This window comes from Camelina sativa, chromosome 20, assembly GCF_030686135.1.
Source record: "Camelina sativa cultivar CO46 ecotype springtype chromosome 20, ASM3068613v1".
In the NCBI taxonomy this organism is placed as follows: domain Eukaryota; kingdom Viridiplantae; phylum Streptophyta; class Magnoliopsida; order Brassicales; family Brassicaceae; genus Camelina; species Camelina sativa.
In genome coordinates, this window is record NC_141899.1 from 13,276,839 (window position 1) to 13,519,674 (window position 242,836).

The window sequence follows — 242,836 nt, forward strand, 5'->3', positions numbered from 1 at the left end:
TAACTATTGTTTTTTCTTATATTTTTAGTAACTTCAATATATATAGAGTAAAACCTTTAAAACATTAATAACCATGGGACTACAAATTTTTATTAATTTATTCAATTATTAATTAATAGAAAATGTTGATCCATCCAAAAAAATCAGTTCGAGATTGACAAAATATATTGATTTTATCAAAGTTATATTGTATCTGTGATTCTGGGGAAAATATCATCTTAGCCGATCGACGACTAGCGTTCGAGAGAGTAGTGCGTGAATTTAGGGTTACGATTTGGGGATTTTTTCTTTTGAACTGAGAGAGAGAAGAATCTTAAAGAAGATGTTTTTTTTTTTTGACAACAGAAGATGTTTTTTTTTTAAAGAAAAACAACTGAAAATTAGCTGTTTGCAATAACAAGCAAAAATTAATGCTAATTTTTATTTTAAAAATTATTTGCTAATATTTATTTTCTTTCATAGTAGCCGTTGATGAAAATAAGTTTATCTAATATTGTTTTCCATCTATATCTTCATGTATAAAAACAGTTTTTAATTTATCAACAAGATATTTTGAATGTAACTATTGTTTTTTCTTATTTTATCAAAAGTGAATAGTATCCAAATGTGGAGATTTATAATTAATAATTGGGAAAAGGAAGACTAGAGGTTTTATTGACATAGCTTATAATAGAGCAGTAGCAATATGCAGCATGGATAGTAAGCTGCAGAAACAGTATGCTTTTATATATTAATATGATGATATGTGATTGGTATAACAGTAAGTTTTTTGATATAAAATTACAAAATTAAACATTTTTATACAATTAGTAAGGGTAAAATTGTAATTTAAAACTTTAAAAAGCTTTATGCTTATGAAATGCTCTATTAAAAAGCATTGAGCTGTAGAGCATATAGCAGCATTTAAAAGTTTATATGATCTCTTATATGCTCAATTAAAACATGATGTTAAAAGACATTATGTTCATAAATATCCTCTACCAATCAAGCCCTACTTATAAAGGCAGTAGTATCTCTGTCTTAGTATCTCTGTCTTTGTTTTTAGAGCTCTATCAAGAGGAGAACTGATGTTGACATCCACTTATATATTTTTATAAATATTATGATTATCCATGCACACTTTTTTTTTTGTACACCAATTTCTTCATTCAAATCAGACGGTTACATTGGGGGTAGACGCACTCTGACAAGCCCAAAGTGCAAGCAAAATAGCTAACGACAATAATGCTAAAAACTCCAAACAAAAAAACCAAAAGCGATAGATAATGGGATAGTCAAGAGTAATCCTAACACTGAGGTAAAGAACATCAACAAGGAGTCCTTGGCAACAATAGAAACAATAAGTGAAAAGACTTCTTGTGGAACAATGACACTACAAGAAAACAGGGTATTTACAACTACGATTGGCGACTAAATGCGTAGTCAGGAAATTAAGCGAGTACTTGCCAACTATCTTACGACCATTTTACAACTGCGTAACATTAGTCGTAACTCAGACGTTATTTGCCGACCAAATACAATAGTCGGTATTGTAGTCATTGATTGACGACCTTTATACGACTAAATGGAAAGAACTTAATTTTGTTGCATCAAAGCAGCTAATTTGGCGACTACGTAGCAACTCTTTCTATTAGTCGGTAATTTGGCTACTAAGTAGTGACTAATGTTTTGGCATTCTTCACATATAAACTATAAATACATGCATCATGTTGTGGCATTCTCATATTAATCTCATTTTCAAAGGCACAAACAAAATATATGTAAGTAATATCAATTTTTTTATGCTTGCTTTACCATATCTATACTTATTATTAATTATTAATTATTAATTGTTAATTGTTTTAGACTTGAGCTTTTTGTTTTCTATTAGTACAGTTGTGAAGTGGTTGCAAAGTGAAAAATTACCTATGAAAGGTGAAGCTCAAAAAAATGTATATGAATCAGTAGGTCTGATCTTTTAAAATTAGTATCTTCATTTATGCTAAGTCATAAAATGTAATTTTAAATTAAAAATAGAAAATATAATTTTATTATAGTAAGTATATATGTAAATAATGTTTGTAAATTTAAAGTGATCAATATATTATGTAGCGTATATATAAGTAGTATGCTTTAAATAATATGTAAAGTAAATTAAATTATATATTTTTATAAAATTAATGTTGGCTACTGATTGGCGACAAACAAGTGATTAAATTCAAAAAAATTGTTATTACGTCTTGGACTAGATTTTGGACCAGATTTTGGACTCCAAAACAAGCCACTTGAAAGAAGTACTCCAAAGTTAGAGCTTGAAACTGCCACTTGGGCAGAGATATCAATCTTGGAATCGGTTGTAAACGCATGGAGACAAGACCCCAAATTACTGAACCGTTGACGATACCAACTAAGATTGATCAATTTTTTTCACATAAAACGAAAGAACAAACTCAGAGTATAATATTTCTTATTTGTAAATTAAATATTCAACCTAAAAAAAAAATTCGACTAAGATTTTTCAATCAATAAAACCTGATACCAAAAAACCTATAAAGGTTTGTCTTTTTCTTTGATGTTTGAAATTAATCCCTCAAGGTCAAGGGTTGAGAGGGCACTTGGGTTTTGGCCTTTGGCTGTATATTCTCCTGTCGAGATGTGTATGTGTATATCGCAGAAGAAGATCGAGCTTGGACACGACCATGGCTTCTTCTTTGGACGAAACATATATGATATATGAAAGTTTAATAATTTCTTATTTGATTTTTTAGTTTTTTTTTATATGTTTGATGAAAAGTATTACTAAGTTTTATTAATTTTTTGGTTGGTTGAATATAGTTAGTTCGATTGATGAATTTTGATTCGGTTCGGTTCAGTTTGGTTTGGGTCAATATCTGCTATAAACTATACAACTCGTTTTCACGCTTTTAGGTTCTGACACAAGCCGTGACGGCGTCGCCAAAGACTAAAACCCAAACCCATACGATATCACCAAAATACCCTCGACCAACAACCATAATTACACAAAACCCTCAACCCGAGTTCACACTACACTGCTCCGCCAACGAAACCACCACCGGGAGTACATGTCCGAGAAACAAATACCCAACGACAACAGCAACCTTCAATGAAGATGATACAAACAATCCTCCAACCGCCACGTGCCCAGATTACTTCCGTTGGATCCACGAGGATCTCCGTCCATGGGCGAAGACAGGGATCACGAGGGAAGCACTGGAGAGGAAGCTTTACGTGGAGAGGTTTCAAGATGCGTTTCAGACAAGGGACGTGTTCACTATCTGGGGATTCTTACAGCTTCTAAGGAAGTACCCTGGGAAGATTCCAGATCTCGAGCTTATGTTTGACTGCGTTGACTGGCCGGTCGTTAGAGCTGCGGAGTTCGCCGGAGTTAACGCGCCCTCGCCTCCGCCGTTGTTTCGGTACTGTGGTACTGTGGGAATGAGGAGACGCTTGATATTGTTTTTCCTGACTGGTCCTTCTGGGGATGGTAATAAAACAAAGCGCCCTTGAATTTTTTTATGTTTTCTCGGTTGCACCCCAATAGTTTCGAATTGATCAGTAGAAACCCATGAAATTTTGTAGGGCGGAGGTGAATATAAAGCCATGGGAGAGTTTGTTGAAGGAACTAAGAGAAGGGAACGAGAGGAAGACTTGGATAAACAGAGAGCCTTATGCTTACTGGAAAGGGAATCCAGTGGTCGCAGAGACACGACAAGATCTCATGAAATGTAATGTCTCTAAGGAACACGAGTGGAACGCTCGTTTGTATGCTCAGGTAATAATTTTCAAGATTCTGCTGCTTACAACTGCAAATTTCACAACAGTTTTATAAATTTTATGTGTGCGTTTCGACTTTGTCATGTAGGACTGGATCAAAGAATCAAAGGAAGGTTACAAGAAATCAGACTTGGCGAGCCAATGCCATCACAGGTAGTGTAGTTTTTGTAGACTTCAATTATATATACTCAAACGTTTAGTTAGGTTATGCAAAGTTGAAATAAGAAAGTATAGTAACGTTTATGGCTTTATGTAACAGGTACAAGATATATATAGAAGGTTCTGCATGGTCGGTGAGCGAGAAGTACATTTTGGCATGCGACTCTGTGACTCTGCTGGTGAAACCTCATTACTATGATTTCTTCACACGAGGCCTGCTTCCGGCTCACCATTATTGGCCCGTTAGGGAGCAGGACAAGTGCCGCTCCATCAAGTTCGCCGTTGATTGGGGCAACACTCACGTTCAAAAGGTACATTGTTTAATCCATCATGGGAGCTTCCCTTGTGAAGGTCTTGATCTTCATCAATTGGTACATTGTTAGTATATGATGAAAACCCCAATATCAACGCAGGCACAAGATATTGGAAAGGCGGCTAGCGATTTCATTCAACAAGAACTCAAGATGGACTATGTGTATGATTACATGTACCATCTTTTAACAGAATACTCGAAACTCCTCCTGTTTAAACCTGAGATTCCCCGGGATGCTGTGGAGATTTGCTCGGAAACAATGGCGTGCCCGAGGAGTGGGAACGAGCGGAAGTTCATGAAGGAATCACTTGTGAAACGCCCTGCGGACTCTGGTCCGTGTACCATGCCGCCTCCGTATGACCCGGCATTGCTTTACTCGGTTGTGAAGAGGAAACAGAGTACGACTACGAGAATCCTACAGTGGGAGATGAAGTACTGGAGTAAGCAGAATCAAACCGGTTCTTGATAATTTTTAGCTTTGTGTAGAGAAAACCAAATATATACAGTACACGTATTTTTTTTTTTTTTTTTGGACAAATACAGTACACGTATAACCTACCGGTTTCAACTTGTTTAAAATCCGGTTCGATGTTGTTGTAGATGACTAGAGACATATGTTCCAACTTTAGAATATTAACACGAAAACTCAAAACGGAAAAAAAAAAACTTCACATAATTTTCTAGCTTCGAATTTGTGACTTGAAAACTCATTCTCTAGATTTCATGATTACTATTTTTTTGTTTTTTTGTTCTTCTTGTAACAAGAATCTATGCATTGCATCAATTGTCAAAAAGAATAATGAGCTAAGTGCCAACCCACCAGCCAAAAATGTGAGTTTGAAATTAGTTTAAATTTGGTAAACAACAACCATCATCTTTGAATCCCAAAATGTCAAGCGTAGAGGTTATAAGATAGGGTTGGTTATGAAGTTGATGGTGGAACTTGAATACTTGATGGCTACTAGCCTACTACTACTCACTGATCCCAAGGCCGGTCCTTGAACTTTGGTGGCCTAAAGCATATTTTTAAGTAAAATTTAGTAAAAAAAAATTTTCATTAAAATACTAAAATATAACAAAAAAATATTTTAAATAGTTATTAAATACTTTAAAAAACATAAAACAATCTAAAAACAACTTTTCTAACTTTCATAGCAGCAAATTCATTTACTAGCTTATCATATTCAATAATATAGTTAATAATCCAAAAAAGTTGATAATATAGTATTATTATAATAAAATAAGGATTAAAGTTAAGAAAGGAAAAAAAACAAAAGCTTACTCCAGTTTAGTTTGAAGTAGTATAATATTTTAATATCTAGTAGAATCTAATATTTGAAGATTTTATTGTTAAAAACAGAAATTAAAAAGATTAACTAAAAAAATTTCGACAAATCTATGCCAAAATAAAAGGAAAACAAAATCGTAAGCAAACGGAAAAAAAAAAAAAAAAAAAAACTGTAAAAGAAAGAAAACAAAAAAAAATAATAAAGAAAGTGTAGAGCAAAGGACTCGAACCAGAAACAAACCATTTTGTGGCAGGACACATAGCCAACTGACCTAACTAATCTCTTGAAGATATGGCTCTAACAAATTTCTTATATTGTGTGGCCTAAAGCAAATGCTTTGGCTGCTTTATGGGTGGGCCGGGCCTGACTGATCCCACCACAAGTTGCTGTAACTTTGAGACTAATAAATACGTTTCTTCGAGATTTGATACATTGCTTCTGATATAGGCCACAATAATTTTGATTTTGCTGTTTTTCTCTCTAAATTTTCATGTCACGTAGGTCCCAGATTTACCTGTTTTTCTAATATTTTTAGTTGATCATAGAGTGTTTTGCAAGTTACTGTTCAGATTTAGACCCACCCATCGCACTACAATACTGTATGATTACAATAATTATATATATAAAGCTGAAGCTATTAAATACATCCACACAAACTAGTCTGCCGTCAAACAAAGTAACACCTTAATTATGATTTTATTTATGTTATAATAATGGTAACTCTTAAAGTCGAAAACTCTCTACTTGCACATGTGCATCTTTTATAAGACTATTAACTCCAATTTCCTAGTCTAACACCTCTCTTAATTAAGATTTTTGGCGATTTCAGTGTCACTAATCAGATTCACAGCCCAGTAATTAATCCGAATCACGTGCTTTTTCGTTGGGTATCACGTGTCTGTCACGGTTCCCTTCATGTGCAAGAATTTAAAACAAAGTAGAATTGTTCAGATCTCGCAGCCTTTTGTTGTCTTCACATGCATCACGTATAGAGCGTAACACTTTAACTTAGGGGGAGATATTGGTTTAGAATTTAGAAAGAATTTTAATGACTTTATGTTTTTGCTGATTGTTAGAATCATAGAAAATTGAAAGTTAAAAATGAAGGATTCTAAGAGATTGTTTAAGAAGTTTTTTAAAATCTTGATGATTTGTTTTTTCTAATTTTGTAAAATCTTTCTATTTGATGAAAGAGTTTTCATGACTTTTATTATGAAAGAAATGATATAAAATCCTAAACCAATAATATAAAATTTGAATTCTTTAACAATTCAAGATTCTTTTGTTTTACTTGAATAACATAAAACTTTTAATGACTTTATAAAACTCTTAATCCAATAGCACTAGATTTATCAAGATTTTAGATAACTTTTTACAAATTCACAACCAATAACACCAAATTTTTAAAGAGTTTCTAAAAGTTTTGATTGAATAACAACATATTTTACCTAACTTTTAAAGTCATTAAAATTCTTTCTAAATTCTAAACCAATACCTCCCCCTTAATAATACCTGATCATCCACTTCCACTCTGTGTCCATCTGTACTACTGCATACTATTTTTTCTTTTTTCCTTTTATTCTTTCAAATCAGATAATTCAGATGTCTGTTTCTATAGCTGTTTAATGCACTCCAAACAAAAAAAAATAAAGAAACATTTAAATGTTTGAGGAAGTAATAAAAACTAAAAAGATCAAAACTTAGTTCTGCAATATTTATATTTGAAAAAGCCATCAAAAAAGGTAAAGAAAAAATACACTGTTTAATTTGTTCTTCTTTTTTTTTTTAGAATTTAACTTTATTTTGTCCACACACTGACAAAAAATATACCGAATGTTATCTTGCTTTGATAAAAAAAAAAAAAAAAATCCACAATTATTTGCAGAGTGGAGTATTTTATGTAGTGGGCCAACGGACTTAACAGCCGTTACTCACCTCCGTCATTCGTGGCGGCAATAAAGAAGACATACCAACGTTACCGGTTTTCAATCTACCGGGGATTAACTTTGGTTTTAGATTCGGTTTCGCGGTTAAACTCAGTTAGTTAAGAATTAATATTACAATTTTCACTAACCCTCAAACAATTAAATCATATGGTATGAAAAATTTAAAGAAAAGAAAAGTATTGTGAAAATTCAAATCTTTGGTTTTCTGGTTGAGTCTGGTACGGTTTACAAATACCAATACAGTTAGAACCGGCACGTCTCCGTTAATCAACGCACTATAAAAGCAACCACTTCGTCTTCTTCATTTCTTCGCTAAGTCGTAACCGTTCAAATTCTCTCTCTCTCTCTCTCTCTCTCTCTCAATTTTGTAGTTTCCTCTACTTAGCTTAAGCAATCGAAGATGCGTGAGATTCTCCATATTCAAGGTGGTCAATGTGGAAACCAGATCGGAGCTAAGTTCTGGGAAGTAGTTTGCGCCGAGCACGGTATCGATTCCACCGGAAGGTACCAAGGAGAGAACGATTTACAACTCGAACGAGTCACATGTCTACTACAACGAAGCGAGTTGCGGGAGGTTCGTCCCACGTGCCGTGTTGATGGATCTGGAGCCAGGGACTATGGACAGTGTCAGATCCGGTCCCTACGGTCAGATCTTCCGTCCTGATAACTTCGTCTTCGGTCAATCCGGCGCCGGTAACAATTGGGCTAAAGGACATTACACGGAAGGTGCTGAGCTTATCGATTCTGTTCTCGATGTCGTTCGTAAAGAAGCTGAGAACTGTGACTGCTTGCAAGGTTTGAATTCGGCCCATTAAAGGCCCATTTCATATAGTTATGAATAGTGTGTGGTTGATGATGTTGTGAATGATATGTGTAGGATTCCAAGTGTGTCACTCATTGGGAGGAGGAACAGGATCTGGAATGGGAACGTTGTTGATTTCAAAGATCAGGGAAAAGTATCCTGACCGGATGATGCTGACGTTTTCAGTCTTCCCGTCACCGAAAGTGTCCGACACTGTTGTTGAGCCTTACAATGCAACTCTCTCTGTTCATCAGCTTGTTGAGAATGCAGATGAGTGTATGGTTCTTGACAATGAAGCTCTCTATGATATTTGTTTCAGAACTCTTAAGCTCACCACTCCTAGCTGTAAGCCTCTTCTTCTTCTTTGTTTAGTTATATATATATCTAATTGATTAGGAGTTGAAATTGTTGTTGATGGATATGACATATCTTCTTTGTTCAGTTGGAGACTTGAATCACCTCATCTCTGCAACGATGAGTGGTGTCACTTGCTGCCTACGTTTCCCTGGTCAGTTAAACTCTGACCTGCGAAAGCTTGCAGTGAACTTAATCCCATTCCCTCGTCTCCACTTCTTCATGGTCGGGTTTGCACCGTTGACATCTCGTGGATCACAGCAGTACAGAGCGTTGACCGTCCCTGAGCTCACACAACAGATGTGGGATTCGAAGAACATGATGTGTGCAGCTGACCCACGACACGGCAGGTACTTAACCGCATCAGCTATGTTCAGAGGCAAAATGAGCACCAAAGAAGTGGACGAGCAGATGATCAACGTTCAGAACAAGAACTCGTCCTACTTCGTTGAGTGGATCCCAAACAACGTGAAATCAACCGTCTGTGACATCCCACCAACGGGTCTGAAAATGGCATCTACTTTTATCGGGAACTCGACATCGATCCAGGAGATGTTTAGGCGTGTGAGTGAACAGTTCACAGCCATGTTCAGAAGAAAAGCTTTCTTGCATTGGTACACTGGTGAAGGAATGGATGAGATGGAGTTCACAGAGGCCGAGAGCAACATGAACGATTTGGTGTCGGAGTATCAGCAGTACCAAGACGCAACGGCTGATGAGGAAGAAGGTTATGAGTATGAAGAAGATGAAGAAGAAGTGCAGGAGGAGCAATAACAACAGCTTCTCCCTTTTTTTTTCTTAATTTGTTTGTGTGAGTTTAGTATCTTTGGCTTGGTTTTCTCTTTTCTTTTCCAGTCTTGCTTTTTTCTTGTATACACATTTGGCTATGTGTGATTGTGATTTTAGATCTAAGGATTAGGAAAATATATGTTTATATAAGTCTTTTCGGGTGCTTGGATTTGAGACATTGTTTGTTAGTGATTTCCTTCAAACGTTTGTGATTCCCTCTGTTTGCATTACCGTATTATCTACGCCATTATCGCTATGAAGTATTGTAGTTATTGAGTTATGTCACATTTGGACATATTTCACCACTGCAATCTTGGATGAACCTCAACTTCTTAAATTAATTAACATATAAGATCATCTCTAGATCAACTTGGCTTTGACTTAAGGTTCCGTGATTCTACAAACATAACCAAAAAAAATAATGAGAGTTGGTCTCCTTGTTCTGGTTTTGATGCTACATAACAAAATCATTTTCAAAAGAAGATTCTAAGTTTATACTAACTACAAACAAAAAAAAGTTGATAAGAAGAAGAAGAAGAAGAGTAAACTGTGTACCGCGATAGTTATGGCCTGGAGCATTAGAAGCCTTGAATAACAAAAAGAAAAAGATATATAACTACACAACTCAATTGAAATTTTAATCGAACCTTTACAAGTAAGTAATGCGTACAAAAAATACGTATAACTTTTGGAGAAAATGTAATTGACTATATAGTAAACTGTAATTGAAAAGTGATTAAACATCTAGATTTACCAAAAAATCTGTTGTAGAAGCTGCTGGAATGAGATTATGACATGTTTTATCACATGGATATGGGCAATCTATTTCTTTTGCTTCTTCATCTCTCCCAAAATACCAATCTCCTACCGTCTCAGCAATTGTCTGAAACTCAAACCGAGTCCGGTTTAAAACCATTTTATAAACAGGATAATTGAAAACGATTGAGAATGAAATTCCGGTTTAACTATACCTTATTGTGGATTCTAGGTGACGTAGGAGAGAGCCAAGTCTCCTCTAAAGCACTTTGACAATGATCGAAGCATGAGTTTATAAACATTCCTCCTCTACTAGAATTTCTGAAGAAATTCATCAAAGCTCCCAACATATCTTTCCTAAACCCTGCGAAAAGAAAACCGGAAAGTCAGTTCAAGTTATGTTTTCTTTTTGTTGTTTCCGGTTTTGTCACTTGAACCGAATCAGTTGAGTTTTTGAACCTTGAAGTGCATCGAGCTGGTGTGGATTACATGCTGTCACATTAAGCTTACAACGGTTCCAACGCCCGGTTCGATCAGCAGAAGGCGGAACCAATCCATGATGAAACTGATTTTGTAATTAAAACAAAGGTTAAACGTACCAAACCGCCGGTTTACAAAAAATTGAACCCGGTATAATTAACAAAAACATACCTGGAATACATCGTAGGCTGAATTTAAGATGAAAAATGGTGTCTCGATAAATCGTAATATGTATTGCGGAAAAAAACACTGCAAAAAGAATTTACAAATTAATAATTTAGAGATTTATATTTAATTTGTAAAAGAAAGAGTAAAAATGTATTTAAAGATTTGAGATTTTTACCAGAGATGGCTCAGGATAAAATGCGTGTGTACAATTTGGATCGAGGTTTTTTTGTATACCCTGCAAAGTTTTGTTCTACAAATGTAAGAAAATAAGAAACTTAAGGACAAATAATTGAGAATTTAGTACCTGTAGAGACACAAGCTGTTTGTAAAAAGATCTCATTGTCCGGTTTGCTGCTACATCAATTCTGTTAAACCAATATCAACCGTAAATGTTGCTAAACCGAAACCAAAGATCATCAAAACATTCGATTCATGAAAAAACTTACGCGTCAAGGAAGAGTCCAGCGTCGCTCATGCACTTAACGCTTGCGTTTTTGGGCAAATAGCTCGTGAAATTGTCACAATGCAAAAACGTAGACAAACCACCAGCTGAACAACCGGTCAGAAGAGCCTGCGTGCCGGTTAATTTCATGGAATTTACCGGTTTAGAATTCACATCAGTAAGGCAAATTTAAACTAGCTAAAAAATTTCACAATGTATTTTATACTTGACTGATGGTTATTATCAAAATAATTAATTTGGTTAATGAAACTTAACCGGATACCGAACCGAACCGGGGTATAAAAGAAGAAATATTTTACCTTGCGGGCTTTTGCTAAACCTTTGGGAAGAAGGTCAAGAATTATGGCATTCCATATTCTTTGTCCTCTGAAATAAAGCAGTGACGTCTGTCATTCATTCAATCGGATAAAAAAAATCAGTAAAACAATCATTAACCAGATCGTTCGGCTATGTTTTTCCGGTTATTAAAAACGGTTAAAGAAAACATATTGGTTTAAAGCGGTTTTACCCCGTTGCCATGTTGTGAATCTCCCGCAAATGAAGCTCCGTCACAATACCTCAGCCTCACTTTGTTCCAATTGTAAAAATCTGAATTACATAAAGAAAAAAATTTAAGTCCAAGTCCACCAACCAATGTGGTGTATGACATATTGTGTGTGAATGATGTTCTAATAAAGCCAAATCAAGCTTTTGACTCGAGACAGACCAAAACTGGACTTCACATGTCAAGATGTGCAATGACAGTTTAACCTTTCCTTGAATTAGATACCTAACTCGAGGAAGGTAGGATCGATGTGTAATTTGACATGGGACTTTGAGGTAGATCGATAGCGTGTGCTCTCTCGTTAGGAAAGGGGACAAAGACAAAATAAAATAAAGCAAGTATGGAGAAGAAGAAAGCCATAATCAATTAATAGAAAGAGATAAAGCCAAAATTATTATTTCTAACTATTTATATATTAGAAAAAAAAATCTGAATTGTTAACAGAAACATTTGAACCATCACGTGGAAGAGAGACCACAACCACAAGCAAACATGTTCCAATTAATAAATTTTAATGCATGGAGATTTGTATTAAGAAGAATGACCTGGATTTTGAGAGGCGTTGTTGCTTAAGATTCCGGAGAAGACGACGGTCTTGCTCATATAACGTGTGGAGCCTCGACGGGTCTTTGCTCTATCCACGCATGATGCTATATCATTGCACCATCCTCCTCCCTATACACGATTAGTAACTTGCAAAATTCAATTAATTTTTTCAAGATAATGTACTTTATAAGACAAAATGAGTGGTGGATTGAATAAAAATAAATGTGTTTCTTTGTCGTAGAAAAGACCTATAGATAGAGAGAATGTTCACTAGTTATTATAAATGCGCGTCATAAAGTGAAAGGCGTGAGACACGATCCAACTAGCTCGAGACACGATGAATGCTCTATAGTTCCTAAAACGGCGCCGTAATTAGTAGTTTTTTATTTTAAAAAAGTCTCGAATTAATCTTAATTATTGTGAATTCGGGTATTTGAAGTGTGTACATTACTTGAAATCAAGTACTACTAATATCTACCAGCTTGTCACATTTAAAATTTTAATCACTTGATAGGAACTTCGTAATGCATCGAAGTAGTTAATTCATAATTGATTACACAAATCATTATCAAGATTTATTTCAAGAACTTGATTGTTTCGTAGACAATTAACGCATAGAAAAATATGTTTATTCTTACATAGGCTAGCTGGTTTCAATTATTTTTGCATACTCATGGAGTTGGTTACAACAGCAATGCTTTGACTATGCAGGACCAATTAAAAACAAAGAGACTACTACCAAATTTACTAACCGATGATTTATTCGCAGCACATGATTATAAAACATACAATCATTTTTAAGAATATAATAACAACCCTTTTGTGTTTAATTTTTTTTTGAACATTTTGTTAATTATTACTTAGAGTAAATGTAAATAATATAATTTAATTACCTCAAACTGCAAAAGCCAATTGTTTGATCCAGCACCAAAGCCTCTGTCTAAATGATACGCCGGTAAGCTCCCGTCCAAGCAAACTACAAAACCAAAAGTTAAAATATAAATCCAAATACACTTTTTTTCTTTCTTAAACTTGTTACAAATGAAAACTCAAAATTAAATTTTCAACGTAAGTAAAGATAGCTAACAGAGACTCGTTTATGTTAGATGATGTTGCGTGACATGCGGTTAAAAACCATTACTGAACTCAGCTACAAAACTGACATAACCAGTCCAATAAAATCAAGAAGTAATGTATATCTTAACCAAGAAAACAAAAATAGATTAGGACAAAAGAAGGAAGGAGGGAAGACATACAAGCACCAAGAGCGGCGGCGTCTCGGACCAGAGTCATGCTAACGCGCCGGCCAGGGTCGCCGGCGGAAACTAGCGGTAGAGAAAAAGCCACGTAGAAGAGGAGAAGAACCATAGCCGCCGTTAGATCGAGAAGCCGCGTCGTCGTCTTCATTCTTCTACCTTTTTTTTTTTGAGGCTTCTTCAATGGTGAATGAAGGAGAGACTTGGGGATGAAAGAAACAATGTCGTCGAGTTCTTTTTTTTTTTTTTTTTCTTTTTTTGTTATCTTAGGATCATCAACGAAAGGAAAGGAATAATTGACTTGGAGATTTTAGAGGGAAATGGAAACGTTTTATATATTTTATAAATATATAATAAAGATTTTTATGGAAAGTAATTTGGAGAACCAAGTGGGTAAGAGGTAAGAGAGAGATTTATGATTTTGATAGGCACAACAAAGAGGCTTTTGTTATCTTAGAGTTTGTTTTCCTATGTATGAAAAAGATTGATTGTTAATTGTTAGAAGAAATCTCTTTGTTATTATCATCTCATATCTTATATACATAAATGCATTTGTATATATATACTTCCCCACATGGAGAGAGCTAGACTCACTTATTTTTCATGTGTGTGTGTGTGTAAAGAGAAACATATCTGACCAAAAAAATAATGTTATTCTGCTTTTTTTTTATGTTCTTACTAAAGGTAAAGTCTAAATGATATCTTCTTGAATCAAAGGACATTTAATAAAGATTAAACTTAAGCCTTAAACAATAGATGGGATAAAATTTTTTTCTTACCCTATTCAACTGAAATGAATATATTTCCTAAGTTCCACAATCAGAATTTAAGTTTACTCTGGTCAAACCATTCAAACTTATCATTTCTGGTTTTGTAAGATTTCTCTTTCTGTAAATTGTATTAAAATTTTATTTCAGTGACATGTTGCAACTTATAAGTTCCACAATCACATGTTGCAACTTATAAGTTCCACAAGAGAGTTAAGTTTAGTTATCTGAAGAATAGACAGCATAGGGCGTAGATAGAATAGAACCAAGAAATTATAAGATAACAATACTTTTTTTTTTAATAAGAAAATGTATTGTATTTTAGAAATAATTCAAGTATGGAGATGGGTCTTGATGGGTGGGTCACCAGCTGATGGATTAGAGTCGGAAATCAACCTTCTTAGGTGTCTTTTTTGGTTTAGGTTCACCGGACCTTCTTATTAATCTCTCTCTTTAAAGAACAAATCCACAAAATATGTTAGGAATATAAATGATATATAGTTACATTTATTTACGTACACTCGTTACCTAATCAAATAGTTACATTTATTTACGTACATTCATCAACCTAACTACAACTTTCGTATTCATAATCATGTGAAGAAAGAAAAGTTTGATAGTTAGTTATGGCTGTTAGCCTTGGTCCTTATGATGATTGGGTTTGATCCTAACGGTCCTCGTTCACCAAATGCATATGTTTTTTTGTTTGCCTTTGAAGTGAAGCTATCAAAAATTTATCTACGTATATACAATTTTGATTAATGAAGAAACTTTGATGAGGAGAATATTCTCAAGTTTTGGTTTCGGCTTTCAAATGTAAATCAATAAAATCTAGAATACCTTATTTCTTACCCGTTTATTTTGTAATGGTCTATATGCTCATAGATCAGGTGTATATATGGTACAATTAATTAAAATTTTGATTTATTTACTTGTTATGATATTGTTTTTCACTTGAGATTAGTATGTTGCTTCCAAGCATAATACAGTATCCATGCATTCTTCTCATCCTTATCCTGTTGATTTTCTTCTTAATTTCTTTGTAAGAATATCAAATTTATTTAGAGTCAATCAAAATTTAGATTTACATAGAATGATATAATGAATACTTTTGACCAATAAACTTTATGACATCTCTACTTGTTTTTTGAAAGACCTCTAAAGTAGCACAAACGATTAACTTATATATAGGTTATTATTATACATTTGATAATGATATGTAAGACATCATCCCATTCAAATCGAACTAGTATATGCAACAATTTCAACGAGCATACTTTACCAATAAATAAGTCTATTTTACAATTGTCGGTTGTCGAATAAATACTTATGTTCCTAGAGCACAACTGATAACAACAATTCACATTCTCATACATTAACAACAAATTTGAAGATTGTTATGAAAATTGATAATAACATACCACATGTATAATAATGAAAGAATTTGCCACGCCTATAAATTCTAAAAGTTAACAATATCACAAGATTCAGTCGAAATTAAATTAAGCTAACATATGTACAAAACCTCACATACATTTACCATATGATCAAAATGAAATTGTTCTTATGAGGTTGCTACAATAACAACGACTATATTACTTTCAAAATGAGTCATATCATATTAATTAAAAGATAAACATAAATAAATAAAGAAATGATACAAAACTCATGTCGTAGTTAAATAATTTTTGGATATTGCAAAATTACTCTAGGGACGTCACAATTCATGGTTTATTTGTTAAAGTTTATGCTCATAGATCTAGTGAATATAGTACAATTGATTAAAATTTTGATTTATACTACTCTCGAATCAATTTATTCTAGATGGGTTATTTTTTTTTATGGATTGTGTTCATTCATCTCATTTTTTCTATCTTTTTATCTGGCATTGTTTAAATTATTATTTTTAATGTTAAAACAATAAATGTTCTGATTTTTCCGATTTTAGAAAGTTATTTTCATGTAAACCTTTAGATAGTCATACTTTATTAGATAGAATGAATGAGCAATCACAACCAAACCGATCCACATTGAACACAAGAAAATTGACTTATATGTTTTATAAAATGAACTCACTATTTCACTGCTACCGGTCTACCACTACCAGTCATAACTGACCTTAACATAATTCACGAACATGACTGAAGTGGTGACTTCATGATAAGCATATAATCAAGTATACTTAGTGGATTTTTTTTTTTTAAATTTTATATTTCTTTCATGTAAAAGTTATGATTGTTGTTGAGTCATAAGAATACATTGTATTTTTCTTAGTTGAAAATTTTGAATTGTGTGGGTTCTTCTTATCTTATTATTACTGTATTAGTTTTTTTTTTTTTGGTAAAGTAAAAGATTCAATAGACCTCTTTTCTCTATCCATAGGCAGGTTTGGGTTTTGTCCCAGTTCCCAACAGCCGTGGGGGTGTTCCCATCGGAGTCAGTCTTCACAAACATGGATTTCCTTTTTTGGCGGTTTACAAATGTACCATTTCAAGAATTTTTTCAATGGATTTTGTGGTACATCTCGAAAGCGCGTAATGATAAACTTTTCAGTAATCTGGATTCCAATCTTCTTGCGATTCTACGATTGGTGGAGGATGAGGCCAAGGCATGGGCCCTGGCTCAGGCAGAGGATCTGGCTTTAACATCGGATATTACAGTGGAGGGGGTTCCTCGAGGAGGTCGGGGCTTACGCGCCCCTAGTTCTTCGTCGAGCTTTCTTTGTTTTGTAGATAGCTCTCGGAAAGCAAAGGATAGTTATGCGGGTAGATGGTGGTTTTGCATATCGCCATGGGGGGATCCCCTACCATGGGAGCAGCCAACCTTCGCCGGAGCCTCACCCCTCTTCATGCCGAGATCGAAGCCCTTATATGGGCTATACGATGTATGATCGGGGCAGATAACCAATCTGTCATTTTCCTTACCGACTGGTCTCACTTAGTGAAGATGGTGTCTTCGCCTTCTGAGTGGCCAGCCTTTACACCTTATTTAGAGGACATCCAGGCAGACAAAGCGGAGTTTACCTCCTTTTCCCTAGCCTACGTCATAATTTGGCGCGTCATATTCGCACTGTTCCGAATCTAGCCACTTTTGTTAACAATATCCCATCGTATTAGTTCCATTGAGCCAATCTTGTTTTCTTGTTGTAAAAAAAAAAAAAAAAAAGATGTAAAAAGTAGGAGAAGGTAATTTATAAATTTAAAGGAATTATATGGACCGAGAGGTTTATTTCAGATTAAAAATAAAAATCAAAAACCCCTCTCACTCTCTCTTTCACGGTGGCTTCTTCTTCTTTGGTTTACCGGAGAAATTTAGGGTTTTTTCTCGGCGAACTGAAACAATGGGTACTTCAGTGCAGGTGACGCCCTTGTGCGGCGTTTACAACGAGAATCCTCTCTCCTACTTAGTCTCCGTTGATGGTTTCAACTTCCTCATCGACTGTGGTTGGAACGATCTCTTTGACACATCGCTCCTCGAACCTCTCTCCAGGTCTCTCTCTCTTTATTACCTCCAAATTCGTAATCACTAATTCAATTTGTGTTCGTTTTGGTTTTCTCATTACAAAGTCTGGTTTCGATTCTTCTTGATTTACAGGGTTGCTTCTACTATAGATGCAGTTTTGCTTTCTCATCCAGATACGCTTCACCTTGGTGCTCTTCCTTATGCTATGAAGCAGCTTGGACTCTCTGCTCCCGTTTATGCTACTGAGCCTGTTCATAGATTAGGTCTTCTCACAATGTATGATCAGTTTCTATCCAGGAAGGTGAGGTTTTTTGCATTTGTTGTTTACTTGGGTTATTTTGCACAGTTTTATGCGTTTGTAACACGATGATCTTACTGTTGCAGCAAGTATCCGACTTAGATCTGTTTACACTTGATGACATTGATAATGCTTTCCAGAATGTGATCAGATTGACCTACTCACAGAACTACCATCTTCCTGGTATGTGGTTTACGTAATTCTCGGGTCTTCTAGAAAAATTGACACTTATCTCAAGCAAGTTTCATCTGCATTGTCTATATATCCCATGTCGAGAATGAGTTCACTGACACACATTGAGTATTTTGGTTGTTGAACACATAAGTTATGACTTCGCCTCAAAAGTTTTATCTTTGTCTTATTAGGAAAGGGAGAGGGTATTGTTATTGCTCCTCATGTTGCTGGACACATGTTGGGAGGTAGCATCTGGAGGATAACAAAGGACGGGGAGGATGTTATATATGCTGTCGACTACAATCATCGGAAAGAAAGGTACACATGTTTAGCTGTCACCTGATTTGAAGTTCGAGTATTGTTCTTAACAGTGAATAAAGAGATAGAAACGTGATACTGAATTGTACTTCTTAATTCAGGCATTTAAATGGAACTGTTTTACAGTCTTTTGCTCGGCCTGCTGTTCTGATAACCGATGCTTATCATGCTCTTTATACCAACCAAACCGCAAGACAGCAAAGGGACAAAGAATTTCTAGGTTGGCTTGTAGCTCAATATGTATTATGTCTCTTCTATGGTATTCAAAAATGCCTGCTTTTAACTGGGAGAAACACTTGTGCTTGTTCCCATATGTTAATCAGATACCATTTCAAAACATCTTGAAGTTGGGGGCAATGTTCTATTGCCAGTAGACACTGCGGGTCGAGTCCTGGAACTTCTCTTGATTCTTGAACAGGTAAGAACCACTGTGAATGTATTTTGTTCTCAGTTAATGTTTAGCTATTTATGTAGAGACTGAATATTGATCCAACCTGCAGCATTGGTCACAAAGAGGTTTCAGTTTTCCCATTTACTTTCTCACGTACGTGTCATCTAGCACTATTGACTATGTTAAGAGTTTCCTCGAGTGGATGAGTGACTCCATTTCAAAGTCCTTTGAGACTTCACGTGATAATGCCTTTTTATTGAGGTAGGTTTCTTTATAATAATATCTTATTTTGTGCCGTCGTATGTATACAACACGAAGACATCAAAATGAAATTTAAACACATGCAGGCATGTCACTCTCTTGATAAACAAGACTGATCTGGATAATGCTCCACTTGGTCCAAAGGTTAGTTTACAAACTTATAAGTAATTCAGTAATGTTTGGTAGTAATAGAACTTGGTGGATTTTAAATCTTGTTCATTTCTCAGCTGATAATAGAACGATATGTTTCCTATTGTATGTTTTAGTGACTGAACCTCATTATATAGGTTGTTCTTGCTTCCATGGGTAGTCTCGAAGCCGGTTTTGCTCGTGATATATTTGTGGAGTGGGCAAATGATCCCAGAAATTTAGTCCTCTTTACTGAAACAGGCCAGGTACGTTTTTATAACCCTTACACGGTAAGAAACTAAAATGTATTAGTATTGCTGTAAAGACCTGATGATAGTTTCTTCCTAGTAGTGGTCAATTAGTTAAGTGGGTGTGGGATCGTGATATATGATAATCTTTTTTTTTGTCTTTTGACCTGAATGAGTGTTCACCCAGATTTCTTCATACTTAGTGTAAATATTTCATCTCCAATTTGTACACAATAGGCAGAGATGAGCAACTTAAAGCTGCATTTTCAATCAGAGGTTAAAGCATATAATTGCCAATAAAGCCTGGCTTGCACCTTTCTCCAGGGCTTTCAGTCATAAGTTTAACAATGAGTTACATTCTGTACTTAAAGAGTATACAATATAAAGGTTTTGGTAGACTATCATATTTTTGGCATTGACATCACTGTGCGCAAACTGTCTAGTTGACCATATCCTTCCTTTCAACTGAACAGAAAGAATTTTGTAATCCAGTACTTCCTTTGTTTAACTTCTAGTGAGACATCATCCTGTGCTCGGATGATCGTACTTTTACATGAAATTCAAGCTAGACAAAATTTTATTTATTCAAATAATCAGTTAGGAAAGAAATGGTAGCTATAATTAGTTATTTTACGCTCTTCTCATTTCCGTATGGCAATGCTTTCTTGTCATTGTCAATCCATCCAGAAAACAGAGCATTGCTGAATTATTAAGTTCAATAACACCGTAAAATCCAAGTGAAATCATTGAAATCCTTCATCCACTCTGTTACCTTAGCCAGTGGTCGTGTGTTCCTTAGTTGCGATGGCGATTATTATTTCCATGTGGTCATTCCAAGTTCATGTGATTTAAGATTTGCAAGATGTTTCAGTTTTAATCAATCACATAAAAATAAACTGCTGTTTGTTTGATTTTCTCTTGTCATGTGTTTCTATTTGCAGTTTGGCACTTTAGCTCGCATGCTTCAGTCAGCCCCACCTCCCAAATTTGTTAAAGTCACCATGTCTAAAAGGGTTCCTTTAGCTGGGGAAGAGTTGATTGCATATGAAGAAGAGCAAAACAGACTTAAAAGGGAAGAAGCTTTGCGAGCTAGCCTCGTCAAAGAGGAGGAAATAAAAGCGTCCCATGGATCAGATGATAATTCAAGTGAACCTATGGTCATAGATACCAAGACTACTCACGATGGTAATTTTTGTCTTAAATTATAGAACTTTTTAGTAGCTTTGAATATTCTATTACCTGCGTTACTTCTTAATTTTCATGTAAACTTCAACAGAAATTGAAGTGTATAGTACTGAAACTGGCAGTGCATATGATACTCTCTGTAATGTACTAGTTAGTTGGCCTTAGGAGATGTTTATGGAGTTATCTTGGAGTGAGGTAGAAGCTACATTTAGAAGTCTCATGATACATTTCTGTGTAAATTTGTTAGAACTTTTTCACAGTCCCACAATATCTGTCTTTTTCAATTAGACTTCCTGTTAACTTTGTTGATAGCTGTTCTTTCCATTACGTATTGGTCTGCAACTGACTGACCTTTCACATTTCTGACCACACTTGCAGTTGTTGGTTCTCACGGGCCTGCATATAAAGATATATTGATTGATGGATTTGTTCCCCCATCCAGCAGCGTAGCTCCAATGTTCCCATTCTTTGATAACGGATGTGAATGGGACGAATTTGGGGAGGTTATTAATCCAGATGACTACGTGATCAAGGATGAAGACATGGACCGAGGAGCAATGCATGTACGTTCCTTGTAAATTTGGTCTTTATTTAGCTCTCGTTATATTTGCAACCTAGACTTCTTATATTCCATGATGTGTGCATAGCCGTCCTTATGATGATATTGTTTTTTTTTTAATTAAAAAGAAAAGAGATATAAAAATTCTGTACATTATGCACTGAGGATTTGGGATACAGATAGGTTATCTTTTACCGTAAGTTGCTTAGGCTCCTGATTTGGTATGAGTGCAATTCTTCAGTTGAGTGCACTAGTTCTACCGTTTCATCTTTGTTTCATCTTTATTTTCTCTTTTACAACTGATTGCTTACTAGTACGGTTTGCTATGCTATGGGTGGTGTGGATTGTGTGAACGTATGGCATTGTCCCCATAAATCTCTTAAGCCCCTACTTAAAATCAGCTTTAGGAGCATTTTATGTAGAATCTTGTGTTGCTTATCAAACTTTTGATATAAAATTCCATTTCAGACCGGAGGTGATGTGGATGGAAGGCTTGATGAGGCAACTGCTAGTCTCATGCTTGATACAAGACCTTCGAAAGTCATATCCACCGAGCTCATTGTAAGTAGACTCTATTACAAACTTTATAAGTGCTCCCTACCCATCTAAAGAGCAAGACATCGATAGAGATATTGGTCTCAGCTCAGCTCAGCCTCTCATTTGTTCTCCCTTTCTAGAAACTCTGATTGTTGTTATAGATTGCTTATCAATGATAGCTACAGGGAATAATTGTCTTCTCACTTAGAAGTAGAGAGATAGAATTTCTTGATCTGATGATAGCAGAGAGCTTACAAGCGAAATTTATTAATTGAGTTCTTATCAGATCTTCAGCACAATAATACAACTTATAGATAGTTTGTTGGTTGGATTAGTCGGTCTAATTTTTCTTCTTATTATTATAGAGCAACTTGTGTGTGTCCTTACTTTTATACACTTTTCTTATGTCATCTAGAAGTTGCTGAAGATTATTCTCATAATGTAGGGCTTGCCTGAAATACAAAACAGATATGGTTCTTTTAGTCTTCTGTCTATACCGAGCTGCTGTCTAATTTTCCCTGATAAATGATTTAGTTTGTTGTTATACTCTTGCACAGGTGACTGTTAGTTGTTCACTTGTTAAAATGGACTATGAAGGTCGGTCTGATGGCCGCTCGATCAAGTCAATGATTGCACATGTTTCTCCTCTTAAACTTGTACGTTGCATTTCCTTTTCTCTGGTCTTCTATGTATATATAGTGTTAAGCATTGATATAAATTATGGTGATGTAATGGTATATCATGTGAAGGTTCTGGTGCATGCGATAGCTGAGGCTACAGAGCATTTGAAGCAACACTGCTTGAACAACATCTGTCCACATGTGTACGCTCCTCAAATAGAGGAAACAGTGGATGTAACTTCTGATTTATGTGCTTACAAGGTAGAAATCTGAAACTTATTAGGAAGATCCTTCTATCGCGTGGGTTTTGAGTTGTGATTGAACTAACCTGTATGGTAATACATCATCAGGTCCAACTTTCTGAAAAGCTGATGAGCAATGTGATCTTCAAGAAGGTACCTTTAAAATCCATGGTTATAACATGTATATATTTTCCGGATTTGCATCCAATGATAAATGATGGAATAAAATCAGCTGGGAGATTCGGAAGTAGCTTGGGTGGATTCTGAAGTAGGGAAGACAGAGAGCGACATGAGGTCTCTACAACCGATGACAGGCGCTGCATCTCCACACAAACCTGTTCTAGTAGGTGATCTGAAAATTGCAGACTTCAAGCAGTTTCTATCAAGCAAGGGTGTTCAGGTAGAATTTGCAGGTGGAGGAGCTTTACGTTGTGGTGAATATGTCACTCTACGAAAGGTCGGTCCAACTGGTCAAAAGGTAAATACAAAACATATCTTACAAATATTTACTACAAGTATTACACAATGGCTTAACATGTTTAAAATTTGTGGGGGGCTTGTTCAGGGAGGAGCATCGGGTCCACAGCAAATTCTGATAGAAGGACCCTTGTGTGAAGACTATTACAAAATCAGGGATTATCTTTATTCTCAGTTTTACCTTCTCTGATGAAGATTCTTCTCCTTTCCGCAACACTTTTTAGGTGGTAATATCTCGTAAAGTAGTTATTACCTTGCTTTTTAACCCTCAAATCTTATAAGATTAATGTGTTAGAAATGGCAAAATAGATTTTTCCTAGTCTTTTTGTACTGCCATCTTGGTAGAAAACTTGAAAATTGTATAACTATGGTCATTACCAAAGCTTAAAGGTGTCATTTTGTAACATTGTAGTTGTACCAACGTCGTAAGGGATATATATTACCACTTCTATAGAACCAAAGCTTACCGTTTCATCTTTATAGTCCAAAGATTATGTCAAGAATCGGATTCCAAACAATCGAAAGACCATTTTCATATAAGAGATTTTTAAGACCATCATATAAGTATCAACACCTGGTATTGGCTTTGTGATGATGTGGCATTTAGCTTCTTTACTTGTTAATAGGGATGTCAAAATGGGTAGAAATCCATGGGTTTACCCTGTTTGTCTATTATTTTAACGGGTATGGGTTAAGTTTTTATACCCATTTAAATAAATGGGTTTTGATGGGTTCGTCCAATAGGTTCATGGGTTTATCGGGGTAAACCCATTAGGGTTATGGGTTACTAATGGATTGATTGAAAAAACCAAAATAATATATATATGCATATAATATAATATAGATATATATTAATATGTAAAATATTTTTTTATAACTAATTTATGTAAAATATCTAAAATAAATGTTAAGTTTTTCTACTTTGCTAAAAACAAAAAAGTAAATGATAATATATATATATCAATGATCTAAAATGAACGTGAAAATTTTCTTTAATATCTAGATATTAACTTTTTAAGCTTGAAAACTTTGGTTGGTTTTATAATTCTATTTTGTAATAAGATATTATGGATTTAATATCAATTATTTCATTTTATTTTATTTATATATAGGTAACCCATATAACCCATTTAGCCATTGGGTTTTAAATAATTGGGTTTGGATATATAAATTCAACCCATTATAATAAATGGGTCGGGTTGAACCCGCCCACAAAAGTCTCTAACCCATGTGGGTATGGGTCTGTTCGGGTCGGGTTACCCATTTTGACAACCCTGCCTAAACACGTATGTAATTCATCTTCCGTCTTGGGTAATGGAGCCCCAAATAAAATAACCAATAGTATTTTATTGTAAACATATTCATTATAAAATTTGCCGACTCTTCATTTCTCATCTCACTCCTTGACTCTTCCCCTTCCCAACACTCTTCTTCTTCTTCTTCTTCTTCTTCTTCTTCTTCGTCTTCTCATCTGTCTCTCTCTAGCGTTTGGAGGGTTACTCAAAGCTAATTCAGTCTGCAAAATCTAAGGTATCTGAAGTTGATTTCACTGCCAAAACTTAAGAGTTGTTCATCTCAAGGTTGTAATAAAGTCTATAAACAGTTGTCTCTCCGGTTTTGGCTTGTTATATGCAAATCGATCTACATAGATTTTTTTACTAAGTGTGGTGTTTACATGCACTTGTATTAGTAGATGTATATGTTGTAGCTTTAGGTACTTGCTTTCTAAAGTTACCAAACCACACAACTTTTTTAAAAAATTTACAATAAAATGTAAAAAAAACCTCGTATCCATGTTTTTTTTTAATGGGTATCTTCTCTTCTGAATCATGTGCTTTGAATTTCAGATGAGTAAGAAGAGACCGACCGAGAGAAGATTGTTTCCAGATGATGATAATGGTGGAGGAGATAAGTTTTACAGGCTCAAGGTTCTTTTGGCAAACAGCACTAGTGTGACACTCACACTTACTAACCCTGAGCCTAAAATGTCAATGAAGAATTTTGTTAACCTGGTGAAAGATGAATATGACAAAACCCGGAAAAACTGTGTCTTGTCCGGTAAGAAGAGGAAGAGGGTTGATTGGAATATAGCTGCTAAATCTTATCTCGAGTTTAACGGTGAAAAGATTAAAGAGACCGTTCGATTTGCGAAGTTTAAGCCCGATTTGTGCAATATCATTCGTCTAGATGTGAGTTACTTTTTGATCTTTTCATTATGCTACTTTCTCTGTTTTTTTAGTGTGTTGATTTTGCTAATTATGATATAACTATGTGCCTTGATTGATCTCTGGATCAGGATGGGTCTGGAGAGGGGTCTAATATGTATGAGGTTAGTTTTTACTACATAGTTTTTGCTATGTATAATTGTCTCCTTAAGCTTTGTTTAGTGATGTTCCTGTTCTTTGTTTTTTTTGCAGAACATGTGGGATTTAACACCTGATACTGATTTGCTTAAAGAACTACCACAAACTTATAGCCACTGTTCGAAAAAGCGTTCTAGGCGTCCGCCTCCGCCCCGTCTAGGCGCTAGGCGCTATAGCACCGCCTAGACGACCGCTTTGACCGCCTAAAATTGTAGTATCATCATTTTAGTGTATTTTTAAAATTTTAATTGCACAAATTTAAAATATTTAAAGTTTACTTCTATAAACATAATTAAAAATGTTTAATATGTTATTTAAAATGAATTAAAATAATGTTTTTATTTATTTTTCTGTTTTTGAATTAATATTTTTATTATTTTTATATATATTTTGTATATAATATCAGATATATAATAGTTTATAATGTAAACGCCTAAACCGCCTAAAACCGTCTAAATTCCGATTAGGCGTTCTAGGCGCTAGGCGTTGCATCACCGCCTAGTTAACGCCTAGCGCTAGGCGTTGCATCACCGCCTAGTTAACGCCTAGCGCTTTCTTGAACATTGCTTATAGCTTTGAGACAGCTCTTGCGGATCTAATTGTAAGTTTCTCAGTAAAAAATTGCATGTAATATATTATTGTTACAATTTATGTGTTTTGTGAAAAAATTTGCTCTTATTGACTTATTACAAAGTTGTTTAAAGATTTTTTAAGTGAGTCTTTTATTATAGGATCACTGTAGTTAGGGTAAGGGGTTTTGTAATAGATTGTAGCTAGTTTGACAGCTCAGCAACAATCTGGTAAGTTCGTTAGATGAGAGCTTACGGTTTAATAGGAAATTAGCGTAATTTGGTATAATGGACTTGGTTTAGCGTAAATCTCTCGTTAACCGGCTTGGGCTCTATATTAAACCGGTCTTAGAGTTCATCTTTCTCCATCAATGGTGATTTTCGCAAGGATCTCGGAGGAGTTGGTGCGTACTGATTCGGAGTTTCAAAAGAAGATTTCGAATCCCAGCACGAGAAATGGAGCAGTCTTTGAAACTCGTGTGGGAAGACAGTGCCTGAGAAGGTGGAAAAGTTGAAGACATGTGTCAAGATGAAAGACACCCTCCAGGTGCTCGATGAAATGTCTCTGAAAGACAATACTGCTTGCAGAAAAATAGCTTTTTTGAGATACTATTTGTTTGAGAATGGATGAGAAAAAGCCAAGAGGGGAAGACTTATTCCGTTGGCATTAGCGGCTGTTATCAATGCACTTAGGAGGTACTGATTATTAATTGGCAGGGGAGGGTTAGTTACAAGTATAGATTTGTATACTGTGGCTGCTCCAAAGACGAATCTCAAGAAGCCACCTCATTCTCAGCATGAGGACAATCTCATATTCAGGCTGGCAGTATTGTATGAGTCTTTCTTGTGTTAGTCTGGTGCAGGATCACTCCTATGGAGTTTGTAGTAGTCTGAAGTTATGTTAACAGCTTAGGTTTAGATACGAGATTCTCTTGTTAATCAAATTCTCTTAATGGTGTAGTTGTTTGGTGAACTGAATGAAAGTAGTTTGCTGGTTTAGTTATTTCATTGTTGTGATCTCTGCTTGGTTTCTTTGTGAAATGTAACTCCACGTCGTCTGGATCATCCTTTGATTAACATGTTTAGGATCATATGATTGGGTTTGACTGTGTTAGTTTTCTTGTTTATAAACTCCAGTTTTCATGTTGCTTAGCTTATATCACAGGATAATTCTCTGCAAGCTGTGTGGTCTTGTTCGTCCGGAGATCGAAGACTGATTAGGTTTGTTCTTGTCCTAAAAGGTCATATACTTCAATGAACTTTATCTTTTGTTTTCATGTGATTTCTTTTGCAGTGTCGATGTTCTCGGGGATCGGATTTCAATCTTCGATTCTGGTCCTGGAATGGACAGTAGCGAAACAAATTCTATCGATAAATGGTGAGAATATATTGGTAGAAAATTTCAATTTTACAGTAACTTCACAGTTCAATCAAATTTTCATACCGCGAGTTTGATCTTTAAGCAGTTCTTCATTTTCTTTAACACTGCGCAGGGGGAAAATAGGGGCATCATTACATAGGTCGCAAAAATCCAAAGCTATTGGAGGCAAACCACCATACCTTATGGTACTTACCGCTGCCTCAAGAATCTTAGGAACATTTTTTGCTTGCAGTTTATAAATTATCATGAGTCTTTCTACATAACAAGACTTGCATCTTTGAAGTGAACAGTAATAAACTCGAGTCTTTTACTAATCTGAGGAAGATTCACTATTTTGCTATGTAGCCATTCTTTGGGATGTTTGGATATGGAGGTCCTTATGCTTGTATGCATTTAGGAAGGTGAGAACTCATAATCTATTTACCCGTTGATGTTGACGTCAACCAATGGTTGTCTGCCTTCATTGAGCGCATTTAATTCTCTTCTATGATTAGGCGTACTTTGGTGTCTTCAAAGACGAAACAGTCTAAGAAAGTATTCACCTTGCAACTCAATCGAGAAGCTTTGATTGACAACCGTTCTATCTTAGGAAAAAACTGGAAGGTGATATAATATTTTCATGATTCATCACCCTTTACTGCTCGTCATAGTCTATGTCATTAAATTGTGGATTTAAAAAATTTGAAAGGTTGATGGTGGAATGAGGGATCCTCTGAAGGAGGAAATGAAGTTATCACCTCATGGAAGCTTCACAAAGATACACAGCTTATTTTATGTTGCTACTTGAATTTCTTGAGTTTATCTCTGTTAACAAATATAGTCTCCATGTTTGTTTATTCATATCATGCAGTGATACCTTTTTATTGGAGAATTATGTTCTAATGATAAGATTATGCAAAAGTTTTTTGATGCTGTTCTAGAATCCTATAACAATCTTTCCACTTTCTCCTGCGTGACCTTAATCTATGCTCCTCTGGTTGCATGAATCAGCAAGTTGTAATACACATCTGCTTATCTGAAACTGCTATTCTGTTTTATTTCCAGGTTGAGATATTTGAATCGGAATGTAAAATGCCAGAAATAGATCAACTTCAGTGCAGACTTAAGGATATATATTTTCCTTACATTCAGGTTTTCGTTGGCTAATATTAATACAATATGTGGTGATCCCTTTATGGTGTTTCTTTGTCGGAGGTTTCATTTTTTTTTTTGTCAACATGTAGTGTGATGAAATCTCTAATACTGGGAGGACTGAAAGGCCTGTAGAGTTTCAGGTGTGTTATTATTTCTACAGATGTTTTGGATTTGACATTCTTAGTTTCAACCTTTTCTAATTTCCTTGGTCTTTGTCCAGGTCAATGGATATGATTTAGCTGAGATAGTAGGTGGAGAGGTTGCCACTACCAACCTAAACTCCAAGGGTCGAGAATTTTGGTTTCAGATTCGATTCTTTCATGGTGAAAAAACAAAAGGTATCAACCCTTTGACAGTTCAAGATGCTTCCTCTCAGTTAAGTGTCTGGCAGCTTTTGCTCCAGCATTTGGTAGCAAACAGCCAGAGCTATCATTCTGAAAATATGATTAGACATTTTCAAAAGAACACATATGATTGGATTTTAAAAAGTTTATGTCCTTGTAAACAAAATTGCAGTTGTGAGTGTAACTTACATAGAGATATAGAAACAGATAACAGTTTTTATACCGGAATTCTCAAAAAACCTTTCAAATTGTATTTTTTTTTTGTAGCAACAATGAAAGCTAATGTAACTTAAATGGAGATATTGAAACTAGGGTTCAATATACTTTTTTTCTGTAGAGCGCTGAATTGGAATCCAGAATATTTTATCATATCGTTTGGAGTCTTGACAATATCTTTTTTCATGCAGGGTCATTCCAGGAGGCAAATGCTCGCCTCAAGTTTGCTTATCTTCCAATCATACGGGTATGACAATCCTTTCCAAAGAAACGAACTTGACCATTGCTTTACCTTTCTTGAACTGAACACCTCAAGTTCTGAACTATGTATGTGACAGGAAAAAGAGAGTATTTACAAAGAGAGCAGTAATATTATTCTGGAAAGCTTAGAAAAGGAAGGATACAAAGTTTCTGAAAGCTTCAAAACTTTTAGTCGTCTTTATGTACGAAGACTTGGTCGTCTACTCCCAGAAGTATCTTGGGTTGGTCTTCTTTGTTCACCATTAGTTTTTCTTCCTGGAGTATTCACAGTTCTCTTACCAGAGAATGTTTTGAATGATATTTGACTATTTTTAGTGCGTCAAGGATTTAAAAAGGTAATGACTGTGGGTGAATCCTTGCTTTTGTTTCCAATAACTATGTAGGCATCAATTCCGTTTATGGAAAAGGGGGACAGAGCCACTACTTTGCAGAAATCGTGTCAAAGAGTGATATGCTTCGTCGGTATGATGCCTCGCACTAGTCAATTGTATATGTATCTGTTTGAAATTGTTTTATCCGAGCATGTTTCATGTGCACTCTTTGGTGGTTACAGATTTGGATGCTGGTTTTAGCCCAACGCCTTCAAAAGTGAGCTAACATTATCCTTGATTAGTTAATCTTATTAGTACAATTTTACATGATTATTAAACATGTTTTATGCAGACCGATCTTGCAAGTCAAAGCCCCTTCACTTTGGCTCTGAAAAACTTTGGTAGTAAATCAAAGGAGAAGGATAACGGTTAGTTTAAACCCATTTGAAATCTTAGTTTGCTCTTTTTCCAGTATCTCAAATACATTTAATTCTATGTTTTTTACAGATGTCAGTTTTGTGCTACATAGAGAAGGAAAATCTTTAGTACTTGGGCAAGTGGACCAGGATTATAAGACTTGGGTTCTTGAGATGCATAAGACTTATGATGAAGAAGAGGCGTCAGGGGAAGACGACGCAGTCATTATTTTCGATTCCTTGAATAACAAAGCTCTTTGCATTTCGCCTGATTGTAAAGGTATGCAGCTGCAAACGACTATGCATGCCTTATGCCTTGTTTGGTATAAAAAATAACCAGAAATAATTGTTTCCAATGAAATAATTTTTCAAGATAAAAAATAATTGTTTGGTATTAAACATTTTCAAATTTTTCCAATGAATAACCAGAAATGTGCTGTAAAAGCTTCATGATATCTTGAGTGATAATATTGTCATATTTTTAATTATTCCTTGTATAAAATTATTTGTAACTGCAATGCTTTTGAACTCTAGCTGTGAGGGTGCACAGTGTTATGAAGAGAAAAGGGATTTCATGGAAGCGTGGGCAGAAGATCAGGATTCTGAAAGGTGCATGTGGAGGGGTTCACAAGAATGATGTCTATGCGACAATTGATTATTTTCTAGTTGAAGGTTTCGACGACGAAGCAGGCGGTAAGTACCGCTCAACTATCATTTAAACTACAAACTAAAACCATGCTGAATTGATCTGTCTCTATGTGGTTTCTGAGCAGGTGATGCCCGGATTATATGCAGGTAATTTGTTTTTCCATTTAACTAGTTCTGAATACTCCACGAAGACCATCTAATGGTGAAAAAAGAAGACTAACCCAAGATACTCCAGGATGACTTCACTATCTCTAATTCTTGTATTCTGAATCTAAATTTTTGATCTAGGCAAATCAATTGCTCTGAAGATGAGGGATGCATTCTTTCAATGACTAAAGGAGTTTCAAGATTGGAACTACGAAGTTCTTCATCTTTTCGAATCAGTATTATTGACTCTGGAATGGTCAAACTGCTGAACCCTTAAATCATATTCTTTTTCTTTTGCATACTCTCTTAACTTCACTCTAGATGAAATGGAATGGAATAGGAAAATTGAGAAGCAACGGGAAAAGGATCCATCGAGAATTGATTTGCTGGATGAGAAAGATTGCAGAGCATTGAACATTGATGGGGTAGGAACGTTTCTTTTCTTACTAAAAATGAGTCAGATATAGTAATAGGGTTTGCTGTTACAGTATCATTAACTTCCAGATAACGTTTTATTTATGAACATGCCATAGGAATCATCATTTGGTGATTCAGTGCGTGCTGGAGAAACTCCCCCGAAACAGATTGTTGCAGTTGTTCGACCTGCTAGCTTCACATCTTCAAAAGTGTCGAAAAAGTTGGATCAGAAACATATTGTGAAGATGGATGGAGACATGCTCATGGAAGTCGAATTTCAAGATACGAATATAAAATCAAGGGATATGAATACCAAAATTTTGTATTCAGATCACTGTTTTCCTACATCCTGTAAGGGGTTTCATGGTCTCTACATCTTTCCACTTCTGTCAAAGCACCCCGACATGTTCAATAAAGCTGGCATTTACAACTTTTGTTTCTCTATAATCTTTATCTGCCATTTAAGTTTCTCGAGTAATCATATAACCAAATTTTCGAACACTTTCCTTTCAGGGAAAATCGATTACTGCTAAGAAAAAGGTGGTTGTTGAACCGTCTTCAAATGTGGGATGTTGGAAACTTGCTACTAATCTTGAGTCTGCACGGCAGTATAATGTTCAGTAAGGCTCTTACATTCTTCAGAATGGGACATACATGTGACCTTTCTCTTGTTCCTGCACTTAGGATTTCAAATTTTATCAATGTAATGATGTATACAGGGTGGGTTCTTCACTTCCTCCTTGCTCTATCGCTTGCTTTGATGAATATGAAAATCAGATACCATTCACTTCTGTTCCAACTCTGGAAGTTGAACTGAAAGCCAGCCCCGGATTCCAAAGAAAGATTGATATGATTGAGGCCAACCTGGTAGATGATGGAATTCTCAAAGTAGAGGTATTTAACATCTTCAAACACTAATGTTATGACTATATTTTTGTTATCGAGAGAGTGTCAGATACCAAATTAAGCTCCTAGTGGTAGCTGAAGAAGACCTTTGATGGCTGTTGAATTTCTGGCAAAGTCTATAACTTTCCAATTTTCTGAAACTAATGCAGAATATGCTCGTTGAGACTGATGGGTTAGATCAGATCAGGCCAGATTATAATGCAACCTTAAAGATATGCTCCAAGGACGAACCATTTTCCGTCTCAGTTGCTTGTAAAAGTAAGCCTAATGCTTTATTTTTGTATAGTAGCAGTCTTTATATGTCTGTGCTACAATATCTTGTAGTAAGATACGGGAAGGAGTTATCAAAATATCTTGTATCGATCAGTAATGTTACTCCAACTAAATGAACTTTTTGTAAATTTAACTTTGTTTATGGAACTGAGAAAATTGACAACAGTAGGAAGTGTTTTGAGATGCAAACTAACCTGATTTAATATGAGTACTTTTGTGTAGAATAGTTATTTATTTCACAATCTTTTCATATTCCAGTTAATCCTGGGCCTATGAAGCGTGTTGTTGAGATGTATCCAGAGGCTTTGGAAAATTTGCTTCCTGATTCTACTGCTCAAAATTATATCTTGGAGGTATATGTAATAAAAGTTCTTTACATTTTAAGTGTTATGTAATGAATAATTCCACTGAGTACAATTTTTTTCTTGCAGGTGTTTGATGGATATAATAACCATGTTGCAGAAGGGACTAATGTTATGATTTGTACTGAGGGCTATTGTATGAAAGACTCGATGGGCTTGAACCGAAAGGTGCGAGGAGCTTATTTTCTTAAAATAATCAACTTCTGGGATACCCTATTATAAGCTTTGTTTCTAGTTCATTGGTCTGTTTGATGACTGTGTATTGACAAATGTTCTATTCACTCGTTAAGCTCATTGATCATGTCACAGGTTGATAGTTGTGGCTGCGTTGATCTGTCTGGAATTCTCCAAGTAACGGCCGGCTATGGAAAATCTAGTAACATTTGCCACCATTCTTTTGTAAGATGTAACAAGAGATATCTGCTAATTGTCTAATGTATTTTTTTGCTTTTTCTGTGTAGTATCACTCTCGGTTATGTCTGGTATCGATGAGATCTTCAAGAAAGAGTCTTTGATTGAGAAACGAGAGCTCAGGCTCTTAACAAAGGTTTATCTTGTTCTAAAGTTTTGTCTTTCATTTTCTCTCCCTACACATTTTTTTCATGTTTTTTTAATCCTTTCTCATTCTGAAATTGATTGTTTTGATCAGCTGCCCGACTGCTGTACTGCTGGTACAAATCTTACAAACCTCAAGTTCAAAGTGACGGATTCAGATGGTGTTATTGATACTAGTATCCATCATGATGAAAATTCTGGATATTTCCATACCATTAGCATTGAATCTGATTCAAGCTGCGTTGAGAATGCCATCAGATATGCATTTCTTCACGGGTTCTGCAAAGTTCCTACACTTTCCCTACCTGATAGCGAGGGTGACGTTTCTTTCAGGGTTTTCCATTCTCGGTTTCCCGAGATTCATATGAGCTTCAAGGTAGAAATTTGTGGACTGGGTTATCTTACAATATGTTTTTACCATGAGTAGAAAATGCAGGTTGTTGAGAACATGTCCTCTTAATTTACAGATTCAGCTAACGCCTGCTCAGACATTTGAAAGAGATGAGATTGGGTGTTCTACACCTTATCCAAGGATGAGTTTCACACCTCAATCAAAGATGGCTTCAACCACAAATTCATCGGTGGCTCCAACTGGACAATCTCCATGTTCACAGTTTAGAGTTTTGAACATTAAGGCATCGTCATCGACTCTCGGTAGCCAAACTGGCCTGATGGATATGGCACAGTTCACTGAGGTATGGCCATCACCATTTGAGCTACAGATACTGATCTTTACGTTTCATTTATGCCTCAATTTGAAAATGGTCCCCTTTTCCTGCAGAGCTTAAAAGAAAAACTCATTAGATACAGTGAACACAGAGAGGAAGTAGATGAGCGCCTAAAATGCTTGGAAGCTGAACTAAACCAGGCTAAGGAAGAGTTGAATTCCTTGCAAGGTAACTATTATCTTGTTTTAGATCAGACTGAAGTTTCAAAAGTTTGATAACTATGATGGGGATTGAAGTTGCATTGATGCTAATTTTCGCATTTTTTGTTGCTTACTGAACTGCCCTCATCTTTTTATTCTGAAAACACTTAAAGCTTAGTTTCACAAAATCGTGATTAGAACATAATCTTACTTCAATAATTTTCTGAGACAAAAGAATGGCGAATGGTAAGCACAAACCCAATTCATACCTGTTCATGTTGCCTTTATCACAGATTCTCTGGAAACTCTCGGTGCTACGTTCCCAGAATGCCTATCCACCAAAGAATCAATGATGAAACAGATTGAAGAGAAGCATCATAACACTGCATCATCGGTTTTCTGTTATTTGTACAGAGAGGCTCCCCCTCCGCAGTCACTGCTTCTGTCAAAGAAAGGATTGTTTGGCCTTGTAGCACTTCTTGGTTCAGTTGCCTCCACCTCCCTTAGCAGGTGAAATCAATTTATCGCCATAGTTTACTGATAATAGTGTCTATACTTGGGCAAAAACTTTTGTATCTGAAGTAATATGGTATGACAGGGTGTTGTCTGAATGTTTGGGAGAAGACATGATGCTCGCTTTGGTATGCAAATCGGCACAATGTGGCTCGAGTAGTGCTGAGTATCTCAGGCTTCAATCTGAAGCAGTTAGACTTGGAAGATCTATAACCAATCATCGGTTTCATGTTCTATGTCTTGATGCAATTAGGTATGCTTTTAACTTTTGGATAGATGCTTAAAATCGTTTCTGACAGAACTATAAAAGTTTTCTGGTGACCGTTTCCAACCATGCAGACCTTGGAAGGATGGACTTTTGGAGAACGATCCTCAGAAGAAATTAGCCATGGATGACCCGAAGCTGTCCGATGGAGATCCTATACCGGGTTTCAAAGGCTATGCCGTGAACATGATTGATTTGGATACAGAGGCGCTCTGTATACAAACATACTCAGGATACGGGCTTAGAGAGACATTGTTCTACCATCTCTTTGGGAATTTACAGGTATATGAGACTCAAAAGCAAGTTGAAGCAGCTCTTCCACACATCAATGGTGGTGATGCAGTCTCTTTAGATGGTTTTATAGCCAAAGGAAACGGATTCATATATTCTGGGTGCAGGTACTTGACTTTTTCTTGATCCTTATATCCATTTCAGTTCTTGCATTCAAACTGTAATGCTCAAATATTGAAAGGGAGCTTATTAATTTTCCAAATTTATCTTCGTTTCTTCTTCTTGTCCAAGTTAGCTTTTGAGGTTTATTTCCTAGAATTGATATGTAACTGATGTTGATATGATGTTTGGTTTTTGGATCAGCAAACCGGAAATTCATTTCCCGATCACAGTAACGGAGAATGAAGAAGAGAAGCTGAGAAATTTGGAAGCAGCAAGAGACAGAGTGAGAATGGCAGCGAAGATAATAGAGGAGGAGAAGTGCTTATTGCGTAAGTTAGAGAAAAAAATGAAGAAAGAAAATGAAGCGTATCACAATGCAACAAACTCTTTAGAGCTAATCCAGACTCTGTCCCCTGAATGAGATTGAGTTATGAGTTAAACTGAACCTAAAACGATTCAAACAGTGATGTTACCTGTTGGTTAATCGGTTTTGTTTTGGTGATTATAATAAGTAGTCACTTTTGTTCTGAAGATTTCTTTTTGTTCATCTATCCTTTTTCAAAATTATTTCTGATTTTGTTTTTTAATATTTTGCTGCTATGATCTTTTTAATAAATAGATATTGAGAAGTGAGAACTGAACAAACTTATGTATAAGAAAATAGCCACATAGTTATACCCAAATAAGAATATTTCTTTTATAACCATGATGATAGCAAAACCATGTTATAGCAAGGGAATTTTATGAGAAATGCCAATTTCAAAATTAAAGTTGTGAAAAATGCCACTTTTTGTTTCCTTCTTAGAAATGCCATTTTTTTGTTTGTGCCATATAAGAAAAATACAATTTTACCCTTAAATTACAGGAAATGAATTTTTTTTTAAATGAGAAAATTGTGCAATTAAGTTTTTGTCCACCACATTTATGTCCTTCGGTCTGATGAGTGACCAGATCCGCTTTGTTGACAAACACTTGTCCACCCCAATTATGTCTACCGCTCTTTTAGTAGACTAGATCTGCTTGGTTTGATAACACTTGTCCACCCCAATTATGTCTTCCGTTTTTTTAGTAGACCAGATCTGCTTGGTTTGATAACACTTGTCCATCAATAACATAAAACCATATTTTCCACTCTTCATGTATGCAGATGCATATACAGACCTTATTGTGTCTCCGGTGGACCAAATTCAATGCTTGGACAGGTTTTTGTCCACCATAGTCGTCCATCGGTTTTTTTAGTGAACCAAATCCGCTTGGTTAACTTAAAACTGGTCCACCCTTGTAGTGCCCATGTCCACGCTAATTGTTAATCGACAAGTGGATAGACAAATGTCGGTAGACCAGATCCGAATCATGTCTTCTAAATCTAGTCCATCAAGTAATATCTAGCTTTACTTCCAATGATGGCTTCTTGGATTCCAACACTTGTGTCCACCAGCTGAACCGCAGATCTGAGTAACAGAGAAAAAAAATTAATCAGATCTGAAAATTGATATCTTCAAATAGATAAAATTGATAGACTTAATAGACACAAAAATTAGGTAATGTCTCTTACCTTGTGTAGTCCAATTCTGTGAAAAACAATGTTGTAGAAACAATAAATGGAGAGATTCGAATGTGAAAAGATGATGGATTGCAGAGAAATTAAAGGTTTTGTGAAAAGATGAGAGGTTGTAGAAAGAAAGAGAAACAGATGAAAAAAGTGATAATAGATTTTGGAAAGAAAAATATGGTAATTAAAAACAATAAATTTAGCAGGGTAAATTTGTCTTTCTAATTTGCTCTTGTGGCAGGCGGGAGAAGAAATAAACGAAAATGGCATTTTCCAAAAGAGTTGTCACTGTACATGACATAAATAATAAATTTCTCTTATAGCAAACCCACCTTTGTATTGCTCGGCGTTACATCATAGCAAACCCATCAATCCAACCGACAAGAAAAGAAAGATTGATGGTAAATAAAAAATGGGAAGAGATGTATATATGAAGTAGGGGACGATTTACCAATTTTACAACGTGATTTTTTTGTTAGATTAGTGAAAAGATGGGTCGACTTCGAATGACATACAGCAGCCAGGACTGACAAATCTATATGTAGATTAGACCTCTTTTAATCATTTATCAAGTGGTACGGTTCAAAGAAAATAGAAAAAACCGGCGAATCAATTACAGACCATTTTTATTTACAAATAAAGTTGGTTTTGTGGCGGTTTATCGTTTGCCCGATTTTTAGGATGGACTAAACTACTGATGAATTTGTTCGTTCTGACCGTCATCACCGTTCAAACCCATATTCTCTAATTAAACTGAGACAAAAAAAAAAACTATATGGTTAAGAAAAACAAAGAAAATTGATCATGACAAAAGTTATAAAGGTTAGGCATATGTAGTTTAATCAGAAATGTTAGGCAAGAGTATGGATGTGAATTTGAGCCAAAGCTCTCATTGTAGGACGGGTACGTGTTGACAAGTTTCTACCCATATAAAAGCTGTGTATATTGTGGAATGTGGTTACTATAATAGTAGACTCATAGCAAATTGAAAATCCTCTAAATTATTTTATTGATGTTTTGATTGTAATGAAACGATTTAAGTCGATGAATGTAAGACATCTGAATTTATATATTTTAGTACACGAAGTTATTAAAATTTTCCTACTATTCGTTACATAAACATATTAGTTATTTTCTATAGTTCAAAAACATAATAATTATTACAAAAAGACTTCTGTATTAAGTAATTATCAATCATTTGTAAAGCTCTTTGATAAATAAATATATTATAATGACAATATATAATACCAATATGGTGCTTCAGAAAATTATTAAAACTTCAGATGACATATTTTAAAATAACAACATTTCTATTTATGTTAAAAAAAAAAATGTTTCTGTAAAATCTGCCTATTATATAAAAACATGCCTGATTTTTTATATTTAATTTTGTACAAATTTTATTATATGATATCTGTCAACAAAGTGTGGATTAAGAAAATAATAAGTGCGGTAAGGACTCGTGGGGCTTCAAAAATAGTTAATATTTTGTCATAAACAGAAGGGTTGAGGAAACAATAATTTATAATTCACAACAACAATAAGTTAGTTTTCTCATTTATAATTCGTACTACAACAATAACAACATTATGCTATACTAGATGAGGACTCGCCCGATGTGCGGGTTTTAAGTTTTATAAATTAAATTAAATTTAAAAATATATATAATAAAACTTGTTGTTAGTTATTTATAAATTTTATTTTTGTTATAATACATTGATTTATATCCATTTACAAATCTTTTATGTATGTTACTATTAAAAATGTATTTTTTTACACCGAAATATACTCTGTGTTACAAATATATTCTTTATCACCACCTAGAAAATGTCAACTATCTTACTTTCATTTCTGCATAGTTTTTTAATTACTAAAATTGTTGGATCAAAAAACATTTTGAATAAAAAGTATATTACATAATAAACTAAGCAATGATATATCATCAAAATAATGTATGACCACCATAGCGAAAAACCTCAGCTCTGCCATCATCCCTTCTGGAGAGAACTTTGCGTGCAACCTCCTCCACCATGGAGAGATAACCTTGCGTACAACCTCCTCCACCTTCCTCTCTTGGTGAGATAACCTTGTGTCCAACCTTCACCACCATAGAGAGAACCTGGCTGTGTCGTCCTTCTATGTGGAAAGAACATGTTCACGTCTTTTTGCTATCTCTCAAAATGGCTTGCTCCGACAACCAATGAAAGTAAAAACATTTTTCTAACGTTACAAAATCTTTTGATAGTAACTAATGTTAAATTTTCTAATGTATTTGTGATAGTGACTATGCAGAAGTGAAAGTAAAATAGTTGGATTAATGTGTTTATATATTACATAATATACTAATCAATGATGTATCATCACAATAATGTATGACCGCCATGGAGAAAATTTCGGCTCCGCCCTCATCCCTTATGGAGAGAACATTGCGTCCAACCTGCTCCACCATGGAGAGAACCTTGGCTCCGCCTTCCTCCCTTGGGAGATAACCTTGCGTCCAACCTCCTCCACCTCTCTCTCTTAGGGAGATAACCTTGTGTCCAATCTTCTCCACCATAGAGAGAACCTCGGCTCTGCCCTTCTCCTGTGTGGAGAGAAAATGTTCAAGTCTTTTTGCTATCTCAAAATAGCTTGCTCCAACAACCATTGAAAGTAAAAACCTTTTTCTAACGTCACACTATATTGTGATATAACTACTGTTAAATTTCCCAATGTACTCGTGGAAATGCCTTTGACACACCATGATGTAGTCTCTGTCTCTGTAACACCTAAACCGCCACCTTGCTTAGTGAGCCCATGTCCACTCTCAGTCCATGGCCCACTTTCCTAAGTGGGCCCTACATCTATTCTCGGCATGTGGATCCACCCATATTTGATGGCAGGTTTGTTACGTCTTGGAGGCTTTAAAAACTTGTTTACCGACCCTACAAATCAACAAATGATCTTTTCCTGCGTTTTGTCCTCACTCGCACAGTTTCGACAATCACTTCCAGGAAGGTCACCCATCATGAAGTTCTTTCAGGACTCTTGACCAAAAAAATAAGTGCATTTTGGTGACATATGTGGTCATATCAATTCTTTTAAACCTTTCCGCAAACCAGGGTATCAGAGTCTTTGAGATCCTATAGATCTATCAACAAAGATTTATGTTTTTCCAATCTATCTATCTATGTTTGTTGTAAGCTTGTGTTTGATTAACTTATTTTATCTATCCATTAGGTTGATGAGCTTCTACTCGTTATCTCCATTTGGGATTGAGTGAAAATAATGGTAAAAATTATGTTTGCAAAAAAAAAGGGTTTATGACCAACCTATCAAGGTTGAGAAATTAGAAGAAAATTAATTTGGCATAATTAAAAAAACAATAAAAAATTATAAGCATGTAATATATCCTAAATAATTCAAAGATGAAAATATAAATTAAATAAAACAATCTAAAAATACTACAATAAATTTTAAAATACAGTATTAGGAAAAGAAGATGCATATATTAATCTTTTTTTAGGTCATCATATTATTCTTACCTATTCCCAACTGGAAAAGGAGAAAGTAGGAGAAAATTTGGTTTAAAAAATAAGGAAAAATTTACCTTTCCATTTAAAAAAATTTCCCAATTAAACAAAGTTGAAAGCAATGTTTTTAAACAAATTATTTAAATATGAGATGATCTATGTTTATATAGAAGTGGGTATTTACAAAATTTAGAATTAATAACTAACTGTATATTTTCTTTAATCCCTTTTTCTATATTTTTTTGTAGACTTAATAACTTAAAAATTAAAAATAAGTAAATAATACTATATTATAATTATTTTTAAAAAGTTGTATTTTTTTATAAATTCTGTAAGTTTTGATAATTATCTTTTTATATTATTAATATTTTTTTAAACAAATTTATTTTTTATAAATTCTGTAAGTTTTGATAATTATCTTTTTATATTATTAATATTTTTTAAAACAAAATATTTTATTTTTGTTGTAATCAAATTCCTTTTATAAAATATTAATTTTTACACATGTCAAAATCTGATATTGATAACTTAACACATGTCAAAATCTTGTTAATGACTAACTTTCAAAACCCAACTTTATATAATAAGACTAGTAATAGAAAAATAAAAAAATAGAGAGAAACCTGTAACACCCCAATTTCTTAACTCTAATTGGGCCGGGTTGTTTTGTTATTAAATCTAGCCCTTAAGACCTAATTAAGTTGATCAAAACGACAAGATTATATGTGTATTGTGTGTGTGCTCGTGGATACATAGGTACTAGATTAAAATCCGTGCTAGAGCACGGGTTGAAATTTAATTTATTTATATTGTATTTTTTATATAATATATAATTTATGTTATTGTTTTTAAAATTTTTTTTTTGGATAAAACATTATGCAATAAAATTATATGCTAAATATGTTGGCTTGAAAAAAACACTTATTTTGTTAGTTTTATATTGTTGATGATTCTAGATAAGTATCCGTGCTATAACACTGGTTAAATTTTATTTTGTAATCTATCTTGTAGCCCACTATATAACTTGTAACCAATCAATCTATCAATTTTGTAATCTATCTTTAGTTAACGTTGTGGTCTATCAATAAAATCTGTGGAAAATAAATCTGTAATATTGTGTTTAAATATCTTTGGAAACAACGTGATATAGGACTAAAATCTTCCAAAAATACAGTTTGGAATATCTATGATTTTATTTGTTACTATTAATATATCAATTATCAATTTGGAATATCTCAAATATTTAGGTGTAACCATTAATATTAATATATTAATTAATCTATAACTTATCTATAACCTATTTGTAACCATTTATTAAAAATATAAAGTCTACAAAAACTATGTTGTGTACTTCTCTTTTTTAAAAAAGAGGATGTCTACGCATCTATCGCCGTCGCTGTTTTTACAAAGGGAAGAGATCTTGAGCAAAACCCTAAGTCAATAAGAGTGAGATTGTTGTAGCCGTCGTGGTCCTCTACTGTTTCCGTGAGTCTCGTGGAGGAGAAGCGTGGGTAAAGGTCTGTTGTTCTCGTTGGTCTTCGTCGGTCACCACCGATCACCACCGATCGCCACCGTTGGTCAGTCAACCATCATCTTTCACCGGAGATGTTGTAACAGTTAAATTCACGATCAACAACAAATCAATTCACCAACGAACCGTAACCGTAACCAATCGATCCGATGTTCATAGAAAACACAGAATCGACATAGCTAGCTCTCAAGATGAGAGAAACCTAGCAAATACAAAACTATTTTTAGAGTTTTACAAGTTTTTCACAATTTCAGATTTTGCATAAATGAAGAAGACGATGAACAACTTCGTCTTAAAGTCTTTAGCAAGTTCAGCTTGTTCCAATCGCAGCCATCCACGTATTTTCCCTCACTTCCACCAATCACCATATCCCACGTGTCATCATATTTGATACATCCCATTTCCTGTATCAGATGTCACCCGCTGACACCGGAGCAGCCGTAGCCCATCGTCGAGGCCATTATAAGTATAAGGAAACCTAGATTTGTTTTATAACTTGGGCTGTAAGTTACTGACTGTTGTAGACCAAATCCTTGATTTGTTGCTTGCTTGTGATGTATGTTGCTGAGCCATGGGAATGAGGAAGTAGCCACCGTGTGACTAAACCGTCACGTGAAGCCTTCGAGGAGATCCGCCGAGAAAAGTTGGAGAGAGAGGTAAACGGCGAAGCTTAGTCTCGTGCATGTTTGTGTTGTGTTGTTTTGTTGATTATTGAACTGAAAACTAAACCAGCCTAAACCAAGAGATCCTTAGAGTAGTTTAATTCCCTGAACCGAGACTTAATTATCGTGAACGAAGGAAATGGTTTGTGGTGTGTGTGATTAGTGTTATATGGGATTGTCGAACCTGAAAGCATGTAATACGTGGTCACGTGAATTGGTTTATGGAGTTGGTGTAGCATTACGTCTTGTGGTGGTTAATATTAAATTGTTAGTTTTGGTTTAGTTTAATTATTAAATCATTCTAATTAATTTAATCGGAGGAATACCAGTTTATCAAGACTTAGAAGTTGGTTTGGATATTAGATTAAAGTCATGGATTATTGTTTGGAAATAATCATTGATCGGTTAATCTCAACCATTGCAGATTGAAGATTGTTGCTATTTCTAAACCGTGGATTCAATCAAATAGCTAAGGTGAGGGTGGTATTTGCGGATAACAGTAACCTCTTTCCTTATGTACTCTTCGATAGTTGCTGAGTATAGACTCAAGAATTGTTTGTTAATTGAATGTGTTTGCGTGGATTTGTGTGCAAGGTAAAGTAGGTTGTTAGTAACATGATATATGTGAAGCATATTAGCTACGTGATATGATGTTATGAATTAACTTATATATTATATTATAAATATAATTATGAACATACATGAGAATGAGAATGAGAAAAGAAAAGATACTTGAGGATGTTGGACTGTAATGGACCGACGGGTTCATTGCAGGTCATAAACCGCTGACGAGCAGTACGAGAAGAATCGAGCTATGGGCCGTGGTCTTCCAGGAATGGGGTTTGTGAGCCAGAAAAAGTTATAATGGCCAAACCTATAAGGAAAGTAAAACTTATTAAGTAATGTAAAGAAACGGAAATGTTTGAATGTGGTAGTTGCCACAGAAATGAATAAACTAAGATGAAAGTTATTGAGGAGAAATAAGATGTTTGCTTGTTTGTTTGATTTATAAACATTCTGAATCTATGCTAAGTAATAGTTGTTGATTATATTTGGAACGTGATTACTGTATGTCCAGTGGGCAGAGTTTGATCTCCTCACTGAGTAAACTTGTTTACTCACCCCTTCTTTCCTTTTTCCCAGGTTAGTAAGTTCAAGAGTTACAATTTGAAGTTTGTTCATTGGTGAATTTTAAAGAAAGTAACGTTTTTGGCCAGACTGGATGGATTACATGTTGTTCCGTCTTTTGCGATGGTACGGGTGTTACACTTGGTATCAGAGCCGGTTAAGGCCACTCCGGTGCTGACCCGGAGGGTCAAGATTTCAGAAAAATGATTTTTTTGTTTTAAAAAAAATGTTTTCAAAGAAAGTTTCCGGAAACGAGTTTTGTTTTGTATAAAGATTTTGAATTCACCAACAACAAACTTGTTCTTGACTTTCATTCTGTGAAAGTTAGTAGGATTCTAATCTTAATCTTGATTTTGTGGCGAGTGGAAATCAATCCTCAAAAGCAGTGTAAGAACCTGAAACCCAATTGCTCGTGAACCCAAAAAAAAGAGTGTGTGATGAATGTGTTTTAGAGGAAGGGTGAGGATTCAATACTGTGCGAGAGTACTACGGATAATTCTTCCAGTGGAAAAGGTTGGTGATGGAGAACACGAAGAATTGAACCATGTTTTAAGTTTGTGGGCTTGTTTGCTTTGATTAATATTGAGTTCTGCATTATTTCCTTGAGTGAATTGCGTGTTTGGTTCATTATTTTAGGGAGTTTTGATTGTATCTTTGAGTTTTTTTATAAATGAAATCTGAGGCCCCTTGTCTGTAAGCTTAAAGGAGTTGGTAAGAAGTTCCAAGTGAAGATCAGTTTGTCAGGATAGTCAAGAAAGTAAAGTAAAGATTTTAAGAGGGACGGAACACCCTAAGATATTTGTGGCGATATTAAAGTGACAAATAACGTGGGAAGGAGCCCTATATACTGTAGAGGAAAAAAAAAGAAAAAAAAAAAAGAAGTGTCGCGACAATGGAGATAGGCTGTTTATAACTTGAAGTTGTCTTAACCCAAATGGATAAGGGTATGGTGAAAATGGAGATTATTGGTGGATTGTTGCGGACGACTAGCACTAAGGAGGCAACTTTTGTAATTGTAGAGCAGAATGAGTCAAGACGAAAAATGTTGAAAAAAGTGGTTGATTCAATATTGGGGCTTTGGAGAGAGCTTTAGAAAATGATTGTTATTCTAAATGGAAAAAAAAAAAGGATTTGTAGAAGAGAAAAACACTAAGTGTACAACGTATGAAGTTTGATAGGTGGTATAGGATTCCACTAAGGATAGCTAAATGGAGATCACTAAGAACAATGAGGAGGCAACGAACATTAATTTGATTTGGTGTTTGAGTAATGCAGAATTGTCATTTTGTGGCGAATGAGGATTATATGGAAAGTACTACTTTGATAGGGATAAAAAAAAGATGGAAGTGTGAAATCCAAAAGGAACCAAAACCCTAAGAGAGTGTTAGGGTAAATTTAGCATTGGAAAACTTTCAAAGGGATGTCAACTTTACAAGGTTAGCGCAACGGAAGCTTGGTGGATCATTTAGCTCCGTATTGCACAAAACCGTAATGGTCATGGTGGATGGGTACACTTCAACATATTGTTTGACAATGTCGTATGTTGATGAAATGGTTATTTTCACAAGTCAAGGTAATGGAAAGACCTTTTGTTGGAAATTGGAGTATTCTATTTAAATTTTAGATCTTATTTGAAGGATGTGTATTATGTCTAAGCGATGGAAAGTTAAAGGAATTATGACACTTGACGTCCCATGTTGTAATACTGCTAAACATCGGAACTAATCGTAGTAATGGAAGAATTAGTTTTGTCTTGGTTAAAAAAAGCTGAAAATGAGAAGCATGAAGGGATTATTTCTAGTAAATGGAAACAAGAGTGGTTACAAGATAACCAAGTGAAAACTTGCGGTTCATTGGTGATCGGAAAAGTTTAGAAAGAAGTCAAAACAAACATATAGGAGAAGGACACTCCAAATTGGATTGGATAATCTAAAACGCTAAAGATCAAAGAGTAAGATACTCCTGAGTTGGGATGAAAATTAAGTGGGGGAGACATTAATACACAAATTCGAGGACGAATTTATTTTAAGTGGGGGAGAATTGTAACACCCCAATTTCTTAACTCTAATTGGGCCGGGTTGTTTTGTTATTAAATCTAGCCCTTAAGACCTAATTAAGTTGATCAAAACGACAAGATTATATGTGTATTGTGTGTGTGCTACGCATCTATCGCCGTCGCTGTTTTTACAAAGGGAAGAGATCTTGAGCAAAACCCTAAGTCAATAAGAGTGAGATTGTTGTAGCCGTCGTGGTCCTCTACTGTTTCCGTGAGTCTCGTGGAGGAGAAGCGTGGGTAAAGGTCTGTTGTTCTCGTTGGTCTTCGTCGGTCACCACCGATCACCACCGATCGCCACCATTGGTCAGTCAACCATCATCTTTCACCGGAGATGTCACCCGCTGACACCGGAGCAGCCGTAGCCCATCGTCGAGGCCATTATAAGTAAGGAAACCTAGATTTGTTTTATAACTTGGGCTGTAAGTTACTGACTGTTGTAGACCAAATCCTTGATTTGTTGCTTGCTTGTGATGTATGTTGCTGAGCCATGGGAATGAGGAAGTAGCCACCGTGTGACTAAACCGTCACATGAATCCTTCGAGGAGATCCGCCGAGAAAAGTTGGAGAGAGAGGTAAACGGCGAAGCTTAGTCTCGTGCATGTTTGTGTTGTGTTGTTTTGTTGATTATTGAACTGAAAACTAAACCAGCCTAAACCAAGAGATTCTTAGAGTAGTTTAATTCCCTGAACCGAGACTTAATTATCGTGAACGAAGGAAATGGTTTGTGGTGTGTGTGATTAGTGTTATATGGGATTGTCGAACCTGAAAGCATGTAATACGTGGTCACGTGAATTGGTTTATGGAGTTGGTGTAGCATTACGTCTTGTGGTGGTTAATATTAAATTGTTAGTTTTGGTTTAGTTTAATTATTAAATCATTTTAATTAATTTAATCGGAGGAATACCAGTTTATCAAGACTTAGAAGTTGGTTTGGATATTAGATTAAAGTTATGGATTATTGTTTGGAAATAATCATTGATCGGTTAATCTCAACCGTTGCAGATTGAAGATTGTTGCTATTTCTAAACCGTGGATTCAATCCAATAGCTAAGGTGAGGATGGTATTTGCGGATAACAGTAACCTCTTTCCTTATGTACTCTTCGATAGTTGCTGAGTATAAACTCAAGAATTGTTTGTTAATTGAATGTGTTTGCGTGGATTTGTGTGCAAGGTAAAGTAGGTTGTTAGTAACATGATATATGTGAAGCATATTAGCTACATGATATGATGTTATGAATTAACTTATATATTATATTATAAATATAATTATGAACATACATGAGAATGAGAATGAGAAAAGAAAAGATACTTGAGGATGTTGGACTGTAATGGACCGACGGGTTCATTGCAGGTCATAAACCGCTGACGAGCAGTACGGGAAGAATCGAGCTATGGGCCGTGGTCTTCCAGGAGTGGGGTTTGTGAGCCAGAAAAAGTGATAATGGCCAAACTTATAAGGAAAGTAAAACTTATTAAGTAATGTAAAGAAACGGAAATGTTTGAATGTGGTAGTTGCCACAGAAATGAATAAACTAAGATGAAAGTTATTGAGGAGAAATAAGATGTTTGCTTGTTTGTTTGATTGATAAACATTCTGAATCTAAGCTAAGTAATAGTTGTTGATTATATTTGGAACATGATTACTGTATGTCCAATGGGCAGAGTTTGATCTCCTCACTGAGTAAACTTGTTTATTCACCCCTTCTTTCCTTTTTCCCAGGTTAGTAAGTTTAAGAGTTACAGTTTGAAGTTTGTTCATTGGTGAATTTTAAAGAAAGTAACGTTTTTGGCCAGACCGGATGGATTACATGTTGTTCCGTCTTTTGCGATGGTACGGGTGTTACAAAACCGACATAACATCGCGATCCATCTGCGCATGGATGGACACAAAACCAAACCGATGTTGGGAAGCTCGTCTTCTCTATTTAATTAGCTCTCATTTTGCCCCTTTTCAATTTTATCATCCTTCCTAATTTTCAAAAACATTTTTTATCATCCTTCCTCCCCCCACACACATAGCTATTAATTATTATTATTCAAGATTTGAGAGAAGTGAAGAGGCGTATACAATCAAGAACACATAGAGAGAGATCGATATTCACACATTTCTCAGGTTAGTCCTACTGTTTTACTCGATTTTATCGTTGTTTCTTCGATCCATCCTCTGCCAAAATGCAGCTCTCTTGCTCTCTTGCCAAATTGCTGAGAAAAACTTTCTTATCTTTCCAATGGCTTTTTGTTTGGTGACATGATAAAAGATTATCCCATCTTGAGTTTTTTCTTCAATAACGAGTTCAAAATATGTCCTGTTCTTAAGGAATCTAGTTACAACTTACAAGATTTACCGTAATTCGGTTAAATGTTAAAAAAATCAAACCAAACCATGACTCAAACCGGCTATATTGAGTAGATCTATGACTCAAACCGGCTATATTGAGTAGAACTATGACTCAAACCACCAAATGATCATGACCATTTATTTTGGAAGTGGTTTTATTTTGGTTTCGGTTCGATTTTTATTTCAGATTAACAAATTGGGACCATATTCGGTTTAGTTCAATCATTTTAAAGAGGGTAAACTATGCGGTCAAGCTTTCGTACCAGGATATCTTCTTATTAGGGTTGGTGGGTGGGGTGTATAAAACTCGTCGGAAGATTTTTGCCATTAACATGTTTTGAGTTTTGCGTTTGGGCTTTGATAGACATTTTTTTTTTTTGTGTGTTTACGGTCAAAGGAGTTAAGTTGATGACAAAAATTGATTTCTTACTGAAAACACGTAAATATATTTAAGTCAATACTTGCAAAGTTGCAAGTTGTTTTTCATTGACTATTTAAAATACTTGAGTTTATAATTAACTAGAATTTATACCCGCGCATGCGCGGGATTTTGTTTTAAATTTTTTTTCTATTAATATCAATTCTTCAGCTCAAATATAATCATTCAAAGTTTTGAGGGTAAATCGTTATAAATATATGTCATGTAGTAATATTAGGATAAATAAACGATATTGATGACTACTTCAAGATCTTTTATCATTAAAAGAGTATATTTCTTATTTATATTTTATTAAAACATTTTTTAAAGGTTTTGATACTGATCCATTTGTTGATCTAATTGTATATATTATTTATGATTAGATGTTGATACTAACATAACAATGATAACATTACTATGTATAAATTTAAATATACAGAATCTCATGAATATTGTTTAGCGTAAAGGTAAAATATAATATCATATCGTTATAACATCTTTACCGAGCTTGCTTTACCCATCGAAATAATTGCAACGTCTCATAAACAACCAATTCATGAATGTGCCTATCTTATCCCACTTTTCATGATTATATGGTTAAACTGTTAAACTCGACTTGGAATGATAATCTATTTATTAATGTATGTCATTTTTTTTTATAAACTCATTTGTTTCACACAATTAATGAGTTATCAGAGATTTTAATTTAGTCATGTGAAGTTGTGTATTATTATCTTTCCAAGTTTTATTAATTTATTTTCAAACACTTTTAACTATAATTCTTTCATCATTATTAATGATGCAGTTCTTTTGAAATCTACTTTTTTCTACCTTCTATTGGCTCATATATAACACATATTAGACTGTAAAATGATTTTCAAGAAAAATTATAACTATTTTTTTTTTCAATACTTAAATTTGGATTAAAAGCATTTGATTCAATTTATGAAATATCAAATTTGTTTTTCTTTTTGATCATGTTATAAAATAATATTTCACTTTTAATTTTATTTTTCCTGTTTAAAATCTTATAAATAAAATTACATAATTTTTTTTATCCTACCATAATTTTAAATATTACTTCCATTCTAAAACTCAATAATATATAATTACATTTAAAAAAATATTCTCCCATAAATTTAAAATTTACTTTTATTCTAAAACTCAATAATACGCAATTACATTTTTTTTATTCTACCATAAACTTAAAATTTACTTCCATTCTAAAACTCAATAATACATTTGAAATTTTAAATTATGATGAGTTTAATAGAAAATTTTAATTATATTATTACCGCTAATAAAAAATTATAGTGTTATTTTCTTATTTTAACATTTTATTTATTTTACATAATTTTATTTATTATTTAATCTTTTTATTAATTATAATTAACATAAATATGCACTAAATAAATATTTTAAATTTATTTTAAAGTAAAACAAAATATTGCTTAGGTGGATGTTTTTTTAGCTAGAAATAATGATATATAAGTACAATATCAATGGAGATTCTAGTCATAATTCTTGTCTTCTTGACCTAGGAAAACATTTTATTTGTCTCTTATAATTATGTGTCTTAACCATATGATGCACATATATGTAAAAGAACTAAGCATAAACGATACTTGAAAGAAAGTTAGGTACGAATAGATAATAATATTATTCCAAATTGAGTGTTTTACTTCATATATATATATATATCAGGTAGATGCTCTATTCTTTTCTTTCTTTTTTACTTTTTTTTTTATGGTTGAATAATAAAATTAGAGTCTCGTTAATCCCTATTTTGTTTGCTCCTTGCTTAATGCTTTTTTGAATTATGATCGAGGGGTAGATGTTCTCTATAGATAGAATATTTGATTTTGGAACAACATAATTAGCTATTACAAACGAAGCTGTTGCACTGGTGACAGAAGACATGAAAGGATGTGTGAAAGTTTAGAGGAGTGGAGAAATTAAAATTGAATGGTATGCATTATAACATCGGATGGTGAAACGACATGGATCGAGAGTTATGGAGGAGAGAAACGTGTGAAGGTGGACCGTCCTTCACACTATCGTCGCTAAACTTTATCATGTTGAATCAATATGATTTAGATATAGTGCTGGGTCTAGACACTTTGGATGAAATAGTGTTGGGCCTACAGAATTTGGATGAAATCTAATGGATCAATTTATCATTTTTGTAATTGTTTATTAATCTGTAAGGCCCACAAAATTAAAGAAGAATAAGCAGACGTGGCAGCACCAGGAATAAGTAAAATTAACTTTATATATATAGATTAATACCCAAACGTCAATTTTTTTTTGCTGCATGGCCGGTTTGGTTTAAGCAACAAAACCTTGAACCTTTTCAAGTATTGACTTAAATATATTTACGTGTTTTCAGTAAGAAATCAATTTTTGTCGAGATGAAAACCGGTCATGATCATTTGGTGGCTCCACACAAAGGAAAACAAAATTTGGCCCACAAAATTGTCTGAATTTTTTCTTTTTAATTATTTACATAAAAGAATTGTGATAGAAAATCTCTACACAGTCTACACCACCACCTCTCCCTTTAGGCATATATACTACTGTATGTTACTAATGCATGGTTCTTTTGGTATTTTAATTAACCTTGAAAAGAATTACTAAATTTGAGGTTCCTAGTCGTCCAAGCTTTGCTTGCATATGGATCGCGGACCGGCTTTTGTGTATATGGTTTAAAAAAAAAACTGATTTCACTTAGCTATGTTTGGGTAAATCATAAATCTACTCTAAAAAGACAGAACAAATCATAAATCTACTCTAAACCATTTTCGTTTAAACATTTTGATGAAACGCATACAATTTCCTACAATTATTGAATAAAGTAGCAAAAAGTTGTCTTATACTCGTGATTTTCAATAAAGTATCACTTTGTGTTATTGCAATAAATGGGGTCCCGCTCAGATTGGAACTCTTCTCTATTCATATTCGTCAAAAATCCATTACTATAAACGCTTTTGGTCGCTTGAATGTGTTCTTGTGATTGTGTTGGACAAATATAGGTGCAAATTTATTTAAAGAAATAGCTATTTACTATAACAACATTGACTGATTCATGCACACGTATACGTGGAGCAACATCGATTAAGATTTGATCCGGTATTTGGATTTATGCGTTATCTATACATATACATATATCATAGTAGACTTTGATAAGTTATCTCTGTTATTAGGAATATAATAAGTAGGACTATACAAATCTCTCTCTTATCTGTACACCTAGACATACGTCATTGATTACCTTGGCTATTACGGCGAGTTGCCTAGCATCTTCTACGACTTATATAGTTATATGACTTTTGGTTATCATTTGTTTATTTGAATCATTACTAAATTATAGATTAAACAAGGCAAAGGCTGTTTTGATTCTAGTTTTTGGCTATTTCGGTTAATGAATAATGTATGGGGAGAGCTTAATGTAGCTGTTGTGAAAGCTACAGTACAACTATCTTTATTATAATGGGTAACTTGGCCAACTACATCTTAGGGCATGTTTATCGGGGGTTCATAAAGGGGTTCATAGAGGAGTTGTTAGTATTTTGAAGGAAAAAAAATAATTCAGAAGAAAATAAAAAATCTAAGGGAGCCTCTTATATAGTATACCCAAATCTAATCTAAGAGATCATACGTGTCAGATTTCTATTGGTCAAACAGAATATTACAATTAATCTTTTTTCCATTTATGATTTGTGTTTCTATTTTTAATATGCTTTTATGTTTTGTAGGTTTAAAATTAATTAAATGCAATATTTTCAAATGAGTATTAAAATTAATCATTCTCTCCATTTATAAATTGCACTGTAATATGTATTAATGTTTTTATTATGTTTTGTATGTTTGAAAATTAATTAAAATACAATATTTTCTAATTTTATAAAATCTTAAATGTTTACACATTTATACCACTTCTATTCTATTTAAAACTTTTAAATTTTAAAAAACAGTTTTTTTCAAAAATAAGAGACCCAAAATAAAAATCTACCAATAAAAGACAAAATTTTATCTAAGAGATTATACATTCTTATATTCCAAACAGTACATAATTAATTCATAATAAATTTAAGAACTCTCTTACTTACTTAAAGACTACCGATAAACTTGGTCTTATGCATTTATTATTACTTTTTTTTTTTTTTGGGCAACCTGCATTTATTATTACTTTAAAACTATAAACCAATGACATAATCGTCCGTATATAGCCGTCGACTTCTTTTGTGTCTTTGTATATTACTAAAATAAATTTGCACAAACGTCTTTTTCAAACTTTTAATATCAGTTTTTTTGTCAAACTCTAATAAGTTTTCAGATTTGATAAATTCGGTTAGAGATTACCACGATAGTTTTAATGATATTCAAATAATACATATACAGACATTGAGGCATACATAAACTTGGGCATACGTTAGTGTTTATGTAGGTTTTTATTATGTCGTGTACATGTAAACCCCGTGATATATTCTTTATTTCGTTTTCGACGTAAATTCTGAATTTCGTTACGAACGGTAACCTAGTGTTGAGTTTGTCAAAGAAAAAAAAAAACCAATTCGTGTAGAGTTTGCCAAGAAAAGTCAACAACGTGGCAAAATAAGCAATTTACACTATAGTTAATTGCACTCGGATTTAATTGGTTTGTTCTTGGACTTTTTGTTTTTGTTTTTTTGGGTAGAAGAACCAGCGAAAATGAAAGTATAATTAGACCGATTATCTACGTGTGGCTGTAGAGTGAGAAAAGCAAAGACCACTAACAGTTGAGAGAAGGAACGTGTGGTTGTATGGGCTGCTCTGTCTCGAAGAAGAAGAAGAAGAATGCAATGCGCCCGCCGGGATATGAGGATCCCGACCTTCTTGCCTCCGTTACACCATGTCAGTTTTTTAATCTTTAAAGCTTCTTAGTATCATAATTTCAAAAATGTTAAAAAAAGGGTTCTAGAATTTGGAAAAACAAAACTCTAATTGTATTTTACTTTTAATATTGGGAGGGACAATAGTTATGGTAGCAGAAGTGGAAGCTTTGTATGAACTGTTCAAGAAGCTAAGCAGCTCAATTATCGATGACGGTCTTATTCATAAGGTTTCTTCTTTCGTTCTAAAAGTGATCATACATAAACTGCAATTAGGCAATCTATATGGCTTAATTAAAGTTTAAAAGTGTGATGTCGCAGGAAGAGTTTCAGCTGGCTTTGTTCAGAAATAGGAACCGGAGGAATCTCTTCGCTGATCGGGTATGTTGTACATTACGTTATTTATCTACCTACACTATAGAAAACATATGTGTATATTTTATATAAAGTTCTGTTTTACAATATGTTATATATGTTAGGAGCGTAAAAATCGAATTGAGAAAATATGCGAATTATATTTAAATTAACGAAATCAGAAATGAATTACAACAGCATAATATAAAGCAGTAAACAAATCACGGAGGCAAGATATGATATGTCTTTCCTTAATTCAATAAATCGGCCGTAAATGCTTTCGGACAATCACGATTTATGAATCCCAGGATACAACCGATCACGAACTATTATCGTAGCACACCAGTAATAGAACTCAAGAAAACAGATATAAGTTATACTCTTGAGACTACTAAACTAAGAACTTACTTGGACTAAGCAAGGGAAAGGGAGAGAGATCTTCAGAGGAAGGAGTGTTTATGTTTTTTGTGTGTGAAAAATTATGAGAGGTTATGCCTCTATATATAGTGGAAGGAGGGAGCTCTCAAGAAAATATTCAGTGAATATTCTCGGAGTGCTGTCCAAGTTTGCTTGGAGTTCACACTAAGTCTTTCCAAAAAATTAAATGAGCCTACAGCAGTCTCAAGAGCCAAAAAGCCCAAAAGCCCAAAAGCCCAAGAGACCACAGCCCGCATCCACGACCAGCCCGGCCCAGCCCGCCCCGCGTCCGGCCCATCCCGCATCCGTGCTCGGCCCGGTTCGGTTCGGTTCGCGTGTGGGAACCTTCCCTCTTCTTTCTACACACTTTTGAAACTAGAAGAGTGTGAAACTATATATATATATGAGTGAAAAATCAATCATATTTCCGATGTGGGATATTTCCCAAACCATCCCAAGTAGCTCACTTCACACTCTTATTTCTCATTCAAATCAACTCCGTTTTGGACGTATGAGTATACCATCTTGTAGTACTCGTTACCAGCTTTCCATTGCACTATCGACCAGACAATTCCGATCAGCCATTTGGCCGGAATTTGGCCGGAAAGTCGCCGGAAAGTCATTGTCCCAAAACCTGCAATTTTCTGAAACTTGTTTCTAAAAATTCAGTTCCAACAATATATACGCAGATATATGATGTATTTGATGTGAAGCGAAATGGAGTGATCAAGTTCGGGGAATTTGTCCGGTCTTTCGGTGTTTTTCATCCAAGCGCACCGGTCCATGACAAAATCAAATGTAATTCTTCTAACCCCAAGAATAGTTCTTCACATTCATTCTGTGTTTTAGTACTCTATTATTTTATTATTAAGTTATCTGAAACTGAATTTTTTCATGAATTTGCAGTTGCTTTTAAATTATACGATTTACGACAAACTGGATTCATCGAGCGAGAAGAAGTGAGTCCATTTATTTTTCGGTACCCGCCAGCTTAAATAGTTTTGACCCTAATAACTTTGTGTGTGGTCTTGATCTAACATGTAAACCATAATGGCCAAAATTGTGTTTTGATTAGTTGAAAGAGATGGTTATTGCGCTACTTCATGAATCTGAACTAGTTGTTTCCGAAGATATGATCGAAGTAATGGTAGATAAGGTAACCCATCACTTCCACACCGTTGCAAATATGTTTATAATCATCTTAGATTCTAAATATAATATTGAAGAATATAATCTTGATGATAAACAATCTATAAGGAAATGGTGGTATATGTTTTGCAGGCTTTTGTTCAAGCAGACAGTAAAAACGACGGAAGAATTGATATAGATGAATGGACAGATTTTGTATCCTTGAATCCGTCGCTCATCAAGAACATGACTTTGCCATATCTAAAGTGACTTTATATTAACTCTTACTAATTTATAATGGTTAAGAGTCTAATCTCATATGTTTCAACGATCATGACCAACGTTGAACCAAACCGACCTATTTGATGAAAGTCAAAATGATTGATCATATACAATTCTTGGTAAAACTGTAGGGACATAAAGGGAACTTTTCCAAGTTTTGTTTCATCTTGTGAAGACGAAGACTTGGAGTTGCAAAAGCTATATTTCTAAGATAATCCATGCAAGGAAGATAAAAGGCCATCCTTGTCTCCTTCGTCACTGTTTTTTCATTTTACATTTCACATTTTTGTACAAAATCTTAGATAAGATGATAGATATATATAAGTTAGAATTTGAAAATGGCTGTTTAGGCAGGTCTTGGTAAGGATCTTGGACTTGCCTTGTGTATATGCATACTATGCTAGATTTAGTACTACCGACTACGTTTTATGTTGAACAAGTGATTCTTCCAATTCACATATAGAATTGCTCCTAAGTAATTCTTCCAATTCACATATAGAATTGCTCCACGTGATTCTTCCAATTCACATTTAAAGTAAAATCTTATTATATAAACCTTAGTTTTCAAAGTTAGTAATTCATATAATCGCGACAAGTATATAGATAATATATTGACATAAGAAAATTTTATTTAATAATTATAGGAAAATTAAAAAAAAATCTTAAAAATAAAAGATAACAATTAATATTTTTGAAAGTATATAAAACCAAAAATAATCTATTACTAGGATATATCTCGTGCTTAGAGCACGGATCAACATTTAAAAAAAAAAATTATAATATAATAATAAAAATTATTGTTTTTTTTTCTTAAATATTTTGTTTGAGATAATATTTATTTTAAATTGTTATGTAAATCTATTAGTCTATCTATTAGTCTATTTGAATAATAATTATTTTAGAATATTATATTATTTTATTTTTGACGTATTATTACAGTTTTATATTGTTTGTTTGTTGTATTTGCATCATTATTTTGTGAAATATAAAATAGTAATTTTAATATTATAATTGTGAGCAAATAAAAATTATAAATTTATCATTTATATAAATTTAATTTTACCAACCTGCCAATGTGGAAACTAAAACACACATTTTCATGCAATGAGTAATATATCTTCGTTTTAAAAAATTCAAATCACAACATATGCAGAGAAATATGCATTTTAAATTATAAGTATTATATGAAAATTCCAAACAATTTGTAAATAAAATAAAATAAAGATGATAGGAGAATCATAATTTGAAAACTTAACAAAATCATTGAATTTAGTTATTAAAAATAATTGTATTATATACTTGGATATAAAATCTTAGTTTTTAAAATTCTGATTGGTTTATATATATTTTTTTTAAAAAAATAATTAGTAATTTCGTCCATAATTTATTAGAGAGAGAAAATATATTTTTTAGATTTTTTAATATTTGATCTGTGAGTGTTTTTTTTTTAATTAATTATATTTATTTAAATTAGTTGTTTAATTATTTTTTCTAATGGCAATTGAATGTAATTTTTATACATTTTAAGGTTAGTTTCATATTTGTACTTCTCAATTAATATAGTAGGATATCACTAATTCTAATAGGAAAGTTATCTATTAAATTACTAATTTCAATAGGAAAATATAGCAATTAATAAGGAAAATATAAGCAATTAATAAGGAAAATATTTGCAATTGAATTGCAATTATAATTTATTATAATCATATAGTAAAAATAAATTTATACAGAAAAGTGATTAAAGTATGAAAAAGTTTAATGTTGTTTAAATTAGTGATTAACATAATGTAAGAAAAATAAGATAGTCAAAATAAGAAATTAATGTAATTTTCTTAAGTTTTTCAATCGGTGAATGATTTGATAGCATATTCAATACTATGTTATTATATAAATCTTGGTTTTCAAAGTTAGTAACTCATGTGATTGCGATACGTGTCAATTTAACAATTAAAGATTTAGTCATGTGTTATACAAAAACTTTTTTTTAACATATTTGTAAATTATAAGAAATTAAAAATTTAAGCAATTTAATTTGAACTGGACAATTATAGAAAAGCTTTTTGTTGCGTTTGTTTAGTTGGGTGTATGAAAGTTAATGATATCATAGTATTTTATGCGTATTTGCTCTATAATAATTTAGGTATTTCTTTATTCATTTTACTCAGGTTCAGTTTGCTACATTCTTTTTGACCCTTACTTCATCGATCTTCAGCTATAAATACATGTATGTTTTAGGGAAAAAACCATCAATCATAAATTTCTCTATAGTAGTAGTGTCTTATTCCCAAATCAACACGAAAAGATGTTCAGATTCATCAAGACGAAGTTGCAAATAAAACACAACTCTGGCGGCTCAAGATCCACCGGGGGATCTTCTCTACCACCTCTATCGAAGTTCGTACTTTTTTGCTGATTCTATGGTTTATGTTGTTTGGATCATTAGTTATGATTGGAATTAATACTGGATATTATTGATGTTATTGGCTATATTATTTTATTGGATTATTATTGGATATTAACTGATATTGGTTATTGGTTTATTGGTTTTATTATTTCTGCTGTTTGGTGTAATTGTGGTTAGATGGCTAGTGGGTATGGGACCACTAGCTTAGTTGTTTATTATCATATTATATTAATATATTTATTATTTCTTATTTTTGAAAAAATGGGTTGGATCGTTTCATTTTGGTATCAGAGCCCTTACGGTTCTAGGTTTGGGTTCGCTAGGTTTCTGTTGTGATGTTTTGGATTGCATGCTTTGATTGATTATGTGAGTTAGTCAATTGTGTGTGGCATGGAGTCCTAGAACATCCTCTTCGAGCCTTCAATGAGATTCCACGATGTGTTATTGTTATGTTTCGTTGAGTGGTATTGATTTGTTTTATGCTTGTTAGCCTCTGTTCTTGGAAGATCAGTGGTTAAGGTGTTTGAGTTGTTGGTCGTGGACGGGGACGTGGTCTTGGTCATTGTCGGGTGGGTCCCGAGGCCAGCGAGTGTGTGGTCCAGAGTTCCACGAGGAGGTACGTCAGAGGATCGCAAGCGTATCAGGAGGGACTAGAGGGGGTTAGCTGGTGAGCGTGCCGGGGGTGCTGGGAACCCAGGTGTGGGGTTGCAGCAGGTGGAGCCCAGGGTCGAGATGATCGCTTGGCGGATCTGTTGGCGTTATGTTGGAGCGGTTAACGAGAGGGGTACCATAGTAGGCTCTAGTTGTGCCGCATGTGGCGGAGTGCAGCCGAGGGCTGCGGATGTTGAGGACTTTCCACCTTATGTTAAGAGGATGGAGCGGTTGTAGATGACCGGTATGAGATTATTCTCAATGGGTATCAGACCTAGAGAGGCGGATAGGTGGATATATGCAGTTGGAGCAGATATTTCTCTGTTTGGGGGTTAATCCAGTTGGATATTAGAAGTTTAGTGGGCAGGTGTAACATTGCAATGTTATACTCGGACCACAGGAGGTACTTTGTGTCGAGAGATGTTTATAGTCGTTAAGGATTGTTGCTCCTAAGGGGATGGTGATTCCCCTGAATACCGATAGCTCGAGGGGCTGAGGGCTCCGAGAGTGGCAGAGGGGATGATGTTCCCCTGAGGGGATGCATAGTTCCCCTGATACCGAGATCTTGAGGATTGTGGTCCAAGAGTGAGATGGTATAACTCAAAGATGCTGGTATGAGAGTGAGATCGGTATGGCTCAAAGGTTGCAACCTAAGAGAGGAAGAGTTGGGAGCAAGCAATGTATAGAACGTGAGTATGAACATAACAACGGAATATAGACCTCGAGAGATTGGCGGTTGTTTAATCTCAGGTTTTAGATGTGTTGACCAATGGGTCAGGGTTTTATGAACCAGAGTGGTCAAGAATGTGTGGTTGATCTGCCAGGATTGAGTGGCCGGTGGTGCTGGAGTCCCGGGAAGGAGAGCTGCAGCAGATATGAGCCGGTAAGGGCATGGTTGCCAGGTACATAAGATTCACGAGAAGCCTTCATGGCAGGATCAACTATCGTTGCGACGATGGTGGATGAAGTTCATTGGAGATGGACAGGGTTACTAGATTTAAGGTTTTGGTAAGCTTGCTGGGGGGGAAACAAGTCAAGTAGGTTAAGTTGGCGGTCTGCAAAGCATTTGATACGGTGAATCAAAATATGCGAACGTATGGTACTTGTTTGTTTTATTGCGCTCGTATTGATGATTTGCTGTGGAGAATAGCTAAGCGGAAAGCTAAGTTTGGATTAATCTATCTTGTGGAAGTTTCCCTAACTGGCAAGTTACTAGAGGTTCTTGGACAAACAAGAGGGTTGATATTCAGGTGGCGGCGAGTTGATGTCGGCATACTTGAGTATTTGTTTAGTTAAGCTGAGGAAGTAACTAGAGGATTTATGGAGTAAGGGATTCATACGTTCTAGTGTATCACTGTGGAGAACACCGGTGTTATTTGTTAAGAAGAAGGATGGGAGTTTCCGCTTGTGTATTGACTAACGGGGTTTGAACCAGGTCACTGTCAAGAACAAGCACCCTCTTCCGAGGATTGGTGAGTTGTTGGATCAGCTGAGAGGTGCTACTTGGTTCTCCAAGGTAAATCTGACGTCGGGTTATCATCATATACCAGTAGATGAAGCAGAAGACAGCTTTCAGGACGAGGTATCGGGTTAACTAACGCGCCAGCAGCGTTTATGAGATTGATGAACAGTGTTTTTCAGGAGTTTCTGGACGTGTCTGTCATCATTTTCGTCGACGATATCCTGGTATTTTCTAAGAGTCCTGAGGAGCATGCAGTGAATTTGAGGGCAGTTCTGGAGAAGCTGCGGGAGCAGAAGTTGTTTGCTAAGTTGAGCAAGTGTAGTTTTTTGCCCTGAAGATTTTGAGATCTTATCTTTATGGTGCAAAGGTACATGTGTTGACAGATCATAAGAGTCTGAAGTATATATTCACTCAGCCTAAGTTGAATTTGAGGTAGAGGCGGTGGATGAAACTTGTGGCAGATTATGATTTGGAGATAGCTTATCATCCTGGTAAGGCTAACTCGGTTGCAGATGCTCTGAGTCGTAAGAGGGTAGCTTCGGCTCAGGAGCAGGAGATGGAGTCTCTTGGTAGGAGAGATCGGTGCGTTGAGTTTGTGTGCTGTTTCACAAGAACCGTTGGGTTTGGAAGCAGTTGATAGAGCAGATCTTCTGAGTAAGGTGCGGTTGGCTCAGGAGAAAGACTTTGGGCTGGTGAATGTCTCAAACGATGTTGACTCAGAGTATCAGGTCTCAGATAATGGAACTATCTTGGTGCACGGTCGGGTTTGTGTGCCCAAGGATGAGGAGTTGAGGCAGGAGATTCTGAGAGAGGCTCATGCGAGCAAGTTTTTTGTTCATCCAGGAGCGACTAAGATGTACCGTGATCTCAAGAGGTACTATCACTGGGTCGGGATGAAGAAGGATGTAGCTGGTTGGGTCGCGAGGTGCGATGTGTGTCTGCTAGTGAAGGCTGAGCATCAGGTTCCTGGCGGTTTACTGAAGAGCCTACCCATTCCTGAGTGGAAGTGGGATATGATCACTATAGATTTTGTGGTAGGAATTGCCAGTGTCACGGACCTTTGATGCTATTTGAGTCATTGTGGACCGGTTGACTAAGTCAGCACATTTTCTGGCCATTAAGAAGACTGATGGAGCAGCGGTCTTGGCTAAGAAGTACGTGAGGGAGATAGTCAGATTGCATGGGGTGCCAATGAGCATTGTGTCTGACAAAGATTCTAAGTTCACTTCGGTGTTCTGGAAGGCATTTCAGGCAGAGATGGGCACTAAGGTGCATATGAGTACAACTTATCATCCCCAGACAGATGGACAGTCAGAGAGGACGATCCAGTCGCTAGAGGATTTGCTGAGGATGTGTGTGCTGGATTGGGGTGGCCATTGGGAAGATCACCTGAACCTGGTATAGTTTTCTTACAACAACAATTATCAGGCGAGTATTAAGATGGCTCGTTATGAGGCTTTGTATGGGAGACCATGTCGTACACCATTATGCTGGACTCAGGTGGGGGAGAGGAGCATGTTTGGTGCTAGTTTTATTCAGGAGACCTCAGAGAAGATTCGGGTTCTAAAGCTGAACATGAAGGAGGCTCATGATAGACAGGGGAGTTATGCTGATAGGAGGAGGAGAGATCTTGAGTTTCAGGTAGGAGACAGAGTGTACCTCAAGATGGCCATGTTACGGGGTCCAAACAGGTCATTGTCAGAGACTAAGTTGAGTCCGAGGTATATGGGTCCATTCAGAGTGATTGAGCGGGTTGGACCAGTGGCATATAGACTGGAGTTACTTGAGGTTATACGTGCATTCCATAAGGTTTTCCATGTGTCTATGTTGCGGAAGTGTCTCCGTGAGGGTGAGCAGGTGTTAGCTAAGATCCCGTCAGCCTAACATGACATTGGAGGCGAGACTAGTGAGGGTTCTCGAGAGGAGGATCAAGGAACTTCAGAAGAAGAAGATCCTTTGATGAGAGTCCTGTGGGACTGTGATGGTGTTGAGGAGCAGACTTGGGAGCCTGAGGCGAAGATGAAGGCAAGATTCAAGAAGTGGTATGAGAAGCAAGCCGCAACTGGAGCTTGTTTAGCTTGGTCCCATCTGTAATCCGTGGCTAGAGCGGGAATGGAATATTCCAGCCCATCTCTCTTGTTTACTCGGTCACTTGGGGTGGTTGGTTGTGCGACTCAGTAACAAGATGAGGTGGTGCTCGGGGTACAAAGTTTCCGTGAGGTGGAGTTTTTGGAGGAAAGTTTCCTGAAATAGAAGTTTCCAAAAGTGGAAAGTTTTCAAAAATGGAAAGTGCTTAATATGGAAAGTTTTACGGAAGTTGGAATTTTTCCATTTTAGCGGTGGAGAGCCTTGGAGGGGCTTGTGTGGCCTTAGTGGCGGACTTTCGAGTCAGTGTGCCGTGTGTGGCGGTCTTTTTAGACATTGTGTGGCCTTTGTGGCAAGCTGTTTAGCCATTGTGTGGCCTTTGTGGTGGGCTGTTTAGCCAATGTGTGGCCTTTGTGGCGGGCTGTTTAGCCGATTGTTTGGCCTTTGTGGCGGGCTGTTTAGCCAATTGTTTGGCCTTTGTGGCATGCTGTTTAGCCAGAGTGTCTTTGTGACGGTCCTTCGGGACAGATGGTCTTTGTGACGGTCCTTCGGGACAGATGGTCTTTGTGACGGTCCTTCGGGATGAGTGGCCTTGGTGGCGGTCCTCTTTAGGACATTTGTTTGGCCTTGGTGGCGGTCCTCTTTAGGACATTTGTTTGGCCTTGGTTGACGGTCCTCTTTAGCACATTTGTTTGGCCTTGGTGGCGGTCCTCATAAGGACATTTGTTTGGCCTTGGTGGCGGTCCTCTTTAGGACATTTGTTTGGCCTTTGTGGCGGCCCTTGTGGCATGTATATGATCCTTGTGTGGTCATGAGGTATTCCAGTGAGGGAATATGTGGTTGGTAGGACATTGAGATGTTTTACGCGAACCACGGGAAGGAAACCTGGATAGGGATAGGACTCAGACGTGTTCAGAATTGTTTGCTCGCGGCTCTTAGGGGACTTAGGTTCTCCTAGTACTGCCATACTCCGAGACTTTGTGGCTTGGGAATATGGTTTGTATATCGACTTCGGATGACGATCCGAGGGCGCGCTGTAGGGTGGCAACCTGAGAGACGAGTTTTGGATTTTTCCTTATATATATTATGGCATGTGGGTTTAGGCCCGATGAGGAGCCAACATTTGGCATGCAGACTTAGGTCTGATGAGGAGCCAATAAAAACTCAAGGTTTAGGCCTATGAGTAAAGGAAAGTCTAAAAAGTCGAGAGCAAATGACGCATGGAGTGTGAGTCTATCGCCTAGATGTGACCTTCTGTAGATCGGTCGCAGGAGTGCGGGCCGTGGAGACGGTTACACGGGAGTCCTTGACTGATGGTTGTTCGAGATTCGAGGACGAATCTATGTTGGTGGGGGAGAATTGTAACATCCGTGTTCCGGGAATAGAGTTTGGGTTATGTTGAGTAAACCAAAAGAGTGGATTTTAATTAATTTTTGGTTTAATTAAATCCTGGTTTAATCTAATTAAACCAAAAATCCGTAATCTCTTTCTCAAAGCCACGCCTCCTCTCATGTTTTTGTGTTTTGGTGGACATTGTTATCAGAGGGAGGGAGAGAAAGAGAGATAATAAGTCTTGGTTATTTGGTGTAAAGGAGAAAGAGAAGGAGATCAAGCTTTTGCCTTAGAGTTAAGAGAGAAACAGAACTGTCAGGGTTTGGGAGAAGGAGGATCCGAATGGTCAAATCGTTTCGAAAGATACTGATTTTTGGTAGGGTTGTAGCTAAGAGATTTTCGTATACTCTCCGTTTTACAGAAGTGAATTTGAAATAATATTCTAGGAGATATTGGCAGTTTCGTGGAGCGTTTCTTCTCATTCGCGGATTGAGATCAGCGGGTTTTACGGGGACGATTGCGGTTTCATCTCTTATCTGATCGTGCTGAAATTTTGTGGGAAGCTTTTGGACGTTTAGACCTTGCTTTTCACCGGAGGGATTAGAAAGTTAACGGTTCGTTTGATTTCGTAGTTTCACTTGTGAAGTTGTTCTTTTCTGATTTTTTCTATCAGTTTGTTTTCAATGTTTGTTTGTTGTTGTAATTGGTTGTAGGAGCGAGTTTGGTTGTTCTTGGATATTGGAGAGCCTCTCATTTGGTTGTAGTTATTTTCATGAATTACTTGTGAAGGTGAGTGCGTGACCATGAGCTTATCTAAGCGACTGGGTTGTATGACTTGTTTTGTGTGATGATGTGTAGGTGTGGTGAAAGTGTTATTGGTTGTTCTGTTTAAATGGTTGGTTTGTTTTATTTTATTTTCAGTTGTACTCTTGATTTTCTTGTGTGTATAGCTCGTAGATTGGAGGATCGCCTCACTGAGTATTTCTGGTAATACTCACGCATCTCATTGTGTTTGTGGTGCAGGTAGAGGCAAACTGTGACCGTGGGATCATGGCAATGAAGAGGAGGATGTTCTCGTGGCTCGTTTGGTAGTTGTATGGCTTTTGTTAGGTTGCTAGAGTTGAGTCCTAGAATGTTGTTTAGGATTGCTGGTTCTATGGTTTATGTTGTTTGGATCATTAGTTATGATTGGAATTAATACTGGATATTGTTGATGTTATTGGTTATATTATTTTATTGGATTATTATTGGATATTAATTGATATTGGTTATTGTTTTATTGGTTTTATTATTTCCGTTGTTTGGTGTGATTGAGATTAGGTGGCTGCTTAGTTGTTTATTATCATATTATATTAATATATTTATTATTTCTTATTTAAAAAAAAACGGGTTGGGTCGTTTCAGCTACCAACGGTGACTGGAGTTTACACGGCGAAATCACGATACTATGAGGCTTTAATTCTGAGAGAAAGAGGAGACAGCCTACCTTTACCACCGTGGATAACTTTAGGTCCCCTCTCACCGTGGATACTATGGTTGATATGGACGACACAAAAGCGCCTGATCTTCAATAAAGAAAGGACACCTCCTATAGATACTCTATCTATGGCAATACTATGATGTCGGGAATGGCAAGATGCCCAGCTGAAATCCACTCGAGAACCTACCAAACGATGAAGCCTTTGTTGAAGAGTTTATACCCTGTTTTCTACTTGTCTGTTTCGAGTTTAAACAAGTACGCAAAGTACGTTCTATCCAAACAGAAATTACCACTTCTACGGGTCTATCATTGCCAACGTCAACGTGGATACATTAGTAAAAATAAACACTCAAGTAAAAAAAGCATAACCAACATCACGCAAGATCTTTTGTTTTTTTTTTTTTTTTTGCTCAACATCAACTTTTCATTAACCAAGATCTTACAACCAAATCATAGGCATAATACATTCACCTCTAAAGATTTGGACCAAAAATAAATGCAATGGTTGATTAAGTACAACTCTGGAACACTAAGCGGATCCAACGCTACCCAATCGATAACCATTGCATTTTTTAACCACAACGAGATAGACAACACACCACAACTCGGAAGTGAAGTCATCCCTTAAACCACCTAAATTAACCTAATGACTCGAAAACAATTACTAACACAGAGAAAGCCAATAACTAACAACTCGGAAGTGAAGCTCTTCTGACGATGCGCCTTTGAGTGTTGAAGCTATTGGGACAAGTTCTACATGTCGATCTAGAGGTTCTCATAGCTGGATTTTGATTTTTTTTTCATACAAGATCTTTTAGTTTTACAGAACCCAATTTTCTAACTTTATAAACCAAACAGTCACTCAAATCAAAAAATAAAAAACCAAAAAACCACACGAGAAACTCTATGAACCACAGTGGTTCCCGCAAGCGCTGTTGTTCAACTTCTTCACGGTAAAGTAGTAAGGGTAGTCAGCCTTTACACCAAAATCTTGGACATGTTGAAGAATGTGACTATTCTCAGCCACTTTCAGATTGCAGAAATATACCGCTCTCCTGAAGCCTTTGCCGACAAGTTAAATAAGATTTTATACTTTCCAAACTTGTATGGTAATGTCAAGTTGGGTGCTTCCATGTGTTGAACTGCGACTGATGGCGGCTCCTATGGCGATCATGCTGTTTGTCTGAACAAATCCCGCGCAGTCGATGCCATAGCATCCTATGCCGTTATATGCATTTTGCCTGCATACAATATGTATAATTTTTATTATTTTTGAATATATGTCACATGCTATGTTATTCTAATTTTATAATTTAGGGTGGAACAGTAAATGTCACAGATTATCTATATATTTTTCAGCCATTCGTATCGTATTTACTGATTAGTTTAGAATTGTATATAAAATAATTTATTTATAATACTCAAGTATCCCTTTATAATAAAAGGGAAGTACGCAACATGGTTTTGGTAGACTTTATAATTTTAATAAATGGTTACAAATAGGTTATATATAAGTTATAAATTAATCCATATATTAATTATAACAAATAAAAATTTAATTGTAACCGAAAATCTTAAATGAAATATTCCAAATTAATAGTTCATGGATATTCCAAACTTTATTTTCGGAAGATCACATGTATATGGTTTCAAATATCTAGAATTACAATATTATCAATTTATTTTCCACATATTTTATTGATAAACCACATCAATAAAAAAGTTATTAAAGAGATAAAAATTTACTCTCAATCATAAAAAAAGATATCAAATCTCGCTAATTTAACAATATTAATAGTGATTTTTGGGATCATATTCAGAAATTAAAAATTAAACCTTAATGCTATATTAAGATCCGTGGTAGAACATGGGTTGAAATTCCTTTTATTTATATTATAATTTTAATATAAAATATAATTTATATGATTGATTTTAAAAGTTTTTAAGGTCCTAATCTAGCATTAATCGTAATCTGCGGGATCATATTTTATTCTAAAATTATAATATAAATAAAAATAACTTCAATCCGTGCTAGAGTCATTAACAATATATAATTTATCAGATATGTATCTTTCTTTAAGTCATCATATTTAGCATATGATTTTATTGCATAATGTTTTATCCAAAAAAACTTTTAAACACAATCACATAGATTATATGTTATATAAAAATTACAATATAAATAAAAGGACTTTCAACTCGTGCTCTAGCACGGGTCATAATCTAGTAGTTGTTTAAAATACATATAGAATCAAAACTGAGTCATATGCATATATAAAAAATAGTTTTTTTTTCAACCAAACATTAATTAAATTAAAATAAAACTCCTAGATTGGTTGCCCAAACCGGAGGAAAAGAGTTTACAAATGAAATTTCAGAAAATAAAGATCTTGAAGAACGAGCAAGACAATCTGCCCGTACGTTGAGCTCTCGAGGGATCCTGGTCAGAGAGAAGGAAGGGAAGCATGATCTGAACGCAAAAAACTCCTCCAACAGATTCGAAAAGGCTGGCCAATCGTCAGGGGTCCGCACCATCGCCACTAATTCTGCACAATCTGTCTCGAAGCTCTGGCAATAAACTCCAGACGCCAATAGGGATTCCATAGCCCAAATCAAGGCTCGTAACTCTGCATGTAAGGATGTGAGACCGCGCCTCTGACTCCGTGCTCCCAGAAGAAGCGTCGAATCTTCATCACGACAACACCACCACCCCAGACCCTGCAGAGGATCTGAACCTTTCCAAGAACCATCAATCTGACAACGAGGAAACGCCCCCCTATCCTCCAATAGAGGCATAGACTGTAAATGATTGTCTGAATAAGATTTGACTTCTTCCCACAATGATTTATCATTATTCGCCTGAAGTAAAATCTCCAACGGCTCTGCCTCCAACCCCTGAAAAACTTTTTTATTTCTATCCTTCCATAGTGACCAAAGTATCCAGGGGAGGCGAGAAGCTACATCTGGAACCCCCGACTGAGAAGCTGCCCGCCAGAAAATAAAATCCAAATTTGCAAAGATTGAAACATAAGGAAAACCATCTGGGCTTAACCGAACCGGTGACAACCCCCATACATCGCGCAAGCGTGGGCACTCGAATAGAGCATGATTGATCGTCTCTGGTGCAGAATCACACCGTTTGCAAAGAGTATCACACCGGACACCCCTATACGCAAGTCGTTCCAACACTGGAAGCGTACCCGAAGCAACCTGCCAGAAGAAGTGTTGGACCATCGGTGGAACATCGAGTTTCCACGACTGGGCCCTAAGTTCCATACATGACGGCCCATATTCGACTTCCGTCATTAATTCTCTGGCTAACCGGTAACCTGATTTAACCGTATACCTCCCGGACTTGGTAAAGTGCCAAACCAATCGATCCGGTTGCTGGACCTTACTGACCACCATACTCCGAATAATCGGTATATCCCCCGGATCCAAAAACTCCTCTAGAGTAGGTAAATGCCAATCCTTCGTAACAGGATTAATTAAGTGATTCACCATCAAGCTCGGTAACCAGAGCCGTCCCCGACCATTTGCTGCACGTGGACGGGTATCCGGTATCCATGGGTCTCTCCAAACCGAAATAGAGCAACCCGAGCCTACCGCCCACTGTGCTCCATGTTCCACTAATTCCTTAGTTGAAAAAATACTCCTCCAAGCAAAGGAGGGGTCATATGATTTTTTTGCCATAAGAGGGTGTTTATTTCTAAAGTATCGGCCTTTCAACACCCGAGCCATTAAGGACGTCGGATGTTGAATTAACCGCCAATACTGTTTTGCTAACATAGCATCATTAAATTGCTCCAGGGCTCTGAAACCTAGACCCCCTTCACACTTATCCTTACATAATTTATCCCAGGCCACCCAATGTAGACCACGAGCCCTATCATTGGATTTCCACCAAAAAGTAGAGATAGCACTCGTTAATTTGGATGTCAACTCTTACGGCAATTTGTAACAGGACATCACATGGGTAGGGAGTGCCACTGCCACTGATTTAATCATGATCTCTTTACCACCCTTCGATAAAAGCTTTGCATTCCAACCATTAACGCGATCATCCAACCGATCCTTGACATAGCCAAAAACCTTCATTTTTGAACCTTGGAGATTTTTCAGGGATGCCCAGATAAGAACCCATACCTCCCTCTTTAGAAATACCAATAACTGATTTTAACTGATCCCTTAACTCCGAAGGAACCTTCTTACCAAACATTATAGAAGATTTTTCCAAATTAACCTCTTGCCCTGAGGCTTTGCCATAATTTCTGATAATTTCCATGACCGTCTGGCATTCAGCCACCTCTGCTTTACAGAAAAACAGACTATCATCAGCAAACAGCAAGTGCGAGATGGTAGGACTATCGCGAGCGATTGAGATACCCGTTACTTTCTTTTCCCGTTCAGCCTTTTTAATATTCGCTATCAGCACCTCCGTGCAAAGAATAAACAAATACGGTGATAACAGGTCTCCCTGACGTAGACCTCTCTGTGGTTTAATAAAACCCCGGGGTTGACCATTGAGGAGAACTTGATATGACACCGAGGAAACACACCACATGATCCAGGAAATCCATTTCCTATCAAATCCAAGCTTAATCATAACCGCCTCTAAGAAATCCCATTCCACACGATCATAAGCCTTACTCATGTCCGTTTTAAAGGCCAGAAACTCTGACCTACACCTTTGATTAGTATTTAACCCATGGAACATTTCCTGGGCCACCAAAATATTATCCGTAATTAAACGACCCGAAACAAAAGCCGATTGAGTTTCGGAAACCAGGCCAGGGAGAAACCGTTTTAGCCGAAAGCATAAAACCTTTGAAATAATTTTATAGCTCACATTACAAAGACTTATCGGTCTAAACTCCGTCATTCGCTGCGGCCGATCAACTTTAGGAATAAGACAAATATTTGTTTCATTCAATTGTGGATCAAAACTACCTGATCGGAAAAACTCTCTGACCAGTGCCACTAAATCTCCTTTCAAGGAAGACCAAAATCGTTGAAAAAACAAAGCCGTCATTCCGTCAGGTCCTGGTGTTTTCTCCGGATGCATAGCGAAAAGGGCTTTCCGAACTTCCGCTTCAGAAACATCCCGAATAAGCTCTCTGTTCATGACATCCGAAATCAAAGGGGTAACCTCCTTTAACATCTCCGAAACACCGCGTGTATCTGAGTTCCTAAAAAGATCCTCAAAATATTTAATAGCAGTATTCTCCATACCCGTAACCAATTCATTCCATACATTCTCTGCATCAAACAATCCAATGATCCTATTTCTTACCCGACGCTGTCGAGTGGATGCTTGGAAAATTTTTGTGTTCTTATCCCCAACCCGCAACCAAAACTTCCTACTCTTTTGTTGCCAGTATAATTCCTCGTCCCGATACGCCTCTTTCAATTTCCTTTCTATACCGCGAATTTCCTCCTGAGAAATCAGATCATCCATTTTCGCCTCTTGTAGAGCCGCCTTCAAGGAAGAAATGAGTCTTGGGCCAGAAAAAATATTATTCTTTCTCCACCACGAAATCGAATTCCTGCAATTTTTAATCTTATCCACAAAGCCCGGAATCCGGAAATTTTTCGTGCGATTCCATCCTAACTCAACTGCCCCTGCTAAATCATCTTTTCCTAACCAGCGTTTGTCAAAACGAAATTGCCTATTCCGTTTTGTATGTGTCTTTAGGCAGGTTGCTAAAATTGGACAATGATCAGAACTAATCATTTCCAAATAATCCACCTTAGAATTCGGGAAATAGCCCTGCCATTCCTCATTGCCCAAAGCACGATCTAACCGGCAACGGACCACCTGGTTATTGCACCGGTTACCTCTCCAGGATAATTGTTTACCATAACAAGGGAACTCCAACATCCCACAATGACGAATCATGGAAATAAAGGGGACAAAGGAAGAGACTGGGCGTAAAGCACCTCCTCTTTTCTCATGATTACCAACCAATTCGTTAAAATCACCAATCATAAACCAAGGATCAACACGAAAAGACCCGATATCCGATAACTTATCCCAAACTTTATCTCGATGTTGGGGGACCGGATCACCATATATAAAAGACATATAAACTAATTGTTGACCAAAAAACGCTTGCACATCGATAATGCGATCACACTCATAAAGAACTGAGAGTTTTATTTCATCTTTGTAAAACAATGCTAAACCACCACTAGCCCCGCAGGGTTCAACAGTATACAAATTATTAAAACCAAACTTATTCTGAAATTTTTGCAAATAAGAAAAACATTTCTTAGTTTCAGATAAAAATAAAATGTCTGGTCGATGTTGTTTCCACAAATCACCCAAATACTTCTCTGTCAGATCAACCCCAATGCCTTGACAGTTCCAACTCAGTATCTTCACGTTTCCGCCGGTGGTTTCGGGAGAGCCACCGTCCCTTTTCTGAGTTGACGACCACCATCCGCTGGTTTACTCAGTTCCAATTGAATTTTTTTTGTCAACTTGTTTATCAATTATTTTATTCTAATTTAACTTATTATTAAGATCATTTTTAAAATTGTGGACATATATATTTCGTCTATAGGCTAAATTTACTTTTTAGTGATTTATATTGAAATAGTCAACTTATACTTTCGTTGATTGTTTTTTACATAGCTGATTTTTTAAACTATTGATTTACTTTTATTTCTTGTTCATTCTCGTATTTTTTAATATTAATTTTTATTTGTTATATTTTATGTTTATTTATTAATAATTTAATTTTTTGAAAGTCAACTTATATATCTTTTTGACTAAATTTTGTTTTCTATTAACTTATAAATAATCCACAAAGAACATCTATGTTTAGACGGTTAGACCCAACCGTGTGGTGCATACTTTACAAAACGTGTTTCCAAAATATATAGGTACGAGCACAACGTCTCTTACATCTTTTACTATAACTCTGCATTATGCCAAGTGGTGCACGCGAGCATATTCAAGAAAACACAAATATTTTGTAAGGATCGATTATAAAAGAAATATGTACTATTAACATAATTCTTGGTGGTATAACTATACAGAGCCTTGAAAACTTTTTTGAGGTATCATATTTTCTACCTTAATTCAAAGTTGATAATAACCCGAAGTCCAATGATCTCTTTCTGCGTTTTTTTGTTATCCCATTCTTTAAATTCTTATTTGGCTCATAATAATGGTAGTATAAGTTCGTGACTTTGTTATGTTAGTTAGTATTGTAGTTCCCCTCTTATATTTTTTTTGTTTGTTTGGGACGATGGATCTACGAACCCTTGACATAAAATATTTGCATATACATAGAAAAAGTTTATCAATAAAACGTAAATATTTTACGGAAAATATCTCATTTTCCTTAAGCTGCTGATTAAACTTTACTATTACAAATAATAAGTGTTTTTAACAACCATGCAATTTTCCAACCAATATTACATAGTTCTAAATATGTTCGACTAATAAGACTATACGATCGAGAACCCGAGAACATTTGCAAGGGTCTTACATAGTTTCATATTTTAATAAAAATTACGATCAAAGAAACTTTAGGCCATTGAATCGATGGATTGTGGATATAATCTGTATCTATATCCCTAAAAGTTGATTATGTAAAAATCTCTAAAATTGCTGACTTTTTGTTGTTAATCTCTTTTAATCAATTTAGGCTGTCGTGAAAGAGCCATTTGACTTGCTTAACACCGTCCGTGTTTTAAACATCATGTAACAATACTTTGAATGACTTTAATAAAATAAGAACAATACTTGGGTTCACTCTTGGGTTCACCCCTAGGGGTAAACCTCTTCATTCACCCCCTTATAAAATAAGGAAATAAAATCTGTATACATTATTATAAAATTATAAAAAACTTAAACCGCTCTTTAATAAACCCAAAGCCGTATCCTCGTCTTCCTCATCCTTCAGACAAGAGCACTCGACTGCGAAGAGGAGCTTAAAAGTGAGAGCTTTTAAGGGTGAGTCCCGACAAAATCAAAACTTCTTTTTTGGGTATGAACTTAAATTTTCTGATATAACGATTCATTCTCTAGAATTTCTTTTTATTTTCCCTAATTTGGTTAGATCGAGAGAATTATCTTCGTTTGGGTAATCATTTCACTGTTGGTGTTTTAAAGTTTGAACTTAGGATTTTGGTAGATAGAAGAGAATCATCTGTTATTTCATCTAAAAAAAATTGGTAAAATTGAAAATTTGGATTTGGTCGATGCATTGCAGAAGGTACATGCATCTTTGCCTCTTTGGAATGGCCGAGGCAGGTGTAGAGATTGTGTATCATTCTGAGGACTTAATCGAGAGTTTTCTTATCAAAGAAGAGAAGTGTGTGTGTAAAGTGTTGGAAACGAGAGAGAACGAGGACGAAGAAGTTTGTTAAAAGATATTTTCTGATCTAATTAAACAAAAATAGCTGTACAATTCTTGTGTTATATACAAGTGTGCTAAACCATATGCTAAACCGACTAACTTAACCGAAGGAAGCTAATCGCATATTTACATAATCCAATAGACCCCTTCAAGATGAGATAAATATGTTATGAAGACTCATCTTAGACTTTAGATGTTCAAATTCAGGAAGAAAGAGGGGCTTAGACAAAATGTCAGCCACTTGGTCTTCAGTCCAAACATGAAGCATTTTGATAAACCCTCGATCCAGCTTTTCCCGAACAGGGTGAAAATCCATCTCAATATGTTTAGTTCTCTCGTGAAAAACTGGATTTGTGGCAATGTAGATTGCTGCAGTACTATCAGAGAAGAGGATTGGAACAGAGGAAGTACCAACTCTCAAATCACGAAGTAAAGTAGTGATCCACATCATCCTGCAGGAAGCTAAAACAAGAGCTCGATACTCAGCCTCCGCAGAAGAGCGAGAAATGGTCTGTTGCTTCTTAGAATGCCATGAAATGAGTGACGAGCCAAGAAACATCGTAAAACCAGTTGTTGAGCAGCGGCTATCTGGACATGAAACATAATCAGAATTTGCAAACGCTTTCAATGAGAGGTCTGGTTCTGCAGAATAGAAAAGTCCCTGTCCAACAGTCCCTTTAATGTATTGAAGAACTTGATAAGCTGCTGTCAGATGAGATGTGCGAGGAGCAGAGGAAAACTGACACAACTTATTCACGGCAAATGTGATGTCTAGATGAGTGATGGTGAGATACATCAACCGACCAACAAGACTACGATACATCTCTTTATCATTCAAAAGATCACTAGAGGTCCGTGAAAGGTGCATGTTTCCTTGCAAGCTAACATGCTAGAAGAAGTCAGAAGCTCAAGATCATATTTACGTTGACAAATGGAAATGCCAGTGGAGTTGTGAGCGATTTCAAGACCCAAGAAATATTTCAAAGGGACAAGCTCCCGTAGCTTAAAACTCTGCTTCAAAGCTGCAGTCAACTGAGTCGCACCAGAATCTGTAGTGCTAGCGATAACTATGTCGTCAACATAAACCAACACAGCAATGAAATCATCTCCAAAACTTCGAACAAACAAAGTGTGATCTCCGTGACACTTTGCAAAACCCAATGACATAAGAGAAGTAGAAAACTTCAAGAACCGTTGTTGAGAAGCTTGTTTGAGACCATAAATGGATTTCTTCAACCTACAAACAGCATTCTTAGGCAAAACATCCCCCTTAATCTCAGCATACCCTTCTCGAAACCGCATATATATATATATATATCCTCATCAAGATCACCATTCAAGAAAGCATTAGAAATGTCAAGTTGATGCAGAAACCACTGTTTAGAAGTAGAAATCTTGAGTAACATTTTCACAGTGACTATCTTCGCAAACGGTGAAAATGTTTCATTGTAATCCAAACCCTCCTTATGAGTGTAACCTTTAGCCACCAACCTGGCTTTATATCTCTCTAGAGTTCTATCTGCATAAAACATTCAAGGTAAAGACCCATTTGTAGCTAACAACTTTCTTACCAGGTGGAAGACTAGTGACATCCTAGGTGTTGGTTCTTTCCATGGCGACAATCTCTTTATCAACAGCCTCACACCATTCCTTGGACGCCTTTGCCTCTTTATATGAAGAGGGAATACAAATTTTGGTAATATTATTGATATAAGCCAAATATGATGGAGAAATGTTTGAATAGGATAAAAAGGAGAAAATAGGATGAGAGACATCATTGTCAAGAGAGTAACAATGAAAATCGCTCAAATGAGCAGGAGGTTTTCATAATCTTTGTGGAGAAATTAGTAGTTAAGGAGAAGAAAATGAATCAGATTTTTGAGGAATGGAAATAGTATTACCATGAGACAAAGAATCCGTCGGTGTGAGAGCGTTGACAGGAACAATCTCCTTCTGAGAATCTGCCAAAGGAAAAACACCTTCATGGAACTTAACATGTCTGGATATATAAACCACATGACTCTGCAAATCCATTACTCTGTACCCTTTTAAACCTGCATGATACCCCAAAAACACACATGCTCTGGATCGAGGCTCAAACTTATGACTTTGTTTTGGAGACGTTGAGGCATAACACAGGCAACCAAAAGATCTGATTTGAGAATAATCTGGTTGTTTACCTGTGAGTAACTCAAAAGGGGTTTTATTCGAGAGCAACTGGGACGATGTACGGTTGATTAGAAACACTACTGTCAGAACACAATCTCCCCAATAGGTCAGAGGAACATTTGATTGGAAGAGGAGAGATCGAGCAACGTTTAGAATATGCTGATGCTTACGCTCTACTACTGAATTCTGTTCAGGTGTCCCCGGACAAGAATGATAGGAAACAATGCCTCGTGACTGATAGAACTGAGTGAAAGCTAACTCTTTAGCATTATCTGATCTAACCGAATTCACTTTAGTATTATATTGACTAGATGTTAGCTCACGCTACGTGTGAGTTCTTACATAATCGTTATTCTATTTTGAAAAAATAATATAAAATAATATGTTATTATTATTTTGTTTTGTCCGGTGTACATCTAAATTTAAAGATTACGTAATATGAATTTAACTAATGTAAAGAAATCAAAATTTTTTTGATGATAATATATTTAGTGTAATTAAATCATATTGTATTTTACATGTCATATGCCATATATTTTTGTAGTTGTAGTCATATTTCAAAATCATTGTGATATATATTTTCATAAAATTTATTTTGTGGTGTAGTTATGCATATTATTTTATTTAATTATGGTGATAGTTTAAAGAGATTTTAAATGTTTAAATTAAGAAAAAAATAAAATAATAAACAGTAGGTTTGCAGTGTCTCATACATATACATTTTATAATAAATAAATGAGTATAACCATAGATTATTAGATTAATACATTTTCCAGAAAAATAAAATAAAAAAACAGCAGCTACTTTATTAGGTTATAATCTTAAATTCTTTAATTGTGTCTGGACTTTGATTTATATGAAATGATAATGTTTCATATAGAAAAAAAAATAAACTATATATCATATATTACATATATATCCTATTAAAATAAACTGTAACTTTTATTAAGTTAAGATATCATTGGTTAAATCAAGGAAAAATAATGATATTGTAGAATTTATAAAATTATGTGAGATTTGAAATATGAGGCCATGAGGGGTATAGTGAGATATGTGTCTTTCTTTTAATAGATAATGTATCAAAGGTAACTATTAGAGAGTTACAAAAGTGCAATTAAGTGCATACTTAAATATTTTTAACATGTTCTATTAAATTAAATTAAATTCATTGAGAACACTACTATGATATTATTATGGGAGTTACAAACAAACTTTTATATTTTTCCAACTCCTAAAATTAAAAACCATTTAATTTAAAAGTGAGTGTTGATGGGTCCATAATTTGATTCAAAAGTATAATATCTTATACATTTATCATTTAAAAGGAATAGGAACATCTAATTCTCAAATAAACTTGATTTTTTTTATTAAATCCAACATATGTGAATTTAAATTTAACTATAGAAATTAAAAAAAAAAAAAACTATGAATAGATTAGAAAGGTAAGAAATATAAAAGAAAATTTTTCTTTTTATAAAAATAAAATAAAAATTGAAAACAATGTTAAATTTGTATAATACTTTCTAAAATATAATAAAAATTGAAAACAATATTAAATATGTAAATATGCGATTAGCTTCCTTCGGTTACGTTAGTCGGTTTAGCATATGGTTTAGCACACTTGTATATAACACAAGAATTGTACAGCTATTTTGGTTTAATTAGATCAGAAAATATCTTTTAACAAACTTCTTCATCCTCGTTCTCTCTCGTTTCCAACACTTTACACACACACTTCTCTTCTTTGATAAGAAAACTCTCGATTAAGTCCTCAGAATGATACACAATCTCTACACCTGCCTCGGCCATTCCAAAGAGGCAAAGATGCATGTACCTTCTGCAATGCATCGACCAAATCCAAATTTTCAATTTTACCAATTTTTTTTTAGATGAAATAACAGATGATTCTCTTCTATCTACCAAAATCCTAAGTTCAAACTTTAAAACACCAACAGTGAAATGATTACCCAAACGAAGATAATTCTCTCGATCTAACCAAATTAGGGAAAATAAAAACAAATTCTAGAGAATGAATCGTTATATCAGAAAATTTAAGTTCATACCCAAAAAAGAAGTTTTGATTTTGTCGGGACTCACCCTTAAAAGCTCTCACTTTTAAGCTCCTCTTCGCAGTCGAGTGCTCTTGTCTGAAGGATGAAGAAGACGAAGATACGGCTTTGGGTTTATTAAAGAGCGGTTTAAGTTTTTTAACTTTATAATAACGTATAGAAAAATACTTAGGTTCACCCTTAGGGGTGAACCTCTCCATTCACCCCCTCTTCTCTTAGCCAATCAGAATCTTCCATCTAATATTTCATTTAAAAAATAAATCAAAATTAAATTTAAAAGCAAACCAAATTAAGGAAACAAATTCTGTATACTTTTAATTAAGGAAAGTTAAATATTGGCTTGGTTTAGATTTTTAAAATTAGAATAAAATTATATGTCGGTTTGGGTTTACAAATGAAGTGGTTATGATTTAGATTTTACAATTAAAACGAAATTATATGTCGGTTTGGGTTTACAAATGAGGTGGTTAGGGTTTAGATTTACAATTAAAACAAAATTATATGTCGATTTGGGTTCATAAATGAGATGGTTAGGGTTTAGATGTTACAAGTAAACAAAATTTTATGTCGGTTTGGGTTCACAAATGGGATGTTAGGGTTTAAATTTCACAATTAGAACGAAATTATAAGTCGGTTTGGGTTCACAAATGAGATGGTTAGGATTTAGATTTTACAAGTAGAACGAAATTATATATCGGTTTGGGTTCACAAATGAGATGGTTAGGGTTTAGATTTTATATGTGTTGGTTTGGGTTTATTAAAGAGCGTTTTTAGTTTTTTTAATTTTATAATAATGTGTCCAGATTTTATTTCCTTATTTTATAAGGGGGTGAATGGAGAGGTTCACCCCTAGGGGTGAGCCCAAGTATTGTTCGATATAAAAACATTTGATATTGGTGGGAGAGGAGGAGAGAATGATTACATTTAAGATGATAATCCAAATAAATAATGAAGATGAATCTTTTAAAATAAGAACAATATAAAATACATATCATATAGTCTCTAAAATTAAAATTTAGCATTAAATATTACAATGATATTTTATTTGTTTTTTTTTGTAACCCATACAACAAAAATAAGAAATTGAAAACCAAAAAAATGAAATGATTTGAGGTATTATGGAAGAGAATGAGAGAAGTGGAAGAGAATGAGAGAATGTGAAAATAGAAAGTAAAAGAATGCTAATATGAGATAATGAGAGAATGCTTATTTATATGATAAGAATTGATGGAAGTTACATTTAGAATTATGGAGTTACAATAATAATTTATTGTGTTTGAATAAAATTGAATGGTTGAATATGATTAATGCATAATTTATTTTATTTTCAGTTATAATTTTATTTTAATGTGTGAGTTAAATGTATTGTGTTAATTAGGTCTTAAATATTGTTTAAAGCAATTAAACAATTAGAAATCAAATAAAAACAATAAAAAAAATTATAAAAAATTAAATGAAAATCAACCAATAAGGAGAGCCCAAAACCTTACTTTTATATATATGATTCTCAACTTGATTGCTGAAAGCAGGGAAGACAATAAGAACATCACTCTTGGTCTTAAGCAAATAAATCCATGTTGCTCTAAAATGATCATCAACAATGGTAAAAAAATATTTATAACCTTCAACTGTTTTCACTGAAAAGGGTCCCCAAACATCAATGTGTAACAACTCAAAAGTTGAGCTACAAATGTTGTTTTCAGATATAAAAGATAACTTCTTCTGCTTTGCCAAGTGACATACATGACAATAAGCAGGCTTCTTATTCTTGTGTCCTGTAGTTCCCAAAACTTTATAAATCACATCCAATCTTGAGTAAGAGGGGTGACAAAGTCTCTTGTGCCACATACCAATATCCTCCACTGCATTTACTAAAGAAGCTTCTGTATCGAGCACATAGAGCTTGCCAATGCGACGACCTTTACCAATCAGCACCCCATTGGTAGGATCCTGTATTTCACAACAAGAAGTGTCAAAAATCACCCGAGACTCAAGATCTGAGGTCAAAGACATTTGTGAGAAGTAAATCTTTATTTAGACGAATCATTCCCACTCCACTGATCTTAACATGCTGTCTTGTTGGCATGTTCACAAAACTTTCCACAGAAGTATAAAAAAAACAAAACTATTTATGTCATGAGACACATGGTGAGTTGCACCAGAATCAATCACCCATGTGTCTGTGGACAGAGTATGTTTCGAAGCAGCCAGAATACCAATAAAATAGTATGTGTGAGTAGAGAATGAGATACCAGGGTGATAAAGTGGAGTCTGAGAAGTACTCGCAGTGGCAGCAGGAACAGCTCCAGAAGATGTAGATTGCAGCTGAGAGCTAAAGAGCAATGATATTCTGTAGCTGATCCGGAGAAAGATTTCCAATCAAAGTCTCCATGTTGGTTGAGGTCTTTTCCTGAACTGGAGATAAAGAGAATTGAGCTGCAACTACTGGAGGTTTCTGAAATTTCTCTTTGAATTTCCCTTTTGGAATGAAACCAGGAGGAAAGCCATGTTTCCTGTAACACCGATCAACAATGTGTCCCACATGATTACAAAAAGAACATATCGGACGTCCTTTATTCGGGCCATTTTGAACATACATCACACCCGAGGAGAGTGGTGAAGAAGAAACCATCTTAGGGAGAGATGAACAAGAAACCATCTGAGGGACAACCTGAGAGACTTGAAAAGCTGTGGGAGCAGTAGTAGTGGTGAACCCTTTCTGGCTGTCATCTTGATCCAGGATATGGTATACCTCGACCAGAGGAGGTAAAGCTTTCTTTGCAATGATCTGCCTTCGTACAATCGCATAAGATTCATTCAAACCAGCCAAGAATTTCACTGTTTTGGCTCTTTGTGCCTTCAGTTGCAGATGAGTACCTTTCCCACAAATGCAAGGATCATCTGGTGCCTCTGAACCATCCAACTGATCCCAAAGAGTTTTGAGACGAGTATATACTCAGACAATGACATGGAGCATTGACGAAGGTCTTGGATCTCTTAAGTCAGATTAAAAGTGGGTGGGAGATTAGTCATATGGAAACGACCATAGAGGTCTCGCCCAATATCTGTAGCATCGTTCATATGCAAGATACTACGATAGATCTGGGGAGAAACAAAGTTCAATAACCACGACTTGACCATACTATTGCATCTAGACCACAAATCAAAGTTAGCATATTTGATCAAAGGCCTAGGCAAGCTTCCATCAATAAATTTTATTTTATTCTTAGCATCAAGAGAAATACGCATCGCAAAACTCCAATCATCATAGCTTATTTCATCTAAACGAAGAGAAATGATACTTAAACCTGGATGATTTGCGTTGTGCAGATGAAACGAATGTGAGATGGATCAGCAAAGATCGGTGATGTGACAGCTCGCGAAAGCCCGGAAACCTGAGAATCGGCTACTGAGAGAGAGATCGGAGTAGGATCATCAACATTGGAGTTTAATCTTTGTGATCTTCGAACAGCGGTACCCGTTTGAGATTTCGTTTTACCCATTTTTCCATTTGCACGAGATACGATCACCATTGGAGCACGAGATGAGCTCATAAACGAAGAAAAATAAGCTTAATGAAGAGAAATGATCAAAAATTTGAGGTGGATCTGAGCTTTGATGGCTCTGATACCATGTTGGAAACGAGAGAGAAAGAGGACGAAGAAGTTTGTTAAAAGATATTTTCTCATTCAATTAAACCAAAATAGTTGTACAGTTCTTGTGTTATATACAAGTGTGCTAAACCATATGCTAAACTGACTAACTTAACCGAAGGAAGCTAATCGCATATTTACATAATCAATAGTAAGAGACATACAAGGGTTTAAGAAGCATTTAAAGAGTGTTTCTTGTGTTACATTTGCTAACCAGGAGTTTGGTTCACAAATCAGAAGCATCATCACTAGGATCTCCAAGGTAATAAACAATATGGAGAGATTTGGAGTGAGAGAGATCATCGACAAAGAAGAAGAAGAGGAACTAATGGAGATACGGCAATCTTTCCCTAGCGTTTCTGAAAGCAGCCTTGTTGGTGTGGAGCCTAGTGTTGAAGAACTAGCGAGTCATCTTAATGGTGAGGATGGTGTTCAAGTGGTTTCGATATGCGGGATGGGCGGTGTTGGGAAAACCACTCTCGCTAGACAAGTTTTTTATCATGAGATGGTGCGGCGTCATTTCAGTGGATTTGCTTGGGTGTTTGTTTCACAGGAGTGTAGATAGAAGCATGTGTGGCGGGTGATGTTACAGAGACTTAGGCCAAAAAAATGAGGAACAGAGGGTTTTGGAGATGACAGTGTCTGGACTCCAAGATGAGCTCTTTATATAAGAGGATATCTAGAAGATATGTAAATCTATCATAATCATGCTTTAAACTACTTGAAACCGAGAAATGCATGATTGTCCTTTATGATTTCTGGAGCAATGCAGCTTGGGAGCTTATAAAGCCAGCTTTTCCACATACATCAGGTGACTCTTCTTGACCATCAAATCATGAATCATAATGTTTTTTTAGGTACAAAATGTTAGAAAACAAAAGCATTCAGCTGGTGTCTATTATTAATTGAACCATGTTCAGGTAGCAAGGTTTTACTCACTTCTGGGAACGAGGGTGTTGGTTTGCATCCAGATTTAAAAGCCGTTATCTTTAGGCCTAGATGCCTAACTCATGAAGAAAGCTCAGAAGATGGCTTTGTTTGGGATAAACGATATAGGTATGTCCATTAATGAGTTCAAAGGTCTTTGCATTTTATAGAAGTAGTCCAAATGTTAAAACAGATTGAGCTAAGAGTCTTATGTTTTGTGTGTAGAGTTTCAGGTTGATGATTTAATGGAAGAGATTCAAAAAATGCTCAAACATTTTGGAGGGTTACCATTAGCTGTGAAAACTCTCGGAGGGTTGTTAGCTACAAAACGTATTGCGTTCGGGTGGATAAAGTTGCACAACAATATTGGATCTCATATTGTAGGAGAGATTGGTGAAAAATGGCGGCAGTGGTAGTTTTGTATTCAATATGGTTTCTTTGATTTATGAAGATTTACCTTCTCATTTGAAGCACTGTTTTCTTTACCTTGCCCATTTCCCGGAAGATTATGAGATACAAACAGAGACATTGTTCAATTACTGGGTCGCAGAAAGAATAGTCATGGTACACAATAAAGAGAATACTATTTGTTAGGGGTAGGTCCTCACCCCTTAACAAAAGGCTCGGCCCATTAGAGGTCCAAATAAACCTCCAAGGAAGGAGGATTATTTTAGTCATTCCGGAGGACGAACCGACACAGTTCCCTATAAATATAGGCGTACGGCGTTCGAAACAAGGGGGTTGCACGAAAAGGGAAAGAATACGGATAGAAAGTACACAATCACTCTTCTAAAGTCTTGAATCGACGAGCTGGAAGCTCGTCTTTTGTACTGGGCCTAGTTATTCCAGCTCGTCTAATTTGTGTTGTAACCCGTCCTTTTTGCCTCGGCACTGATCAATAAAAGAGAACTTCGACCTCCTTTTTACCAAACTAAACATTTCTAATTGTGACTGATTTGGACATCAACAATATTGTAGATGTAGCTGAGGATTATTTGGAGGAGTTGGTTAAAAGGAGTATGGTATTAGTAGGGAAGAGGAACACTGTGACATTACGGATTGAATCTTGTCGTCTGCATGACATTGTTAGAGAAGTCTGTTTGTTTGAAGCCAAAGAAAAGAGAATTTCAGAGATCCTGATCGCCTCTGTTTCACTATCATCTTGTGACTTACCCGGGGATCCAATGCCAGTTCTCGAGAAGCTACATAGCTTGAAAATAGTTAGCTTAGAACTGAATGCTTTCACAGGGAGGAAAATGGTCTGCTTAAAAGCCGGCTTCCCTAAATTGCACACGCTAGAGTTTTCGATACTTGATAATCTTGAAGAGTGGGTCGTAGAAGATGAGTCAATGCCGTGTCTTTGTCATCTAGAGATCAATGACTGTAGGAAGTTGAAGAGTCTTCCTGGTAGAATAAGATACATCACTACTTTAGAGGAGCTATGAAAAGGATGGATGAAGAATGAATTCAAGGATAAGTTAATCCAAGGTGGAGAAGATCACCGCAAAATACAACATGTATCTTATGTTGTGTTCTACAATTGCGGGGACGAATAAGAAGGAAGTACGGGAACAGATGATCAACATAAATGCTCAAATACACTTGTTATATTCCTACCAAAAAAAAAAAAAATACACTTGTTATATGCCGTGTCTTAAGTGGATTACTACTAAATTACCTTTAGAAACCTAATTAAAAATTGTAAAATATCTTTTTACTTGAGTTGAGTAAAATAATAACAACATCATCCTTTAGGTTCTAAAGTCAATAGTGTTTGGTGGTTGATCCCCTAATGGTTGGAACCAATCCAGTAAAATATAGCCTCATAAGTATTAAAAAAAGAAGAGTTTATCAAAATACTCGAAAGCATGCGAATCAGTCAGAGCATTCTCTCGATTTTCAAGCACTTGATAAAGAAGTTTGAAGAAACCATATAGAACGTCGGCCCCCCTCGTACTAGCACCATTCGTCCTGATCAGGTTTTGGGAACGCCTTAACACTCTCGAATACCCAACAACAAGCCGCACGTAAAAAAGATACTTGCTGTCAGTTGGCTTCAAAAACTCAAACTGTGGGTTCTCAAACACACTCTTCATCAATTCCCGCCGAAAATAAATCCCATAAACGGCCACAAACTGCGCGGTGTGCTTGATAGTATAAAGCTCCTTGCGCTTGATCGTGACTCCTGGAGGAGGGAATGCGAACTTGAGAGGAACCCTGAATGGAGGCCGAAGATAATGTTGTGGAGCGTCAGGTTGGATATCCTTGTTCTGAGTAAGCTTTTCATGGCAAGGACCCGAGGTCCTGAATGTTGCATCATTCACATTACTTGAGGTTTCTGAATTTGCATCATTGTATGTTGCAGGTTGCATCATCCCCAATGGAGGGAGTCGAGGTGGTGGTGATCGCAACACATTATCCTCCATGTTAGCAAAATACTCAAAAGCAAGCAAATCATACATGGCCATCTCCACTTCCTCCTTCTCCTCCTCCTTTTCAAGAATTTGATAAACAAGCTTGAGGTAACCATCCAAAACGGCCTCCTTCTCCTCCTTTCCAAGAATTTGATAAACAAGCTTGAGGTAACCGTCCAAAACGGCCTCCGTATTCGTCCTCAGGTTTTGGGAAGGTATCAGCACTCTCGAATACCCATCAAATAGTCGCATGTAAAAACTGTAATTACTACTATTTTCCCTCACAAACTCAAACAGATCGTTCCAATGCGATATGGTTTCCAATTCATTCTGGAAACGAATCCCATAAACAGCCGCAAACATCGATGTGAGGTTGATGATATGAAGCTCTTTGCGCGGTAAACGTATTTCAGGTCTGAATGGGAACATGAGAGGTGGAAGTTGAATAAAAGGAGACCTTCTTCGTGGAGGTATATGTGTACTGGACATTTTTTCCTACAACCAGAAAGAAAAGAAAAAAAACACAAAGAAACATTCAAATCAGACTCGATAAATTAAGAAGAGGAGTGAATACTTAGGGTTTGAGAGAGAGATAACTCGATAAGAGTTCCGTAATTAGAACCACCGAGTCCGTACCTTAGCCGGAAGGAAACAGCAGCAAGAACCGCCCTTACGTTGATAAGAAGCGGAGAACGAACGGCTTCGAGATCTTAGTCGACAACACAAGGAAACGAAGAAGATACTATAAAGGTTGAAGGTGATGATTTTATTAAGACATGTAAACCTCTATATATATCCTTACGCTTCCCTCTGAGTGTTTAGGAAAAGAATCAGATGAATTTCCTAAACTAGGATAAGTATAAATTATATAATGTTATATTTCCTAAACTCAATATTAACATTTTCTTGAATCAGTATTAACATATATTATAGTTAACTAGATAAGGGCCCGCACGATGTGCCCTTATACAATTTTACTAGATGGTTGACTAGTATTTTGATGTATGACGTTGCCCAGAAACTATACAATTTTTGAATTGTTAATAGTGAAATCTCTCTTACCTCCTTTTCATCATATTGGAATGTAAAATGACTTTTAAATGTACCTTCGCTCGTTGCCTCAAGTCTGCGTCTACTGCTGCTTCCACCTCCTTGCCAACTTCCAGAGCTCCACTTTTTACAGTGCCCTTGTGAACAAAATTTTAAGAGACTTCTGCACATCACTTACCTCAACAACAGCTTTCTCTTGGTTCCCATCACTGCTAACATAAAGAAAACCATGATCAGCAATTTGACCTCCTGATTCAGCGTAGAACGGAGTTCTGTCCAGCAAAATCTCTACATCACTGCCTTCAGAAACCCTTAATACAGGCTTCCCATTCACCAAAAGACTTTTCACAACACCACGAGCAGAGAGACTGTCATATCCAAGGAACTCAGTGTCTGCAATATTTTTCGTGATGTCAGCATCGTCTTCAACTGTCAGTTTTACAACATTGTGAGCAGCTTGAGATTGACGCCGTTGATTCTCCATTTCCACTTCAAAGCCTTTCATATCTATACTGACTCCACGTTCTTCAGCAACTTCTGCTGTTATCTCCACAGGGAAGCCATATGTGTCATACAGAAGAAACGCATCTTTCCCATCCAGATAAGGCTTACTCTTAGTTTTATCAGCAACTGACAGGGCATCGTTAAGCTTCTGGTCAAGTAACTTTTCTCCTCTTTCCAAAGTTTTCTTAAAGTGAAGTTCCTCTTTTCTAATCTCCTCAATGATGCGTGGAGCCTTTAGTTTGACATCTGAATCAATATAGGTGCTCAATTCTATCACCTTTTCAGCAACTGCTGGCATAAACGCTCCCTTTGGATTTACCATTCCTATCCCCATTTATTCCGAGAGACTTTCCCTTCCGAACTGCCCTTCTTATTAGCCTCCTAACTACATAACCTCTGCCAATGTTTGAAGGAGAAACACCGTCTGATATGAGATAGACAACTGCCCGCATGTGATCTGCAATCACTTTTAGACTTGTCTTTGCCTTTTCATTTGCAGAGTCGTATGATAGATTCGCCAACTCTGAGATCTTGGCAATGATTGGATATATTAAATCTGTCTCGTAGTTGTTTGGAACCTTCTGAAGGATTTGAGCCATACGTTCTAGACCAAGACCAGTGTCTATATTCTTCTGTTTCAGGGGCTCAAGCAATCTATCTTCCGTCTTGTTATACTGCATGAAAACCAAATTGTAGAACTCAATAAATCTGGTATCATCCCCAAGATCAACATCTTCACCATAACCTCTCTCAGGATAGAAGTCATAGTACAACTCTGAGCATGGACCACAAGGACCAGTTGGTCCACTGGTCCAAAAGTTGTCAGCTTCACCCATTCTCTTTATCTGCTCAACAGGCACACCAACTTCATTCTTCCAGATTTCAAAAGCTTCATCATCATCTTCGTAAATGCTAACCCAAATTCTATTAGCAGGTAGCCCAAACTCTTTAGTTGATAGCTCCCATGCCCATCTTATCGCTTCTTTCTTGAAGTAATCACCAAAGCTAAAGTTCCCCAGCATCTCAAACAAAGTATGATGCCTGGCCGTTTTCCCAACATTCTCCAAATCATTCGTACGTATGCACCTTTGTGCAGTAGTTGCACAAGGAACCTGTCTAGGTACCTGCATCATTTTAAAAATTCACACCAACGTTCATTGTCGTCAAGTCTCTAAGGAATAGTCTCTAAATGCAGGAAAGCATAAGTGTTTGGCTTAATTTATATTTGTACCTTTCCAAGGAAGATAGGCTTAAACTGAAGCATTCCAGCAATTGTTAATAAGACAGTAGGATCTTCTGGCACAAGAGACGCACTTGGAAGAACTTTATGCCCACGAGATGCAAAGAATTCAAGAAAACGCCTCCGTACTGAGTCTCCACTAACGTCATTGGACTGACAAATCCTCCTTAGCGTCCTCAGACACTGGATGTACTGACACTGAAATCCACATAGTAAAGACATATCAGTCCCCAAAATTCAACGGAAGAGACAATAAAAGATTATGCGGAAACACAATGCAAAAACCTGATGAACTCTTAGCAATAATCTGAGGTGATTGAGTTGATCTGGGAAGCAAGATCGAAGGAGAAACACCTGTAGAGGTTCTGGTAACAAAACCTGCAAACCACATTTTCAATAAATTAACGCCGAGATGAGATGAATACTGAGAAACTTGCATAGAACACTGAAATCAAAGCAACAAGAAGAGACAATAAACAAAGCTCAAGAACTTTATCTATCAATCAAATTAGCGTGTGATCTCAAGTTTTCAAACAAATTGTAAATATTTATACTTTCTAACAAGCCTTTGGATCCCGGTTAAGTTCACTGTAAGAAGCTACATCACTAATCATGTACAGACCAAGATAATGACAGTTTCATGGATACCAGCTCTGTAACAAACCCAATTGGGAAAATCTCTCTGCTTCAATGGAAAAAATCACATAATCAATAAATCAACGCCGAGGTGAGATGAATACCGAGTGCTCTCAAAAGCAACAAGAAGAGAATAAACAAAGCTCAAGAAATTTTATATATCAATCAAATTAGCGTGTGATCTCTCAAGTCTCAAACAAGTTATACTAGTTTTGTTGAACAAACTAGTCTTAATGGTCTACTTCCAAACAAGGCAAGTAGTAAAATTTGGTTGAAAATGGCATGGTATTCTTGATGATGCATGTAAAATCCTTCTTGGTGCGAGGAACACCTCAAATGCAGAACAAGTTTTTTGAGGACTCTTGAGTTTTCTACAAAGTACCTTGCTACTTCCATTATAGCAGACCATCCGTTTAAGTGTTTTATCTCTACAAACTCGAGTGATGAAACCAAACACCGAGGTACAGATTAATTAAGATTTATACTTTCTGACAATCCCTTGGAGACCAGTTAAGTTCAATTGTAAGCAGCTACATCACTAATGATGTATAGACCAAGATAATGACAATTTCATGGAAACGAGCTCTGGTCACAAAAACCCAATTGGGAAAATCACTCTGCTTCAACGGAAAAAAAAAACACAAAAACGAAACCCAGAATTCAATTTCGCCACTAATTCATCTAGGTTATGAGTTTCTAACACTAAATCCTCAATCTCTCATCACTTCATGATGATTATATAAAAAGAATAGATTGCGAAAAAGGGAGAGAAGAACAGAACCGTACGTTTAGAAACGAGAATACAAGAAGGCTGCGAAAGCAAAATTGGTCTAAGAGGAACATCGAAAAGGTTTACTCTTGCCAAATTCATCGACAGTGTGTGTGTTTCAGACAGAACAAGAAGAAGAAGAAGAAGACACAGTAATGACTGTGAACCTTTTTTTTTTATCCTCTTCTTTGTGGTTTTAAAAAAGTGATTAATCAATCAATTGTTTTTTAATCTGCCCTTAATTGTTTTAAGGTTTAAGGGGGAATCGTAAAATACCTTCTTCATTAGAGGAGGAAAGGGTTTTGTCTCCCATTGTAGCCGAAAAAGACTTGAAAAAAAAAAGTCATGAAAATCTCCAACTTTCAAATTTGGGATGTTTTAATCATCAATTTTCAAAATATCATTTTAATCACAAACTTTTGTTGATTTAGCCATAAAATAGTAAAGTTTTATTAACCACGCCGTTTTACACACCATGTTTATTTTTTGTAAAAAAATCTCAAAAACAGAGTACATTATACATTATTTGCTACCATTTTGCATAAATGACCATGTTTTAAAAGCCAAAAAACAACATCGTTTACCAATTTGAAGAAACTAAATCCCTAAATCGATTTCAATTTCACAAATCTATAATCCTAGAAAAGAAAACCCCAAATTCTCTTTACACCATCAATGGCACACCATACTCACCAACACAACCAGATGTGTTAAACCTTGAACTTGATTTGACCAAAAAAAAAAAAAAAAACCTTGAATAAATGACGTGGTCAACATAACTTTACTATTGGGGTTTTCTTTCTAGGGTTATGGATTTAATAAATGATGTAGTCAACATAACTTTACTATTTTATGGTTAAATCAACAGAAAGTTTGTGATTAAAATGACATTATGAAAGTTGGTGATTAAAACGTTCCAAATTTGAAAGTTGGAGATTTTTATGACATTTTTCCCAAAAAGACAGCGACACCTTAGAGATTTTTTTTCTTCTTCTTCTTTTCTTAAGATTGTGTGGGTTATATAACCCTATTTATATATTAAAAAAACTCTATTTACAGTAAAACCTCTATAAATTAATAAGGTTGGTACCATGAAATTTTATTAATTTATAAAGGTTTTAATTTATCGATAAATTAATAAAATATTAATTTATGAAGAGATGTTTTTCATTTTTATAAGACTTTTTAAATTAATAATCTTGGTTATCGTAATAGGATTGATGCTAATAGTTTACTAAATTATAAATGATAAATGTTAGAAGTTTACAGTTTAGAAGAAATTGTTGGTATTATCCTTTATGGTAATGATGAAGTCAAAAAAGATATTACGGTACCTTTAGAACCAGTTATATGTAAAAAAAAAAAATCGCATCCAGGATTCTTCACAACTTTTGGATTTGATTTGAGTATACAACACCAAAAGTTTTGATGCAATGAAAAAAATTGGAGATGAGTCCAACTAGAATGCAAATTCAAGAATAGATAAACAACAATAAACATATTTCACTAAATTTTCTTAAATATATATATATATATATGATTGTAAGACCCGCAAACCAATTTTTGGTATTTTGGTAAGGGTGTCGATCGACACCTTCTCGTGAGGCATCGATCGACACCAATTGTGACCGGTTTGGTCGGTTCAATTTTATTTGTCCGGTTTGCGTGGTTGGTTTAGGGAATCCCTAAATCGTGTGTAAAAGGGGAAAAACGACCCTAGGTCGTATTATTTGTTTATACTCGCCGCTTTTGAGAGAAAAAGAAAGGAGAGAGAGTTCTTAAGCTTTTGGGAAAGTTTGGGAGATTACTTGCTGTTCTTGAGAGTTTTGGAGCTGGGAAAGAGTTAGAAGCTTGCTAGGAGTGAGGCTTTCGTTCCTACTGTTTAGAATCTTCCTGGAAAGAGGTGAGTGCTTGACCATGGTTGATCTAAGCATGAGATCTCTCTTGTTTGTGTGTTTTCTTTGCTGTTTGTGTTGTTTTGTTGCTTGGGTTCGTTGCTTTTGTGATTCCCAGTGATTTCTGAGGTAATTGGGTGAGTTTGGAATGGATTCGGAATGGTTTGGAATCGGAATTCGTCTTTCGTGTTCGCACAGTTCGCGTCTGCAGATATGGCATCGATCGACACCATTCGAGCATCGGTCGACACCCTTGTGGCATCGGTCGACACCCTTGGTTCAGCATCGGTCGACACTTTCTGGGGCATCGGTCGACACCAGTCTCAACCGAGACTTGTTTTTCCTGGTTTGATGTATTGCTTGTGTTTTGTTTGCTTGCATAACTTGAGGGTCTCATATGCTTGTGTGTATAACCTAGTAGATGGGAGGACGGCCTCACTAAGTATTTATGATAATACTTACGCATCTCAATTGTTGTTTGTGGTGTGCAGGTAAAGGAAAAGTGTGATCGTGGAATCAAAGGCAATGAGGAGGAGGGTGTTCTAGAGACTTGATTGATTGTGGTCTAGCTGATGTTAGGTTGCTAGATTAAGTCATTGGAACATTGTAGGATGTTAGCTTTTGGTTATTTTCTTTGTTTGGATTATGATGTTATTGGTTATTGGATTATTTATGTTGGAATTCTATTGGAATTGTTTTATTTGGTTATCCGCGGTCATTGATTGTTGTTAGGATGTTAGTGGGTATGGGACCACTAGTAAATTAAGGTATAAAAAAAAAAAAAAACGGGAAGGGTTGTTTCATTTTGGTATCAGAGCCCTTACGGTTCTAGGTCTAGGGTTCATTGTGTTTTTGCTGCTGATGTTTAGGATTCCATGCTATGATTGATTGTGTGAGTTGGTCAATTGTGTGTGGCATGAAGTCCTAGAACATCCTCTTCGAGCCTGTGTTGTGATTCCACGGTAAGATGTGTTTTTGTGTATTAGAATTATTGTTTGCTTAGCCTTCTGTTCTTGGATGATACAGATGGTTAGGGGTGAGGATGCTGTTGGTCGCGGTCGTGGTCGTGGGCGTGGTCGTGGTCGGGGTCGGGGACGAGGTCAGGTTCCTGAGGCCAGTGTGAGTGTGACCCAGAGCATGGCCAGTGAGGAGGTGGTGGAGTCACAGGTTCATCCTAGTGTGTCTGGAGACCAGGCTGGTTTGGGTGACGGCAGGGCGGATGGGCCCGGTGTCAGTCACGGTGTTGCCCCGGGTGTGGGGGTTGCAGCGGGAGGTGCTCCAGGCAGGGAGGATGTCTTGATGGACTTGCTAGCTCAGGTTTTGCAGCGACTTCCAGCAGTGGTGCCGCCAGTGGTTGGTGGGCAGGATCCAGTAGTGCCGCCAGTGGTTGGTGGGCAGGATCCGGTAGTGCCGCCCGTGGGTGGTGGGCAGGGTCCAGCGGTGCAGCCTGTGGCGGGTTTGCAGGCAGGTGTGCAGTCGGGGGCCGAGGTAGTGGATGCTCAGTATGTGCGGATGATGGAGCAGCTGCGGCATGTGGGAGCAGGGTATTTCTCAGGAGGTACTGATCCGAGTGTAGCGGATGAGTGGAGAGAGCGGATGGAGGATATTTTCCTTTCGCTTAGGTGTCCTGACCGGTACAGGGTGGATCTGGCAGTGTTTTACTTGTCAGGAGATGCTCGTGTGTGGTGGAGGTCGGTGACAGCACGGAGGGTGCAGAGGGGTATGTCTTGGGGAGATTTTGTGGGGGAGTTTAACTCCAAGTATTTTCCTCAGGAGGCTCTTGATCGTATAGAGGCACGGTTCTTGGGTTTGACTCAGGGGGACCGTACAGTGCGAGAGCTGGATGCAGAGTTCAGTCGGCTTGTGGGGTATGCAGGCAGGGCATGGGAGCCAGAGTCGGCTCAGGTGCGGAGGTTTTTGTTGGACTCAGGTGGGGGAGAGGAGCATATTTGGTGCAGATTTTGTTCAGGAGACCTCGGAGAAGATTCGGGTTTTGAGGCTGAACATGAAGGAGGCTCAGGATCGGCAGAAGAGCTATGCTGATAAGAGGAGGAAGGATCTTGAGTTTCAGGTTGGTGATAGAGTGTACCTCAAGATGGCCATGTTGCGGGGTCCAAACAGATCATTGACAGAGACTAAGTTGAGTCCAAGGTACATGGGACCGTTCAGAGTGGTTGAGCGGGTGGGACCAGTGGCATACCGGTTGGAGTTGCCTGAGGTTATGCGTGCGTTCCACAAGGTATTTCATGTGTCGATGCTGAGGAAGTGTCTTCAAGAGGGTGATCAGTTGTTGGCTAAGATTCCTGAGGATCTTCAGCCTAACATGACTTTAGAGGCGAGACCAGTGAGGGTGCTCGAGAGGAGAGTCAAGGAACTTCGGAAGAAGAAGATTCCTTTGATGAGAGTCCTGTGGGACTGTGATGGAGTAGAGGAGCAGACTTGGGAGCCCGAGGCGAGGATGAAGGCAAGGTTTAAGAAGTGGTTTGAGAAGCAGACCGCGACTTGAGCTTGTCTAGCCGGGTCCGAGTTGTAGTCCGTGGCTGGAGCGGGTACGGAGTATTCCAGCCCATCTCTCTTGATATTTGGTCGCTTAGGGGTGGTTGGTTGTGCGACTAAGTATCAAGATGAGGTGGTGCTCGGGATGCGGGTTGTTGGCTCCGGTTGTTGTATTTTTGGCTTTTTCTGATGTATTTTCGTTGAGATTGTAACGATTATGACATTTTTTTTTGAGATTAATAAGATGAGTATTTTTCTTTATGTTTGACTGTTGTTGTCATGGGAAAAGAGAAATAGCTCGGGTGTCTATTTTTGGAAAGTTTCCATAAATAGAAAGTTTCCACAAAAGGAAGGTTTCCATAAATAGAAAGTTTCTAAAAAGGGAAAGTTTTGTGGAAATGTTGAGATAGATCTAGCCGGGAGATACTCGTTGGCATCAGTGTTTGTTTTTGCTCAAGGCCGTGCGGGCCCAACTCACGTGATACCGATAGCTCGATGGACTTTGTGGCCAGAGAGTGGGAGTGGTATGTTGCTTCGGATGACGATCCGAGAGCGCGCTTGAGGGTGACGACCCAAGAGCGGGATATGTGAGGCTCCCTGGATACCGTAGCTGTGAGCCGCGGCTCGGCAGTGAGCCGGTATGTCTCGAGGGTTGCGACCCGAGAGCGGGGGGAGTGGGCATGTGAGACTCCCTGGATACCGTAGCTGTAGGCTGTGGCCTGGCAGTGAGCCGGTATGACTTGAAGGTTGCGACCTGAGAGCGGGGGGAGTGTGTGTGTGAGTGACTTCCTGGATGCCGTAGCTTAAGGCGGTTAGCCTGATAGCGAGCCGGCATGATTCGTTGGTTGCAACCACGGACGGGGGAAGCACTGAGTTGTGAGCAAATAGTGTTTATGATGCGAGTATATTGGCTAGAGGGAGACCTCGAGGGTCAGTCGGAGGTGTGCGGGCTGTTGCAACAGTGGCACGGGAAACCTTGGCTGACGGTGTTTAGTCCGGTCTGGGGACATGCGGGCCGTGCTGACGGTGGCACGGAGGTCCTTGGCAGGTGGACGGTATTGCGGGATTCGGGGACGAATCCATATTGGTGGGGGAGAATTGTAACACCCGCAAACCAATTTTTGGTATTTTGGTAAGGGTGTCGATCGACACCTTCTCGTGAGGCATCGATCGACACCAATTGTGACCAGTTTGGTCGGTTCAATTTTATTTGTCCGGTTTGCGTGGTTGGTTTAGGGAATCCCTAAATCGTGTGTAAAAGGGGAAAAACGACCCTAGGTCGTATTATTTGTTTGTACTCGCCGCTTTTGAGAGAAAAAGAAAGGAGAGAGAGTTCTTAAGCTTTTGGGAAAAGTTTGGGAGATTACTTGCTGTTCTTGAGAGTTTTGGAGCTGGGAAAGAGTTAGAAGCTTGCTAGGAGTGAGGATTTCGTTCCTACTGTTCAGAATCTTCCTGGAAAGAGGTGAGTGCTTGACCATGGTTGATCTAAGCATGAGATCTCTCTTGTTTGTGTGTTTTCTTTGCTGTTTGTGTTGTTTTGTTGCTTGGGTTCGTTGCTTTTGTGATTCCCAGTGATTTCTGAGGTAATTGGGTGAGTTTGGAACGGATTCGGAATGGTTTGGAATCGGGATTCGTCGTTCGTGTTCGCGCAGTTCGCGTCTGCAGATATGGCATCGATCGACACCATTCGAGCATCGGTCGACACTGTTGGTGACAGCATCGGTCGACACCCTTGTGGCATCGGTCGACACCCTTGGTTCAGCATCGGTCGACACTTTCTGGGGCATCGGTCGACACCAGTCTCAACCGAGACTTGTTTTTCCTGGTTTGATGTATTGCTTGTGTTTTGTTTGCTTGCATAACTTGAGGGTCTCATATGCTTGTGTGTATAACCTAGTAGATGGGAGGACGGCCTCACTAAGTATTTATGATAATACTTACGCATCTCAATTGTTGTTTGTGGTGTGCAGGTAAAGGAAAAGTGTGATCGTGGAATCAAAGGCAATGAGGAGGAGGGTGTTCTAGAGACTTGATTGATTGTGGTCTAGCTGATGTTAGGTTGCTAGATTAAGTCATTGGAACATTGTAGGATGTTAGCTTTTGGTTATTTTCTTTGTTTGGATTATGATGTTATTGGTTATTGGATTATTTATGTTGGAATTCTATTGGAATTGTTTTATTTGGTTATCCGCGGTTATTGATTGTTGTTAGGATGTTAGTGGGTATGGGACCACTAGTAAATTAAGGTATAAAAAAAAAAAAAACGGGAAGGGTTGTTTCAATGATAGTTTATATCATTATCAATTTATGATATTGACAGGACCATATTTTTACATAGAATTTCCAAAAAAATTATTATCTTATTATTTTATCGAATTGTGTCATCTTTTACACCGGCCCAACTCACGATCGAAAAAAATTATTAATTTATAGTGATTATTAATTTAAAGAATATTAATTTATAGAGGTTTAAAATCTGTTTATAATAAGTAAACTAGATTAAGACACACGATACACTGTGGGGCAAAATTATTTATAAATAAAATATTTAAATTAGAAGTTGTATTTGTTGGTTAAATATGTTATAATTATATAATAATTGTTAAATAAATCATATCTATAATTTATTTATTTTATAATATTTATTTAATCAATTTAATTAGATATGTCTATTCTCTATTTTATGGTTTAGGCCATCTTTATCGGCATAACTATGAGGGTGTTCTAAGACCTTTTAACAAAGAAAATATTGTAACAGTAGACTTAGAACATTTTTTTGTTCTTCAATTAGAACTGATTTAACCTCAGTTCTCATAGAACGTGGCTTAAGCTGATTGGTTGAGATTTTTTGCAAAGAAATAAAATTTTTTATTTCTCCTTCTTTTTGAAATCGTTTTCTTCTTTCTCTCCAAAATGGCTAAAGCTTCGTGGTCACCATCTTCGCCGACTAAAAGCTACAAGGTGAGAGAGAAGTCCATTTCTGTCACCAGAGAGGGAAGAAATTAAATGGCGGCGATGTTAATCGGAAGAGCTTTTAAATCGGTTAGAAACTCTTCTAATCTGGCCGTTCGTGCTCGATCCTTGTGTATGACATCCGCCGCTCGTCAACCCGATTCCGATACTCAGCCATCAGAATCTTCTTCGTCTTCGTCGTTCACGTTCGAGAAAGAAAATGAGAAACCCGTCTTAGTGAAAGCTCCCAACACTCGCCGGAACAACGACTCGGATTCAGTGACGATGCTCACGTCTTTTATGACCGGTTCGATCGTTGGGAAGAGGATTTACAAGAAAGTGACGACAAGGGAAGCTGATGATGGGAATAGATGGACTGTGATGCTCGATTACAGAACACTTAAAGCCCCTTCCAAAAGACCTCTCAAGCTTCGTTCTTTGGCTCTCGCTAAGGCTATTGCAGCTGAATGGGAGTATCAGGTTTGTTCCATAATTCACGAAATTCGATCTGGTTTGCTTCTAAAGTTTACTGCTTTAAGCTAGTGATCAGTAGTGGGTTTGATTGAATTTAGCTAGAATCCTTGTGATTGGGTTTGTTCGTTGCTCATCCAACTTAAAGCTGAGAGCTTTCTGTTGTTAGTTTTATGTTGATGACCATCTGATCTATTGTGTTCTTAAGTTAGTGTCCCTAATGTTTGATCGGTTTCTTGGTTTTGCCATCTGAGTTCTTATGTGTTCAATAGGTAGTGAACTCGATGAGTGGCAAATTTGATAGTGTTCTGAAGCTCTGATTTTGATGATGTTTAGCTAAAATTTCCTGTAATTTGGATCTGTTTGAATGTCTATTCAACATAAAGCTGAGAATTTGATGTTGTTTCTTGTTTGTATCCATGAACATCAATCAAATCGAATGTGTTCTTTAGAGTCCGTGATGTTTGATCCATGTCTATGTTTCGCTATTTTGAGTGCTAATGTGATCGATAGGTTGAATATTCTGTTGTTTTTTAAGAGTCTCTAATGTTTGATCGGATTCTGGGCGTAGTTCTGTGAAGTGATTAATAGGTTGAAAATTGGATTAGTGGAAGTGAGATGTAAAGCACTAGACTTGCCCTTCTCTGCTCAGTTTCTATTGAAATTCTACTTATGCTTGTGCAATGACTGCACGATGATCATGTGTAGCTAACAGAAGGGATCAGACCATTCACAATGCCGCTAATGAGACTAGCATGTACTGCACTTGAAAGAGTTCCTCTTACGCGTTCAATGATCATTGAACATCTAGCGAGAAAGTTACATCAAGATCTAGTCTTTTTCCGAGCGCCTGAAGATAAGTATTATACTAGTGACGTCCATGGTATAATACACTTTTCTCTTCAGTTCCACCACCTTGTAGATTTTACCCTTATTGAGTTGTGTGTCTTTTGCAGAAATTCAGGTAGAGAAGCTAGTGAAAGCAGTAGAAGATCTGCTCAAGAAGACAAATGATGGTGAACTTGCAAGCATTGATGCACTCCAAGCATCAGCTCACTCGATAGTAATCGCCCTCGGCATTTTCTGTGGGAAATTGCAGATCGATGATGCAATCAAATTGATTCTACTTGAAGAAGATTTACAGGTTTCCTTTTGTCATTCACCAGCTAACATCTATTGCTTTGGCATTCTTTGTATTTTGAATTTTAGTAAAAGTTTTATAAGTTAGAAATTTAAATGTTCTTTTATAAGTTTTTATAATTGTAATATGTTTAAGAATATTATATAATTAAATCTTATGATCTTAAACATGTTCTCCCAATAACTAACTTTTTTAACAAAAGATTTTAACTACTGATCTTACATTATTTTCATAATATATTTAGTCTAAGAACACCAAAAATAGTTACCCTTTTAAAGATGCCCTTAAGGGAGAATCCTAAAATACCTTTTTCATTAGAGGAGGAGAGAGTTTTATCTCCCATAGTAGCCAAAGACTTGCGACGACACCTTCATTAGTGGAGATTTTTTTTTTTTTTTTTTTTTTGGCTTCTAAGGGTTAGATGAATCTATTTATTAAGTAAATACTGATTATTTTTCCTCACATAAATTTCATAAATTACTAGTATATGAAGAAGTAAATAAGGTAAATAGCCCAAATTAATTTGTCCCTTTTTTTGGGAAAATCACATTTTAAATTTTCAAAGTGTAACTGATTATCACTTTAAACCTTCAGAAAATTTCACTAACACTATAAACCTTTAAAATGATTTTACTAACACTTTGAACCTTCTAAATGATTTTACTAACACTTTAAATCTTCAAACTAACTTTCATGTTTGTACCGCCATAAAAAGTAACAGAATAATAATATTCGTCAACGCAAAATAGTTAAACTAGTTAGTTTAATTTAAATTTAAATTAGTTTTAGTTTTTAGAAATAAATAAAAAGAGAAAAAGATAAATTTGTATTCATCTTCGTTGTAGACAAAACATTTACAACATCACTCTTCATATTATTAATCTTTTTAATAAATGCATTTCCTCTTGATTCTGATTAAATTGATTGACTTCTCATTGGAAACCAATGAATCTTCTAAATATGTTGTCGTCATCAATATTACATTTATCAAATGTTTTAACATTACCTTTGATTCTTCATTTTTTTTTTGCTTTGATGTAATTTTTTTGTTTTCTAATTTTTTTTATCAACCGTAATAAATAATTAAATTAAATAAAATAAATTAAACAAATATTTAAATCAAACCAGCATAGTTTAACTATTTTATGTTGATGGATATTACTGTTTCGTCTTTTTTAATAGCGGTGCAAACAAAAGTGTTAGTTTTAAGGTTAAAGTTTTAGTAAAATTATTTTAAAATTTTATAGTGTTAGTGAAATAATCTCAAGATTTAAAGTGCTACTCAATGACATTTTGAATGTAAAAAATGTGATTTTCCCCCTTTTTTTTTTTTGTGCAACCCCCAAATTAATTTGTCTAATCTCCAATTAAAGCCCCAAATTCACGTTTCGGAAAAAAAAAATCAACAATTTGAGTAATTTTGTTTGTTTTAATAACTTGTTTTGAAACAAAACGTTTAGGTTGTAATATATTTTACAGGTATGTGAACTGAATTTAGCTTTCACCAATCTATGTTTGTTCAAAGCAAAAAATAAAAGCTTTCACCAATCTATAGGTTAATTATACAATTTTGTCAAAACCTAAACAATTCCATTTTTCTAATGCATATTTACATTATTAGCAAAACAAATTACTAACTTAGAGGTCTTCTTGGCATGCATCAGAGACTTTTTTCAACTAAGACTTGCGATTTATAGACTCCCTTGGATCATCAGAGACTTCGAGACGTACGTTATATTCTAAGTCCGGTTCCTTTTTATTTACATTACATCATCAGAGACTTCGAGACTTACGATTTATAGACTTCCTCTCTATTTTCCGAGTTTTTATTGGTTTCAAACCAAATTCTATAACATTTTTACTGACTCAAAATTGAAAGAAAAATCTACGTTCTGTTCGCGTATTGACAATGGAGTATATAGACGTAAGAGAGTTGGAAATTAAGACAAGTGTCAAATGGCACACATAAACGTAACTGAACTATAAATGTATAAGCCAAATCAATGCCCGAGTCTCACAACTACTTTCTTTCAATGTGGTTCTCTCTCTGCTAAGTGTTTTTACTTCTCTTTAACAGGCCAACAGATCAGACACATCAATGTGTTGTGCGTATATCAGAGACACAAACGACATGTACACATGAACGCTACGATACTACTATATATCATTATATACTGTGTAACAAACATTTGAGTACTCCCACAAGAGTGAACCCCCAAATGTTTGTTTGTTCTATATAAATACCCTTGCATGCCAAACTACATAACACTTATGCTACTCATATAAGCATCAACATCACAATATAACCGTCGTCATCATTATAATCTTCATCTTTTTGAAAAGAAAAAAAAACAAAGAAAATCATGAGTTTCTCGAGAGTGGGAGTTTTGTTAGATCTATATGTAATGGTAAGGTCTTTAATGTTTCTTGAGCTAATGGTGGTGATGGAGGCACAGCCACTGGTTCCATCCATGTTCATCTTTGGTGATTCGGTGGTTGATGTTGCAAACAACAATGAAATCTACACAATCGTTAAAGCTAATTTTCCTCCTTATGGAAGAGACTTCACAACCCATAAACCCACCGGACGCTTCTGCAATGGAAAGTTAGCTACTGACTTCACCGGTACTTCTTATTTCTTATATTCTTCCATTTATTCGAATGATAGGACAGTGACATATATGCATAATGCATGCATGCGTATATACTCATTTCTCATCCAAATAACCGTCTGACAGCATCTAGTGTTTAGACATGCATGCAGCTGTACTCAAACATGATGATCTAGTTTTGTGAATTGATGCAGGACTATTTAGTTAAATATTCCTGAGAGTAATTGTTCCACATGCAGCATATATTGATGTGAATTGATGATTTCTAGCAAGGATTGAAAACTAAAAGTAGAAAATTAAGAGCCATGACTTGATAATAATTTCTTCAAACTTGGAGTTAAAAACCAAAACTAGTTGCTGGATTGTATTTGCATGGGGGTGAAGTAAAGTAAACAATTTATTTAGGATGAAATATGAAGAAAACAATGTACATGCATTAGGTCGATATGTGTGCATGTTTATGTGTACATGCATACACATATGATATTATAGTAATATAATAATCAATTGTGCAGCTGAGAATCTTGGATTCACATCATACCCACAAGCTTATCTAAGCAAAAAGGCAAAAGGAAGAAACCTTTTGACTGGAGCTAACTTTGCCTCTGCAGCCTCCGGTTATTACGATGGCACAGCCAAGCTCTACGTTAGTACCATTTTTTTTGCTCTTTATTTATTTATTTGTCGTCTAACAATAATTTGAATCTTAATAATTGAGAACGTCTTCTTACTTAATTTCATTGCTGATTATGAAGAGTGCAATATCGTTGCCGCAACAGCTTGAACATTACAAAGACTATATAAGCCGGATCCAAGAAATCGCAGCCTCAAACAACAATGCAAACGCCAGTGCTATTATATCCGATGGCATATATATCGTCAGCGCAGGAAGCAGTGACTTCATACAAAACTACTATATCAACCCTCTCCTCTACAAAGTTCAATCACCTGATGACTTCTCCGATTACCTCATCCTCTCCTACTCCAGTTTCATTCAGGTTATTTTTTCTCTATTTCTTTGTTTGTTTGTTCAAATCATTACCTAAATGAGGAATCAAATTGATTTGAGCAATATATATCATAAACTTAAATTAGCAATATTTGTTTGTTCAGACAATCAAAAGGTAGTTAAAGTATAAGTTTGTTGTGTTTTTGTTTTGTTCTGTTTTGGGAATCCGTAGAACTTATACTCGTTAGGAGCAAGAAGGATCGGAGTGACTACGCTTCCGCCGCTAGGATGTTTACCTGCGGCCATAACCGTGGCAGGCCCACACGAAGGTGGATGCTCGGAGCAGCTAAACAACGATGCAGTCTCCTTCAACAACAAACTCAATACAACGTCGCAGGATCTCAAGAGAAACCTCATTGGACTCAATCTAGTCGTGTTTGATATCTATCAGCCTCTTTATGATCTCGCCACCAGGCCATCTGAATTTGGTAATTTATACAGATTTTCTAAGCATAGAACAATGCTTGGTTAATAGGTTTTAATTTTTGTTATGTGCTCTATGTAAAAAAAATTCAGGATTTGCAGAGGCAAGAAGAGCTTGTTGTGGAACAGGATTACTAGAGACATCAATACTATGTAACCCTAAATCATTAGGAACATGTAATAACGCGACTCAGTATGTCTTCTGGGACAGGTTTCTGTTGGTTTAAGCTTGAGGGAAGCTTGAAGAAGAAGAAACTGAAGTCCTAATCGAGTTATGATTAGGAGAAGATAAGGCTCAAGCTTTTATTAGAAGTTATCTAGATATTGTTGTGTTTCCTAGTAGGAATAGGATTTGGTTTTATATAAATATGTTAGTCGAGTTATGACATAATATAAGGAGAGTTTGTGAGATTGGCTTGAGTTTTAAGAGAGAACAGATTGTGAGAGAACTTTAGTTTTGAGTGATTTTCTAAAGTTAATAATAAGAGAGCAATTCTTATTTTGATCTTTGTTCTTTAAAACCTGCAACTCTACTATATTTGGTATCAGAGCCAACTACAAGAAAGATCAATGTCAGAAACAGAAGGAGCAATTATTGTTGCAAAACCAGAGGGAGGAGGATCTTCCTCAATCTCGTGTTCCATGCTAACTGCTACAAACTACATAGTTTGGGCGATGAAGATGAAGTTTGTTCTTAGGATCAATAAGGTTTGGGAAGCAATTGACACAGAGGATATCGACGAAGAAAAGAATGACATGGCCACTGCGTTATTGTTTCAATCAATCCCTGAGGCACTCATCCTACAAGTAGGAGAACTAGATACAGCTAAGAAAATATGGCTGGCGATTAAGAACAAACATGTTGGAGCAGAGCGGGTTCGTGAGGCTAGGTTGCAGACTTTGATGACCGAATTTGACAAATTAAAGATGAAGGACACTGAAACTATTGATGAATTTTCAGGAAGGATCTCTGAGATTTCTTCAAAATCAGTTGCGTTAGGAGCAATTATTGAAGAATCTAAACTAGTTAAGAAATTCCTTAAGACACTTCCTCGAAGAAAGTACATTTAAATCGTTGCCTCCTTGGAACAAGTACTGGACTTGAATACAACGAGCTTCGTTGAAATAGTTGGGCGACTGAAAGCTTATGAAGAAAGGATTTTTGATGACGACGAACCACAAGAGGAACAGAGTAAGTTGATGTATGCTAGTACTGCAGCTACTAATACTGACACAAACACGAACCAAACTAGCTACTCTAGCCAAAACCAGTACGAGTACAATGGAAGCTACAGAGGTAGAGGCAGAGGAGGAAGATTCTCTTACAGAGGAAGAGGACGAGGACGCAACGGAGGGAGAGATACATCTCAAATTACTTGTTTTAGATGTGACAAGTTAGGCCACTATGCAAGTAGTTGTCCAGATCGTTTACTCAAACTACAGGAAACACAAGAAGCTGAGAGAAATACAGAAGATGCAGACGAGCTACTAATGCACGAGACAGTTTTCCTAAATGAGAAACATTGTGTTCCGAGCAACTTTGAGACAAATACAGAAGGAGATAACACTTGGTACCTTGATAACGGGGCTAGCAACCACATGACCGGCGATAGAAGGTACTTTGACACACTTGATTTAATGGTCACAGGGAAAGTAAGATTTGGAGACGACTCACGCATTGACATCAAAGGAAAAGGGACCATATCGTTTGTTGATCTGAATGGAAAAACAAGAAAGATGACTGATGTCTACTACATACCTGGCTTAAAAAGTAACATTATTAGCCTTGGTCAAGCTACAGAGGCTGGATGTGATATTAGACTGAGAAAAGGACTCCTAACAATGAGAGACAGCGAAGGAAAATTACTTGTCAAAGCATTGAGATCACCAAACAGACTCTACAAGGTAAGAATGGGTGTGAAAGATAACACATGTCTTTATTTGACAGACATAAGCGAAGCAGGTAAGTGGCATGCAAGGATGGGTCATGTGAACTTTGATACTCTAAATTCTATGATCCAGAAGAAGCTGGTCTATGGAGCTCCAACTACTACACTTGAAAAGAAACTCTGCAGTTCGTGTTTATTGGGAAAACAGACAAGACGAGTTTTTCCCCAAACAACTTCTTTTCGAGCAACAAAGAAGCTTGAGCTAGTACATGGTGATCTCTGTGGGCCAATATCACCAAGTACTAATGCTAAAAATCGATACATCTTTGTGCTTATAGACGATTACTCACGTTATATGTGGACGATTTTGCTAAAAGAGAAGGGAGATGCGTTTCAAAAGTTTAAAAACTTTAAGACAATGGTAGAGAAGGAAACAGAGAGTAAAATACAAACTCTGAGAACAGATCGAGGAGGAGAGTTTGTATCTACCGAGTTTAGGTCTTATTGTGAAGAGAATGGCATCCATAGACACCTTACAGCTCCATATACACCACAGCAGAACGGCGTAGTAGAAAGAAGAAACAGAACATTAATGGAGATGTCAAGAAGTATCTTAAAACACATGGGAATGCCAAATCATATGTGGGGAGAAGCTGTGAGACATTCAACTTACCTTCTCAACAGAGTAGCAACTCGATCACTCAAGGATAAAACCCCATATGAGCTATTCAGAGATAAAATACCTAATGTTGATCACATTAGAATTTTTGGGTGCATCAGATATACAAAGGTGGACTCTGCACACCTGAGAAAGCTTGACGACAGGACTCGTGTATTAGTTCATCTAGGAACAGAGCCTGGCTCTAAAGCTTACAGGCTGTTCGATCCTCACACTAAAAGGATCATTGTTAGCAGAGACGTTGTTTTTGATGAAACTAAAGGCTGGGATTGGAAGGAAGATGAGAGTTCGGTTAATAGCAATGATAATTTCATAATCACGTTTGAAGGTTATGGAAACAGTGGATTATATGAAGAGGATAGAGAAAGTAAAACAGAGCAGGATGATGAAATCAGATAGAATAAAAACAGAGGGTGCGAACATAGGAGACAGTGAAAGACAGGACAACCAAGATCCTTTACCTACTAGTATGTCACCGGTTATGTTGAGAAGATCACAGAGAGAGAGACATCCACCCAAATACTTAGAAGATTATGTGCTGCTGGCAGAGGAAGAAGGTGAGATGTTATTATTGAGTATGAATAATGAACCAAGAAATTTTGAGGAAGCAAGAGAGTCTAAAGAATGGATACAAGCGTGCAAGGCAGAGATTGGTTCTATTGAAAAATTAAAAACATGGGATCTTGTTGATTTACCAATTGGAGCAAAGCCTATAGGACTCAAGTGGGTGTTTAAGCTGAAGAGAAATTCGGATGGCAGCATTAATAAACACAAAGCGAGGCTTGTTGCCAAAGGTTATGTTCAACAATATGGAGTTGATTTCGAAGAAGTATTCGCTCCAGTAGCTAGAATTGAGACAATTAGACTTCTTATTGATCTGGCTGCATCACATGGTTGGGAGATACATCATCTTGATGTAAAAACAGCTTTTCTACATGGTGAACTTAAAGAAACAGTCTATGTCTCACAACCTGAAGGTTTTCAACAAGCTGGAAGTGAAAGGAAAGTTTATAAACTAAATAAAGCCTTGTATGGGTTGCGACAAGCACCAAGAGCCTGGAATAATAAGTTGAACATGATCTTGTTAGGACTAAAGTTTGTCAAGTGCTCAAAAGAGCCTTCAGTATATCGCAAGAGGATTGGGGAACACCTATTGGTAGTTGGTGTTTATGTCGACGATCTCTTTGTCACAGGAACGAGCTTGTTAGCAATTAAGGAGTTTAAGAGGGAGATGTCATCAAAATTTGAGATGAGTGATCTTGGCAAATTGACGTATTACTTAGGGATAGAGGTGACACAGCATCAACAAGGAATAAGGTTGAATCAAACTAGATATGCACAGAGGATACTTGAAGAAGCTGGAATGAGAGATTGCAACTTAGTGCATACTCCGATGGAGGTTGGTCTGCAATTATCAAAAGCAGAGGGTGAAAAGGAGATTGATGCAACAGGGTATAGGAAGAACGTTGGGTGTCTTCGTTATTTGCTCCATACTCGACCTGATTTGTCCTTTGCAGTTGGAGTTTTGAGTCGATACATGCAGAGTCCTAGAGAATCACATGGAGCTGCCATGAAGCACTGTTTACGCTACTTAAAAGGGACAACAAGTCTTGGTTTAGCATACGGCAGAACAGAGATACCAAGATTGATCGGATACAGTGACTCTAGTCACAATGTTGATCTAGACGATGGTAGAAGTACTTCTGGTCATATTTTTTATCTAGGTAAGAGTCCTATAACATGGTGTTCACAGAAGCAAGATGTCGTAGCCTTGTCATCTTGTGAAGCTGAGTTCATGGCTGGAACAGAAGCAGCAAAACAAGCTATTTGGCTGCAAGAGTTGCTTTGTGAGATCAATGGAGTCCCTTGTGAGAAGGTCACGATACGTTTAGATAATCAATCTGCTATTGCTTTAACAAAAAATCCAGTATTTCACGGACGCAGCAAGCATATACACAGGAGGTTCCACTTCATTAGAGAGTGTGTTGAAAGTGGAAGAATAGAGGTAGAGCATGTCCCTGGGAGTGAGCAGAAGGCAGACATCTTGACAAAGGCACTTGGGAGGATTAAATTCAAGGAGATGAGAGATCTTATTGGAGTGAGTGAAGTGAAGAGTGAAGTCAAGCTTAAAGGGGAGAATGTTGGTTTAAGCTTGAGGGAAGCTTGAAGAAGAAGAAACTGAAGTCCTAATCGAGTTATGATTAGGAGAAGATAAGGCTCAAGCTTTTATTAGAAGTTATCTAGATATTGTTGTGTTTCCTAGTAGGAATAGGATTTGGTTTTATATAAATATGTTAGTCGAGTTATGACATAACATAAGGAGAGTTTGTGAGATTGGCTTGAGTTTTAAGAGAGAACAGATTGTGAGAGAACTTTAGTTTTGAGTGATTTTCTAAAGTTAATAATAAGAGAGCAATTCTTATTTTGATCTTTGTTCTTTAAAACCTGCAACTCTACTATAGTTTCATCCGACGGAAGCTGCTAACAAGATTCTCGCAGACAATCTCTTGCTCGCTGGCATCTCTCTCATCTCCTGATCATATCCATCTCTCTCTCTACATTCCTTTCAAGATCATTGTTGCTTTTCAACTATGGCTTAAGATTGTAATTTTCAGTTCATGTATTGTTTTGCCCATTTGGATTTCAAAACTGAATCGAGATTTATGTCGGAAGATTGACTTCTAGCTTTTAAAATATGAGTATTTTTTTTGGTTCCACATGTCTTTCTTGTGTACAATTTACCAGACTGTCTCCTAAGTAATCTATGGATATGAGAAAGACAGGCAAGTTCTAACCTGTATATGTCTACCAAAAAGTCCACCTGAGTTAGCGATATCTTGAAGCTCGATGGTGTAATTAATGTGTTATGCCTTGAGTGACCATGGGAAGATTCGCCATGAATTAAGAACCTTCACAGATCTACAATTAAGAAAGAAGAAAATTATGAGTCAGGTTTATTAGAATATTTTCAATTCAGACTACAATCGAAGTGGCTGTAGCAAAAGTATCAAACAATTGAAACAAAGCCTCTGGAACTTTAAGATCAGTCGTATTATGAGAGGTTTTGAGTTTTTCAGACTGCATATATCACTTGAAATAGAATTTGAATGCTGATACTAGGATTTTTGTGTCTCCTAGTCGGTTCAATTAACCTTATGCGTTGTAATACTTAAGGTGTCAATCCAGTTGGAGAAGTTTACTATCACTCAAGATGCAATCAAGAAGTCACAAGTTAAGCCAATTCAAAGAGTGTTTTTATCTAACAGTCCTAGAATGATCAAAATGCGAAACGGAAATGAGTCACAGAACTAGAAACAAGAATGCATGACAAGAAGCAAAAGTGAATGAAAACGCAAACGATTCTAAGCATGAACAAACGAAACAGTTCCAGGAATGTAATTAAAATCGGAAAGAAAGAAGTCCTAAGGATAGGGTAATTGATGTCGGTGGAGTATCCTAGTCTAAGGAGTGTTTAACATACCACAAGCAAAGTATCCCTAAACAATGAACATCACAACTTAGCTAATCCAATCTCTTGGCAAAAGCTACTCAGACTAAACCACTTCCATACCTAGCTCTCGCTAGAGAAACGTGGTTGAGCAGGCATGACAAACAAGTTCATTCACGTCAACAAACATCCTAGACAACTAATCTCTTAGGCTAGGAACGTAAGTCTCTGCCACTAGTTGATCAGACATTTCATCAAACACCTTTTGGGCGCGGAAATGTCTCGAACCTAGTTCCAATTGATCAGAGAGAAACTAGTAATTCTAACTCTAGTCCAGAAGGGAATCATACAATCAAAGCTTAAACACTCTACATCCTAAGATCCTCCACCTAATCTATCCCATCCTCATGAACTAACACACTACTCAGATCCGAAAATCATAGTCAAGGATGCAAAAACAGAAATCATTGAAACATGCATTATTAGGTAGATAAAAATAAGATGAACAACTTTGTAGAAGGAATCAAATGCAAAATCTCAATAATTTCAAAGATATTGGAATACAAGTCTGAGAACGTTTTTTGGAGGCTAGGTTCAAAAACCTTCTGGGAACAAAAACGAGATAAAAGATAGGATGTCTCCGCAAAGACTTAACAAAATGTATATATAGTAGTCCAACATGGAAAGCCCTAAAACTTAAAACGACAAGGTAAAGCGTCGGTTCGGTAATCTCTTGAAGCGTGTGAAACCAAACGTCCTTCTTCCCGACATGTGCGATCAAGTCTGTGTGCATCAAATGGAATGCAATGTCATCATAGCTCGGATGGAAGGCTGAGGAGCATGGCTTGGACGGATAGCTCGGACGGAACGGAGATGGTGACAATGGTTCGGACGAGACGGAGATGGTGATAATGGCTCGGACGAAACGGAGATGGTGACCATGGCTCGGACGAAACGGAGATGGGGACCATGGCTCGGACAAAACGGAGATGGTGACCATGGCTCGGACGAAACGGAGATGGTGACCATGGCTCGGACGAAACGGAGATGGTGACCATGGCTCGGACGAGAATGGCTTCCAACGTCTCCTAAATACCTGAAATACTCCAAAATGCACAATGTATGCAAGGATGATGCAAGAGCTACTTAGACGTGCAAAGTGTATAGAAAGAACTAGAAAATGATGCAAACCAATGAGTTATCCTAGCTAAATGCATGACAAAAATAGGCTAAGAAGAGACAAAATATAGACATATCAATTCCCCCAAACTTACTCTTTGCTTGCCCTCAAGCAATCAATCAAGAATTGAGTATGGAGAAGAGGTCACTACAAGAAAACATGCATTTTGGGACTACATTTTGTGACTACTTATTCAGTCGCAAAATAAGCGACGCTTTTGAGACTAATTTGTGACGAATCAACGACTACCAAAAATTTGGAGAGAAAAACGTCGCTTATTAACGACGAAACATAAATGTCACAAAATGGTCTTAAATTAGCGACTACATTAAGACTAATTTGCGTCAAAAATAAATTCGTCTCATAATGGTCACAATTTTGCGACTACTCTGTGACGAACTATATAGTCGGTAAGGAGAGTCGCACAAACGTCGCATATTGAGGACTTATTTGCGTCCACATTTTGTACCCCTATATAGTAACAAAGACGTCACAAATTGCAACGATATTGTGACTGATATTTGAAGACTTTGCTACTAACACCTGATTTAGCTACACTTTTAAGACTGTTTAGCCACTCTCTATATTTTTTATTTTGAAATTTCACATTTGAGATTTATTTACATGTTTAGGTTGAAGTTTATGTTTTGTTTTGCTTATCTTATCAAGAATAACTTTTTCAAAGTATCAAATTTCCATGACTATAAACTAAACATCCATAAGTTCAAAAATTATCTTAAGTGTTACATGTTCTTTTATATGAGAATGTGTTGCAATGAAGAAAAATTCAAAACTAAGTGAAGTAAACATTGTTTTACTAAATCTTACTATTACATGTACTTTATACTACTAATATGAGTTCTCTATAGTGATTTATATCAACAGTTTTGTTCATAATGTGTAGAATTGAAGATTTTTATTTTGTGACGTATATATGATAGTCTTAAAATGGTCACATATTACGACTGATTTGCCACTATATTACGACTATCTCAATTTGTCACTCTTTTGCTACCAATTAGAAACCTGTTTTGCAACGATATTGTGACTGATAATTGAAGTCTTTGCGACTAACACCTAATTTAGCTACACTTTTAAGACTGTTTAGCCACTCACTATATTTTTTACTTTGAAATTTCACATTTGAGATTCATTTACATGTTTAGGTTGAAGTTTATGCTTTGTTTTGCTCACCTTATCAATAATAACTTTCTCAAAGTATTAAATTTCCATGACTATAAACTAAAAATCCATAAGTTCAAAAATTATCTTAAGTGTTACATGTTCTTTTATATGAGAATGTGTTGCAATGAAGAAAAATTCAAAACTAAGTGAAGTAAACATTGTTTTACTAAATCTTACTATTACATGTACTTTATACTACTAATATGAGTTCTCTATAGTGATTTATATCAACAGTTTTGTTCATAATGTGTAGAATTGAAGATTTTTATTTTGTGACGTATATATGGTAGTCTTAAAATGGTCACATATTACGACTGATTTGCCACTATATTACGACTATCTCAATTTGTCACTCTTTTGCTACCAATTTGAAACCTGTTTTGCAACGATATTGTGACTGATAATTGAAGACTTTGCGACTAACACCTGATTTAGCTACACTTTTAAGACTGTTTAGCCACTCACTATATTTTTTACTTTGAAATTTCACATGTGAGATTCATTTACATGTTTAGGTTGAAGTTTATGCTTTGTTTTGCTCACCTTATCAATAATAACTTTCTCAAAGTATTAAATTTCCATGACTATAAACTAAACATCCATAAGTTCAAAATTTATCTTAAGTGTTACATGTTCTTTATATGAGAATGTGTTGCAATGAAGAAAAATTCAAAACTAAGTGAAGTAAACATTGTTTTACTAAATCTTACTATTACATGTACTTTATACTACTAATATGAGTTCTCTATAGTGATTTATATCAACAGTTTTGTTTATAATGTGTAGAATTGAAGATTTTTATTTTGTGACGTATATATGGTAGTCTTAAAATGGTCACATATTACGACTGATTTGCCACTATATTACGACTATCTCAATTTGTCACTCTTTTGCTACCAATTTGAAACCTGTTTTGCAACGATATTGTGACTGATAATTGAAGACTTTGCGACTAACACCTGATTTAGCTACACTTTTAAGACTGTTTAGCCACTCACTATATTTTTTACTTTGAAATTTCACATGTGAGATTCATTTACATGTTTAGGTTGAAGTTTATGCTTTGTTTTGCTCACCTTATCAATAATAACTTTCTCAAAGTATTAAATTTCCATGACTATAAACTAAACATCCATAAGTTCAGAATTTCTCTTAAGTGTTACATGTTCTTTTATATGAGAAATGTGTTGCAATGAAAAAAAATTCAAAACTAAGTGAAGTAAACATTGTTTTACTAAATCTTACTATTACATTTCTCTATACTACAAAATAGAAAAAAAGAATGAAAGCAATAGAGTCTTTATGTTTGGGTATAGGGTATAAGGGTTGTGATTTAGGGTATAGGGTTTGAAACTACTAACTCTTAACCATAAATACTAAATTTTGAATTGTAAATTATATAACACCAAATCATAAAATATATCAAAAATAAAAAAAGATTTATCAAGTATTAGAAAATTAATCTAGTAATTTAAAAATATATATTTCAAGTATTACAAATTTTAAAATGTAAATAGAAAAGCTGGTTTCTGATTGGTTAATCCATAGAGTTAAGGATCACCCCTCATTAAATACACACCGTTGATTGTCTTAAAATCAATGGACTACCTTCCTTCCTTCTTTCTGACTTCCATTCGCTGTCTTACGCTCCTCTTTTCTCTTTTTTTTTTTTTTGTGTGTGAGAGAAGCTCTTCCTCTTCTCTTCTTCCTCAATAGCTTCTCTCTATGTCCATGATTTTTCATTAGCTTGTCTTCTTCTCCGCATCGATTTTATCAGCCAATTTCCCCATCAGTATAGACGCAACCAAAGACCAAACCCAAGGCAAAATCGGATGATTCGTAGCAATCGGAGGAAGCGAAATCACAATACCACCACCGAAACATACATGTTCATCGGAATCAAACACACTCAGTATCATTCTGTGATTGATTGTGGTTTCCGTTTGTTTTTCCCAGAGACAGATGCTGGTTCACTTTCTGGGTTTATAGCCAAAAGTCTTTCTAATTTGGATTCTCCCCTTCTCTTCAGGTCAGATTTGTTTCGTTCTAGCTTTTGTTTTTGTGATATTCAGTTAGGTTAATGACTTGAATCTTCTGCTAGTTTTTTTCTGTTTCGTTTAGGTTATTGATTAAGATCTAAGATGAGATTTAGTATGGCTTTTCTCAGATTGATTTTGAATCTGATTTATGTGTGTGTTAGAAGCCAGTGATTAGAGTAACTGAAACGGAGACATCACATGTATATAACTCAGTTTTCTTCATCACTTGTGAAGTTCTTGGTTCCTCTTCCTCAGATCCTTCTAATAGATTGTGTTTTGTATTTGTTTCTTTTTTTATTTACGTTGTTGTTTGTTGATGGTGAACTTTGCAGAGAAAAACCTCAGCTGGTGATTCTGGGACCATATGTCTGTCTGCTTATGTTATTTCGGTTTTTTGATTTCAGGTTGTTCAACAAAATACTGCTTCTTGCTTGTGTTTGACAACTGTCAAGAAGGAAGACAAGCTTGAGTTCACTGAGGTGTGGCCATTGTTATTGGTCTCTACATATGCGTTATATGACTCTATGAAGAAATAGAGAGTTCACACAATGCCAAAAAGCTCTAAGGTGTTCTGCTGATGGAATGGCGTTGGCTGTTAAATAGTATGAGTTGGAGATCTACTAGAGTTGTATTTCCTCTCATTTAGGATGATCTTTTGTGTTTAAACTCTTTTAGGATGATATTATGGTATGATTAGGATGATGTTATGATTAGTATTTTTAATCATTATTTTCTTTTTAATTAATAGCGTTTTAAATTGGAAATTAACCAATATCAAACATGTGACCAGTTTGTGACCAAATCAAATAACAAACATGTGACCAGTTTGTGACCAAACAAAATAACAAACAAAAATTTCAAATTCAGACTCTTGGAATTAGTCCCAAAATCGTCCCGCTATAGGACTATAAATATGGTCACAAAACAGTCCGTAAGTAAACTTGGTTGCATTTCAGTCGGAAATGTGTAACTCCAGCTATGGTCACTTAACAGTCGCTTATAAACGACTATACTTTCTAGTCGGAAATCAGTCGCAAATTAGAGACGATGTTGCGACCGTTTTATTTTGCGACCATTTTTTAACGACTCCCAAAAATGGTCGCTAAGTAGTCGCAAAACCCTAATTTGTGACTACTTAGCGACTATTATAGGAGTCGCAAACGGCGTGTTTTCTTGTAGTGGGTGTGAAGATGGGGTTTCAGAACCTAAAACATGCTAAATAAAATAGTTAGAATCAAGGTCCTTGTTTTTAGTTCTATGATGCATGGTGAAGGAACTCTATATTTTTTTCTACACATGCAATCCTATCAATCATTCCCTTTAACATTCATTAACAGAGAACCGTGAATCAAGCTAAGCAATGTCGTTGAACTCATTTGGCTAGGGTGAAGGGTTGGAGACTTAGATGGTCTCTTTCTCGAGTGGTTTCATCAATACATGACAAGGTTCTCTCACGAAAATGAGTTGAGCTTAAGAGAAGGCTAAAGGTTGAAACCAACTGATACATACAAGAGAAGCGTCCTGTCTACCCAAAGAACATTCCAAACCGAAGTTGGTCCTATCTCTACCCTTCATCAGAAACATCGTCTCAAACCCATTCTTTCACTCTTTATACTTGGTCTTAGGAGAAGTTCACTTATTATCATTCTAGCAGATTGGGAAATCTTTATTATCACTATGGTTCTTTTTCTTTTCTTCTAAGGACTCTAGACATCATAAGCATTTTTACTTTCTTTTCCTTGTCTAATCTTTTTATTTCATGCCCATAACCAATTACTCTTTTTACTTCGGTCAACCCAAATCCTTTACTAGACTTGTAAAATTTGAAAGCACATCCCCCTCCTAAAGACTTTCTACCCTTTACTTCCGTTTTACACTTCATTTTTCTGCACAAATCCATACCTAATACCCAAAATCGAGTTCTCACCTAGTCCTACTAGTCCGGATAATGCAAACTAGAACTACACAGGATCCTACTCTTGTCAGTTAGAACCTAACACTTTCTAACAAGCTCAACTCGGAAAAAGGCCTGACACTCAAGAATACAATTGGCTTGAAAGAACGGTTGGTTAAGGGTGCGGGAACTGTTCCAAAGATGGGAATCAGCTACTTGGATTGACAAGGGTGGTAAAAATGTGAAAGACAATCCAAGTATGTATATGGTATCCATGAGTTCAACTTCAATGCATAACAGGATAATTGCAAGTCAGGATTAGGTTCAAGTAGATAAGGAATGATATCAATTCAAAACATGCTTCAATCTTAACTTTTCAGGTTCAATCAACAAGCATCAAAGAACTAAGAACGAGGGCCTTGATCCTATCCTATTGAATCCAGCATGCTAACAAGATTACAATCATCATCAACCCCTATGCTAAATGCAACAACCCTATATGAATAAACCTAGACTCAATCCTAATATGCAATTGCAAACTACATGAACACTCTGTTTTTGTGGAAATTTTCGAAATTTTTTCAAATTTTTATGGTTTTTCTATGCAAATAGATGGATGCAGACTCAAACATGATATGATGCAAAAATTTGAAATAAGAATCACAAAACACGACATTAGATACATCATCTCAAACCCTCCCCCAAACTTAAATTACACAGTCTCCTGTGTAAGAAAAATTTGCAGGAGGATTTAAGAATCACAACAGAAACAATGCAGGAATGAAATGGTATGTACAAAGGAAAGGTCGGAGTACCTCAGTAGTAGAAGAAGGAGTCCGTGCTCGCCCAAGGAGGAGCGTGAAACTGACTATGTCCTTCGCCTTGTTCGGGATCCGCGGGTGTGACATCAGCTGGTTGGTCGACTTACTGCTCAACCGCTTGCGTGCCCTGATGATCACCTTGAGCTTCAACTCGCCACTCAACCTCAACCTCATGCTCATCTCGAGCTGCAGAACAACGCGCTGATCGGTGACTAGAAGAGGCTCTGGAACCTCGCGAACCGCGTCTCCTTCTCTCCCTGGACTCATGTGACGAGTGGAGTGAAGGAGCGGGTGAAGGCGGACGCTCCTGTGACACATATGAAGATTGACGTGCTAGGGAGGGAACCGGAGAGAGTGTTCTCTGACGAATTGGCTCGATGGAGACTTCGTGTGTGGCTCGAGAGAGGGGCTCGATCGGGTGTTGGCTTGAGTGGCTCAAGCGTGGTAATTGGAGCATGTGCGGAGTGAGATTGGCTCGAGCGTGACAGCAGAGGCGTGGCTCAAACGAGTGCAGAGTGATGAACCTCTCAGTATGGGTTTTGTCTGATTCCACGCCGTCGGTTGAACCTTGCTCGAGTCGATGATGGTTGAGAACGCACGGTGGTGGTTGAACTCTGCAACACCTCTTCTTCATTATCCCAAACTTCTTCCTTAATTTCCTTAGAGGAGAACTTCTCATTGTACCTTGGAGCTTCTTGATCTGCCCACTCATCTCCTTCACCATAGCTGTTAACTCTTTCACTGAATCCCTTAGAATCTGAGTATTTTGGAGTTCATACAAACTGTCAAGCGCATGAGGACTTGACTCTTGCGGTTGGTGAGGTTTAGGAAGCAGGTCTTGATGCTTAGGGAGGGTAACGACTGCACTCGAGTTGGAGAATGGTCGAATGACACTTTGAGTTTTCTCTTTGGTTACCAAAACCTCAGTTTCTGCCTCATTCACACTCTCAAAGATGTCAAGCCCAGCTTTATGATTTTTCTCTCCAATCACGAAGGTCTTCCCATCAATAGTTGGTTTCTTCTTAGAATCCTTGATGTCAAACTTCATCTTGAAGTTTTTACCCAGATTGAGATCAATCGTCCCTTTCTTGACATCAATGACTGCTCCAGCTGTAGCTAAGAAAGGTCTTCCCAGGATTAGTGGATCTTTAGGCTCTTCATCCATTCCCAGCACCACAAAATCAATAGGAATCTCAGCTTGTCCAATTTTGATGGGCAAGTTCTCTAGTAGACCATGAGGCAATCTAGTAGTCCTATCAGCCAATATTAAGCGGAGGTTGCATGACTTGTATTCGTTGAATCCTAGCCTCTGAGCTACAGAGAGGGGCATGAGGCTTACGGAAGCACCAAGGTCACATAGGCACTTTTTGAAGGTCAATGGACCTAGAGAACAAGGCAGGGTGAAAGAACCAGGGTCCTCTAGCTTCTTTGGGATAATCATCTTCTGAATAACAGCTTTGCATTCATGAATAACCCCACCTATGTCATGCACTACCCTCTCATCTTCCAAAACCTTAGCTTGAACTCCTTTAGCTATCTTCTCCTTCTCTTTGGTCCTTTCTGTTACCAAATCAGTTAAAAACTTTTGATATTGAGGCACAAGTGCAAATGCATCAAGCAAAGGCATCCTAAGTTCAATCTCCTTGACTTGGTTTTCGAACAGAGCTTTATAATTCTCAGTAAGCTGCTTCTTAAACCTCACTGGAAATGGTAGAGGTGGCTTGTATGGTGGAGGAATGAATCTCACAGGCTTATCCTTGGGAGCAGTGGGTTCTTTAGTAGCTTCAGGATCAGATTGCTTGGCTGACTTAATTGGATCCTTGAGCACCTCGACAGGATCCTTTATCTGAACTTCATATTGAAGAAATTCCTCCCCATCTAAACTTTCAGTGTCCTCAGTGAGCCGTACATCTACAACTTGGGTGGTGATGGCATGCATAGTAGCATAGTCCTTGGGGTTTTGAACTGCTTTTCCAGGTAGTTGGTCAGTTGTTGGGGTAGAAGTAGAATTAGTCTTGCCTTCCATATACTTCATCTTGGAGTTAAAAGCTTCAAACTTGACATTCAGATCATTGTAAGAACATTCCATCCGCTGACTGAGTTCAGCAAACTTCTTAGCAGTATCCAGAGAACCACTAGCTTGACCTTGAAGAAGTTGTTGTAGCATGTGCTTCATTTCTTGATCTGGAGCTTGAGTAGGTTGAACTTGTTGAGGTGAAAATTCTGGTGGTGGTCCGGAAGGAGCGTGATAACCTTGCTGGAACTGTTGCTTAGGCACGAATCCTTGATTGTAAGGAACAAAAGGTTTTTGCGGACCTTGTTGTTGCTGCTGAGGGTACACCTGATCTTGTGGATTTGCAACATTTGTGCTCCGGTAAGACAAATTGGGGTTCGTCTTGTAGGGGTTATAACCCTTGTTGTATCCACCATGATTCTGGACATAGTTGATTGCTTCAGACTGCTCACCCTTCCCATCCTGAACTTGAAAAGGGTCATCCTCAGATACAAAATGGACAGTCTGCTGCTAACTTAGCAAGAGGCGGTCAAGCTTGTCATTGACATTCTTAAGGTCCCTCTTGTACTTCTCCTCAGACCCAGCGTCGCCGCGAACTGTGCGGTCATAATCCTCATTGTAGTTGCCGTCAGACTGAGCGAGATTCTCAACCAGTTGCCATCCTTCCTCAACGTCTTTGTTCAAGAAATTACCGTTAGAAGCAGTGTCAAGCAGCATGCGGATTTTTGGAAGTACACCACGGTATAGAGTGCTCAGCTGTGACTCGTTGCTGAAACCATGGTGTGGACACTGGCTGCAGTAACCCTTGAAACGCTCCCAGGCTTCACAGAATGATTCTGAGCTCTTCTGAGTGAAGCTGGAAATCTCATTCCTGAGACGTGCTATTCTGGAGTTGGAGAAAAACTTGGCCAAGAATGCTTTCTTGCAGCCATCCCAGGTGGTGATTGATCCCTTGGGAAGGTTTTTCTCCCATTGATGAGCCTTGTCTCCCAGGAAGAATGGGAAGAGGCGCAACTTGTAACCGTCCTCACTCACGCCGTTGATATTGGTAAGACTGCAAAGACGGTCGAATTCGTCCAAGTGGTCGAGTGGATCCTCCATAGGCAAACCGTGAAACTTGTTTCCTTAGATCATGGTGATCAGACCACTTTTGATCTCGAAGTTGTTATTCTGCACGGCGGGAGGGACGATTCCAGCACGCTGAGTATGAGTGTTCGGCGCATCCCCAGCACCAATGTTTCGCGGTCCCGGATGTGGTTCATTATGCTGTTCCATAGGGACTGGTACGGGTTGATCGGTGGAAATACGAGCTTGTCGTGGGCGTTGCAACCGATTGATTTTGTCGATAACAGGAAGGAGATTCTGATGCCCTCTTGATCTGGTGTTCATGCAAGGTTGCAATCAACATGTACCTGAGGTGCAAGACAAACAAGCAAAAAACCAAAGCAAGTCAGTACTCAGAATGATAAGTGTAACAGAACTTAATCTTGCAAAACTTGAAATCTTAAATGTAGCAAAACGATTCCCAAATGGCAACGGCGCCAAATTGATACTAGGATTTTTGTGTCTCCTAGTCGGTTCAATTAACCTTATGCATTGTAATACTTAAGGTGTCAATCCAGTTGGGGAAGTTTACTATCACTCAAGATGCAATCAAGAAGTCACAAGTTAAGCCAATTCAAAGAGTGTTTTTATCTAACAGTCCTAGAATGATCAAAATGCGAAACGGAAATGAGTCACAGAACTAGAAACAAGAATGCATGACAAGAAGCAAAAGTGAATGAAAACGCAAACGATTCTAAGCATGAACAAACGAAACAGTTCCAGGAATGTAATAAAAATCGGAAAGAAAGAAGTCCTAAGGATAGGGTAATTGATGTCGGTGGAGTATCCTAGTCTAAGGAGTGTTTAATATACCACAAGCAAAGTATCCCTAAACAATGAACATCACAACTTAGCTAATCCAATCTCTTGGCAAAAGCTACTCAGACTCAACCACTTCCATACCTAGCTCTCGCTAGAGAAACGTGGTTGAGCAGGCATGACAAACAAGTTCATTCACGTCAACAAACATCCTAGACAACTAATCTCTTAGGCTAGGAACGTAAGTCTCTGCCACTAGTTGGTCAGACATTTCATCAAACACCTTTTGGGTGCGGAAATGTCTCGAACCTAGTTCCAATTGATCAGAGAGAAACTAGTAATTCTAACTCTAGTCCAGAAGGGAATCATACAATCAAAGCTTAAACACTCTACATCCTAAGATCCTCCACCTAATCTATCCCATCCTCAAGAACTAACACACTACTCAGATCCGAAAATCATAGTCAAGGATGCAAAAACAGAAATCATTGAAACATGCATTATTAGGTAGATAAAAATAAGATGAACAACTTTGTAGAAGGAATCAAATGCAAAATCTCAATAATTTCAAAGATATCGGAATACAAGTCTGAGAACGTTTTTTGGAGGCTAGGTTCAAAAACCTTCTGGGAACAAAAACGAGATAAAAGATAGGATGTCTCCGCAAAGACTTAACAAAATGTATATATAGTAGTCCAACATGGAAAGCCCTAAAACTTAAAACGACAAGGTAAAGCGTCGGTTCGGTAATCTCCTGAAGCATGTGAAACCAAACGTCCTTCTTCCCGACATGTGCGATCGAGTCTGTGTGCGTCGAATGGAATGCAATGTCATCATAGCTCGGATGGAAGGCTGAGGAGCATGGCTTGGACGGATAGCTCGGACGGAACGGAGATGGTGACAATGGCTCGGACAAGACGGAGATGGTGATAATGGCTCGGACGAAACGGAGATGGTGACCATGGCTCGGACGAAACGGAGATGGTGACCATGGCTCGGACGAAACGGAGATGGTGACCATGGCTCGGACGAAACGGAGATGGTGACCATGGCTCGGACGAGAATGGCTTCCAACGTCTCCTAAATACCTGAAATACTCCAAAATGCATAATGTATGCAAGGATGATGCAAGAGCTACTTAGACGTGCAAAGTGTATAGAAAGAACTAGAAAATGATGCAAACCAATGAGTTATCCTAGCTAAATGCATGATAAAAATAGGCTAAGAAGAGACAAAATATAGACATATCAAATGCAGACAAGTCTTACAAGCCTTATACTAGAGATGGAGAATAGCTTATCCGAAATATCTGTGACAGCAATCCAATAGCCTTTTAACACCAGCTTTGTTTATAGAGCAGTCCCCAGTTATGCTTCCCTCCTGCAGATTCTCATTGCGAGTACTCCCAAATTTTAATATCAACTCAATCTTCTGTATCTGTTGTTGCTTAAGGTCAACAAAAATATCTGTACAGGCCATCTTTGTAGAATCTAGAAAGAAGAGAAAAAAACAAAGGAATAGAAAAGTGGATACAGCAATTGTTCGCGCACTTGACTTATCTGGGAAGGGAGTGTGTTTTGTAACTCCTCGTTTGAATCTTCTAGTTGGGTATCGAGAAGATCATCTTCTATAATATCCGAGTTGCTTAACAAAACCGATATGTACTGACTCAGACAGAATGTGTTTATCTCAGACTCATTAACTCTGGCAAGTAACCTCGCAATAACATTCCAAATTGCTCTTTTTGCTTCTAAGTCATCCGAAGCAAATGGTAAAGTACTGAATAAACCTTCCAAGAAAGAGAAATCTGCTTGCACAGATTCTTAATGTCAAGATAAAGACATGAAGCAGTTAGATGAACAACTAACAACACTAAGTAAATATTTGCTCTGTTCATCTTAATTGTCAAGTATGATCCTTTACTGAGTATTGCACAAAAAAACATCTTCAGGATGCTTCATCAATATAAAAATCATATACATGTTACTTCTTCCTAACACCACAATTCCAGAATTTCAGAACTATGTAAGGTAGAGTCATGTCACACTCTGCAAACCCAAATGGAAAATTCTGACCAGACATTTTGTGAAAGTAAAGTAATTAGTTTACCTTCCAATACTTCTGGAATAAAATCAACTGTTTCCGACAGCATATTTGCGATCAAAACTCCAGCAGTAACACAAGATGTTGCCACCTACAGTGAAGATAAGTTTATTAGATTATATCTTGAGGTATATTCAATGGAAAGCTTTATGTAAACCTATAAATACCTCAGCTTTGTCCTGAAGTTTCATAAGATCACAGACTAGCTGAAATAGTTCTTTGCTAGAGCAAATCTCTTTAGAATGGCTATCTGAAGCAGAAAGGGCTTCAATAGCCCGGAGAATAATTTCAAGGATGGGGTACCTGAAATCATTCAAAAGGGTACATACTACATTGTAAATCATGACACTTGTTTGTTTTTTGCAAGAATAAAAATGCCATTCATTAACTACTTAATGACCCTTCAGATGAATTTCTATTCTTTCATACTTTTCTGGAATTCTTTCTTTCGTCAACTTGCTCATTTCAAAAGAAAGAAGATTGATCAAGAGACTCGTCAAACCCAGAGTCATTAGTGGAGGGATCAATAGCTGCTCAATCTCTGGTTGACTTTCTATGATACCTAACAATAACCCTACACTCTATGGAGAAAATGGAAAAAATATAGCAAATTCAAAAAGAGCCATGATAAACCAAAACTTACAGAAAATGGTTGAGGGACATGAATAAGCATAAAATAGAGAGTTAAGGAAAGATTTCCATCTGAAACTGAGTCCTATAAAATTCACCAGTTCGATCAACCTTTCAACCATCAATTCGTCCAGTACAAGAATGACTCAGTTACAAGCACAAAAAATCAGAAGTTACCTTCTCAATAAGATGTGGATTCAAGGTATTTTCTGCAATCCATAAAATACGGCGAAGTATATCATCAGACTGCAAACACTCAGCCCAGAAAGTACACCCAGTCCCAGAGAGACCTGTGGTTAGTATCCATCCTATTGGAAACATATGTCAATATTTAGATAACCAAACCAACTGATGAACATGATTTACATTTGATGTCATAAACTGAATTTTTTTACCTACAAACTTCACTTAGGCATTGGGTATCATCAAGAAACAACTGCCCCACAAGTATATTGACGAGTCCGGCTGTAGACTCTACATGTTGCAACATACCTTCATGGCAAGCAAGGTTCCCTATAATCCCTAGACAGATTTCCTTGCAATCCCCAAAATGAAAAAAAAAAGAAATGTAAACATCAAAATCTGTCCAGGAAGACAAATAAAACTAGAAAATTATCACACTTGGCAATTAATCATAGATATACTATATACACTTCTTACTCGAATGCGGGAAGATTCTGAAACCATAAGGTTTGCATGAAGCACTTCTAAAATTAGATTCTGTACCTGCAAATCCAAAGTGAATACAAGAAAATAATCACAACTTCCCGCACATAGAGTTAAATACATGTAACCAAAGCTGCTCTCTTGTCTACATGGAAACCAATACCATCATTCAACAATTCAAAGGGGTATCACTTATCTAAATCCATTACCATTAGCTCAGCATGAGTTCTACTAGCAGCAAGATCCCACAAAACACAACCATGATCTTCCCAAGCTTCTTCCACTGATGACCCGCTCACCATTCCCGTCTTCCGACCTGAACCCACCGTGACCTTCTCCTCAGAAGTGGATTCGTTATTGTAACCTCCAATGTCCATGCTCTCTGGACCACCATTGCAAGTGTCAACACCTTGAACCACATTATTAGCATTCATATGATGGTTACGTTGCTCTTCACTGCTCGAATCAACTGGAAGAAGCTTCCTTATCAGTGAAATAACATAGCTAGGATCAACAGTAGTCGAGATGTCGAACAACTGCAGAACACATAGAGAAATCACTGTTAACAGAAGTTTTAATCGAAAATATACTCTTCAATTGCGACATATGATAAAAAGTTGATCACACAAAGTACCATTGAAACTAGCTTCAAGCTCAATTTCTACAATTTAAAAACTTGAAATTAAGAGTTATTAATGCTCTTACTTCATCGGAAGGAGGTGGAGGATGATGAGATGGGAACTCGTTTTCTCTTCGTTCATAAGAATCGTCTTCTTCTCGAATTTCTCTTCGCTGCTTAGCTTCATCGTTCTCCATTGAATTGAATCTCTCTGGTTTGTTTTTCTCCTTTGCCCTCTTACTTCTTCTCTTTCTCTCGCCCAGAAAATTCGAAACGCCTCTTTGCTTAAGTACTAAATCGTGTTTTGTTTTGTGACCTGCATATTATTCTATATTTTGAAAGTGCCTTAATATTTTCAGTAGAACAAATAACACCCATTTTTTGGATGAACCACGCAGACTGCCAACTGTTAAATGAAGCTCGGGACAGGTGGCAACAAAAAAGATCATTCACAGGTGAGAAATTAGAAATTGAGAAATCTCAAATTAATCCTCCGCCACAAAATTAACGGTCATCTACCACAAATTGCTTATTCACTAATCCAAAATTATTTTCTTTAAGTAAAAAAACATTTTGCTGTAAATAAAGCATACTTCTGTTTGGAACAAAGTGTAGGAAATTAAGTAAAATATTTGTAAGATATTAACATAGGAAAACAAAATTATGAGTTAATTTTTTTTGTATTTTTTTCTTAATAATAGGATTCATTTTGCCGTATATGAAATAAACATGATTAAACCGAAAAATATTTAGTTTTGTTAGAAAAAACATAGATAGAGATACATAATCATTTGAGACTTTTATTGTAAATTAATATTTACTTATTCAAATTATTTCTGTCAAATTTCAAAAAAAAAATTGTTGATTGTGATTTAGAGTGTATCGTTCCTTTTTTTTTTAACTTATCCAAAAATTTCATATATATATTTTTTTTTAACACTGCATACTTTATTAATTATTGGGGAATGTTGACATTGTGAAAGATAGAAGGAATACATAGAGGAATTGATAAATGAAATATGAAATCTGTGGTTCCATGTCTTTGAGCTTTGGCCAACTTATCAGCTAGGGAATTTGTGTGACGTGAAGTCCATCTGAATAGAACAGCATCAAAACGCCTTGTCCAACCTCCTAAATCTTGAAGCCAGTTATCAATATCAAACCTTCTTATTCCGGAGTTGATGATTCCAACTAGAGTTTGGCAGTCTCCTTCAAATATGACTTTACGGTACCCATTTAGCCACGTTTGATGCATCGCTAATACTAGGCCTTGACATTCAGCTTCCAGCGCAGAAGTAACAGCACAACCTGTAGCTTGACTTGCTTCACAAAACTGCCATTTCTCATCACGAATAATCCAAGCTGCTGTTGAGCGTCTCTCACTATTAATAAAACTTCCATCATAGTTGCACTTTAACCACCCTGGTGGGGGTGGCTGCCACGAAGTAGAAAGATTATTTCTGTTGGTTGACGGTTGTGAAGTTTGAATGATGCTTCTTTTCTTCTCTTTGTCAACTGCTAACCATTCATCAGTCTCTCGTGTTGCTTCTTTGAGATCTTGGAACCAGTTGTTATTCCTGTTTTGGAATGTTAATTTGTTGCGACTCGTCCAAAGCTTCCATAAGATCCAGAACGGGAGAAGAGATAGACGGTCAAATATCCTTCGATGCTTATGAAAATCAAAAATTGCCTTCAGTTTTGCTTCGAGGGTGATGTTTGGGTTTTGAAGGCATGTGATCGGTATATTAGATGCACGCCAAATTTGCATCGCATGGGGACAAGAGAAAAAGAGGTGCTCAGTTGTTTCCATTTCAGTAACACAACGTTTGCAGGTGCCATCCGAAGACATGTGACGTCTTTCCAGCTCATTACCGGTGGCCAAGGCTCGTGACATTAGACGCCAGAGGAAATGTTTGAACTTCGGAGGGGTTCTTGTTTTCCAAATTTTCTGTTTGATACGTGGATCACCATGAGGGGGTTGTACTTGAAAGTCGAATTCTGGAAGGTGTGTAGCTAGCCAGTATCCTGATTTGACCGTATACATACCACTTTCTGTGTAATGCCAGCCTAGTAGATCAGAAGGCTGCCAAGCACTTACCTTAATACGAAGAACATGGTTAATATCATCCGGATGAACTCTGTCTCGCACCAGTCCCTCATTCCATCCACTCATATCTGGGAGCATTAAACTATTAACGGTACTATTGTCAACCTGGAAGTGAGGGTGTACTCTCGGTGGACGTGGTGGATGTATAGGGAGCCATGGATTTATCCAATAAACAGAGCTGCCATCACCAATGTTGTAACATAGACCTTTGCAGAGCAAATCTCTACCAGCCAAGATTGATTGCCAACCAAATGATGGTTGTCTTCCTCTGCCTACAGTGATTATTGATGATTCAGAGAAGTATCTTCCGCGAAGAGTACGGGCTAGTAGGCAATTTGGGTTTTGGAGTATTCTCCAGGCTTGTTTAGCTAAGAGAGCTTCGTTGAACTTCTCAATGTCACGGAATCCTAGACCTCGTTCCTTCTTTGGATATTTCAGACGGTCCCACGCAACCCAATGCACCGGATGATTATTTTGATTTTGACTCCACTAGTAGTTAGCAATTACTTGTTCTATTTCTCCACATATGCTCTTAGGGAGTTTGAAGCAGTTCATCGTGAAGACAGGCATAGCCATGGCTATCGCTTTCAATAAGATTTCTTTGCCGCCTTGAGAGAGAAACTTATTGTTCCATATTTATTAAACACACAAATTTGTGAAAAAAATGCCAAAAAAATCTTCGAAAATATTTGAGTGGGACAAGGAGGCATCATCTTATTATATAAAGTTGGGTTTTGAAAGTTAGCCATTAACAAGATTTTGACATGTGTCAAGTTATCAATCTCAGATTTTGACATGTGTAAAAATTAATATTTAATAAGAGGAATTTGATTAAAACAAAAATAAAATATTTTGTTTAAAAAAATATTAATAATATAAAAAGATAATTATCAAAACTTACAGAATTTATAAAAAATACAAATTTTTTAAAATAATTATAAAATTCGAAATTATAATATTATTTACTTATTTTTAATTTTTAAGTTATTAATTCTACAATAAAAATATAGAAAAGGGGATTAAAGAAAATATACAGTTAATTCTTAATTCTAAATTTTGTAAATACTCACTTCTATATAAACATAGATCATCTTATATTTAAATAATTTGTTCAAAAACATTGCTTTCAACTTTGTTTAATTGGGAAAAAATTTTAAATGGAAAGGTAATTTTTTCTTACTTTTTTAAACCAAAATTTCTCCTACTTTCTCCTTTTCCAGTTGGGAATAGGTAAGAATAATATGTTGACCTAAAACAAAGATTAATATATGCGTCTTCTTTTCGTAATACTGTATTTTATAATTTATTGTAGTATTTTTAAAGTGTTTTATTTAATTTATTTTTTTTAACTTTGAATTATTTGGGATATATTACCATGCTTATAATTTTTTATTTTTTCTTTAATTATGCCAAATTAATTTTCTTCTAATTTCTCAACCTTGATTGGTTGGTCATAAACCTTTCTTATTTTTGCAAACATAATTGTTACCATTATTTTCACTCAATCCCAAATGGAGATAAAGAGTAAAAGCTCATCAACCTAATAGATGGGTAAAATAAGTTAATCAAACACAAGCTTACAACAAACATATATAGATAGATTAGAAAAACATAAATCGTTGTTGATAGATCCATAGGATCTCAAAGACTCTGATACCCTGGTTTGCGGAAAGGTTTAAAAGAATTGATATGACCACATATGTCACCAAAATGCAATTATTTTTTCGGTCAAGGGTTCTGAGAGAACTTCATGATGGGTGACCTTCCTGGAAGTGATTGTCGGAACTGTGCGAGTGAGGACAAAACACAGGAAAAGATCATTTGTTGATTTGTAGGGTCGGTAAACAAGTTTTAAAAGTCTCCAAGACGTAACAAACCTGCCATCAAATATGGGTGGGTCCACATGTCGAGAATAGATGTAAGGCCCACTTAGGAAGTTGGGCCATGGACTGAGAGTGGACATGGGCTCACTAAGAAAGGTGGCGGTTTAGGCGTTACAGAGATAGAGACTGCATCATGGTGTGTCAAAGGTATTTCCACGAATACATTGGGAAATTTAATAGTAGTTACTATCAAAACATATTGTGAAGTTAGAAAAAGGTTTTTACTTTCAATGGTTGTCGGAGCAAGCCATTTTGAAATAGCAAAAAGACATGAACATTTTCTCTCCACATAGGAGGAGGGCAGAGCCGAGGTTCTCTCTATGGTGGAGAAGATTAGACACAAGGTTATCTCCCTAAGAGAGGGAGGTGGAGGAGGTTGGACGCAATGTTATCTCCCAAGGGAGGAAGGCGGAGCCAAGGTTCTCTCCATGGTGGAGCAGGTTGGACGCAATGTTCTATCCATAAGGGATGAGGGCGGAGCCGAGGTTTTTTCCATGGCGGTCATACATTATTGTGATGATACATTACTGATTAGTATATTATGTAATATATAAACACATTAATCCAACTATTTCACTTTCACTTCTGCATAGTTACTATCACAAATACATTAGAAAATTTAATATTAGTTACTATCAAAAGATTTTGTAACGTTAGAAAAATGTTTTTACTTTCATTGGTTGTCGGAGCAAGCCATTTTGAGATAGCAAAAAGGCGCGAACATGTTCTCTCCACATAGAAGGAAGACACAGTCAAGTTTCTCTCTATGGTGGAGAAGGTTGGACACAAGGTTATCTCCCCAAGGGAGGAAGGTGGAGGAGGTTGGACGCAAGGTTATTCCCCAAGGGAGGAAGGCGGAGCCAAGGTTCTCTCCATGGTGGAGGAGGTTGCACGCAAGGTTCTCTCCATAAGGGATGAGAGCGGAGCTGAGGTTTTCTCCATGGTGGTCATACATTATTTTGATGATATATCATTGATTAGTATATTATGTAATATACTTTTTATTCAAAATGTTTTTTGAGCCAACAATTTAAGTAATTAAAAAACTATGCAGAAATGAAGTAAAATAGTTGGCTTAATGTATTCATATAGACATTTCTAGGTGGTGATAAAGAATATATTTGTAACACAGAGTATATTTAGGTGTAAAAAAATACAGTTTTAATAGTAACCTACATAAAAGATTTGTAAATGAATATAAATCAGTGTATTATAACAAAAATAAAATTTATAAATAACTAACAACAAATTTTAATATATATATTTTTAAATTTAATTAAATTTATAAAACTTAAAACTCGCACATCGGGCGGGTTCTCATCTAGTGTTTTATAAATCTTTCTAAATAATTTTAAAAAACTTATATAGAAAAAATGGATATTGTTTTATCTTTATTTGTAAAATTATCCTTAAGCTAAAAAAAACCCAACGAAGAATCTCTCCAAAACCAAAGCTTTCCTCGCTCCTACCACCAACAATGGCGTTAACTCCATCTCCCTCTTCATTCACTCCACTCCTCAATTCCTCCGATCATTCTCCATCTCCGTCTCTCCATTACCTTCTTCCTGGATCTTCTTCTTCCTTTTCTCTCCACTTATCTGCCCTGAGTAGAAGAACTCCGATCTACTTCGAAGCACTCAAAGTTTTATCATCATCATCGAGATCGAAATGTTTAGCGAAATCCTCAACAACCGCCGAAGATTTCGTCGGCGATTACGAATCCCTAAACCTTAGCGATGACGATGGTAGTGACACTGGTAATAGTGACGGAGGAAGCGATGATTCAAAGAAGATCAATTCTTCTTCTTCGTCAAGTGATTCTACGTCTCTGGGAATTCGTGAACCCGTTTATGAGGTTTCATTGTTTCTCCTTTTAAGTAAAAAAAAAAATTGAAATTTGCATGTTCATAACATCATCATCATCATCATAGGATTCTGATTTTGTTGTGTAAGAGACATGTGGTTGAAGCTGTCTCTCTGTTGTGTTGTGTCTAATCAAAATTTTAAAACTTTTATGTCTCTGGAATAAATAATATAATAAAAGGTTGTTGAAGTGAAGGCGACTGGAGTAATATCTACGAGGAAGATTAACAGAAGACAGCTTCTCAAATCCAGTGGTGAGTGTTAAATTATACATTTTTTATCTTGATGTTGGTTGTTCTGTTCTCTATGAATAAGTTTACTCTTTTTTTTTTGTCATCAGGTCTTCGTCCAAGAGATATAAGAAGCGTGGATCCTTCATTGTTTATGACAAACTCAGTGCCATCTCTTTTGGTAAATTAGCTTAAACTACCATTTCTCTTATGACAATGATGACCCATCTCTACCTCATTACCCTGTATATTATTTGTATATGACAATCATGGAACCTTTACTTACCTGTTATTTAGGTTCGTGAACATGCGATTCTGCTAAATTTGGGCTCTCTGCGAGCAATAGCAATGCGAGACCGTGTCCTTATATTTGATTATAACCGGTAATTTTGGTAGCAGTATATCTCTTCTTCAGATTATTCACTCTAATTGTTTGTTGATGTTAGTCCAAAGTATTTTCAGGAGAGGAGGAACTTAGGAAGGGCTTTTGTTGATACATTGATGCCTCGGCTTAACCCAAGAAGTATGAATGGAGGACCCTCTATGCCATTTGAACTCGAGGTTTGGTTTGGCTTCATTAATAAATTTCTGGATGATGATTTATTTATGTTAGAAAGAAGAAATATATGTTGTGTATACAGATCAAATATTATGAAAATCATCTCTTCAGCCCTGCATAACTTGAGTTCGAAAAAAGTTTAACCTCTTTGGTGTTAACGTTCATTACTCTGGCTTAATTGAAGGCTGTCGAATCTGCGCTTATCTCAAGGATACAACGATTAGAGCAAAGGCTTATGGACATAGAACCCCGTGTGAGTATGAAAGCTAGTGAGTATATTTCATTTAGTTCTTCTTCACTTTGACTGCTGGACTAGGACATCCTCCATCATTCAGTTGCTTCTGCCTTCTTGCATCGCAAAAGTCAAAAGGAACTGAGTCATGCTATAGAGGATAAGACTGCCATTTTAGAGTCGAATAATGCATTTTCCTATTCATACAAAGTTTAGTGTCTGGTATAAATAACACATTGAACTGAGCATGATACGTACTGACATGAAACCCTGTAGTTTCTCCAAACATTGGCTTATGGCTTTTTAAGATCATACAAGCATGGAAAGGAAGACTAGAACATCATTTCTAGCTCACCACTCATGAATCCCACATCCGAGATCTTGTACAATAATTTGCATAATCCTCTCTAACCAATGAGAGTTTGTCGTTATACTAAAACAATTAGTATTTTGCACAAAGAAAAAATAAAACAATTAGTAAAGAAAGTTTGTTACAGATTGGGTTTCAAAATATCCTCTTCTTCTTTCTGTTAAAATTTATCACGTGCCTACTCTGTCGCATGTGTCTTCTGACGCCTCACATACTCACGATGGAGCTTATCATCATTTCTTTTGCTCTTAACTCTTTATATTTGTGCCATTTGGTTCAGGTCCAAGCTCTTCTTGAGGTTTTGCCCAACCGCTTAACTGCTGATATAGGGCTTGTTCGTTTGGTTGACGCTGGCGGCAGCGACTGCGTTTATGTTTTTAGCCGCTGAATTGAAACAACGTTTAAAAATATTAGACGCAGGTCGTAGCGTTTGCCGCAGCGTCATGACGCAAGTACCCGCGGCAAGCAAACGAACAACCATACCTGCGTCTGCCGCAGCCGCAGGTACCTGCGGCAGCCAAACGAACAAGCCCATATTGGAAGAACTTCGTATTAGTAAACAAAGACTGGTAAACTTCATTAAGTTGTTTATCTATGCATATTCTTGATTCAGTTGTTCACTTCAGAGGACTCAGTTTTCGTTTCTTTGTTTTGTATTTTTCCTTTTACACTTTTTAAAGGTCGAATTAGGCTCCAGAGCTGGAGCTCTTAGACAAATGCTCCTGGATCTTTTGGAGGATCCCCATGAAATACGCCGCATATGCATCATGGGAAGAAACTGCACACTTAGAAGAGGAGACGATGATTTGGAGTGTACGTTACCCTCAGAGAAGCTGATTGCTGAGGGTAAGACTGCAAACATTTCCTCCGTGATAGTCACCACAAACAGATGAATTTAACGAGATTTATTTTCTTTGCAGAAGAAGAGGAGGAAATTAAAATGCTCTTGGAGAACTATCTGCAGAGGTCTTGACTTTTACTCTTGAAGCACTCTGATATGTTACATTGTTATGTAGTAAAACTCTATGGCTTCGTATGTGCAGATGTGAGTCATGCCATGGACAAGCAGAAAGACTTCTGGATTCTGCAAAGGAAATGGAAGACTCAATTGCTGTCAATCTAAGGTCTTGAAGATCACACAACCCTCCTTTCTCTCAAATGAATAGGCACTCTTATCATGATACATTGTTGTTTATTTTCCAGTTCTCGGAGGCTTGAGGTCAGCAGATTTGAGCTGCTTCTTCAGGTCGGTACATTTTGTGTTGCAGTTGGTGCTCTGATCGCAGGTACATTCACAACCCGTTTATGATTTGTAACCTTTGAACTGTGTTAGAGGCTTGCTTCTTCTTTTTGCATTTAAACTACCAACTACCGAGATTGAACTGACTGTGCTATTTATACATGATCTCCAAGCCAATAATTCCTATTTTCCCCTGTTCAACAAATCATCGTAACTTTTCTTTTGGGTGCGTGCAGGTATATTCGGCATGAACTTGAGGTCCTATCTTGAGGAACAAGCTGTAAGCCCTCATCATGTAGCCACATCTTTATACACTATTTTAGCATCACTTCACCGTTAATATCTCGGGTTTATGCAGTCTGCATTCTGGCCAACAACGGGTGGAATCATCATAGGCGCTGCAGTCGCCTTCTTCCTCATGTATTCGTATCTCAGTAGACGCAAAATATTTTGAACCTTCAATCCTAAAAGACAAAAGAAGTGGTAAACCCGTCTTCAATCCTAAAATATTTCCGTTTTCCTTGAAATTTGGTTAAGAGAGCTGAAAATAACGTATATATTACAGGTGGGAAATCCGTGAAGAAAGAAAATTTCATCACACATTTACATTGTGGCATTAGGCCCCTTCTAGGTGTTAGAGCGGAAGTAAGTTCATATCAAGTTTGATATATATATTTATTTGTGTGGTCTCCATTGAACCCCTCTACTTGTGTGTTATGTCCTCATTGCGTATGCTCTGCACTATTGGTTACTGTTAAATCAGTGTATCATTTAATAAGCTTGTATTAAAAGCAAATGAATTTTCAAATCTTTTGTTTTCAATAGTGAAGGGAGAATAAAACAACACAGTATCTAAATCTTCGATTCCTATAGAGGATATTCAAAGACATACAAAAATTTTCCCGTAATAATGTTTTCTCAAGTGCGAAGGTCACGAGCAGATTGACGACCTTCTCTTGCTGAGGTCTTTGGTTCTGAGCCATCAATGGCGATGTTCCCAACACCAACCTCCATCGCTTCCCTCTCATCCTTTTCCTTCGTTGTATTCTCATCTGATGCTTCTTCTTCTTTGGGTTTTTTTGTGGACTCGATGACGGTTTCAATGATCTAGGGACCGGATTCATCCATGGGTGCGTTAGGCACTGAGCAGCTGTTGGTCTCTTCTCAGGTAGAAATCCAAGTATAGGAATAATGAAATCTTGCATAGCAATTGCATCTTCCTCACTGAAGTCATATTTATCCGTTAAGACCTTGCTAAGTGGCCAAAACCGTAACCGCCTGATGTGCCTCAGTTCACCCTGTCGGTTGAAGAAATCTCGTGAATGGCGTCCGCCTAACGCAATCTATATAAACAAAAGATCCCGTTCAAAAGCGCGAAACCATACTTATAAACAAAAAAGAACAATGTGTTTCTCAAATTTTTACCTGTTTTGGCATCACCCCAAGAAGCTCCATCATCAATGCCAAGTGATCCTGAAACCAAAAAGCCCATTAGTTACATATAAGCTCTACTGAAATTATTTGAGTTTTTGACAGAACATGAGAAAGCAAGAGAGATATACCTCATCCCGCTCAAAGTTTTCACCACTGTGAGGATCGAATAGAACATCTCCGGTGGCAAGCTCAAAACAAATGCAAGCAAATGACCACATATCCGCAGAGGTTGAGTATTTTGAGCCAAGAACAACCTCAGGACACCGGTACTGTCTCGTCTGAATATCACTCGTAAACTGTTTATAAGTCCAACAAGCATTCCCAAAATCTACCAACTTGCATTTCCGATCAACATCCGCAAGTAGCTTTTGCCTCGTGGATCGACTTCCTCTCCTATTTCCCCGACTCTTTTGACTATCATTCTCTGCATCTTTTCCTCTCTCCGAACTCTCTTCCGACCCCTCCACATTTGAATTTCCATTTGATGTTGCATCTCTCTCGTTTTCCTCTGAACCTTCCACTTTCTTAGCTTTCTTACGAATCTTCTTTTTCTGATTCTTAGTCAAATCCGCACTGTAAGTGTAACTCTTAGGTTTGTCTTTCTCAGCCTGTCTCTCAGGAACATTCTTGTCCTTAGCAGTTGGAAGTACAAGAGGAGTACCTGCTTTCCTAGCATCTGCTTCAGGGTCAATGGTGGAACAAAGCAGAATATTCTCCGGCTTGATATCAGTATGAATAATCGAGAGCTTGCGGTGAAGATAATCCAGACCAACTAAAATATGAAAACAGATCTCTTTAACCATGTTAAGAGGAACCCCTCTGTAATCACTGTACTTGATAACAGACAAGAGGTTGTCTCCCAAATACTCAAAGACCATACAAACATGGTTCCCATTAGGACCTGCGTGCTTGAAATGATCAAGAAGCTTCACAACACACTTGTTATCTTCCTCATCACCTTCTGCGATCTGTTTCAATATATTTATCTCGTCCATGGCTGCTTCAGTATAGTGCTGAGCACTCTTCTGGATTTTCAAAGCTACGTATCTCTACAAACAGTAAAAATTGAAAGGCAAGATTCACATTCACATTTTTATCCAACAAAGCTAAGCTCAATCCCAACAATGCAATTCATAAAACCCTAAAAATTTGATTATGTGACAAGCGAACCGTAGAAGTGAAGAAAGTGACTTACAGAGTTGTGAGTATCCCAAGCAAGCCAAACAGTGGAGAAATGTCCCCAACCAAGCTTGCTCTGAATGACATAAGATCCATTCTTGAAAGTATCACCGACTCGAACCGTATGGTAGCCTCCTCTCCTGTAATCCTCTGTTCCTTCGTCCTCTGAAGAGTAGTCACTAGCGTCACTCAGACGTCCACCGTTCTTCTCATCCGCCATCGCCGGAATTGTTGAGAATCCTCAATCGATTTTGGAGATTTTAGATGATGAGATCTGGGAAATTCAAATTCAGGGGAAAAACCCCTAAACCCTAGAAATTTGGGAGAGCTTTAGAGGATGAAGGACTTCAAAAAAAAAAAAGCAAATACCAATTAATCAATTAATGCCGATAACAACTAGGGAACCGAACCGAATAATTGATTATGAAACTGATATTAGTGTCTGTCAGAGTGTTAGGGCTTTAGTTGACTCTGTCTGAAAGAGAGTGTACGGAAGTGTAATAATTTGACAGAGAGAGAATTATAACATTCTTTTCTCCTAATGCTAAATAAAATAACATACAAAAATAGCATAAATCTATTTCAATGCAAATAACCTCTGATCCTTAGATAATCTGATGTTCAATGGCAAAATGTAGCAATTTGACCACTTTACCAACTTTGTTTAATGTTAAGTTTTTATTTATTTATATGTTGTTGGGGGCAACTGCAACCACAATCTATAACGTGGGTAACATGAAAACGTTATTTTATATTTTCGTTGCTTTTTGCTAAAGATTTTCATGCTTTGGAGAACTACGATTTCGTTTTTATCTTTGCATAGTCTTTTATGGATTACTTCCTTCATTTATGGATTGGAGTTTTTAATTTGTTAAGCTATTTTACATATTTCGTTCACGGTGGCGGATCCAGCCAAAGTTTGGATCAGGTGCAAAAAGAGCAAAAATTAGTTTTAGAGGGGGTTTGAACCGTCTTCCTCTTGGATTATGTGGTGCATTCATTACCACTACACCACTTATATCAACAATGTTAATACAAAATCAAACAACTTTTATATTTCATCTGGTGCAGTTGCACCCCCTCCAACCTATGTGGATCCGCCCCTGTTCGTTCATCTATGAGATATTTATAAGATAAATGTTGCCGTTTGTTTGTATTTTCTCAAAAATTCTTTTTTATTTATAACATATATGTTGCCGTTTGTTTGTATTTTCTCAAGAATTTTTTTTAGCTTTGTGTATTTTCTGGATTTCATTTAAGCATGGGGTTATTATTTTATTTTTTACACTATATTTTTGAGGAATTTGTTATTTGAATCTCTAATTCTCTCATATCTAGAAAAATTTTCAGGATGATTAGTGATAGTGATGATGACCCGGATGAATGAGATATATTGGTGTAAATTAAATATGTTGAGCTAAATGACGAAAGAGAAATATAGAAATTACAAAGATTTTTAAAATGTGGTACAAACTATCTTGCTCACCTAGTTAAATATTCTTCCTCCTACCTTATATAATCAAGATTTAGTATAGAGATAATGAAATTTGTTTCTTTTAAATAACATAGAGATAATGAATTTTGTTTAATAGTTGCTTGTTAAAACAATTAGGGAGTTATTGGTTCGAGAGTTAAATAGACTTTTAACGACTTTAAAAGTTAGGTAAAATATGTTGTTATTCAATCAACACTTTTTAAAACTTTTTTAAAATTAGGTGTTATTAGTTGTGGATTTGTAAAAAATTATCTAAAATCTTGATAAATCTAGTGTTATTGGATTAAGAGTTTTATTAAGTCATTAAAAATTTTATGTTATTAAAGAATTTTGGATTGTTAATGAATTTAAATATTATGTTATTGGTTTAAGATTTTATGTCATTTCTTTCATAACAAAAGTCATGAAAACACTTTCACCAAATAGAGATATTGTGAATCATAGCGTTCATGACTTTTTCTTATTTTTTTTGTTGAAAGTGAACGTGGGTCTTGTGGGGAGCGGAGGAGTTTGGGAGGCAGAGACGAAGAGCCACCACCACTGATAAATCCATCACTCCCTCTTTCTCCATTGCCCACACGAAAGCGTCGAAGATGGCATCAAACAGGTTTGTATACTTCATTAGCCCATCCTGGAAAGCGACATGTTTGTAGATAGCATAGTCGAGCTTGATGTTGATGGGATTGGACACGTAAGCGAAGTAAGGGTTGATGTTGACAAAGATAGGCGTGTTGGTTTGAGACAAGAATTTGAGCACAGGAACTAGTTGTTCACGAGCTGGGGGGAGAACGATCCACCGAAAGGTGGGTAAGATTGCTCGAGGTTAGACATAGCCATTACGGTGCTTATCGAGATCGGTAGGTTCTTGGACTTGACAAGGCTGGTGAGAGACTGCACGACGGGAAACACGTGAGGACCGATTGGACCGGAGATGACTTCGTTACCGACGGTGATAACCGTGATGTTTACGTCGGCTAAGTAAGGCTCGATGTTGGTCGCAAACCGGTTCTTAACAGCTTCTTCGCTCTCGGCAAGAGCAGCCAGATCTTGGTCCTTAAACACCTACGATGACTTGAATCTATCTCTCTTTCTTTTTGTATTTTTTTTTCTCTTTTTTTGACAAAAACATTGAATAAACAAGAGAATATTGTTCAATATCTTTTTAGAAAGTTTGAAAGATTTTACAAGATTAGGAAAAACAAATCAACAAGATTTTAAATATGTGTTACATGAGTGCGTACTAGGTACATTTATATGAAAGATACTTCTTAATTTGTTCTTAGATAAGTGGGTTTAGGTATATTAGATCATTTCCAACTCATCTTCATTTTAAACTCCAAACTCCATTTAAAAGAAACAACTTCTCCAACTTATCTACATTTTCATCTCCAAATTAGATATTTTTATATTTGGAGACTTTCAATTCACTCCTCCAGTTTGGAATTGATTTTTTAAAATTACAAATCAATCCTTTAACTTTAATGTATTAACAAATCATAAGTACTTAAACTAAAAATTAAAAATAAACTTAATACAACAAAAACTAATAACTAATCTGGTAGATTATTTATTTTTATAATACTAAAAGATAAGTATAAAATGACATGTAGTACACGAGACGAACGTAAAGATGAAGAATATTCAATTGTAAAGATGAAGAATATTTTGTATAGATGAACGTAAAGATGAATAATATTCAAGATAGAATCTAAATATAATCTTTAAAAGAAAAATACAATTTTCTTAGTTATTATAACAAATCTATACTATTAATCGGAGAGTACACTTAAACATAAAAAATAAACAAAACAAAATTTCATCTAATGCCCTCTTCATAAAAAAATTCTGAAGAACAAGAAAAGGGTAATAGAGTAAATTTAGGCTTAAAAACGCGCGGATCTTGGGTACGGCCCGGTGTATGTGTATTCGGAACTAACTGTATCAGGTGAAAGGTATTAAACGCGGAGCCAAACAATCTATACTATTAAGGGTCAATTTGCTGAATAACCATATTCACATATTTAATTAAGAATATAGCATATTAATTGACAAAATTAGAAGAATATGAGGAGGGGTAGATAAAATTACCATTTTAGTGTTCTAGTTATTTTGTAGGTGGTGGCTGGTGGTGGCTGGCGGTGGCCAGAGGTCGGAGATGGCCGGGGTTCGCCGGTGGTTGGAGGTCGGAGATGGCCGGCGGTCGCCCGAGGTTACAGCCGGTGGTTGGCGGTGGTGGTGGCTAGAGGAAAACTGAACCCTATAGGATAGTACCTTGTGAACCCTAAGGGTGATGGTGATAAAGAGGTGGAGGTGGTAGTGGTGAAAGGAGGTAAAGGTGGTGGTGGTGAAAGGAGGTAAAGGTGGAGAGGTTATGTATAGTGTATTACCTTTTAATGGAGAGACACTGTAATGACCCTCACTAAGGGTAAAATTCCAAATAAAAATTTTCGAAAAAAAGACCCGGAAAAGACCTAGAAAGAAGGAGAAGAGAAAAATAAGAAGGATGACCGAAAGGAGTCTGGAGAAAAAATCAACAAGCCGGAGAATGGCCAATGGCCGAAGGTCAAGAGGTTAAGTTCAATAGGAGGCTGAAGAAGAAGAAGAATGGCCCATTCAAAAATAACCATAAACCAAGGTACGATCGAGACTTCGTGTTCTGATCAAAAACCAGCAATTTTCACGCAGAACCATGTCCGCGGGACGAAGATGGTATAGACGGACGTACATGGGACAGAGACGGTATGGACAGGACAGACATACGCAGGACGGACACGGTACGAACAGGATGGACGTACGTGGGACGGAGACGGTACAGTCAGGATGGACGTATGCTGGGCGAAGACGGTACGGACAGGATGGACGTATGCGGGACGGAGACGGTACGGACATATCGGACGTACATAGACCGAGCAATTAGACAGACGCGTGCGGAATGAAGACGGTACGGACCAAGTAGACAGACGCGTGCGGAGTGGAGATGATATAGACCGATTATACGCGGAGCAAAGACGGTACTGACAGAGAAGTTACGGGCGAGACGGAGAGGTTACGGACGAGACCGAGATATTACGGACTTATCGGACGCTCGACAGACGCGGTACTTATGCAGAACCGCGGAACCGACCAGACAGAAACCCAAAATTTTGGGGCGTTTGTCTGCCTGCGCAAAAGATATTCTTTTCTCTTGATCAACCAATCAAAATTCATGCAGCTTATAGGAATAAGACTGCCAAGTGTTAAAAAGTGAAGAGAGTCATAATCATTGCTTTTCTTATGGATTGACCAATAAGAATTCATGCAAAAATAAAGTGGAGACAGAAGAATATTCCTAATCCATCGCTTTTCAAGTCGCTAGCAGAGTCGCGGGACCTGCTTGTTTGATACATGAACGCAGGGAGAGACAAAGAAGATTTCTCTTTCTGAACCGACCAATAGAATTTCATGCGAGAGGAAGTGGGAGACATATTCATTTGTATTTTTAACGAGTGGCCAATAGATTTTCATGCAAAGAAAGAAAATTGGGGCATAAGCAAGAGACCTCGCCAAATGTCTCAAGAAACGCCAAGTCATGTTGCACATGCAAATTTTGAAGCCATTTGTCCAACATCTTAAGGGAGAGAAGGAGGCGATCTCGGCTATTAATAGGAGCCTTCCTCTCTCTCATTTTCGTCATTCACTGCTGAGAGAAAGAAAACCACAAAAAAATTCTAAGTTCATTTCTCTCACGAAGAAGAGGAGAGACCACTACTGGGACGCTGTTCGGACGCAGTCAGGACGCTGTTCGGACGCAGTCGGGACGCTGTTGGACGCAACAAAGGGAACGTTGTCTGATCCGTGGTGCCGTGAAGTCCAATCGAATCAATCCTCTGCTGAATCACTGTGAGTCTGTAGTAGATTTGCTTGGGTGCTGCATGAACTCTAGGGTTCATGTATGTACCTATTGCTTGCTGCATTTAGACTAGGATTCAGGCTAGAATCAATTTGATGTTGCATGCTTAAACTGGTAGGATTCATGCTAGATTGATGCTAATCACATAGAATTTATGCTAGGAATCACCATGCATGTTGAGAATTGAACTTGATGCATTTTTAGCAATTTGGCTTGCTTAAAATTTGGACCATAGACTTGCATGCATTGATAGATTTTAACTGAAATATTTTCTTGCTTAAAATCGGATTGGGTGGTTGCATGCATGTAGAACAATCTAGGTTGCTGCTTGTTGATTGTTGCGTGTTTTTCTTGCTTGATTTTCTTGCTTGTTATGCTTGATTTTCTTGCTTGAATTGCTTGTGTGATAGTACTAGATTCTTAGAGTTTTTACTAACCCTTTGAATTAGTAGTACTTATTTTATCTAGTCTCTTGAATTATATTAGTTATTGTTTTTGAGTCGTAGCTAGAATAGAGTAGTCGATCTTCTGTTCCAAGTGTAGAAAGGTTGTCTCCTGAGAGTTCTCTAATGGCTACACGCACGGGACAAAGTCGGCGTCTAGCTAGCTACTAGAGCGACAGCTACATGACGATGTAGCATTTGTTGGCTCATGCTGGTTACCTTTGTGGTTTCAGCATGGGAAGTTGGCTCATGCTTGTTACCTTTGTGGTTTCAGCATGGGAAGTGGTTTGGAACGTAATAGATTATCGAGGGCCCATAGGTGAAAGAGTCTAGAGTAGTCGAGATTACCTTGATTTTATTCTAGTCGTCTTTGTTGTCGTATACGTGAAAGAGTCTAGAGTAGTCAAGTTACTTTGATTTTATTCTAGTTGTCTTTGTGTCGCGTAGGATAGAAGTGTCTAGGTTAATCGAGTCGAGTCTTGATTGAACTAACCTTCTTTGCTTGCTTGATTGTTTGTTGCTTCCGCTATGTTTCTGCTTGCGTAGCTTTGATTGCTTGCTTGTTTCCTTGCTTGTTGGGGTATTCGGGGCAGGGTAGAGTAGAATGCATGTTTAGGGGAAAAGGGTACCCATGCTTACTGAGTACTCTTAGATTACTCATGTTGTTTAGTGTTTGCTTTGCAGGAAGCTTAGGTTGAGTCTAGAGCTGGAGCAAACATAGGGTGCCGGATAGGGATTGTTTTATGTGTTTTTGTAAAATTCTATATTTTCCAACTATGTATTATATGAAAGTATCCGACTATTTATGAATATTGCTTGATAACTTATTTTCAATGTAATAATTTATTATAAGTAATATATCCGATTTTTGGGGGAAACATGACAAGTTATATTTGATAATTGGCCTTTTCCGGGCTAACACAACGTGCCAGGCGACGCAAGGGTTGCAAAGCCTAAGCGAACCCTCGGCCGCGGGCGGAGTAGCGTCCAGGGAGGACTGGTCAGAGAGCTGCAGCCAGAGACCAATCAAGAAGAAGAGTTGTCGAGACATGGAAGGTGGGATCTGAGGATGCTGGAGACGAACCTAAGGAATGAGATATCGCTAAACCGCTTGAGGGAGATGGAGGAAGTACCAAGAGGTCCAATGTTAGAAAGAATGAAGCTGGACAGGGAGTTCTCAATGTTCTAAGAAGGAGAGAGTAGTACCAGGAGATCGAGGATGTCGGAACAAGAGGCACAGTCAAGAGCGCCGTCGGGAGAACATACCACGATACCGCAGCCTAGAGGCCGGCTGAGAACCAGAGCCACTGCCCGGAAGAGGGTGATTTACCCAATTCAAGTTCATCTAAGAAACACAGTACTTTGCGATTTGTGTGGAGCGACGGGACACTTAACTATACACGGTTGGAGGACAATGCCTGTAACACCCCCGAACCACGTCCGTCACTCGGCCGGACAAACCACGGACTGGCCCGGAAGGATCGTCACTCTGAGGAGAACTGCCCGCGATCGAGCCGAAGTTCCACCAACGATTAGGTTCCCTAGCCGGGCCACTGGCAGCCGCCTATCCGCTACGTACATCCCTTATTGGTTGGATTATATTGACCACTCTGCTCCTCCAAAGGAGATACTTCGTACTTTCCTACTCAACAATCTCAGTCTCACTCATCCTCTGGTCTCTGCTCTCATCTTTTTGAAACCTTTTGTGACTTATGTATGTTGTTAATTACTTCTGTCTCAAGCTTCATATGTTTTCTTGTTGTTTACTATACTCTTTAGGAAGAAAACCATGTTCTTAAATTCTTTCTAAACATCTTGGAGCTTCTTCCTCGCTGTTATTCACACTTTGAAGTTGATGAAGTGGAGAAAACCATTTGCTTTAGATGCAAGATGAATATGGCGTATTCTGGTCAACGTTCTTATGGCATCATCGTCAATGCTGATTCACTCAGAGTTTACAACGTACGCAAGTCATTTTCTTCCTTATGTTTTAACTACTGAAAGTGAAACAGAGTCAATATTTCTTTCATGAGGCTGATGCTAGAAACGTTTTTGCGTAATCACAGTCCGTATTCGTGATTAGAGCATTTGAGACTACCCTTAAGATCATCAGGCTCAACGTAAAGATGCTTTGCGACAAGGAAGGATGTGGGAAACGTAACTATGTTCAATGGATGATAAACAATCTCCCAACTGTTCTCACAATTGGTAAGCTTATATATAATAGCTATGGAGTTAGTTGGTTAGTAGCATTAATAAGAAAATGCAGTAGTTTTGAGGATGTTTTCTTGTGTTGTTTTTAGCACTTCAGTGGGAGAACAATGAGACTAGCATCGATATATACCGTACAGCTGCTGCTCTGGAAACTGAGATATGTATTAGTGCCATATGCAGATACGAAGGTGACAGCTTATACACCAAATACCGTCTTGTCTCAATGGTAATAAGCCAAGTATCTAAAATTTGTTTTACTTCCATTAAGTTTACTATATATTGAAGTACCAGAAACAAATCTAATGTTAATATTTAGGCTTGCTCGCATGGAGATCAATACAACTGTATAGCTTATGAAAACAGTAGCTGGGTCAGATATTTTGGTTCTGAGAAAGAGGTAAAGCTTTTAGACATTTTTGTAAAAGACAAGCAAGTTACTCTGATATCTGTACCTGAGTGAGGGTATGTTACTTATCCAAGTTATAGGAGACTGGAAGAGTGTTGTCGACATTTTCCTAACGCACGATATTCGACCCGAGATTCTGTTTTTTGAGAGCGTACTTAAGCTCCTTCGACTGCATACATGCTAATGTATTGTACCTTTGCTTATGTGTGTGTTCTCAGTTCCACCTACATGAATCGCAGGCTAGGCAGAGGGACCAGGTTGTGTCCGCGCAGAGAGATCTGGGAAAATCCAGAAAGATCAGTCCCAGCCAGATCATGGAGATGAATCCATTAGAGGTTCAAGAAGTAAGGAAATTCGAAGAAATTGACCAAAAATTAGAACCGTAAGTAGTCAAATCTCATCCTTTAATTAAGCCTTTTCCTGTAGAGTAACTCTCAGACTCAAACACAGAGGAATCTGAAGAGAAGTTACTGAACGCCACTTCTGTTTCAGCTCTTGATATGATACTCAAGGTTAATTTTTGCAGAACGTAACTAGCCTGAATCTTTTTATCGATATTGTTTATTTCATTTATGTTTTTAAGAATGTGATTTGTGCAGTCTCTGTGGAAGATTAGTGTTTTCTTAAGCGTTTTTTTGAGGAATTATGTTCAAGAAGCACAACACAACCTGACAGATGATGAATCTGTTCTTCCACAAGACATACTTCATATCTTCCTACTCGACAATCTCAGTCTCACTACTCTTCCTCTGGTCTCTGCTCTCATCTTTAAACCTTTGTGTCTTATGTGTGTTGTTAATTACGTCTTTCTCAAGCTTCATATGTTTTTGTTGTTTACTATACTCTTCAGGAAGCAAACAGTGTTTCTAAGCTGTTTCTAAACATCTTGGAGCTTCTACCTCGCTGGAATTCGCACTTCAAAGTGAACGAAGTGGCAAAAACAAATTGCGTTAGATGCAAGACAGATAGGGCGTATTCTGGTGAATGTTCTTTTGGTCTGATCATCAATGCTAATTCACTCAGAGTATTCAAGGCAAGTCATTTTTTTCATTTTGTTTGTAGTACTGAAAGAGAGTCAAGTCTTACATGAGATTGATACTAGAAACATTTCTGGGTAATGACAGTCTGCACTTGTGATTTATACATTTGCGACTACCCTTAAGATCATCAGGCTCAACGCAAAGATGCTTTGTGATGGCAGATCCTTTAGGGATCACAAGCTTGCCTTGTCTCAATAGACGCCCTTGGACCAACGAATAGTCAGAGTTGGCTCCAGCACCGGTGCATATCTCCTTTATGATTTCCTGTAAGTCACCATCCTTATCCACCTCGGAACAAATCTCCTCAAACTGCACTGCTGTGGGGACTGAGAGAGCAAACAACACTGGAACTACCTCTTTGCGCGACAGTGCATCCGCAGCTTTGTTTTCCAAGCCAGGTTTGTAATGAATGTCAAAATCAAACCCCAGGATCTTAGTGAGCCAACTCTGATACTCCATATTGATCTCTCTCTGTTCTAGCAGGAACTTTAGACTCTTATGATCTGTCCTGACCACGAACTTCCTCCCTAACAGATAATGACGCCACTTTTGTATAGCTAACACTATTGCCATGAGTTCTCGCTCATACACTGACTTGAGTTGCTGCCTCTCCTTAGAATAGCTGTAGTATGCTATTGGTCTCTCCTTTTGCATCAGGACAGCTCCCAAGCTCACTCTAGACTCGTCCGATTCTACTACAAACATTTCAGAGAAATCTGGTAGAGCCAGAACTGGTACTGTCGTCATGGCTGTTTTGAGTGAGTGGAATGCTTCATCGGCTTCTTTTCCCCACTCGAACTGATCATTCTTAAGTAAAGTGGTCAAGGGCCTCCCAATCACCCCATAACTCTGCACAAACTTGCGGTAATATCCCGTGAGCCCCAGGAAACCGCGTAAAGCTTTGACATTCGTTGGTGTCTTCCATTCCACCATCGCACTGATTTTTCCTGGATCAGCATCCACTCCTTCAGGTGTGATGACATGATCGAGATATTCAACCTGCTCACTCCCGAACTGGCACATCTTTTGGTTGGCATACAAATTGTGCTTGTGTAACATTTGGAGAACTTCCCTCAATTGATTTTGATGCTCCGAGAGGGATTGACTGTAGAATAAGATGTCGTCAAAGAACACCAGAACAAACCGTCGGAGAAAAGGTCGAAATATGTCATTCATAAGTGACTGAAAGGTAGTGGGAGCGTTTGTCAGCCCAAATGGCATTACGATGAACTCCTAATGCCCATCGTGAGACCTGAAAGCAGTTTTTGGGATGTCTTCTGATCTCACCTAGATTTGGTGGTAACCAGAACGAAGATCAAGCTTTGAGAACACCTTACCTCCATGGAGTTCGTCTAGAAGTTGGTCGATCATTGGAATGGGATAACTGTCAGGTACAGTGGCTTTATTCAGGGCACGGTAATCCACACAGAATCTCCAGCTTCCGTCTTTCTTCTTTACTAGCAAGACAGGACTCGAGAAAGGGCTTCCACTCTCACGGATAATTCTCGCAGCAAGCATCACAGCTATATGCCTCTCTATCTCCTTTTTATGTGCCTGAGGATACATAAAGGGTCTCACACTCACCGGTTCTGCACCCGTTTTCAAAGTAATATTGTGTTCTATACCTAGTGAAGGAGGTAGGCCCTGAGGTTCAGCGAAGACCTGCGCAAACTCCTCTAACAGGGAACTGAGCTCCGTGGGAGTTTCTCCTTCACTCTTTGGATTCTCGGTTTGCAGACTGTAGTAATCAAGCCACACTCCTTGCCCTTCTTGTCTCACCGCCTTCCACAATGCCTTGAGTGAGATAGCAGAGTTGCATAGCTATGATCCCCGCGGAGAGTGACCCAGTCTTTATCCACCATGAATCCCAACCTATGTTCCTTCCAGTTAACTTTAGTATCCCCCAGTGTTTCGAGCCACTGCATTTCTAATATCACGTTGGCAACCTTTCGCCGGCGGTCAAGTCATGCGCCGTGACAAAGTTCTCCAACACTCGATTCTTAAGCTGCTCCTAGTTAAGGAAAGGATTTCGATCCCTTTCCCAATGGTACCAAGAGAGTGCATCTCCTGAAAAACACACTCGCACAGCCCTCAGTTTCTCCTCCTCGGTGAAGTCCTGCAACGCAAAAGTATTGCTCCACTCGAAGGACCCAGCTTTCCGCCTCTTCTCCATCAAACAGGGGAAGCTCGATCCTCTGTGTGAGAGGCTCCCTTTCCTCCACCGGCGTGTTCCACCTCTGCGTTTCTCCCACCTCAGGCGTAGGACTCTGCAGGTAACGTTGATGAGACTCATCCCCTCCTTGTTTTTCCACACCGGAGAATTGAGTGTCATCTTCGCTTCCTTTGGTTGGACCCCACGTACGTCGATCCTCCTCTGCCATTCTCTGCTCCAGACGTTCCAGAACATCCAGCTTTCCCATCTGTTTCTCCAAGACGTCTAGCTTCCCCAGTTGTTTCTTCATGGCGCTAACGTCGGACTCCAGGTTGGACAGTTGTTGGAATTCTTTTTGGATGTTCTCCATGACTTTCTCTTGCTCTTCCAACTTCTTAAGTGCCATCTTGAAGAGTAGCTCCCAAGACAGATGGCTCTGATACCAATTTGATACGTTTAGGATGTAGAACTCTCGAGTAAGCCACAAAATAAGACAAATGCTCTTTTATTATAAGACAAAGTGAAACAAGTAGAGAGAAATGCTCGGAGTCTCTCCCCTCCCTTTACAAAAGTATTCTGATATTTGATACCTACTCCCTTACCCATCCTGCCACTTAAGTACTACTACCCAACCCTACTGGTTCCTTGTCTCTACGCCAAAGAGTCGTTGTGGCCACATTACCGTAAGACAATGACCTTATTATTATTTAAACTAGAGTGACTACCCAAAAGGCTTACTAACTCCTCTTGACCTACTGGATCTTCTCGCTTGGGCTCTTAGCCACTTGGGCTTCTCTTCTTCCTCTGGTACTGATAGATAATAGGAGGACGTTGCTCTTCATAAATATCACAATCTCGCAGGAAGAGATTTGATGTAGAATTGGATAATCTTGTTAAGTAGCTTAATCTAGCAAAACTTGCGCTGCTTCTCAAAAATAATGATATCAGTATTACAATTCCATATCAACAAAATAGATTCTTAAACTAGTAAGACTCAAGCTAGACTCGGATTCTGAAACTCTTAAGAAACTTACAAAAAGTCTCATGAAACTTGTCATTCCTTCTTCTCTCTGGAAAACGACGTAGGAGGCTAACGAAAGCCCTATATATGACTTCTAACCTTGAATACCTTTATGGTGGCGATTGACACCCATCCCTAACCTTCATTTTGGTTCCCGACTGTTACAAATCTAATATACCTAGATCCACAACATGCCCTTAGATTTACAACAAATCTACCGATTCGCCTAGAGGTTCGTAATCGCCTTAGTTCTTGACGAGCTTATCGCCGATGGCTTCTTTCTGGCAAACTGGCGTATGGCCTGACTGCTTGACGAACGTGCTCGATGTGAAGAACAGGTCGCTAAGGTCGTGTTGCCCGATCTACCGAAAGGCGAATACGAACCTCTAGGCGAATCGGAACATCTGCACATCACGGAGATTCTCGTCTACAGGAGTCGCATAGAGAGGCTGAGGCATACATCCTCCATCTGGAATCCACGGATCACTTTCGCCGAGAGAGCAACACCGTAGAAGGTCCGTGTGCGTTCCTCGAAGAGATGGCAGCGAGAGGTGCGGAAGTCCCGATGGTCCGACTAGAAGAACTAAGGTGGGAACGTCAAAGCTGGCGATCTTACCTCGACGGTCTGATCGTCGAAGAGCCATTGGAGTCTGACCTCTCAAGCTATGTGAGTCACCGAGGAGATTGAGATCACAGCAGGATGCAAATGTCACTACAGATCGGCTCCCTGAGATCAGAAGGCTAGTGACTTCATCCGCCCAGAGAGATCGGTTCTCCACAAGTCGTCGAAACAAAATCTTTTAAATTTTGCAGTAATGTTGCTTTCTCTTCTTTTTTTTTTGTATTGGCGATGTGCCGAAGTGAAAGATTGCTCTTTTTATTTGGCGAAGTGCCGAGCAGACTTTGTACTTGATTTAAAATAAATAAAGAGTTCTCTTTGTTTAAAAGAAATTTTATTATTTTCCCAGCTGCACCCACTAAATCTTAACAAAAATATTTAAGGCTGCCTACGTACCCAAAATTGGGATCAAGCAAGTCGTAGTTCACAGTACAAGCAATTTTGAAATGGAGGTCGAATAGGCGACTTAGTGGTAATATCGCTTAAGATGAGCCGCATTCCAAGAGTTTTTGACCTGCGTATCCTCCATGGTTAAGAGTTCGTAGACTCAGGGGCGAACTGCTTTTGAGATGAGGTATGGCCCCTCCCAATGAGCGCCAAGTTTACCGGCGTTTATCTCCTTGGTATTTTCTTGAACTTCGCGTAGCACCAGGCCGCCCTCGCAGAAATGCCGCTGACAAACAGTTTTGTTGTAATACTTGGCTGCAACGTTTTGATAGTTCTGGATTCTGACCAAAGCCTGATCGCGCAATTCTTCGGCGAAGTTGATATGACCGAGCATCATGTCGTCATTAAGCCAATGCCTCGATTGCATAAGCCAACGAGAAAGGGGATTGTCCCGTAGCTCACCTTTGAGTAGTCCGATAGGACCATAGCACTCCATCGAGTTGATCCGCCCAGGCTCCTTTTCTTTGTCTAAGACGTTTCTTCAGCCCGTCGATTATGGTCTTGTTTGTGGGTTTGGCCTGCCCGTTCCCCTGAGGATAGCGAGGAGTCGAGGTGCTCAAACGAATCTGCCATTTACTCAGAAAGCGTCTGGTGATCAGCGAGGTGAACTGCGTCCCCTTGTCGGTGACGATCTCCCATGGTAGTTAGTGGCAACAAATGATGTTCTTCCATATGTAGTAGGTCACATCCAGCGATTGTACCTTGTGAAATGATTCAGCCTCCACCCACTTGGTGAGCTAGTCGGTTAAGACCAAAAGGAAGTGCTTTGACTTCGACGGAGGCAGTGGCCCGACGAGGTCCATTGCCCAACGCATGAATGGGTATGGCTCTGTGACTGTGTTGAGCAACTCGGGTGGAACATGCTTCATTGGTACGTGACGTTGGCAAGCTTCGCACTTCGCCGAGAACGCCTCACAATCAGCAACCATAGTCAGCCAGTAGTGGCCGTCGTTTTTTATTTTCAGCGCAAGTGCGCGTCCTCCGGAATGGTTGCCACTGTCACCTTCGTGAACATTCGTCATTATCCGTTCTGCCTCTTCTCGATCGACACAGGTGAGTAGAATTCCAGAAGAACTTCATCGGAAAAGGTTGTCCCTTAACATGACATAATGCGCGCATCGGGCTTTTAACCGTCGAGCTTGCCAGCGATCTTCTGAGACTTTGCCATCTCCGATGTATAGCTTAATATCGAGCTACCAATCGTCTGGAGGTTGCGCTACATCCGCCGAGTCTTCAACTGGCTCATCAACTTCCATTGGAACCGTGTCGTCGCTGATGGCGAGAATCATACCTGCCAGATCGATATTGGGTGTTTCGATGCCTTCGATCAGAAATGTCCGTTGCAAGTTGGGATAAGAACAATTTGCCAAGGCAGCGAGAGCATTGACCGTCGCGTTCTCGCTCCTTGGAACTTTGATTAACAAGAAGGAGGTGACCTGCTCTAAGAGAGTTTGGAGCAATTGACGATATGACCCCACACACTCGTTTTTAGTGTCGTATTCTCCGCTAAACTGGCTGACCACCAGCTGTGAATCGCAGAAGACTTGAATGTTGGTTACCCCGAGTCCTTATTCCAACCGCAATCCGGCCAGGACAGCTTCATATTCGGTTTCGTTATTCGACCCCATGAAGCCGAGTTTCAGAGCCTGCTCGAGGACTTCACCAGTCGGAGATCGGAGAATGATCCCAATGCCGGATCCCTGATTGGAAGAAGAACCATCGACGAACAACGTCCAAGGTTTCTCCTTGGATGTGGCTTCGTCGAGTTCGGGAGATAGCTCTGTGATGAAGTCTGTTAGGACTTGTGATTTTAGGCTCGGGCGAGAGCGATATTCGAAATCATACTCGCTTAGCTCGATTGCCCATTTTGCGATTTGCCGGATTGAAGAGGGCTATGAAGAACAGTTTGGAGCGGTTGATCAGTATAGACGACGATGGAGTGTGACTAGAATAAGGCCGGAGCTTCCGAGCAGCAATGATTAAGGCAAGGGCCAACTTTTCCAAGATCGGATAACGTGTTTCCGTGTCATTGAGAGCATTGCTTATGTAGAAGATTCATCGCTGATCGCCGCGACCATCTCGGACCAGCACCCCGCTAACTGCCGAACTGGAGACAGAGACGTAGAGATATAATGTCTCCCCCTCCTCAGGCTTGACGAGTACCGGTTGGCTGGTCAAGTATTCTTTGAGTTGTCCGAAGGCGATCTCGCAGGTGTCGTCCAAGTGGAAATCCTTGTTTCCCCGGAGGAGCTGGTAGAACAGAAGACATTTGTTCGTAGATCGGGCAATGAACCGATTCAGAGCGGCTATTCGACCTGTCAGGCGCTAAACTTCTTGCTTATTGGTCGGAGATGGGAGTCCCAGTACTGCTTCGATTTGCTTCGATTCCTCGCTCAGTCACGATATATCCTAGAAATTCTCCTGAGGTTACGCCGAATGTGCATTTGGTTGGATTCAGCTTCATCTGGAATTGATCCAAGATGTCGAAACATTCGGCGAGGTGTTGGACATGTTGTTCCGCTATCAAAGATTTGACTAGCATGTCATCAATGTAGACTTCCATCGTCTTTTCTAATAGGTCGGCGAACATCATATTAACCAAGCGCTGATATGTCGCCCCCACGTTCTTTAGCCCAAACGACATTACCTTGTAGTAGTAAGTCCCTCTATCCGTAATGTATGCGGTTTTCTCGCGATCTGCTGGGTTCATCGCGATCTGGTTGTATCCTGAGAAGGCATCCATGAACGAAAGTAGTAGGTTTCTCGTGGTGGCTTCTACGAGTCGATCAATATGCGGTAAAGGAAAGCAATCCCTTTGACAGGCTTTGTTAAGGTCGGTGAAATCAACGCAGACTCTTCATTTGCAGTTCTTTTTCTTGACCACCACCATATTCGCCAGCCAATCAGGGTATTGCACCTCCATTATATGATCGGGTTTAAGGAGTCGCTCGAGTTCGTCTTGCACCACCTTCGCCCGATTGGGTCGTAGACGTCAGCGCTTTTGCCGGACTGGTTTGAACATGGGGTCAACGTTCAGTTTATCGCAAGTAACCGAGGGATTGATTCCGACCATAGCTTTAGTAGACCACGCGAACGTCGAGGATCTAGATTTCAGGAAAGTTATCAGCTCAACCTTGATCCGTTCTTTGAGTTCGGCTCTAATCCCAACCGTTCGCGAGGGATCTGTATGGTCGATGTTGACCTGGATAATTCAACATCTCGTAGATTTTAACAGATCTCCCTCCGGATTAGGGGGCTCGACCAGGTGACCCCCGCTCTATAATTGCTATGCCTCCTCTTTTTGCCTTTGCTTTTTCTCAAGAACGGAGCAGGTCCTGGTCATCTTTTGATCACCATAGAGTGTGTAAATACCAGTAGCATTTGGAATTTAACGCAGAGGTGATAGGTGGAAGGGATTGCTTGCATCGAGTAGATCCAGGGTGAACCCAAAAATGCGTTGTAGATTGGAGGAGCGTCTATGACCACGAACCTTGTCTTGCGAGTGACTCCGCCAACATGGACTTGCAGCTTCACGTCGCCCATTGACATCTTGGCTACTCTGTCGTATCCAGTCAGGGTTCTGGACTCATGTTTGATTTGCTCCGGTGTCACGCCCATTTTTTCCAATGTCTGCCAGAACAAGACATTGACCGTGCTCCCGGTATTGACTAGGACTTGTTCCACGTCATGCGACTTCTACAACCACGGGATTGTTGTGAATATGATGGGTCGACACTGAGCGGTTCTTCCTCAGAGATCGCCTGAACATTACAGATTTGGCGTGCTTGCTATTTCAGTGCCTGGACGGAATCCTTACATTCCTCGGTTTGACCGATGATCATGGAGATGCGACCCCGAGGTGGAGAGTTCGTGCGCTCAGCTTGCTGTCCTTTTTGGTGCTTCGGCGGTCCCGGGAGTCCTTCCGCTTGTGTCAGGTTATTTTGTTGTGTGGCAGGCGGCAGGTGTTGCTGTTCGTTTGGAGCATTATTTAGAAGATTATTGCCCTTCGAACCTCGCCCAGGGTTGGATCGTCCGGATCTCCCTCCGCGACCTCTTCCTCCATGACCACCGGAGAAGGCTTTAGGCTGATAGACAGCTTTAATCTCGCCGGATAAATACTTTTCGAATAGATAATTAGCCAGGTGTTTGCACTTAGGTGTGGAATGGCCTGGGAACATATGGAAATCGCAATACAGTTCTGCTTGTGCATCTGGAGTTGTGTTTTCCTGTCCTTCATATTCGGAGATCGCATTGACTATGCCACGCTTAGGATCCCTCGGGTCGTGATGCTTGCGGGGCTCATGGTAGCTGTCTCAACTTGTTTCTTTTGCTGAGACCGGATGTGTAGGAGGGGCCTTCGCGATTCGCCTCTCCTCGTCTTCTCTTACGTATGCAAAACGAGATCCCCGATGAAGTGTGTCATCCAAGTTCTTGGCCTCCCGGATATTGAGGTACACTTGCAAAGGCGACCCGGGAATGAGTCCTTTTTTGAAGGTGGCGATCGCGACATCTTTGGTGACCGAAAAGTTGGCATACTTTTCCTTGAACCTGGTCAGGTATTGTCGCATAGGTTCACCGGGCTCCTGAACTATCTCCCATAATTCAGCGCGGGTTGTGCTGTATTGGATCCTTCTTCCCTTCGTAGGTTGGAATCCTTAGTTTTATGACCGAAACGTCCGTCTCTAAGATTTGTTTGGTGAACGGGGTCCACTGTGTGGCCTCGAACATCTTATTGATCTCCAGAGCCGAGCTCACAGCCCGGTGGAGGAGTGATCCCATATCCCGAATTTTGAGGTGAATCTCTTCTAGTTCAGGATAGGAAGCAGCAATCGGATCCCCCTGAGAAGACTGTCCGATGTGAGGCTGCACCCCCAAAGCTAGCACCGAGGTACGTACTGGTTATGAGATTGGAAGGCCGAGGGTGGCGGATCGTTAAGCAGTTGTCGTCTTAAGGGGCCATTCCTTTGGGATGCTTGCAGCGGCACGATATTTTGCTGAAGTGGAGGGGGCGCGCGGTGTTCTATCACGTCCATCCGTCGGTTCGTGTCGGATATCGCCTGGAAGAGATCCTTAGAGATCGTTCCGAACACATGACAGAGATCGTCCACGGAGACTAGCTGGGAAGGTTGTGTAAATCTTTGAAACATTGACAAGCACAAAGATCCTCCCAGACATTCGGACGGATCAGTCCCAATCGACGGGTTCACATCATCCTCGTCTATTAGTCCGTCCACACTCCAAGTATCCAGATCAACTGAGTTGCGACTGCTCTCCGAATCTGTTGATAAATAACCATTGTGATCTCCAAAGTCACCATGCCCTGGCCATACTCCTCCGGAACCACTCCCATGTCTCGGCCATCCCCCTCCTGAACCATCCTCGCAATCTGAGTCACCTGAAGACATCTAAACACACACACGGGTAGGTAAGTTGCTAGTCCATTCTAAGGTTTACACTCAAAACTAGACAAGCAAACAACCAGAACTAATTGTGTGTTTTTGCGATTCATTTACTCGATAGAACATTGAAAAGCACAAGCGCGGCTGCGGTTTGTCTAGAGGCAGGCCCATTGACGGGTGGTTCTCCGTTAGCTCCCTGGGTTTCATGAGTGGGTGCTTCAACATCCTCCCCTTCAGTTGAGGGTGATGTCGAGTCATCTGTTGGGTTCTCCGACGTGCTGAGGTTACGTCGGACACAGACGAGCGTGGCAGGTGCATCGGAAGCAGAGGGTGCATCCGTGGTGACATCCTGCGAACTGGTGGCTCTAGTGATCGGTTCGTCTTGTTGCGGAACGGTCGCGTTGATGACACCATTGTTGGATGCTAGAGACATGGTCTTGCTTGTATGACAAGTTTTGAAGGAATCTAAGAGAGAAGTGAATTGAGAACTTAGCATCCCCTCAGACGGCGCCAATTGTAGAAACTGAGTTTCACACAATGAATTTGTTTAAAGAGGGAAACAAATTCAATAAAGCTATCTCTCTAAGAAATCAGATCAAAACTAAAGAGCAAAGGAGAATTGAAATCTCTTGGAAAACAAGTTAGGGTTTTGCTCAAGAACAATGAAGAATTAAGGTTTTTGTATTAATTGTTTGATCCTTTACAATGAGGAGTATCCCTTTATTTATACCCTGTCTTAGATTTACAGAATATACCCACTTTCCTAATGAATTAGATCAAGATTAGGAAAATTTCTTATTCCTTGCTAGGTCGGCCACCGGGCGATCTGGGAGGTCGGTTCCTTGTTCGTGAGCTGGGCTTGTTGATACTATTGGGCCTTCGTTCAAAGGCTTAATCCATCTCGGGACCGAACTTCCAGTTTAGATAACCAATTTTCTTGTTGGTTTAGACCGCTATGTTGGGGACACAATTTGTTTTAGACCGGTATGTTGGGGACCGAACTTCCAGTTTAGATAACCAAACTTCCATTTTTCTACAATTTGGCTTTTGTTTTTTTTTTTGAATTCTCACTTGAGGGCACAACATAAGGCTTTGGATGTTATGACTTCTGAACACCGTAGGGCTCTCCAATTCTGTACTGAGACTAATCGAGAAGCGCAATCGTGTTGAGAAGACGATGATGATGATGATACGTTTTCGTGCTTTAAGGTGAAAAGGAGACGAGGAAGACAATTGAGAACCACCAGCTTCGACACGGCTTGCAATTGGATGAGTGATTTTGCCATTAGTCTTGTGACTTAATTTTATCTCTTTTCAAGTGTGTTTATTCTTTCATCGTGATACACTCCAATACAACGCCCTTCTTCCGATCTTGAGGGTCGTGATGCTTTTGGGGCTCATGGTGCTCATCACGAGTTTTAGCCTTCAGGAGATATGATGGTTGTTCAACCGTTTTTGCGGCTATTCGGGCATCCTCGTCTTCAACGAGTGTGAATCTGGAGGCTCGATGTAGCGCGTCTTCGAGGTCCTTTGGTTCTCGAATGTTGAGATCCTTCCGTAATGGTGAGCCGGGAATCAGGCACTTCCTGAAAGCAGCTATTTTGGCGTCTTCTGGGACGGAGACGTTTGTCAGCTTTTCCTTAAATCTGCCCAGGAAACTCCCGATAGGCTCGCCAGGTTCCTGAGCCATCTCCCAGAGGTCCGAACTTGTCACGCCTCACTCGATGAAGATTTGATAATGCTTGAGAAAAGCCGTGGACAATTGGTTGAAGTTGTCGATCAAGTTAGGCTTGAGCCTCGTGAACCAAGTCAGGGCGGGACCATAGAGACTATCGACGAACAGCTGACAATAGCCGATGTCTCTTTGTTCGTCAGTAAATCGCGCCTTCGCCACGGTCACCATGAAGGATGTCATGAAGTGGACTGGATCCTTATCTCCGAGGTAGGTTGGGAGCTTGAGCTTGACGCTCGGTATGATGGCTTGCAGGATCCGCTGAGTGAAAGGGGTTCGCCGGGTGACCTCGACAATCCTGTCGATCTCTGGGGCCGTGCTGATAGCCCGATGAAGGAGCGAACTCATGCCGCGAATATGCGACTGGATCTCCTCGATCTCAAGGCAAGGTCTCGTGTTCGTCGAGGGGGCGATCGGGGTAACCGTGGTTTCATGTACCCATGAGTTCGGGTTCGTTGGTCGGATGCTCGATGTTGCCTGAGGGGGGAGATTCCTCCGCTCTGATTGGTTGACCGTCGATATGTCCGAGAAATTGAGACGACGGGTGAGACCGCCTATCCCAAGTACAGATGATTGCCCTTCAGAGATTTGTGATGGGGTCGTTTGGGTCACGACAGCATCGACTCTGCGATTGGTGTCGGAGATCATCTGGTAGATCTCCTTCGTTATGGTGCCGAACAGGATCTTTAATTCTTCCATGGAGATGACCTGCGGGTTTTGGACCGATGTGGTAATGTGATCAGGGAGATTCCCGGTTCGTGCCCCAGGTTGTTGTCCTGCGGCGTGCATCGTTCCCCCGCTCAAGGGTTGTTCGTCTGAACGTTCCGCGTCGAGGTTGACCGGTTGTTCGCGATTTCGCCCTGTTCCCTGGCTGGGATCCCCTTCAGATCTGACCTCGACCGGGAGTTCGGGACGAGTATCAGTTAGGTTCTCCGATGCGGTGATGGGGCGACGAACGTAGACGGCTGCGGCCTGCTTGGTTGGAGCATCACCTTGTGTTTCGGTTTCGCCCTGGGAAAGTGCAACGCCTGTGACGTCGGACACGTTAGAAGCGGTGCGGTTTGCGCCGATCACTTCGTTGTCGGTAACTGGAGACATTGTCGTAAGTTTTGAGAGAAAAAGCTTCGGTGTAGCTGTTCTGAGAGACTAACTTGTAAAGACGATTTTGCGTCCACACAGACGGCGCCAATTGTAGAAACTAGGTTTCCACAATGAATTTGTTTGATGGGGGAAACAAATTCAAGAAAGTAATCTCTCTAGAAACTAGATCTAAGCTCGAAATCGAACAGGGGTTTTTATCTCTTAGAACTCGAACTAGAGTTTTTTTTGCTAAGAACAAATGAAGAACTGAATTACTGTATTAGATGCTGGATGCTCTCTGTGGAGAAATCTCTCCCTTATTTATACTATTTGATTGATTACATAATATATTAACTTTCCTTTTAGCTAGAACTAGAATAAAGAAAGTTGCTCCTTCTTCTTCAAGTCAGTCGCTAGGCGAATTGGAAAGTCGGTCGAGGACGACGAACTGGGAAGTCGGCTTCTTCATCTTCGTTGTTGGGCCCCCTTTTTCCGAACAGGCCTCTAATAGACATTGAATTGGGTTCCTAACCGGATTCCCGGTTAAGTAATCGAATTATCTTTCTGGTTTAGTTCGGTATGTTGGTTCCGGGTCAGTATGGACCCGGAATAATTCGGTAAGTAATCGAATTATCTTTCTGGTTTTTAGCACCCCCATACTGACCCCGGATTTAGCACAAAAAACAATTCAATAATTCCGGGGGTGCTAAAAACCACAAAATTTTCTGAGTTCTTAATCTAAACTCAGAAAATTTTAAGAACTAAACAAGTAACAACTGCCCTTTCCCTACCAAAAAAAAATTAACAACTGCGCTTCTTCATATAAGTGTACCCTAAAAAAAAAACCAATACAGGATAACTGTTTCATATCAGAGAAGACATCATATCAGTGCAAAAGAGAGAACTTCTATCTCTGTTTCTTGCCTCCTAAGAGAATTCGCTGCACCTGTAGACCTCTCGAGAACGCTTGGTTGAACAACAATCTTGTATGAACCTCTGAGATGAAGGGAAACCAAGCAATGAATGTAACTGGACTCATAATCAGGACTCCAATCCCAACGTGATACACTCTGCAAGTCTCTTTATAATAATCCCAGATCCCTAAATAATGAAGCAAGCGTTTTCCAACTATACCAATCTCAAGCAGTGCCCAACCGGTTGGGATGAACATCAGTATACACTGGAGAATATCTCCCACAGTGAGTTTAGTGAAGAGCATCCCCATCCCAACAGCTCCTCCAAATCCAATAGCAATTATCATCTTCACTAATCTCAACTTGACTTGGGAACCGTTTCCGCATCTCTTTCTGATCTTGAAAAGTATGTGGTATAATATACTAAGTCCAGCCATCACAACCCACGAGACCAGATAGACAACAATGCTTCGTTGTTTTCCCACATGGAACTGCATCGTTATGTTCAGATGGTAAACGATACCGTACTGATAGACGAAGTGGCGTAGTGAGAGTACAACGTGGCATAGCTTCCCAAGAAAACCAGAGTGAAGCAGATGCTCTTGTTCCTCTTCCCACCAGGATTCCCAACTTTTGTTTGATGGCGCTCCAATAGCTCTGCTACTTATCCACATTCTCCAATCATCCTAGTCATCAACTATCTTCTGCCACTCGAATCCCGAGGGATTAAAAATGAAGGGTGAATATAGCCAAGATACAACAATGAAGCATATGGATCCCATCATTGCTGTATAGGCAACTGAATCCTCTGGTGCTTTTCCATACAGCCAATAACACAGCAGCAGAAACATCAGCTCTGTGGCTTTCACAAAGTGGCTCCTAAAATACATTCTGTAGTTCTCACCAAACATCTCGTGCTTCACCACAAACCCACGCCCTGTTGCTCTATACTTTGCTCCCCCGTGTAGTATAGTCTGTCCATAATAATGAACCTTTGTTCCAAGAGAAAATGTGAAGAAAAAGGGAGCTAGCTGAATCTGCATAAGGATAAATTCACACAGGGCAGTTATGAATCCTCTCTCTAATCCAATCTCCATGAGAGTTGGCAGAGTCATCAGCAGACCAAGTTGCACAACTGAAACGGGAGCTATAGCAGCCTTGAGGGAGCAATCTTCATTTATCCTTGCATAATTCAATATTTCCTCTTCCACTCCACTCAATGAAACATACAGTCTTCCATACATGAATGCATAAAATGTGAGGACAACAATCTGCAATACAAAGAGTAGTAATTGTTATGCTCAGAGAGTTATTAGTCGATATTAAAGCCAATTTGACATTGGAAGATGCAGAACTTACCATGGAGCTGATATAAAAGCCTATTGTTGTTATATAGCAAGACATCATCCGGAAGAAGTCAAAACCTTTCCCAAGTCTGTAGAGATCCCTACTCAACGTTTGCTCCCCGTTGCCACAAGCAACTTTTGCTTCAAAGAGAGATATTTGGTTCAAACCAACATCTCTTCCTTTCCCTACTTGGATGTACTCATGATGAGTGACATTACCACACCTCAGAATTGAGTTGAAACCAGCAAAGATATCCTCGCTAAGATTTATGCCGCGTGATGCTTTGCTGATGCCACCCCGAGTGATATGAAAGATCTTATCAAAGACATCAGGGTGACCATAGTGAAACCGGATCCTGAAATCAGAAACAGCTGCTTAAGTTTTGGTCACAATGTTCGACACACATGGCTTTTGAAAGTTTAAGGGTAAGGAGACATACTTGAGAGGACGTGCGAGGACTCTCTGAACGATGGTCACAAAACTTGTCTCTTGATGAGACATAAGCCCTCCTAAAGATGATACACTGCATGGTAACATAAATATAAGCTAGCTAAAGGAAGAAGTTCTATACTCAGAAAATTAACACAATAACCAAATTCCCCAAATACCTGCCAGTAAAAATATGTTCTCTCAAGCCAAGAATAGTAGGTGGTCGTACTCTTTGATCTTTATTGAACTCTTCGAGCAAGTTCCTCATTTTCAGTGTTTCTTCCAAGTAATGGTCCTATAAATTAGATACTATTGTAAGTATCATTCTATCAACAAGGAATAGTGCACTAAGTTTATGTTGTTGTGGAAACTCCCGTTTGGGGAAAATTAGTTCACCTGGTTCATGTCAATTGACTGGAGAGCTTCTCCTCTTGTAAAAACGATAGCGTGGTTCTGATTTTCGGGTTTCCCTTCTCCTATTTTTGGTGGACCAGGCAATAATATCCGATATATTTCCTTTAAAAAGTAACAGATTCAAAGTTCAAAATCCGGGGGTTTTCAAATAGATCATATATTTAGCTACCCTGTTAAGATTTCAAATAGTAAAACTACCTTCTCACAATTCCCAACAGCCTTGATAAGCACCGAGTAGAACTTTTTTCCTTCTAGGGGTTTCTGATCAACCTCATCAATGTATGCTACACGGAGAGAGGGATTTCTGCAGCATTGGATATGAAAAATGAGCCTCACGAGGGAACCAACCAATTTATGAAAAAAGAATTACAGGGGTGGAGAAGGGACTTACTTAATCATTAGGTCCAGGATGTCCTTCGCTCTCCTGTCTCCATTTCGCTTCTGATTTCCATAGTTCTGACAGGTAACAACATAAGTATATTTGCGGTCAACTAGTGCCTCTAACTTTCTTTTCTTGTTCTCTGAAAAGAATTCGTATCCTGCTAATATTTCTGCAAACACAAGAAATGTTATCAGTACTTAAATCGACATTGCTTCAGTATTTTTGGTTGTAGAGTGTAAGAATAGCATAATACAGTCAGTTGAGAACAGTTGTATTTCCCCTGTAACTGATTTTAGTTCAACACAAGTCGAGTAATCACGTCTCACCTGTTTCAGTGGCCATGTCAAGAAAAGCCTGAAGCTTTAGTGCCCGCCTATAGTACATCATTCCTCTAACTGCAGGATACAAAAAAAGCTGTAAGTAACAAAAGACCATTTGTTGAATATAAGTAGGAGTGGATTGTATAAATTACCTGTTCTAAACAAAGTTTGTCCCCTCAAAGAAACCCAATGGCGAAGCTGCAATATATTTTCTTCACTCTTGAAAAAATCTTTTTCATCATTACAACCAAGCCGCTCCAAGAAGTAAGTCCACTCATCTGAAAAGGTGGGCCATATCAAATTACTGAAAGCATTGAGAAGTAACTAAATCCATCAACAAGAGACACACCTGGGAAGATCTTCTGCAAATAGTATACAAGCGATACACCATCTTCATTCTCTTTTTCCAGGTCATTCTTAGAGTAGACAGTCTCCTCACTATAGTACGGAGTTAGAACGCTGTAGATACAAAATAAAACTGTAAGGGGAAGAGCTCCTCTCTGCAGTATTAAGTCATAATAGTTTCATAGTATCAACTACGTAGATTGTATATTTTACGTTCATTCAATCCTAAAGAAAAGAAAAAGATGAAAAAACTGGACCAAATGGAATGGTGATAAACAGAGCACAGACCTGAAGGAGAGCATATCCTTGACACGCGGAGCTCTAGGCATATCCATATTTAATGAATTTGTGAAGAAGGCAATCCTTCTTCGCGCTTCAAGGTTTTTCGGAACATCCATTGCAGATTCATTTGTTAAGAGTAAATGAAGACGGCTTATCTACAACGAAAAATTAAATCATAATGTTGAATATAGTCGCAGAGTACCTCAGAGGATTACCGTATATCATGTTTTTTGATTTAATACCTGTTCATCCCATTGAGCTGTTGCCACCGGAGGAAACCTTATACCAGGATTTGCACTAAAATCAGCAAAAAGTTGCCCTTCACTGGAAAAAGGTGCCAACAATGTTTATTATTGTTAGTGTAGATACTATATACACTAAACAATTCTCAAATTATATATATTCTTATATTATCCACTAACCCGTAATAATCTTTCATCATATCAATCGTCACTATGTCAAGCATATCTTGTAGTAGCCGCTCTACTGCGTATCTTTTTGATGGGCAGGCATCTTTCTGCAACATCATAAGTTATACATAATTATTTAGGATAAAAAGTATCCACTACTCACGAACAATCTTAAATATGTTGTTCACTTACCAAGATTACGACAAGGTCAACAAATTTTCTGAAAAGACAAGGTAAAGGAGCCATATTGAATTTTGTTGAGAAGTTGCTCCTATCCACTTTTCCAAAGAGGTAACTGATAATCCTGTGATATTAGATAGATATATTTAGAATTTTTGAAATTAAACTGCAATTCCAGTTAGAGACACTACTTTATGATCAAAATAGAGAAATATCCTTTAGATATTTAATGAATTTACATTACCGTTTATCTCTCTCCCCTGTAACCAATGTGTCCAAAACATATTTGAAAGATTTGTAACATTCAGTTACAGCACATTTCATGTATTCGTCTTGGCATATGCGATCCCAGAGGTCAGAGTCTCCCTCACCAAATTGAGCTGCCATATCCAGCGCCATGGGTATCTGTAACAAGAATAGCAAAATGATTCATGTGATGGGTACATGTGATGGGAAAATGATAAGGAGAAAAAAGGGTACATGTGATGGGAAAAGAAGAGCAAAAACCTTTGTTGCAAGCAAAAATAGTGGCCACTGAACTTGTTGTTCCAAATTCGGGTGTGAGCTATAAGGAACAAGCAAGAGAACCTTCTCCCTGAACAAACAATTGTTTCAGGCACAAGAAATCATGGGATTCATAAAGAAAGCAGCTAAGTTGTTACCTGTCACTGATGAGATCTTCCTCGCGGAAGCTGCAAATTATTTCATTCCAGAGTTGGGAAAATATTGCCGTTTCAGTAATTCGTGGTGCTGTAACCTGCATATATATATAATTCAGTAGCTGTATGGCAAAAATCTTCTATGCATCACTTTGTAGATACAAACGAGCATTAATCTTATTTAACCTCTGCAGATGTTTTTGTTGATTTATCAGACCGAACCAAGTACATGTTAAATGCATCCGGTAATGATTGGAACCTTGACCTCAGCATTTCAAGTGTTTGTATCTGTAAGAAAAATAGAAATGAGTTTGTGTTAATGCGATATGAGCAGTTTAAAAGAAGCATCTCAAACGCTCTTTGATATACTCAGAAAATGTGGAAAGCTTAACTTCGTTGCTCAGTCTAACACAACAAGGGTAAAAAAAGAAGCAAGTGGAATGGATCCAGAATATATTACCTCTCCCAAACGATCAAAGACCCCTATGACACCACCACATATAGTGGAGAAAATAGCATACCAAATCTGAGTGTCGAAGAAATAAACCTGAAACAAAATCAAGGAACATGAAGACAATAACGGACTTGCTTTATAGTTTTTCATTTAGATTCGTTGTTAAGAAAAGTATACCAGAATCACTGGTAACCAGAGCGACACCACTGCTCCACAGATGTACTCAGCTGCATGGAGAGTCAACAACATTTAGCTAACCCGGATTCTAAAAGAAAATTCGAAAAGTAGAGTTCTAAGCGAAGAGAATAAGTAGCAAGAGTACCATTCGGAAAAAAAACATGCCATTTATACTTTATATCTCTAATGCTCAAAATTGTATTAGTTGGTTTCACCAAAAGTTTCACCTGCGAGAGTACATAAGAGGGAGGAACTGAAGGTGACTACTATTATTGTAGTTCCAAATTAGTCACAGAACAGAGTTATGCAATGTCAAACCTGTAGAAAGTAGTTAAATGGAAATTTGCAACAGAAAAGCAACAGCCAGAAAAGCGTATACCTGGAAGTTACAAGAAACTGATTAGCACGAAGATAGTGTTTTCCCCATTATTGATATTAGCAATTCTACAGTAGATGTTATTTGGTTCTTTAAACTTACTTTATTCGAGCAAATTGACTTTCATGCATCCCCCTTCCAACATAAATTCTTGGCTGAGAAGGAAAAACATGGAATACATCAGATTCCCTGTACAACAATCCTATTCAAAAATTGCACTAATCTTTGATAAAACTCCAGCTTTCATACCTGTGACCACCACAGATACAATCTAATTATAGGCCATTCTGACTTCTCAACCCAGCGTCTAAGTCGCAGCATTGGAAAAACGAACAAGATAGCATCCACCACGTTTGGAAGCAAGTAAAGTGCTACCATGTAAGATAGTGGAGGAAGCACTTTAACTTGTGGAAGGAATGATGATAGCCATTGTTTCAGCTTCCCAGGATTTTCAGAGACAACTAGCGCAGAGCAAAGTGGTAATACCACACACCACATGATAGAAACAATGATCTTGAGAATCCTTCGCAAAAGATCAGTAGATCTCCACTGGTGGAGGCCTGGGGGGTGTAGGATTATTTCCAGTAAACCTAGCATCGAAGCAAGAAACATTACCATTATTATTTCTAGTAAAAGTAACCAAAAAATGAGCCAAATGTATACATAAAATTTTGTCAGAGCATTGAGGTGACATACTTTGCAGTAAGTGTAGAAAAGCTGATGTAATGAAGATACTGGAGAGAGAATATAAAACATCTTCGCGTAAGATTTCACTCAGCTCTACTTGCTCAAATGCAAGAATGACCATTGTCTGTATTTAAAAGTCGAAATGTCATTGACGGGCTCATGTCATAAGGAATCCGGAATCATATGAGTATAGAATGCTTACCTGGAATGCTAAAAGATAGAATGTCCAAAGCCGATTAAAACTACGGTATATGTGCCAAAAGCTTCGAACTTCTGTGAAATTTGTTTTCATTGTTCTTGCTGATGCTTTCTCCCCCTTTTAAAATTGAAAGTTAAGATACAGAGAAACAGCCAAGGATATATTGAAAATTGAAAATTAAGATACAAGGGACTACCTGTACTGTATCACGCATTGATTCAAATAAATCTCCATCATCAAGCATTGGCCATCCAAGCGAGAAGCAATGAGGAGACCTATATAACATACAGTAATCCATTAACTGTACAAGAAAATTAACCAGTTAAGAATTCAATTTACAGAATTAGCTCAAATATACCAGAAATATTCGTTCAGATCATCATAGTTGGACCAATCTGAGTGAGCAGACTTGCCACTTGCATTTTTTTTGGCTTCCTGATTCATAGATAGTGAGTTAGCTAAGCAGTATACGACAAAAAATTGAATAATGGAGTATAACAATCATTTAAGTACCTTTTCGACCACATTATAGAGTGGTTTAATGACACTATCTATAAATCCACGAGGAGGCAGCAAACCAGTTTCAAAATTTATTTTGAACTCATTAGCCATCTGATTATCATGAAAGGATATATTATTTTTAATACACTCCAACAAAATAAAGAAAAGGAAGAAAAACTGAAAGTTTACTAACATTGTGGAAAATGTAGCACAAGCATTCTGGCATAAATCGAATATTTCCAGCTTCACCCCAGATGAGTAGATACAAGCTCATATAGAATATCTTTTCCTGTTGTAATTCTATTTCAGGTAGATCCATCGGCCTTTCCACAAAAACAGTTGGTAAGATCGTAAGAACATCAATAAAAAAAAAACAAAGAGTTAAATGTGGCCTTTTACCCTAAATTTGGTTTTGTTCCAACAAACTTGCACCAGTTATTGTAGTTCTTAAAGAGCTTTTCCATGACAGCATCAATGGCTCTTTCATCGAGCTGCTTTGTAGATAAAATAAAATTCATAAACTGTCTGTTGCTAAAGAAAAAAAACGTTTAACTATATCCTGAAATGTTTGAGTTTTGAGATGTTATAACCTTATTCAGAGCTTGTGGCGGAGGAGTCAACCTTGATTGTTTATCAGCAAGTAAACAGATAATATGTTCTCTCTGGTTCCTGACATTGCATAGCTGTAAAAAGCAAAGAATACATTATTTTTTCGCAGTTTTTCACATATCAAAACATTAAAAATTGACTGTTAAACTTAATTACCTGAAATTTGAACATCATTCCCAACCAAGTAACAATATCACGATTTCGAATTCTAGCTGATCCATTCACCAGAGTAGTTGAAGTAGAAAATTTCAAACTATCTCTGGCAGCTGTAATCTCTTCGGACTCATCAAACACCTCAGAAAGGATATTGTCGCAAGCAAGTAGGTCATCAGGGCGACTGACAGTACCGAAGTCGAAGGCAGAGCCAAGCTACAAAAAACAATTTTAGAAACATTCATATCAGTAAAATATGAGATGGGGTAAGTTTGAAATTCAAGGTTTAATGAAATTTACCTCATTACCCGGATCCCTACCACCACATTCAAAAAACAGGTTATATAACATGTTAGCCATAGTTGCAGCTGCAGCTCCAGCTCGGGGGGACGATTCCAGGGAAGAAAGGGACGATTTTAAAATGTCGGAGTAGTGGAAGAGTTGAGTACGGATTCGAAGAGGATCCGGGAGGGTAAATGATCCGTCCTCGTTCTGCCAAGTAATTAAATTATATTCACTACTTTTCTACAATAACTATACACCGAGTAAATATATTTAAGATAAAAAATAAGAGGCTATACCAGGGGTACTTTGCGAGAGAGACTGGTGCGCAACTGAGCGAGTCCTCTCAAATTTTGAGGAAGCTCTTCAGCATAAAGGAGCGCACGACACCTAGCTGCTAGATAAAAAAGTAATATTGATGTTAGTATCCAATCCATTAAAGGTAAAAAATAGTCACTATAGAGCTTTTGAAAACGGATATGACCCGCTTATGCTTATCATCAACGCCCGTTTATTTTCAACCGGATAGAACTAAAAAAAAAAACATGCTAGTTGAACACAAGGCCCACGCTTTAATCGGGCCCGTTATATTAACTTCTAATACAGTAAAAAAGAAAGAGAGAGAGAGAGAGAGAGAGTAAAATAGCCTATGATTATGTAACGCTATTTATTGTGCTTTCATTTTAGGATTCCAATTAAGCAAAATACTGATTATACGTATATATAAAAATTGGAGAAGAACAATTCAATTACCTAGATAAGCAGCCTCTGGGTTTGCCGACTCGGTCTGATCGGCCAATTGAATCGTTTCGTGTATTTTTTTCCATCTTGTTCTCACAAAGTAACTATCACCGTCGGGTCGTTTATCAGCATGCCATCCAGGATGATCACCCATCCTGTAAAACCAATGAATTAGATATGAGATATCAACTAGAGAACCCCTCAAACAAGCGAATCAAAACAGAAATCGTCCGCTAAAGAAAGCAAGTGTGGGTGAGGCCAGATGATTTTTGAAAAAAAAAAAAAAAACGATAAGATTTTGCTCGGGAAACTTCAAAGAAATAAGAGCACACGCCAACAAAAAAAAAAATTCCATGGCAAAAAAAACGAGCATTCACGCAAAGACACTGATGAACCCATAGTCTAACAGAGCAATAGCGATGAACTATACAGATCTAAAGAACCGATTCGTCAGCAAACCCCATTACACCATCACAAAACAAAACTCAGAACACATACGACCAAAAGGAAATAAAAAGCGAGTGTGGGTGAAGCCACCTAAACCAGAGAAGAGAGAGATCTTTTGAAGAAAAGAAAAGAAAAAAAAAGCGAATTGAAGGTAGAGGAGACAAAGAACACAAATTAAAGCAGCAAAAGAAACCCAGAAGATTTTTCTCAGGAAACTTAAAAAAAAAACCCCAGGTTTAGGTTTCTCAGCAGGAAACCCCAGGTTTCTCAGCAGATAGAGATCAAAGAGAAGACCCACGGGAAAAGAAAAAAAAACCCCAAAAAAGCCCAGTGAGCTACAACATGAACAAACACTACTACGATCCAAGGAAATCAACAACAACAGCAGAAAAAAAAAAGCGATTGAGCATAGAAGGTATAAATCGAAGATCCAACAAGATACATTGAACGATTTCGACTGTAGAACAAAGAAAAATCGTATTACGTACCTAGTTATTCATGGAAGTGAAGAACAGGAAAAGAAGGTTTTGATTTTTTTTCTTTTGTTTTTGTTTGTTTGTTTGGTGGGTTCACTACAAATATAAAAACTACCTCATAAAAGCAAACAAAGAGTGAATACTATCACACCGCCTTACGTTTTTTTTTTTTTTTCCTTAAAAAATACCATTTCATTACTAAGAAATAATTTGGTGAATAAACCGGATAATTACATGTTTGTTTACTTGGAAACTATAGAATCAAATATACTTAGTAAAATTGTTTTGGGGAGTTTATTTATAGAAGGTTTATCTACTAAATAATAGCTTTATACTTTTTGTCTTTCTTTCTTTTTTTAAAAAAAAAACAAATCAGACACACAGACACAATGATCAATTTTTAGTAATTACAGTTATATTACTTATAGTACATACTGGTTTAAGTAAACTAAACCATTTTATTTCTCGCATAATGAATACACACACCTCGTCTTAATTTGTTATGCTATTATAATATATATGTATATTGACTACTGGTAAGTGGTGGTAACTTAACTATATCTTTCTCTACTTCCAATTTGGAATTCTAACTAGTTTTGCAAAGATATTAATTGATTAATGATGATGATATCAAAGATTATTCTTTGGAGTTACGTTGATAACTCTGTTAATTAAAGCGAGGCACGGTTCTGTGATCTAATACTAATTAAGTACCATTTGTGTAATTGTGGATGGTATCAGTTGAAAGTTGAAACTTACTTGAAAGTGTTAGTTTCATTTATGATTTATTTATCTCTTTAAGCCATGATGCATTATATTGTTTGATGATGGCCACATGACGATCCAAGTCCTCTCTCTCTATATATAAAATATATATTAACAACTGAATAAAAAACATATATAGTGTATGCCTATGTTACACAATAAATGAATATAACGAACATAGGATCATGCATGCAGTGATTAATTAATTATTGAATCATCATATCCATATATATTCTAATGTAAATTTAATCGACCATAAGAAATTAGTCGTTTGTTACGTTACTTATCTTTGTAGAACTAGTAAAAAGTAAATAATTTCTGTAAGTTGCTAACGCGGTTTTAAGTGTCAAAAGTCTTTAGTTAATTTGTGATGATTGTTAATAACCCCAAAAAGAGAGTCAAATTTTGAGATATGTGTATTTAATGGATGAGAAAAATATGATACATTTGTTTTCTTATAACATTTTCTAAAAACAATGGGTCAAATTTATTCATCGTAATATTATTATACGTACGTACATACATGATACATGGGCGCTTGACCTCCAGCTAATTTCAATCCCGATATAAGTTAATTAAGTTATTATACTACACTAGTAGTACTTAAATTATCACGGAAGCTCATCGCATCATAGAATTTCTGAAGCGTGTGCAATGTGTAAAAACAATAAATAATGTCTACTTTTCTAACATTTTATGTGCACCCAAATAAATAGTGTAACTATATATTCTGATATTATTGTTACCACGTTATATTTCTTGAAGCTAATTTTTTTAATATAACCATAGTTAAGTTCTAGAATTTGTGTGGTTTGTATGCTTGACAACTGTTAGTATCCTACACACAGGGAAGCTGAAACAAAAAAAAACACTTGTCACGCCAACTTCTCATATTATATTATAAGATAAAAGAAAATTATATCAAGCGAGACTGAATTGCTGCTATATGCTTGCCAGAGACAAACAAAAAAAAAAAAAGAACCTTCAATATGCGATGAGATGGACCTTTTTTTTTTTGGTTAATGATGAGATGGATTTGACTCGCTTGACATTAATATATGTCAAAATTTCAATATTATTGAATATTAATACTTAAAACATACAATTTTATTTCTTTCACAAATGGTTAGTTTGACTGGTTTGACTAACTTCTTTCTTTTGTTATAATCTATCATTTTGAAATTTGAAATTGTAGTTAATAAAAAAAAAAAAAAAAAGTGACAAGAGACAAAATGGGTTGTACGGCCTCCTCCTGCACTGCTGCAAACAAAACAAAAAAACAATAACCAAAATGTGTGAAAACAAAATAATAAATGCTGTTTTTGCTTTGCTTTGATTGCGTACATGGAAAACAAAAAAACAAGGGCGTGTTTGATGTTTGCTCTGCGACTGCGATGTGCATCAGACTGCAAATGCAGTGTGACCTGTGGGTGGGTTATTTTTGTCATCTTGTAAAAACCTTTCCCATTCCCATACCTATGTTCTTTTCTCTCTCTCTCTCTCCATTAATTGTGTAGCTGCAGGTGGTCATTTTCATATGTATACTGTATAATGTATATAACTTCCACCTTTTCTGTTCTCTCTTCTTTTTACAAAATTACGTTATTATCCATTCATTCATAACAGAACAGTTGCATACATATTTTGAACTCACAAGTCATGCTACTACTTACACCAAATTGTTCGTTACACTATTAGCAAAAAGATTTGAAATCTGCTCTATGGTTAGATTGGACCTTGTTGGTCTTTGTTATATGACATGACTATGAAAAAGAGCATATACTATTTTGATTCATTTATTTTGAATTTCATTCCAATGAGTTACATTAAAGATGAATTTTGTAGAAACTGTTTGACCAATTTTTTTGCTAATTTCTTTCTTTTCATGGGAAAGGATATACGAATCTTTCTGAAAAATTAGACTAGTTTTTTTTTTTTTTTTTTTTTCTTATAGATAAGATTTTTCAACCTAATATTTCTAGCCTATATATAAACTATGTAATGTAACACATTGTTTCAACTAACTTTTTAAACATGTTATGATTCTAACTAACAAGCTTGTAATTTTAACTGATGTGACACACGTAATATTCAGTAGACTTTATATTTATTGTGCTGTGTAATCTGTAAAAGATACTATTGAAGCGACCTTTTTTTCTAATATTCCTAGAACTAATTTTAGCATAGTTTGGTTTGGTAACTTGGTATGGTGACAACTGTTAGAACCCTACATACTACATAGGGAAGCTAAACACTTGATTGTCACTCAAATTTCTCCTAACCTAAGAAAAAACAATAAACAAATTCTTATTCTTGGAAAAAAACTTTCCCGCCGGAGAATTTCGATTCAAGGCGGTAGCAACGGCCCTAGTCAAGATTACCGCCGAGATAGAGGTGGAAGTCGAAGAGGAAGATGATAGATCTCAAAGTACGTACAATTATTAGTCAACTTGTCACTTATACATGTTTTATTTTTCTTGATCTTTTATTTTTTTGGTACCTCTACTACTTTTATGATTTCTTAAATTATCTCCAATTCTTTAACCGGCTCAGTCTTTCATAACCGGTAGATCAATCTCTTGTTTACTTTTCTCTTAATTGCTCTCGTAGGAAACAAGTCTGTTCGTGAAAGCACATCATCGGTATGTTCCATTTCAGATCCAAATATACTTTAGACTACTGTCAGCGAAACCGGGTCAAATAATGAAACCGACTCAAACGAAGAATCCGGTTTAAACGAAGAATCAGGTTCAAATGAAGAAAACGAAGAATCAGGTTCAAATCGAGGTCCATAAACTTAGCAAATGTAGAGAACGAAATGCAACAGAACAGAGAAAATGGTGAGGTAGAAGAAGAAGAAGAAGAAGAAGAAGAAGAAGAAGAAGAAGAAGAAGAAGAAGAAGAAGAAGAAGAAGAAGAAGAAGAAGAAGAAGAAGAAGAAGAAGAAGAAGAAGAAGAAGAAGAAGAAGAAGAAGAAGAAGAAAAAGTCAATCCTAGTCAAGATGCTTGCAACACAAGAAAACTATGAGCTTTACTGTCCATGTTGTAACTCATGTATTACTAGAAAAGTGATTCTCAAGAAAAGGAACCGTGGGAAGCACGTTGATTTGTCGACGGATCTAAAACTCAATGTACCGGTTGAAGAAACTGACGAACTTAGCGACATTGAAGAGATGGACCCACCGGTTAAGGTTCATGTCCTCCCTGAGATTCGTATTGACTATTGAGGATGATGTTCAAGAAGATAAAGAGGAGGGAATTATCTTCACATGCTTGGCTTGTCTTAAGTACTTCATCCGGTTAGGTGAATCAAACTTTTTCTAAACCGGTTCTAAATCACCTTTTTCCGGCCGGGTTTGCATGGTTTTATAAATTTGACGAGCCATGCTTTTTAATCCAATTTCAGGAACAAGGTTATTACAATTTGTTTATATCAGGGCAAAACCGGTTGAGGAACCAAGTATGTTATCCTGAATCGAGACAAAATTATTAAGTTCGTACTCTCACCTAAACCGGACTAGACAAATTGATTCCAAATTGGGGAAAATCAAGAACGGTTTTGATGAAAAAACATTCGTCAAATTTGTATATGATTGATACAATACAACTATATTTATCTTGTATCCTAAAGAAAATTTGCAAATTATATGCAGTTAAAGTAAATTTAGAGGTGAGAAATAGTATTAACACAACACAGTCACTGCCACAAATTCAACCGGACGGAGAAAGATTCGCCAATGAGCTTTTGAAGAGCACCGTCTACGGCGGTCTCACGGAGACCATCACCAGCCTCGGCGTTGTATCCTCAGCCTCAGCCTCGGGTTCCTCCACCGGTAAGTCACCATTCTTTGTTTTCTTTTTAATTAGCAAATAAATGCAAGATTAGTTTATCAACTAATCATGACTCATGAGAGTTGAGACTAGTTTAGTTGGTTCAGTTTAGACCAGGTCAATATAACTTCACCACTTGATGGAATTAAACCGGAAGATTTAGAAACTAGGTTTCTACAATGAATTTGTTTAAGAGGGGAAGCAAATTCAATAAGATAATCTCTCTAGAAAATAGATCTAAACCTTGAAATTAGAAGTAAAGAAGAAGAACTCAAAGAAATTAGGGTTTATTGCTAAGAGAACTCGGTTATTGTATTCGATTCTGGATGATTTACAATGGAGAAGTCTCCCCTTATTTATACATATTCGTAGATCGCTAAATATATTAACTTTCCTTAACGGACGAAGTGATATATAGAAAACTGCCTTATTCCTTGAGTCGGTCGCCGCGCCGAAGTGGATGTCGGTTCCTTCTTCTCCAAGATTATGCTTCATCCGAATTAACTCCTGATGACCTAATTGATCCCCTAACCGGATTCCCGGTTAAACAATCAATTAATACTTCTGGTTTAGTTCGGTATGTGGGGGTGCTGAATCCCGCACCAACAATTAGTCCCCCCCCCAGTTCAGTATATTCGAGATTTAATTCGAATATTTTGAACTATGGAAAGAGAATATCCGATCTAATCCATAAAGACTTAATTGATTTTACTCAGATCTCCGAATCATCTCACCGCGTATTGTCCGGATGACACGTGTCGTTTCCGTCACATCCGCTAGCTCGGAATTCGAAGAGTCGCGTAGGTCATCATTACTTTTCGTAGGGTTGCCGCCCACTCAACTCTATAAATACGCCTTTCCTCTCGTCATTTCTTATTTTCCGCCAACAACGACAGGTAATTTGCTCCGATCTCTCTCCTGTTTATTTCCTTTGTTCCACTTTTCGTCCACACTCTTCGAACTCAGGATATGGCGAGTACCTCAGAACCCGCCTCTTCGCCAGAAATCGAAAGCGAACAACTAATTCGTCGTACTTCCAAACGAAGAACTCTCAACCCTGAATGCTCTGCGCAGATCGGGGAATCAAGTAGATCGGCCTCCGAAGTCCCACCACACCTGGTTCGCTGTTCAACAGGAGCTTCAAACTTGTCGTCGTCAGTTCGTCGCCAAGAGGAAAGTACCGAACTGACTCCGGATGTACTTGCACAAGAAGAAGATCGGTTCGTACCCCTGGGATTCTCGATCGAAGATATCGATCCATTGTACGACCACGAAGGACGAATTGGAGGCGAAAAAAGTTTGAGTTCGACTAAGTCCGTGAACGACATGCTGAACTCGTGTGGCTTATTCAACAGCAACGTCACAATTTTGATTCCGCGAGAAGACCAACACCCCTGGAATCCCCCGGAAGGGTATATATGCTTGTATGAGGGTTACTTTGACGAGTGTCGCCTCCTGTTCCCAATCCCGGAATTAATATCACTCTACGCCCAAAGACGGAGGATAGCGATCTGCCAGTTCGTACCGGGAGCCATTTGTAACTTTATGGCCGCCCTTACCATAGCAGCCGAAGTCGGCGTCAACATTGGAGTTCAATGCTTCGAACAACTATCCAGCTTTAAGTTGTCGAAGAGTTCGAACCGCTGGGAAGTGAATATGAGGCCAGCCCATAATTTCCTCCTCGGTAAAAAAGTAAACAAATTCAAGAAGTATGTGGACCACTACTTCTATGTCCGCGTTGACCAGTACTCGCTTGCCAATCCGTTGGGTTTTCAGCGGAGAGTGTGGAATGAAAATCCTGGTAGACTTGTTTTTCTAGTATATTTTTATTGACTTCGGCACCTCTGACCATTTTTAACTGTTTCTTGTCTTGCTCCCAGATCGTCCGTTTTGCGCAACGCGCCTAGCTCCAAACTTTCTCCTTGTCAGAGACGCTTTGCTAATCGGGTACGATCGTCGGTGGGAGCTTATTACTCGTATTCGTATCGAAACAGCAATGGGCAAGGCTAGGACAAATTTTCCAAGTTTCGCCAGTTCGCTAGGACGATCTACTGGATGCAATATCATGGAACCCAAAGATCTCCAGGTTGTTCGCCGAGACACTCAAGCTGCCATTGAAGCCGAGATCGATCCATCCTAGGGTCGAACCGAAGTCGATCCTACCCTAGACCAAACCGTCGCCGAGCCAATTCAGGCACCCGGAGGAGATATCAAACCATGCGATGTTACAGAGGGAGACACTCTTCCTTTGGCTTTGGAGAACACCGATCTCCCGGACGAAGAACAGGATGTTCCTCAACTTGAGATCGGATCCAAAAGAAAAAAGAAGAAGAAAAAGCAATCCGAAGATGACCCAACCACTGAGCCGCGACCGGTAATGAACCGCAAACGCTCGGCCGAAGAAGCCGGACTGGAATTTGCCGATCGATTCCGTCTGGAAAGGAGGAATGACAAAACTGATCGCTTCTCCTATCACTACTTCGGCGACTACCCTCTGGTGACCAATCGTGAGGCTTCAGGCGAGCTCTTCCGGACCTTGAAGGTCTCCAATCGAATCCTTCCGTCTGCGGACGACCTGGAATTCAAACAGGCGTACCTTGATGTCGCCGAATCCCACCTAAGAGTATGCCTTCTTTTAAACTGTAAGTGCTTAAAATTTTAGCAGGTGAACTGACATATGCTCCTTGAACTTACAGACTGCCGCCAAGATGAACACGCTAACTCAGTTATATGATAGGCATGCCAAGTCCAGCAAAAAGTCGGGATTGGAGCTCGAAAAAGTGAAGGAATGCGCCAAGCAGATCCGAGCCGCCAGTGACGCTAAGGACGCGAGGATCAAGGAACTCGAGGCGCTTGTTGCCGAAAAAGACGGCATCATTGCCAACGTCGAACTGAGGGTTGGCGAACTGAACTCCCGAGCGCTTACTCTTGAAGAAGAGAAAGCCGAACTGTAGGAATCATGCGATGGGTTGAGGGCTCAGCTTGCATTCGAAGTTAAGAGACTTCGGACGGATCGATGGGAGAAGGTGGAACGAACAACGAAGAAAGCGCAGTCCCGACTGAATAAGGTCAAGGCCTATCTAGTTGAACAGGTGAAGGTTCGCCCCCTAGAAGATCTGCTGAACCAAGCCACCGGAGTACAGGAAGCTGTACAATATCTGATCGAAAACGGGGCCGTCATTCCTGAAGAGCGAATCAAGGAGATCAACGAGAGAAAGGCCGAAGCCGAGGAAACTGTCAAGGCGGTCGATGTACTCAAACTGAATGAAGATGACCTTGCCATGTCCCCGGATCAGCTCGGTTTTGGATTTCCCCCCCCAGAGACGACGGCTCCGGAGTCCGTTGAACATCCATTCGGCTCGAACGCCGGGAGTTTTCAAGCAGATATGTCCGGTGCTGTGGACGTGTAAAATTTGTTTTGCTTTTTGTTTTAGACTTCGTAAAGTATGGGCTTGGATATCCTTGAGAAAATTGCCGACGTGTTGGGCCCATTTTCTTTTTTTTTTGGAACTTATTAGCCGGAATGTTTCCTTTTCGTTGGAAAAGAAAATTGACAATTTGGAAAAAGGTGCCAATTTCGGAGAGAATTTTGCCTTCCGAAACTTGTATAAATGTACTCAGTGCTGCTCACGGATTAAACATCCAAGAAAACTTCTTAATCAAAGATAATGTCAAGCTCGATTAGCAGCATAGAATCCCCGTTGGTTGGTAATGACGTGCCGACGTTCTCGAATGCCGAAGCTATCGAAAGAGGGATGGCGTACTTCCCAAATAACCGAGCTCCCTGGATGTTAATGTTCCGCGTTAAACCGGAAGAAAGGCGCGAACTGGTCGAATTTCTTCACGAGGTGGAAGATCGCCACGCGGAATATTCCAGTCGTCTTGCCGCATCAGAACAAGTACAACAAGATCTACTGCTCAAACTCGAGATGCTGGAATCTCACCCAAAGGATTGGATTAAGAACGGGTTCGACAAGATAGCTGATTTGCCGCCATGTCTTGTTGCGTACTGCAATGAATGCCGAAGTGAATCAGATCGTAAGCCGATGCACATGGATCCTGCCTTAATTGGCGATTTCATTCCAGGCAATGTTAAGCCGTTCTACATTAACCGGCGCGCAACCGATGTCGAGCTTGCCGAGGCTGACGCCTTTTTCCGTCAGGTAACCGTTACCCTCTTTTCCTTTTTGCTTTTCTTGTAAGCGATCGAAACTTGCCTCCTTCGTAATAACCCGTTGTTGATCTTGCGTATGCAGATTGAGGGTACGCACCAAGAACTAACTCAAGATCTTCAGTATTTTCATATGAAGAGGGGCAGAATCGATCGGCGATTGAGGACTCTAGAATCCGAGATTGCTTTACTCAAGGCGAAAAGGAAAAGGACTACTGATCTGCTTGACGAATCCGAACAAAAACCCAGAGCGTTAGAGACTCGTTACGAGGATTGGGAAAAGACTGGGTTGCAACTGCTATGGCCAATGCCGAAACGACTCAAGACGAGCATTCGTGAGATTGCTGCGAATGGCGAACCAGTTCGGAATTAGGATATTTTATTTGATTATTTTATAAGACCTAGCTGCAATGTAACGAGCGAACTTGAATTTCGCTTAGAATAAAATTTTCATAATAATAAGAGATTTGCTGTGCTGCTTTATTTGAAAAATGTGTCAGAGGCGAGACGTCTCCCGGCTTACAACAGACAATTTTTATTGATTGATGGTAATAACTCTCAAATCGACTCGAGCCTCAAAAGTTGGCGATGAAGTGTTAGCAAAATGTGTTTAATCGGAGAGCGAGATATTGGGCTCGGCTTATCTCCTTTGTTTTAGTTCGGATGCCGGACTGCGAAAATATTCTCTGGGTTCGGCTAACTGTTCCGTCCGAACTAAAGTTTGGGTGCGAAATAAATACTCTGGGTTCGGCTTACCCCAAAAATAAAAAGCGGGTGCGGAAAAAAAAACTCTGGGTCCGGCTTATCCCTACATAGGAAGGTCAGGCGCGACTCTGGGTTCGGCTTATCCTGAAAATAGTGGGTCTTTATCCTAGCTGATCAACTGGCTAGGGTGTCAACGAAGTGAATTTAGTGTGGACTAATACTTTGTCCAGATCGGGCTGATATATATATATATATATATATTTTTTTTTTGAGGGAAACTTCCCTTTTCCATCTTGGAAATAAAGGACGCACCGCATTAAATGCGCTGTGCGGTCTTTGAGAGTTATTCTCGGGACCTCGCGAAAATCTCGCTGCACGCTGATTGGTGGGTTCAGCGGCGGTTACTTTCCTAATCCTGTATAAATAGGATTGAGAATTTGGGAAGATCATTCTAAAAACCACAACTTCCCTAAATATTGAGAGAAAAAGATGGTGACTACTCGATCCGCGTGGCTGAGACGGGCTCGGGAAAGGTTGGCCACTTCGTCGAGTGGTTACAATCGAGCCGAATCGTCAGATAACCCCTCCGCCCAAGAGGGCGTAAAGACTTTCCGAGTCCGCACGCCTATCCCACATGTCGATATGGCGGGTGTGGAGGGGAGCCCCGTGTGTCAAGAACTCCGAAGGTATCGAGCTCGCCGCTATAGGCTGGGGGCTCACCTTATGGGGAGGCGTCGCAGATTGGCTGAAGTCTGTCGGATTTATCGTTTGGAGGGGACTATTCGGGTCCTGAACGAAATAATCGCCAAGGGCTTCTACTTAGAGAAGTGGCACATGACCGGGCTGCTTGATGCGCGTGCGGCGTGCCAAGAGCTGGTGGCGAACATGGAGGTGCCTATTCTTTTGGAAGCCGACTGTCAGCCTCTCGAAGATACCGCGCACTTACTTACCGTGGACGTCTGGGCCTACCGGGCTTCTCTAGAAAGGTTAAGGCGGTACGCCAATTTCTGGAGTCGGCTGGCCCGATTTTCCGTGAGAGGCACTTGGTTGAAGGCCCGTGTTCCTTTTTGGAAGACCTGGTGTCAAGACGTGTTGAAGTGCCGAGGGAAAGACTGAAGACCCTGAGGCAATCTCGTCAGTTCTGGTGAACCGAACTGGATAAGGTAACGGTGGAGGAACCGCTAGCGGACGATCTGTCGGGTCCACGGCCTCCACTTCGTCTGCATGACCAGCCTAGACGGTGATGGTGGAACTCCGACCGTTCCGAACTCCGAATTCGGACGGTTTTTTTTTTTTTTTTTATCTAGGACCCTGAGTCGTAAGAGGGATTCTCTCCCTTTGCGTCTCTTTTCTCTTTTTTTTTTTATTAGTCAAAACATCCAAAACATGTAATGGGGATTAACTTAGTTATTGAATTTTGATTGGAATTATCAAAACCGCCATAAGGAAACTAAATGCAAGTGAATGTTGGATATTTTGGAAACTTTACACACCGGCTTGTCGCCGAGCTGAGTAAGAATAAGTTTTTAAACCGGAAAAAACTTTATTAATATATTAGCTGCATTCGCTTAGTCTTTAAAAGATAAGGAATTGCCTACGTACCCCGAAGTGGGGATCAAGCCAACCGTAGTTCATATTACAATTGAGAAATAAATGGAGTTCGGATTCCTGAAAACTCCTAGACAGAGTCGTGACGACGACTTAGCTGTAGTGACGTTTTAAGTGGGCCGCGTTCCACGAGTTTTTGATCCGTTCTCCGGCCATGGTTACCAGTTCGTAAACGCCCGGACGAACTGCTCTAGATACGAGGTATGAACCTTCCCATCGAGCGCCGAGTTTACCGGCGTTTACTTCCTTGGTATTCTCGAAGACTTCTCGCAGAACTAGATCACCTTCGTTGAAACGCCGCTGACGAACAGTCTTATTGTAGTATCGAGCTGCTGCGTCTAGGGCTTTGTCGCGCAATTCTTCGGCGAGATCGTTGTGGTCGATCAGCATCTCATCGTTAAGTTTGGGATTATCGACCATCATAGTGCGACGAAGTGTCGGGACTCCTACTTCTGCCAGGGCAAGTGCTTCGAGACCATATGCGAGGGAGAAGGGGGACTGCCCCGTGCTCCGCCGCGGGGTTGTGCGGTATGACCACAGCACGCCATCCAGGTTATCTGCCCACGCTCCTTTCCTTCGACCGAGTCGCTTCTTGAGCCCATTGACGATCGACTTATTCGTGGCTTCGGCTTGACCATTGCCTTGCGGGTATCGAGGGGTCGACGTGCTGAGACGGATTTGCATATTCGTCAGGAAGCGTCTGGTGATCATCGAAGTGAATTGGGTACCGTTTCGGTGACAATCACGTATGGGAGTCCGTGGCGACATATGATGTTCTTCCATATGAAATTGGTCACGTCTAAGGATTGGATTCTTGTGAAAGATTCTGCCTCCACCCACTTGGTAAAGTAATCGGTCAGCACCAGGACATACTTCTTGGATTTGGATGCCGGCAAAGGTCCTATGGCGTCCATGGCCCAGCGCATAAAGGGATACGGAGCAGTGACGGTGTTTAGTAGTTCGGGCGGGACGTGCCGCATTGGCCCATGGCGCTGACAAGCTTCGCATTTCGCCGCGAAAGTTTCGCAATCAGCCATCATGGTAGGCCAATAATGTCCGTCCTTTTTGATTTTGAGAGCAAGTGCGCGTCCGCCAGAATGATTGCCACCCTCGCCTTCGTGCACTTCCATCATGATGCGTTCGGCCTCGTCCCGAGTAACACAGGTAAGGAACACTCCCGACGCACTCCGGCGAAATAGTTCTCCGTCCAACAGGATGTACCTGGCACTTCGAGCCTTCAGTCGTCGAGCCGCCCATCGGTCTGCCGGGACGGTGCCATCAGAGATGTAAAGTTTGATCTTGAGTTGCCAATCCTCGGGAGGCTCGGCGATGTCCGCCATGTCTTCTATTGGCTCGTCGACTTCCATGGGGATTGGGTCGTCGTTGATGAGGGCAATTTGGCTGTCCGGATCGATGCTGGGAGCCTCGATGCATTCAATTGGAATGGTACGTCGTAACTCGGGGTCGGAGCGATTCGCCAGAGCTGCGAGGGCGTCAGCTGATGCGTTCTCGTTCTGTGGGACCTTTGTCAGGGAGAAAGACGTAAATTCGCCAGATAACGTGCGGACCAACTGTCGATATGCCCCCATTCGCTTGTTTTTGGCGTCGAATTCGCCGCTGAACTGACTGACTACGAGTTGAGAGTCACAGAAGACCTGCAGGTGTTTGACTCCAAGCCCCAGGGCTAGCCGGAGTCCTACGAGAACAGCCTCGTACTCGGTTTCGTTGTTCGACGCTTTGAAATTGAGCTTTAACGCCTGTTCGAGGATTTCTCCGGTGGGGGATCGGAGTATGAGTCCGACCCCGGATCCTTGATTTGTTGACGAACCGTCGACGAACATTGTCTATTGCTCCACTGCGGAGGTGGGGTCGTCAAGCTCGGGTGATAGTTTGGTGATGAAGTCAGCCAGGACTTGCGACTTCAGACTTGGGCGAGAACGGTATTCGATATCGTACTCGCTAAGTTCGACTGCCCATTTCACCATGCGTCCGGATTGGAGGGGGCTATGAAGGATGGTTCGGAGTGGTTGGTCAGTAAACACGACGACAGAATGCGACTGAAAATAAGGTCGCAGTTTTTGTGCTGCTACGATCACTGCGAGGGCCAGTTTTTCCAGCATGGGATATCGTGATTCCGCGTCGTTTAGTGCTTTGCTTGTGTAGAAAATGGGCTTTTGGTCTCCGTGATCGTCTCGGACTAACACCCCGCTGACTGCCGAACTGGAAACCGAGACATAGAGATATAGTGTTTTGCCGTCCTCCGGTTTGACCAAAACTGGGTGACAGGTCAGATATTCCTTCAACGGACGAAAGGCGATCTCGCATTCCTCGTCCCAGTGGAAATCCTTATTCCTGCGAAGAAGTTGGTAAAAGGGGAGGCATTTGTCCGTTGAGCGGGCGATGAAACGGTTTAGAGCGGCGATCCGGCCAGTCAAGCGTTGTACTTCTCGCTTGTTGGTCGGTGGCGGGAGTCCTAGTATAGCTTCGATCTGCTTAGGATTTGCCTCTATTCCCCGTTTAGTGACGATGTACCCCAAGAATTCCCCAGAGGTTAGTCCGAATGTACACTTCGTCGGGTTTAGTTTCATCTGGAATTGATCCAAGATGTCGAAACACTCTGCCAGATGTTGGACGTGCTGTTCTGCGATCAGAGATTTGACCAGCATATCGTCTATATAGACTTCCATGGTTTTATCGAGCAGATCCGCGAACATCATGTTTACTAAGCGCTGGTAGGTTGCTCCGGCGTTTTTCAATCCGAACGGCATCACTTTGTAGCAGTAGGTCCTCCTATCTATGATGAATGCCGTTTTCTCGCGGTCGGCTGAGCTCATGGTGATCTGGTTGTAGCCTGAGAAAGCATCCATAAACGAAAGCAACTGATTTCCAGCTGTGGCTTCAACGAGACGATCTATGTGCGGCAGAGGAAAGCTGTCCTTAGGGCAAGCTTTGTTGAGATCGGTGAAGTCAACGCAAACTCTCCACTTGCCGTTTTTCTTTTTGACCACCACCGGGTTAGCCAGCCAATCAGGGTACTGGACTTCCATGATTTGATCCGCCTTGAGTAGTCGTTCAACTTCGTCCTGGACCGCCTTGGCTCGATCCAGGCCCAAACGCCTGCGCTTCTGTCTGATCGGCTTGAACGTGGGGTCGATGTTGAGCTTGTGGCACATGACTTCGGGGCTTATCCCGACCATGTCCTTTGTTGACCAGGCGAATGTGGAAGCCCGAGATTGCAGGAAAGCAATCAGCTTAGTCTTTATGTTTTCATCAAGTTCGGCCCCGATACCGACAGTTCGCGAGGGGTCGGAGGGGTCAATATTCACCTGTAGGATCCGATACTCCGGGGACTTGAGGCGATCCCGCTCCGGCTTTCGGGAACCGGTGAGATGGTCCCCGCTCTGTAATTGCTATGCGGCCTCCGTCTTCCTCTGCTTCTTTTCGATAACAGAGCAGACTCTGGCCACCCTCTGGTCGCTGTAAAGTGTGCAAATTCCTGTGGTAGTTGGGAATTTGAGGCAGAGGTGGTAGGTCGATGGTACGGCCTGCATCGCGTATATCCATGGTACCCCCAAAATAGCGTTGTAGATTGGTGGTGCATCAACGACTGCGAACTTAGTCTTCCGGGTCACTCCGCCAGCTCGTACTTGTAGCTTTACGTCGCCCATCGACATCTTGGCGACCTCGTCATAGCCCGTTAGTGTATGAGTTTCGGGCTTCAGTTGGTCTGGTGTGACGCCCATTTTTTCTAGCGTTTGCCAGCAGAATACTTGACGGTGCTCCCAGTGTCAATCAGGACTCGTTCGACGTCGAAGTCACCCATCGAGACTTGGATAACCAAAGGGTCTGAGTGGGGGTGTTGGATCCCTTTGGCGTCCTCTGAAGTGAATGATATCGGATCCGAACAGAGTGAAGGCTCGCTCGGAGCAGTTTAGAGGGCGCAAACTTGTCGTGCCCTCTTTTTTAGTGCGCGAACGGAGTCTGGGCAGTCCTCTGGTGGACCAAGTATCATGGTTATTCGTCCACGGGGAGGGGAATTGACCCGCTCCGGGTTTTGCCCCCTCTGTCGCTTGGGAGGGCCAGGTAGTTCGTCTACCTGGGGCGCTTCTTCCTGGTGATTCATGGGTGCTTGGTTGGCCAGCTGTTGGTCTGCGTTAGGTGGTCCACCATAGCCCCGTCCGCTGCCTGCACCACGGCCTCGGTTAGATCGTCCTCCGCGCCATCCCCCTCGGCGACCTCTGCCTCCACGGGCACTTTTTGGCTGATAAGTAGCTTCGACTTCGCCAGAGAGATACTTTGCGTACAGGTAGTTCTTCAGGTGGACGCACTCTTGTGTAGAGTGACCGGGGTACATGTGAAAATCGCAGTAGAGTTCCTTCGGGTCAGACGGCTGCTTCTCTTGGCCGTCCACCTCGGAGACTGCGTGGATGACGCCCTTTTTTCGATCCTGAGGCTCGTGGTGCTTGCGGGGTACGTGGTATTCGACCCGGTTTTTAGCCTTAGGGGGGTGCGACGGTTGTTCGTCATTGGTTTTTGCGGCTATTCGAGGTTCCTCCTCTTCGTCGAGTGCGAATCTGAAGGCTCGATGCAGCGCGTCATCGAGATCTTTGGGTTCCCGGATGTTGAGATCCTTCCGTAACGGTGATCCAGGGATCAGGCCCTTTCTGAAGGCTGCCATTGCTGCATCCTCCGGGACGTTGACCTTTGTCAGTTTCTCCTTGAATCTGTGCAAGAAACTGGCGATGGGTTCCCCCGGTTCCTGGGCCATCTCCCATAGATCTGAACTTGTCACGCCTCGTTCGATGAGGATTCGGTAGTTCTTGAGGAAGGCCTTGGACAACTGGTCGAAGTTGTCGATCGAGTTTGGCTCGAGCCTCGTGAACTATACCAAGGCAGGACCGGAAAGGCTATCCACGAATAGCTGACAGCAACCGGCGTCCCTCTGTTCGTCGGTGAATCATGCTTTTGACATGGTCGCCATGAAAGATGTCATGAACTGGACCGGATCTTTGTCTCCTTGGTAGATCGGAAGCTTCAGCTTGACGTTCGGAATGGCAGCCCGTGCTATCCGTTGAGTGAAGGGTGATTGCCGAGTTACTTCGACAATCCTATCGATCTCCGGGGCTGTGCTGATAGCTCGATGGAGGAGCGTGTTCATGCCGCTAATCTGCGACTTGATTTCCTCGAGTTCGAGGCAAGGCATGGAGTTTGCGATGCGGGTGCCCGGGGCGTCCGAGCTCTCCTGTATCCGTAAGCTTGGATTCATCGGTCGAATACTTGACGTGGTCCGAGGGGGAGGATTCTTCCGCTTGAATTGCGTATCCGAAAAGTCGAGACGACGAGTGAGACCGCCTAAGTCGGGTGCTGGCGATTGTTCAGCGGAGACTTGTGATGAGGTTGTCTGGGTTACGACGGCGTCGACTCTGCGGTTGGTATCGGAGATCATCTGGTAGATCTCTTTCGTCATGGAGCCGAACAAGATTTTGAAGTCTTCCATGGATACGACCTGCGGATTCTGGACCGCTGGCGTGGTATGAACAGGGAGGTTCCCGTTTTCTGCGCCGAGCTGTTGCTCTATTGCGCGAGCATCTGCCTCGTTATGGGTTTTTCCATCGGAGGGTTCCGTGTCGATGTTGACTGGCTCTTCGCGAGTTCGCCCTGCATCTTGGCTGGTTTCCCCTTCAGATCTGACCCCGACTGGGAGTTCGGTGGAGGTTTGGGACAGGTTTGCCGTTGCGTTCACGCGGTGACGAGAGTACACGGCAGTGACAGGCCTGGTCGATGCACTGCCTAGTGTTGCGATGCTGTCCTGAGAAGGTGTGATGCCTGTGAGATCGGGCATGTCGGAAGTTGTGCGGTTTGCTTCGGAAACTTCGTTGACGATGGAAGACATTATCGCAAGGTTTCTTTAGGGAGAGTTTCCTAGAGAGTAACTTTTCTAGAGACGATTTGCGTCCCCACAGACGGCGCCAATTGTAGAAACTAGGTTTCTACAATGAATTTGTTTAAGAGGGGAAACAAATTCAATAAGATAACCTCTCTAGAAAATAGATCTAAACCTTGAAATTAGAAGTAAAGAAGAAGAACTCAAAGAAATTAGGATTTATTGCTAAGAGAACTCGGTTATTGTATTCGATTCTGGATGATTTACAATAGAGAAGTCTCCCCTTATTTATACATATTCGTAGATCGCTAAATATATTAACTTTCCTTAACAGACGAAGTGATATATGGAAAACTGCCTTATTCCTTGAGCCGGTCGCCGTGCCGAAGTGGATGTCGGTTCCTTCTTCTCCAAGATTATGCTTCATCCGAATTAACTCCTGATGACCTAATTGATCCCCTAACCGGATTCCTGGTTAAACAATCAATTAATACTTCTGGTTTAGTTCGGTATGTCGGGGTGCTGAATCCCGCACCAACACAAACAAAAACACTTTTTTTTTCGTTTCCCCTTCTTCTTCTTATTCTTCTTCTGGGTTTTGATAACAGAGAGAGTCACTCTAAAGGTAAAGTATATCATCCTTCCTTCATCACTTCCATTGTTTCTTCTCAAAAAGTTGATTTTTTTTTTCCTTGGTTACATTTTTTTTCCTTATTTCTCCGCTTGACTTATTAGAGAAATGTGTTCTGATTCTTCTTATTGTTAAAAAAAATCTGAACTTTTCTCGTTTCTCTTAAGAAAAAATTGAACTTTTTGTTTTTTTTTGGGTAAGCTAATAATCACTCTACCAAGTTATCAAATTTGTTTAGTTATTTACACTTTCTCGGCTCTATGATCTCTATAACGACAAACACCTGACACGATAGTGTTTTATTCCTCTTCTTCGTTCTGATCCACACTGATCCTTCTTCTCTCAGATTTTTGGCTCCTGGGTTTTGTCTGAGAGGAATCAGTCGGCTAACCTACGGTACTCTCTCTCTCTCTCGCTCTTTGTGTGTTGCTGCTGCTGGGTTTTAACTTTTTCTCAAAATTTGAAGCTTGATGGAGAATTGATTGACTACTAAACCCTAAGAATTGGTTGGAATAAAAGTCTCTGTTTTGCAAAATACCCTTTTTTTTTTTTTTTTTACCCTGTCTTCTTCAATATCTTTGCAGTGTTGTCTTTTTCTTCTTCCTTTTCGAGACTCTCTTACTTAATTTGCTACTTTTATTTTTAAGAAGCCAATGCGTTTCCAGATTTGGCCTGTTACATTTTCATGTTATGTGCAAGATTGAGTGTACATGTGTTAATGTTTAGGAAAAGTGTAGAACAAGTATTTGATTGGTAGTTCTTTAAATCGATGATTTAAAAAGCAATCTTTCATACATTCCCATTCGATAGCTGTGTCACTGATTCCATTAATGTTCTTTGTAATCAATGATTTCCATGTTTAGCTTCCACTGTAATCCTGATTTCAATTCAAAGTTATTCAGTTTCATGTTGTTTCTGTCTTCGCATTTCAGATGAGTAGCTGACGATCAGTGAAGAGTATCATTGATTTTATCTGACGATGAAGATGAAGATATCTTTTACAGCTTCAAGGTTCTTCTACCTAACGGCACTAGTGTGAAACTCACACTTAGTAACCCCGTTCCAAAGATGTCTATGCAAAACTTTGTCAACCTGGTGAAGAAGGAGTACGATAATGCTAGGAAAGACTGTCTTTTGCTGTCTAAGAGGACGAGGGTTGATTGGAACTCAGGCGGAAAGTTTTCTCTTGAGTCAGATGGCGAGAAGATGAGTGCCGTTGTTCGTTTTGCTGCCTTTAAGCCGAACATTTGTCATATAATACGCCTCCATGTGAGTTCTTCGTTCCAGTCTTTTACAAAATGATTTCAAATTTGTTTTGCACTGAGATATGTGCTTGAATTATTTCCACTTCTTATTTCTAATATTTTCTGCCTCAATTTCTATCTCTGGATCAGGACGGTTCTGGTATAGCTTCCACCATGTATGAGGTCAGTATTACTATTCTGAAACATATATGCTTGCTATCTCATTGTCTCCTTAGGTTGGTCTGTGATGGTTCACACTTGTTTTTGCAGAACTTGTGGGACTTGACACCTGATACTGATCTTCTTAAAGAACTACCTGAAAAGTATAGCTTTGAGACAGCTCTCGCGGATCTAATAGTAAGTGTTTTAGTAAAATTACCTGAAAAGATTATGTTTCCTAATGGATAAGTGTTTCGTGTTGGTTCAAAATGGACATTGTGCCTTGTGGCAAACCGATGCACAATACTTTATCCTTGTTGTATAGGCACACATTGTTTGACTTTGATTTCCAAAGTTTCTAGGGATTCACATTGTTTCCCATACGACAGTTTTTCACAAATAGATTAACTTACTCTCAATTAGTCACATAACTTTGACATTAATTCTCTGGATCTGTTGATGAGATTGGAGTTTGTATCTGTTAACTTTCTCCTTTATTTCAGATATGGAATCCTAATTTTTCTGTTGCTTGATTAACAGGACAATTCATTGCAAGCTGTGTGGCCTTATCGTGAAGGAGCTCGGAAACTGATTAGGTATGTTCTTATATTAGGAGGTTAGATGACAACCACTGAGTGATTATTAACTGGTTCCTTCAACTCATGTGATTATTTTCTAGTGTGGATATTTCTGCTGACCGGATTACAGTCTTTGATACCGGGAAAGGAATGGACAGTAGTGAGCAAAATTCTATTGATAAATGGTGAGATTGTTTCTTCAATTATATTTAAATGCTCACAGAACGTGGATTATGATTATGAACTGAGAAAATTGTTTTACAGAACAAACAACTCAACATAGTCATCTATTAAGATTGATATTGCAGTCAAGTGTTCTTTACTCAAATTTGTTGAACATTCTTCAAATTTGTTTCAAATTGTGCAGGGGTAAGATTGGGGCGTCATTACATAGATCTCAAAAAACCGATGCTATTGGAGGCGATCCACCATACCTCAAGGTAATTCATTAATCGCAAAGATTCATTTTCTGCTTGCAATTTCTAACTTTTATGTTTAAAGTAGCTAGACGAATATTTACCTTTGGTCAAAATATGGACGACTCTGTAGGCATGTTTCACTTTGGACTGTTCTTTCTGTATCAATGCCTGTCTGTTATTTAACTGTTTTTGAAGAAAGATTCACTCTTTTTCTATGTAGCCATACTATGGGATGTTCGGATATGGAGGTCCTTATGCTTCTATGTTCTTGGGAAGGTACGATTTCAGCTTCTGTTTACCCAAAACTGTTAAGGTCAACATATGGTTGTCTACATTCTCTTGTTGTGTCTAACTCTCTTCTCTTTCAGGCGTACTTTGGTGTCTTCTAAGACAAAAGAGTCCAAGAAAGTATTCACTTTGCAGTTTAAGAAAGAAGCCTTGATTGACAATCGGTCTATATTGGGAAAAAACTGGAAGGTAATATGATTCATAATCTTTATGTTTTCTTGTTGTCATCAGTGTTTCATAAACAATCAATTCTGAATTTCTTGTATAGACTGATGGTGGCATGAGGGACCCATCGGAGGAGGAAATGAAGTTATCGCCTCAAGGAAGCTTTACAAAGGTACACCCTTGTTGAAAAATTTCTTCCCTTGTTCCCCCATATGACGTGAAAAAATAATCTTCTATATACTGTCAGAGATGCAGAACAAAATATAGTTGAACATATTTTCTATTGTCAGAGATGCTGTGAAAATGGAGTATCAGTTCACTTTTTGTGGGAAAACGTTCTTGTTTCTGAACGAGTCTGATATCTTAAATTGTGTCGCTTTTAATTGAGGTTATGTTGTTAATTTGTTACTCACCTACTTCAATGATAGTCATTTATCAAATTATAACATTCATCTTGGATTATAGCGGAAGTATTATGTGTGTTCTAGAATCTAGAGATTGTGCGGAAACCGCATGGTGTTGTTCTCAACTCCTATGAAAGTTTGATCTTCATAATTTCTAATTTATTCTCATATGTTATCAACTGCCTATCTAACTGCTGATCTATATTCTTTTTAGGTTGAGATATTTGAATCAGAATTTGACATCAGGCTTAAGGATATTTACTTTCCTTACATCCAGGTATTCTTTGGCTATTGATAATACAATAGGTCATAATCCATGTTTATTTCTCGGAGTTTTGTTGATGGCTTTAATAGTTCTTAAAGCATGCTAACCTTCACCAGAGTACGTTATTGTCTACTTGGGTCAAATGATTCCCGAAATGGTTATAAATATAGAAAAATGCATGAGATTCTGATTATATGTTTTCTTCTAGTTATGGCTTTTGACCATTTTTTTGTTGAGTCTTTTTTTAGTTCTAATAAAATGTGACTGTTTTAATTTGCTTTATCAACCTGTAGTGTGATGAACTCTCCAAAACTGGGAGAACTGAAAGGCTTGTAGTGTTTCAGGTTTGTTATTATCGTCATTAGCTAATCAGTTTTGAATCTCGTTTAATATTACTAAGATTATCATTTGTAGCTGAACTATGTTTCAGGTTTGTTATTACTATCCCAAGATAGATTACTGAAAGTGTTCTTGGTTATACTCTTTTCCGGGTCCTCTTGATTTTTTTCAGGTCAATGGGGAAGATTTAGCTGAGATAACAGGTGGAGAGGTTGCCATTACCAACCTACACTCCACGGGTCAAGTATATTCATTTGAGATTCGATTCACTCTCTCCGGTGGGAAAAGAAAAGGTAAAAACCCCTCTTCGGATCACGATGTTTCCTATGACTATGAGTTAAGCTCCTTGCTGATTTTGCCTCAAGTATCTGGTAGGAAGTCTATTTGAAAGTAATGTCATGAAAATGAAGATGTATTTTTGTTTTCGGTGAATTTGAGAAATTTCTAAAGCTCCCTATATTGAAAATGCAGTGATGGTTTTCTTGTGGTTAGCCAACGCATATTAAATCTTCTCAAACTGGAATTCTTGAAATGCCGCCCTAACTGAGGCACAAAAATAGCAATCCCAAGAATAATCTCTTTATTTGGATTCTGACTGTATATTTGTTTTTCCAGAGACAACCCAAAAGGCAAATGCTCGCCTGAAGTTTGTTTATTTTCCAATCGTCCAGGTATAACATTCTTTCCTAAAGAAGCAAACATTGCCTTTGGTTACCTTCTAGAACTGAACACTTTAGAAGCTTTGCAGGGAAAAGAAAGCTTTGAGAAAATTTTGGAGAGTTTAGAAGAGGAAGGATGCAAGGTTTCTGAAAGTTTCCAAACTTTTGGTCGTGTTTCAGTAAGAAGGCTTGGTCGTCTACTTCCAGAAGTCCGTTGGGTTAGTCTTATCTTGTCACCATTATCATATAAATTATGGTGTGCAGTACTTTGAAAGTTCGCTGAATATGCTTGTAAACAAGAATTTAACTTTTTGTTTTATCAATAAATACGTGTAGGATTCAATACCGTTTATGGTGAGAGGAAACAGAGCGTCTACTTTGCAGAAAGGCTTCCGAAGAGTAAAATGCTTTGTTGGTATAAAGTGCTTACATTTTCAGTTGTGTTATTTTTCTTTTAAATTTTTTATTTTATTTATGAATGTGCACTCTTTGTGGTTGCAGATTTGGATGCTGGTTTTAGCCCAACGCCGTCCAAAGTGAGTAAACACTAATTTATAGTATTATATTAACATATCTATTATCATCTGATCACTGAATAAGCTTTCTACAGACCGACCTTGCGAGCCAAAATCCTTTCTCAGTAGCTCTAAGAAATTTTGGTAATAAACCGACGGTAAAAGAGAAGGATGATGGTCAGTTTAAAATCCTTTTGCAATCATGGATTTCCCCTCTTATCTTGTAGTTAGATCATAACGAATTCTTGTTTTTACAGATGTCAGCTTTGAGATTTTTAAAGAAGGAAGGAATGTCAGCTACGCACAAGTTGACGATAATTTTAGAGATTGGGTTCTGAAGATGCATGATACCCATGATGAAGAAGCTGCGTCGGGTGAAGATGAAGCTGTCCTCATTGTTGGATCACTGGATAAAAAGGCCCTTGTCATTTCGCGTGATGGTATGTATTAGCTTTTCATGGAAGTTAAATGAACTTTGTTTGAAAAGCTATTGCCTTACGATGCATGTTTTCTATTTTTTCCATATATCCAAATATTTTTACTAACGTTGATGTTGTAGTAGAAAGACACTGGAGGATTTCGCTAGATGCATTTTTCCATATATTTCATCTTTATCTCCTTCTATGAATTGGGTGCTCATACCTCCAATGCTTTCGAGCTGTAGCTGTGAGGGTGCACAAGGTAGTTACGAGAAAAGGAATGTCATGGAAACGTGGTCAGAATATAAAGATTCTGAGAGGAGCTTGTGCAGGGGTTCACAATAACAATGTGTATGCCACCATTGACTATTTTCTAATAGAGGGTTTGAGGACGAAGCAGGCGGTTAGTACCCATCTACACCATCTTTTAAACTACAAACTGAATAGTCTTCTGTAGTCGCTGCAGCTGAGCTGTCGTTTTTATGTGTCTTCTGCGCAGGGGATACTCGGATTTTATGCAGGTGATTTGTTTTCATCATTTGACTAGTTCTGTATATTCAAGGCTAGTTCTGTATCATATAGCTTTAATGTTAGGCTTATCGATCGCCCTGAGAGTGAGGGATGCAAGCTTTCAATCATTGATGGAATTTCGAAACTGGAAATTGGGAGGTCTTTATCTTTACCAATCACTATAATCGACTCTGGAAAGGTCAATCACTAAACTATTACCCATATTCTTAATTTTTTTATATGTATATATTTTTATTCTCCTCTTCTGCATACAGCAAATAATTTTCAATCTGAAATGTTTTTGTACAATGCCTACCTGTAGATGCAAACGAATGGAATAGAAAACTTGAGAAGCAACAGGAAAAGGCACCGTCAAAAATTGATTTGCTGGATGAGAGAGATTGCAGAGAATTTGGCATTGATGGGGTATGAACGTTTCATTATATAGTATAAACTAAAGTCATTATTTAGTATTGATGGGGTAATAGAGTTTGATACCAACTGCCTTTGCGTGCAAAAATGTATAAATGAGAAAGAAGCACTTTTGTCTCCATTTTTTTCCCCACAAAACTAAGCACCTTTTCCTTTCGTACAAGCTTATCACGTAGAGTATCATTTTACGTATCAATATGTTACAGGAATTACCAGTTGGTGATTCCGTGCGTGCTGGGCGAGCTCCCCCAAAACAGATTGTAGCAGTTGTCCGACCTGCATGCTTCACGTCTTCAACACCGTCCAAGAAGTTGGACCAGTTGAAGTTGGAACAGAAACATATTGTTAAGATGGATGACGAAATGGTCATGGTAGTAAAATTGCTAGACACAAATATGAAACCGAGTGATAAGAATGTCAAACCTGTGTATTCGCAGCGCTTGTGTCCTACATCTCGTAAAGGGATTAGTGGTCTCTACATTTTTTCACTTGGGTCCAAGTTACCGAACCTTTTCAAGAAAGCTGGCACTCACAAATTTTCTTTCTCCATTGTAAGTAACTTTCTACACTCTTCTCTTTGTATCTGAAATTATATATAAAAGGATCGTTTGATAAATTTAAACTGATAGACTTCTACCTTGCAGTTTTATCTGCCAGTTTATTTTCAAGTAATCATATAATGTAATTGCCCAAACGCTTTACCTTCAGGGAAATTCGATCAAGTGCAACAAAACGGTGGTTGTTAGGCCTTCTTCAAAGGTAGCAAGGTGGGAACTTGACGATAATCTGGAGTCCCTTCCATGCAATGTTCAGTAAGACTCCTAATCATTTAAAAAATGGCATATATATATATCATTTTCCCTCACTTTAAATCTTGGATTGTCAAATTTGATCAATATAATGGTGTTTCTACAGGGTGGGTTCTTCTCTTCCACCATTCCGTATCACTTGCTTTGATGAGTACAAAAACCGGATCCCTTTCACTACTGTTCCAAGCCTGGAAGTTGAACTGGAAGCTAACCCTAGATTCCTACTCAACATTGATCAAATTGAGGCCAACCTGATAGATAGTGGATCAATTCTTAAAATTGAGGTATCTTGCTTCTTCCATGCTTTAAGCACTGATGGTATGATCATATTTTGGTTAATGTTATAAGTGAGGACACAGATAATAATGAAATACAGTCCATAGTGTAGGCAGTTTAGCGTTTCACAGTGGTTATCTTTTTGGGTAGTCTAGATCATTTCGAGATTTTCTGAGTCTAATGCAGAATATGCTCGTTGAGACTGGTGAGTTAGACCAGATCAGGCCAACTTACGAAGCAACCTTAGAGATACGCGCAATGGACAAGCCTTTTTCTGTCTCGGTTGCTTGTAAAGGTAAGCTTTTAGTATTGGTCTATGTATGTCTATTTGCAGAAGCTCATATCTAAAATTACAAAAGGCTCGTCGAAGTTGTACTTGCGCACCCAAAACAAACTCAGAGCCGGAGCCTGAGTGTATCTTTCAGTTATTACTCTAAGTTAGGGAGCTTTCTGTAATTTCTTCACTCTTTATAGAACTCCAAAAAATTGAAGATCTCTGCTGGTTATGTAATTGGGGAGTATACTCGATGCTTTGTATATCTATTTATCAAACTGACATTATAAGGACATGCAAAATGAACCAATAGTATTTCTAATATGTATAAATTGTTTTCCTTAACGAAACTTTCTTATTTCAGTTAATCCCGGGCCTCCGGAACGAGTTGCTGTGAATAATCCCAAGGCTTTGGATAATTTGCTTCCCGGTTCTACTGTTGAAGATTTTATCCTTGAGGTATATAATATAGGCCTATGCACGTTGTTTTGCAGTAATTAGTTTTTCCTTCTAATCAAGTTGACCATAATTTTCATGCAGATGTTCGATGGATATAATAACCATGTTGCAGAGGGGACCGATGTTCTGATACATATTGATGGGTACCGTATCGACGACTGGATGGGCGTCAACCGTAAGGTGTGAGAAGTTTATTCTAGTAAAGCAAAGGAGTCTTTGTCTGACTTGTTGAGTGAATTTTTGTAGTATACCATGCTCTCACCATTGTAACACTATATGGATGACGCAGTTTGGTTTGCGTTTTGGTTTTAATTTACTCTTCTTTGATCATTTGATAGGTTGATGGTCGTGGCTGCATTGATCTCTCTGGCCTTCTTAAAGTCACAGAAGGCTATGGGAAATCTGGTTACGTGGTCTCTTCAAGTTAATATTTTTCTGGTGTCATTCTTTTCTTTTGATGATTTGCTGATTGTCAAGTGTCTTTGTTTCTCTACAGTATCACTGTCCGTAATATATGGTAATGAAGTTATCTTCAGGAAAGAGTCTCAAATTGAGGAACGAGAGCTAAGACTTGTAAAAGAGGTAAATATTCTTTTGGCACAATTTGGTTTTGTTCCTTGCCAACAAGCTTTTGTCTCTTTACTAACTCTATTCCTGAAATTGTTTGTTTTGATCAGCTGCCCGAATGCTGTGCTGCTGGTTCAAATCTCGTGAACCTCATCTTCCAAGTGACGGATTCAGAGGGTTCTTTGGATGCTAGCATCCATCATGACGAAAAATCTGGGTGGTTCCATACAATGAGCATTGAATCTGATTCAAGTAGCGTTGAGAGCGAAATCAGATATGCCTTTGTCCATGGATCCTGCAGAGTTCCTTCTCTTTCCCTCCCAGAGAACGAGGGTGTCTTTGCTTTCAGGGTGTTCCATTCGCGATACCCTGAGCTGCATTTGAGCTTAAAGGTACTAACTAGTAACTGGTGAATTTTGTATATATTGCAATATGTTTCTACTATGGGTATAATTTTCAGTTCATGTTTATGTTAAATCGCTTTTTCATATTGATTTTCCTGTATTTGATTTTCAGACTCAGGTAACATCTGCTTCCTCATATGAAAGAGAAGGGACTGGGTATTCAACACCTTATCCAAGGACGACTACACCACCTGAATCAGGAATCCCTTTAATCACAAATCCAGGGCTGACTCCATGTTCACAGATTGGAGTGTTGGCCATTAGGTCATCTTCATTGGCTCTCAGTAGCCAAACTAGCCTGATGGATATGGCACAGTACGCTGAGGTATGGTCATCACTATTTAAGTGGGAAAATATTGATATTTCTCTTTCATTTATGCCTTAGTGAAAGACAAACAATATCTAGAATGATCTAGCTTTTGTATTCCTAGTTTATCTCAGCCACATTGAAAATATTCCTTTCTTCCTGTAGAGCTTAAAAGAAAAAATCAATACATACGAAGAATACCGATTTGAAGTAGATAAGCACCTAGAAAGTTTGCAGGCTGAACATGAACATGCTGAGCAAGAGTTGAGTGCGCTGCAAGGTAACTAGTATCTTGATTTGCCGATGTTTTGATAACTCTGACGGGGTTTAAAGCTGCATTGCTGCTATTTTATTTTATTTTGCATTCTTTTTATGAACTATCCATGTTCATGTGAATTTCTTCTCAGCTTCTCTGGAACCTCTTGGTGCATCGTTCCCAGAATGCCTATCCACAAAAGAATCTATGATGAAACAAATCGAAGAGAAGCATCATGACACTGCAGCATCGGTTTTCTGCTGTCTGTACAGAGAGGCTCCACCTCCACAGTCTTTTTTTCTGTCAAACAAAGGAATGTTTGGCGTTGTAGCGCTTCTCGGTTCAGTTGCCTCCACCTCCCTTAGCAGGTACAGATTTTTTCTGATCATATTCATAGTGTCTACGCTTGGGGAAAATCTTCAATTTCGTAACTTATTTGGTATGACTGACAGGGTTTTGTCTGAATATTTGGGGAAAGACACAATGCTTTCATTGGTGTGCAAATCATCACAATTTGGACAGAAAAGCGATGAGTATCGCAAGCTTCAATCTGAAGCAGCTAGCCACGGACGAACTATCACCAATCGGTTTCTTGTTATTTGTCTTGATGCAACCAGGTACATATTTTTGTACTCTCCGTTTGACTTTTGGATTTCTTGTTAATCTATAGCTTGTCAAATGTTTTCCGGCTCAAAACATGCAGACCTTGGAGGAATGGACTTGTGAAGAATGATCCTCAGAAGAGATTAGCCATGGAGAACACTTACCTGCCGAATGGAGATCCTATTCCCGGTTTCAAAGGCTACGCTGTGAACATGATACACTTAAACTCAGAGGAGCTGGATATACAATCAAACTCGGGTCATGGGCTTAGGGAGACGCTATTCTATGGGATTTTTGGAGAGTTGCAGGTATATGAGACCGCAGAGGATCTTGAAGCAGCTCTTCCTCACATCAATGGAGACGCTGTGTCTCTAGATGGTGTGATCGCCAGAGAAAACGGTTTCATATACTCTGGTTGCTGGTACATGCCCTTTCTTTCTTATCCTTTAAACCTTGCAGATCTTTGCTTTCTTTTGTTATCTGTCTTTGGTTATTGGGAGTGTTGGTGATCTTTGGTTATTTTGTGTCTTGTGCTGTGTCAGTACACCGGAAGTTCATTTTCCAATAACCGTAACGGAGAAGCAAGAGAAGGCATTGGTGCGAATGGAAATAGCAAGAGGCAAAAAGAGAAAGGCTGAGAAGGAGATCGCCGAGGAGAATAGTAAGAAGCGTAGGTTGGTGAAAAAGTTGAAGAAGGCAACGGAGAAGTACGAATGTTTAACAGCTACGGCAGACTCTTAGGGTTTTTTTTACTTTTAAAAAGTTTTCTTAATGTCGTACTTTTGTAAATACTAGCAAATGACTGGAACAATTCGGTAGTTTACTTAAACGTTCTTGATATTTTGGTAATATAAAAAAGGTTTGATGTTTTTTGCCGAAAATATCAAAAGCTATGCGTACTTCTGTGAGTAGAGAAAAGTATAAATCCCCTAATGATGATGATAAAGTACCTAAACCATTTGTAAAACATGGAAATTTGGAAAAAATAAAGAAAGCAATTTTCAAAGTTATTATTAGGTGGGTGGTGGTTAGGTGTGGTCTGTGTGTTTGTGTCCGTGTGAGGCTCATCACTCTCCAACGCCTCTGGTAACGAAACGAACACACACATATTGATACGCATTACTCTAATTCTAAACCCTAATCCTCCTTTCCTATTATTCACTTCTTCTTCTTCTACCAGTCAATCATCTTCTTATCCTCTCTCTCTCTCTCTACTCCAAAAACAAGCCATGGCTTCTGCGACCGCCACGTGGACACCTTCCTCCCTCCAGCTCCGTCTCGCTTTTAGCTCCAGCGTTCGTCGGAATTCTCGCGCCGTTTACTTACGACCGTCGAGATTAGCTAGGAAATCGGGTTGTGGAGTTGTCGTCTGTGTTTCGCAGAAGCCTGAAGTCGATGCTGCGTGGACCGGATCGGATTCCTCAAAGTCGTCGGCTAATAACTTGGCTGGGTGGGATGATTCCGGTAACGATGATAAAAAGTCTGCTAGAGCTAAGAAGAAGAGTTTGATTGAAGGTATATCCGGAGATAAATCAAGTGTGATATTCGGAGTTTTCGATGTTTAAATCAGCTGGTGATTGTATGATTTTTACACATTTGATGATAATGCATACTTGATAATAAGAGTAATTCTAGGAGCCATGAGTGTTGTTGTTCTTATGGAGGAGGTGCATGCATACACTTATCTTTAGAACGAGTTCATGAACAGTGTGCCTCTTTTTCTCTGTTTGATACTTTGTTAGCTATTCAGAGGTTGTTTGATCAGTGCACATTCTCTAAATGGTTCAATGTATGTTACGATGGAGCTTTTGTTAAGACTTTTTAGCATTTTGATTTCTCTATCTGAAGCTGTATATAGTTTACCGGTTTTCTGGTGGACTAATAACAATCTGGAAGTAGTTGGCTTTCAGGTGTAGTTGGGGCTGGAGTTGCTGGAATCGTTTTGTTTCTTGGGCTAAGCTATGCAGCAGCATCTTTTAACAAGCGTAATACTCTTTCTATTCAAGCTCTTTCAAGTGCCTCTTTCAGAAGTTATTGTTACTGATTTATAGGGCAATCATCTTTTGAGTGCAGGAACAAAGAAACAGGAGATGCATTCGTTGACTTCCCAGCAGGAGAGTATGATTCAGTCGTCTGATGAAATTTCTAGTGATGAGATCAAGGTAGATAACAGTGAGGAAAACAGTCTTAAGGACGAGGGTAAGGGTGTAGAAAAGAATGATACAGCTCAGCAAGGTGATGAAGGGTCTGGTGAAGATAAACTACTTGGTAAGGGGACTTCGCCATTTGATGGTGACATGCCTGATGAAACAGATGCTACTGAAAGGATGCCCCAAGATACGCCTGAGGCAGATGTGATGATCGATGTGGAAACTGATCTTGAGACAATAGAAAGTGAAAAAATAATTTCTGAATCTAAGTCTCTGTTAGACTCATCCAGTGAGCCTACTCTTCTAGATTCAGAAAGTAGTAATCTTGCGGACGCGGAAAATCCAACTACTGAAGATCCAGAGAGCCTTCCTAACACTGAACCAACCAATGTGTCTGATTTTGAAAATCGTGTTAACAGTCAGAAGGAAACTGAGGAGCTTCCTGAGGTTTCTCCACTAGATGACACGGGAACAGAACTCTCGACTGTAACTGAGGAGCTTCCTGAGGTTGACGAAACACCCGAATACTTGGCTGCGGGAAATATGACATCAGTCTCAGACATAGATACGATGAAAGAAACTGAAGCTTCGAAAACTCCTGTGCCAGAATCTATAGATGGGGTAAACGATGAACTAAACATAAATAGTCAAGATGAGCTCGACAACGGACTGCCTTTGGAAATACCGAGTGGTGGAAGTGCATTTTCTTCTGCAGGAATTCCTGCACCTTTTATGTCTGTTCTAGTAAATCCTGGAAAGATTCTTGTCCCCGCTGCTGCTGATCAGGTCCAGTGTCAAGCATTTGCAGCTTTGCAAGTTCTGAAGGTAAATATTATTTTTTTATGTTGTACAAGACCCTCGTGCTATGTTTGTTGATGTAGAGCTTTGCATAGTTCTGGCGCTTATACATCTTGCAGCTTATAGTTCAATGTGTCCCATCTTTCAGGTCATTGAAACTGACACCCAACCTAGTAGTCTATGTACTCGCAGAGAATATGCCAGGTGGCTGGTTTCTGCCAGCAGCGCGTTATCAAGGTATACTTTTGTGATAGTGTTAGTGTATCTGATGGTTTTAAACTGTTTTGTCTTTGGTATTAAAAAGTGAAATTCATACATTTATGAGTGTTCTTCAACTTTTTGCAGAACCACAACCTCAAAAGTGTATCCTGCTATGTATATAGAGAATGTTACTGAGCTTGCTTTCGATGATGTTACTCCAGAAGACCCTGATTTCTCATCCATTCAAGGTTAAGATGAACTCCGAATTTTAAATTCTACCCGAAAGTAAAAATAACATATGAAGCTAAATTCCGTTTACTCTTTTCAGGGTTGGCAGAAGCGGGACTCATCACGAGCAAGCTTTCTAACCGTGATCTGCTTGACGATGTTGAACGCACAGTCCTGTTTTCCCCTGAAAGGTATTTATGTTGCCAGAAACTCAATCCAGCTTGTCAAAAAGAAATTCTGGATATGTATATCGCATTGATAAAAACATATAAATAATGCTGCGGGATACCTTAAATTCTCTTTATGACATCAGTGCTGCATTTTCAATATTCTCATGAAATGAATCGGCATAAATATTTGTTCATTCTGTTTCTAGAATATTATTATATTTTGTACTTTTGACTATACTTTGGTATTTCAGATGTATTTTATTTCTATAAGTTAAGCTTATTTCTGGTCCGACGCAGCCTTCTTTCACGCCAGGATCTTATAAGCTGGAAAATGGCCTTGGAGAAACGACAGCTTCCAGAAGCTGATAAACAGGTTGGATATTAAGCTTGGTTTTGTTCACTTCTCATAAGATTGCAAATAATCATTAATTCGCTTAATCATGCAGAAGCTGTATGAACTATCGGGTTTCATTGACATCGAGAAGATAAACCCAGATGCATTGCCTGCTATTATCGCAGATTTATCTACTGGGGAACAAGGAATCGCTGCCCTTGCATTTGGTATGTGTAGATTTCACATTTAAAAATATGTCTTCTTGCACATTCATTACCTTTTTGTATAAATGCACACACATTTTTTAGGTTGTACAAGATTGTTTCAGCCTCAAAAACCAGTCACCAAAGGACAAGCTGCCATTGCTCTTTCAAGTGGTGAGGCATCCGATATTGTTAGTGAGGAATTGGCACGTATAGAAGCAGAATCGATGGCTGAAAAAGCTGTGTCTGCGCATAACGCCCTTGTTGCGGAAGTAGAAAAAGACGTCAATGCCAGCTTTGAGAAAGAGCTTTCCGTGGAACGGGAAAAGATTGAAGCGGTCGAGAAAATGGCGGAACTAGCGAAAGTGGAGTTGGAGCAGCTGAAGGAAAAGAGAGAGGAAGAGAATCTGGCCTTGGTGAAAGAACGAGCTGCTGTTGAGTCAGAAATGGAGGTGCTCTCAAGGTTAAGACGCGAAGCAGAAGACAAGCTGGAGGATTTGATGAGTAACAAGGCAGAGATATCTTTTGAGAAGGAAAGGGTTTCCAATCTTCGAAAAGAGGCTGAAGAAGAGAGCCAGCGGATTTCAAAGTTGCAGTATGAATTGGAAGTTGAACGAAAAGCCCTGTCTATGGCCAGGTACTTTAAACTCATTACTTTTATAATGTCAAAAGTTTCTATCATAATTCTGATATCTGACCCCATGAGTACAACTGTATAAAACTTTCAATCTGTCCATAACCATATTCCCATCATTTGTTTGTTTGTTCAGATCGTGGGCTGAGGAGGAAGGAAAGAGAGCTAAAGAACAAGGAAAAGCTTTAGAAGAGGCAAGAAAGCGATGGGAAACAAATGGACTGAAAGTTGTTGTTGATAAAGACCTTCAAGAGACGAGCATTGGAGAGACTGAACAAAGTGAATTACTAAACAGTCTGGAGAAATCGTCGGTTGAAGAAACTGAGGAGAGAGCCAAAACCCTGATGGATAAGCTGAAAGAGATGGCTGGAACCGTGGGAGGAAAATCCCGGGAAGTGATCTTCATTGTGATGGAGAAAATACGATCGTGGATTACAATTTTGAAGGAATTCGCGGAGAATTTAGGAAAGCGAACTGGAGAAATGAGAGATGCGGCCGTTGTCAAGGCAAAAGGAGCTGCTGAGGAAGTTGGGAAAGGAACAGCTCAGGTAACCGAGAAGGTGAAGAGAGTCGCTGAGGAGTGTAGAGATGGAGTTGGAAAGATCTCCCAGAGGTTCAAGACCTAAAGTAAGAAAAGTATTTTAACTTTTTTGTATTTTGTTTCTAAATAATAAAAATAAAAGAGAATAATGGGATGGCCATTACGTTTACAGTATTGGTCAGTGATGATCAGAACTCTAAATTGTATCATTTTGTAATTTTTTGTTGTGGTTACTAATACTTACACTTCAGTGCAATATGTTATAGGTGCCTTGGTTAGTCATAGGCGCTCTTCACTGCAGATGATAACATCGGAGTTACGTCAATCCAATTTTAATAACCCCCCACGGTTGGATTATGTTATGAACATTGGTTGATACGAATGGTATGGTTATATTAGTTCTCAATTGTTCAAGCTTTTTGTAATTGTCCAACTAAATGCATTTATACAGATTATAATAGGAACCATAGTTTTTAGCTTATAAAACTCCCAAACTCGTTATATTTCATAAACTTAGAAAACCCAAGTACCAGAAAAATTCGAGACCCAAGTATTGATAAACCGCGCACCAAAAAGAAAAAACAGAGTCTTACACAAAAGTAAGAACGAGAGGAAGAAGAATTCAAGAATGATTAATTTTCTAAAGCAACGATCTTTACTTCTTCTCTTCTTTTTCGGCCTCAGCTGCCCTCTTGGCTCTGGCACCAGCATGGCGTGCATTTGTTCGCTCAAGACGGAGTTTGTCATAAGCTTTGAAAGCCTTCATATCGGCACTCACCTTCACTAGCTCCATGGCTGCCTTCTGGCTAACAATAGGCATGTAATCTCCCTGGACTTGAGTAGCATTAGCAAGCTCCTCTGGGGTAGAATCACCAGCCTAAAATACAAAGACACCAAATTGTTACATACATATAACAAGAACACAAGAATCAAGAGGCAGAAGATATATCAAATACCTTGACTTTACGGGAACGGCGAGGGAACACAACGAGCTTAGCCTTGTAAGTATTTAACCTTTGGACATTGGATTGAAGACCCTCCAAAGAACGGTTCTTGCGACGGTGATCAACAGAAATTCCGATAGTTGGAGCCAACTTCTTTGGGATACCAGCAGACTGATGAACACATAAAGAAATTATTATCATCTCTATAAATCTTAAGAAGATAACAGCCAAAAGAAGAGAGATGTTCCAGAATTAAGACCTTAAGCTCTTCAAGAGTGAATCCTTTTCCAGCTCTAACTTTCATGTTGTACTTAAGAGTCTGACCATGCACAACAGGGCGGAGAGGACCAGAGGTTGGACGAGGGAAGATCTTCACAGCCTTCGTCTGTCTAGCTGAGAAAACACATCACGCAAAAAGGAGACATAAGTGACGAGAGACCTCTACTTCACAAGTAGACAACTGAAACCGTAAGTAAGCAAATGATTTAACTAGAAAGAAGATCCAAAAAGAGAAATTTTTACTAACCAACACGTCTCCTTGTTTTCCTGGCAGGCTGGTTAAACCAAGTCTTGACATAGTTCTGCCAGTGCTTGCGAAAGTGTGAGCTCGGGATAACGTTGTTGTGCTTCATTTTTCTAACAATAAAAAAATACAAAAAGTTACAACATGAGAACAAGAGAATACAAAAAGATCGTATCTTTCAAACCTAATCGTGTTAAGCAATTAGGAGAATTCACATTACAAAAACTACATCAATGGAGGAAATGAGTATAATCAAACACATTACAAGTGATACAGATTAGACTAATCTAAATTACTAAAGCATGATCAACAAAAACAAAAATTTTTTTTGCAGAATCAAATGCTATACAAAATCCTAACAAAATTCAAAGCAAAAAGCTCGAAATGAAAAAAAAAAACTGTGGATTCAACTAAATCAACACACACCAAAGCTTCAATTGATCCATGATGATTCAATGGAAAAAAAAAAATTTAAATACTAATAACGCAAAATTCTTAAACATCTAACGAAGAGAGACGAGAAGAGCTCAGAGAGATCGACAGAGAGAGAGAAGGAGAGACTCACCCAGCGGCTGGACAGAGTGACTGAGACGAAACGACTAGGGCTGCTCAAGATCCTGATGATTCATTTGATATATAATAAAACCCTAATTTGACTTCACAGAAAGGTTTACTATTGGGCTTACTATTGGGCTTCTTAAGTTTAAATGGACCTGGTCTCAATCAAATAAAGACGAACCCTCTAAACGGTGCGTTTATTCCCCATTTCGAAAACGGTATCGTTTTTTGTGTGTAAGCTTCTCACATACGCCTAGGTAGGACCAATTTCGGAGTCATCGAAGGAGCCAGACAGACTTCTAGAATTTGAAAATTTTACTTAACGGGCTCATTTCATTTCTCTCTCTTTCTCTCATAGGAAACAAAAAATCTTCAGATTCAGAACGTTTCTTCTCCCTTTTTTATCTAAAGAGATTCTCTTTTGTTTGTTCAATTTCGAATTCTACCAGTGAGAGAAAAAAAAAAAACCTAAAATTTTGAGATTATGGAGACGAAGATGACGAAACTGGTTCGGGTTGTGGCTAGGGTTAAACCCTCCACGGATCCGTCGTCAACAGGATCAATACTGATCCAAAAGCCGGTGGGTGAGAGTGTTACGATTTCTTTTGGAGCTCAATGGTAATTTCACTTCTTCCCCCTCTATTTGGTTGGTTACAATTTCCGAAATGAGTTGCATCTCCAGGTTTTCGAGTTTCGACTACAATTTTGATTCTCAATTTAATCTAAATTTCTGAATTTTCTTCGATTACTTTATCTATATTTGTTGTTGACTTGTTTTGTTGAGAATTCATTTGCGATTTTGAGTTGGGTTTATCGGATTTTGTCATGGAACTGTTTGATTTAATCTATAAGGTTTGTTTATATCAACTCTTGTGTTATGGAGATATGGCATCATTAGACACCAAAATTTTCACTGTGAATATATATATACACTTAGATTCTCAGTCTGTAGTGGATTAGCAATTGTTCAAGCCTAATTAATGAGTAAGTCTTTTTTTTTTTGTGTGTGTGTTTGTGACAGTTCGAAAGACTCGTATAAATTGGACTACTGCTACGAAGAGAGTGAAACTACAGGTTTGATTCTCACTAAGGAGATAACACCGCTTATCTCTAGTGTATTTGAGGGTACAGATGCTAATGTTATTGCCCATGGAGCAAGAAGTAGCGGAAAAACACACCTAATCCAGGTATTCAAAGCATTGATTGTGATATTATCACTATAGTCTATAGATGAAAATGTTAACTGAGTGATGTACGAACATGGTGTTTGTAGGGTAACGAGAGGGAGTTTGGTTTAGCCGTCCTTACAATGTCTGAGATGTTATCTATGGCTGAGGAAAGAGGAGACTCAGTTTCTGTATCGGTTTACGAGGTGTTTCAGGAAACTGTGTATGATCTCTTAGACCAAGAAAAGCGAGTTGTTACTGTACTAGAAGGTGCACAAGGGAAAATTCAACTCAAGGGACTTTCACAGGCAAGTCATATTTAGTGTTCTTTAGCATAAGTCTTGAGATATGCGGATTTTGCAGCATCATTAATTACTCAAAGTTTCTGGTTTTCACAGGTACCTGTCAAGTCTCTCTCAGAATTCCACAACTTATATTTTGGTCTCAAGAAAACTCAGAAGCTGAGTAGTGACCCTCCAGTTAGGAGTCATAAAGGTGTGATGATACATGTTACCAGTGCCAATGCAGACTCTCATGGGAGGATGAATTTTCTTGATATGGCAGGTTGACTATTTTTAATCTCACATTTTAATGATCTTTTCTACGTGATTATTTTGTGTCAGCATATGATGGGTGTTGTCTTCCTCTAACAGGATATGAGGACTCCAGGAAACAAAACAGTGCCTTAGCTCCTCTAGAGATTGCCAGGATAAATAAGTCGATTTATGCTTTACAGAATGTCATGTATGCTCTCAATGCCAATGAATCTCATGTACCATATCGGGAGAGCAAACTCACTCGCATGTTGAAGGATTGTTTACAAGGATGCAACAGAACATTGCTGATCACTTGTTTGGTTGATCACTTTGCTTGCTTTTGAGTTATTTATTTTCAGTTTATGATTAACTGAATGTAATTGCTGGCGATGCTAACCCTTTTTTTGTTTCAGCCCCGGGAATTTAGCCAAGACTCCTTTTACATGCTAAACTTAGCATCACGGATCTGTCAAGGTGGTAACCGAGCCACGACTAATCCTACTAAGAAGAAGATCAACGGTCTTGAAAAATCTATTTCACTATCCTCTGCTGCTCAAAGGAGACAGACACCTTCGACTGTGTCTGCTACTTCTAGAAAACAGACAGTGCTAAGGGGAAATGTGACAGAGAGAAAGACTAAAATCAACACTACTGCTTCTGCACTTAAAGCAAGGTAAATCTTTCAGAACCAGCTTTGTATCAACTTTAAGCCTTGATATCCTTGTTATACCTTCATCTGTTCTGTTGTTCAGTTTTACAACATCATAAAATGATGATTCTTTTTTTTTGCAATGATTGAAGGAAACTGTTTGGTGAAGCGAATGATTCAGCGAAATGTAAAAATATCTCTAAGAAGGTAATTCAACTTTCGCTTTTACCCTTGTAAATTCAGAAATAGTTTAGTCAGATTTTTTTTTGTGGATTTTGTAGATGGAAGGCAAAGCAAAGATGACACTTAAAAAGGTAGAGCATCTTCGTTCTGGATATTAGAGTAACTCTCTTCGGTTTCTTTTCTCACCTCAAATGATACTTGTGTTTATGTTGATGCAGGAAATCTCCACCTCGAAGGTTGTCTTTAGCGTTCAAGCCTCCTCATCGAAAGAAGTAAGTATCTGCGATATTGAACTAATAGGAGCTGCATGGCTATATATTACTAAGGCTTTACTTACAAACTCTTTTTTTGCTATTGTAGGAAGTCTGTTCATCTTTTACTGTTACAGATTCTCAATCTTCTTTGGTAGAAGAGGTAATAATTTCTATTAACGTCAATATGAAAATTTGCAAGACATTACTTACATTCAGTGGATCACGGTTGGCTTTGACTTCTTTGCAGAATTCTCTGGCTTACTCATGTTCTGCAGTAGCCATGGAACCGGTAAATTCTCCTTCTGCAACTTCTCTGCATCTCAGACTGATGCAAAACAAATTTAAAGAATGAAATTCAGTTTGGTCAGAATACCTAATATTTACTTCTTTTCATTTCTAGAGCTATTCAACAAGTGTCTCTTTAAGCTCTGAAGTTGTTGACACTACAGATAAGGTAATTTGTATAGGTACTATGTTTTGTTTCAACATCTGGGTATAATTAGTCTAACAGTTATTCCATTAATCTTTAGGAGACACCCCGGAAACATGAGGAAAAGGTTTCAGGAGCCACTCAATGTGATGATGCTTTTGCAGACAAAGGTGAGACAGGAAAGTTGATAAAGAAGAGTCTGGTTTAAAGGAAAAGTTAACTTATTTATTTTTTCGTATGGCAGCACCAATCGTAGAGAGGGATGACAACAATTCAGTCACTGAAGAAGATCTCCCTCTGGTGGTTAATGAAGGTAGGTTGTGAGTCGTGTGACATTAATCTATGAAAGTAATACAATGAAACCTTTTGCTCAATTTCTGGTCTTTCTCTATATGGTAGGTGAAAACCTGGACAAAGAAAACAACAGTTTGCTAGGCAACGAAAGTGCATCACCACCGCTTAGCATCCGACTTCAAAATCTGTCAAACAATTTGAAGTCGATATGCAAATTCTCAAACCAACTATCAGTACCTGAGAAATATCAAACTCCCTTTACTGAATCTCAGGCAGAAGAAGCATCAGAGCACAGTGATATTACTGCTGAAGCTGTTGTCAGTCTAGAGCTAAGAACGCCTGAGAAAACTATGCCTTCCAACGTTGACTGCAGTCCTTGGAAGACATATAGCGCACACAGCTCTAAACTGAAGGTAAAAAGAGTTCACAAGTTTTGATTAAGATTGTCTTTTCATTGAAATTAACATAAACCTTATAATTGACATAATGCATCTTTTGTTTCTGTACAGAACTCTGCTGTTGGAGATTACCTGAAGTTCATAAACACAGCTGGAAAGTAAGTTTTTTTTTTCTTTTTAAAATTTTCTTAAGGTAAACACAAAATACACATAAATAAACTTTCTTTTTGAGTATTAGAAGCTTTCCAAATCTTGATGTAATGTCTTCGGGTGTAAATGTGTAATCAGTTGAATTTACATGTATGTTTGTGTCATTATTATTTAGAAATCCTGTCTATATTGGTTTATAAAGAAGTAAAACTAAATTAGGCTTTTCTCTTCTCTTGTGTATTTACAGGGAAGATCTAAAGAAGTTAAAGGTGAGATGACTAGCTTAATCAGAATTTTCAAATATTTAACTGCTTGTTTATAGTTTAGTACCTAACTTGTTTGTGGCCTATATTGATGAATGACAGGGTATTGGCGAGAAAAGAGCAACTTACATAGTTGAGCTCCGCGATGAATCTCCATTTCACACGGTAAGTGCCACAGTGTTTTACAAATGAGAAGTTGCATCTCTATCACAATGGATTAACAGTGAACTGTTGATATGACTTAAAATAGCATGCCTTTAGTTATAATGTAAAGTTTTGGTGTGTATGTAAGCTTTTTGTATTTTCTATTGCAGCTCGATGATTTGCAAGGCATCGGACTTTCAGCAAAACAGGTTAGCTTATCATCATTGGACTCCTTTAATTTCTCTTTTTTCCCCCTTTGAGTCAGAAGTTGGTGACCAAATCTTTCAAAGTCTCGTCTAAATATCCTAAGCCAAAGTCAACCTTTAAAACAAAAATCAAACAAGAGACATCAGCAAAACTGTTTCGATCATGCAAAATATTACAGTTTTCTTTTTTTAATCCACAATTCCATTTCACAATTGCACAAACTCTGTTTCATTGTTGTACCTTTCATAACCTCTGATAGTGTTTTACTTTGGCATTGACAGGTTAAGGGACTGCTAAAAAAAGAGATTGGGGATATTTTCGATTAGTCAAAGGATCTGAAGATATTTATGATGGTTTCAAGAGACAACACGACGTTGCTCCTACTGAGTTCGAAGTTCTATATACTAGGCCAAAGTTGTTGAATGTGTAATTTGTGGTGTCAAATACTTAAATTAAGTTTGTCATCGTGACTTATTACTGTTGAAAGATTTGCGTATGTATCAAGAGTGAAAAAGAACTTTCAATCTGTATGCCTCACTCTCTCACCCCACTTAGTAAATTATTTAGACAAAAAAACTTTTACCCGATCGAGACATAAAAGACACAAAAGCAGTACTAAACGAACAACTTCAAAAGTAGATACTTGGCAAAGACTATGTTAGAACTTGAAGAGAAAAATACATTCATACTTGGCAAAACATACAGTTCAAAGGATGATAACATACAAAAATTCATAACAAACCCTAAATATACTAAATCGGCCACAGAGTTACAAACTCATCATAATCTAACTTCGTCGTAATCAAATCATACATAATAGAAAATAAGAAACCGTACGTTGACCAAGTCAAAGACCTAATATTCTTCAATGGTAAAAAGAAGAGAACATCAATGATGGATCTTCTGCAAAAGAAAAAGACGACGGATTCCACTCGGCAAACAACTGATCATCAAAGTGGACAAGTGGTGGTGGGGTTTGTGTCTGCATCATCACCATGGGAAGTTGTTGAGTCGATGAAGGCGTCGATAGGTATTGCTCTGTTTTTGACACACCACCACCGCTCATCAATGTTGTGAAGAAGCCGGGGGAAGACACCAAAGGGTTCTGATCGAGGGGTTCTGTCTGAGACTGGTTCTGTAACACCCGAAGATGCTGATCTTGTAACACCCGTATATTACTCTCTAACGAAGCCTCCATCTCCAAAAGTTTCTCAGAGAATCTCTTGTCATTGATATCTAAAGATGTCTTCTTGTCGGTCTTCTTATTCAGAAACTGAGAAAGGTTTGTGCTTTTCTTGCGTCTCTCGCTATCGTTGAGTTTGCTGTATCTCTCTGCCATGTCTCGAACCTTGGATTGATCTTCCGGCCATGTCCCGACGAGTTCTCCATCGCGGTTGTAGTATATAACACAGACTTCGACATCACAAAGGATCGAAAGCTCGGATGCTTTCTTAAACATGGTCTTTTCTCTTGCAGCAAGATTTGTTGTCTTCTTTGATACGGAAGAGAGCGAACGGTGTTTCTTGAAACACCTTCTGTTCCTCACCGACAACATTGAAGAAGAAGAAGAAGCCAACATTGAAGAAGAAGAAGAAGAAACCATTGTTGTACGTTGTTTTGTTTGTTTACAGAGAGAGAGAAGAAGAAGCTTTTTAGTTTCTTTTGATGAGAATTAGGGTAAACACACACACACAACTTCAGCGTTATTTATTTATGTAGAAAATTCGATTTCCATTATTTCTCTTCATTTAATGATATGATATACGCGTTTACTAATTTTCCTTTTTTCGTTTATATATATATATATATATATGTTTATATATATCAGTAATTGTAATTTTCCTCTTTTTCGTTTGTTGTCACAATCTGGATTGGATTCGATTTCCGTTAAAATCAATCTAACCGTTGTAGTAAGTTCTTTCACAAGCTTTTATTGCAGATCAATCTAACCGTTATCAGTGTATCTATATAATCAATCACAATCACTAAGATCTTTCAAGCTTTTTTTGCAGATATAAAAGTCACTAAATCCATACCAAATATATTTATATGATTACTTGTGTTAGTTACTTCATTGTAGTTGTATCATATAACTTGTCATTCTTCCTTGTAACATACTCCATGTGACCAATTGTTTAAAATGTAATACGACTGCAGAGCAGTGACATTTGTTGTGAGATCAAAATGTAACTTAAATGGGATTTTTGATTTATATAAACAAAGATTGATTTTCCTCATGAATAAATTGTTACACAAAGGCCTTAATTATAACTAACTAATTGATTTGCAGCTAAAAAAAGAGCCAGAGAGCCAAAAAGATCATTATGTACAATCTCATCATTTGTTAATCAAAAATACTCTCTTCTTTCCCTTCTTCCTCAGCAGAGCCTGCATCGGATATAAGCAGACCCAAAAAATAATCAGCAATTTTGCTTCTCTAGAAATGAAGCTTGAAGTTTTTTATTATTATTGTATCTACATATATTGTGTCTGATTTTATGAAAGCTGCAATTTTTGTCTTCTAGAGATTGTAGCGAAAGTGATAAAATGAATACAATGCTTTTGAAAAATACATTACCCTCTTGATAAATAATCTCAGGGTGAGTACTATTTCATCTCTTGAGCTGCCAAAAGAGAACAGAAGATCTTACAGTGGATGTTGAATATGGAAAATGTTATACCGCAAGGGATGCTCTTTTGTCTGACCAATCCAGAGTTCATATTTTGAAACTTAAATTCCAAACTATATGCTTAAATTTAAAGCTACAACTAAGTCGGTTTCAAGCTTTTAATCTTCTGTTAAAATTCAACTCAAGGGACTTTCACAGGCAAGTCATATTTAGTGTTCTTTAGTTAAAAGCGTTGAGACATGCGTTTTTTTGCAGCATCATTAATATTTTAAAGTTTCTGCTTTTCAGGCACCTGTCAAGTCTCTCTCATAATTCCAGAACTTATATTTTGGTATCAAGAAAACTCAGAAGCTGAGTAATGAGCCTGATAAGCTTTGAAGGTGTGATCTCTTCTCTCTTATCTCTTCTCAATTCCCCAATACCAATGATGAACCCTGACTGATAAGATCGGAGTTACAGTTCTCCTCTCTTATCACCATGAACAGAGACGCAGCTCTGATCTAACAAACTCACAATGTTGATCACGCAGGATGGTCTTTACTAAACACTCTCTCTTCTATTTATAGTGATCCTCATGATCTGATATTGCTAACTAACTTCTTCTTCTCTTCCTTTCTGCTGCCAGCTCAGCATCAAGCTCCTTTCTCTCAATACTTATCAGAGCCTCCAGTTGGGAGTCATAAAGGTGTGATGATACATGTTACCAGTGCCAATGCAGACTCTCATGGGAGGATGAATTTTCTTGATATGGCAGGTTGAGTATTTTCAGTGTCACATTTAAATTATCTTTTCTACATGATAATCTTGTGTCAGCATGTGATGGGAGTTGTCTTCCTCTAACAGGATAGGAGGACTCCAGGAAACAAAACAGTGCCTTAGCTCCTCTAGAGATTGCCAGGATAAATAAGTCGATTTATGCTTTACAGAATGTCATGTCATGTATGCTCTCAATGCAAATGAATCTCATGTACCATATCGGGAGAGCAAACTCACTCGCATGTTGAAGGATTGTTTACAAGGATGCAACAGAACATTGCTGATCACTTGTTTGGTTGATACTTTGCTTGCTTTTGAGTTATTTATTTTCAGTTTATGGTTAACTAAATGTAATTGCAGGCGATGCTAACCCTTTTTTTTTGTTTCAGCCCCGGGAATTTAGCCAAGACTCCTTTTACATGCTAAACTTAGCATTACGGATCTGTCTAGGCGGTAACCGAGCCATGAATAATCCTACTAAGAAGAACATCAACGGTCTTGAAAAATCTATTTCACTATCCTCTGCTGCTCAAAGGAGACAGACACCTTTGACTGTGTCTGCTACTTCTAGAAAAAACAGACAGTGGTAAGAGGAAATGTGACAGAGAGAAAGACTAAAATCAACACTGCTGCTTCTGCACTTAAAGCAAGGTAAATATTTTAGAACCAGATTTGTATTGGCGAGAAAAGAGCAACTTACATAGTTGAGCTTCGCGATGAATTTCCATTTCACACGGTAAGTGCCACAGTGTTTTACAGAGAAGTTGCATCCCTGTCACAATGAATTAACAATAAACTTTTATATGACTTAAAAATAACATGCGTTTTAGTTACATGTATTATCGAACATGTCTCCAAATCAGTTTTGGTTTGTTTCTAAGCTTTTTGTATTATCTATTTCAGCTTGATGATTTGCAAGGCATTGGACTTTCAGCAAAACAGGTTAGCTTATCATCATCGACTCCTTCAATTTCTCTTTTTTTACCCTTTTGAGTCAGAAATCTTTCAAAATCTCGTCTACAGAGAGTATCCTAAACCCAAAGTCAACCTTTAAAACAAAAATCAAACAAGAGACATCAGCAAAACTGTTTCGATCATGCAAAATATCACAGTTTACTTTTTTTAATCCACAATTCCATTTCGCAATTTCACAAACTCTGTTTAATTGTTGGACCTTTCATAACCTGTGATAGAGTTTTGTGTAATGATTGGACTTTTGCATTGACATGTTAAGGGCCGGGACTGCTTAAAAAAGAGATTGGGGATATTTACGATTAGTCGAAGGATCTGAAGATATTTATGATGGTTTCAAGAGATTACGAGGAGGCAACACGACGTTGCTCCTACTGAGTTCGAAGTTCTATATACTAGGCCAAAGTTGTTGAATGTGTAATTTGTGGTGTCAAATACTTAAATTAAGTTTGTAATCGTGACTTATTACTGTTGAAAGATTTGCGTATGTATCAAGAGTGAACAACCTTTTCATTGTTTTAGTGGTGAAAAAATAACTCTCTCACCCCACTTAGTAAATTATTTAGACAAAAAAAAAACTTTTACCCGATCGAGACATAAAAGACACAAAAGCAGATACACTTATACATGTACCATGGGAGTTTTCTAAACCAGACAATGAATACAAACCATTCAATTATCTTTGTTATCATCGGAGAAGTAAATCTCAAAAGAGCGAGGAAGAAGCACAGGCAACAAGAAACCAAACAGATTGTAAAACCACATCACCGTGTTCACCGACGCAATGGCTCTTCCTGCGTATACTCTCACCGAACCACCGGGACGCTGAGTATCCGAGAATTCTGCTTTAACCCAATCCAAAAGCGGGTAAAGGCGATAAATGTTGTAGAAGACAGGTACAAGACTAGCAACTGGAGTTGAATACTTGTCGGAGAAACCTATAGGTTCTATGAACACTTGACCTGAGAGGAGGAATAGATGCGGTGCGACGGCTCCAACGCCGTGAACGTCTCCACGGTATATTCCATCTCCGACGTAGCAGATAGGGAAGAGTAGACCTAAGAGAGAGTTTGATTTATTCATAAGGAAAAATATAAAAAGAAAACTTAGAAGAAATCAGATGAGTAACCTATGATGGCAGTGCCGAGGAAGTAAGCTCGAAAGAGTTTGCTTTTAGGTGCGAGTCTCTTCTTCTGCTCTGTTTGCTTGCGAGGATAGGCAAATCTAGCCATGACCACAAACAAGTAGATAGTACACAATATTACAAACGCTATGTCTTGGATTCCTACGAATCCTTTTGCGGCTAGAAAAATCATGAGGGCGAGAAACACAAGCTGTCTTTTGCGGCTGATGAGACCATGCTTCTGTGGCGGTGGAGAAGGTTTAGAGTCGGCGAGATCATGCTGCTCTCGTATCTCTTCCGACATTGGAGAAGTTTTTTTTTGAGGTTTCAAAAAAGTTGTTAAGAAGCAACGTTGAAAAAGAAATGAGAGAGTTTTTTTTTTTGGTTTGGTGAGGTAAGATAAGAGTATATAGATATGGAGTGGTTAACCTTCTCTGTCTTCTTATCTATTTCTGGGCCTTACAATTTATTAAATATGAGAAAGGAAAAAAAAAAAAAAAATTGGAGAGATTAGTATTAGGAATGTCCATATCTGTAACGGAAGATTTGATTTGACTCAAATCTCTCCTCTGCTTTATTTACAATTACTGCACATATATCTTCCCTTTCTTGTGTATTACTCTGTTTATAAATCGTATCCTTATACTCAATAACAAATTATCAGTTTCTACAAGATTATAATTAGTGTTAGGTGTTTTACTTGAAATCTCATGTTTTAGAAGATTTTGCGACCACACAAAAAAAAAGGTTAAAAACAAATTACAAGACTAACTTTGGAGACAAATAGTAAACACACCCTTAATTGCCAAAACGACAGTAAGTGTTCTTGTCTGAAAACTGTCCTTATTTAATTGTTTGACTCCCTAAAAATGTTTCTTTACAACAAAATTGGGAGACTGAACACATATCTCATGATACAAATCAACAATAACCAATCTTTGAGGTTTGGAACTTTTTCTTTTCTTCACAGTGCTATCTAATCTATTAGACTGCTATCTCCAGTGAAGATAGAGATCAAATCATGTGAGACACTCTTATGCTTCTCCACAAAAAGCTTCAAAAACTTCAGCTTCGGACTCGTCAAAACAGTAGAGATCGCAGGGACTTCATCGATCAGCCCTTTCGTAACAAGAACTCTGATTACATTACACCTAGGGAAAATGAACTTCTCCAAGCTGAATCCAAGTACAATAGGTGTTGAAGCCACAACTTTCAAAGACCAACCCATCGTCTTCACAAGAAACTCAGTCTTCTTCTTAACCGAATCCGCAGCTAAGCCAACGCACTGAGGATGTCGCTTTATGATCATCGCAAACTCGTCTTTAGTGAATCCTAGCTCGAGAAAAGTCTCGACTGACTTCACTATCTTCTCCTCTGAAGTGCCTACGCATTCAGGGTACCTTTTAACCATCAAGCGTACCTCTTCCTCCGTTAGACCAACACGTTTCAAAGTCTCAAACGTTTGAATAATCTTCTTCTCAGAGTATTTTAACGAGAAAGGCCATTTCTTGAAAACTGCCCAAACTTCATTCACACTAAGTCCTAACTTTTTATAAGCATTCACTTTCTGATCTATTGTCTTATCACTAAGCTCATAGAAAACATACAAAGCATTCACAAACTTAGGACTAGCCGGATCAAACCCTAACTCAACGATCTTCTTAACCGATTCTTCAAATCTTTCTTTACCACAAACCGGTTTAGCTCTAGAGATCAACAAGTTTAACAACAGTCTCTGAGGCACTCCCATTTCTCTCAAAACCGATACGTTTCGAGTTCGATTGGTCTGCTTGGAAGAAGAAGAAGAAGAAGAAGAAGAAGAAGAAGAAGAAGAAGTGTTATCTTGATCTTGTAAGATCTCTTTGACATAATCATAGTAATGACTAATCCATTAACCTCCACTCTTCCCCAAGATTTTAGGAACTTTGGAAACAATCTCTGTAAGCTCAGAGCTTGAAGCTCCGTTAAGTTTCAAGAAATGAAGCTTAGCACGAAGAGACTTCTCAGGATTCTCAATAAGGAAACGTGGGTAAGTAGCGATGATACTTGAGATTTGAGAGTTTGTGAATCCGTAGCTTCTTAGAAGTTTCAGGACTGAATCTGGGTTACCTCTTTTGTCGAAACTGGCTTTCATTGAGATTGATTCGGCGAGTTTTGTAGTTAGTCCTAAGGAGTCGATAAGGTAAGAGACTGTGAAAGTCTTCTTTTTTCTTTCATCTTCAAGACTCAGCAGATCTTTGTTGGTGTTGGTGGTGGTAGCGATAGTAGAAGAAGAGAAGGGTTGAGTAAAAGGAGTAGCTTTTGTCAAAGTGCGCCATTGAGACCTTCTCCCTCGTTGGAGTATTAATGAAAACATGAGTCGACACCAAATGCGAAACAAAGGCTTTCACTCTCGTCGTCGTCTTGCTCTGTTAAACGGACGACGACGGCTGAGAACAGAAAACAAGGAGAAGTTTTGATTTTAGGGTTTTGATTTAATTAAAATTCAGTCACAAAACAAATTTAACAATATTTATTTTTGCTGTCAAATTTTGTTTTAACAATTGAATGATTTTTTAAAAAATTATACATTTTCAACCATAGATGTTATCGAAACAATTTTTAATTTGTTTAGTTTTTTCTAATCGAAACAATTTTAATTTTTAATTGAAATCTCCCAAATCTTACACACGATGGTTTAGTTTTTTTACTTTTTTTAACCGATGTTGGTTAAACCTTAAGATGCAAATGCAATGTGATCTGTAAATCATCAGTAGAATCATATTCATCATCGAAAAGACCAGTTTTGCCATTTTTCATAACTTCCTACAAAATCTCAAGTCATGTTCACAACTTAATTAATACACAATCCTGTACTTTTCTCGTTATTTAATTTGTAAAATCCAAAATGTAAATGGCATTGAGACTTGAGAGGATCTAATGACTATGTTAAAGACATATTACAAGTTCATGAAGTTGATAACACAAAATCACTTTAAAACCCATGGTCCAAATACGACAACTCCAAACCAAACACTACAAACATAATCATACAAATACCACAACGGCAGCATCCTTGCTGATTATTATCAACACCACAAGCGCAAATTATTACCATACTTGATACTTCATAACCCACAAGGCTTTTCACTCCTTAATGAAAAAAATTAATTAGCTAAATTAACCAAAAATCTGGAGTTTTTGATTAATTAAACTAATTAACCTTAATAAAACTAAAAAAAAAACACATTCAAACAGCAACCCCGTTACCATTGCCATTGCCAATGCTATTGCTCAGCTCCTCACTCAATAAAAACTCTTTGCTCTTCTCAAGCTTCTCCATAACCGAAGCTTCAAGAGTAATCTCCACATCGATACTTATACCACCAGCTTTGCCTTGGTACAAATACATCATCCCATTAAACCGGTTGTTCGACCCGCTCCTAACCGTTTCCGGTTTTCCCCAACCGAAATCCACCTCGTAAACCTTAAACCTCGGCGAGCTCCCCACCGCCACGCAGTTCACTCCGGCGTCTTTGAACTGAAATATCTTCGGCGATTTCTCCCACTCGTCGTTACGCGCGTCTATCGCACTCGCGTCGTGTGCCACGACCGCCTTTTGGATCACCGATGCTCCGAACTCCGGCCCGTGCGCCGCCAGTAGTCCCGCCGCGGTTCCGGTGAAGATCGCCTGGATCAAGTTTCCGAAATATTCCTCCGGCATCGGAGGATCGACGCGGCGGCGACAGTCGGCGAAGACGGTGAAGACCGTTATCTCCTCGGGTTTGAGCCCACGCGCTAAGGTGACGTGGCGCCAGATGTGGGAAGTGAGTGACTGGAACGTTGAGAATGGTTTCGAACCGTCGGATGGGATTACCGAATTGGCTCTTGACTTGATCGTGCGGACAGCAGAGTCCGAGAACCTGAAGATCTTCTCCACCAGCTTCGCCGGTTCCGCTGCGGGAGTAGCCGCGTCGTCTCCGTTGGAGGTTGCGTTGGGGTCCTTTGGAGCAGTGAGGTCGAGCTTCACGCGCGTGTTACGCGCTTTCGCTCGGTCGAGGAAAGGTTGTGTTGAGATGGATTGGGCTCCGCGACAAATCTCGGCCCATGAGCTCATGAAGTGCCATGTGGCAGTTCCGTCTAAAACTGCGTGGTTAAAAGCTAGGCCCATCGCAATTCCATCTTTAAGCTTAGTCACCTGTTGAACAAAACCAAATAAAATTTTTGTCGAGACATGAGCCAATATGAATCTTTTTAATTTTTGAAATCGAATTATATGATTGGTCACTAGACGATAGCTTCGAGACCAGTTTGGAAAAAATCATTGACTATCTCAACGACCACACCTGTTGAAAAGCTTATACATTGAATGCACATTTAATGCGTAACTTTTCTATATTTGGTTGTAATGAAAGTATCGTATACAAGTAAGTTACGTGTGTGTATTATTATACGTATGAATACGTTGAATTATAAATCTTTTAACAGGAAATATGTTTTATCAAGAGTGACATTACGAGTGGTGATGACTTACTTATAGTTATCAACGTGGAACGATCGATAAAAGAAAAATGAATGTGAAACGTATCTTAGTAGTTGAGATGCATTGGGGATAAATCGACCATCCTGACCATCCATATTTATTTAGGATATTGATTGATAAATGAAAATTAAATTCTCCAATGTGTACTAATATATATTACCTTACTTAGTACTTTTATCTATTGAATTGAATATATTTTGTACCTAAGTGCATGGCGTTGTGATTTTTGTCCCGCAACTCACCAAATTAACAACATCCATATAACGTGGGTGACTGAATGTTGTATTTAGTGGTTGTATCAGTTATACGATTTTATCTTCTTCTTTTTTTTTTTTTTTCATAAAAAAAACTACACAAACAGTTTGCAGTCAAAACATTTGAAAAACAGAGCTTCTCAAACCATTGACTGACTACAAATAATAATGTGTAGAGCTTCACAGAGATGAACATGCACAATTGCACATACACATATTATAGCTACACTACCTATATACGTGCGTATAGTCAAAACATAAAAACATGCATCTTGAGCTTTCTATAAATGATTATTTCTTCACATACAATAATCATGTGAAGCTCAAATTTGTTAAGTCGTATAGAGTTTTTTTTTTTACCACTTCGTAGTATACAATCTATGAATCTATAAAGAAGAGCTAATAAATGTGAATAATTTTCCCCATCTAACTTGTGTGAATCAAAATTAAAGTCAACATTTTAATATACGTGCTATATTACTTTTTTTTTTTTTTTTAATCTTGGTGGAAGGATGGGTGCACACTTATGAAGTTATGAGCAATTTTTATTTTTGCTTTTCTTTCTAGCTAATTATCACGTGATGTTACTCCTTAAAATGTTAATATTTTATTGACGGATGGTTCAATAAACATTTATTAAAAAAATTATAGTATCACATAACATGCGTAAAGTTTAAGTAAACATATATAACAACATAGAGATGGTCACGTAATTCAGATGCCGAGATCAGTACTAGCAATCTAGACATCTAGTTGTGATTTCTTTCGTCACTTAAAAAGATTAAAAGAATTATACCTGCACTGAAAGGAGAGGTCTGCTAAGTCCTTCCAAGTTCAAGATCGCATTGTAAGGAACCAAGTCCTTGAACATAGCCGTTCCGTCCTCAGCCGTCAGATCATCGATTGTGACTTCATCAGCATGAGCTACCGAGAACTCTACGCCGTTAATCTCTGTGTCGTCGGCGTCGTACTCAACACGGAAGACTCCTTCGTCGTCCTTGGCCAGCTTACCGGCGAGCTGATAGAAGTCTTCAAGAACCAAACCCAAACCATCTTTGAGCTTCTCCACGACATCGTTTGTGAAAGTGGCTTCCTCAAGATCTAGAAGGTTCTCGAACTTGTAGAGGAGAAACTTCTGATTGTAGTAGAAAGCAAGGTAAGGAAGATCAAACGTGGTGAGGAGGAATTGCTTCTTCCCTAGTACTGGCTTTGTTGGTTTCACATGTGTTTTGCTCATTATCTTTATCTTCATGGTTGAAAGAAAGATTTTAAATTAGCCTTGGATCAATTTGTGTGTGTGTGTTTTTTTTTTTTGGTGATGATCACAAGAAAAGTATTGATTAACCTTTTTTTCTTTTGCGGTGAGGCTAGAGTGATGAAGAAAGAACTGAAAGGCTGTGTTTTATAGCTAGAGATATGCTGCAGTGTGTAGTTGGGTTCGGCATTTAAGGTTTCATGGAAGTAGTTGTGATTCAATTAATGACTCAATTAAACTCTACTTCCATAAATCTGTTTGCATGAATTGTTAAGTTTGAGTCATGTTTTAGATTTAGGGTAGAGGTTGAGAATTGAGATACAAAAGTAATGATGCTACAGGTTAGGACACTATATAAATGCCGATAAAGATGGTAACAAAATTCAAACCAAAGCAAACTAATTAATTGTATAAATTATGGACTGTACCTGTATTAACAAAAATCCTAGACTTTTAATTGTGTCCACGACCTTCACCTTCATTTTAATAGTTTTTTTTTAAATAAAAACTTTAATTCAGATGTTTTATGACTGCCATTTAGTTAACCTGATTTTAATTGCTTCTTTTGGAAAATTAATATCGTTACCAAATATTTCATTAAATTTATAAGAAGATATATCAGATCTGACAACCGTTATCATGTTAACAAATGTGTGGTTTAATTTGGTAATGAAACAAAATTAAAATTTCCAATTTTTAAAAGGATTAGGTGAAGTTGCTGGGTTTTCTTAAATGATTTTCCTCTTAACCTTCTCAGCCTCTATAGTCTATATGAATGTATTTATATTTATATGGAAAAAGAATATACTTTATTGGATTTTCAAGGACTTTACTTGCCATATTTAGTTAGTTGGTAAGTGTAACTATGGAAGTTGGACAGCGACTTCTCCGGCTAATAAACTCTTATGGTATCTACTGATTGTATGTATTGTAATTGTTGTATGTATCCGATGCAAGAATACGTCGCTTTAGAGAATTCAATAACAGTTGACCCCCAAAAAAAATGCAATAACAGCAGACCAATTAAAATTTAAGAAGACAATGATAACAATTAACAAGTGTGACATGTTGTGTCTTACAAAAACAAGGAGTTTAGTAGCCGACACTCGATCGACTGTGTAACATTGTAAAGTATTTGTTAGTTTGGTTGTGACGATGAGCAAATTAGTATTGATCAGAAAACCGAACTGGTTTAGAAAGTTGTGTTGGTGTAAATCAATTTATTTAGTTTGCCAAAATTTGATTGATCTTATTGTTGGTTAGAAGATGGACTCATCAAGTTTATTCTGTATTTGGTATCCAGTGGTTTGCTGGTAGAACCATAAGAATTGTTGTCGCTACGGACATACAAGAGTTTTGTAGCACAAGAGAAATGATTGTGAAGAAGATGTTGCTATTGCATTTGGATGATACGGTGAAAGATGACAACGGTTATTTCGTATTCACATGGCATGGACCACCATAGCTGTTTGCTGCTATGTTGTAAAGGCTTGGCCAGTAAATTTCAATAGAAAATTTATTTCAGAATTTGTCATGTTAGAATATATTGTCTAATTCTAATTATATTGTAGCTATATAACGTCATGTATAACTCACCATCATCATCAATGAAGTTGCATAGCAGAAAACCAACTTCGCCTAAGATATTGAACAAAAATATAGCCGCTACTAAGACATTTAGTTTAAGTTTTTTAAATACAATGAAATATCTTAAAATACTACAGAATTAGTTTAAAACTCTTAAAAAAAAAACCCATAAAATTTAGGTCTATGGAGGATCTTCACATGCATCCACTTACAAAGCTAGGCACTTGCGTTTACACAAAGTCTTAACTTTTTAAAAAGAGCCTTGCTCATTGCACCGACGTTTGGTAACTAAAATTCACATGTATCTTTAATTTCTAGCTAAAAAAGGTCACTAGATGTTCTTGATTGTATATAGAAATTGAAATTCACAATTACTGCCCAACCAACAATCTACAACACAAAATATTACATGTTATCTGATCCACACGAGCGTATGGGTCATTAAAGATGCAGCTGGTGTCTTTAAAGTCGATGGAAAATAATACGAATAGATGGGGGACACTTGCTGCAAAGAAAGACAGAAGGAGGAACCAATGATAGAAGTCCCCATCTCTTACGATAACTTTTGATTTGGATAACTAAATTGAAGAATACATTTTCGCCTGGAATTTACCTAGATTATTCATTTTTAATGGCTTAATAAATAAAAAAACAGTTCGATTGGGTAAAATGATTGTGTAACCGTTGAAACCAAGTTCCTCACAATGAAGAGTTCAGATCTTTTAAGTGAAGAGTGAAGACTTCACACATATTCAAAAAAAAAAAAAGAAGACTTCACACGGTTCTGAAATGATGTTGGCGTTATTAGCACCAGCTCTATCAGTAAATTTGTACCAAACGTCACAAGAGACCCGGTGGTTCATGTCTCTGAAATAGCCCATTTCGAATGTATGGCCCGATACTTTTAAGATTGGCCGGCAATAATATTGTATACGCGTAGTAGACAATAGATTGAACGTGTTGGCTTATATCTTCCAGGCTAAAATAATTTTCTCATAAGCAATTAAGCATATTTCAAGACAACGAATCTTTTTGCATTCCGTTAAGTCAATATACAAATTAGTTAAGAAATGTATATATACTAAAGCAGTTGCATGTTTATGTTATTTTTTTCATGCAAAATAGTGGGGACAAAAACGTAAAACAACGAAGAGAAATGGTCCGAAGGTTCTTGATATATCGTCATAATATCAATGGTCCTAAACACTTATTATTGGTCTCCAAATGTTATCTTTTGGTTCGAGCAAAGTTCCAATCTCACCCTCTACAAAAATGTCGTCCCGTGTCCAAGAAGCAGAGGTGACGATCTCGTCGGCGAGAGATACCAAGAACGTGAACTGGCGCAACGGCCCACACAAGCCATATGCCGTCGTATGGATCGATCCGAAATACAAATCCTCCACGAGAGTCGACGAAGACGGCGACACATGTCCAACGTGGAACGAGACATTTGTTATCCCTTTGCCTCCGCACGAAGACGATTGCGACAAGGTCTACATCGACATCGTGCACGCAGGACGTGAAGAGAACACAAAGCCTCTCATCGGCTCCGCTCATCTCAGCCTCCGTGATGTCATTGGTTTGGACGTCCCCGTCGTGAAAACCCTCGAGCTCAAACGTCCATCTGGCCGACCTCACGGCAAACTCGACGTCACAGTCACCGTTAGAGAGCCTCCGTATCATCCGGCTCCAGGATCTTACCATGCGCCGCCTTACGGTCATACTCACGCGCCGCCTCCACCTTACAGTGACCCATACGCGCCGCCACCACCTTACGGTCATACTCACGCGCCGCCACAAACGGTTTACAGTGAGCCATACCCGCCGCCGCCACCTGTTTACGGTGAGTCGTATGCGCCTGCGAGGTATGGTGACGCTGCGTACGGACAGTCGGGGTATGGAAACGCGCCGGAGAAGGGGAGCAAGTTCGGTGGGATGGGGACGGGACTGGCGGTTGGTGCGGTGGCCGGAGTTTTGGGTGGGGTTGCGTTAGCGGAGGGAGTGGAGGCTGTGGAAGACAACATAGCTGAAAAGGCAGCGGAGAAGGTGGAGAATGATCTGGATTCCGGAGAAGACGATTATGACGGCGGCGATGATGACGGAGACTTTTAATACTCATGATCCTAATGTAATCTTTTATGATAAATAAAGTCCTCAATGTACTTTGTTGCAAAAACAAATAAAAAATGGGCTAATAACTTCCACTGAAGCATTATCACAAGTGTTGTAGCTAGCAAAAATGTGGCGCCAATTGTTGCGACTTAGGAGATGGAATGTGCCACTTAATTTTGGCTATGAAGGATCAAGAATGCTAGGCATAGGCACGGTTGCTGATTCAATCTCTTGGGGTTGTTGAAAAGATATGATAGCTAGAGTGCTCGTAGCCACAATGAAAATATTAGTAGTAGTGTTCTAGTCCCCGAATTGTACTCAAGAACACATATTTGTCAAGTCAGTTTGTCACGGATTGTATTACTAAGGTAAGGCCAAACTCGAGCCCATTAAGAGTTGAACCTGAAAAGATATGATATCTAGAGTGCTCTCAGCCACAATGAAAATATTAGTGTTTTAGTCTCCGAATTGTACTCAAGAACACATATTTGTCAGTCAGTTTGTCACAGATTGTATTACTAAGATAAGACCAAAGTCGAGCCCATTAAGAGTTTAACCTTCAGCTCATGAAGAAGGGCCGGAGACTAATCCAACTTAACTCATTCACCTAAATTTATCCTTGATTTACAGATTGTTAGAATAACGAACAAGAACATCGACCTAACTCTCACTGTCTCACAGCAAACCGAATCGTCATATTGGTGTCCCATTAGATATGTCTGAGAAAGAGACGACCACTTATTAGGTTTATGAAGGATAATAATTCACTGAGTACTACTCCTTAATTTAGTTTTCATATAAAAAGAAGATTCCATTGGTTTTTCTTTTATAAAAGATTTCTTTGGTTCAATATGAATGAAGTACATTCGTCTTGGCAAGCTTTTGGAACTACATGGGATTAAGTTTTTTCTTCTTTTTAATTTTATGATATATTATTTTCAATCGTTGTACACCATTTTGTTAAAAACCCTTCTAAGGTATCCAATGTATATATATATGTTCAAAACAAAACCCCATGAATTGAGAAACCTAAAAAATAGAAGGAAAATATATAAACTTGAAATTCTTTTTTTGTTGAACATTGCCTAATGGATTGGTTTAGCCTTGTGTAGTTGTCGATGGTGGGAATCGCTCTCTCATGGTTCGCTCAAGTTGTCGGTTTTGAGCGAGTTCAACAAGTTGGAACAGATGATATATATGTTTTTTTTTTCTTAAAGTGGAAACCATGGATGGATACCAACTTGTTCCTGTTTGTTTGCATTATTATTGGAGTAAAATCACCAAAACCGGTTTCGCAGAGTGTTGATGAAAACGAGCATTTCTTCATCATAACTATGAATTATGGAAGGAAGGGAGACCAACTTTATTACTGGAAACTGTAATACATAGTTTCATATTACAACATTTCTTAGGGTAAACAAAAGTATTATATAGAAAATCCCCTAATTGACGTTAACCCCACCCTAAAAAAAGTCTTATACCTAGCATTGTACTCCCCTTAGACCCCGAACTCGCTAATTGGACAACGAGACTCTTGCCGTCTTGCTATGTGATCAACAGATGACTCGACTCGACTCGTTGATCGGAATCGAGACATATTAACAGCTTAGTCATATTTGTATGCAAGTACCACATACAATCCTAATTCTGTTTCGATACATAGAAGTACAATTTGAAGTTTTAAATATTATATGTGGTCCATGTTATATATATCAGTCAAAATAGGTATGAATTAATAATATGCGATTGATGAAAGTGCAAAAAAATTAAAAAAAATTGCATGAGTCTATTGGACGGTTTAATATTGTTTTTGATTTGATGAAAAATTGTAAGGATCTGAAAAAACTATTTTTTCTTGATATTTTTAGGTTTAGTAGTAATCTTCTTTGCTAGAGTTTCCTTTCGACACGAGAATTTCATGGCAAATAATTGGTGGTATTCTGACGAAAAAAGAGTTTTAAACTTTTGATTGTAACAACGTTAAGTCGAGCTAACTGATAGCAACTATCAAGCAAGGATATTTATACTATATATGATATTTAGACCTAAGGTTATCTCCAACGGGAGGTTTTAAGATGAGGTTTTAAAGAAAAAGGGAGAAAAAACAAATCAGAAAATGTGTAATTAATAAGAGCTGCCTCTAATTAAAACGGACCAAAAAAAAAACTTTTTTTCTCTCATACACGGTTATCAAGATACTCTCCGCAACCAAGCTACCCGGCGCCGGTGAGGCCTTCGGCCGCCGGCGTCGGGACAAAATCGATCAATCTCTCCCCCAGTTTTTCTCTGCTTTCTCTAGTGTAGCTCTGTTTAAATTTTTTTCCCAATTTGTTATCTTTTTTAACCCTTCCCAAACCCTAACAAAACCTATCTCTAATCACACCAGCGAAAACCGTCTGTGTCCGCCGATCTGCTACTCACCGGAGAGAACCTCTTCACAAAGCTCGGACACCAACCGTACTCTCTCCTCACCGTGGTTATTTCAAGCGGAACTAGGATTCTCCCCAGTGGACCTAGGTTCCATCGCCGACCCAAACCGAGGTCACCGGCTATTCCCGCCGATCTTTCAATCACTAGAGTTGCGCTTTGCAGCACAAAACCCTCCATTAGTCTCGGGAAGCCGCCACATCTATGTTTCATCTTGGCAATCGGGTTCAAAGTTAGGATTTTCCCTAGTGGACCTAACTACCAATGGCGACTTTTACCACAGATACCACACGATGCCGCTGCTCTCTCACTCACCGGAGAAGTCTCCTGCACCGCAGACCTCGCTGCAGCTCTCGGACGGCGACCTTCCTCGATATCCTGTGCGGTGCTTCCTGCTGAAACTAGGGTTATCCCTAGTGGACCTAGTTTTCAGCTTAGGCCCATTAAGCCAAAAAAGCCCTGAGGTCATCAAATCTTCTCAAACGGACATCAATAGCATCTCTCAGCCCAACTCCTCACCGCATATGAATCGCCATTGTCTTGAACTGATATGTTTCCCGATAACTGATGGTCGAAGACTCCATCGGCGAAAGGTAACACCAGCTCTGCTTTGGCTACTCATACATCCTATACAAAACCTGGCTTTAGATGTTTTTAGGGGCTTGTGGTTTGAGGAAAATTCAATATGGTTCCCTAGTTCATGTATCTCGATCTGTTCTAGCACTAGTGATAAACTTGGCTCTGATTTTATGCTCATTGACGAGTATCACTTAAGCTGGTCACCTGATGATTTAAAGCATCCTTTTCGTCCCACTCCTACCACTCGGATCCAAGACCATCTAATGTTTAGTGCGAATCATCGATATGATCCAATCCTTATGCTTTGTTTGGTAAAGCAACATTGTCCTGACTACAAAACCATAGTCTACCAACCGTTCGCTAAGAACACCTTTTCATCGTCATTAAGTCTAGATTTGACTATGACAAGTTTGTCTACCTTTGAGCTACTCATGGAAGACCTCTCAACAAACCTTGATCTCACATGGGGCAACCTGCTATCTAGCTTTTGCTCTAAAGCTCTCTTGGACTCTTTGTTGATCTATTTTATCTTACTTTGTTTGGCATTGGGGAATGCCTCTTTTGTTGTATGGTTTAAACTTTGGATTCTTGAATCCTTTTCCTTGTATTTCGTTTAGAAATGAATGAAATCAAGTGTTTGACAAAAAAAAAAAAATAAGAGCTGCCTCTTAGACCATCGCCACTCGAGTAACCACAGAGAATTGCTTTAAATAAATAAAAAAATATTATTTTAATGACAACCTTTAATTAGTTGACATCTGTCAATTCTACTTGAGAAACGGCACTTCCTGAAGTAATTTGAGTACCCGTTTCTCTTCTCTTTCTTATCTTTCTAATATTTTTAATTTTTTATTCATTAAATTTTTGAGAAAGTAACGATGGGTGGAGATGCCCTTAGACCATCTTTACTGGGAGATTCTCTCCCAGTTACTCTTATGTTTGGGGCCAAAAAAAAATTAAAAAACCCAATATTCAGTCCATTGAGCGGAGAAACGTTACTCCAGGAAGGATTTGAGCAACAACATAAGCAACGATACGTGGCATGTTTTGGTTGGTTGTCGGTTTAATTTAAATAAAAAAAATTGCCGTTTTCTTTTCCTTCTTTCGCTATATTTTCTCTTCTCTCTCTCGACGGAATCCCTAAAACTCATAGTGATTCACCTCAGCAGAATCCAATTCAGCAGTTCCAGGTTGATGTTAAAGGGCAAGGCTTTATGTTATCGTTTAGTGAAATCCAGAAAAGCTACTTCTTGTGCTCTTCCCTCTGAACCATCTCCCTCCACTTCAGTAGCCGCCGTCTCTGCCATTTCTGGTGACCACTGGTCTCGATGTTTGTCTTTGATAGTCAAACTTGGTGGGAGAGGTCTTGTAGACTCTGCTCGGGAAGTGATTAGCCGTGTTATCGATGGTTCTTCTTCTATTTCAGAGGCGGCTTTAGTTGTTGATTTCGCGGGCAACAATGGAATAGAACTCGATTTGTGTTGCTGCGGCGCATTGATAAGGAAGCTGGCGGATATGGGTCAGCCTGGATTGGCTGAAACTTTCTACAACGAACGTGTGACTGGAAATGGTATGGTTCCTGATTCGTCGGTTTTAGATTCAATGGTGTTTTGTCTAGTTAAGCTAAGGAGGTTCGATGAAGCTAGAGCTCATTTAGATAGCAGTATAGCTTCTGGTTATGTTCCTAGTAGAGATGCTTCTAGTTTAGTAATTGATGAGCTTTGTAATCAAGATCGATTTCTCGAGGGGTTTCATTGCTTTGAACAAGTGAAAAAGGGAGGCAGTGGTTTATGGCTTTGGTGTTGTAAGAGATTGTTTAAGGGGTTGTGCGATCATGGACACTTGGATGAAGCAGTTGGGATGTTAGATACTCTGTGTGAGATGACGAGAATGCCTCTACCTATTAATCTATATAAGTCTCTCTTTTACAGGTTTTGTAGAAGAAGAATTGCTGAAGCTTTTGCTAGTCCTCACAGGAGGAAGTTGTGAGTACTGGTACTCAAGGAGGTGGCCAAGAGACTACGGATGAAGTTGAAACGTGAACTGGAAGATGAAGATGATGATGTTGAATGATAAGAATAAGCTCCTGTTTCAGATAGATCATTTTGAGTTTACTTTTACTTCATTTCCATTTCAGCTTACACATTTGTTAGTTAGTTAAATTTACAAATCAGCTTACACTTCGAACAGGCTTTACAACTCTTTCAATTTCCTTCATTTCCAAACTTCTCTGATTGGATTATCTTGTGATTGCAGGATCATTTCCATTCAAGTTTAGTTTCTAATTTATTTGCAGAATCCACAATGTGTATAAGAAAACTCAAATCTTGTTGCAATATGAAACAGCAAATTGGGTCCCCAATATGAAAATGTTGCTGATTATGTTAGTTTAAGTTTGGTATTTTGGGTAAAGAACCAGAAAAAAACATTTTGGTTGTTATGTTAAAAATTTATTATTTAAGAGATTGAGTAACCTTTTTTGGGTTCTCTAGTAAAGGAATGATTTTGCAAAAATACTCTTAGGGTTGCTTTACTTAAATTAATATTAATTATATGATTAATTAATTTGAGAGTAACTTAGGAGAGGTACTCCACTAATAATGATGCTCTTATTGCCTCTTATTTAGTAACCTGAATTTTGCATAAGAGACCGTGACGTGTCACTTAATGGTTGGATGAACCGTTTAATATAGATTTTTTTTTGTTTACCCGATCTTGGTTTTTTTTCTTCCTCTCTCTCGCCGTCTGGCGAATCTCTCCGATTGCAAGAGTTGTTTCACAATCAGTTGGAATCGGAGGAAATTGAATTGTTTGGAATCAGAGAAGATTGAATCTGGAGGAGAATGAATCTGGAGGAGATTGAATCGATTGGTCATGGGAATTTCACTCTTTGACATTGATGAAGAGACTCGTGTGCTTCCTCCCTTTGAGGTGACTTTAAATGATTACAACTTTAAAGGGTTCTTACTTTTAAGGGTGTGGAACACTGATTTGGGATCTATATATGCTGTGGATCTGAGTTGCTCTGTTTACAACTATGTTTTAATTCATGTTTGCGGTTGATTCCATGGCTGAGTTTCAAGAGGCATACTCGTCTGGTGTTCAGCAGAGGAAAGTTGCACACACTGGTTTAAATGATGTCTCTAGTAGAAGCCACGGAGTGCTTGTGATCTCAGTACATCTTATATTAATTCAAAATTATAAGAGCTCAAAAAATATAACCCCCATTGAGGTTGCCCTAACCTAAGACCATCCCTATTGCATAATTTTTGTTGGTATTTTAACATAAATTTAACTATAAAATATTATATTATGGGTGTCTCAAAAACAATAACAAATTCAATTAAGATGTTTTGAGGAAGATATTTTAGACATGATGTCTCACATTCTCCAAAAAAATTATCTTACAATATTATTATAACTTTTTAAGTTATATACATTAAAACATTTTTTAATATGTCTAATGGAGATGCTCTAAGGGGCCAAGTCTTATTCCCAACTCATATTCTTTGGCAGAGTGATTGCGTGGGACAAACTTATAACGAACCATTCACATGTTATACTTGCGGAATAAAATGACTTTTTTTTGTCCCTTAGTAAGGCACTAAAACGTAGCAATTCTCCTACGTAAGCTGAATAATACAATGTAGACCATATTTCTTAAAGCCAAAAAAATAAAGACCACTGATCTGTTTATATGGTGGAAAATCGTCCAATGCCTAAATCTTGAATATCGCAATGGTTTTGTTTTTCGAACATTTCTATATATAAGTGTATGGAACTTAATTAGTTGTATAGCCAAAGCTTAATTTGTGAAACCAAAAGTGATTCATTTATAATTAGTGAAAAAGTATTTTCTACCTGAAACTTTTAGCATGGGGAGTGACATCCACCGTCCACTAGCTGATTATTCTGCAAACATCTGGGAAGATCCCTTAACCTCTTTCTCAAAGTCTGACCTCGTACGTATATATATCCTTTTCATATTAATTACTTCATGCAGTATTTACTATTTGTAGCCTACTGTGATTGTTTTAAACTCATGACTCGATTTTTCATTGCCATATAGGGTAATGACACGTTCAAAGAGAAGCATGCTACGCTAAAGGAGGTTGTGAAGGAATCGTTTATGTCTTCCAAAGCGAATCCGATAGAGCACATCAAATACATAGATGCTTTATGCCGCCTTGGTGTCTCTTATCACTTTGAGAGAGATATTGTAGAGCAGTTGCATAAGTTGTCTGATTGTCCTGAATTTAATCAGACGATAAGACACGACGGGTGCGATTTGTACACGGTTGGAATACTTTTCCAAGTTTTCAGGCAATTCGGCTTTAAACTTTCTGCCGAATACACACTTTTCATGGTTTTCATTTAACTCAAAATTTTCATTTATTCACGTCAAGATGTGTGTGAGAAGTTCACGGACAAAAATGGGAAGTTCAAAGGACACTTGGTGGCCGATGCAAACGGGATGTTAAGTTTGTATGAATCTGCACAATGGGGCACTCACGGAGAAGACATTATTGATGAAGCTCTCGGTTTCTCACGTGCTCATTTAAAAGAAATTTCGTCTCGATCTAGCTCCCATCTCGCAGTTCGCATCAAGAATGCCCTGAAACATCCATACCACAAAGGCATCTCAAGGATAGAAACAAGACAATATATCTCATACTACCAGGAAGAAGAGTCGTGCGACCCAACAATACTTGAGTTTGCAAAGATAGATTTTAATTTGCTGCAAATATTACACCGTGAAGAGCTTTCTTGGGTAGCAAGGTAACTATCATGGCCACTCAATACATATACACATAATTGTCTTGCATGGATTGTTGAACTTCTTTAATTTTAAAATATTGAAGGTGGTACCATGAAATGGAGATTGAATCTAAAATAACATACACAAGGCATAGGATAACAGAGGCGTACTTGTGGTCACTTGGAGCATACTTCGAGCCTCAGTATTCTCAAGCACGAGTTACATTAGCTATTGCACTAATCTTATTCACAGCACTTGATGATACGTATGATGCATATGGAACAGTGGAGGAACTTGAGCTTTTCACAGATGCAATGGACAAGTACCACATTTGTTGATATATATAAACTTAATGTGTATTATAAAGTTTGATATTTTCTATGGTTTTGACTTATAAGATAGATGGCTTTAACGCAGGTGGCTTCCCGCTGCTCCTAATGGGATACCTGACAGCATGAAGTATATTTACCATGCAACGGTAGATTTCTATGATAAACTAGAAGAGGAACTTGAGAAAGAAGGAAGGTCAGGTTGTGGCTTCCATCTCAAGAAATCAGTTAAGACCAAAAAAAACAACTTTAAGCATCATTATGCTTACATGTATATATCCAATATAACTAACTCAACTCTTCACAATCAGTTGCAAACCGCAGCGAATGGATTTATGGAAGAGGCAAAGTGGTTGAAAAGGGATTACATTGCTACATTTGATGAGTATAAAGAGAATGCAATCTTGTCTTCAGCTTACTATGCCTTGATAGCCGTGACATTCGTGAGGATGACAGATGTCGCGAAACTTGATGTTTTTGAATGGTTAAGCTCACATCCTAAAATTAGGGTAGCTTCTGAGATGATCTGTAGATTCACAGATGACGTTTCCAGCTACGAAGTGAGAACAATTTAAGTTTGGAATCCTAACTATGTATGTACGTATTTCTCAAACTGAATACGTTTGGTATTTTGTAACTGCAGTTTGAACACAAACGGGAGCATGTAGCAACTGGAATTGATTGTTATATGAATCAATTTGGTGTTTCCAAGGAAATAGCAGTGGAAGAAATGAAAAACATTGTTTCAAATGCATGGAGGACTTGAACCAAGAGATAATGAGGCCTCATGCGTTTCCTTTCCCTCTTTTGATGCGAGTTTTTAACCTTTCCCGTGTCATCGATGTATTCTATAGGTACCAAGATTCTTACACCCACCCCGAGTACTTGAAGGAACACATCGTTTCTTTGCTCGTTGAAAGTATACCTATTTGAGAATGTTGTGGAGGTGGTTATTCCAATCCATTGAATGAATTCTCTAAACTATGATGGTCGAATTGTCATTTTTATATATGTTGTACGTTTGTTTGTATTTCTGGTAATAAATCCATGATTTCTCTTTGTATTTGTACTTTTATTGGTGAATTTATTGTTGTATGTTTATTTGTATTTCTGTTAGTAAATCCATTTCTCTTCGTACATTTACTTTTGTTGGTGAATCCACTTATATTTGAATAAGAATGTGCATGACTCGATTACATATGTATATGGTGTTTCTTGCATTCGAAAACCTCAAAGATTTATGAAAGCATGAAGACTTTGGTTGCTACAAGGTTGGTCTGTAGGACTCTGGAAAAGAGGTTCACACCTAGAAACCGTAACGAAGATTAAGTGACGTGGCTGTGTTTTTAGAGACTCTTTGATTAAAGAGCAAGTTATTATCATATCTATTAAGAAGATTTGGAATTATCCTTTAATAGGAAAGTAGGTCATAGGAGGTTTCCTATATATTATATTATTGGACAAACATGTTGTTTGGCCGTTCAAGAAGAATTTTAGAGAACTAAGCGAGAAAGCTTTTAGGGTTCTTAGGGATTTTGGTTAGATTAAGAATTGGTCAGTGGCAAGTCGTGTTGACTGTGTGTAAATCTGATTAAACATATCTTGTAAGATTTTTTAAGTGATTCTTAATAAGAAAAGAAGTTCTTTTCTATATTGGCTGCATCTTTGTTTTTACAATTGGTATCAGAGCAGTCAACCGACGAGAGCTCTATACTCGCTACAGGTTGAGATCTTGAGATAATGATGCAGTCGGGTAATGAGTTGATGATGCTTCAAAGGGCTGTGATTTTGGAAGAACAAGGTTATGGGAGTTGGAAGGTACGTATGATTCAGTTGATTCGTAATCTAGGAGAAGACGCATGGACGGCTGTTGAAGAAGGTTGGGAACCTCCTTATGAAAAAACTGAAGCAGGAGTTAGGATCACCAAGCCAAAGGCACGTTGGACAATCGATGAGAAAAACCGTTCTAAGTATAATGCAAGGGCTCTTAACGCCATCGTTGGTGCTATTGATGATGATGACTTTAAGCTTGTTCAAGGTTGTGAATCAGCTAAAGAAGCTTGGGACATTCTGCAGAAGACTCATGAAGGAAACTCAAGTGTCAAAAGAACAAGATTAGACCAACTTGCATCTCAATTTGAAGTCTTAAGGATGGATCCAGAAGAGTCAATTTCACAATTTAGTGCAAAATTGAGTGCTATTGCTAACGAAGCAAAGAATCTTGGTAAGATTTATAAGAATACCAAGCTGGTTAAGAAATTAATTAGATGTCTACCTTCTAAGTATGCAGCTCATAAAGCAGTTATGAGGGTATCATGCAACACAGACAACTTGAAGTTTGAGGATCTCATTGGTATGTTAAAATCAGAGGAGATGGAAGTTGCTGAAGAACTGAGAATTCATGATAAAGGAATTGCATTCAAGGCAGATGATAGGAGTGATCAGTTGCAAGAGATAAAAGATAACATGTCCTTGATGGCAAGAAACTTTGGAAAAGCCCTCAAACGTGTTGAAAAAGGACATGGACGAGGGTTAGCTCACTGGAATCAAAGTGCTACAGAGAGGTCTTGTTCTAGGCAAAATATATCTGAGAAAGAAAAAACTGATCGGAGAAAAGAGATTCAATGTCTTGAATGTGGTGGTTTTGGTCATTATAAACTTGAGTGTCCAATGGTTAAGCGCAAGGAGATGAAGTGCTTTGAATGTAAAAGGGTTGGACATTTAAAATTTGAATGCCCAAACATGGTGAAAGGAAATAATAAAACATATGTTAGCTTTAGTGATTCAGAATCAGAGAGTGATGGGGATGAAGAAGAAGGAGGAATGTTGAATCTTTTTGCATACAGTGCTAAAGGTGATATAGCTGATGAAAGTTCTGATGATGGTGAGGAAGAATCAATTACAAAAGAAAGCTACTGTGTTTTGTATGACAATTGGGTTCAGCTGTGTAATGAAAAGCTGTTACTTATCAAGGAAAAGCTGAAACTAGAAGCCAAAGTTAACATGCTGGAAGAAAGGAAGCCTGAATTTTTGATCGGTAATGAACTTCCTCCTAGTGAAAAGGAGCTGTTTGAGAGGAAATTGAAGAACTTACAGGAGATGTATGGTTTAGAAAAAGAAAAAGCAACAAGCCTAGAAAGAGAGCTGAATGAGAATCACAAGAAGATTAGGATGCTGAATAATGGTGGCAAGAAGCTTGATGAGATACTATCTATGGGAATTGTAGGATCTCAGCATCAAGGTCTGGGTTATCACAAAAAAGAGGCTGTTGAGTTGTTGTCTCGTGATAAATCAGTAAGCTTCGTTAAGAGCAATGTAAATCATGAAGCTGAGTCAAGTATTCTGGAAAAAGTGGTTCAACAGGAAGCCCCTGTAGCACCAATCATGAACACACGACATCAACATATATCTTCTTGTGAATGAAAAGGTTGGACTAAATCCAAGCGAGGACGAAGGATTTATGAATGCTTTCATTGTGGTAAAAGTGGTCATGTGAGATCTTTCTGTTACAAGTTTAAGAACAAGATCAAGGAGCTTTGGATGGCAAGAAAGTGTCTTATTGATCCCTTTCATTTTTCTAGAGTCTGGGTAGCTAAAAAGGATTTGTATAATAAAAATTTCGAGAATGATGAGAAAAAGTATGATCAATGTTGCAAAGAGTCTGAGGAAATCAACCTATGCTGCAATCTCTCAAAGATAATCTCTGGAGTTGAACCTGAGGTTCTACAGAAGCATGTTGCAGAACCACCTGTACAAGAAAAACTCACAGCTGAATGACCAGATCCAATAGTAATGATTGGAATGATGAATCATCAGGAGTCTTAGCTACATCTAAACAGTTGCAAGGTCATAAGAATCAGTCTGCTGCAGTTGCATTTGTTGAGCAAACCATTCGTCATGTTGAGCTGAATTCTCAAGGAGTGCTGCAACATTGTTTTGTTTCAAAGGTTGAACCTAAGAACATTATAAAAGCTTGAAGGCATGATAGGAAGCTTGTTTTGTCTCCCTGCATATATGTCTTCATCCTTGTTTTTATATGAATGTGCACTCACGCAGGGGGAGTATGATGAGATGATGATATTGGTGATGTTATAATTGAATATGGATGAGGTTTATGGTTTTGGAAGATTCGAGTACTATTCACATCTGGAGCTTGAGTTGTCACATTCAGATAAAAAGGGGGAGAATGAAAGCATGAAGACTTTGCTTGCTACAAGGTTGGTCTGTAGGACTCTGGAAAAGAGGTTCACACCTAGAAACCGTAACGAAGATTGAGTGACGTGGCTGTGTTTTTAGAGACTCTTTGATTAAAGAGCAAGTTATTATCATATCTATTAAGAAGATTTGGAATTATCCTTTAATAGGAAAGTAGGTCATAGGAGATTTCCTATATATTGTATTATTGGACAAACATGTTGTTTGGCCGTTCAAGAAGAATTTTAGAGAACTAAGCGAGAAAGCTTTTAGGGTTCTTAGGGATTTTGGTTAGATTAAGAATTGGTCAGTGGCAAGTCGTGTTGACTGTGTGTAAATCTGATTAAACATATCTTGTAAGATTGTTTAAGTGATTCTTAATAAGAAAAGAAGTTCTTTTCTATATTGGCTGCATCTTTGTTTTTATAATTTAGCCTTGGCCGTAAGCTGTTCAAGAATGATCGTTATGCGTCCACCATGTTTATGAGTATTTATGTGTAATGTTGGTAACAGTGTGACGAAAAAAAAGAGAGACCATATACGTATAGCTAAATCCGCTTGTTTTTATATGGATTGTTTTGGTAAATCCACCACAAATTGTTCAAGAACTGCTTGAATTCGTCAAAACCTGGTATATTGTCCCACAAGATTTAGGATATGGGGTTTTTGGAAAAAGAAAAAAGTGAAAAAACCCACTTTGATTTATATATATTAAAAACTAAATAAGTGATGCCTTTGAAAATTCTCAAATTATAGAAATGAAATATCTTAAAATTTTTTTTTCACATATCACAAGTCAACATGATTTTGATTTTGCATAACACTAAATAAATTATTAACGTAAATACCCCTGTAATTGATTAAATAGTTTTTGGTTTGGTTATTAGACTGTACGGGGTAGTTGATATGATTTATTGTAAAATTCTTTCAAATCTCACCTAAAACCATGAGATTTGAATTTCTGTATTTTTAACTAAACAAATCCTCTCAAATTCTTCAGAGTCCCTAAAAATTATTAAAATCCAAATCCACGATCTATTTTGAATAACAGTGGATTTTAAAGTAATTTTTTAAATCATCAGTTCAATAACAGTGGATTTTAAAGTAAATTTTTAAATCAACAGTTCAATAACAGAGGATTTTAATTGATTTTTTAAAATCTATGATTAAATAACATAGGATTTGTAAATTTTACACAAATCATTTAAAATGTCAAGTTGAATACACCCGCCTACATCTTTTTAGTTTCTATAAAAACAAAAAAAAAGATAAAATTAAATATTTGGAGTTCAATGTGAAATTAAAAACGAAGAAAAGTGAGAACAGAGAGAGAGAGCAGAACTTGGACTATTTCTAGTTCATCGTCTCACCAAAATATTTTGAGTCTATTTGGAAAAAATTGCTAACAATTCAATTTTTTATTCTCTAATAATTAGACTACTTAATCTTCTATCTGATTTAGATTTATAGAAATCATAATTTTTTTTGGTGAGTAAACTTCTATTCAGAAAATTAGAGTTGATTATTCATCTTCATTAAAAACAATTTGGATGTAATCAACTTAAACCACTAAATAATTCAAAAATCTCATAATTTTTAGGGTTTTTAATTAAAGATATGCTAATATATGCTAGATTTACAAAATTTATGTATATATAAAAACATTAAAATCTATAAATAACATGGATAATAAGAATTCTGTGAATGACGACAACAATATTAGTTAGGATTACAGAAAATACTCATATTGAAGATGAATGTAAAATTACAATAATGCCCTTTACTAAACGGATCTAAACAAAAGAATGTTATGTACGTATATCAAACCAAAACATACACTAAACAAAAAATTGTTATGTACGTATACCAAACCGCAACATACACTAAACAAAAGAATGTTATGTACCTATACCAAACCACAACATACACTAAACTAAATCATAAACCATATATGTGATTGATTATATTGACTTAAACGTACATAACCTCTAAACAAATTCTAAAATTAAACTCTAAACCGTATATGTACATGATATTGATTTAACATACACAACCTCTAAATAAATCCTCAAAATAATATTTTAAACCGTATACGTACATGAGCATATTTAATTAAATACACACCAATCCTAAAATTAGACTTTAAACCTTATATCTACACCATCAGATGGTTGAGTGTCACCATTCTCCAAATTCATCGATGCTTTTCCCAACACGCTCATGGTATTGGGCATCTGAGCTAATGAAACAATCCAACCCGTTTTTTTAATCTATATATAATAGCAATTCCAATAAATGCTACCAAAAGTTGTGTTTTTTTAATCGTATCTTTTTGGATAATTTTCTAAAACAATATGTACAAAATTTAAATTGTGTGTTTTACAAAAAGTTGTGATTGTTCATTGTAACGGTTTTTGTAAAGTTGCAACTATTCATTGTAGAGTTGTATCTATTCGAATATTCGTATATTTTGAAATCTATATATACATTTGTCTATTTGAACTATTTTTATTTTTTACCATGATACAAAATAATATAAAATTTCAAATCTCAATGGTTTTTACAGCTCTCTAAATTATTCTCTAGCTTTCATTCTTTTAAAAGTAAAGAAATTCCTCAAATTCTTGATTTAACAAAAGATTTTTGGAATGATGAATCTAATTTACAAGTTTTGGTTAATTTTATATATAAAAATTTAATTAAAATACCTATATATAATAGCAATTCGAATAAATGCCACCAAAATTGTGTTTTTTCAACTGTATATTTTGGATTATTTTCCAAAAAATTTTGTAGAAAATTGAAATTGTGTGTTTTACAAAAAGTTGTGATTGTTCATTTTAACGGTTTTTTGTAAAGTTGCAACTGTTTCTTGTAGAGTTGTGTCTATTCGAATATTCATATCTTTTGAAATCTATATATATTTGTTTGTTTGAACTGTTTTCATTTTTTTTCCATGACACAAAATAATATAAAATTTTAATCTCAACGGTTTTTACAGCTCTCTAAATTATTCCCTAGCATTCATTCTTTTAAAAGTAAAGAAATTTCTCCAATTCTTGATTTGACAAAAGATTTTTGGAATGATGAATCTAATTTACAAGTTTTGGTTAATTTTATATATAAAAATTTAATGAAAATTTCCAAGAGTTAGATGGATTATATAGTGAGCTTTTGGTATTTACTTTTGAATATGGTAATAAAGATGTCTTCTATTTAAAAGCAGTTTATATGAGTTTGTAGGTATAATCAAACGCAGACACAAAAGTTGCGATTTTTCGTAGTAACTTTTCATATTTTTTTTAATTTTTTTTTTAATTCAAACGGTTGTATTTGTTCATTGTAGAGTTGTGTCTTTTCATTATATTTTATTTATATTTTTTTCATCACAACTTTTCGTTCTAATAGGTGTGTCTATTTAAATAGTCATGCTTTTTGAACTATCTTTATATTTGTCTCTTCATCACTAACTAACAATTCATTGAAATATTTTTCAATTTATGTTGAATCTAAATAATTGAATATTAATATCTAATATTCAACGTTATTCTATAATCTAACTAAAATTTTAGAAATAATTGTAGTAATATAGAAATTTAATAAAACTTAATATAGAATTTACAATTGCGTCTATTTATCATAACTTTTCGCTAATAACTGTTTTAATATTTTAAATTTATATTATTTTGTTTTTAAGAGTTGTATATTATAAATTTAATATTTCGTTGATACAATTTCACTCATTATTAAATATATATTTAATTATAGTTATTTAATAGAAAATTATATTTACTCATTACAACCATTAGTTCAATATTATCAGTTAGGATCACTTTGTCATAATAATTTTTTAATTGTAGCTCTTTACCATAATTCTTCATTAAAATATCTTTTATTTTAATGGTTGTGTTTTTAGTAACAGTTTATGTATTCAAACTATTCTATCACATTCAAATAATTTTATAATGTATAATTTTAAATTTTAAATTTACTTTTTTTTTTCTTTTCTAAAATACTTCACCCGCGATATCGCGCGGGGGGGGGGGGGGGGTCTGAATCCTAGTAATAATAATAGTAATATGATTAAATAACTAAAACAACTCCAATTTAATATAAATATTATATCAATTAAAACCAATAAAACCCATCAACCTAATATGTTTCTAAACCAGATTCCAACATAAATAACATGACCATTAATACAACCAAGATCCTAGATTATCATCCTCCTCATCACCATGATTCCACGCTACACATGCATTACATGCACCACAAACACAATGAGATGCGTGAGTATTATCATAAATAACCAGTGAGGCGATCCTTTTATCTATGAACTTTAAAAGACTTTATGTTTAATACATGTTTTGAAATTGTATTAACACAAACCAAAGCCAAAGCATTAGATTTGATGAAAAGGTTTATTTAATAGTTTAACAAAGCAAACTATTAACTTCAAAAGGGAGAAAATCAAAACTAAACCTAACAATTAACCTCAAAACTATGATTTGCACTTATATTATAAAATCCACATTTTTATAAAAGTCTTTAAATGTATATAAAAACTCTATAAAAAATTTACAAAAAAATGTCATAAATTTTCTATAAACTGATTAATAAGTGATAAGGATGATGCGCATGATTACAAAATAAGAGAAATGATCAAATCTAGGCTATCTAGCTGGCAAAAAGGGAAAGTGTTAGAGATAACCTCATAACCAAATCAAACATCGTAGCCGCATATGTCAACCCTAATAATAATTAATAATAAAGGATAAGTATTAGGATACAGATTTGTAAAATAACCAAATATATCTAGTTAGATTCACAAAAATGTTTTTAAGATTAAAAATTAAAATCATATTGATGAAAAATTTGCGAGAAATCATGTTTTCAAGATTTGGAGAAAAGAAGAAAAATAAAACAAAAGAAAGAAACTAGAGAAAGAGATAATTTGTGTGAGAAACTTTCTTTTATTCATGTCTATAGTGGCTGGCATTAAGCCATAAATAAAATTTAAAGGCGTGGGCACAATGGCTTTATCAATCACATCGTCGAAGCCTGCAAAGGTAAATTTGTCTTTGTATGCAGTATGCATAACGTTAAAGATCGACTTCAAAGATGTTTTGAAGCCAATGAATGATATTACTCATCTTCATTAAAATTCTCCTTATTTGATTATTTCACTATTCGATTTCAACCAAAACTCTCCTTAAAATTTGATCCGTCGTCTCGTCTTCCTTGGTATATATATATATATATATCTTGAAAATGGAGGACTTATTAACCAGAAATTATGGAGAATGGGAACATACGTATGAGTTGGATGCGAAACTCATCTTTTCTTTATTTTGCTATAACTCGTGTTTTTGGCTGTTCGCCGTGTCAATGCGCCTGCGACGTCTGGGAACGCTGCGTACGGACAGTCGGGGTATGGAAACGCGCCGAAGAAGGGGAGCAAGTTCGGTGGGATGGTGACGGGACTTGCGGTTGGTGCGGTGGCCGGAATTTTGGGTGGGGTTGCGTTAGCGGAGGGACTGGAGGCTGTGGAAGACAACATAGCTGAAAATGCAGCGGAAAAGGTGGAGGATGATTTGGATTCCGAAGAAGACGATTATGACGGCGGCGGTGATGATGGAGACTTTTATGATAAATGTACTTTTGTTACAAAAACAAATAACTTCAATTGAAGCATTATCAAAAATGTGGCGACAGTTGTAACTTAGGAGATGGAATATGCCACTTAATCGTTTATTTTGGCTCTGAAGGATCCAGAATGCTCTGTAGACAGTAGACCTAGGCACGGTTGATGATTCGATCGCTTGGAGTTGTTGGAAAGATATGATAGCTAGAGTGCTCACAGGCTACAATGAAAATGTTGTCACGGATTATACTAAGAGGTGAGGCCGAACTCGAGCCCATCAAGAGTTGAACCTTGAGCTAATGAATGTGGGTCCAAGACTAATCCAATTTGGCCTATTCACCTAAATTTATTGTATATTTACAGATTTTTAGGATAACGAACAAGAACATCGACCTAAATTTATCACTCTCCCACAGCAAACCGAATCTGGCGTCCCACCAGATATGTCTGATAAAGAGAACGACCACTTATTAGGTTTATGGCGGATAATAATTCACAGAGTACTCTTCTTTGCTAGAGTTTAGCAGTACTCTTCTTTGCTAGAGTTTCCTTTCGACACGAGAATTTCATGGCAAATAATTGTAGCAAGGTTAAGGCGACATCAGGCTAACTGATAGCAACTATATCAAGCAAGGATATTTATGCTGTATATGATATTAGACCTAAGACCATCTCTATTGCATAATTTTTGTTGGTATATTAACATAAATTAAACTATAAAATATTCTATTATGGGTGTCTCAAAAACAATAACAAATTCAATTAAGATGTTTTCACGAAGATATTTTAGACATGATGTCTCACATTCACCAAAAAAATTATCTTACAATATTTATTATCTATACTATTAATTGGAGAGTACACTTAGGCATAAAAAAAAAAAGTAAACAAAACAGAATTCCATATAATGCCCCTATTAGAAAGGGTGTATCCAAACATATATTTATAGCCAAACACTAAACTTACTATCTAATTTTATTCTGATTATGGATAAACAATTTAGATAATATTAATGAGACGTGGACCCTATATTAGATTTAAAAGATTCGATTTTATATTTTTGCAAATATTAAATTTTTCTCTCCTATAATTAAGTCGTTTGTTTCCTATTATTTAGATATTTAGTTTCCTTATAATTGTTACAAATCAATTTGTAAAGTAAATTGAAAACGTCCTCTACTAATTTGATTAGCAATATTAATTGGTTTCCTTTTTATATGGTCATAATATGATTCGCATTATTAATCTGTTTCCCTTTTGATAAGATCCTAAATAAATTATAATTACTATCAATATTTATAAACTACACTATTAACTCTTATTGTAAAGGCATATTCTTTTCATTATGCCTTTATAATAATAATTTTTTTAATATGCCTTCTTAGCCAATAATATTAAATCAAAAATTTTCCCCAAAGATCTAATATGTCTTTTGTAGTTCGAATCCTGTTAACTTGCTAATCACTTATAAAAAACAAAATAAAAACTTAATTACTTTGATTTCCCGAAAGAAACTATCATTTTCCCTAAAATATTTTTATTATCACATTCATTGATATATTGTTATTATAACAATCATGAATTTTGGATTTGTTAGTTTCCTAAACCCACAATAGACATCTTCAAAAAATATTCAAATTTTAAAATCTTCCCAAAAATAAATGAACTAGAATATTCTAACAATAATATGCTAACTATAATATTTAATTTATAGTATTCCATATATTTGGAAAATTCTAAAGTTTGTGGAAGAAGACACTTTACTTTCTATAAATTCATTTTTGTGTGTTTATTTTTCATTCTTACGCTAGACATCGAATTCTTACGGTGATGGGTTTTCTTATTTGATCGTATTTTGATATATTCTTTGTTAACAAAACAAAAAAAAACTACAAATTCCATCAACGGTGAGTTTCGGATTGTTAATTTATTTACTAAAATTGTTTGTTTTAAATATCTTGATATAGAAACAAACTAATGTTCTCTGTACTCGCTAGGGTTAGGAAGAAATCTCTAATCTCTATAGCTGTTCTTTAATTTAGAGTTGATATTGTCGCTGTCAAAGACATGTTCATCACTAATGTTGTTAATAGAGCGTCATTCTCTATCATCCTTTGTCTGCCCTATTACAAAGGTTACATGTAAGACATCAAACTCCATGAAAAATTACTTGTGTGATACTCGATCCAAGTGATGTGCAATAAGCTAATGTTGTTTATATTGTTGCAAGATGTCATGAATGATCCACACATTGCTGCCTTTGGATTCACATACAAAGCAGAAGCAAATATCAAGAAGTGGCTTAGCAAATGTCACAAGCCGATGACAAATCTCGAACTTCTCCATCTCAACCTTATCTGTAATCATGCTCTCCGGTCTGCGTTCAGGAGTTGGTTTAATCTAACTTGTGTTCTTTGTAATTGGTAGGGTTTGGAAAAAATCGGTTGCTGTCAAGGTTATATTCTTGCTTTGTTTGTAGTCTTTCCTTTATCTATCATTCATTCTTGGATTGTTTATTAACATTTTAGATTTGATGATTATGAAATTCAGTTACTCTAATCTCTTTGGTTTCCTCAGATTTGAAAGAGGAATGATGAATCGTATCCTTATAGAAATTTTTATGAATGTGTGTAAATGTATCAATGATTTTTTTAAAAAAACTTTCAGATCCGGAAATTGATTTAATCCCTGTTCGGGAGTGTCGACCAATAATTATGAGATGTTTATGTGATAGAACATAAACAGGACATAGAAAAACATTGATATATATGTGATGGTTATGAGATGGAAAAACATTGATATATGTGATGGGATGAGTATTTGTCT

At 37.8% G+C, this 242,836-nt stretch overlaps 24 protein-coding genes, 4 long non-coding RNA genes, 1 other non-coding gene and 11 pseudogenes across 50 annotated transcripts; 23 read left to right on the forward strand and 17 right to left on the reverse strand.

Annotated features, from left to right (window-relative positions):
* Positions 1-2,551: 2,551 nt before the first annotated feature.
* Positions 2,552-3,507, forward strand: LOC147918805 (uncharacterized). The gene is made up of 2 exons (XM_087503713.1): positions 2,552-2,614; positions 2,908-3,507. The coding sequence occupies exons 1-2, from the start codon at positions 2,552-2,554 to the stop codon at positions 3,505-3,507; spliced, it is 663 nt and encodes a 220-aa protein (XP_087359839.1).
* Positions 3,508-3,579: 72 nt separating this feature from the next.
* LOC104770743 (uncharacterized) lies at positions 3,580-4,825 on the forward strand. Its single transcript, XM_087504331.1, has 4 exons — positions 3,580-3,772; positions 3,863-3,927; positions 4,034-4,244; positions 4,347-4,825. Exons 1-4 carry the CDS (start codon positions 3,719-3,721, stop codon positions 4,710-4,712), a joined length of 696 nt encoding a protein of 231 aa, XP_087360457.1. The 5' UTR covers positions 3,580-3,718; the 3' UTR covers positions 4,713-4,825.
* A 2,950-nt stretch (positions 4,826-7,775) lies between these two features.
* LOC104772499 (tubulin beta-8 chain) lies at positions 7,776-9,641 on the forward strand. The gene is made up of 3 exons (XM_010497103.3): positions 7,776-8,276; positions 8,359-8,628; positions 8,726-9,641. The coding sequence occupies exons 1-3, from the start codon at positions 8,078-8,080 to the stop codon at positions 9,409-9,411; spliced, it is 1,155 nt and encodes a 384-aa protein (XP_010495405.2). The 5' UTR covers positions 7,776-8,077; the 3' UTR covers positions 9,412-9,641.
* Positions 9,642-9,739: 98 nt separating this feature from the next.
* Positions 9,740-14,170, reverse strand: LOC104770744 (pectin acetylesterase 9-like). Of its 6 annotated transcripts, none has more exons than XM_087505116.1 (14): positions 13,640-14,170; positions 13,277-13,359; positions 12,383-12,512; positions 11,802-11,881; positions 11,593-11,679; positions 11,277-11,401; positions 11,135-11,195; positions 11,006-11,065; positions 10,834-10,911; positions 10,642-10,747; positions 10,398-10,546; positions 10,181-10,309; positions 9,982-10,012; positions 9,740-9,823 (listed from the first exon to the last, which is right to left on the reverse strand). In XM_087505116.1, the coding sequence occupies exons 1-14, from the start codon at positions 13,788-13,790 to the stop codon at positions 9,792-9,794; spliced, it is 1,302 nt and encodes a 433-aa protein (XP_087361242.1). In that variant the 5' UTR covers positions 13,791-14,170; the 3' UTR covers positions 9,740-9,791. The 6 variants fall into 6 exon arrangements, with proteins under 6 accessions (XP_087361242.1, XP_087361245.1, XP_010493504.1 ...); XM_087505119.1 differs by having other exon boundaries at positions 11,593-11,659; positions 13,640-14,077; XM_010495202.3 differs by having other exon boundaries at positions 9,740-10,012.
* A 3,457-nt stretch (positions 14,171-17,627) lies between these two features.
* Positions 17,628-23,713, forward strand: LOC104770745 (cleavage and polyadenylation specificity factor subunit 2). Its single transcript, XM_010495204.3, has 17 exons — positions 17,628-17,895; positions 18,001-18,169; positions 18,253-18,349; positions 18,532-18,658; positions 18,760-18,878; positions 18,982-19,076; positions 19,159-19,310; positions 19,397-19,454; positions 19,598-19,705; positions 20,629-20,872; positions 21,251-21,435; positions 21,900-21,992; positions 22,526-22,624; positions 22,718-22,849; positions 22,939-22,983; positions 23,063-23,308; positions 23,396-23,713. The coding sequence occupies exons 1-17, from the start codon at positions 17,747-17,749 to the stop codon at positions 23,495-23,497; spliced, it is 2,220 nt and encodes a 739-aa protein (XP_010493506.1). The 5' UTR covers positions 17,628-17,746; the 3' UTR covers positions 23,498-23,713.
* Positions 23,714-24,751: 1,038 nt separating this feature from the next.
* Positions 24,752-36,216, forward strand: LOC104770746 (structural maintenance of chromosomes flexible hinge domain-containing protein GMI1-like). The gene is made up of 39 exons (XM_087506013.1): positions 24,752-24,837; positions 25,155-25,496; positions 25,604-25,636; positions 25,725-25,776; positions 26,237-26,271; positions 27,405-27,460; positions 27,534-27,617; positions 27,733-27,805; positions 27,966-28,021; positions 28,115-28,223; positions 28,309-28,395; positions 28,665-28,751; positions 28,844-28,894; positions 28,975-29,092; positions 29,506-29,561; positions 29,653-29,796; positions 29,959-30,037; positions 30,129-30,163; positions 30,239-30,314; positions 30,394-30,582; positions 30,837-30,995; positions 31,076-31,097; positions 31,239-31,360; positions 31,413-31,522; positions 31,631-31,960; positions 32,028-32,134; positions 32,234-32,408; positions 32,570-32,678; positions 32,952-33,046; positions 33,125-33,223; positions 33,365-33,431; positions 33,517-33,602; positions 33,705-33,986; positions 34,078-34,305; positions 34,392-34,506; positions 34,772-34,988; positions 35,077-35,244; positions 35,331-35,654; positions 35,851-36,216. Exons 2-39 carry the CDS (start codon positions 25,155-25,157, stop codon positions 36,068-36,070), a joined length of 4,797 nt encoding a protein of 1,598 aa, XP_087362139.1. The 5' UTR covers positions 24,752-24,837; the 3' UTR covers positions 36,071-36,216.
* A 107-nt stretch (positions 36,217-36,323) lies between these two features.
* On the reverse strand, positions 36,324-37,359 carry LOC147918806 (uncharacterized). The gene is made up of 2 exons (XR_015593630.1): positions 37,205-37,359; positions 36,324-37,100 (listed from the first exon to the last, which is right to left on the reverse strand). It is a non-coding gene; the product is annotated as an uncharacterized LOC147918806 (long non-coding RNA).
* A 15,862-nt stretch (positions 37,360-53,221) lies between these two features.
* LOC104770747 (calcineurin B-like protein 4) lies at positions 53,222-56,335 on the forward strand. Its single transcript, XM_087506640.1, has 9 exons — positions 53,222-53,504; positions 53,599-53,740; positions 53,866-53,948; positions 54,040-54,099; positions 55,179-55,287; positions 55,396-55,448; positions 55,565-55,645; positions 55,771-55,883; positions 56,031-56,335. Exons 2-9 carry the CDS (start codon positions 53,650-53,652, stop codon positions 56,107-56,109), a joined length of 669 nt encoding a protein of 222 aa, XP_087362766.1. The 5' UTR covers positions 53,222-53,504; positions 53,599-53,649; the 3' UTR covers positions 56,110-56,335.
* Positions 56,336-66,217: 9,882 nt separating this feature from the next.
* On the reverse strand, positions 66,218-71,398 carry LOC147918807 (uncharacterized). The gene is made up of 3 exons (XM_087503714.1): positions 69,420-71,398; positions 67,713-69,199; positions 66,218-66,375 (listed from the first exon to the last, which is right to left on the reverse strand). The coding sequence occupies exons 1-3, from the start codon at positions 71,396-71,398 to the stop codon at positions 66,218-66,220; spliced, it is 3,624 nt and encodes a 1,207-aa protein (XP_087359840.1).
* A 2,154-nt stretch (positions 71,399-73,552) lies between these two features.
* Positions 73,553-83,948, forward strand: LOC104772501 (putative disease resistance RPP8-like protein 2; annotated as a pseudogene).
* On the reverse strand, positions 77,310-78,049 carry LOC147918808 (uncharacterized). Its single transcript, XR_015592366.1, has 2 exons — positions 77,918-78,049; positions 77,310-77,691 (listed from the first exon to the last, which is right to left on the reverse strand). It is a non-coding gene; the product is annotated as an uncharacterized LOC147918808 (long non-coding RNA).
* A 254-nt stretch (positions 83,949-84,202) lies between the features above and the next one.
* Positions 84,203-89,323, reverse strand: LOC104770750 (alanine--tRNA ligase, chloroplastic/mitochondrial-like; annotated as a pseudogene). The gene is made up of 6 exons (XR_015593670.1): positions 89,134-89,323; positions 87,997-88,089; positions 87,703-87,909; positions 86,024-87,595; positions 85,554-85,626; positions 84,203-85,412 (listed from the first exon to the last, which is right to left on the reverse strand). The product of XR_015593670.1 is annotated as an alanine--tRNA ligase, chloroplastic/mitochondrial-like (transcript).
* A 7,073-nt stretch (positions 89,324-96,396) lies between these two features.
* On the forward strand, positions 96,397-98,238 carry LOC104770751 (uncharacterized). Its single transcript, XM_010495208.2, has 3 exons — positions 96,397-96,939; positions 97,639-97,813; positions 97,887-98,238. Exons 1-3 carry the CDS (start codon positions 96,514-96,516, stop codon positions 98,156-98,158), a joined length of 873 nt encoding a protein of 290 aa, XP_010493510.2. The 5' UTR covers positions 96,397-96,513; the 3' UTR covers positions 98,159-98,238.
* Positions 98,239-100,089: 1,851 nt separating this feature from the next.
* On the forward strand, positions 100,090-102,614 carry LOC104770752 (GDSL esterase/lipase At5g22810-like). The gene is made up of 5 exons (XM_010495210.3): positions 100,090-100,696; positions 101,199-101,329; positions 101,439-101,681; positions 101,865-102,120; positions 102,209-102,614. The coding sequence occupies exons 1-5, from the start codon at positions 100,435-100,437 to the stop codon at positions 102,340-102,342; spliced, it is 1,026 nt and encodes a 341-aa protein (XP_010493512.2). The 5' UTR covers positions 100,090-100,434; the 3' UTR covers positions 102,343-102,614.
* A 9,556-nt stretch (positions 102,615-112,170) lies between these two features.
* On the forward strand, positions 112,171-113,294 carry LOC147918809 (uncharacterized). The gene is made up of 2 exons (XR_015592338.1): positions 112,171-112,525; positions 112,940-113,294. It is a non-coding gene; the product is annotated as an uncharacterized LOC147918809 (long non-coding RNA).
* Positions 113,295-118,036: 4,742 nt separating this feature from the next.
* On the forward strand, positions 118,037-118,143 carry LOC147918810 (small nucleolar RNA R71). The gene has a single exon (XR_015594206.1). It is a non-coding gene; the product is annotated as a small nucleolar RNA R71 (small nucleolar RNA).
* Positions 118,144-119,709: 1,566 nt separating this feature from the next.
* Positions 119,710-123,454, reverse strand: LOC104770753 (uncharacterized; annotated as a pseudogene). Its single transcript, XR_015592566.1, has 10 exons — positions 123,232-123,454; positions 122,736-123,062; positions 122,521-122,586; positions 122,257-122,395; positions 122,038-122,165; positions 121,660-121,811; positions 121,398-121,533; positions 121,237-121,321; positions 120,661-120,934; positions 119,710-120,564 (listed from the first exon to the last, which is right to left on the reverse strand). The product of XR_015592566.1 is annotated as an uncharacterized LOC104770753 (transcript).
* A 5,080-nt stretch (positions 123,455-128,534) lies between these two features.
* Positions 128,535-132,437, forward strand: LOC104770755 (magnesium transporter MRS2-11, chloroplastic-like). 2 transcript variants are annotated; one of them, XM_010495211.3, is made up of 15 exons: positions 128,535-128,990; positions 129,180-129,252; positions 129,339-129,409; positions 129,526-129,611; positions 129,699-129,789; positions 129,972-130,040; positions 130,670-130,723; positions 130,920-130,958; positions 131,070-131,235; positions 131,310-131,355; positions 131,433-131,513; positions 131,593-131,675; positions 131,866-131,909; positions 131,988-132,112; positions 132,195-132,437. In XM_010495211.3, the coding sequence occupies exons 1-14, from the start codon at positions 128,613-128,615 to the stop codon at positions 132,081-132,083; spliced, it is 1,377 nt and encodes a 458-aa protein (XP_010493513.1). In that variant the 5' UTR covers positions 128,535-128,612; the 3' UTR covers positions 132,084-132,112; positions 132,195-132,437. The 2 variants fall into 2 exon arrangements, with proteins under 2 accessions (XP_010493513.1, XP_087362025.1); XM_087505899.1 differs by lacking the exons at positions 128,535-128,990; positions 129,180-129,252; positions 129,339-129,409; positions 129,526-129,611 and having other exon boundaries at positions 129,710-129,789; positions 129,972-130,056; positions 130,670-130,958.
* On the reverse strand, positions 132,397-134,670 carry LOC104770754 (uncharacterized; annotated as a pseudogene). Its single transcript, XR_015593496.1, has 4 exons — positions 134,259-134,670; positions 133,192-134,112; positions 133,055-133,102; positions 132,397-132,972 (listed from the first exon to the last, which is right to left on the reverse strand). The product of XR_015593496.1 is annotated as an uncharacterized LOC104770754 (transcript).
* Positions 134,671-136,197: 1,527 nt separating this feature from the next.
* LOC109131184 (putative glucan endo-1,3-beta-glucosidase BG4 pseudogene) lies at positions 136,198-136,987 on the reverse strand (annotated as a pseudogene).
* Positions 136,988-141,288: 4,301 nt separating this feature from the next.
* Positions 141,289-142,873, forward strand: LOC104772502 (uncharacterized). The gene is made up of 6 exons (XM_087503716.1): positions 141,289-141,744; positions 141,849-142,031; positions 142,136-142,277; positions 142,373-142,509; positions 142,600-142,680; positions 142,745-142,873. The coding sequence occupies exons 1-6, from the start codon at positions 141,289-141,291 to the stop codon at positions 142,871-142,873; spliced, it is 1,128 nt and encodes a 375-aa protein (XP_087359842.1).
* Positions 142,874-156,931: 14,058 nt separating this feature from the next.
* On the reverse strand, positions 156,932-167,056 carry LOC104772505 (callose synthase 5-like). Its single transcript, XM_087506643.1, has 37 exons — positions 166,976-167,056; positions 166,053-166,195; positions 165,599-165,693; positions 165,318-165,509; positions 165,021-165,233; positions 164,846-164,938; positions 164,655-164,746; positions 164,449-164,578; positions 164,268-164,366; positions 164,113-164,189; positions 163,951-164,029; positions 163,758-163,871; positions 163,565-163,679; positions 163,118-163,458; positions 162,971-163,023; positions 162,811-162,871; positions 162,638-162,719; positions 162,493-162,542; positions 162,322-162,408; positions 162,048-162,149; positions 161,865-161,959; positions 161,710-161,797; positions 161,447-161,607; positions 161,215-161,326; positions 161,035-161,129; positions 160,855-160,936; positions 160,619-160,767; positions 160,335-160,444; positions 160,138-160,263; positions 159,992-160,060; positions 159,675-159,834; positions 159,482-159,587; positions 159,266-159,385; positions 159,049-159,164; positions 158,880-158,963; positions 158,453-158,795; positions 156,932-158,364 (listed from the first exon to the last, which is right to left on the reverse strand). Exons 2-37 carry the CDS (start codon positions 166,192-166,194, stop codon positions 157,780-157,782), a joined length of 4,818 nt encoding a protein of 1,605 aa, XP_087362769.1. The 5' UTR covers position 166,195; positions 166,976-167,056; the 3' UTR covers positions 156,932-157,779.
* LOC147918811 (callose synthase 5 pseudogene) lies at positions 157,087-157,767 on the reverse strand (annotated as a pseudogene).
* A 2,878-nt stretch (positions 167,057-169,934) lies between the features above and the next one.
* Positions 169,935-171,742, forward strand: LOC147918812 (uncharacterized; annotated as a pseudogene).
* A 786-nt stretch (positions 171,743-172,528) lies between these two features.
* LOC109131185 (meiosis-specific protein ASY2-like) lies at positions 172,529-174,969 on the forward strand. The gene is made up of 5 exons (XM_087503717.1): positions 172,529-173,360; positions 173,440-173,645; positions 173,700-174,101; positions 174,256-174,456; positions 174,541-174,969. Exons 1-5 carry the CDS (start codon positions 172,529-172,531, stop codon positions 174,967-174,969), a joined length of 2,070 nt encoding a protein of 689 aa, XP_087359843.1.
* Positions 174,970-178,136: 3,167 nt separating this feature from the next.
* Positions 178,137-178,727, reverse strand: LOC147918813 (uncharacterized). The gene has a single exon (XM_087503718.1). It carries the CDS (start codon positions 178,725-178,727, stop codon positions 178,137-178,139), a length of 591 nt encoding a protein of 196 aa, XP_087359844.1.
* A 23-nt stretch (positions 178,728-178,750) lies between these two features.
* Positions 178,751-179,884, reverse strand: LOC104772506 (uncharacterized). The gene has a single exon (XM_010497108.2). It carries the CDS (start codon positions 179,882-179,884, stop codon positions 178,751-178,753), a length of 1,134 nt encoding a protein of 377 aa, XP_010495410.2.
* Positions 179,885-184,476: 4,592 nt separating this feature from the next.
* On the forward strand, positions 184,477-195,790 carry LOC104772508 (structural maintenance of chromosomes flexible hinge domain-containing protein GMI1). 6 transcript variants are annotated; one of them, XR_015592332.1, is made up of 34 exons: positions 184,818-184,954; positions 185,491-185,827; positions 185,953-185,985; positions 186,073-186,159; positions 186,502-186,557; positions 186,641-186,724; positions 186,907-186,979; positions 187,179-187,234; positions 187,327-187,435; positions 187,515-187,583; positions 188,030-188,092; positions 188,374-188,424; positions 188,592-188,712; positions 189,035-189,090; positions 189,168-189,296; positions 189,415-189,493; positions 189,580-189,614; positions 189,689-189,770; positions 189,851-190,033; positions 190,258-190,419; positions 190,595-190,721; positions 190,845-190,948; positions 191,161-191,505; positions 191,663-191,766; positions 191,870-192,047; positions 192,226-192,334; positions 192,678-192,772; positions 192,854-192,952; positions 193,111-193,177; positions 193,269-193,354; positions 193,450-193,731; positions 193,856-194,068; positions 194,216-194,330; positions 194,458-194,484. XR_015592332.1 is itself a non-coding variant. In XM_019242224.2 (24 exons), exons 3-23 carry the CDS (start codon positions 185,627-185,629, stop codon positions 190,705-190,707), a joined length of 1,848 nt encoding a protein of 615 aa, XP_019097769.2. In that variant the 5' UTR covers positions 184,477-184,552; positions 184,905-184,954; positions 185,491-185,626; the 3' UTR covers positions 190,708-190,721; positions 190,832-190,952. The 6 variants fall into 6 exon arrangements, 5 of the variants coding, with proteins under 5 accessions (XP_019097769.2, XP_019097770.2, XP_087360340.1 ...); XM_019242224.2 differs by lacking the exons at positions 191,161-191,505; positions 191,663-191,766; positions 191,870-192,047; ... (7 more) ...; positions 194,216-194,330; positions 194,458-194,484 and adding exons at positions 184,477-184,552; positions 190,512-190,533 and having other exon boundaries at positions 184,905-184,954; positions 190,258-190,415; positions 190,607-190,721; positions 190,832-190,952; XM_019242225.2 differs by lacking the exons at positions 191,161-191,505; positions 191,663-191,766; positions 191,870-192,047; ... (7 more) ...; positions 194,216-194,330; positions 194,458-194,484 and adding exons at positions 184,560-184,754; positions 190,512-190,533 and having other exon boundaries at positions 184,905-184,954; positions 190,258-190,415; positions 190,607-190,721; positions 190,832-190,952.
* LOC104770758 (uncharacterized) lies at positions 195,790-200,654 on the forward strand. Of its 6 annotated transcripts, none has more exons than XM_087504217.1 (11): positions 195,790-196,424; positions 196,809-196,894; positions 196,983-197,884; positions 198,006-198,094; positions 198,203-198,306; positions 198,387-198,477; positions 198,754-198,829; positions 198,903-199,017; positions 199,099-199,630; positions 199,764-200,254; positions 200,420-200,654. In XM_087504217.1, exons 3-10 carry the CDS (start codon positions 197,000-197,002, stop codon positions 200,251-200,253), a joined length of 2,382 nt encoding a protein of 793 aa, XP_087360343.1. In that variant the 5' UTR covers positions 195,790-196,424; positions 196,809-196,894; positions 196,983-196,999; the 3' UTR covers position 200,254; positions 200,420-200,654. The 6 variants fall into 6 exon arrangements, with proteins under 6 accessions (XP_087360343.1, XP_087360342.1, XP_010493518.2 ...); XM_087504216.1 differs by having other exon boundaries at positions 200,435-200,654; XM_010495214.3 differs by having other exon boundaries at positions 195,858-196,424; positions 196,820-196,894.
* On the reverse strand, positions 200,639-202,303 carry LOC104770760 (large ribosomal subunit protein eL13x). The gene is made up of 5 exons (XM_087504218.1): positions 202,201-202,303; positions 201,639-201,748; positions 201,372-201,505; positions 201,125-201,283; positions 200,639-201,045 (listed from the first exon to the last, which is right to left on the reverse strand). The coding sequence occupies exons 2-5, from the start codon at positions 201,742-201,744 to the stop codon at positions 200,824-200,826; spliced, it is 621 nt and encodes a 206-aa protein (XP_087360344.1). The 5' UTR covers positions 201,745-201,748; positions 202,201-202,303; the 3' UTR covers positions 200,639-200,823.
* Positions 202,304-202,448: 145 nt separating this feature from the next.
* LOC104770761 (kinesin-like protein KIN-10C) lies at positions 202,449-207,397 on the forward strand. The gene is made up of 20 exons (XM_010495218.2): positions 202,449-202,811; positions 203,215-203,380; positions 203,467-203,667; positions 203,758-203,923; positions 204,013-204,215; positions 204,309-204,568; positions 204,697-204,751; positions 204,826-204,858; positions 204,946-204,999; positions 205,088-205,141; positions 205,229-205,270; positions 205,382-205,435; positions 205,512-205,581; positions 205,656-205,724; positions 205,811-206,118; positions 206,215-206,261; positions 206,501-206,522; positions 206,619-206,681; positions 206,831-206,869; positions 207,149-207,397. The coding sequence occupies exons 1-20, from the start codon at positions 202,678-202,680 to the stop codon at positions 207,191-207,193; spliced, it is 2,085 nt and encodes a 694-aa protein (XP_010493520.2). The 5' UTR covers positions 202,449-202,677; the 3' UTR covers positions 207,194-207,397.
* A 239-nt stretch (positions 207,398-207,636) lies between these two features.
* On the reverse strand, positions 207,637-208,410 carry LOC104772509 (agamous-like MADS-box protein AGL53 pseudogene; annotated as a pseudogene).
* A 3,302-nt stretch (positions 208,411-211,712) lies between these two features.
* On the reverse strand, positions 211,713-212,849 carry LOC104770762 (uncharacterized). Its single transcript, XM_010495220.2, has 2 exons — positions 212,355-212,849; positions 211,713-212,283 (listed from the first exon to the last, which is right to left on the reverse strand). The coding sequence occupies exons 1-2, from the start codon at positions 212,650-212,652 to the stop codon at positions 211,898-211,900; spliced, it is 684 nt and encodes a 227-aa protein (XP_010493522.1). The 5' UTR covers positions 212,653-212,849; the 3' UTR covers positions 211,713-211,897.
* A 325-nt stretch (positions 212,850-213,174) lies between these two features.
* Positions 213,175-214,873, reverse strand: LOC104770763 (uncharacterized; annotated as a pseudogene). The gene has a single exon (XR_015593396.1). The product of XR_015593396.1 is annotated as an uncharacterized LOC104770763 (transcript).
* Positions 214,874-215,303: 430 nt separating this feature from the next.
* On the reverse strand, positions 215,304-218,808 carry LOC104772510 (BAHD acyltransferase DCR). Its single transcript, XM_019242509.2, has 2 exons — positions 217,921-218,808; positions 215,304-216,525 (listed from the first exon to the last, which is right to left on the reverse strand). The coding sequence occupies exons 1-2, from the start codon at positions 218,374-218,376 to the stop codon at positions 215,578-215,580; spliced, it is 1,404 nt and encodes a 467-aa protein (XP_019098054.1). The 5' UTR covers positions 218,377-218,808; the 3' UTR covers positions 215,304-215,577.
* A 2,161-nt stretch (positions 218,809-220,969) lies between these two features.
* LOC104770764 (uncharacterized) lies at positions 220,970-222,178 on the forward strand. Its single transcript, XM_010495222.3, has one exon. The coding sequence runs from the start codon at positions 221,191-221,193 to the stop codon at positions 222,076-222,078; it is 888 nt and encodes a 295-aa protein (XP_010493524.2). The 5' UTR covers positions 220,970-221,190; the 3' UTR covers positions 222,079-222,178.
* A 2,620-nt stretch (positions 222,179-224,798) lies between these two features.
* Positions 224,799-225,701, forward strand: LOC147918814 (uncharacterized). Its single transcript, XM_087503720.1, has one exon. The coding sequence runs from the start codon at positions 224,799-224,801 to the stop codon at positions 225,699-225,701; it is 903 nt and encodes a 300-aa protein (XP_087359846.1).
* Positions 225,702-226,278: 577 nt separating this feature from the next.
* Positions 226,279-227,073, forward strand: LOC147918815 (pentatricopeptide repeat-containing protein At5g62370 pseudogene; annotated as a pseudogene).
* A 1,788-nt stretch (positions 227,074-228,861) lies between these two features.
* On the forward strand, positions 228,862-231,311 carry LOC104770765 (alpha-humulene/(-)-(E)-beta-caryophyllene synthase-like; annotated as a pseudogene). Its single transcript, XR_015594107.1, has 6 exons — positions 228,862-229,046; positions 229,154-229,863; positions 229,947-230,165; positions 230,261-230,399; positions 230,484-230,732; positions 230,816-231,311. The product of XR_015594107.1 is annotated as an alpha-humulene/(-)-(E)-beta-caryophyllene synthase-like (transcript).
* Positions 231,312-241,780: 10,469 nt separating this feature from the next.
* On the forward strand, positions 241,781-242,464 carry LOC147918816 (uncharacterized). The gene is made up of 3 exons (XR_015592722.1): positions 241,781-241,917; positions 242,008-242,151; positions 242,241-242,464. It is a non-coding gene; the product is annotated as an uncharacterized LOC147918816 (long non-coding RNA).
* Positions 242,465-242,836: the final 372 nt, after the last annotated feature.

Coding starts and splice junctions, on each gene's coding strand:
- LOC104770760 (XM_087504218.1), bottom strand. CDS start 201,744: ATGAAGCACAACAACGTTATCCCGAGCTCACACTTTCGCAAGCACTGG. Junction 201,284..201,371: donor TCACTCTTGAAGAGCTTAAG/GTCTTAATTCTG, acceptor TGTGTTCATCAG/TCTGCTGGTATCCCAAAGAA. Junction 201,046..201,124: donor GCCGTTCCCGTAAAGTCAAG/GTATTTGATATA, acceptor TTTGTATTTTAG/GCTGGTGATTCTACCCCAGA.
- LOC104770764 (XM_010495222.3), top strand. CDS start 221,191: ATGTTATCTTTTGGTTCGAGCAAAGTTCCAATCTCACCCTCTACAAAA.
- LOC104770752 (XM_010495210.3), top strand. CDS start 100,435: ATGAGTTTCTCGAGAGTGGGAGTTTTGTTAGATCTATATGTAATGGTA. Junction 101,682..101,864: donor CCTACTCCAGTTTCATTCAG/GTTATTTTTTCT, acceptor GGGAATCCGTAG/AACTTATACTCGTTAGGAGC. Junction 102,121..102,208: donor CACCAGGCCATCTGAATTTG/GTAATTTATACA, acceptor AAAAAAATTCAG/GATTTGCAGAGGCAAGAAGA.
- LOC104770747 (XM_087506640.1), top strand. CDS start 53,650: ATGGGCTGCTCTGTCTCGAAGAAGAAGAAGAAGAATGCAATGCGCCCG. Junction 55,288..55,395: donor GGTCCATGACAAAATCAAAT/GTAATTCTTCTA, acceptor ATGAATTTGCAG/TTGCTTTTAAATTATACGAT. Junction 55,646..55,770: donor TCGAAGTAATGGTAGATAAG/GTAACCCATCAC, acceptor TATGTTTTGCAG/GCTTTTGTTCAAGCAGACAG.
- LOC104772499 (XM_010497103.3), top strand. CDS start 8,078: ATGGATCTGGAGCCAGGGACTATGGACAGTGTCAGATCCGGTCCCTAC. Junction 8,277..8,358: donor GAACTGTGACTGCTTGCAAG/GTTTGAATTCGG, acceptor TGATATGTGTAG/GATTCCAAGTGTGTCACTCA. Junction 8,629..8,725: donor TAAGCTCACCACTCCTAGCT/GTAAGCCTCTTC, acceptor TTCTTTGTTCAG/TTGGAGACTTGAATCACCTC.
- LOC147918814 (XM_087503720.1), top strand. CDS start 224,799: ATGCCGCTGCTCTCTCACTCACCGGAGAAGTCTCCTGCACCGCAGACC.
- LOC104770758 (XM_010495213.3), top strand. CDS start 196,139: ATGGCTTCTGCGACCGCCACGTGGACACCTTCCTCCCTCCAGCTCCGT. Junction 196,425..196,819: donor GAAGAAGAGTTTGATTGAAG/GTATATCCGGAG, acceptor GTTGGCTTTCAG/GTGTAGTTGGGGCTGGAGTT. Junction 198,095..198,202: donor GCCAGCAGCGCGTTATCAAG/GTATACTTTTGT, acceptor AACTTTTTGCAG/AACCACAACCTCAAAAGTGT.
- LOC147918805 (XM_087503713.1), top strand. CDS start 2,552: ATGTTTGAAATTAATCCCTCAAGGTCAAGGGTTGAGAGGGCACTTGGG. Junction 2,615..2,907: donor TTGGGTTTTGGCCTTTGGCT/GTATATTCTCCT, acceptor TCACGCTTTTAG/GTTCTGACACAAGCCGTGAC.
- LOC104772510 (XM_019242509.2), bottom strand. CDS start 218,376: ATGAAGATAAAGATAATGAGCAAAACACATGTGAAACCAACAAAGCCA. Junction 216,526..217,920: donor GACCTCTCCTTTCAGTGCAG/GTATAATTCTTT, acceptor TTTGTTCAACAG/GTGACTAAGCTTAAAGATGG.
- LOC104770746 (XM_087506013.1), top strand. CDS start 25,155: ATGAGTAAGAAGAGACCGACCGAGAGAAGATTGTTTCCAGATGATGAT. Junction 27,461..27,533: donor GGAGATCGAAGACTGATTAG/GTTTGTTCTTGT, acceptor TTTCTTTTGCAG/TGTCGATGTTCTCGGGGATC. Junction 34,989..35,076: donor GCCTCCACCTCCCTTAGCAG/GTGAAATCAATT, acceptor ATGGTATGACAG/GGTGTTGTCTGAATGTTTGG.
- LOC104772505 (XM_087506643.1), bottom strand. CDS start 166,194: ATGGGTGATCATCCTGGATGGCATGCTGATAAACGACCCGACGGTGAT. Junction 164,747..164,845: donor CGCCACAAGCTCTGAATAAG/GTTATAACATCT, acceptor TCTACAAAGCAG/CTCGATGAAAGAGCCATTGA. Junction 164,579..164,654: donor GGAACAAAACCAAATTTAGG/GTAAAAGGCCAC, acceptor TTTTGTGGAAAG/GCCGATGGATCTACCTGAAA.
- LOC104770745 (XM_010495204.3), top strand. CDS start 17,747: ATGGGTACTTCAGTGCAGGTGACGCCCTTGTGCGGCGTTTACAACGAG. Junction 18,170..18,252: donor ATCAGTTTCTATCCAGGAAG/GTGAGGTTTTTT, acceptor TTACTGTTGCAG/CAAGTATCCGACTTAGATCT. Junction 19,706..20,628: donor TCTTTACTGAAACAGGCCAG/GTACGTTTTTAT, acceptor TTCTATTTGCAG/TTTGGCACTTTAGCTCGCAT.
- LOC104770743 (XM_087504331.1), top strand. CDS start 3,719: ATGAAATGTAATGTCTCTAAGGAACACGAGTGGAACGCTCGTTTGTAT. Junction 3,773..3,862: donor ACGCTCGTTTGTATGCTCAG/GTAATAATTTTC, acceptor TTTGTCATGTAG/GACTGGATCAAAGAATCAAA. Junction 4,245..4,346: donor GCAACACTCACGTTCAAAAG/GTACATTGTTTA, acceptor ATATCAACGCAG/GCACAAGATATTGGAAAGGC.
- LOC109131185 (XM_087503717.1), top strand. CDS start 172,529: ATGGCGAGTACCTCAGAACCCGCCTCTTCGCCAGAAATCGAAAGCGAA. Junction 173,646..173,699: donor TGGAACCCAAAGATCTCCAG/GTTGTTCGCCGA, acceptor GATCCATCCTAG/GGTCGAACCGAAGTCGATCC. Junction 174,457..174,540: donor TTGCCAACGTCGAACTGAGG/GTTGGCGAACTG, acceptor TTGAGGGCTCAG/CTTGCATTCGAAGTTAAGAG.
- LOC104772508 (XM_087504213.1), top strand. CDS start 191,305: ATGGATGACGAAATGGTCATGGTAGTAAAATTGCTAGACACAAATATG. Junction 192,773..192,853: donor TTGAAGATTTTATCCTTGAG/GTATATAATATA, acceptor ATTTTCATGCAG/ATGTTCGATGGATATAATAA. Junction 193,178..193,268: donor AGAAGGCTATGGGAAATCTG/GTTACGTGGTCT, acceptor GTTTCTCTACAG/TATCACTGTCCGTAATATAT.
- LOC147918813 (XM_087503718.1), bottom strand. CDS start 178,727: ATGCAAATCCGTCTCAGCACGTCGACCCCTCGATACCCGCAAGGCAAT.
- LOC104770762 (XM_010495220.2), bottom strand. CDS start 212,652: ATGTCGGAAGAGATACGAGAGCAGCATGATCTCGCCGACTCTAAACCT. Junction 212,284..212,354: donor CCTCGGCACTGCCATCATAG/GTTACTCATCTG, acceptor ACTCTCTCTTAG/GTCTACTCTTCCCTATCTGC.
- LOC104770751 (XM_010495208.2), top strand. CDS start 96,514: ATGGCGGCGATGTTAATCGGAAGAGCTTTTAAATCGGTTAGAAACTCT. Junction 96,940..97,638: donor CAGCTGAATGGGAGTATCAG/GTTTGTTCCATA, acceptor GATCATGTGTAG/CTAACAGAAGGGATCAGACC. Junction 97,814..97,886: donor TTATACTAGTGACGTCCATG/GTATAATACACT, acceptor TGTCTTTTGCAG/AAATTCAGGTAGAGAAGCTA.
- LOC104772502 (XM_087503716.1), top strand. CDS start 141,289: ATGTCGGAACAAGAGGCACAGTCAAGAGCGCCGTCGGGAGAACATACC. Junction 142,032..142,135: donor ATTCACTCAGAGTTTACAAC/GTACGCAAGTCA, acceptor GCGTAATCACAG/TCCGTATTCGTGATTAGAGC. Junction 142,278..142,372: donor CCCAACTGTTCTCACAATTG/GTAAGCTTATAT, acceptor TGTTGTTTTTAG/CACTTCAGTGGGAGAACAAT.
- LOC104770761 (XM_010495218.2), top strand. CDS start 202,678: ATGGAGACGAAGATGACGAAACTGGTTCGGGTTGTGGCTAGGGTTAAA. Junction 203,668..203,757: donor AACTCAAGGGACTTTCACAG/GCAAGTCATATT, acceptor TGGTTTTCACAG/GTACCTGTCAAGTCTCTCTC. Junction 206,262..206,500: donor TTCATAAACACAGCTGGAAA/GTAAGTTTTTTT, acceptor GTGTATTTACAG/GGAAGATCTAAAGAAGTTAA.
- LOC104770755 (XM_010495211.3), top strand. CDS start 128,613: ATGGCGTTAACTCCATCTCCCTCTTCATTCACTCCACTCCTCAATTCC. Junction 130,724..130,919: donor TAACTGCTGATATAGGGCTT/GTTCGTTTGGTT, acceptor CAAACGAACAAG/CCCATATTGGAAGAACTTCG. Junction 131,676..131,865: donor AGTTGGTGCTCTGATCGCAG/GTACATTCACAA, acceptor GGGTGCGTGCAG/GTATATTCGGCATGAACTTG.
- LOC104772506 (XM_010497108.2), bottom strand. CDS start 179,884: ATGTTCGTCGACGGTTCGTCAACAAATCAAGGATCCGGGGTCGGACTC.
- LOC104770744 (XM_010495202.3), bottom strand. CDS start 13,790: ATGAAGACGACGACGCGGCTTCTCGATCTAACGGCGGCTATGGTTCTT. Junction 11,680..11,801: donor ATTCACAACATGGCAACGGG/GTAAAACCGCTT, acceptor AATGAATGACAG/ACGTCACTGCTTTATTTCAG. Junction 10,310..10,397: donor CACCTAGAATCCACAATAAG/GTATAGTTAAAC, acceptor TTTGAGTTTCAG/ACAATTGCTGAGACGGTAGG.
- LOC147918807 (XM_087503714.1), bottom strand. CDS start 71,398: ATGTCTTTTATATATGGTGATCCGGTCCCCCAACATCGAGATAAAGTT. Junction 69,200..69,419: donor ATCCCTGAAAAATCTCCAAG/GTTCAAAAATGA, acceptor ATCCAATGATAG/GGCTCGTGGTCTACATTGGG. Junction 66,376..67,712: donor ACGGGCAGATTGTCTTGCTC/GTTCTTCAAGAT, acceptor TTGTCGGCAAAG/GCTTCAGGAGAGCGGTATAT.